Source organism: Maniola hyperantus, chromosome 20 (genome assembly GCF_902806685.2).
Source record: "Maniola hyperantus chromosome 20, iAphHyp1.2, whole genome shotgun sequence".
Lineage (NCBI taxonomy): Eukaryota > Metazoa > Arthropoda > Insecta > Lepidoptera > Nymphalidae > Maniola > Maniola hyperantus.
The window spans coordinates 9718524-10006881 of record NC_048555.1 but is presented as its reverse complement, the minus strand read 5'-3'; the positions used below and the strand labels follow the sequence as shown (position 1 = coordinate 10006881).

General features: G+C 37.9%; 7 protein-coding genes and 3 long non-coding RNA genes across 12 annotated transcripts in view; 6 read left to right on the top strand and 4 right to left on the bottom strand.

Moving 5' to 3' along the window:
• blw (ATP synthase subunit alpha blw, mitochondrial) overlaps positions 1-4384 on the top strand; it is a 7961-nt gene extending 3577 nt beyond the window's left edge. The window contains exons 5-10 of the mRNA XM_034979529.2: positions 1-127; positions 683-852; positions 1468-1562; positions 2099-2318; positions 3204-3371; positions 3911-4384. The exon at positions 1-127 is cut by the window's left edge and continues 98 nt beyond it. Coding sequence (XP_034835420.1) covers positions 1-127; positions 683-852; positions 1468-1562; positions 2099-2318; positions 3204-3371; positions 3911-4123 — 993 coding nt within the window. The 3' untranslated portion in view covers positions 4124-4384. The remainder of the gene's footprint in view (positions 128-682; positions 853-1467; positions 1563-2098; positions 2319-3203; positions 3372-3910) is intronic.
• Positions 4385-5946: 1562 nt separating this feature from the next.
• LOC138403775 (uncharacterized) lies at positions 5947-6968 on the top strand. Its single transcript, XR_011237937.1, has 3 exons — positions 5947-6354; positions 6570-6686; positions 6842-6968. It is a non-coding gene; the product is annotated as an uncharacterized lncRNA (long non-coding RNA).
• Positions 6969-7301: 333 nt separating this feature from the next.
• On the top strand, positions 7302-17238 carry LOC117991887 (polynucleotide 5'-hydroxyl-kinase NOL9). Its single transcript, XM_034979519.2, has 5 exons — positions 7302-9610; positions 10034-10250; positions 10764-11258; positions 15175-15344; positions 16844-17238. The coding sequence occupies exons 1-5, from the start codon at positions 7480-7482 to the stop codon at positions 17110-17112; spliced, it is 3282 nt and encodes a 1093-aa protein (XP_034835410.1). The 5' UTR covers positions 7302-7479; the 3' UTR covers positions 17113-17238.
• On the bottom strand, positions 16531-18834 carry Rho1 (ras-like GTP-binding protein Rho1). Of its 2 annotated transcripts, none has more exons than XM_034979545.2 (2): positions 18692-18834; positions 16531-18484 (listed from the first exon to the last, which is right to left on the bottom strand). In XM_034979545.2, the coding sequence occupies exon 2, from the start codon at positions 18477-18479 to the stop codon at positions 17901-17903; it is 579 nt and encodes a 192-aa protein (XP_034835436.1). In that variant the 5' UTR covers positions 18480-18484; positions 18692-18834; the 3' UTR covers positions 16531-17900. The 2 variants fall into 2 exon arrangements, with proteins under 2 accessions (XP_034835436.1, XP_034835435.1); XM_034979544.2 differs by having other exon boundaries at positions 18611-18798.
• A 4159-nt stretch (positions 18835-22993) lies between these two features.
• Positions 22994-65894, bottom strand: Aldh-III (Aldehyde dehydrogenase type III). The gene is made up of 11 exons (XM_034979531.2): positions 65750-65894; positions 45465-45508; positions 44373-44612; positions 39313-39534; positions 38698-38861; positions 36375-36605; positions 35526-35729; positions 30117-30232; positions 28240-28375; positions 27725-27875; positions 22994-25034 (listed from the first exon to the last, which is right to left on the bottom strand). The coding sequence occupies exons 1-11, from the start codon at positions 65877-65879 to the stop codon at positions 25014-25016; spliced, it is 1659 nt and encodes a 552-aa protein (XP_034835422.1). The 5' UTR covers positions 65880-65894; the 3' UTR covers positions 22994-25013.
• Positions 65895-77209: 11315 nt separating this feature from the next.
• On the bottom strand, positions 77210-88179 carry LOC117991892 (uncharacterized). Its single transcript, XM_034979527.2, has 9 exons — positions 87955-88179; positions 86186-87519; positions 85903-86006; positions 84509-84639; positions 82983-84337; positions 81575-81770; positions 80015-80257; positions 78440-79788; positions 77210-77453 (listed from the first exon to the last, which is right to left on the bottom strand). The coding sequence occupies exons 1-9, from the start codon at positions 88144-88146 to the stop codon at positions 77222-77224; spliced, it is 5136 nt and encodes a 1711-aa protein (XP_034835418.2). The 5' UTR covers positions 88147-88179; the 3' UTR covers positions 77210-77221.
• A 2361-nt stretch (positions 88180-90540) lies between these two features.
• On the top strand, positions 90541-93022 carry LOC117991904 (juvenile hormone esterase-like). The gene is made up of 3 exons (XM_034979542.2): positions 90541-90693; positions 90887-92154; positions 92800-93022. The coding sequence occupies exons 1-3, from the start codon at positions 90541-90543 to the stop codon at positions 92975-92977; spliced, it is 1599 nt and encodes a 532-aa protein (XP_034835433.2). The 3' UTR covers positions 92978-93022.
• A 16139-nt stretch (positions 93023-109161) lies between these two features.
• On the top strand, positions 109162-110873 carry LOC138403734 (uncharacterized). The gene is made up of 3 exons (XR_011237923.1): positions 109162-109382; positions 109834-110025; positions 110573-110873. It is a non-coding gene; the product is annotated as an uncharacterized lncRNA (long non-coding RNA).
• Positions 110874-112402: 1529 nt separating this feature from the next.
• Ptp36E (protein tyrosine phosphatase 36E) lies at positions 112403-282236 on the bottom strand. Of its 2 annotated transcripts, XM_034979523.2 has the most exons (17): positions 282076-282236; positions 184624-185065; positions 162383-162406; positions 155574-155692; positions 138710-138797; positions 137095-137171; positions 135053-135187; positions 129035-129172; positions 128315-128481; positions 127031-127166; positions 126170-126419; positions 125785-125861; positions 124738-124869; positions 124398-124526; positions 121453-121640; positions 120173-120308; positions 119389-119612 (listed from the first exon to the last, which is right to left on the bottom strand). In XM_034979523.2, exons 2-17 carry the CDS (start codon positions 184817-184819, stop codon positions 119532-119534), a joined length of 2073 nt encoding a protein of 690 aa, XP_034835414.1. In that variant the 5' UTR covers positions 184820-185065; positions 282076-282236; the 3' UTR covers positions 119389-119531. The 2 variants fall into 2 exon arrangements, with proteins under 2 accessions (XP_069361676.1, XP_034835414.1); XM_069505575.1 differs by lacking the exons at positions 184624-185065; positions 282076-282236 and having other exon boundaries at positions 112403-119516; positions 119574-119612; positions 162383-162428.
• LOC138403776 (uncharacterized) lies at positions 223108-223557 on the top strand. Its single transcript, XR_011237938.1, has 2 exons — positions 223108-223275; positions 223388-223557. It is a non-coding gene; the product is annotated as an uncharacterized lncRNA (long non-coding RNA).
• Positions 282237-288358: the final 6122 nt, after the last annotated feature.

Below are 288358 nucleotides of genomic sequence, written 5' to 3'. Positions count from 1 at the left end.
ACCATCATCAACCAGCAGCGCTTCAACAAGGGAGAGGACGAGAAGAAGAAGCTGTACTGTATCTATGTTGCCATCGGACAGAAGAGGTCCACCGTCGCACAGATTTTGAAGAGGCTAACTGATGCTGGTAAGAAACATACAAATAAACTTTCCGCGCTTGCCCGCACCGGGATAGCGCGGGGGCTGTGCGGATGTGCGGGACATTACCTCCCCGATCGCCATCTCGACCTGTCGCATACTGTATGTACTGTGTAAAAAGAAGCTGTTCTACATGTACGATGCGACCTCCGTGACGCGTGGTGAGCGCTGTGGTCTTATAAGTGGGGGGTCTTGGGTTCGATTCCCGGCAGGGGCAATTTGGAAATTAATTTTTATCCAAATTATCTCTGGTCTCGTCTGGTGGAAGGCTTTGGCCGTGTCAAAGTCATATAAAGTATTGTATAAAGTCTGCACGCGTAGGTAGTTGAAATTCCACAGCCTCCTCATTTCTGGTTTAAACCCCCCTCCAATATCAGTTTTCCCCTCCAATTTTAATATGGGTAACTTCAAGTCAAGACTAAGTAGGCATCTTCTAGGCAAGCGCGTCCTATAGGCTGCATCATCAGTTGCCAGCAGATTGATTGCAGCTAAGCAATGCCAAAAGGCATATTTTCGCTACAAATGTCTCGGTTGGTCCTCGTAGGTGCCATCAACTATACCATCATCGTGTCCGCCACGGCGTCAGACGCGGCGCCTCTGCAGTACCTGGCGCCCTACTCCGGCTGCGCTATGGGCGAGTTCTTCCGCGACAACGGCAAGCACGCACTCATCATCTACGACGATCTGTCCAAGCAGGCCGTCGCCTACCGACAGGTGAATGCTTTATACACTTCATTACAGTACGCGGCAGAAAGTAATGTACACGACCTTTAGAAGGAGATAGCAGATTTGTAGAGCATTGTCGTTGTCGTTGAGACCGACAAAACGTCATATAGGTATGAGCGACAGAGACAACGCTCTACACAGCCGAAATGTCATTCTAAATGCCGACGTACATTACTTTCTGCCGCGTACTGTAGTTCCATGTAGTTTTCATTTTATAGTCAGTTACAAAACAGATCACCCCTGATTAATAACCAGTTACAAAACTACATTAATCTTTTTTAGTATTGCCATTTTGAGACACCAACCAATCACAAACAAATCTGTTTTCCGTACTAGTCTATTAGAGAACTATCAAAAAACATTCAAAATACTTAATATAATTCAAAAACATAGTTTCGTTTGTTGTTGGTTGGTGCATCAAAATGGATAACATCCGCTGATTTTTTGTCTCTGTCATTTGTACAGAGAAAGCCCTGTACCTATTTCTCTCTGTGGTGGATATAGTGTGTGTATGTATAGTGTCTCATATTTTACTTTCAATTAGTATTTGTACTACTATGCTTAGTATATAGTTGTGCAATGAAGTGATGTTTGTGTGGTCAGATGTCTCTGCTGCTGCGTCGTCCCCCGGGTCGTGAGGCCTACCCCGGTGACGTGTTCTACCTCCACTCGCGTCTGCTCGAGCGTGCGGCCAAGATGTACGTATCACAGTGTAGCTAATTTATCATATCACTCGATAATGAACTCGGAAAGAAACTTCCATCGGATCTGACGATATATAATGGAATTATTGCATGGAATGAATCATCCATAAATTTTTTGTTTGTCTTAGCCTTAGCATAATCTTAGCCCGACACGACTATAAATTCCGAATCAAAGATTAAGCTTAGCACACACTCAGCCAAGTTTTCCGTAAGTAAAGTCTGAGCAAAGTCAAAGTACGCTCTATAGATCTCTCCTTTAGTGTTGCTGTGTATCCATGTCCGCCAAACATTCTTAGTTTAGGCCATAAGTCCCGCAAATTGCTAATGCGTGTGGCCGCCATTTTTGTGACGTCAGCACTAGACTGAAGTTTCGAGCTGATGGTATATTTTTATTTCGGTTGACGTCAAAATGACGTCATTTCGAAATGTGTTTCGTCATGTTAATGAGACATGGTTCCAGCGCAATAGCAATTTGCGGGACTTATTAGTTATATGCTGTTTTGTTCACCATCATATATTTTGCCCCCCAGGTCTGACAAGATGGGCGGTGGCTCTCTGACCGCTCTGCCCGTCATCGAGACCCAAGCCGGAGACGTGTCAGCTTACATTCCCACCAACGTGATCTCCATCACTGACGGGCAGATCTTCTTGGAGACGGAGTTGTTCTACAAGGGTATCCGGCCCGCCATCAACGTCGGTCTGTCCGTGTCGCGCGTAGGTTCCGCCGCGCAGACCAAGGCCATGAAGCAGGCAAGCACACTACCTCTCCAATCAGACCTCAGGCACGGCAGCCAGCCAGGCCGTAACATGTTGTACATTGTCACCAATATGATTTTCATCACTCATGGACAGATCTTGTAGAAAGAGTTGTTCTATAAGGCCAAGTTTTATAAAGCACGTAAAACATGAAAACATGAAAGTTGTAATATGGTGCTTCCACGTTTAACCTGGGTCAGAATGGCTTGCTTGGATTCTGAAGTCTGTCTCACATACAATGGATGGATGTCTAATTGCAGAAAGAAAGCCAGGGCAAAAAAGTGATGTATCCACACAGATCTTCAGTTTTGGCGATTTTCTGTCAAAATAGTGTACAGTTGTCATATAATTTTTTAGTAAAACATAATTAATAGATTCCTCAGAATAAGGACTGTTAGAAGTAGCCCTATTGTGACACTTACTGTTAGAGCGAGATAGCTAAATGCATTTAAACTCTTGTTAGAACGTGACAAAATGATTATGCTTTGTCCTTATCACCGTAGCCACTTTTTTTTGTTTGTCAAAATGTATTTGTACGTGAGTATTTGACAAACAACATGAAGTGTAGAAGGAATGACATTTCACAAGTAAGAAAATCTGCTTGAGCGGGAGGGACTGAGGGGGCCACGCTAGTTGCAAATCTGGACATATCTGTGATAGATTCACATATTAAAACTGACGATCCTACCGCCTTAAATGTGTTCACACCAAAATTCAAGCTTTTAAAATTAAACTTTTAAATGAGGGTACTTTATCACATACAACAAATATCTATGTCTGAGTGCGGAAAATAAACCCAAAAAGAAAGAAAAAGAAGAGGGTAGTTTGAAAAGTGGGCTTATCTAACTTCTGTAGATTTTAACTACCTTCCAATTCCAGGTGGCCGGTTCCATGAAGCTGGAGTTGGCTCAGTACCGTGAGGTGGCCGCCTTCGCCCAGTTCGGTTCCGACTTGGACGCTGCAACTCAACAGCTGTTGAACCGCGGCATGCGGCTCACTGAGCTGCTCAAGCAGGGACAGTACGTGCCAATGGCCATTGAGGAACAGGTGAGTGACTGTTACAGGTGTCCAACAGGGATCAGTGTTAGGGCCGATCCTTTACACCCTTGTCAATATATTAAAACCTGCATCATTTGCTTATCTTTTTATATCAAAAGATACAGTGCGACAAGGCTCTCTTAGCACTTGAATGACATTAACAGGGGGCGCTGTTGGAGAACAAAGGCTTAGAATTTTCAAACAAGAACAGAGGGGACAACGGACGGACGGCAATGTTAGTTCCGATTTTTGCCACGCGCCAAGACAGCCTTGTCGCACTGTAATGCAGGAAAACTATCAATGTTGAAATGGCATGTTAGCGCAATAGCAATTTGAGGGAATTAAACTTCGAAATGACGTCATCTTGACGTCAGCCGAAATAAAAATATACCATCAGCTCGAAACTTCGTCTAGTGCTGACGTCACTAAAATGGCGGCCACGCGCATTAGCAATTTGCGGGATTTTTGATCCCGCAAAGATAGTAAAAGAAGCTCCTTTGCAAAACCATCACAATATATTTCCTAAAAACTTATTCCTTTTTTCCAAGGTCGCCATCATCTACTGTGGTGTACGTGGACACCTCGACAAAGTGGACCCAATGAAGATCACTGCATTCGAGAAGGAGTTCACCCAGCACATCAAGACTTCCCACCAGGCTCTACTCGCCACCATCGCTAAGGACGGTCAGATCACACCAGAGTCTGATGCCTCGCTAAAGAAAATCGTCACTGATTTCGTTGCCACTTTCCAAGCGCAGTAAGCGCCTAGTTACAATTAACTCGCCTTAAGATGGTACATACAATTCATAATCTAGCAATTACTTGTACCATCTTAAGTATATCCGTTGATATTTAAGTGGCTGCTTAGTGGAGCGTTGTTATGACCTATGTTGTTATTCGCTTCGTGGACAATCTATTTAGAAGTGTATCATTTGTATGGACGGTAATGTGAATACAATCATGTAATGTATTTATGTATCTCGGAGTCTGCAGTGGTTATATTATATGAATAAAACAATCTATTTGAGAATTTTATTTTGTAACCCTTATAGTTACTACTCAAGTACCTACTCAATAACTCAATCTGAATTATACCAGAGAACCATGTCTCATTTTGACGACAGCCGAAATAAATATATACCACCAGTAATTTTGTATAAGTCCCGCAAATTGCTAATGCGCGTGAACGCCATTTTAGTGACGTCAGCACTAGACTGAAGTTTCGAGCTGATGCACGAAGCTGATGGTATATTTTTACTTAAATATACGTCAAAATGACGTCATTTCGATGTTAAAGCGAGGGTTTAGACTAGCAAGAACTTCTTGCAAGTTATTCCGCAAGTACTGTGTACAAGTACTTGCAGAATTGTTTACACTACATGTTACATGTACATACATTTGTAACTTGCGGAAGTGAGCTCGACGTGATTTGCAATGCATGCGAAATGCACCGCCCGCCCTCCCACTGCTAACCATGCAGGAAAAGCAGCCACTCGGCAAGCAATACGCAGCACCACACAAATCCCAAAACACACTCTACGCACGTCTACATCTCCGATGCTCCAGTGTCGGGGCGAAACATTTCGCATGCTGCATGTTGCATCATACAGATTCGACCTGTTTCAGCGGATTACAGCAAATTAAGTTTTTGGTTCATTGCATATCATGGACTTCCGCAAAGTAACACCTGCTTCTATACAACTTGACGTGATTGTTTACACGGTACAAATAGCTTGCGAAAGTAAACTTCTGCAAGTTTTGTTGCTAATCTAAACCTCGCTTAGTGAGATATGGTTCCAGCGCAATAGCAATTTGCAGGACTTATACAGAGATAACGACCTCCCTGGCGCAGTGGTGAGCGCTGTGGTCTTAATAGTGGGAGGTCCCGGGTTCGATTCCTGCAAGGGGTTTGGAATTTTATAATTGCTAAATTTCTGGTCTGGTCTGGCTTCGGCCGTGGCTAGTTACCACCCTACCGGCAAAGCCTTGCCGCCCAGCGATTTAGCGTTCCGGTACGATCACCACCACTTACCACCAGGTGAGATTGCAGTCAAGGGCTAACTTGTATCTGAATAAAAAAATAAAAAAAAGATAGCTTGCATCCCGGGGACGGACATAGGCTACTTTTTATCCTGGAAAATCACGGAGTTCTCACGTAATTTTTAAAAACGTAAATTACGCGGATACCTAGTTAGTTATATGGATTTATTTATCTTAGTCAACATATCGTTAGTAGGCATTGTATTTCAACCAATCAACACAGTTTTTGCTATTTCTTTTGATTGGTTGTTGGGAGAAAATAGAAAATATGTTCTTTTATTGTTTTGGTTAAAAGTAAAAGTTTTTAACTTAAACTTTGCTACAAGCACGGATCTAATTCTAGGTCCATGCCATAGATTATCTACTATACAGCTTACCCTTACAGCTAAGAGTACATCACGATCCGTGGTGTGATCCGTGGCAACATAAATGACAGTTTCATTGTCAAATGTTCTGTATTTGACACTGACAGTTTTGTCATTTGTGTTGATTTGTTTCACGGGCGGTTCACGGCCATACAAATTCCGTTCCCTTACAAATGCGAATAGCAAAATAGAAGTTGACAGATTCGGCCACAGAACGATACAATAACACACGTTCACTGCCTGCTACCTGCCTGACGCCATTTTGTTATCAGTTGTTGTTCTAGTGGTGCTGTGTGTGTTCCCGATTGTAATAGTACGCGAAAAGACGCTATATTACATAAGTTTCCAGTGTGCTGTGTGAGAAAAGACTCAAAAAGTGGCTTAAGTATATAAATTATGATGTTTTGCGAAGTAAAAGTACAATAGATCTTAAAAATAAGTCTCAAGTGTGTCGCACTTTGAAAACCGTTTTGTGACACAAAAATCTCGTCTTGCAGTAACAGCATTTCCTACTTTGTTCCTGCAATCTGAGATCCTCAGTGGTACTCCATCCATTCCACTGCATGATTCTGAAGAAATTTGTACTAGTAAGTTTTCATGGCTTTGTGTATTGTATATTGTTGATATCATTCCTCTAATCACAGTCCAGTTGCTTTGTCCAATGTATCACAACCTTCTTTAGCATATATTTTACAATCAAACCGAAGAAAATGTATTTCTTTATGCCTGAATCATCTTACCACTGCGTAGCACTAATTTTGGCCTTTAATTTTAAAATGATTAATATTTAATTTACTTTCAGGATCAGAGAAGATTGACCTTGATCATAATTATTATGCTTCCAAAAATATATATAATGACCACAACTATTGTACACAGCTGCAAACATCACAATCAGCAAGTGAAAATGAGCTTTTAGGTGAGAAAATATAATTTATTATTATTTGAAACAATATTCATTATAATATTACTAATAGGTCGTTAGGTCTAGTAATATATACATCAAAATTTCTTTTATGTTTTGATTTTAATAAAATGTTGATAATTTACCTTAACCAAACTGTTATTTTTCAGAACCCTTGCCATCTACTCCTAAAAGAAGATTAGTAGAATACTCAGAAGATATATACATATATATACATGCATATAACAAATTTAAAAAAAGATTTAAAAGAAAATAAATAAATGTCTTGAAATAAAATGTGTTTTTTATTTTTAGAATCGATTAATTTAGGTTATTTAAGTAAAAAAACCCTTTAGGTAATAAAACAAGTTCAAAATACAAGAAGCTAAAGCTGCAGGAAAAAATCCTCTAAAATCCAAAACTAGAATTCAGAGCCGCGTAAAGGAGGCAATTTAAAAAAATATCTTGCTAAGCTATTGGCTCAAATAATCTGATCTTATTGGTTAGTAGAGAAATAGCAAAATAGAGTTTGACAGATGATCGACCAATCATGGGCTGCATTTCAAGGGTGTCAAAATTTGTTTGCCCGTGAGCCATCTGATACGTAGTATCCCTATTAATCTGTGATTTGTTTTGACACGTGAGAGAAAGTATTGGCCGGAATTTTATATTCTAAGTGTATTTTATTCAATATTTTATGATATTTCAGTGAACTATATGAATATTATTAATCACTTTTCGTTGTAAGCTATATGTAATCCTATTCTATCATTCGCCTTTCCAATTTTCACTTAAACATTGAGTGAAAATGGAGTCTTTCGAAAGAGCGCACGTTGCGATAAACAAGTCTTCAAAAAGCAGTAAGTTATCAGAGAATAAGAAGAAACGGTTAAAGCAAATATTGTTCGGATATAAAGCAAATGATAATAAGCTTATTCAAAGGTCGGAGTTGCAAAATGATGACGAGGAGTCGACATCTGTAAGTGGTTATTCGGATCTGAACCTTACCAATTCTAGCTATGAAGATGAGAATGCGGCACTCATTATAAATAAAGACTCAACTAGTACATTTGACGGTAAATATATCATTCCAAACAGTAACTTTGAAGAGAAAATATATGAAGATTCTACTTCAGAATGTAGTGAAAGTTACAAAAGTAGTGAAGTTTCTTATGAAAGCGCTCGGTCCGATGATAGTTACGACAATGAAAGTAATGAAGATAAATCATGTTTTAGTGACGAGTTAATTTCTGAAGGTAATTCAAACATGGATAGTGATTTTGAGGCTAAAGATTGCATAGATGAAACAGTTTTAGAATCTGGTACTGATACAGAAACATCAATAGTGATGAGCAGCCTTAATCTGTCAGAATCAGATATTTCAGAGTTTGATTCTGATAGACAGCTAGCCGCTAAGATTCAAGAACACATGCAGTTAAGAAACAATAGGCAAAAGCATAAAGATAAATATACTATATTACTAGATGAAAATGATGTAGCAAAAGATTCAATGACCAAAGAGAGATCTAACAATATACGAGCAGCGAACATGCTTTCTTTAAATGAAACAGAATCATCCAAACAAATAAAAAAGAATAAGCAAAATCATAAAGATAAACATACTGAAAACAATGTTGTAAAAGGACCTATAACCAAAGAAAAATGTAGTACTGTACAAGTAAAAGTACTTCCAATGACTAAAGAGGAATCGACAAGATTAAGAAACAATAAGCAAAATCATACAGATAAATACACTATATTACTAGATTCAAATGAACCACCAAAAGGTCCAATAACTAAAGAAAGATGCAGTATTATACAAGCAGAAAAATTACTTCAAATGAATAAAGAGGAATCAACAAGAATAAAAAAGAATAAGCAAAACCATAAAGACAAGTACACTATATTATTAGATGCAGAACAGGAATATAAACAGGGACATAATAATATGATGACACTAGATGATATAAATCCTTTAGGCCCAGTAAGCATTGAAATAAATGAAGATGATACATCAATGAACAGTGATGAACTAAATGATGATGAACTTAATGAAGATTCAATAATGTCTCCACCGTACATTTCTATAACAGCTTCAGATATGTCAACTCAAAAACTAGATGACATTATTGGAGAATATAAACATTCAACAATAAAGAATTTACCATCGGAAACAAGTGCTGTATTTTCAACTAATAACTCTGGCTTTTTTGTTGAAGAAGATATGAATATTGATGTTCAGATAGAGGATGATGTTAGCAGTCTTATACCAGAGTTAGATGACATCCCTGACCTTGAAGAAATTGATGAAGAAATAGTAAACCTTGATACAACAGCAGAAAGTATATCTAGAACTATGAATAACAGCACTATAGAACCAAAAACTAAAATAACTGAACCAGAACAATGGACAGATTATGATCAAGTAGCAGAAAATTTCAAAGTTTACTATGGCACAAAGTGTTGCATAGTTACACTAAAACATCCAAGCAAATTATTTATTCAAGGAAAAGTTAAAATCAGAACTTTAGGTGGTACCATTGAGTTATTTGGTTATACATTGAATAAAAAAAATTGTAATATCTACGCTCCATATTATAATTTTGCTCAAGGGATTAAAACCGTCGAAAATCTTAATGATTACTATGGTTTATTCAGCAAATTGACTGCTGCAGGCCTTTCTGTTTCTGAGGCAGAAGATATAGTAACAACTATGGGGGAGAATGATGGAGTCATACTTTTACAAAAGTTAGAGTGTAGAGTGATGGATTTTATAGAGAATAACTTTAGAGTAACAAACATGTTTAAGTGGAATAAGACTATTGAACCATATTTTAGCAAGACCTCAGATATCTTGAACTGTTCACTCTTTTCATCGAGGCCATACAAAAGTTTTGATGAACATCCTAGTTGGAAGGAAGCGAATGAACTAGCTATGAGTAAGTATATTCCAGAAAAACTCCTTATCTCCTAGTATATGAGAATTAATGTTTAGTGTCTATTTGTTCATTACCTACAGCATTCATGCATCATTCAGCTGATTGAGTTGAAACTTTTTCAGTTGTTGTTAGTACTTAAAAAACATACAATAGTTAGCGTCAGAGTTATTCAAGCAAAAGAGGCATTGATAACTTGACAATCTCCTTGGCATAGTATTGATGTGTTCTTAAAAGTCCAATGTCTGATTTTCAGCCAGATCAATTTCATCATCATCATCATCATCATCAACCCATCGCTGGCTCACTACAGAGTATGGGTCTCCTTTCATCAAATCAAATATTGAATTGTAATTAGTTGTTTATAGTCCTTCTACACCACAGTTCATGAAAATAGGGCACCAATTAAACTATTATATTTTTCAGTCAAACAAAGCCGAGGCGTAGTCTGCGGCGGTAAAGGCGCAGGCAAGTCAACGTACGTGAGATACCAAGTCAACAAGCTGCTAGCCAACGGTCCAGTGCTGGTGGTGGACTTGGACCCAGGACAGAGCTTGTTCACAGTGGCTGGGAATGTGTCTGCTACTGTGGTTACGGCACCTTTATTTGGACCTAGCTTCACTCACTTGAGGAAACCTGAATTGTTTGTATTGTATTATTATTTTATATTACTAGACTAGCGACCCGCCATGGCTTCGCACGGGTAGCTATTACAAACTTTACTCTTTATAATATTAGTATAGATGCCTGCGAGCCGTGTAGATTTTTAAATACTGTGGAAACTTTCAATTTTCCAGGATAAAAAGTATTGTACGTCCATCCACAGGGTGAAAGCTATCCCTATACCAATATGACAGATGGGCTGTGAAAAGCTAGCAGAGGGACAAAAACACTTTGCATTTATAATATTAGTATGGACTATGGATGTAATTTGTATAAATCTATTTACCTGAACATCCTACTCTTGAATTTGAATAAGTATTTTCTGGAAAAGAGATTTATTTTAATATCTAATTCTGTGAAAGCTAGTTTTACATAAATTCATAGATATAGAAATTTGTGACTTCTAGCATTAGTTAGGGGAGGTGATTGCGATCATGACACTACCGCAATTGCGCAGCTGGACTCAGTTTTCACAACATCAATATTGTTTCAGAATGCTCAGCATAGGTATGATCAACACAATGGACAATACAAAACGCTACGCTTCAGCCGTCCAGACTCTAATAACTTACTGCCAGAACAATAAAGCCTTTACCGATATGCCATGGATTGTAAACACTATGGGGATGACCAATTCCTTGGGCCTTAAGTTTATAACTTTAATAATAACTCTATTACAACCGACATATGTACTTCAATATGAATCCGAACTTCAAAATCAACGTTTTCCAACATTATTAACACCGACTAGTACCAAAGATTTGTTTGAAGATTATAAAAATGATCGCTTGTTTGAAAATGTGACTTTTCCCGAAGATCTGGATTACTCGTTTGTGGTAGCACATGAATCAGATAGTCCCCACGTGAGCAAAAGTAAAACCTTCACTTTGAGGCCTAAGGATGAGAGATATTTAAGTTTTTTGGCGTATTTCGGCCTGTTATTATTGAGTGGTCGTCGGGAAAGCTTACTAGGCATCACGCCATATGAGTAAGTTTTTTTTTCTATTTTTAAGTTACTAAAGTTAGTAGGTAAGTAGAAAAAAAAATATTATTGCCGTATTTCTATTGCCGCTATAACAACAAATAATAAGGATTTAAAAATGACCGCCATAAAAAAAAAAGTGTTATTTCTGGTACGATGGTATGGAACCCTCCATGTGCGAGTCCGATTCGCACTTGAGCGATTTTTTCCTAACGTGTCTACTTTTCATTGAGTTTGATTGGTTAGTATCTAAATGAGAACCAAACTACGTTTGTTCGGAAGATTTGGGGAACTCGCTAGAGTCATTTCTCTTAACAAGTCATCCATACTATAATATAAATGCGAAAGTGTGTCTGTCTGTCTGCTAGCCTTTCACGGTCTATCCATTCAACCGATATTGACGAATCTGGTACATAGATAGCTTGCATCCCGACGAAAGCCACAGGCTGCATTTCATCCCGGAAAATCAAAGAGTTCCCACGGGATATTTAAAAATCTAAATCGACGCGGACGAAGTCGCGGGCATCATCTAGTGTTTGATAAACCAGTTCGGATGTAGCCTGACCGCGTCACGTCTATCGTCTTATGATTCATGACGCATCGTCATTCGTCAGCCAATGATGTCACGGCATCGAACCGATGATGATTGAATAACAAAAGACATATACGAATATAGTATGACTACTAAATTAGCGACGTCCTATGTCAATAACATGCAACCGAATTTATGCTCGATAGGTAGGTACTTAGGTTTGGACTTCAGATGTTGAGAAACTCGTATACCTGCTAGTCCTATAATATTATATTCATGTTGAAGGCACCTACCTAGTAGGTAGATATGATTTTTATTTTATTCCTTTTATTTTTTTGGTTTGGTGGGAGGCTTCGGCAGTGGCTAGTTAAAGCTGTACCGTCAAGCGTTTTAGCGTTCCGGTACGGAAACCAAAGGGGTATGGGTTTAATAAAAAAGCTGTCATATCCCTTCCAGGTTAGCCCGCTTCAATCTAAGACTGCATTATCACTTACCACCTGGAGAGATTGCAGTCAAGGGCTAACTTGTATCTGAATAAAAACACAGATGACAGGAAAACAATACAAGATAGTTCTTCTTCTTCTTCTTCTTCTTCATCGTGACACTCTTGGCAGAGTGGTCGTGGTCATCACGAAGTGGCGTTTTTGGGGGGGCAAATGTTATACGCCTCACGAGCATTCGCCACTTCTCCCTGCTGGCCGATAGTCTGTTACATTTGTGCACGGGACCGCCCACAGCCAGTGGCGTGCACAGGGTTCAAAGCCAGGGTAAGCAGTAGTTAGGAAGGTACCTACTTACATTGAGCATTTAAGCTATTTCAACTAGGGTAACTATTTCTTGGGTAAGCAGTGCTTTTATGCCTTTATGAGCTGCACGCCACTGCCCACAGCGGACTTAACTTGGTCACCAGATACAAGATACATAAGACAAATTACAAAGGGTGCAAGCCGTAAGGGCGGCCTTATTGCTAAAACAATCTCTTACAGAGAGTTATGACTATTATAAAACAGAGCATGTGATTTTTTTTAAAGAATATTAGCCTTGTTAATTATGACACATATTCCCCTTTCCCCTCCAATTAAGCGTAAAGCTTGTGCTAGGAGTGGGTACGACAATTATAGTGCAACGGGTGGGGTTTGAACCACCGACCTTTCGGAATTCAGTCCGCTCCTTAACCGTTGAGTTATTGAGGCTCTACAAATGAGTCAACAGGTATTTACTCGTATTGAACCGGATGTAACGGATTGTTGCTTTCAATTAAAATTTCAAAACGTCGATGTCTTTGCTATTTCAATTTCGCAATTCGCCAGTGTACATTTCAATTACATTAGAGTAGCTATACGCCTAGAGGCAAAGCATTAGGAAACTGAATACGGGACATACTCGTAGAGAGACGAAGGCGTGACGCAAACGCCAAATATAGTATTTTATAATATGATATTTCTCGCTCATTAGTATAATATTTATAACAAACAGAAAGCTGATGCCCGCTATTTCACGAATTCGCTTGGTTTTTATAATCGACTAGCTGATTCCCGCGCCTTCGTCCGCGTGGAATTAGGTTTTTTAAAAATCCCGTGGGAACTCTTTGATTTTCCTGGATAAAAAGTAGCCTATGTCACACCCCTCTCCAAACCAACAAACAAACACACTTTCGCATTTATAATAATCAGTAGGATTATATAGTTTGGTTTTATAGCCGATTTTTTAAAATCCCATGCCTCCCATGGGATATTTTGATAGAGAACCGTGATAGCCTAGTGGCTAAGACATCCGCCTCCTATTAGGGAGGTCTCGGAGGGTCGGAGGTTCGATCCCAAGTACGCGGCTCTAAGCGGAGTTTGCGTTTTAAGCAATTAAATATCACTTGGTCACTTGCTTAAGCGGTGAAGGAAGACATCGTGAAGAAAAAATGCCTGACAGTTCTCCATATTGTTCCCAAAAGTGAGTGAACTAGCCACGTCGTCGTCCCTATTATTTTTAACTAATCAGGACTGTCCTACAAAGTGCATAAAGTCAATCGTCCGTATGCAACGTTCAAACATCTTTCCATTAAAATCTAGTATTTACTCACCCCTATAAATAGGTTTCATTCAGTCGGATATTGGTCGGACGCAACAGGTTGTTTTTTGGTGCAAATCTCGACCTTATGGATATATACGTCTCGTCTTGGACTTTTTTATGTAATGACTGCGCAGTTAGTTAGCTATTAGTTATTGTCTGAAGATGAATTAAGTAGGCATATCTATTACCTATTTCCAAAGTATAGAAAACGAAGAATGATAATATTTTTGCAGTTGGAAGGTATAATAAGAACACACAATTCTATTAAATAATCTTAAATCTAAATTAAAACTAATATAAATTAAATTAAATCTAAAACCTCATAGAGACCACCCGCAGCGAGGCATTGTACCACAGAATAGAGAATTATTCACTCATCTGTGCATTGTACCTACCCAAGTTGCTTGCTGCATTACCACTTTTGATGGCCAAACAAATTCTTTGTCCCAGGTAGCTTCTGCTTTTGTAGTTATGTGGAGAATCTCCAGAGCAGTGGCATACGACACGACACTGGCAGTGGTGGATTACCTATATAGTCCCATGAGAGAGGTCCTAGATTAGTCTTTTTCCATTTGTTGGTCTCGTGTGGTCTGGACTTTGTTCTTCTTAGCAACCTTATACAGTCCTTTCTTCAAAGATTATGCAGGTTTTCTCACAATGTTTTTCTTCGTTTTTTGGGATTTGAACTTTGCGGGTTCACAGAAACAGCATTAAAATTGACCATTCCCGAAGCCTCAATAGCTCAAATGTTAAAGGAACGGACGAAAGCCGATAGTTCGGCGGTTCAAACCACATCCATTGCACTATTGTCATACTTATTACTTCTAGCATAAGCTTTGCGCTCAGTTGAAGGGGAATATTAGTCATGATAAAACATGGCTATTATTCTTTTCTATAGGGTTCCGTACCTCAAAAGGAAAAAAGGAACCCTTATAGGAACACTGTTATCTGTATGTTGTGTCTGTTAAAAAACCTATAGGGTACTTCCCGTTGACCTAGAATCATAAAATTTGGCAGATAGGTAGGTCTTATAGCACAAGTAAAGAGAAAAATCGGAAAACCATGAATTTGGGGCTAAATCACAAAAAATAAAAAAACGTACGATGGTACGGAACCCTTTGCGTGCAAGTCTTACTCGCACTAGTCCGGTTATTTTTAAATAGAGAAAATTCGGACGGAGTAATCGCGTAACCAACAAACAAAAAGAACATCGACATCATCATAGTCGAATTAAGAACCTCCCTTATTTTTTTGAAGTCGGTTAAAAATAGAAAATAGTTATAGAATCATTACCAATAAAACTTCTTCATAGATATTTGTTTCCAGGGTCAGCCTGAAAGACTTGCGCATCGCAACCAACGTGATCATAAAGAAGGAACACATTACGAAGGTGCTCAATGGAAAATTGGTGGCACTGTGTCAACAGTCGGGCGAGACACGGTGCGATAGCGGCGTGTTTACTTTGACCGATAAACCGCTACCGTGTCGCGGCCATGGTGAGTATCACGGACTTGGAATAGCTAGATGTCGCTTGTTCATTGCGTGCGTTTCACCTAACGCGGTGCGGAGAGAAGAAAGTGGCAAGTCACAAGTGTTTCCATTGAAACGAAGTGGAGCTAAGCACACTAGAGCTGCATTGAACCGTGTTCCGATCGTCGCGCTACCCTCCGCTTTGTGACTTCCACTCGACACCAAAGCCTCTTCGATTCCGTTCTGTGCGGCTCGGGGCCGCGTGTTCATATATTTTATTTGAAGTCTGCTCCGTTCCACTTATAGTTTCCACTGATGCGAAGTGGAGATTTTGAGCACTATGATTGGTCAATTCACATTCGCTCCGCTCCACTCCACTCCACCCAGCTCCACGTCAGTGCAAACACACCTTATGTCCGCCCTGGCGTGCGCGAAAGAGCCACACTCCTATTTTTATTTTTATTTCTTTGCCTTCAATCATTCTTCTTTCTAAATACTTATAAAAAACCGGCCGAATCGAGCTTCTCCTGTCGATGTTGTCCATTGATGTCGATGGCTCATTAACACGTGATACTTGTCATCACTAAATGACTCGCGTGACGTCATCAATCGGGGGTAGAAAAAAATATTATAAAAGCATAGAAAAAATGCGAGTTCGACGACTACTAGACGTCGTTAAGGTTGCACTGGTGCTAAATAAACATTTTGGGACCAATGAGTCGCTGCCATTTTGCTTGTATAAGGGCCCTGTCCTTACGAAGTAATATATAAGCATTTACTTATATATTACTTCTGAAGGACAGGGCTATTGAACAAGCAAAATGGCACAGACTCATTGGTCCTAAAATGTTTATTTAGCACCAATGCAACCTCAGTGGCGTCTGGATTTCAAACGGGTCGTTCATCTAAGAGGTGGCGCTGATTTATTTGGTTCCAAAACCGTGAAAAATTATGTTCGCTTGGGCATATCTTGTCATTTATATCGATGAATGAATAGAAGTCAATGATTATAACAGTTTCTTATTGAAGCTTGTTGCTAAAATGGTAGCTTTTGGCTGTTGAGATAAACAGCTAAACAAATAAATGAAACTTTTCAATTGATATCAATATAATGGGCTTTTTCTTATAATATGATCCCTGAATATTATCAATAATTTTATTCCTGATTATAAACTATTCTATTTAAAACTAATGAAAATAACCAATAGAAAATATTTTGTAGTAATTTGTAATTATATTATAATAATAAATATATTACAATAAAATCAACCACTTCTCACAATTTATCATAACAATATTTTATTGATAGTAAGTAGTATAAAAGTCTAGAAAAAATTAAATAAAACCTATGCGCATAAAGTATCATTATCTTGTTTCAAGTTAAACCACCTCGATGACTCAAGGGTGATGTAACTCCAACAAAGTACATCATTAATATCATATTTGTGTTATCAATAAAAGTGCTATAATATAGTGCTCCATTAACTGATAAGTGCAAATACAATGCAATATATGTTGTTTGCAGGATTGATTCGAGGGATCGACTGGGACAAGGAGGTGTTGTATGTGATAACTCCAGTTCCAGGGGGGGAGCTGGGAGCAGTGGACACCTTGTTGTATGCAGACTGGATGCCAGACCTGGTGTGGCACGAGAGAGGCCTGCCCGAGGGCACGGCTCTCCCGTACCGCACCAGTACGGGGGAGCAACACAAAGAACTCATGTCCACTCCTCGCAGACGGTACACCAACCCTCTGCAGCTCCTCAAGATGGCAAGAGGAGCAGCTCCTAATTGAAAGCTTAGTTGATTGTAATAGATCCAAAATATATTAAATTATATAAAAGGAAACCTAATTTATGTTAATTTCATGTATATTTCAAGATAATTTTGTACTTACGATACTAATAAAACATAACATAGACGATTGAATTTTAACTTAAATAATCCCCCATCTTAGATAGAAACCTCTCCATTTATAAATGCTGTATTAAATTTATAAAAGTCAAAAAGTCTAGAAAAGAAATGTTAAAACATGGGGTTCCTTTATTACTAATAAATTATATTAGCATGCGATATAACCATACAGAAGTTAAAATTTCACACAAACAATTAAACTGCCTTAAACGATGAGGTTACGATACGTTGCTGGAACGTCCAGTTGACAGGCGCTGAGGTGGGGCTCGCGCTCCTAGTCAAATAAACCGCCTACTTCGTTTATACATCACTATTTTATTGAAAAATTAAAATACAAAATACCAAACTAAACAAGAGTCTCGCGGAGACCACGCTGGTCGAGGGTTCTGTATGTGGAAGAAATGCTACTCAATATATAACATGATAGTTAGCACGAAACATCCGCGGGCCCGGCTGGGCCGGCCCGCATCCCCGACTAATTCTGTTAAGGCAATTACGCTTACTCTTTATAGATAGTCTATAAAATATACAAGTACCAATTGTGAAAGTAGAGCCACACGAATACTGAGTGGGTGTGCGTGCTACGCGGCGCGACTCGCGACAGCGTCAGTATGAAGGAAGCACTGTGTGGCGTCGCACTGCAGAGTCCGGTCAGGCAGCCCTCGCGCTCTACAGCAGGCAACACCGGGTCTTCTTCTTCTTCTTGACCTGCAGCGCGGCGCGCGTGGCCGTCTCGAACACCTCGCGCACACCCTCCTTGCTCTTGGCCGAACACTCCAGGTACGCGAAGGCGTTTATCTTCTCGGCCATGGCGCGGCCCTCCTGCGGCTTCACGGGCTCCTGCTTCATCTTGCGCAGCTCGTTGATGGTGGCCGGGTCGTTGCGCAGGTCCTTCTTGTTGCCCACGAGAATGATTGGCACGTTGGGGCAGAAATGCTTCACTTCGGGCGTCCACTTCTCGGGGATGTTCTCGAGAGAGTCGGGAGAGTCCACGGAGAAACACATGAGGATGACGTCCGTGTCGGGGTAGGACAGCGGCCGCAGCCGGTCGTAGTCTTCCTGCCCGGCCGTGTCCCACAGTGCGAGCTCCACTTGTTTGCCGTCCACCTCTATATCGGCGACGTAGTTTTCAAACACTGTCGGCACATACACTTCCGGGAACTGATCTTTACTAAACACGATCAATAGGCATGTTTTACCACATGCACCGTCACCGACGATCACTAATTTCTTTCGTATCGCAGCCATCGGTCCTGAAAAAGAATTCAACGCAAATAATTATGATGAGCGTCAACGCCTTTCATGACTTATAAATATGGCCGCCGTATAGGAATATGGGAAGGGAGTAGTTAGACATGCCCTCAAATGTGAATAAGCACCTGAACTAGCGGAAGAAGAACAGCACCACCACATAGTACCCTCACATGCGAGGGTGGTTATTTATTATATTTTGTAGATACCTGAAGATTCTGGCTAATTTCTGCGGAATATGGACCTATCGACACTTTTTTTTAATCGTCTTTACTCATCACAAGCACTTTCGTTTCGTTCATACAACAGTATTGCAATATAAGAAAATGCGAAATATTATTTCTTACTTCAAACAAAATGTAATTCATAAAAATGCAGAATAATATGTTGTTAATTTTTTGAATATATTTTTATTTGTTTTATTTATTGCTGAAATCCTTTCAATATAGTGTAGAACTGCAAATAAATTGAAATACATCATTGCCACAATTAAAAATAATTGACATTTGTCATTGTCATAGACTACATCGTTCTTTTACAACCTGTGGATTTCCCAGAGACGTGCTACCTAACCAAGATTGTGCACTGAGACGCCAAAAACGAGCCTATTGAGATAGCGCGAGTGTGTTCTTTTCTATTAGGGTGACAACACGATTTGATAATGTAAGACATTTGACGGATGTATCATGATAACCCATCGCCGGCTCACTACTGAGCACGGGTCTCTTCTCAGAATGAAAAAGGCTTAGGCCATAGTCTGCCACGCTGGCCCAGTTCACACACCTCACACCATTGAGAACATTATGGAGAACTTTCAGGCAGGCGACTCTAACTTGCACTTGGCCGGTTTTTCTAACTCGGCATACTTCACTCCGTATGGTTACATTAGCGTCAATTTGGAGCTTTTTTGAACTTTTACTTTTTCTACTAACTAATTCTTTAAAGTATTAATTATTGTTTCTAATGGACACTTTCAACTTTTTCCTCATAAGTGATAGTGCTTGCAGGGATAATCACATCACTGGGGAGCACTGAAAATTCCTTGTGAGAATAACACACTAGAACCCAGAGCCGTAAACAGAAACCACAGACTTGCTAGTCCTTCTTACGCCACAGACCAAAAAAGATTAAGTAAACGTAGATAGAGCATAGATAGAGCAATACATAGATTACCTGATATCTCTATTTCATTCGCACAAGAAAGAGACGTAATATTTACATAATGTACAAGAAAGAAAAGAATAAAGCTATTATATTTTTATTCCTCAGTGCGTTCCAGTTTTTTTGAAGGTCATTCCTAGATAGTAATATGAGTAATAATTAATTATTATATACTAGTTACCTACTAAAAAATTCTATGATGTGAAACGACAAAAAGACTATATTTTTCTTAACAGTGTTGCCCACTTCCTACAGTAGAGATGGGTAACATAGGTATAATAGCGGGGGTTTGTAAAAAACCAGCCAAGTGCGAGTCAGGCTCGCGCAACGAGGGTTCCGTAGTACAGTCGTATTTTTTCAACATTTGGCACGATAATTCAAAAACTATGATGCATAAAAATAAATAAAAATCTGTTTTAGAATGGACAGGTGAAGACCTTTCATATGATACCCCACTTGATATAGTTATCTTAGTTACTTCGAAAATTGAAAATGGTAATTCTTAGTTCATGACCACAATTTAATTTTTTTTTATGTAATGTAACCACAAATTCACGGTTTTCAGATTTTTCCCCGAACGTCTGCTATAAGACCTACCTACCTGCCAAAAATTCACGAGCCTAGGCCAACGGGAAGTACCCTGTAGGTTTCTTGACAGACCAACAGACAGACAACAAAGTGATCCTATAAGGGTTCCGTTTTTCTTTTTGAGGTACGGAACCCTAATAACCAATTCTTTCTGAATCGTTGATTCCCAATGTTCGATTAGCCGAAAGTCCAGGACAGAAAAAAAGAAATTACTGGCAGAGTAATATGCCGATATAGTGATCCCGAGTATGACCTGCGATCTCGGTCTCCGGCGTGATCGGCATTTACGTATCCCGCAATCAATTCTCTTTGTACTGCTTCTCTGGAGAAACTATTTGATGCCTTATAGATATCGCAGAACTCTTTACAGCGCCATCCAATGGCAATCATCATGATTCATAACACTCGTTAAATTAACCTTTTGTTGTTTGTTTCTGTTTTTCGAAAGGTAAGTTTTCGTAGAAACTAAGGCACTCGTAGACGGTAGCTCTCCACAAAAAAGTAGAGCGGATTACGATGCCCGCCCATACGTTAAAAGACAAATAAGACAAGCTACCCTTGACGTCTGGCAGAAGAGATACAGTGAAGGCGACACAGCCAATACAACAAAAGCTTATCTGCCAGATGTCAGGGAAGCCTACAAAATTATAAAAAAAAAAATATACTGGACTCGACCACAACGCAAGTTCTCTCGGGACACAGTGGATTCGCACACTACTGCTACTATCAGCGCCAAATTGGCGAAATCAAGTTGCTTCAAAAACGTCGGCAATCGCAGGTCCAGCAAACACTTGCATATTGCATACAGCATACCCTGTACCTCAAGGGCGGATCCAGGGGGGGGGGGTCATGGGGGTCATGACCCCCCCCCCCTGGGCTGCGTCCAGGACCTAGGTGAACCACTAATTAAAATTGTTAAACATAATGTTTTTTATATTTTTATATACCTAGATTTTATGTAAGTTCCTTCAATACTTAATCAATTTAATATAATATTTTGTATGATGGCAAAAACATTATGTTCTTGCGAACAAACGCATCCAAAATTTGAATTTTACCGCGCCACCGCCACCTTACATCGAGATGTCACATTTCGTGTGACGTTCTTTAATGATTGAAGAACATCACACGGCACTTGCCCAGGGCCCACGATCGATTGGGGCCCAGTAGTCCCTGCCAGATCACCAAACTATAACAGACCAACCGATATTTTAATACCCAAAAACATATTTATTTCGATAAAATCAACAGTCAAAAAAGCCATCTCAAACAAAGGACCGTAGAGATTGTTAAATAGTCAAGCCTGACTTATATCCGATCGTTATTGTCTTTACTGATAACGCAAATGATAGAATATTTCATTCTTTTTCACTTTAAAAAAAATTCCCGACAGTAAAAACCTCTAAAAGTAAAAAATAATATGTATTATATACCTATAATGTATTGGACGGATTGGTCCTTTACGTTTATTAACCGACTTCAAAAAAAGGAGGAGGTTCTCAATTCGTCGGAATCTTTTTTTATAGTAAAGTTTTTATTATCCAAGCGCTCGTTGCATCTGGGGACCCCTAAAGATAATAGAACTATTCTTTATACAACAGATGACTTTATAGTTTTTAGTACTAAATTTCTGGCATTTATCTATATCGTAATACAATATTTCTGACATTTATCTTTTCTTTTTTTGTAAATAATGTCATAAATTTTGCGTTCGCTTCGCTCGTACGTTCTGGCCACTACGATTAAAAATCCCTTCCGAGATGCAAGCTATCACTGAGTAGTACCTACCTACCTACATTTGGCCGTGAAAAAGTACCTAACAAGATGATAGACAGACAGAAAATTTCGCGCTCGCTTCGCTCGCGCTTTTGTTCTGTATTAGTTGTTGCCCGCCCGCAACCTTGTCCGCATTGATTTAAGTATTCAAAAAACCGTAGGAACTCTTTGATTTTCCGCATAAAAATTGTATGCAGGTTTCCGGGATGAAAGCTTTCTCTGTGTAGTACCTGGTCAAAAAGATAGACCGTCAAATGGTAACAGATAAGTAGATAGACACGCTTTCGCATTTATAATATTAGTAGCTACCTTATGATTTTTTCGTAAATATATGAAAAATTTTGCGCTCGCTTCGCTCGCGCTTTTACTTTATATTGGTTGATGCCCGCAACTTCGTCCACATAGATTTAGTTTTTTAAAATTTCCGTGAGAACCCTTTAATTTTCCGGGATAAAAAGCCGTTTCCGAGTGTAAACTATCTCTGAATAGTACCAAATTTTGATTTAGAATATGGACTTTGAAAAGATAACAGATAGATAGAAACATTCGCATTTATAATACGTCTAGACTTATTTGCTTTCTTTCCCTATTCCAAGAAAATAGTACCTACTCTGTCAAGATCATAGGGGCCCCGTTATTCTAATGTGCCCAGGGCCTCCAATAGGTTAAAGACGGCCCTGCGTGCGGGTGTGCGGGGCGTCCCCCCCCAACCCCCGCTCGTCATACCCCGATTACCAGCTCGACCTGTCGCAAGAGGTCGAGATGTTGTGACTTGACCACGACTATGTGACCCCCCCCTGGCACCAAAGCTGGATCCGCCCTTGCTGTACCTAGTAGGTCAGTGAATGGTTTGCGATCGTTTCAAATATTCGTTGTATATTTTATTCCATTTCCATGATTCAGGTATACTAAATTATATGGATAAACCAGCAAGGCATGCTTTTTGATTGCCTGTAATTTATTTAGGAAAATAATATACAAAAAAATATATTTATCCATTTTTATTTTCAAACAGGTAACTTGCAGTATTAAAAGTAAACATTTTTATTTATTGCATTAATATAATTATTAGTTTATAATCGCACAAAATAACAATTTTTGTATCATAGATACTTACTACATATTTCAACGATATTGTAAATTGTAATAAGAAAATAAAAAATGTTGCCACATTGAAAAATATTAAAAAGTGTAAATAGTACGTATATACCTGGTACGTGTAATTAGCGATATTACATCAACAGCTGCAAATGTTTATATGAACATTCATTGCTTATTTATAAGCTAGGCAATTGTAATAAAAAATATAACAGTCTTTATATGATATTTTGAAAACATTTATCTATTCACCAAAATAACACAATAATAGATAATATAACTACTTTAGCATTTAAACTACCGTGAGTGATTTCCATTCTAAATAATATCTGTCCCGGCTGTACTCACGTGTGTAGTCGACGTTAGCCCGACTAGTTTCGAACCCATACCTTCCTCTAAGTCCTTTTTCAAGGGAGTCCGTTCGCGCACGCGCCGCGGTTTTGACTGCGGGACGCACGTAGCGCCCGTTGTGAGGGTGGCTGGGGTGGGGGGGGGGGGGACAGCTGCCGATCGTCTCCCGACAGTTCCTGCTGTTCCAGTGAGTACAGCCGGGACAGATATTATTTAGAATATAACTACTATTTTATTATTGCAATAATATTGCCTGGCAAGCAACTTGGGCAATATCCTTAAATATTTTCATCCCGATAACCTTAGCACATCCACAGCTTAGTAATCATACAGTAGAGAAACTAGCCCACTTTCACGGAATCAGCTATACTGTCTACCATATATGCGAAGGTGTAGGTGCCTCACTAGTTTACCAGTTTTTTAGTTAAACTTAGCGTGCACAGCTTACATGCTTCATTTTACCTTCACAGAGAAGCTGTATGGCTGGCTTTAAGTCTCAGCATACAGAGGTTACTACATCCTTGAATGACTTTAGCATGTTTTTAAAAAACAACATGCCGCGGCCGGCGGCTGTCACATTTGACGCAAGGTCGATGCTAATCTGTATGATTATTAAACTGTGACAAAACCATAAGTAAAGAATATTAAGGCATAACAAAAATAAAACAATCATCTATAAATATTACGTATAAAATAAATGCAAGAAAATTCTTATTTAATAGTTAGTTGGTCCCATAGACACATACAGATTATAAAATAATTAAAGTTTTTTGCAAGCTGCAACACGTTATTGCTCACTTGATGTACAGTGGTACTGATCCCGAGCACAACTAAATTTTAGAGTATTCGCATCCTCTTCTTACTAATGTAATATGAAAAGGATAGACACAGGTTGACAATTTTAAATTTAATTAAGAGCTGTCAAACCTCGTGACCTTAGCTGCCAGTCGCGAGCCTCTTATTTAAGTAGCTTTAAATATTTAAATATAAAATTCATGTTCCGTCCTTTTTTAGCAATATTAAAAAGAAAAAGATGTCATCTTATCATAATAATTTTTAATTCTGAATTTACAGAACATGATTTTTGTTCGGAATAGACGTTTCATACATTTAATTCAGTGGCTTGGTGCGAGCCGTAAAGAGCTTGACGCGGGAGAGATCAGTTTCACTCTTTCTACTTGTTGCAGTGGCAAGGTGACAGCCCTACGTGCTACCAGTTATAGTGATGTTGGCTATTCCGAAAACGTCAAAGACGTTAGATCACTGTATGGGTCTTCTTACACTGTGGTACTTAATAGGTGTACTCTGTTTACCCTAACTAAAAAGATATGTCTGTTATTCATATTAATAATAACGCGTTTGGTTTGTAACCGAAAATATTTGTACGGAAATTGTGACACAGATATTGAACAATATTTTAAAAATCATTTTATAGATTAACCAAAGTTAGAGATATATAAAAATAAAACTTAACTTTATATATAAGTAGGTAATTATGATATAAGTTTAAATAATGATTCCTAATCACATAGTCATCACGGTAGCATCACAGCTCGCTTACAAATCTTCGGAGGCCATCTGTAATAAAAAACTTGTAATTACTTACTTATAAATTAAAACGTTTTTTTTATATGCCTAATTATAATCGTTTGTCTATCTGTATGTTACTATGCATTCGCGCATTATTTATCTGATTGGGTTGATACTTTGTACAGTTGTTGTTGAGAATTGCGGAAAGATTTCTGACATAGTACCATCAGGGTAGAAAAAATGGCGCTCGGTGCGCGAGACTGACTCGCACTTGGCCGGTTTTTATTTATAAAAGCAGTGTTTTAAACTTCTGAATTTTCAAGCTTGGCAGCGTTGCATGCTAACGCTATAGTACGCGACAGGTTCAAATGGCAATTGGGGAGGTAACGCCCCGAGCACCCGCACAGCTCCCGCGTTAACCCTATTGGAACGTGATATTTGTAACCTCATTACATCTAAAGTTAAGACAGAAAAAATAGCGTTCCATATTTGTAAGTCTGTCACACACGATTTGAATAAACCCGGTGTTGACGAGCGCGGGTGTGTGAGGCGTCCGTCCCCCCGCTCGTCCCTAGAATGTCATCTCAACCTGTCGCGGACTATACTTTAGGGTGTGCGGAGCGGGGAAACGCGAGACTCGAGAGTGATCGTGAAGTATTTTTCCTTCAGTGTTGTTCTCAGACTATTATTTTAATAGCAATTATTTATTAATGTACTTGTCATCGTTTTTAACTATCGTTAGGCTAGTTCTACAAACTGGTTGGGAATAAGAATAAAACAAAATATAATTTTAAGAAATTAAATTTTTATATTTTGCTTACAAAGTCACATACATTTCGAAGATTAAAATGTAACCTATGGATATATCTAGGGACGTTTTGCGTGCAATAATAAATACTAATTAAGACTATATTGTGGCTAATTCCGTTGTACACAAACTCTGAACTAAAATGACACGTCTAAATCCATTGCTATCCCTTTCATAATGTTGCTTGCGGAAAGGATAGCACTAGATTTAGACCTTTTAATTTAGTTTAGTGTAGAGATTGTGTACAAGAGAATCGGCCCCATTAAGTACCTATTTTGTGCTTAAATATAAATATGATTTGTAGCTTAGACTTCATGTAACTGAAGCGATGATTGAGGCTGAGATCTATAGAGCGTACTTCGACTTTTCTCAGACTTAAGATTCTGTTAAAACGAGACAGATTTATGTCAGTGATATAACGCTATCTCGTTTTAAGAGGGTCTTAAGTCTGAGCAATGTCAAAGTGCGCGCTATAGATCTCAGCCTTATAGAGCGTACTTCGACTTTGCTCAGATTTAAGATTCAGTAAAAACAAGACAGATTTATGTCAGCGATGTAACGCTCTCCCATTATAAGAGTTTCATAGTTCGCTGTATAGAGTTGGTACTTTGACTTTGTTAAGACTTAAGACACTGTTAAAACGAGCCAGACTTGTGTTATGATCTGTTTCGTCTTTAACTCTGTTTAAAGTTTAGGCAAAGCCAAAGTGCGCTTTATAGGTCTGTTACTCTAGTCTAGAGATATGAATAGATATCTCAAACATAAATCGGCATATAATGCGTACAAAAGAGATCTCACTCGCCATTTTACCTCTATGTCAACTGTCATGTCAAAGTACGGTTCACCTTTAAAATAAGGTGCGTACAAAACGATATCTCATTCGCAATTTTAACTTTGTGTCAACTGTCATTTCAAAAGTACGGTTCACCTTTAAAATAAGGACTGAAATCGTACTATTGACATGACATTTGACAACTTAGAGTTAAAATGGCGATTGAGTTCTCATTTTGTACGAACTATAATATGATGTATCTGTAGCCTTATACGAAAAAATATATTCAGTACTAATATTGAATAGTAATGGTGTCTATAGTTACTTATAAGTTCTATTAATACTTTTTATGATAACTTTGTAAGTTATACAAAATAGTCAATATATTGTAAAGTTAGTTTAATCAATACACATTTTATGTAGGTAACTATATTTTTCGAACAATAAAATCATCACAACCTAATTTGTCCTATTTTGTCCTTCGCCTTACGTATATCCAGGCCTAACGTTTGGGCCCTTGTCACACGGGGAGACAGCCAAACACTACGCAACTTCTGTTCTCACGCGGCGCGACTAAAATGGTTACGATTTCAGTCTAGCGGTACAGTTCACTGGACACGCCTCCTGGCTGCTTGAATTTCATTAAAATGTTAACGCAGGAGTCAAGAGATGAAAAAGGCAATCTTTTTAATCCAAATATACTTAATTTTACTACGTACATCATTACGTATGTGCATCACTGATCACATATTATAATAAAATGCTTGTTTTTTTATCATAAATGTGTTTGTTTGTTGGTTTATTGGTTTGTCCTTCAATCACTTCGCAACGGGGCGACACCGATCGACGTGATATTTTGCATGGGAAACAAACCCGAAGAGTGATTATAGGTTTTCTATTCTGGAAAGTCATAAAGTTCCCATACTTGGTCTAAGCGCACGAAGTCGTGGGCATCAGCTAGTAATCTATAAGCCTGTCATAAAAGCAAGGATGCTTAATATATCTTCATGGACCATGGGAGTCGCACTTTGAGAGCATTAGATGTTTCGTGGTTGAGAAAGCCCTTTGCCAGATAATTAATTTACGATAAAATAAGTTGCATTGCCGTCTCCACGTGTGAGGAGGGCATTAGGATCTGTGGCATATTTACTTCTTTACCTTTTGCCAAGCGAAGATGCCATATGACAGGCCGGCGCCCAGCGCGAAGGCTATGAAGTAGGGCAGGTACTTGAACGAAGGGCCGGAGCGCTTCCTCATCAGCGTCGTGATGAATTTCAGCTTGCCGTCAGTGTAAGGCGGGTAGCGGCCCCTGGGGACACAAATGTTACCAGTATAATGCTTGCTTTTGGAACTAGCCGTCTTACATCCCGGGGAAGGACATAGGCTACTTTTCCCGGAAAATTAAAGAGTTCCCACGGGATTTTCAAAAAAACCTAAATTCACGCGGACGAAGTCACAGGCATCATCTAGTCTAAATATATATTAGGAAAAGGTGACTGACTGACTGACTGATCTATCAACGCAAAGCTCAAACTACTGGACGGGTCGGGCTGAAATTTGGCATGCAGATAGCTATTATGACGCAGGCATCCGCTATAGCGGTTTGAAGTTTGTGCAGTCTACGCGGACGAAGTCGGGAGCATAAGCTAGTATAAAATAATTATGTAACTTACGAAGCAAGTTTCTCTCCGATGGCCGCGAAATTTCTCACCAAGCAGCTTTTCTTGTGCGTGAATGTATCGAACGAGGCTTTGCCGTGGTAAGCGCCGATGCCGCTGTTACCCACTCCACCGAACGGCAGGGTGTCAACTGGAAATTACAGTTTAGTATAAGACCGCGCTCACTTTGCATGCGCTGTCGTACGGAATTAGGTCGTGCGAACACGTACGAAAAGGCACGAAAGGTACCAATCCTTCAAGAACTATGGGAGTGCTCACATTTGATGCAATTTAATCGTACATACCTACTACAAATCACCGCAAAGTTTTTTGGGTCAGGCCTAAAAGCGCAATTGCATGCAGTCTGGTCGCGCGTACGCGCGTTGGCGAGGTACTTCGCGTCTACAAGCATCGCGCGAATTTGAAATACGTGCGTATATCGCGTGCAGTATACCAGACTCTCGACTCGTGCGTACAATGCGGGTCGTTCGCGCGAGTCAAGATATTAGAGACTCCTTGGATGTGACCAGTTTACGTGCGAACTTCAGACCAAATAAGGCACGTATCCATGTCCTATGCTCGTGCGTTGTGGACTGTGAATTCGCCTTTTCTGGACAAAAGTACTTGTCCGCTCGCCTGAGCCCAAAAAGTTTTGCACCGATTACTATGCTCAAAATTTTCTTTGTTCTTAGCTACATACCCGCATGACTCCCCCAAACATGAAACGCCTTGTACATTGTTTTCTAAATCGTTATCATTTACAATATTAAAATTATTTATTTTGCAGAAACATCTGCAAACAAGTTTTCGCCTCAACAGTGGCATGCAAAAATAAATTAATATAACAGCTAAACATTGTGCCTGACCAGCAATAAAAAAAAACTTGCTCTAGGTCTATGATTACTAAGTATATGGTCTTGTATCTTGTATAGATTAGTTCAACTCCACGGGTTTTACGCTGTATGGCGAGATATTTTATTTTTCTGGTCAGGCTTTACTAACCAAAGCTCCGGAAGTTTTCGTATCTGTTCGGGAGAGTCATATTTTTAAATATCTAATACACTTTCTATAGACGTAGCTAGCAAAAGTTTGTGCATGCTTAGAAGATGTGCTAGCACATAGATATTATCTACAAATTAGACGAAAAAATTCCCTTTATTAGATAGCTAGGTATAGTTTAGTAAATCAGCTTGACAGAAAATATACTGAAAGCCACACAATTAGTTTAATACTTACTTTAATAGCATTTAAAACTAATTTTTATATACAAATAGAGATTCATCATTAATCATTATCATCATGATCGAACCATCGCCAGCTCACTACAGAGCACGGGTCTCCTCTCAGGGTAAGAAGGGTTTTAGCCAAAGTCTACCACGCGGGCCATGTGCTGATTGATAGACAATTAGAGATTATAAACGTTTAAATTATTAACAGGGTTGTAAGACTCCCTAAAGGGAAGGGAAGGTAAAGGGAGTCCTATTAGGGTTCCGTACCTCAAAAGAAAAAAAGGAAGCCTCATAGGATCACTTTGTTGTGTCTGTCCTAGTGACCTAGAATCATTAAATTTGGCAGGTAGGTAGGTAGGTGTTATAGCACACGTCAGGGGACCAAAAACCGTGAATTTGTGGTTATATCACAAAAAAACTTAAAATGTGTTCATGAACAAAATTAATATGTCCAACTTTCACAGTAAGATTAATATACCAAGTGGGGTATCATATGAAAGGGCTTTACCTATACATTTTAAAACAGATTTTTATTTATTTTTATGCATAATAGTTTTCGATTTATCGTACAAAATATCGAAAAAACACGACTGTAGTACGGCACCCTCGGTGCGCGAGTCTGACTCGCACTTGGCCGGTTGTTCTTATATTTAGATTTCATACCTCCCATATGCATGAGCGTATCGTTAACACACATGCCACCACTGCTCGTGTTCTCCGTTAGACTCTTGCGCATCGCGTCGTCTGATGTGAACACGTAGAACACCAGCGGTTTTTCCCTACCAAAGATAATATAAACCGCCACCGTTACAACCATAGACTATAGAATTATAGATTATCAGTCCTATCATAGACACGTTTTTAGTAAGAGTGAAACAAAAGAATTTTTAGTGAAACAAAATTAAGGTTCATTCTCATAAGTTTAGTTTATACGTTTATACAAAAATTTACAGGAACATTTTTTTCTACGATAAACAGGGTTATGATACAACAATAGGTATATTTTTGTACATAATTTTTAAATAAAAAAATGTTATGAACAAACTCTACATATTGATAAATTACATTTACAGGAATAAGGATTTTATAACATATGTACTTAATAAGAATTTTACAATAAACCATCACCAGGAAAGTCCCAACACCACTCATGCTCCGCCGCCGTCACCATTTTCTTCACCACTAAAACTAGCATCCAATTTTCATCACTACTATACAGTATACACTATCATTCAACTACCATCACCAGAAACCGAATTACATTACCGCTACCATGAAAATTACTTGTATATAAAGACATTTTAAGTTTATTTGCAAGTCACATTTTTGTTTTCCGATACGGACCGATTTTCTAAATGACCGATTAAATCGCGTTAATTGGCATCGTTCAACGCGCTTTTGGACAATAATGCTCAATGGGATCCCTTCAATGACGGGTGTATAACTTTGATTCGGGAGTTACTGAAGTACGCGGAGAGCATTGCATGAACAGGTCATTCAGCGTTCTCAGCGTACATTCAAAATCCTTGTTTTTTTTTAACGTTTTGTGTGTTTTTGTGTTTGTATTTAATATTCATCAAGTCAGTGTAAGTGGCACTACCGTTCCAATTAGATGTAAAATAAATAAATAATAATAATAAACAACCGTCTGAATATCACCATTAGGAATTTGTTGAATACCGCCGATGGGAGTTGGTTCTACAATTTATATGTACCTACGTGAAAGGAATGATCTAGTTCTAGCACAACAGATGGTCGAAGTATTTTCAGAAAATCATCGTATTTTATTGTAATCAGTATGAATGGTCACCCAATATAAATTAATTGGAATCAGTTTGTATAAATTGCATTTAAATATAAACAATTACCATATAATGGATAAGACGGCTTGACCTCAAAAATGTGTCTTGCATACATAAACTTGAAATGTATTTGACGAATGTTATGACTAGACATTACATACTCGTAGCTGTACACGCATCTTTTTCTATTTATGATACAATTATATGCTTTACAAAATGACGCATAAAACATCTTTTTCATTGTAAGTTTACGCATTTATAAGCATACTTATTTCATATTTGCGATAAATAATTAAGATGAAATGTGAGACTTTAATAATAAGTAGGTAGGTACTCGTAGTAAGCAGTAAGTTAGTCGTAAATTTCTTTAATTGTTCATTTTGTAAAACAGTCACTGTGGCTGAATTTCCCGCTATTTATTTTTGTCTTCCGAGGACAATAATCCTTTTGTACTAAGGTTTTATTGTCAAATATTTTTTTACAAAAAAATAATTGCTGATTACTTATCTTAACGAATTAACTTAATTAATTTGCTAACATAAAGAGGTAATTCTGAGATATGATTATATCCAAGAACAATGTAATAAATACCATTTAAATAATGGGATTCCCAAACTAACAGCATCAGATTTATGTGTGATATTATGCTTATCTTGTAAATTAAAACTACGACAAGTGCTGATATTGGTATTTCACAATCAGTGTTCCGTAAGAAAAAACTTTTTGCCGTAAACCAATTTAAACACATGACTTGTTTGACTTTCACTATAGAAATCACAGAGAATAACATTATCTTGGTTTTTTATGTCGTGGTTTACTAGACACTCGGTATCGGCTTACCGGCTCTGGTCCTAGCCCTTTTGAGCCTGGAAGTGTGTATTTTAATATCAAACAACTTTTTTTTTAAAAGAATATTAGCCATGTTAAATGGCTAATATTCCCTTTTCCTCTCCAACTAAGAGTCAGGCTTGTGCTAAGAGTAGGTACGACAATAGTGCAACGGGCGGAGTTTGAACCGTCGACCTTTCGGTTTTAAGTCCACTCCTTTACCGGTTGAGCTATTGAGGCTCAAACTTTAGAGCATACCTACTTACATTTTCTAACTTTTTTTTAAATAGCAAAAAATTCGGTCACAGAGCTAGTACCCTACTCGACGTCTCCTTACCGCCATAGAACATGATCGTATCATTCACGCAGATGCTGCCCGAGCGAGTTTGCTCTCTGACCAGCGTTTGTATGTTGCTTTGCTGGCTGAAGAGATATAGGACTAACGGATGATCCCTGAAATGGTCCTTACTCAGTTGTAACAGCGTTTTGGATCACGGTGAATGATCTTTTATTGATATAAACTAGCTGGTGAAAATAATTATTGAAAAATAGAATAGAAAAATCAATGACCTATGTCTGTCAACTGTCACTTGAAAAGTTCGTAAGGAAACTTGCATACAATAGCTATACGTTTTATTACAGTAATTAACAAAATCTTAGTTATAGTGCAACATTTGAGAAACGTTTCGCCATATTTGCTCTATGTGTTTAATGTCATGTCAAAAGTATGATTTTAGCCCTTAATCTAAGGCTGAGATCTATAGAGCGCACTTTGACTTTGCTCAGAATTAAGACACTGTAAAAATGAGACAAATTTATGCCAGCTGTATAACGCTGTCTTAAGACTGAGCAAAGTCAAAGTGCTCTCTATAGATTTCAGTCTGAGGGTAAACCGTACTTTTGACATGACGGTTGAGACATCGGGCAAAATATGGCCAGTACTTTCTCAAAATTACCTATACAAAATATATCCATACTCAATATTATAAAGCATATATTGCATGATTGTCGTCAAGCGAAATAATCTTGAAATTAATGCTAATACACTATAATAGTAGAATATTTCAAAGTCATATAAAATCTTCGTTGATTTACTACCGGTAATTTCTGAACATTATATAAAATGCACAGTGAAATATTACCGGGAAAATTATTCAAAAACTCAAAAAAAATATTTTCACCACTTGGTTTCAAAAACACACACGGATATGGGTCATATGGGTGGTCTATATGGATCCTTAATAATGATTCCTAATTTATGCAAAACAATGATATCATACCATAGATATGTTACCATGGCGTATAAAATTCGTTTTTCGCTAATGAGTAAGACGGAAGATACAAAACGCACGAGAGCAAAAGAGATATGCCGTCGTTTTAAATCTTCACTTATGACAGGTATAGGTATAATTATCTATAGTCCGTACAAAATGACTCCTCACGCGCTATTTTAACTTTATGGTATATGCCATGTCAAAAGTAAGTTAACATAAGGACTAAAATAGTACTTTTGACATGAAATTTGACACAAAAAGTTATAATAGCGCGTGAGGAGATAAATTTTTGCGTTATAACTTCTTAAAATGTATGTATAATATCATTGGTGCAAAACCGTTAACATATTTTGACACCTCCCTCACACAAACACAGCCATACACACGCACACACAATAATTCCAAGGCTTCTGTAAAAAATATAACGTACACACTGATATCTAACGCATAAAGCACCACCCACTTTGATGGTAATGTAATGAAAAACACCAATCTAAAACTGTATCCTGTAAAATCAATGATTAATTATAAGACACCCAAAAACATTGCAAAATCGGCCTTATCAGTACAACATAAGGTAGTTTTTAATGCCACCAATGTGACCACAGAATTCTAAATAAGGAGAAATGGTATCAGTTGCTTCGTGTCTTTCATTGGATGTCGCCGCATTATAGCGACTCACTTATAGAAAAATAATTTGATAGAACAAATCTCTACCATCCAAAGCAATGTAAATCAAACTGTAATGCTATGCAAATTATTATATATAATTTTTCGCATTATATAATATTTCGACCTGGTTCCTACTTCACCTTTCTACTATCGTACCGCGAGGCATCGCTAAGTTTTGCAATCGTACGTAGTCGAAATTCCACGGATACGTACGAAGCGATTTGCCTACTCATTTCACATTCGAACCGCTAAGATTTGAAACACACTTCCAACTTCAGTTTTCCCATTCAATTATAATATGGGTACTTTCAAATCAAGAGTGAATAGGCATCTTCTAGGCAAGCGCGCTCCATCTTAGGCTGCATCATCACTTGCCACCAGGTCTGATTGCAGCCAAGCGCTAATCTATAAATTAGAAAATAGTCTGTTTTTACAATAGCGCGTACTGATGTTCCACTACACATCCGCGCAGCGACAACCTCATGCTTCTTTATCATTTCTATACTTATTTTGAGTTTTGTGGCTGTGACGTAACCCGTAAGCAAAATACGGCGAATATTAATCGTGAAATCGTTTGCTTCAGAATGTCAATTGATTTAAAATGGCTCCCGGAATTAATTATGCTTCTCCATTTTGATTTGTATGCATTTGAACTAATATTTTAACCGCCTGTCACATCGGATTGTGGGAGTTAAGGAGTATAGAGTGCACAATATTGTGCACTATAATTATTTCCTAGATAGCTGGCTAACGCCTATTCTGATTGGCCAGAACTTTTTTATTATTTACTAAATGATGCTCGCTTTAGACAGATAGACCCACTTTCGCATTTATAATAGTATGTACTAACTAATGCTCACGAATTCATCTGCGTGGAATTATGTTTATTAAAAATCCCGTGGGAACTCTTTGATTTTCCGGGATAAAAAGTAGGCTATGTCACTCGCCAGGTTTTTATCTACACCCATGCAAAAAATCACGTCAATCCGTTGCGACGTGATTGAAGGACAAACCAACAAACGACCACACTTTCGCATTTATAATAAGGGTACTTACTGACTAGCTAATGCTCATGAATTCATCGGCGTGGATTTAGGTTTTTGAAAATTCCTGATCTGCCGAAAAATCACGTCGATCCGTTGCGGCGTGATTGGAGGACAAACAAACAAACAAACACTTTCGTACTTATCAAATATGTAATAATGATGAATTAACAACAAATTGGACACTTTCATTTCGAAACTAGATCTATAGATCTCAGCTTAGGTCTCAAAGAAAAGTCTCCAAAAGTAGGAATTTGTAAAAAAATCTACATACTTTTCCGGACACGAAATCTTAGAGAATGTACGAGGAACAAGAAAAAAATCATTGCTAAGTCCTCGCTTGCACTGCAAGAAATCAAAATGGAGTCGAATCTAGAATGGGTTGAGCGATTTGCTGAGTATTTTTTTTAAATTAACGTATGACGTACATTTGTGTGACTGTAAAAAACATACCTGTCATTAATAAACTTGATGGCTTCATAGGCATTTTCCACGGGTACAATCGGTAATATGGGGCCGAATATTTCGTCTTCCATGATCTTGTCGGTACCCGTAACGTTGGTCAGTATGGTTGGTGAAATGAATCGTTCCTGGGCGTCGGTCCGACCTCCGACCACTACCTTGTCTTTGTTTGAATCTAACAATGTCTGAAGGCGGCTGAAACATTTCACTTGAATAAGAGAAGTAGGTAATCCTAAGAAACATTTTTCATACTTCATTGCACACAACACAAGTAAACATAATAAAAATATACAGGGATCTTAATGTGATAGCTGTAGCATGCAAAGGCGGCCTTATCGATAAAGCGATCTCTTCCTTTGACGAAAGGAATCACGAAAGCACGGGTTATTAACTTGGTTAACAGAATGCATTTTTTTTGAGAGAGATAGAGTCAAATTCAAATCATTTATTCAAAATAGGTACCATTGTACACTTTTAGATTGTCAATTGTTGGATTTGTAAAATAATGATGTAGCTCATAATTAATTACGTAAACGTAAAACGAAAACTATGAGAATTCCAAACTAGAAGAGGGGAGACGAGAGAGAGACGAGAAAGAGGGAGAAAAGAGATAGAGAAGAGAGAGAGAGAGAGAGATAGAAGAGAGAGGGAGAGACAAGAGTTTGTTTAATTTTAGGCAGCAGCACTGTGCGAACTGAACTTCACTTAATTTCATCATCATAACGAGAGTCTCTATTTATTTCAACGTCTTTGCAGAATAATATCTTTGACACGATGTTGGGTATCTTAAGAAGATTAATTTCTTTCGTTAAAAAAAAGGAACAAGAAAAAAAAACATACCCAAAGTGTCTGCTATTGATAATCCTGCATAGATCTGGTGACTTTTGAGGATCTTCTCCGTACCACTCTTTTAAGATCTTTTTCGCATAATCCACGAACTTGTCCTGGACTTCTTTGGAACATAGGACGTAGTCCGGGGCGATGCAAGTCTGTCCGGCGTTGATAAATTTTCCCCAAAGGACACGTTTTGTGGTGATCTCCATGTCGACTGTGCTGTCTATGTATACTGGACTGAAAAATTAAAAAAATCATCATCATCATCATCCTGATCAACCCATCGCCGGCCCACTATTGAGCACGGGTCGCCTCTCAGAATGAGAAGGGTTTAAGCCTATAGTCTGTCACGCTGGCCCAGTGCAGATTGGCAGACTTCACACACCTTTGAGAACATTATGAAAAATTTTCATGTATGGAGGTTTACTCACGATGTTTTCTTTCACCGTTAAAGCAAGTGATCTTTAATTGCTTATAGCGAACATAACTCCAAAAAGTTGAGGTGCATGCCCGGAATTGAACCCCTGACCTACCGAAAAGAAGGCAGACGTCCTAAACCACTAGGCTATCCCCTTTTAAAAATATGAGATACTAGCTTATGCTCGCGACTTCGTCCGCGTGGACTTCACAAATTTCAAACCCCTATTTCACCCCCTTAGGGGTTGAATTTTCAAAAATCCTTTCTTAGCGGATGCCTACGTCATAATAGCTATCTGCATGCCGAATTTGAGCTGTGCGTTGATAGATCAGTCAGTCAGTCAGTCAGTCAGTCAGTCAGTCACCTTTTCTTTTTATATATTTAGATGATATAACAAATAAGTTGCCAGTGCGCAAAATAGAAAATTTAAATCGAGGCGCAAGTTTTACTACCCGAGCCGAAAACGAGGCGATTCGATAGATATACTTTCATGTCACGTGAATGTTTTTATTCTCAATGCATTTTTAAAGTAGGTACAAATTCTACAGTCAGGTTTTTTATCTAAGCTTACGTACTAAGGTAACTTATTATTAACTAGCTGATGCCCACGACTTCGTCCGCGTGGAATTAGGTTTTTAAAAATCCCATGGGAACTCTTTGATTTTTCGGAATAAAAAGTAGCCTATGTCACTGTACAGGTCTTTATCTATACCCATTCAAAAAATTATGACCATCCGTTGCACCGTTGCGACGTGATTGAAGGACAAATCAATAAACCAACAAACAAACACACTTTCGCATTTATAATAAGGGTACTGATTTATACAAGGCATCAATGTCAAGTTCAAGGTGAATATTTAAATATCTAATTTTAGAGACTACGCGCAGTGCAGTACAAAAACTAACCGTTAACATCTAACAAGTTAAAATATGTATGTATATGTATTTTATAAATGTTTGTGTGAACACATTTTAATTTTTTTTCTTGTGATGCAACCACAAATTCACGGTTTTCAGATTTTTCTTTACTTGTGCTATAAGACCTACCTACCTGCCAAATTTTATGATTCTAGGTCAACGGAAAATACCCTATAGGTTTTCTTCCGTCTGTCTGTCGTGTGACATATATATATATAAAATGGTATACATAGAAAAGTTAATGCCTACAGCGACCAATGGATTAGTTGCATGTCGGGCCAAAATGTTACGCGATAGGCTTCTAGGCTTTACACCAACAAGGTTACCGAAAAATCCCATTAACGAATCTAATCCTATTACTAAAACTGTTCAAGTGCGAGTCAGAACACGCAATAGGTAGGGTTCCGTAGCTATGTTAGTTGCTAAAAAGTTGGCGGTCATTATTAACGTACGCGGCAGAAAGTAATGTACATCGACCTTTAGAAGGAGATAGCATTTTTGTACAGCATCGTGTCTGTCGTTGAGACCGACAAAACGTCATATAGGTATGAGTGACAGAGACAATGCTCTACAAAGCCGAAATGTCATTTTAATGGCCGATGTACATTACTTTCTACCGCGTGCTGTAATTACGAATTACCTTTTTCCTCCTAACTCCAAAGTGACAGGTGTCAGATTCTTGGTCGCAGCCGCGTACACAATCGTGCCGACGCGACGTTGGTGCCTCCCGTATAAAAGATGTAATCGAACTTTTGCTTGAGAGGCTCCGTCGTTTCCTCTAAACCGCCTTCCACTACGATAGATGCATCCTGCAATTACCTTTTTCCTCCTAACTCCAAAGTGACAGGTGTCAGATTCTTGGTCGCAGCCGCGTACACAATCCTGCCGACGTTGGTGCCTCCCGTATAGAAGATGTAATCGAACTTTTGCTTGAGAGGCTCCGTCGCTTCCTCTAAACCGCCTTCCACTACGATAGATGCATCCTGCAATTACCTTTTTCCTCCTAACTCCAAAGTGACAGGTGTCAGATTCTTGGTCGCAGCCGCGTACACAATCCTGCCGACGTTGGTGCCTCCCGTATAGAAGATGTAATCGAACTTTTGCTTGAGAAGCTCCGTCGTTTCCTCTGGGCCGCCTTCCACTACGATAAATGCATCCTGCAGAAAAAATGTCATGATTAAAGCAAACTTTATTCCCGATATAAATTCTGACTTTTTACTTGGCTTAATTTGATTGTAATATAGGTAGGTACTGAAAATTTTCGTCATTTTAATTCGTATACCAAGGTTGTATTATCAATGATCATCATCATCATAGTGTGACGTGGCGGTCAAGCGCAAATGATTGGCCGATAAAAAAAGCAGTTGACTTTTAGAGAGATAATTTCTCAGAGTGAACTAGAGTGAGGAAACTCTCGGATTGATCCTGAATCGACATCAGTCAAATATTAGGCTAGAGGTGACGTGAAATCAAAGACACCTTGTCGTTTCATAGCCTACTTAGCGTCAAATGTAGGTAGCACTTGACGCCTGCCAGTGGAGGTGAAGCGTCGACGTTTTGTTACAAGTTTCCCGTGGCACAGGCTTGACAAATAAAAATAATACTCACATTGTCCAAATATTTAGGCAAGGTATCAGCTATGAACTTAGCACTAGCTACCGCCAGCTCGCTGGGTTTCAAGATCACGACGTTGCCAGCCGCGATGGCACCAGCAAACGGCAACAGTAGCAGCTGAAGAGGGTAGTTCCATGCTCCGATGATCAGTACCACTCCATATGGGTCGTTGAAGATGACTACGTCGTCTAGCATGTTGACAAAACCTTTTGGTGGCTGTGGAGAGAAAATTCTTTATCATTACTAATATTATTGATGGGGTACCAATTAATATTAGGGTAACATAAAATATCACTCTCAGGGGTAAAATCCGGAACGAGGAAATTCACAGAAGAACAAAAGCGACCGACATAGCTCAAAGGGTTAGGAAGCTGAAGTGGCAATGGGCAGGTCATGTCTGTCGCAGATCCGACGGCCGATGGGGCAGACGTGTTCTGGAGTGGAGACCACGTACCGGTAAGCGCAGTCTGGGACGACCTCCAGCTTGCTGGACCGATGACCTGAAGAAGGTGGTGGAGAGCGGATGGAAGAGGAAGGCGGAGGACCGTGTTTAGTGGCGCGCTCTTGGAAAGGCCTAATAAAATTGGTACCCCAGTAATAAGAATCGCAGACTGGGCAGCGTTAGAGCGATATTGTGGAAGTAGTAGATACGACACATACCATTATTGCATTGCACGCTTAGTGTGCGGGCTTGTATGAAATACTGGCATGTGACGTCACAATGATTTGCTGGTTTCGAAAATTTAATCGATAATAATTTAAAATGATAAGTAAACTCAAAACTAACAGCGGACGTGGATTTTATAAATTTTGGTAGACCTTCTATTTAATAAATCCTAAGAAAAAATTTATTTTTGACATAGTCATCATCCCAATTACCTGAATTTGTAATACTTAAATACCTAAAATATAATTTTGGTTAACATCGGCATTTTCCTTTTGAATCATCGTAACAATCTACTCAAGGCCTTATTATATTATTATAAACTAGCTGACACGGCGAACTTCGTACCGCCTAACACGTCACTCAATTGTTTTGCCTTTCCGGAACGCCTCCACTAAACTTTATGGTATGCTATTAAAGTTAAAATTGACTTTTAAGAATTATTACGAATCTTTTGTATGGGAATGTAGAAGAGACTTTTTAGACTTTTTCAGGCAGTTTTTAAATTTTTCTCTCCGTAAGAACCATCCTCGTACTTCAAGGAATATTATAAAAAATGAGTTAGCGAAATCGGTTCAGCTGTTCTCAAGATTTGCGCTTAGCAAATGCAGATAGCTGTAATGACATAGAAATCCTAAGAAAGGATCCTAAGAAGGTTTGACGTTAGTGTAGTCCACGCGGACGAAGTCGCGGGCATAAGCTAGTCAACTTATATGAACTGATAAATAGCATTAACATTGTGTATTGACCTTATTCGTATTCGTGTGTAGATTTGTTATCAACGCTTGTGTATCGAATGGAATAGTACACAACAACAACTGGATTCGCGCCAAGTCATGTTTGCTTTTTACGTAAACGTTCGAAACTACAATACAGGAACTGGATAGATACTGGATTGCAAGCACAGAGTACACTATTGTTTTAAGTTATACAGTACTATTGTAACTCTTGACGGCGACTTCGTTCGCTGTGCATATGTAATTTATAGCATATGCATATAATGCATGTAGTAATTATTATCAGTGACGTAGGCAGGTCGTTATATTTTTTTACTAGCTGATGCCCGCGACTTCGTCCGCGTGGATATACATTTTTCAAAATCCCGCGGAAACTCTTTGATTATCCGGGATAAAAAGTAGCCTATGTGTTAATCCAAGGTATAATCTATCTCCATTCCTATATTCATCCAAATCCGTTCTCCCGTCTTTGCGTGATTGAGTAACAAACATCCAACCATCCACACTTTCGCATTTATAATATTATTAGGATATTAGGATTGAACAACTAGTTGTTTGTACAGATTTAAGCAAAATGCCACTGGACTTAACAAAAATTTCCACGCCGCGTGGATAGGGTTGCCAGGCGTCCGAATAAAGCCGGACATAGGTAGGCTTTTTAATTGCGTGTCCGGCCAAAATAAACGGTGTCCGGCTTGTCCGGCTTTTATTAGGTTTTGTTAGGTTTTACATACAATTTTTTTGTCGTACCTATTACCTAATACTAAGACACAAAATCTTCAACAATGTAGGGTGTCCGGCCTTTCTACCCAAATGTCCGGCCAAACTGGCTGGTCTGTCCGGCTATTAGGTTTGGCGACCTGGCAACCCTACGCGTGGACAAAGTAGATTAGAAGATTTTGCCACCAAGGACATGAATTCTTCCATAGAAACATTAGGCTAGTTCGATACTAACTTTTATATCACTGTTCCATATAAATACGCACCGAGCAGCAAAATGCGAGCAATTTTTTTTATTAATCTTAAATATATAAAAGGAAAAGGTGACTGACTGACTGATCTATCAACGCACAGCTCAAGCTACTGAACGGATCGGGCTGAAATTAAGCATGCAAATAGCTATTGTGACGTAAGCATCCGCTAATAAAGGATTTTTGAAAATTCAACCTCTAAGGGGGGGAAATAGGGGTTTGAAATTTGTGTGGTCCACGCAGACAAAGTCGCGAGCATAAGCTAGTTGTTAAATATAGAAACATAGGCTAGTTCCAAACTAACTTTTATATCACTGTTCCATATAAATACGTGTAGGGTCAGAGCACTGAGCAGCAAACAGCGAGCAATTTTTTTTGATTAATTGATAATTAACTAAATCACAAATAGAATAGAGTTCAAAATAGCGTGCAAGAGAAAATCCACAAGAAATTATCTTTTGCACGCTATTTTGAACTCTATTTTGGTACTGATTTAGTTCATTATCAATTTATCGATGAAAACTTTAGAGAATTTTACAGCTCATTATGCGCTGACCGTAACAAGAGAATAGAATTTTATTTGAGCACATCTAATTTTAATTTTGACTTTCTTCATCCCACATTTTTTTTTATTTTTTTTTTATTCCGATACAAGTTAGCCCTTGACTGCAATCTCACCTGGTGGTAAGTGATGATGCAGTCTAAGATGATAGCGGGCTAACCTGGAAGGGGTATGGCAGTTTTTAATAAACCCGTGCCCCTTTGTTTTCTACACAGCATCGTACCACGGCCAAAGCCTCCCACCAGACCAGACCAGAAATTTAGAAATTATAAAATTCCAAACCCCTGCCAGGAATCGAACCCGGGACCTCCCACTATTAAGACCACAACGCTCACCAGTGCGCCAGGGAGGTCGTCAACGTCATAAAGAGAGAGCCAGCGGGTGCCAGACCTTCGTTATTTTATAAAAGCTGCAAGTTTCTCTGCGTATTGTTCCCAAGAAAGGGAGGAACGATCAGCGACTATGAAGTTTGGATTATGGTGACTTTGGGAGATAACAGGTAAAAAAGTATAAAGTCTATTTTTTTATATTTTCTTAGGAATAGTAAACGTCACATAGGTATGAATTATGAGTGACAGAGACAACGCTCTACAAAGCCAAAATCTCATTCTAAAGGCCGATGTCTTGCCGGCTACTGTAAGAATATATTTTTTTATCGCAGCAGCAAATCTAGTTTTCGGTGTCACTGTGAGAAACATTAAACTTTCGATTTTATCACGTAGAAAGTGGACTTGAACGATTTTTTTAAAACAAAGTAAGCAATCGCTGTAGGCTTTTTTTTTAAAAAAGAATATAGTAGTAGAGTATTGAAATGAAATGAAATGAAAATGAAAATGAAATGAAAATCTTTTTTATTCGTATAAACTTTTACAAGTGCTTACGAATAGTCGGATGCATCTACCACTGGTTCGGAATGCCTTTCCTGCCGAGAAGAACCAGCAAGAAACTCGGCGGTTGCTCTTTTCAAATATTTGAAATATTTGTTATTGTTAAATGACTAATATCCCCTTTCCTCTACAAATAAGCGTCAGGCTTGTGCTAGGAGTAGGTACGACAATAGTGCAACGGGCGGGGTTTGAACCGTCGACCTTTCGGTTTTCAGTCTACTCCTTTACCGGTTGAGCTATTGAGACTATCACTTATTGCACTCGTATGCAAGAATGTTTCTGATTGCAACCACAAACCGGATTGTATAACCGGCGAGCTATCCAATTTGAGCAAATAAATCAAAGTTAAACCGTTGTATGACGTAATCTAAACCGGTTACTTGTTTTGAGGATAAAACGTTGATTTATCAAAATCATTAGTATGTTTTGAAGATAGCAGCTTCTATTCATGCTAATATTATAAATGCGAAAGCGTGTCTGTATGTCAGTCTGTCTGCTATCTTTTCACAGTTTATCCGTGTAACCGATTTTGATAAAACTAGTACAGAGAGAGATACCCTTCATCTCGGAGACAGATATAGGATAATTTTTCCAGAAAAATCAAAGAGTTCCCACGGGATTAAAAAAACCGAAATCCTCATGAACGAAATCGCGGGTATCAGCTAGTCCCAGAAAACATCTTCTAAAGAAGAAAATAAAGTATAATTATGCAACTTATTTTTCAGGTTTCGCCTATTCGTAGAATTTATTCAACAAGTTAGTTAAATTATCGACAAGCTTTTATTATTATCGAACCATAAACCTATTATTTTTACAGTTTTTACAGCCTCAGGTCGCTCACTACGATGGACTTTTATCATAGTCCCGCTGTCCTTCATAATTTAGGAATTATACGATTTATACGATACTTACCTTTTCAGTTTCGCCCATTCTTCGAACTTATTCAACACTAGCTGATGCCCGCGATTTGGGAACCCAACCCGTGGAACTCTTTGATTTTTCGAGATAAAAAGTAGGCTATGTCCTTCCCTGGGATGCAAGCTATCTTCGTACCAAATTTCATCGAAACCGGTTGAACGGATGGGCCGTGAAAAGCTAGCAGACAGACACACTTTCGCATTTATATATATATATATATTTTTTAATGAAAGTATGGATTGTTCAGTCTTTTGACGCGTCTATCATACCTTCTCTGCCCTTTCTACATCTATTAACAAATTTAACGAAACTTACCCTCTCAGGCTTCGCCCACTCTTCGAACTTATTCAACAGATTGGTCAAATCATTGATAAGGTAGTCGACTTCCAAAAGTACCGCCTCAGTCTTGCTACGCCTCAGGTCTTTCACGAGGGCGTCTATCATCGCTCCGCTGTTTTCTTCGTACATTCGCAAGAGGTTCTTTAGCTGTCTCTTTCTCCATTCTAGGGGCTTCGTTATACCGCTGTTGAATGTGTCCCGCGCTTTTTGTACAACCTGTGTAAAACACCAAAGACTATAGAGTTTTGGTTGAGTTTTGGATTCAGCCATTATGATTAGTTATGGTATAATATATCGATAAATAACCAACTGAGCTGGTTCAATGTTAGAGTTCTTTTTACAGTGCGACAAGCTTCTCTTGGCACTTGAATGACATGACATGTTGGAGAACAAAGGCTTAGAATATTCAAACAAGAACAATAGTTCCGATTTTCGCCACGCCCCAAGATAGCTTTGTCGCACTGAATTTGATGGCATGTAAAGATGGTTGGGGCAACTATGTTAGCCAATACCTAAACAAGTCTCTCAGCTAAAAGTTTCAACACTGGCGAAAGATACAATTGTGCAGGAGCACTCAATCGTAACAATAGGAAGACCTGCCTCCAGGTCTTGCTGGTGTCATGGAACTTGCATATACATATAGAAAGAAAGAAAAAACATTTGTTCTTTGAAAGTTGTGCCATACATCACCAATTGTTCCTACCTAAGGGTTTAGTTACCCTGACGCCTCCAAACCTTACGCAATAAAGCCAAAAGGCCTCGAGCAGAAGCGCCAAAATAAACTATGTCATGTGTGGGCACTATCCTTAAAAAAAAGATCAGAACTCAGCATGATGCTGTTTACCTTGCACACATACAAAAGCATAGAGCCCTGGTTTTTAGCCGGAACCCTGATTCAGGGTCTATAGCGCTCCATAGAAAATCATGTGGCGGCATCTAGTTTCTGTATGTGGAGACCACCACACTTATATTTTCCCTTAGCTTTGTAGAAACTTTTTAGTTCAGTATGCTTCTAATATTATGGTTTCTAATTAAACAACAATAGGTAGTTAATTATGATCTTTTTACCTCTGGAATGTTGATTGGCTTGGGTTTTGAGCTCGATAAAGTTCCTGAAACAAATATAAAACTTAATTTAGTCAAAAACTACTTGAACAGAAATACAAAACTGGAATAAAAACTGTGATAACTTCTAAACTTATGGCAACTTTGAAAATGCTTTTAGTTTGACAACCTATTTCTAGATTTTCTTTTCAATTTATAAACTAGCGCTTGACTACAATCAGACCTGATGGCAAGTGATGATGCGGCTTAAGAAGGAGCACGCTTGCTTAGAAGCCTCTGGACTGGTAGGTGCCCATATTAAAAGTGGAGGGGAAAACTGATGCTGGAAGGGTGTTCCATATCATACATGTCCATGGAATTTTGACTACTGGAATAATTATTATTATTATGTGGATTAATATGACTGAAATCTGATAAAATTTGATAAAACTGTTACCAACACAGTTTTTATCATATTTTTCAGTGATTGTATTAATGCTTTATCTAATTATAATGATATTTAATTATCAACTGTTATTTGTTACTGAGCACAATCTATATATATAAAAGGAAAAGGTTTAGAGCCTCGATAGCTCAACGGTTAAAGGAGTGGACTGAAAACCGAAAGGTCACCAGTTTAAATCCCACCCGTTGCACTATTGATGTACCTACTCCTAGTACAAGCTTTACGCTTGATTGGAGGGGAAAGAGGAATATTAGTAAGCACGATAAACTTGGCTAATATTCTAAAAGATTACTGACTGACTGAATGATCTATAAATGCACAACTCAAACTACTGGACGGATTGGGCTGAAATTTGGCATGCAGATAGCTATCAAACTCTAAAGGGGTAAAACAGGGGTTTGAAATTTGTGTGGTCCACACGGACGAAGTCGCGGGAATAAACTAGTTGAAAAATAAAATAAACCTGCTTGTACTGTATAGTTTAAAATGTGTGGAGTATAATTATTTAACAAGTAATTAAAATAATAACAAAGATTAAAACCGGTGTACCTTGGAACAAGGTCAAGGCAGTCCTTTACTACTGTTTATATAACATATCAATTTTATATGAAGATACTAATATTTTTAGGGTTCCGTACCACAAAAGAATAAACGGAACCCTTATAGGATCACTTTGTTGTCTATCTGTCAAGAAACCCACAGGACAAATAGGAAGACTTTTTACTGAAATAAACTTAAGTGCTTTTGAATCATCACTCAATACACTACTGGTTTGGAATGTCTTTAGCACTGAGAAGAACCAATACTTTTTCAAGTTATGTGTATTGCAATTTATACATGATAGGTACTTAATGTTATCTAAATATATAAAAGGAAAAGGTGGCTGACTGCCTGATCTGTCAATACACAGCTCTAACTACGGGGTGGATCAGGCTGAAATTTGGCATGCATATAGCTATTATTATGACATAGACATCCGTTCAGAAAGGATTTTTAAAAATTCAACTCCTAAGGAGGTAAAATAAAAGCTTGAAATTTGTGTGGTTCATGTGGATGAAGTCACAGGTACAAGCTAGTTGTTCTATTAGAACTTGCAGCAAATAAACTTCAACATATTTCTGACATTGACTTGCAAAAGAACAAATCGGTGGATACTTAGTCCATTACTGACTTCTGCAACAAATTCCAGAAGTTACTAGCTAGTGGACATTTCCCTCTTATTATAATGATTAGTTTCACATGTGAGTAATAGTTTTGCTTCTTGATTTTTCTAAATTCTTTCTATCAATCTACTTATCAAAAAATTGGACCTATAGCCCAATCAAGGTGTGTTAACGTACTGCCAATTTTAACTAATACAGAGTTTAAACAGAAAATGACAATAATAAAAATGAAATTTTGAAACAGAGTAACCTGGAATGACCTTTGGTACGATAATGAAAGTACATTTTAAAAGAGCTTGTAAACATCTAAGTAAGTAGGTACTTATTTGAAATAATAGTTAATTAAAGTTATTTGAACTTACCAATAGTCATTGTGCCGATTAAAATTAGACGAATGTGTAATTTTAAATCGTAAAACTACAGTTGCACAGTAAAAGCTTTAGGTAATAACAAGAATACTTTGTAATTCCACAAAATGAAGTAAAACGACACCTCTTTTCCGGCGCACAAACGCTTATGAAACAGATAACGTTGTAATGAACTGGTTCACGAGTTTACGCATCGACTTGATGCTAGTTTTGATTTCACAGTCGAAAGTTGACTTCGAGTACGAGACTAATTTCCAATGTCCGCAGGAAAATCCGACCGAACACTGTATGAAAACTTGAGAAGTGACTACGTATTGAGTATTGTAAAACAAAACAGCCTGTTTTTAGAATGACTCTAGGTACAGTAAATATTTATTAATAACTAAACAATGCCGAGGACAATCCAGACATGATGATTTAATGAAAATAAAATTTAAAAATACGGGTGCGACTTGCGAGTTTTAATTCAATTCGTGATTCGTGAATGTATTTTCGTTTCATCGATTGTTCTGTATGAAACAAAATATTTTTTTAAGACAAATGTCAGCAATGTATTCCGTACCAATGTCTAAGGACCCAAATGTCTTTTTGACTTTGACAGTTTTTAGTTATCTGTCAATGTCATCCAGAGATGTGTACAACACGTAATAGGTAGGTACTACACAACTCGTACTTTTTTAACAAATAGCTAATAGTCATATCGTGTTCAGTGTGTTATCTATGTCGTGTTCTAGCCAAGTTGTAAAACTTTTTTTAAATGGTAAACATTCCAAAAAAATAATATTTAAATAGGTACTCACTGTGGCATGATCAAAGAACTTCCATGTACTACTACGTAGTACACCGTGATCTCTAAACTAAACTAAAATGATATGTCTAAATTTATTGCTATCCCTTTCATAATTTTGCCTGCAGAAAAGGATAGCACTAGATTTAGATTAATTTAGTTTAGTTTAGATAGTGTACAAGATAATCCGGCCCCAATATAGAAATTAATAGAAGAAAAATCTTGAACCCATAAACATAACTAGGTACAATAGCCGGCAGAAAATATTGTACCTACATCAACCTATAGAAGTGTTTTTTTTTTTATCTGATATTTTGTAAGGGGCTTTAGAAAGTGATTTCGGCTTCGTAGATAGTTACGCCAAAGCAACCGGGGCATGCTCGGGTAGCATGCTTACAAACAGTATCAATAAATCAAGAATCTATTTAATGTTAGGAATTTGTAATTTATAAGTAGGTACCTACCTAACTATTTTCTGTAGTTGTTTTCCAAATTTTAAGCTCAGTAGTTTTTGAAAAAGATAATCCTATAAATACCTTATAAGGATTCTGTTTTTTCATTCGGATGTACAGAACCCTAAAAATCTGTCTATCTAAGCATAGATGTATGGAAACTAGGCTACGCAATTTATCTTAAATGTAGAATAGGTACCTAGCAATAATACCTATAAGGAAAGATCCTTATCTTTCCTAATTAACCTTCGGTAAGGGTTTTGATGACTTTTGCAACATAAGTGACTGTTCAAAATAGGCAGTTTGTATGGATCCACACACGGTGCCGTAGAGCGTAGAGAGTTTTCATATTACTAGAGTAGCTTTATCCTGCAACATGGACTCTACCTAACAGGACTCTACCTGATAGAACTCTAATAGAAATGGTATCTGTTGTCTATATCCGCGCGTCGCCGATTCTGTATTTATCTTCATTTTTTATTAAAAAAAAGTATTTGCATCCCTTAATCGATTAATACTGTAAACAGAAGAGGGATTTTTTTGGTCAAATGAAACACTGTGCAGCGGCCACTGGCTGAATGTAAATAATTAGATCTTTATTACTGGATATTATGATTTCAATACAAGTCCCAATCGCCAATCTGTATGTGGGCTATGGGCGAAACGCTTCTCATTCTGAGAGGGGACCCGTAGTTACTCAGTAGTGAACTGGCAATGCGTTGATCATGATGATGATGAAGTGCATATTTTGTCGGTAAATCTCAGTGCATAGGTGCCACTCATAAGATTTTATGAAGTGAGGTTAAGGCGTTGTTGGCTTCGTCTTAGCGTGCCGAAAGGGCGTTTTTGGTATGAGGTCTGCTGCTCCTCGGATTTTAACTCAACTGTAAAATGTGTGAGCTCGTATTGCGTCCACGTGTTATTCGGCGAACGTGTGCGGCGCTACGTTACGATACACATTACAGCGGCCGCGGACTGAATGTAAATAGGTCTTTATTACCTACAGGATATTTTAATTTCTTACGATGTTGGCAGTTGAGTAAGATTTGGGTAGATACTTACCTACTCGACTTACACGTCCGACTCGCACTTGACCGGTTTTTAGGGTTCCGTACCCGAAGTCCGTCCGTCAGGGCTGTATCTCATGAACCGTAATAGGTACCTAGTAATAGAGATAAAACCACTACGGGAAGTACCTTTGTACGTTTTCTTGACAGACAGACAGACAAATTTTGGGGTACGGAACCCTTAAAACTAAAAAAAACTCTCTAAAACCATCTTCGTATTATTGCCTTTCCAATGAAACCGGTTTTGGGTACATCGGTTTGATGGTTTCAAAGTCTATATACGGACAACGCAGTAGAGACATTTTTGTTTTTATTTATTTAAAAAAGATTAAACTATGTACTTGTATATTATGCTCGAGCAAACCTGCATTCGGTAACTTTTGCTATGATATTAATATTAGGTACCTATTGTTCCTTCCCGACCAAAATTCGTCCACGTCGGCTAATCTCAACGGAGATAATAATCCATACTAATATTATAAATGCGAATGTGTGTCTGTCTGCAGCTAGCCTTTCACAGCCTATCCGTTCAACCAATTTTGACGAAATTTGGTACAGAGATAGCTTGCATCCCGGGGAAGGACAAAGGCTACTATTTTTATCCCGGAAAAACAAAGAGTTCCTACGGGACTTTCAAAAACCCAAATCCATGCGGACGACGTCACTAGAATCATGAAATTTGGTAGGTAGCAATGTCTTATAGCACAAGTAAGTAGGTACCTAAAGGAACAATCACAAAAAATTAAAAAGTGTTATTTCTTGTAGTAGGTACGATGATAAAATTTAAAAAAAATAAAAAAAAAAATATTTACCAATAAAACTTTGAGAATTTTTTTTTTTAATACATATACATAGAATTTATTATTTAACATTTACAGCCGCACGCTTGACCACGAAAAAAGGAAGGGCGTTCTGATCCTGATCCAATATTATAACAATAATTGTGATAGGTATTCAACTGACGATTCAAAAGCAGAACTTTGTAAAAAATTATTTCAATAATTAAATTCTGGCGAAGTACTGGATAGTTAGTTACCCAGAACCTTGAACGAACTCAGCAATCTGAGAGCAATAAACTTCCAACATAATCAAACAACTTAGGCGCAAAAAAGAAAAACGTAATGATTGATAGAATAAAGATGACAGGCAAAAATAGCAAAGTATGTATAAGTCCCGCAAATTACTAATGTGCGGGGCCGCCATTTTAGTGAATGACGTCAGTACTAGACTGAAGTTTCGAGCTGATGGTATATTTTTGTTTCGGCTTTTATTAAACCCATACCCCTTTGGTTTCTACACGGCATCGCACCCGAACTCTAAATCGCTTGGCAGCACGGCTTTGCCTGTAGGGTGGTAACTAGCCACGGCGTAAGCCGCCCACCAGACAAAAGTTAGACTAAACAAGTTTGCTAAGATAAACAAATCGCAGAAAGGTTTCTGCGATTTGTTTATCTTTGTCTATCTCCGAGAAGGTTCTCGGAGAACCACGTAAGTATACCTACCTTTTTTTTATACACAGGAAATGCCTGACGCATACCCCTCCGTCAGGGGAAATAAAGGGGTTATGTGGGGCTTGCAGTTTGCACCCACTAAAACCTGTGTTCCTCCCTCGACAGCCTAGCGGTTGCGCGGGTATCACTTGGTAGTATTGTTACCGCGAAAGTATACCTACCTAAGCGACGCGATGCTTTAGACCTTCTGGAGTTAGGTTTCACCTGTATCAATTAACAAGGCGGTAAAAAGAAGCGAATTAGCATCTCCCAGTGAAAAGACACGTCATTTTGCTTAATTTATATCGTAATAGCGACAAGCTTTTTTACCTTAAAATGATGTTGCTGAATTCAAAATTTTCAATACGTTTTAGTACATACCTACCTATCTACAAGTCCGCGACAGGTCGAGATGGCAATCGGAGAATGAGGTGGGGGGACGGATGCCCCGATTGCTATCTCAATCTGTCGCGTACTATGCCTACTCCGCAAAAAGTTATTTATATTTTATTTTAAATTGTTAGGTACCTATTTAAAAACTAAAAACTGCCTGCAAGTGCATGCAAGTGCAGAGTGCCACTTGCACAATGACGCAAACAAATTCATTGTTAGGAACAAATTGCGAACAAATATTAAAATATGCATGCCTTACCTATTAGATACCTATTACACAATACACACCTTCTAAGTGAATATTTCTTTGTCTTCAATCTGGGATTCGCCAATTTAAACAGCCGTTGTGTAAACAAACAATTGTTGCATTTCGGTGATTATAATAATTCTATACATGATGCCCGCGACTTCGTCCGCGTCAGTTTCGGTTTTTAAAAATCCCATGGCAGCCCGTGGCAGCTCCTAATCCTTAATTCGGGGTAATAAGCTATCTCTGGTCTGTACAGTACGCGGCCGAAAGTAATGTACATCGACCTTTAGAAGCAGATTTGTAGAGCGTTGTCTCTGTGGTTGAGACCGACAAAACGTCATATAGGTATGAGTGTCAGAGACAACGCTCTACCAAGCCGAAATGTCATTCTAAAGGCCGATGTACCTACATTACTTTCTGCCGCGTACCTACTTTACCAGACTTGTTGAGGATGCCAATATTTTGACATGTGGATTATTAGAAGTCACATCCTTGGATGCAGAATGCGGATGTCTGATTTGTACACTTTTTGATTGGTCAGAAGATTTCAACTAACAAACACATGCGAGCCGCGAGGCACGCACCACTCTGGCCCCGCCACTTTATTTGCTGGTCGTTACTTGTGGCAAATATGAATCCGCATCCGTAAAAGCTCCGCATTAATTGATGCGGATACGGATGCGGATGTCTGAATTGATGCAGATGTTCCGCATTTGCGATGTGGATGCGAATATCCGTAACACCCCTGGTCTGTACCAAGCAGATGACGCACGCTACTTCTTCGGCGTGGATTTCGGTTTCTTAAAAATCCTGTAAGAATCTTTAATTTTCCGGGATAATAAGTAGCCCTCCTCCCTGGGATGTACGATCTATTTCTCACCTTTCTTTAAAAATCGGCCGTGAAAAGTTAGCTGACAGACATACACACTTTCCCTCCCAAAATTAGGTATGTACAAATTACAATCGATCGTGGGAATTATATTAGTTACGCACTTTACGCATGTAAATAATATTATAGTTGTGGTTACGCTACGCTATAAGCTACGCCACGCTACGTTACGTTAGATTGCATTTACTTACGTTATTACGTGTTCTACCCACTACTTATCAAATTCTATTAAATTTTAATGTGAAATACAAATTTATTTTAATCATATTTAATTCTTACATAACATTATGTGTATGTGTATGTATTTTATTAGTTGATGCCCGTGACTTCGTACGCGTAGATTTAGGTTTTTAAAAATCCCGTGGGAACTCTTTGCTTTCCCGGGATAAAAAGTAGCATATGTCCTTCCCCGGGATGCAAGCTATATCTGTACGAAATTTTGTCAAAATCGGTTGAACGGATGGGCCGTGAAAGGCTAGCAGACAGACAGACACACTTTCACATTTATAATATTAGTATGGAAGTATGGATGGATTTAGTTGATGCTTGCGGCTTTGCGTGGATTGAGGTTTTCAAAAATCTTCCATCCCTACCCATCTTCGTCTAATTCCTATTCTAATTTCTATCTAGTAGGTACCTATATAGATAATATACCTAATGCGGAGGCTTCGTATGGGCATATAATGCGGAGGGAAGAAAGCCATGTTACTAGAAACATATTAAATATGCATGTGGGAGGAAAAAAGAGGAGAGGACGACCAAAGAAAAGGTGGATGGATTGCGTGAAAGAGGATATGCGTGAAAAAGGGGTGAATAGTGCGTTGATGGATGACAGAAGTGAGTGGAAGAAGAAGACATATTGTACAGACCCCACGTAGCGTGGGATAAGGTACGGAAGAAGAAAAAGGTACGTACAATGCTTTAAAAAATGTATTATTTTTGCATATTATAATGGAAACTCCTGCGTGAATAGCCAAATATTTCTGCTAGCGCAAAAAATTAAATTGATATAATTAAAATGTTAAATTGCGACGTTATGGTCATAAACTTAATTCTAGAAGAATAATGAAACAAGTTTAGAGTTCCGTATCTGAAGGGTTCCAACGAAACTATTTCTATGTCACTGTCCGTCCGTTTGTCTATCAGCGGGCTGTACCTATCTCGTGAACCGTAATAAGTAGGTCGAGTTAAAATTTTCACAGAATGTGTAGGTCTATTGCTGCTTAGCAGCAAATAATAAAAATTTCAAAAATGAAAATTAAAAATATAATTCAAAAGTGTTATTTTTTGTGTGATGCTACAGAACCCCTTGTGTACGGGTCCGGCTCCCACTTGACTGATTTTTTTAAATCAGAGTTGATTAGTTCCTGTGTTATTATTGTAGGTTATTATTTTGTCTAAGTGCGTAATTTGTATGATGTAGGGGCAATTAAAATTGATGTTATATTCCTGCGTCATGTTCCTCATTGTTGAGGGTCGTGACCTCTTTATTAATCACATAATGGGGACCATTTGAAGGGGTTGATTAATGAAGGGATTTTCAGTTTTTATACGATTGCTCATAATAATGAGCGATAAGTTTTCAAGGTTCATGTATGTATGTATAGTACGCGACAGGTTGAGATGGCAATCGGGGTACGAGGCGGGAGGACGCTCCGCCCACCCGTAAGTCACCCGCGCTTGCCCGCACCGGGTTAGCGTAGGGGCTGTGCGGGTGCGCGGGCCGTTCCCTCCAAGATTGAGCCTCAATAGCTCAACTGGTAAAGGAGTGGACTGAAACCGAAAGGTCGACGGTTCAAACCCCGCCCGACTATTGTCGTACCTACTCCTAGCACAAGCTTCACGCTAAGTTGGAGAAGAAAGGGGAATATTAGTCACTTAACATGGCTAATATTCTTTATTAAAAAAAAAATTGCCATTTCGACTTGTCGCGTACTATAGTGGTAATATGTCTTGGATGTGGTATGTACAGTGCGACAAGGACAAGGCTCTCTTGGCACTTCAATGACATTGACAGGGGGGCGCTGTTGGAGAACGAAGGCTTAGAATAATCAAACAAGAACAAAGGGGACACTTGACGGTTGTAAAATATGGCGGCTGTATGGTGCCATTTCCAAATACGAAATTTTGATCATATCCGATCCGTTGTTCCTTTGTGACGTGATTGAAAAACAAACCAATAAACAAATACTTTCGCATTTATAAATTATGGGTAGTAATATTCTAAACTGGTTTTGGATATAAGTATTTTAAAAATACATGACAAAAACAACTTAACAAAAAACCGGCCAAGTGCTTGGCGGGCCACGCGCAGTGTAGGGTTCCGTAGTCACAACTTAGCCATGATAGTTTTCCTTTAAAGTTGATTATATATATACTTACTACTGCTGTGATTTTTTTCGCGTTCATAGGAACGAATAAGTTCCCCTTTATCAGCCAAAAGGTACGTTATAGAACCTACCTTTTGGCTGATAAAGGGGGGGCCGGACACTTGACGCTAATAAAAATTAGCACTTTAAAACATCATATTTTACAAACGGATCTAGAAACCGAAAAATGATGTTGCCACACCCACAGTATTTTTAAAAGACCTATTCAACGAGACCCTACAGTTACACTATGGGGTAGACGAAAATAAAAATTCATCCCCACTTTACATGTAGGGGATCTACCCAAAAAAAATTTACTTATCACAATTTTATTTCAGCACTTTGTCGGCGTGATTAATATTTATACCCATGCCAAATTACAGATTTCTAGCTCTAATAGTCTCTGAGATTAACCGAGGACGGATGTCGGACAGACGGACGGACATGGCGAAACTATAAGGGTTCCTTGTTTACTACGGAACCCTAAAAACGAATAAATTACCTATCTTTCTAGCAAGTCTAGCTAGAAATCTGAATTAATTTTACGATCAATTCAGTAATCTTTATTGGATAATAAAAAATCAACATAATCACTTATCGAGAGAGAGCCAGCGCGTGCCAGACCTTCGTTATTTTATAAAAGCTGAAAGTTTCCCTGCGTATTGCCCCCAACACAGGGAGGAACGATCAGCAACTCTGAAGTTTGGAACATGGTGGCTTTGGGAGATAACAGGTAATAAAGGTGTAAAAAATCTTACGTCAAAATATAAAGTCTAATTTTTTATATTTCCTTCGAAATAATATTTGAAATCACCATCTCTAGCCCTTGTGGCGCCCGTGTGCAACCAGTACCCTGGCGCCCTCTAGTCTAGTAGGAGCAGGGTCAAAATGGAATACTAACAGTTATATTTTCAAACGGATATTCGGATGCAAATGGTGCAATTTTAAATGATGGTTTTAAATGATGACGGCATAAGCCATAACACGAGCGCAGGGTCTTTGAGAGCGCCAGCATCGACGCATCTTTGGAGGTGTCGCATTAGAGGGCGCTCGGCGCCCCCTTAGACCCGGCGCCCGTGTGCGCCGCACGTCCTGCACCATAGGTAAAGACACCTCTGGAAATCACGTCATGCATTGCCAGACACTTAGTATGGTGGCAACCCCCTGCCAGACGCCTTTATTGTTTAACAATTTATTAAAGTTCAAAGGGACAATACGTAAACAAAATTTCATCTTTTATAAAATAACGAAGGTCTGGCACGCGTTGGCTCTTAGTCCATTAGCGGATACGTAGGTAACAAACCGTTCGAGATGATGCATACGAGAGTACTAAACTGTAGGTAGGTACCTATACTAAGAAAAACAAATACTTGAAGCTAACAGTCTCACATTTTATCTTTAAATTATCTTTAATGCTAAGTAGGTAGGTATACGTTTATTTTTTACCAGTCCATAACACAATACTACTTACTTAAGTAATATATCCATACTGATATTATAAATGCGAAAGTGTGTCTGTCTGTCTGTCTGCTAGCTTTTCACGGCCCAACCGTTCAACCGATTTTGATGAAATTTGATACAGAGTTAGCTTATATTCCGGGGAAGGACATAGGCTACTTTTCTTTTTACTTAGGAAAATTGATGAGTTCCCACGGGATTTAAAAAAAACCTAAATCCACGCGTACGAAGTCGCGGGCATCAGCTAGTTTATAATAAATGCGAAAGTTTGTCTGTCTGTCTGTTACCTTTTCACGGCTGGACCTATTAATGGATCTTGACGAATTCTGGTACAGAGCTAGTTTACATCCTGGAGGGTATTAGGTACCTATAAATTATCCTGGAAAATCAAACAGTTCCTACAAAGTTTGGATGTTTGTTACTCCTTCACGCTCCAATGACAGAACCGATTTAGCTGAAATTCGGAATTGAGATAGCTTATACCCTGAATTCACGCATGCCTAGGCCCGAAAAAATTTAAACCCGAAAATCAAAGACTTCCCGCGGGATTGAAAAAAAAACCTATAGTCACTCGAACAAAGTTCAATCTAGCAAATAATAATTAATCAAGTGAGTATCTAGGTTACAAATTATAATAAAAACCGGCCAAGTGCGAGTCAGACTCGCGCACTGAGGGTTCCGTACTAAAATCAAATAATCAAATATTTTGCACGATAAATCAAAAACTACTTATTATGGCTAAAAATAAATAAAAATCTGTTTTGGAATGTACAAGTACTGAAAGCCCTTTCATATGATAACTCCATTTGGTATAGTAATCTTACTATGAAAGTTGAAAATAGCAATATTTGTTCATGAACACATTTTAATTTTTTTCTTGTGATGTAACCACGAATTCACGGTATTTCATGATTCTAGGTCAACGGGAAGTACCCCGTAGGTTTCTTGACAGACAGACAGACAGACAGACAACAAAGTGATCCTATAACAGTTGGATAGAATATAGATATCTTAATCAACACTTGTAACTTAAAAAAAAAATTATTTACCAGCCATATTATTATCATCGATGGTTATCACAGAATCACTACCACTGTTCACATCGGCATCCATATTCTGTACTTGGACACGCACGTCACCCGCGCACTCGTCTTGCGACGCCGCCGGGCTCATTGTTACTGACTGACTGACCATTGGACCAAATTACCGCAAGACTTGAAGTGCAATATTGTATTTGAACCCGTTACTTGATAGTCAATCATCATCATCATGATCAACCCATGGCCAGCTCACTACAGGCCACGGGTTTCCTCTCAGAATGAGAAGGGTACACGCTGGCCAAGTCAGACAATATCTGGTACGTGGGAGGCTTCGGCCGTGGCTAGTTACCACCCTACCGGCAAAGCCGTGCTGCCAAGCAATTTAGCGTTCCGGTACGATGCCGCGTAGGCAGTAGAAACAAAAGAGGTGTAGTATGGGTTTAATAAAAAATGCCATATCCCTTCCAGGTTAGCCCGCTCCTAGACTGCATCATCACTTACCACGAGAGTGCGGGTTGGTAGACCTCACACACCTCTGAGAACATTATGGAGAACTCAAGCGTGCAGGTTTCCTCGCGATGTTTTCCTTCACCGTTAAAGCAAGTGATATTTAATTTCTTGAAACCTCTTAAAACGCACACAAGTCCGAAAAGGTGGAAGTGCGGGCCCGGGATCGTACTTCAAACCCCTTGAATATGAGGCTGACGACTTAACCACTAGGCTAGAACTGTATTCTCTACAAGCACGAGTAGCTACAAGGCTCCATCGTATCACGGAATCAACAGAAATCTCGGGCATCATGCATTACAATCACGTTTTTGAGCCTTATTTGGTTCACTAGACAGTGAACGAACGAACGCATTAAAAGTAAGTACGTACCTACTTATTTTTTCTTTTCTAGACAATAATAATAGACAATTTTCTAGACAATAACATTACGAAAGTACAGTATGCAACAGGTCGAGTTCGCAATCGGGGTGGGGAAAAGCGCGGGTGACATGCGGGTGGGCAGGGCGTCCTCCCGCCTCATACCCTGACTGTCATCAAGTCATGATAAAAAGTAGCCTATGTCACTCTCCCGGTCTTCATCTATACCCATGCAAAAAATCACGTTAATCCGTTGCACCGTTGCGACGTGATTAAAGGACAAACCAACAAACAAACACACTTTCGCATTTATAATAAGGGTACTGATTAGCTCCTTTCTCTTGGTTGTACTTAAATATAAAAGTGCATGCTAACCTACCAAGTTGCTTACAAGTTGTACTAAAAATGAATTACCGCGGAGTTACATAAGTAACTAAAGATTGCTATCATTACCATAATGGCACTGGTTTGAGGCTTGAAAATAATTCAGTTAGTGGCCGGTACTTAACTCTTTCCTTTGACATAATATATACCTACCTATTTCAAAGTGTACTTATAAAGTATTGCCACAGAGGGAATTGCGGTGCACATATTATGCTGTCAAATATATCCATACTATTTACTATTTTACTATTACTATTACTATAATATAATAAATGCGTGTGTGTCTGTCTGTCCGTCCGTCTGTCTGTCTGTCTGTCTGCTAGCCTTTCACGGCCCATCCGTCCAAGCAATTTTGACGAAATTTGGTACAGATATTACTTGCATCCCGGGGAAGGATATAGGCTACTTTTTATCCCGGAAAATCAAAGAGTTCCCATGGGATTTAAAAAACCTAAATCCACGCTGACGAATTCGCGGATATCATCTAGTAATTAATATAACTTTGAGATCTATGTATTTGGTGATATGATTGAAGTAAGGCACGACGGCAGGTCTGCCAAAGCTGCCGCGCATTGGTTCGTCAATCAATCGTTCGCTTCGCGCGCTGCTATAGGATTGAATTTAAGTAAGTATTGATTAGTATGAACATATTATGGATATACTATAGCTAATGCTCGCGATTTCGTTCGCATGGACTACAGAAATTCCAAGCCCCTACAACTGATTGTAAAGAATTAATTGATGCCTCATAAATCATAATCAATATTCATAGTAAGAGAATAAAGAAAGTATGAAATATTTCGTTTACTAAAACGTTTTTAGGGTTCCGTACCTCAAAAGGAAAAACGGAACCCTTATAGGATAACTTTGTTGTCTGTCTGTCTGTCTGTCAAGAAACCTACAGGGTACTTCCCGTTGACCTAGAATCATGAAATTTGGCAGGTAGGTAGATATTATAGCTAACATTTGGGGAAAAATCTGAAAACCGTGAATTTAGGTTTAGATCACACAAAAAAAATTCAATTGTGGTCATGAACTAATAATTAGTATTTTCAACTTTCGAAGTGTGTGACTATATCAAGTGGGGTATCATATGAAAGGTCTTTACCTGTACATTCTAAAACAGATTTTTATTTATTTTTATGCTTCACAGTTTTTGAATTATCGTGCAAAATGTCGAAAAAATACGACTGTAGTACGGAACCCTCATTGCGCGAGCCTGACTCGCACTTGGCCGGTTTTTGTATACCAATACAAAAAGGCAATTGCACTTTTAGTTTTTTGTACTTACTTAATCCGAAGAAAACGAGAAAGTTGCAAGGCACTGCTTTTTTCTTTTGTTTGCCCGTCACTTTGAATATTTCATGTCAATAAGACGTGCCATTTTAGTTGTTTTAGAGATTGTGTACAACGGAATTAGCCACAATAATTATTGCTCGTTTGAAAATCGGTTTCATTACATTTGATACCTTTTCATTATAAAAATGTTATCATTTCTAAAGAGCCGTTAAGTAGCGTGGGCGACTCGTTAAAACCGCATTAGAATTGATGCAACCATTAAAAACAGGCGACTGCAATCAATCTTGTGAAGCTAAGAAGATTTTCTCTCCCACAAAGTTTATTGAGATCGTTTTTTAAAGAGTCTTTTCACAATATACTTAGGTACTTAATAAGTAAAATTCTTCTTCGCATTTCGAGAGATAAACCATATTTTGTTCCTCTCACGAAATGGGACGCTTCGTTTTCATAATTCTTTAAAATACTTAACCTAGGTAGGTACCTACCTAAAATAATTACTAATTTGATTTGATGAATAATTAATTAATCTTATCTAATAGGTAAAAGAATGTTATCGTATCACCGCACTGCTTTCCTAATTAGGTAAACTAAAAATTTGGATATCCATACTTCCATAGTAACACTACTTATTATAAATGCGAAATAAAATAAAATAAATCTTATGAATGGTACACGTGTACTTTTTTATGTAACAAAAACTGTTAATAGGCTAGTTGACACTTTTTTTAAGTAGGTCTTAAATGGTTAATATTTGTCCTATTAGATCAAAAAAATTAACACTATATTTTTTTGCGCCCTAAAAACCGTAAAACTTTAATTTAAAAAAATATTTTTCTTAGACAGGTGTAAACACTGTCGGCCATGTTTGGCCGATAGATTATCTGTGCTCTGACGTCATGCATTTGTAAACAACAGCATAACCTCCCAAAGTTTAATAAACATGACTTCTATACTAGTTTACATGAAAAATATAGTAATTATCGTTATTGTATCATCCGAGAATGTAAAAACGCATCGATAAAGACCACAGGAAAGTTGTGGATTAGAGTGCCCAGTGAAATAAATATACGTAACACGCGAAGACTTGCTTAAAGGGATCCTATATGACTAACGACTGCAACCCAAATTTATTATTGCAAAGATCACTTTGTTGTAAGTCTTACTTAATAACTTATTCAATTTATAAAGAGAAAACGATAATTTTTTACGTTTACTATGAGTTTTTAGAAATATATAAAAACTAGCCTATGCTCGTGACTTCGCCCGCGTGGACTTCATAAATTCCAAACCCCCATTTTTAACCCATTCAGGGGTGGAATTTCAAAAAAATCCTTTCTAGTGTATACCTTCTCTTTACCTACAAAGAACACACCCACCAAATTTCATGTATCTAGGACCAGCTGTTTACATGTTTAGGCTGGGCATTGATATAATAAGTAGATAATTTAAAGTCCTGACAAACTTTTACGGACTTTAAATTGTATATATATGGATACTACGTTAGTCCACGCGTGACATAGGGATGACATTTCTTTGTTTACATATTTAATGACGTCACAAATCATGGCTGACAGCGTTTTCAGCGTTTCAAATAAAAATAAAAATTGTATTTTTTAAAATTGGATTTATATATCCATCCTGCGTTTTTAATAATTGTTATTGATATATTTCGTTGTCTTAAGCAAAATACTATAAGAAATAATCATTTATTGGACGAAATTAGATATGAGTCAAGTAGCCTATTATAGATGTTATTATAAGACGCTGTATCCTAGAGATCACGTTTTGCAAATTTTCCGCTTTTTTAAGGTTCCGTACCTCAAAAGGAAAAACGGCACCCTTATAGGATCACTTTGTTGTCTGTCTGTCTGTCTGTCCGTCTGTCTGTCAAGAAACCTACAGGGTACTTCCCGTTGACCCAGAATCATGAAATTTGGCAATTAGGTAGATCTTATAGCTGACATTTGGGGAAAAATCTGAAAACCGTGAATTTAGGGTTAGATCACACAAAAAAAATTAAATTGTGGTCATGAACTAATAATTAGTATTTTCAACTTTCTAAGTGAGTGACTATATCAAATGGGGTATCATATGAAAGGTCTTCACCTGTACATTCTAAAATAGATTTTTATTTATTTTTATGCATCATAGTTTTTGAATTATCGTGCAAAATGTCGAAAAAATAAGACTGTAATACGGAACCCTCATTGCGCGAGCCTGACTCGCACTTGGCCGGTTTTTTAAAGTTCCGTACCCCAGTAGGTAAAAAGGAACCCTTATAGGATCATTTTGTTGTCTGTCTGTCTGTCAAAAAACCTATAGGGTACTAATTCCCGTTAACCTAGAATCATGAAAGATGGGTAGGTAGGTCTTTATTAAAATTAAAATGTATTCATGAACAAATAATTTTACTTTTTTCAATTTTCTAAGTAAGATAACTATATAGTACCTACCAAGTGGTGTATCATCATATGAAAGGGCTATACCTGTACATTCTAAAACAAATTTTTATTTATTTTTATGCATTTTTTATTTATCGTGAAAAAAATTCGAAATATGTTTTCGACTGTAGTACGGAACCGTAGTTAGCGAGTCTGACTCGCACTTGGCCGGTTTTTATGTTTTTCTAAATAAGCATTTATTACACTAAGTGTAAAATAGACGGCCAAAATCATAACCCGTCCTTTTGGCTTTGCCATAGTCGGGTAAAAAAGGATTGTAATGTTCTCAGGGTTCATATATATACGTCATAGGTACGTCAGTTTCTTTATTTCGGCATAACTTCTAAATACCTAAACAGATTTGGGGTGTCGTTAGAATCCTTACTTACCTACATCATTCCGAGTGCACTGCCTATAAATTAGAAAAATAAATATGGCAGCTGTTTGGCGAAATTTTCAAATATATATTTTTTTACTTTTATTTAGTTTTTTGGCAAGGCAGTCCAGACAAGATTTCCGGTTCGGTTGATTTTAGGCTCATTTTCTTGGTCGATAATTAATTATGTCTTTACGCAGCATGCGGAGAATCTTCGCAGGACTTGGGTCGCCTGTCATGCAACTGACCGATGTTAACGACAAATTGGGTATTTGACTCCAATTTTTTATTACTTTATTATAAACTAGGATAAAAATAATGACGTAAACTGAAAAAACTAACTAAATCGATCAAATAAAAAAGAATTATAAGCATTTAAATATCTCTGATTAGACAGAGATAGCGATATAGCATTTTGACGTCACACCTTACTAATGCCGAAGTAGCTTCGTGCGGTTTCATACAAATTTTCGTTTTGCGAGAAAGGGATAGAAAACCCTCCCACTTCAAAATTAAAATGCCTGTAACTTTGTAAATCTTTGTTGGATTTCAATATTTTTTTCAGCGTACCTACGTCATTTTTTTATCCTAGTTTATAGTAAAGTAATTATATTTATCAAATTCAGAAGTAGGAAAATACCCAATTCACGGTTTTCGAATTTTTCTGGACCTGCCAAATTCCATGTTTCTAGGTCAACGGGAGGTCTACCTTAGAGGTTTTCTTGACATGCACGACAGACGGACAGACAAGTGATCCTGTAAGGGTTCCTTTTTTCCTTATGAGGTACGGAACCCTAAAAATACATGGCTTTGCACTTTGCATGGATCTGTGTGCGGATAGCGATGTTAAGATGATTTTTTTGTCTGCAGTATTAAGTCTCTGACCTTGCCAAAGACGAAGTATAACATAACAAACATGTAGTAGGTTAATGCAATACATGCTTTTATTATATTTGTTACGAGAAGGTTGTTAAGTACTTATACAATCATTAAGTATAATATTTTAGTTATAATAGGATGTTTTATGTTTCCTTATTTATTATGTTACTAGCTTATGCCCGCCCGCGACTTCATCCGCCCGCGTGGACTGCACAAATTTTTATTACACAAATAATAGTGTATTTGAATATTTTATCGTCTTACTGGTATGGAAGTTTTTGATGACAATTAAAAAAAAATTCAAACCCCTCTGGGTAACACAGGGGTTGACTTTTCAAAAATCTTTTCGTAGTGGTCTACGTCATAATAGCCTGCACAGCCCAATCCGTCCAGTAGTTCGAGCTGTGCGTTGAAAGATCAGTCAGTCAGTCAGTCAGTCTTCTTTTTCCTTTATGTATTTAGATAAATCTTACTTACCTAACTGTTTAACTATAGGCCATAATATTATATCCACTATAGGGTGTTTAACTATAACTTAAACATCCTGGCCCAACACAACAGGGTGGTTCTACACTGGGTACGGCACGCTGGAATAGTTGGCAACGAAAATGCTGACATTCTGGCCAAATCAGGCGCAAAGACACAACAGATTGGCCCAGAGCCTGTCTGCGGTATACCTAAGATCCTGGTTCAACTGACCCTTCTTACCTATTGCTATTATGATAAACTTAACCGCTGGAGAAACTTTCCAGGTTAAACCACTCGAAAGCGCTGGTCAAATCCTTCAACAAGAATGTAGCCTCCTAGATGCTGGCGCTTAATAGGAGTAATCTGTGCGTTCTAGTGCGAGCTTTAACGGGCCACTGTGGCCTAAAATGCACATGTAAAACCTTTAGCTCTAGGGCTCGGACACCAGCAGACCGTGCCCACGAGTCTACTGAGACTCCATTGCACATTATCTGCTATAACTGTCCTGCTCTAATGCACAAACGTAGCATCCACCTAGGGAAACACCGTACACCCTGAGGATGTTACTTCAATTCCAGTCAAAAAGTGCTGCTGTATTTGGCGGACACACAGGATTTGACAAGAAAGTGTGAAGTGGAGGCAAACACAATAGATCGGAGACGGTCGCAATGATTCAAGAACCTGCATAGCCCCAAATATAAGAAGAAGAAGAAGATAGGGTCTACGTGTCAATGAGAAGAGCTGTTATTGATCCGTATAACGCAGACATTACGACGTACACTTCCGAAATATTATGGTAAACTATTTAAAAATATTCTATGGAAAGTTTACTCATTCAAACTTTAAGTAATAACGAAGTATCATTATTTTTTACGAGATAATGCTCGTTACTTTATCCACATTTTTTTTTATTAGATATAAATAAAAATAAAATAAAATAGAAGTGAAAGATAATTGTAACTAGTGTAACGCTTTCGCATTTATTACCTACTTATTTTTTTTTTAAATCAAGCAGTAGGTATAGAGGTACCAGATATATGTTCGTTTTTTGTCTTTTACAAAACTGGTAAGCCAGTTTGTTGGCGAGCTGGCGCTCCTTCAAAATAATTAATATTTAAGTAATGAATGAACCCTAAACTTATATTCTTAAACTTAAATACCTAAGTCCTAAGTACTTACACTCAAAACACTAATCAATACTCAGATTAAGGATTGGTCGCGCGCCGCAGCGCTTTGAGCTAGTATGGACTAGATATACCTACGTCCTACGCGTATTTTTTTTGTATTAATGATAATTACGTAGTTAATAAAGTTATCATTATTACATTATCCTAGATTATAGATAGAGTTCTTGTAACCTAATTTTTACTGAATAAAAAAAGAAAGAGGAAAGTGACGCTCACCGTTCCCATTCATAGTGCTGTCCTGTTTATCGATCTGTATCACTGGTATATCGATTTCCGAGTCGGAATCGATATTGATAACATGCACCTCACTGAAATCACTCGCGTGTGTATCGTTCGGCGATGGCATTGCAACTAAAGTTTTGTTTTACCTCGATCATGGACTTGTTTGAGGTCAAATATCAATAAATATTTTAATAGTATATTAGAGGAACTATTATTTTGATGTCTCCATTTCCCTAGTGGGTTATTATCGATAAGTGGTTCCTAATTCATATGTCTACGTCAAAGGTCAAATCGAAAATCGTTATTGACCTTCGATGTCTAAATATAATATCTTTGTTATCAAAGGAATCTAAGTAGGTAGGTATATTATTTTATAAATTAATGTTAAAGGATATTTTCTAGTAATGGTGAATGATAGGTAATCTACAAATATTACAAAAACAAACAAACTTATAATTTCTAAACTACCAAAGATACAGTCTTTGGTAGTTTAGAAATTATAAGCCGATTAGGTTGGCATTTTTGTTTTGGCTCTCCTGAATAGTTGTAAAAATGCATATCCGACCTTATGATATCTACTAAAGTCGAGATAATAATATATCGACGTATAAGGCTTAGACAGATCTGAATTTTCTCTGATCTAGTCTAGTGGGAGGCTTCGGCCGTGGCTAGTACCTACTGACAAAGAGGTGCTGCCAAGAGATTTAGCGTTCCGGTATGATGCCGTGTAGAAACCAAAGGGGGTTTAATAAAAACTGCCATACCCTTCCAGGTTAGCCCGCTTCTGACAACATCATCAGTCATCACTTACCAGGTGAGATCAAGGTCTATCTTGTATGTGAATTAAAAAAAACTTTACTTAAATGTATTCTAGATATAGAACCTTCGCTATAAATACAAAGGTACCGAGCGAAGGTTACATACTCACAATAGGTAGGTATATTCACATTAAATAATTATTATTACTGATTCTCTCAGGTTGACGAGTTGAGTCGCAGTTACCGGTTGTGATTCTTCCTACTTCAATAGTACAGTAGAAACTCGATTATCCGGCCCTCGGTTATACGGATTCGCGATTATCCGGACTACCAACTGAAAATTGTTCGGCCAAGTGCGAGTCAAACTCGCGCACCGAGGGTTCCATACTCGTGTATTTTTTCCGCCATTTTGTACGATAAATCAAAAACTATTATGCATAAAAATCTGTTTTAGAATGTACAGGCAAAGCCCTTTCATATGATATCCTACTTGGTATAGTTATCTTACTTTGAAAATTGAAAATACTATCATAGTGAACTACATAGGTAATATGCACAAAACCCGCTTTTCTTCATACATTCGATTATCCGGATTTTCGATTATCCGAATCCCTAACAACAACAATTAGTCCGGTTAATCGAGTTTCCACTGTAGTAACAGTCTCTCGTCAAATCGAATTATGTCGAAAGGAGCAAATGGGATTAAAGTGCGCGTCCTGTTCACAATTCATTGAGTAGAGTTCATCCGTCAATTTATAATTTACGGCTATACCTATTACCTACCTAACTATAGTTGGGAGTTTGGGTCCTATGAGAATCGGGTAGAAACTTTTTATTCAAATAATAAGTTCTTTTAAAGTGATTGACGACCTCCCCTGGCGCAGTGTGGTTTTATTAGCGGAAGGTCCCGAGTTCGATTCTTGGCAGGGATTTGAAATTTTATAATTTACCACCCTACCGGCAAAGCCGTGCCGCCAAGCGATTTAGCGTTCAGATAGATAGTTCTATAGATTATATTAGATCTACATATTATTCTATTCTAGTACCTATTCATCATCATCATGATCAACTCATCACCGGCTCACTACAGAGCGCGGGTCTCCTCTCAGAGTGAGAAGGGTTTTTGGCCATAGTCTACCACGCTGGCCATGTGCGGATTGGTAGACTTCACACACCTTTGAGAACATTATGGAGAACTCTCAGGTATGCAAGTTTCCTCACGATGTTTTCCTTCACCGTTAAAGCAAATGATATTTAATTAATTAAAACGCACATAACTCCGAAAAGTTATAGGTGCGTGCCCGGGATCGAACCCCCGACCTCCGATTAGAAGGCGGACGTCCTAACCACTAGGCTATCACAGCTTACCTATTAGGTATTGCTTAACTGCTTGTGGTTAATAAATCGTTATTTCTTACTGTCTACTGATTGGAAAAATAATCTTGAACAGAAACCGGTAGTCTATTTCAAAATTTGTTTACAACAATTTTATCAACACACGAACGTATTTCTCTTCTCATAGAACTTTGTTTGGATTCATGTTACCTTCATAGCTGCGTAATACTACGTGGCAATACTACATCGTGTTTAATAAATCATAAAACATGGCAAATGAGGTATACCTATACTTATTTGTACCAAATAGTGCTAAAGATTCTTTCGTTATCTCTACTAAGACCGGGACATCCATCCATATGCATCGAAAGTGTCTGTTTGTTTGTTGTTTATCCCCCCCCAACGGTTTGAACGCCGTTGATGCCGTACTTACAAAAACTGCCTACCACGAACAACAGAAAGATCAAACTGAACCGCTGAGTTAGGTCGCGGTGGACACACGTCATTCCGAACTCCGTTCAAAATAATCTCGCTTTTCGTTGACGTCGCGTTGACGGCGCCTGTGGACAAACGCCCTAACTGCCAAACTCCTACAGACACTGGCGCGGCGTTTACGCACCGGGACTAACTTACTGACCGGGACACCGGGACACAACGCTTCAGACCAACGTATGGCAGCCCTATGTTAGCAGGGTTGTTACATTGGAATTTTAAACACATTCCTCCCACGGATATCACGTTATGAGGTTCATTATTTTTTCGGTACATCAACACATCCCATTGGTCCCAACCTCAGTGGCTCTACCGCGGTTGTTTGACAGCTACAATGTCACGATCGCAATCATCTCTGATTGGTTAATGCTCGCTCACTATTGGCCACAATGCATTGTTGCAACAAGAATTGCACAAATTCAGCCTATCAGAACAATTGAGATTGTAATAATGATTGATGCAGGTTTTAGACAATCGCCCTGCATCTTGACGGTATGTTACGGACATTATCTAAGACCTTGTATATTATGAGGAAATAGTCCGCGACAGGTCGAGATGGCAATCGGGGAGGGAATGTCCCGCACACCCGCACATCCCCCGCGCTAACCCGGTGCAGGTGAGCGCAGGTGACGTGCGGGTGTTCGAGGTGTCCGCCCGCCACATACCCCGATTGCCATCTCGAGCTGTCGCGTATTATAAGGTACGGTAGAGCCTTATGTAGAGCTACGTAGCAGGTAATTAGTTCGAGCATAATATTACACAGCGTTAGTTGCTAAATACCGAATGCGGTAACGGAAATACCGTGTTACATTTCTCTTACCGGGTGTTAAAGTAAAGGGAAAAGAAAAGTAGCTATCCATATTTCCATACTAATATTATAAATGCGAAAGTGTGTCTGTTTGTCTGTATTGTAAAGGTACAGTGATAGCTTGCATCCCGGGGCTGCTATGTACATAGGCTACTTTTTATCCTGGAAAATCAAAGAGTTCCCACGGGATTTTTAAAACCGAAATCCACGCGGATGAAGTCGCGGGCATCATCTAGTATAAAATAATACAGAAAATATCTAATTCTTTATTTACCTATATAGATGACAGAAAAATTATAAATCTCTTAATATTGTGCGTACAACAAACTCACATGTAAACGATTCGGAACCCTCTTCGTCTTCATGCGAGTTCAACTGGCACTTGTCCGTTTTTTTTGTATTTTCAAACGTTTTCAGACAAAGGCAAGGTCGGTTGGTACTTGAAGGTCAAGAGATTCAGTAATTTATGCGCAGGTACCAATTTGCTGCCTTTGGCTTCGTAGTCTTTATGATTTCGATTCCGCTGTACACCTGGCGAAGATGGGAGAGGCTTGTGCTGCGAGGTCCGTCGCTCACAGTGTGGTACTCGGGTTGGTTGGCATGCCTCTAACGGTGTTTGGGGACACTTAGTATCCCAGTGGTGAGTCTGCTGAGGTGGACATCCCCTGGCAGAGTAACGAGGCGTTATCGGTCCCTTATGCTCCGTCGTTAGCGGTGAGATGGAACTTCGTGAGGTTTTCAATGTTTTCATTTTTTTTCAAAAAAATTATCGCCAATGTTACTCGGAATGATATTGTAATTGTATGGATTCTAACAATACCCCATAGCCATACATACAAAATAATCTATTCAGGTATTTATAAGTTAAATGGTGGATTGAAGAAATACACGATAAAATCCTGAAAACAAATTTTTCGGTAATAATTGGACGCTACTGAAATTCTTATGAGTAGGTCATTAATGGTTTTCGAATAATGACTGTTTCCTCTCGACTACAGAATGAAATATTATGATTAGGTATTATTTATGATTATTAATTAACCAATTAATATACTAATTTGTTAGTTTAACCTTAAAATAAATTATTGTCCAAAATTAAGGCTCCTGACTACTGCAGCATCACGGACACGCCACGTGCGTTTATTGCTGATGCATGGTTTCAAGTAAAAAAGTGCATATTCTTTACTTACTTTGAAGTACTAACTTCTTCGACGTTTCTGGCAGATATTATGGTAGGTATAGTACGTGAAAGGTCGAAATGGCAATCGGGGAGGGAACGCCCCGCACACCCGCACAGCCCCCGCGCTAACCTGGTACGGGCGAACGCGGGTAACGTGCGGGTGTGCGGAGCGTCTCACCACCTCATACCCCGATTGCCATCTCGACCTGTCGCAGGCTTATGTATTTATCTAGAATTATAATAAAGATACATCCTCCATTGAGCAAGTTGAAGGAAGTCATTTTTGGAGTTCCATATCTCCAGAGAAAAACAGGAACTCTCAAAGGATCACTTCGTTGTCTGTGTGTCTGTCTGTCGTATCCAAAACCCGTGAAATTGTGGGTTCAATGCAAAAAATAATAATATTATAAAGTGTTATTTCTTGTATGATGGTATGGAACCCTTCGTGTGCGAATCCGACTCGCACTAGACCGGTTTTTAGAGTTCCGTACCTCAAAAGGATAGGATCACTTTGTTAACCGAAAGTTAACGTAATAAATAAAATAAAAATAAAATAAAATAAAATTGTCTGTCTCAATATATATTTTCAATTTTCGAAGTAAGATAACTAAGTATATCAAGTGGGGTATCATATGAAAGGTCTTCACCTGTGCATTCTAAAACAGATTTTCATTTATTTTTATGCATCATAGTTTTTGAATTATCGTGCAAAAAGTAGGAAAAATACGACGGTAGTACGGAACCATCGTTGCGCGAGCCTGACTCGCACTTGGCCGGTTTTTGATTTTACTAAACAGCATGTGTGTTATCTTGAGTCTTATCTGCCATTCTCAAACAGTTTTAACACACTGCACTCACCATAAGTTCAGCAGTTTATTTTATTAGTCATAGTTAATATTATTAGATACACTTCTTTCATGTCTTTTTTGTATTTCATCGACTTATTGTTGTAATGTATTTTTATTTTGTAACATAGCTTTGTAAATGTTGTGTTAACTTGTAAATGGCGACTACATTTATATGTTCAGAATAAGTATTTTTTAATGTATTAGTGTAAGTAGCCGAAAGTTACCCTAATAAAAAAAAAAAAAAAAATGTGTGGTAATGGAACGGTAGCCTTTGAGTCAAAATACGTACGATCGTACTTGTTTACTAGGCCTGTGCGTGATCGGAAGGCGTCAAGGTTCAGAACTGGTTCTACCAGTTACATAACTAATGACGTTATATTATCATGCTAAAGTTCATAAGCCTAGGACCTCACTTAGAGGCTATTTAACAGGTAGCAAAACTATTCAGCTCTAGAAGATTGGAATGAAATAGCGCTGTTTAATTATAACTAGCTGATGCCCGCGACTTCGTCCGCGTGGATTTAGGTTTTAAAATCCCGTGGGAACTCTTTGATTTCTCGGGATAGAAAGTATAGCCTACGTCACTCTCCAGGTCTTAAACTTAACAAAAAACCAAGTCGATCCGTTGCTCCGTTTCGACATGATTGAACGACAAATTAACAAACCAACAGACAAACACACTTTCACATTTTTATAATATGGGTAGCTAGAGATGGCTGAGAAACTTACATATTGTCTGAGAGTCTGCCATAATGTTCCCAATGGTGTGCGAACTAGTCTGCCTCCGCACTGGGCCAGCGTGGCCGACTACAGCCTAAATCCTTCTCATTCTGAGAGGATTCGTGCTCAGTAGTGGGCCGGCGATGGGTTGATCATGATGGAGGTAAGTACAGACGGACGGACAGCGGAGGCTTAGTCACCCTTCGGGTAGGTACCTACGGAACCCCAGCACTATCCGCGATCCAATAGATCGCTGTCAAATTACTACGAAGTATTGCAATAAAATGCCAAGGTTTTCGTTACCTACTCAAAACTACTTAGTTTACTCTCGAATACAATGATTTTAATAGATACCTAGATTTTATAAACAAAAACACCGAGCATAAAAATCAAATTAAAAGATCATTTACCTTTGTGGATTTTGCTGATTTACATAATGACTGCTAAAAGTAGGTAGGTACTAGGTAGTTACCTAGTTAAAATTTTAATTTGCAGCTATTACACATATTTGAAAAACTGAGTTTGGGAATTAAGAAATGATATCCTTGGGTTGGCTAGGTCTCTTTAAAAGCGGTGGTAGTGCTATCACTTACCACCGCTTTTAAAGAGATCTCGGGTTGGATTTTCGTCTGAGTTAATTTTGAGAGATACCTAACTATCTAAATTTTTGTCCTCGTGTTGACAAGAAGCTGTCGTAGCTTCTTTATTCCTTATTCAAAGTCGCAACTCGCAATTCAAAGGATTTATCGATTCGATAGGTTGCCACGTTAGTACAGAGTCGCATATTAAAATTCTTTGGACACGTCTCCCGGCGTGAGAGTGACTCCATCGAGCGTCTTGTCGTGCAGGGCAAGGTAGAGGGCACCAGTGGGCGAGGAAGGTCACCCATGCGATGGACCGACCAAATTAAGTCTGCTGTGGGCGGTCCTTTGCACGAGTGTACCAGGCTGTCGGCCAGCAGGGAGAAGTGGCGAATGCTTGTGAGGCGTAGGTATAGCATCTGCCCTCAAAGACGTTGCTTCGTGATGACCACCACCGCTCTGCCAAGAGTGCTACGACGAAGAAGAAGGTTGTCACGTAGAATCCTGTTAGCGTATTTTTAATTCAATGACATCATGGTCGTATCTAATTGATGATGGAGTATAAGATGGAAGAAGGCTAACTTGGAGAGAGTATCGCAGTTTTATTCATACCCGACGGTTTCTACCGCTTCTATTCGCTTAGCGCCTCGTGTTTACTGGCAGGTTGGTAACTAGATACAGCCTAATCCTCCCACAGACCAGACAGACAGTTCCTAAATTGATGCTACTTGGAATCGAAATTTATGAGACAACTTATGAGGCCGTTAAAAGGGTTGGTAAATGGTATGGGTTTAATGAAGCTTAAGACAACAGCTTATTTTAAGATTGGTAGACCAGAATGTCATGAAATTAAATTCCAAATTTAGCAACACTGTACTCCGCGAACACCCCATGTACATAGTACTCTGTGGTGAATATTAATAATTCACCACAATTCATCACAGTGCACTATGTACACAGGATACTCACAAAGTTCAGCGCTGCTCCGGAACTCCGGAATCCCACTTCAATATTTTTCATAAGATTCTGGTCCAGCAATAACTTCCAATATAGAACGCTTCCTTATGCTAAGGCCACGTTAGCAGAATTTTAAATTTTTATTTGAAACACAGCTCTATTTTGTGAAAGCATTTTAGTCAAGTTGTTTATTTAAAACAGATCGAGTAAAAGTAGGTTAGGTTAGTTATACGTTTATAAATTTCTTCAACAATCAAGGTCATTTAATTAATAACTGTGAGACCGGTCGGCTGAAACCGTGTCAATGTTAACCAGATATCTGCTTACTGCGGTTAATAAACGCTTTTTACAGCTTCGGATCAATTAATTTTTTAAAAAGTCAAGAGTCAAAGTCAAAGAATTTATTCAAAATAGCTAACAAATTACTCTTTTTGATAGTCAGATGTTGGATTTGTGTAAGATATAGTGGTGATAATTTTACGCAAACTTAAAACTAAAGCTACGAGGGTTCCAAACGCGCCCAGGTCTGAAGAATAATGTTTGCAGTCTATGTTCAAAGTTTGAATCTTGAATTGATGATCTATAGTTTTTTTTTTTTTTTTTATTCAGATACAGGTTAGCCCTTGACTGCAATCTCACCTGGTGGTAAGTGACGATGCAGTCTAAGATGGTAGCGGGCTAACCTGGAACGGGTATGGCAGTTTTTAATAAGCCCGTGCCCCTTTGGTTTCTACACGGCATCGTACCGGAACGCTAAATCGCTTGGCGGTACGGCTTTGCCGGTAGGGTGGTAACTAACCACGGCCGAAGCCTCCCACCAGACCAGACCAGAAATTTGGAAATTATAAAATTCCAAATCCCTGCCAGGAATCGAACCCGGGACCTCCCACTAATAAGACCATAGCGCTTACCACTGCGCCAGGGAGGTCGTCAAAAACCTCTTCTTGAGTGATCTTTAAAGTTAGTGTTAGTATCCGAATTCTTCATGCCATTACTACAAAGCCGGCTCCAAGAGGTGCCTCAATGATTTAGAAATAAACTTAAAATAATTTATAAAATTTGTCTGTTTATTTGCAAGTTAGTCATGCAAAAACCACTGTATCGATCGAATCGAAATTTTGTTATGTAAATTGTAAAGTACTAACTGCTCCTAGTTCCTAATTTGATTAAAGTAGGCAAAATCGAGGGCAAAAGCCAGGTTATTTACTTCTTAAAAAACAAACAAACATCAGTATTTTTAACATAACTTCACAATAATGTTAATAGAGGGCGCTTTTATGGGTTAATGGAAGTATGGGATACCGCGAGGTGCGAACCACTTGTACCAACCAAAATCCACCCACTTGTATGAACCAAATTATATACAATCTGTATAATCATACACTTAGAGCATTAAGCTGTGTAATAGCCTGGAAATTGAAATGTACATAATTTATATTATGATTGCAACAATCAAGCCTTGGAAAGTTGTTGCAGCATTATGTAATTTTGTAGATCGACATTCGGATTACAATATTATTGTAATTGAATTACATGGCCCTGTGACACCATAATTCGTAGATGGAGGAAAAAAAATGTTCCATATTTAATTAATTACATGAAGGTTTAAAATAGTATATTATGCCCCACTAAATTTATTCAACTTTAGAAATATTTTTCAATTGCATATTTTCATCATTGCCATATATATTTTTTTATTATCTACCTTTATCTACATTGTTTCTTAACAACTTACTTATTCTGTTTGAAAGCGCTCCAAAAAGAAACCTGAAAATTGCTGAATCAATTTTTATATAAAGAATTTTAGTAGGTAAATGAAAAGAAATTCAGGAAAAGAAAATTAGCGGGAAAACGCGAGCGGAAAGGCAGGATACACACGCGCGAAAACTCTTTCCAGCGTTTTGTCCGCGCAGATATAAAAGCGTCTTTCATCGTCATCATTATTAGCCGATAGATGCCCACTTCTGGACTGGTCTCTTGTATAGAATTCCACACGCCACGGTCTTGTGCCGTCTGAATCCAGCGGCTCCCTGCGACTCGTTTGATGTCGTCTGTCCATCATAGTGGGGGTCTTCCAACGCTGCGGTTTCCAGTGGAAGGTCGTCATTCTAGGACCTTGGGACCCCGACGTTTATAATTTTTTTGAAGTAAGTACCTATATGCCCTATCCATTGCCACTTCAGCTTCGTAACCTTTTACTTTAAGACGTACTACAGCTTATCGTAATAGTCTGCCAATCCGCACAGCGACTATGGCCTTTTTGAGAAGAGACCAGTTTCAGTAAGTGGGTCGGCGCGATGGGTTTATCATGACGATGATGATGACTACAGCTTATACCCTTACTAGCTGATCCGCCCCAGCTTCGCTCGGGTGGAATTTAGGAAATTGGCGTGGGGGTAGAACTTTCAAAAATCCTGAAGCAGGTACCTACCTACGAAATTTTCTTTCATAACCGAAAAGCCAAATATCAATTTTCATGGAAGCAACTTCAAAAATGACGGAATTTCATACAAACTTTCATCCTCTATTTAACGGGGGTTAGCAGTAGGAATTTCAAAAATCGTAAAATAAGCCTGAATACCAATTTTCATCGATGTAACTTTAAAAATGATAGACTTTCATACAAACTTCCATTCCCTATTTATCCCCCTTAGGGATGGAATTTCGAAAAATATTTTCTTACTGGATACCTACTGTTTACTAAGAACACACCCTCCAAATTTCATGTCCGTAGGACCAGCGGTTTATGCTGTGTTGAATTTTATCTAGTCATACAGCTGCATCTGTTCTGGATCAATACAATACGAGTAGGTCTACCAAGTTTCGATATTTATGTATGGGACTTATACTCGAAATTAGAACAAACTTCCCTCGAGCGACTTAATTACTGCGCCTGACTATGTTAATACCTGTTGACTTAAACTTTGGCGTTCCATATACTGTAAACAGGTTTTGGAGCCCAATAGCTCACTGAAAATAATTAAAGTTTGTGTATGCGTGAAGTTATGATAACAAAAAAGTTTGTACCTATAAGTCCCGCAAATTGCTATTGCGCTGGAACCATATCTCATTCTCATCTCACATCGAAATGACGTCAGCTGAAACAAAAATATACCATCAGCTCGAAACTTCAGTCTAGTGCTGACGTCACTAAATTGGCGGCCACGCGCATTAGCAATTTGCGGAACTTATACATACTTACATCCATAAATTAATATTATTATGCTCACAATATCACAGAAAAGTGTACTCAATACGAAGTCTGCTACCTAATCCGCAAATGGCCAGCGTGATGGACTATATTATTCTAAAATTCCTGAATCCGTCTCATTCTGAAAGGAGTGCCTCATCTTAAGGCTCTTTAGTAGGCTGGCCATGGGTTGAGACGCTGATGATTAATATCTAGACATCCCGCTTTTCCCGCGACTTCGTTCGCATAATTTATTGCATACTAGATGATGCCCGCGAATTCGTCCGCGTGGATTTAGATTTTTAAAAATCCCGTGGGAACTATTTGGTTTTCCGGGATTAAAAGTAGCTTATGTCCTTTCCCGGGATGCAAGCTATCTCTGTACCAAATTTCGTCAAAATCGGTTGAACGGATGGCCCGTGAAAAGCTAGCAGACAGACAGACAGACAGGCGGACGGACAGACAGACAGACACACTTTCGCATTTATAATATTAGTATGGATAGGGTTTAGTAGCCAAGCGCTAGTCCATAAATTAAAAAAAATATGAATCTTATTAATATGTATAATAATTTAATATCTATAAAATAATTTTATTTCACAGTTCGTCATGCTTTTCCTTTTCTGGAGACTGTACAACACCATCCACGGCTAATTGGGAGTATTTAGCCAAGAACGTGTCCCAGAATTGCTCTCGTTTCCCCAAAGGATCTACTTTCATACTAAGTTTCTTCGCAATGTGAAGATAATCAGCTTTATCACTTCCCTTTTCGATTGCCTTCCATTTAAAATCCTTTAATAATCTGTCGTCTTCGTCAGGCGTCGGGTTTCTGAAATGAGATTTTTTAATACGGGTTAAGGCGTGGTATTACTGTACCCTTGTAAACCTTTCTTAATATTGTCTTAACTGATCATTTTATATCTTTTACGAAGTTTTGTATAGTCGTACGAAGGTGTAGGTACTGTGTAGGTACTTATTTAATGACTAGATGATGCCCGCGACTTCGTCCGTGTGGAATTAGATTTTTTAAATCCCGTGGGAACACTTTAATTTTCCGGGATAAATAGTAGCCTATGTCCTTCCCAGACATGCAAGCTATCTCTGTACCAAATTTCGTCAAAATCGGTTGAATGGATGGGGTGTGAAAGGCTAGCAGACAGACAGACAGATAGACAGACAGACACACTTTCGTATTTATAATATTAGTATGGATAATAACCTATGTGTATGAATTAATTTGTTTTTATCCTTGAGTGGTTTACGCTGGACTACAATTTTAAGTAAATAAGCGCTTTAACGGTGAAGGAAAACATGGTAAGGAAACCTGCATGCCTGAGAGTTCTCCATAATGTTCTCAAAGGTGTGTGAAGTCTAGAAATCTGCACTTGGCCAGCATAGTAGACTATGGCTAAAAGTAGAACTCTTCTCACTATGAGAGGAGATCCGTGCTCTATAGTGAGCCAGCGATGGGTTGATTATGATGATTGATGATGATGATAAAATAGGCATGGTATTCAAGGATATTCAAGTCCTTGAACTGGAAGAAGCTTGGCAGTTATACTAAGTAGTCTGTAGATTTCAGATACTGATCTGTCCCTTTGATTGATTAGACATGGAATCGTACCGGAAAGAATTCATACATATCGGCCTGGTATACTGAGCAGTGAGATTCCAAGAGATTTTTTTTTTCACATTTCTATACCATCTCTCCAGTACCTACACCAGAGCTGCGCTAACCTTGCTATACCGATCTAGATAGGTTAGGTTAGTAGATTACTCCTAAGTCCTATATAAATGAGTAAAATGAATACATACCCCGTTTTCGCAAAGTTTGCCCATAGCCGCACCATTCTTTCCAAAACTCTAGTTTCATTTTGTTCACTTAACAGTTTCTGTAGTTCTTCGTATTCACTTTTAATTCGACTACAAAGATGTAAATAACACAATTCGTCAATGATCGTCGCTCCCCATGGCTCTAAACTAAAACGTGTGTATCTTCTTATGATATTCATATTTTCATTCAGTGATCCTCTAAAATCAAACATGTAATAATACACAGGTGACTTTGATTTCACAGCAAGCGTTTTAGCTGCCAAGTTTAAAGCATAATTTTGTAGCAAGTCACCCATATACACGACATATTCCAATAAATTACCATAGTAAAAATAGCCTTCTTTAAAATAAAATGTTAAAATCTCCTTAAGCGCTTCATCATATATAGCGCTTTTACCATCAAACATAAAGTTAGACCGGATTGGAAATAAGAAAAAAAAATCACCGGCACTTCGTTCAACTAATTGGGGTTGAAATAGATAATGTGAAGCCAAATCTAAGCCTTCTCTTGAATTCATACCGATCATGATTGGAACATCGTTAACAAGTTTACCATTCTCAGGAAGGGACGTCAACACAGCATCATCATTGCTATTTTCTATAACAGGCGCAAATGGGAATATGCTTAACTGTGCTTTGTTTATTTGGTCCGTATCAAGCACATGTCCATCTTTGTCGATTAATTCTTCGGGATCGAGTTTCTGTAGCTCTTCCAGTAACCTCTCACTATCATCGGTTGTAATATTGAACAAATTTCCAAACTGAAAAGCCCTTTCTCTTAGATTTCTTCCAAAAAAGGTTGCTTCTAAAGCCGTTCCACTCTGCATGATAACGCCACTAAATAGACCCTTAGCTTTTTCACTGTGAAGTAAAATATCTGCTAGAACTGCACCGCCTCGATTACCCATCAATGTTACTCGTTGAGGGTCGCCACCAAACACGTTTATATTCTCTTTGATCCATTTAAGGCCTAAAATAAAATCTTTTACTCCATTATTAGGTGGGATTACATCGTCCATTGTAGTTAAGTAGCCAAATAAACTAAGTCGATGGCTTATGGTCACCACAATAACATCTTCTTCCATGAAAAAATCTGGAGAATAGGTCTTGGTTCCATTAAAACCTGTTCTGAAGTTGTCATTGTAATCGAAAACTACAACTGGAGCTGAGCCTTCTAGGTTTGGTGTGAATATGCTGATGTAAAGACAGTCCTCAGAACCAGAAATTCCGAATGGTTCATCCGCTCGCGCTCTTGTGTTGTATTGTAAGCATGTCGGCTTCTCTTCGTAGGCTTCAAGTGGGTCTTCCCAACCTTGATGAGGAGTAGGAGGCTGAAATTTATTTGCAAGTTATGAAGTAATTTTTTTAAACACAACATTCAAATCGTCCTTTCTAACAATTTAACTATATTAAAATTCGTAAGCAACTTGGAGGTTCAATATTACTATATTACATATATACAATATAGTGCGAAAAAGATTGATTAAGGAATAAGGTTATATGAATTTTCTGAATACCTAAGAAGCTCTGAATTGTGCACGCAAGTCAATATTTTACCTTAAAGCGTAATTTCTCAACTGGTGGCTCAGCGTACGGAATACCTTTAAACGAATAATAATTGTGCTTTTTCAAAAACGTCCTCTCAACTTTCCCTGACAAAACTCCATATTTCGTTTTCACATCCACTTTTTCAAAATCATCGCTTTTGGCCTCAACTTGATTAGAACCCCCTTCATCACACACACTAAAACTAATTATAACAACTAAAACTAAGAGTTTACAGTATTTCATATTAACAGTAATTATTTCATTTCATCAACACATGTTTAGTGTACTAGGAATTAATCTTTTGTGATAGATAACGTACTATAGGGTTAGGCTCAATCTTTTTATCAGTCGATAACAATAAGCGGTCCAATTTCTTTAAGTCAATTTAACTCGCACTAATAAATTATGAGATATAATTACTTATAAAACCGATAACTGTATCCGGAAAAACCGATTGTTCAACTTATCTATTGACAATGTTATTCTGGCTCCTGGTTCATACTATCGATCGTAAGATATTTTAGGCATCCCTGGATTAGCTTTATTTGTTGGGTCTGAAACTTTTTGTATGTTGGTTTTCTCTACAAGGTGATTTTTAAGAATTTTCACCCCAGCAAATAGTCGGCATGGTGGACACATAATATTATGTCATGGAAAAAAATGAAATTTTCTGTGCACGAAGATTGAAAAAATATTTGAAATGAAGGATAAATGATTTCATCTGTTAAGCGTTCTATTTGGGTACACAATTAGGTTCGCTGTATGACTGACCTAGAATAAGAAGCATGCTAATAATTTTCGTCAATTTTAGTTACTTTGAAAAACAGTATTTAGGGGTTTGCGAAGTCGACTTTAAATAAAAGATCAGAAGAAACAAAAGATTTTATATTTCTTCTGGTCACTAAAGTATACTCTGGTGTCTCACTGGTATGTGGCCCAAGTTGGGATATATCTGAATAGATATTTTGTAAGTAAGAAGGACACATGATCGCAGAGACCTAAGTTTTGTTAGTGAAGATTCTGTTATGAAAGATTTTAGTATACGTAAGAGTACTAAGACTTTAGTATACTTGGCATTGGTGGGATATCAACGACCTCAAACGATCATGAGCTAGCAAACAAGCTGTTTGGTTATATAAACCCGTGTTACTCGAGTGTTGTCTTTTGGATTTAGGGAAAAGAGTGAACGCTTACTAACGACGACTTTCCTGGTGCATTGGTGTAGTGTGTATTATGGTTGAGAGGTCTTGGGTTCAAGTATCAATTTTCAGATATTTTGAAATTTAAAGATCTGTTCTGGTGACTATAGTTATCTACTAATGTCACCTAGAAATCGAACCAATCAGAAATATGCCTTCATCATATTAATATACCTTTTCAGGTTAGTTCACTTCAGGTCAAGGTTAGGTTCAGATTTCAGGTAGTCAGGGCACAGTTTACGGCAGTTAGGGAACTTGTAACAACACGCTACTGTTAGTAAATAAAATAAAAACGAAGAAACGAACTTTAACAAATTCATATATTTTCTTCCTTTTCTTACAAAAATTGAGGTACTAAACAGATTATTTACAGTTCATCTTTAATATCTTTGACGACACCATCGACGGCTAGCTTTTCATACCTTTCTATGAAATCATCCCAAAACTCTACTCTATCTTTGTACATATTTGATTGCATTTTTAATTCATCGCTTATAATCAAACACTGTCTGTTATCCTTTGTAGCTGGTTTCCAAATAAAATCGCTGCCAGGTGGCGTAGGGTTTCTGAAAAAAATTAAAATATATAATAATTTAACGAACTATGTATCTACAGCGATAGGGTTGCCTTTGCAATCTATATATTACTTTTCCTATAAGTATACTTTTGGTATTTTTGTGTTATTGCTGTGCAGTATAGCTTTTTTTTCATTAATTCGTAACAACAACGTATTCACAGCCACCACAGGAATAAAACAAAGCAATAGGTCTAATATTAAAATCGTCCATTGTATAAACTGACAATGAAGAATCTGCAGAGCGAAAGCACTTTTAATAATAATATTGTATCCGAAAAATATAAAACTAAAAGGGCCAATACATAGTTACTTATTTTTAGGGTTCCGTACCTCAAAAGGAAAAACGGAACCCTAATTAGGATCACTTTGTTGTCTGTCTGTCTGTCTGTCTGTCAAGAAACCTACAGGTACTTCCCGTTGACCTAGAATCATGAAATTTGGCAGGTAGATAGGTCTTATAGCAGACATTCGGGGAAAAATCTGACAACCGTGAATTTAGGGTTAGAACACAAAAAAAATTAAATTGTGGTCATGAACTAATAATTAGTATTTTCAATTTTCGAAGTAAGATAACTATATCAAGTGGGGTATCATATGAAAGGGCTTAACTTGTACATTCTAAAACAGATTTTTTTTCATTTTTATGCATCATAGTTTTTGAATTATCGTGAAATATGTTGAAAATATACGACTGTAGTACGGAACCCTCGGTGCGCGAGCCTGTCTCGCACTTGGCCGGGGCTTTTTTTTTACTTTTTAGAGGTTATTGTGACGGGAATTTTTATTTTTTTAAATTTAAGATTGTTTTACCCTTTTTGAACTTTTTATCTCGAAACGACAAATTATAATAACGTCATGCCCGTGCATCGCCTTATTATAATTTGTCCTTATTACAATTTGGCTGGATACTAATATGTATTGTTTGAATAGTAATAACCGGTCTAATAAGAAAACTAGAAGAGCTGATCTGTTTGAATCTACAAACGGCTGAACAGATTTTTTTGGCTTATAACTAAGAACACTCTCGATCAAGCCATCTTTCAAACAAAAAAAAAAACAAAAACAAAAGCGGTTCATTCGTTCAGGAGCTACGATGCTACAAATAGATACACAAACATACAGATACACAATACATAGATACACACGTCAAACTTATAACACCCCTCTTTTTGGGTCGGTGGTATAAAATAGAGACTCTCACCTAGTTTTAGCAAAATCAGTGATAAGTTTGACCATGGTTCTCAACACTTTAATTTCTTCAGAGTCGCCATTCTCCAATAATTTCTTGTAAACTTTTCTATGTGGATGGCATACAAATAAATAACATAACTCATCGCCAATAGATGCTCCCCAAGTGCCATCAAGAGACAAAGCTCCTTCTAAGATTGCCTTCTTGCGGAAGTTTAATTCGCCGCTGTAGTCGAACATATAGTAATAAACAGGTGTTTCAGAAGTATTTGTATATTTCCTAACAGTGTAATCAATTGGGTAAAAACTTGACATGTCTCCTACGCAGTTCATATACTCTCCTGGCTTACTTATTTTTACATAGCTCTCTTCGAGATAAAAGTCTTTGACATCCCCAATGGCTTTGTAATAAATATTGTCGTTAATTTTAAAATGATAGTTGACTCTTCTCGGGAACAAGAGAACGAAATCCCTGTCGGCGAATGTTAGGAAATTTGGCATGTGTAGGTAACGTTCATTCATTTCCAATGTTTCTCTTGAATTGAAGCCAATCATCACTGGTACCGATAGTTTAATAGGATTGTCATCTGGCAGCTGAGTTATTATTGCATCATCATGTTCAATTTCCACTACAGGTCCAAATTGGACTACACCTCTTTGAATAGCCCTAGCTTCATCAGCATCAACGGATAAAAGTTCTGATTCCGTTATTTTAAAAGCTGGGACGCCAGACATACGTTGAAGGAACGATTCACTGGTCGTAGCCTTTTCTTTGAGTTCTTCTGTCAGAGCGATCGCTCTTTTTTTCGGCGAGTGCGTAATGTACAACGGATTCCAAGAAGTCTCACTTTGCATTATTGCTGCACTGAATAAACCTTTGGCTTTAGGGGAGTGCAACAAAATATCTACGATTACCCCTCCACCAAAGTTACCCATTAGAGTTATTCTTGAAGGATCACCACCAAAGTTATTGATGTTATCGTTAACCCATTTTAAAGCCAATAAGACATCCCTTATGCCATTGTTACCAGGAAGTACTTCGTCTTCGAATGATACAAAACCCAGGGACCCTAATCTATGATTCAGGGTTACTATAATAACATCTTCTTTCATAAAGAAGTCATTTCCATATTCTTTTGTAGCGTTATACGATACTCTAAAGTGTTCGTTGTAGAGAAATACTATTACAGGAAGTTTGTTTTCATTGTTTGGTAGTTTTGGAGTGTGAATGCTTAAATGCAAACAGTCTTCATCACCAGTGAATCCGTAACTTTTAACTGTTCTTTGAGGCATATAATATTGCGCACAATTTTTCCGTACATTTTTGGCATTTAGTACTCCATCCCATCCTGGATGAGGCACTGGTGCCTGAAATAAGGTTTTAGGTTAGATAGTCTGATATTAATATCTGAAAACATTTAATTAATTTATATCACGATCTTTCCCTTGACAAAAGAAAGTTTAAAATTAAACGATAATTCTTCTTATATAGAAAAAACAACTGATTAATAACTGTTGCTATTATAGATACGTACTGACCTTAAACCGAAGTTTTCCGACCGGCGGTTCAGCGTACGGTATACCCAAAAACGAATAAAACGTTTCACCAGGAAATATTGATTTAACTTCCAATCCGGATAACTTGCCCGATTTTGTTTCAACTATCACATCTCCTATTACTTTATTCAGACAAGAAATTATAAAAATAGCGAAACTAACTCTAGATATAGCCATTATAATGAAATTATTAATTTGTTAAATTTGTTTACAGTCCTTACATATGTGTTTATAACTGACGTGTTCTATAGATAAGTAAATCGTAATCTAAGTAGCATTTAGTGATAGTATAGACGTAATTATTGACTTAGACGTGTGCTGATAATGTTTGCGGTAATTCTTTGTATCGGATTATCAATTAGTGACTAATCTAGGAGTTTATTAACCATAAGCTGTATAATTTTATGCTTCTGTATTTTGGTCAAGGAATTTATATTTACAAATTTATTTTTTTCTATACTAGATAAAGCCCGCTACTCCTTCCCGTAGATTTACTTAGTTGTTTTAAAAATGCCTCGGATATTCTTTGAATTTCCGGGATAAAAATTAGTCTATGCCCGTCTCGTGGATTCAAGTTATCTTTGTACTAAATAGATGATGCCCGTGACTTTGTCCATGTAGACTTAGGTTTCAAAAATGCCGTGGGAACTCTTTGATTTTCCAGGACTAAAATTAGACCATGCCCTTTACCGGGACGCAAGCTATCTTTGTATCAATTTCATCAAAATTGATGGGTCGTAAAAAGCTAGTAGACAGGCAGACTGAGACAGACAGACAGACACACTTGTAGTGCGGTATAATGCGGTAGTGCGGCAATACCTTAAAAACGTGTTATTTTCTTAAAGAATTATATTTACATTATGCTTCATTACACATTCATTACACATACACATTGTGCTTCGGTAAGGATTCAATTCTACAGGACAGAATTGGTAGGATGGTAAAAATATCATCCAGGTATCATCACACCTCTATAATAAGCTAACGTAATAAATTAAGATCACCTACCTACAATGCTATCGAATTCTACGCACGGTGCACCTACTAAAACGCAATGGCAAAATTATTTAGTGCTTTTTGCACATAAATAAAAATAAAAAGTGTTATTTTAATAAATGTAGACTCGCACTAAAAATGAATTTGATGCAATCTGGGGCACATGAACAATTTTAATTCAATAGCTAGAACAATAATTATTTGTATATTTCTACAAATGGACCAAAAGACAAAACAAATAAATAAACAAGATTTTTATAATTCATCTTTTTTATTTTTCTCTTCTCTCTTTGACGTAATAAGCCCAAGTTCAGCTTTCTTTTCCCACTTTTTGATGAATTCATCCCAAAACTTAAATCTTTTTTTCCACGGGTCCTTACCAACTTTGAAAGTTTTGCCAATATGCAAATATTGTTTGGTTTCCATATTATATGCAGGCCATTTGATATCGTTCAATGGGTTATTCTCATCAGGTGTAGGATTGCTGAAATTATATATAAACATTTCGATTTACTTTTTATAAAAGCTTTCACAATATTATTATACGTAAACTTTTAAAGCTTAGTGGAAAATTGGCAATCCTTATTTTGTTAAGGCCTTTTTTAAGAACATCTACTTGTTTTATAGCATAAAAGGAAAATTGTGGTAATTTTTGTCACTCACCCATATTTTATAAAGTTCGTCCACATTTTTATCAATTTCATTTGCATCTTCATCTCATTGGAGTCTGAGCGTTTGTGTTTAGAATATTTATCATTAAGACTTGGGCATCTGAATAAATAACATAGTTCGTCACCGGAGGCAGCTCCCCATGTGCCATGTTCAACCGATGCCATCTTTAAAAAGTTCACTTTGTTCTCATTCAAATCACTGAAGTAGTCAAAGAGATAGTAGTACACATTACTAAGAGATTTGTTGGAATACATTTGCACAGATTTATCTATAGCGTACGACTTTACATCTCCCATGTAAGTCACGTATTCTGGACCACTTTTTATTGTCACCTTGCCTTCTTTGAAATAAAAGTCTTTTACATCATCTATCGCGTCGTAGTAAGCGTCGTGATAAGGGTCAAATTTAAATTTCAATCGCAGAGGCATTAAAAAGGGAAAATCTTTCTCAACCATTCTAAGCCAATGCGGTTCCGAAAGGTACCTCAAAGAAGCCGCCAAACCCTCTCGGGAGTTAAACCCGATCATAATGGGAACGTTTATATTCTCAGACGAATTTTCCGGATATTCGGTTACGAGGCCGTCCGGATCTTTCTCGACAATGGGACCGAATGTTAGTACACCTCTCTGGTTTTCTTTATAATAATCGTCCGGGGAAGCTTGTAGTTCTAAGTCTAATAAGCTTGAAGTATTTACTTGATTCAGTTCACGTAAAAGTTTATCTCCGTTAGTAGTGGGTATTTCAAGCAATTGCCCTAGTCTGAAGGCTCTTTCCCGGACTTTTTCTTGTAAATAAGCGGGACTTAAGGCCGTGTCACCTTGAAGGATAGCTGAACGGAACAATTTATGCGCTTTCGAGCGTATCAGCAAATCTATCGCAGCAGCGCCTCCTTGCGAGCCTAACAATGTAATCTTTTCAGGATCTCCTCCGAATGATTCTATATTTTTTGTTATCCATTCTAATCCCGCAACTATGTCCTGCAGACCTGCGTTACCAGGTAAATTTTTATTTTCAAAAGAAAGAAAACCAAACATGGAAAGTCGGTGACTTATTGTAACAACAACAACGTCTTCTTCTATGAAGAAGTCTGGTGCGTAATCTTTTGTCTTGTTGTAAGAGTTATGAAACCGTTCATTGTGAATAAACACAACCACTGCCTTTTTGTTTTCAAGGTCTGGAGTGAAAATGTCGAGGTACAGACAGTCTTCTCGGCCGTATTGACCAAACGATTGGCCTTTATGAATAACGGTGTTAAACTGTACACAGGCTGGCTTTATTTTTGTAACCGATAGCACTCCGTCCCATGGCTCTATATTTTGTGGTGCCTGAAAAATTTAAAAGGCAATGTTTAAAATGTGCAAAATTATTCACAAATAATACTGAAAACTTCTGTATCGTATTACATACAGCTTTACTTTTTACATTTACAAGTAGCTAGGGACTTCTGTAAAGTAACGTGATAATCTATTTGTTAAGATTTTTTTAAATTGAAAATTTGACAGTAAAACATAAAGCCTTATCTAATTGTACTAAACAAAAACTGTACAAATCATGTCCGAGTTGAATGGTGTCAAGAATACTGGCTGCATTTCCGCGTTGGATAGCCAGGCCGATCCCTGTGTCACTTTTGTCACCAGACAAGGCTATTGATCGCGGTGAAATGTCTCGTATTTTTTTTGCACTACGGCTCAATGACCCTAGGGTCTCCACGCCAAACTCAAAAAAAAAATGTAACTAATAAAATATTTGCTCGTACCTACCTGAAATCTCAAATATTTCACAGGTGGAGCTGCAAATGGAATTCCCATAAAAGCATGGTATACTTTCTTTTCAAATATCGTCTTAAACGTTTTTCCAGATACACGTCCATGCGTAGTTTCAACCACACTTTTAGCTAAAGCAATATTTACAATAAATAATAGAATAAAAATAATAGAAATTGATTTACACATTATTATCTTTTCACCGCCAACGCGTGTTGATGAATTTTTAATGTAACAGTACTACATTAAACATATCTATTGATATTAACTAATAATGTGATAAATTTTATCTTTATAATTTTTGTTTTATTGAGAAGTGGCCAGTTATCGAAATACAACGAACTTTTCTGAATACCTATTATGTCTTTTGTGTATTTTTATTTCCTATCTATACTTACTAATATTATAAAGAGACAAAGTTTGTAAATTTGTTTGTAGAGAGTAATATCTGGAATTATTGAACCGATTTTAAAAACGATTTCATCAGTTTCAAGCTACATTATTCCTGAGTGGACATACCTAGGCTATATTTTATTTCAAAAAATTAGAATCCTTACAAAAATTGTAATAAGCTACCCGTGTGAAGCCGGGCGGGTCACTAGTGTGTTAGATTAATTGTGAGATAGGATAGATAGATGTAAGTCAGTAAGTAGGTACCTATTGATTGCATTACCCAATTTACTCTTCGCCATGGTTATGATATGGTATGGTTCGCTCCCTGAAATGGACATAATATACCATTACGTACGCTGGAAAAGGTGTGCCACACAAATAATGGTAGTTATTTTTGTGCCGATTCGAAGCGCCCGCGCCCCGCAGAGCGTACCAGGAATTTAAATTGACACCTTGTATCAAACGGTCTTCCTGTTGACATTATATTGTATTATGGTAAAAGAAGTCTTATCACTAATATTCACTTAGATCCTAGTACACTCCTATGACGTTCACTGCTGCTATAAATCAGCGTCATAATTGCAAAAGTCACGTTGCTTCAAAAACAGGTCGGTAATCGCAAGTCTAGCGTACTTGTAGTCTAGATCAGTGGATTCGCTATAATTAGATTGCCTTTGGGATATATGCTTCAATATTGACACTAGCTTATCATGCGAAATTGGCTTAGCTAGTACAACCATAACATAATAATATTAATTCACTAGCTGATCCCCGCGGCTTCGCCCGTTAATTTAGGTTTTTAAAAATCCCGTGGAAACTTTTGATTTTACAGGACAAACAATAGCCTGTCTATAGTAGCCCGGAGATGCAGATGCAGTACCATATTCCGTAAAAACATGTAAACGCATGATTCTTTAAAAATCCCGTGGGATCACCACGATTTAGGAATGCATTCCTTAACGCATCAGGGCTGAGGAGTTGGCTCCTCGAGTTCAAAAAGTCGTTACTTGGTAAGTACCTACCTCCAATATCAATTTATAACCGACAGTTTCTAAATCCCATCAGTCTTGGTGGTCAGGTCCCCGGCAGCATCAGGATTGAGGAATCTAATTTTTTTATGGGACAATGTCACAAAGTTTCTATATCGATTAAAAAAAATACGCAAATCGGTTCATACATCGGTTCGGTGTACATAGGTAGATAAACACATTAACTCCTCCCTTTTTTAATGTTGGTTAAAAAAGCCTTTGTTACTCATTGGTTAGTCCTCTACTTGTCTGTGAAAGTCCCGTCAAAATAGGTCTAGCCGTTCCGAAGATTAGCCCGTTCAAACATACAGACACTTCAATTTGATTTATTAGTATGGATTAGGAAAATATATCCTGTTGACCCGAAATCGGACTTGGACTAATATGTAAGTCCGGTAATGTTGAAGCTGTGATAGCCTAGTGGTTAGGACGTCCGCCTTCTAATCGGAGGTCGAGGGTTCGATCCCGGGCACGCACCTCTAACTTTTCGGAGTTATGTGCGTTTTTAAGTATTTAAAATATCACTTGCTTTAACGGTGAAGGAAAACGTCGTGAACATCTGCATGCCTGAGAGTTCTCCATAATGTTCTCAAAGGTGTGTGAAGTCTACCAATCCGCACATGGCCAGCGTGGTAGACTATGGCTAAAACCCTTCTCACTCTGAGAGGAGACCCGTGCTCTGTAGTGAGCCGGTGATGGCTGGATGGATGACTGTAATATTTTGTATGGTTACGTACCTGAAGGGTGCTAACTGGACCCTATTACTACCTAAGCCTCCACCTGTCCTCCGTCTGTTTGTTAGTGGGCTTTATCTTAAGAACCGCAATAGGTAAAGAATTGAAATTTTCACAGAGTGCGTATTTCTGTTGCTGCTATAACAACTAATATCTAATAAACATATCCAAACACCTGCCACGAAAAATATTATAAAAAATAATCTGCATCCTACATAGTTATATCTTTTACCATGATGGTTTGGAACCCTTGGTGTGCGAGCCCGACTCGCACTTTACCGGTCTTTAGCCTCTATCTGAAAACTATTTTGAAAATATCTTCACGGTATTTAATTTAGTTTAGAAAAATCTGTATGGCTTAAATCCGTGAATAATTAGTTTACTTCTGTAACTTGATAGTAGTAATGCTTCTTGGTTGTTATATCGTAATGCTCATATTGACATCTTCTACAGTTTCATTACAGTCAAATGAAGAAAAAATATTGGGCAGAAAGTTGAAAACCATTTTTGAGAACAAACCATATGTTGCTTTTTACAAAATACCGTATGCTGAGCCACCAATAAATGCGTTGAGATTTAAGGTAGGTACTTAATTTAAAAAAAATGTTGACTTTTGATATTATATTTTGGAATACCAAATTTTTCTAAATTGAAAATGTTAGAACAAAACTTAAAGCTAGCCCAAATCATGTCACGTAGAATTGTGCCAAGAATACAAGCTGCATTTTAGTGCTGGACAGCCAGGTAATGTATTTTGGGATTATTTGATTTCAGCCTCCGAAAGATATTTTTCAATTAAGGAAACCAATAAACGAATTTAACTCTACTTTGAACAACGAAGATTGCCTATATCTGTCCATTTACACACCTCTAACAAAAAATAAAACGGAAAAATTCCCAGTTCTAGTGTGGACCCATGAATATTCAAATTGCCATGGACCTGACTTTTTTATAGAGGAAGAAGTAATTGTAGTGACAGTTTCATTTCGGTCAGCTATATTCGGCTTCCTAAACACTGAAGATGATTATGCTAAAGGAAATATGGGAGCTAAAGACATATTGATGGCGGTTAAATGGGTGCGGGACAACATAAGTCTTTTTAATGGTGACTCAAATAGAGTTACAATAGTTAGTTCTGGAATAGCTTCTACGGTTGTTGCATCAATGTTGCTATCACCAAATGCTGAGGATTTGTTCACAAGAGCTATAATTCTAGATGGTAGTGCATTATCACCAGCTGACTACAGACCTAATCACAATAATGAAGTAGTTAAAAAAATATACTGGAAATTGAAAGGACGTATAAATAAATTTGACAAAAAAGAACTATATGAAATACTTGGTAGTGCTTCTTTCAATGAATTGTTATTGGCAAGCCGTAATCTTTACGATAGCTCCGAAGTAAGAGATAACCAAAGAATTATTAACTCTTTCAGCTGTTCAGTAGAAACTACAATGAAGGGCGCATTTATGAATCAACATCCATTAGATGCTTATGAAAGTAAATTAGTTAACACTAATATTGATGTAATATTTGGTTATACTACTCTACCAAATTTATATAGATTACAAGGAATATCAAGGAACAGAATACTTATGAAATATTTGAATTATAATTTTCAGTATTTATTACCCTTCGAAGGAATTTGTGATGAATATGGTTCTAAACGTTATAAGAGGATTAGGAAACAAATAATGGATTTTTATTTCGTAAATGGTACCATAACGAAGAGGAGTTTGAGACGATATGCAAAATATCTTTCAGATCAAGTAATATATCCTTTGCTCCGTCAAGCTTTGTTACATGTTAAGACACGAAGTAATGTGTACTTGTCCAGATTTGCTTATCAGGGATCATTAAATATTGGCTGGAAGTCATCGGTGCCTAATTTGAAATGGGCAGGAGCTACTTTGGGGGACGAAATCTGTTACCTATTCAAATGCAAATCAAAAACAGAGGACTATAAAAGACATGAAGCATCGAATGAAAGACAGTTTATTAAGAAAATTGTCAGGCTGTTCGCAAATTTTGCTAAATACGGGTAAGAACTCCGTTAATTGGAGACAATTTTTTACAAGAATTTTTATAAGTCCCCTTATGGAGATAAGTGTTTTCTTGTCCACCTTTTTTCTTTTTTGGCTTTTTTCTTTTAAAATGAAATATGAATTAGGTATTGAGAATTCTATACTTTTTACAATATTTCTTAGCTATGTTACCTACTCTGGGTTTAAATAGGTATGTTAAGTATTTTTCAAGAGAAAGTCTTCATAAAATCGCCTTGGAATCTCAATAAAATCAGCATATTTTAAAATCAACCAGAGAGACGGGAGGGCAGATATTATAAGTGCAATTAGTAGTGATGGAAACGCAGACGCGTTAATTTTATTCTCCCTAGATTATTCAAAGTCGCAGCAGATTCATTTTTGCTAGATTAAAAATATAAAATTAAAGAATTGTCTTTGTACCGTGGACCCAATATAATTAGCTACCTTTGAGAATATTATGGAGAACTCGCAAACATGGTTTCCTCGCGATGTTTTCCTTCACCGTCAAAGCAAGTGATATTTAATTGCTTAAAAGGTACATAACTCTGAAAAACTAGAATTGCGTGCCTGGGATTGAACCCCCGACCCTCCGAAGAGGCCATGCTATTACCACGGTGGTTGATTAATGTTTTTTGTTCCAGAAATCCCACTCCTTGCCCTAGTGATAATATTTTAGGCAATTTGCAATGGAATCCATTGAAAAGGGATAAAAAATTACAAGCGATGAATTTGGGGCGAAGCTTAAGAATGATCGAGGTCCCTGAGGTAGAAAGGATGAACTTTTGGGATCAATTAAGGGAAGAGTTATTTCAAAATTAGTTTTCCTTTTCGCCTGAAGAAACTCTGCAGCTGAAATAGTGAAAGTAATTTATTTAATTAGTCGGTAATTGTTAACATTAAAATTATGTACCTATTGATACAAGCTTATGCTCGCGACTTTTTCCGCGTGGACTACATAAATTTCAAACCCCTATTTCACCCCTTTAGGGGTTGAATTTTTAAAAATCGTTTTTTAGCGGATGCCCCCGTCATAATAGCTATCTGCATGCCAAATTTCAGCACGATCCGTCCAGTAGTTTGATCTGTGCGCTGATAGGTCAGTCAGTCATCTTTTCCTTTTATATATATTTAGATTTATGTTTATTTATGTCCGTGATAGCCAAGTGGTTAAGAAATCGGCCTTTTCTTCGGAAGGTCGGGAGTTCGATCCATGTAGCTTAGCCACCAGGCGATGTGTGGAACACCGTGTGGGGGGCTTACCCGACATAAACTCCTTGTCTCCTCGGGTGCGGTGGTATCCATGAGGATTTTCCCACGAAAAAACCAGACAAGAGCGAGTCGGACTCGCACACGTAGGGTTCCGTACCAACGTACAAGATATAGGTATTTACCTAGCACTTTTATATGTAGAATACTGAAAGTTAATGATGGACTGCGATATAGCTATAATTATGTAATTTAGTAAATTAATTTTTCGTAAACACATTTTAATTTTTTCAGATTTTTTTGCTTTACTTGTACTATAAGACCTACCTACCTACCTACCAAATTTCATGATTCTAGGTCAACGGGAACTCTCCTATAGGTTTTCTTGACAGACAAGACAGACGGATAGACGGACAGACGGATAGACGGACAGACAGACAACAAAGTGATCCTATAAGGGTTATTTTTTCCTTTTGAGGTATGGAACACTAAAAAGGGTCCAAAAACGGAGAAAAGACAAAAGGCTACTTCGAGCTGGTAAAAATAGAGATCTAATTTTAATCATCGAACGCAGAAAGGTCAGTTATCTAGGATCGGTATCGTTAATCACATCAAAACTACCTACTACAACTACCAAATAAATTACAGTAAAATGAAAAAGGCAAAAAAAAAGTTATTCATAGTCCCGACCTACAAAAGTCTCCGACCACCATGTCGGAGGAAAAAAGGAAGGAACACATTAAAAAAAAACTACCTAATCCAAGCAACGCCTGTAAAATACACCCTTCAGTCGTTACAGTATTGACTTTTGATTTGATCGTATCACCTAAACATTCAGTTAAACGGTTCACTTTCAGATTACCAACTAAAAGGGTTCACTAAAGACATCCGCAAGGCTGAGCTGTATGCGAAGTCACGTACAAGTCTGATTCCAATTTGGACGGTCAACAAAGGCCCGTCGGTTCTTGAGGGTTGGGAGGTAAAGACTTCCAAATTAGCCATTTGGCCACTTCAGTGTACTCGTTTGTTTGAACCATTGACTTATATACATATATTACTTCGAATTACCCGGCTGAGTTTGGTGTCGGCTCTTCTCGGGGGCGCGTTTGGAACCCTCGTAGCTTTAGTTTTAAGTTTGCGTAATAATTATCACCACTATATCTTACAAATCCAACATCTGACCATCAAAAAAAGTAATTTATTACCTATTTTGAAAAAATCATTTGACTTTGACTTTGAATGGACAGGGCTATTGAACAAACAAAATGGCACCGACTCAGTGGTGCTTTAGCACCAATGCAACCTCAGTGACGTCTGGATTTCAAACAGGTCGTTCATTACTATCTAAGAGGTGGCGCTGATTTATTTGGTTCCAAAACCGTGAAAAACTTTGTACGCTTGACCATATCTTGTCATTTATATCGATGGTTTGAACTTTGTAAATACAAATAGGAAAGCTGAGCGTACTTCTAGCTGCATGTCACGTGCGCACCGCGTTTCTTCGAGGAGGGTTGATTCCGGAAAAGCTGCATCAATCATTATTACAATCTCAAATGTTGTGATTGGCTGAATTTATGGTGCACTAGAGGAACGTACCCGAGGACTTCACCCGCGTGGATTTAGGTTTTTAAAAAATCCCGTGGGAACTTTTTGATTTTCCAGGATAAAAAGCGATTGTCGATTACCGGGACGCAAGCTACCTCCTGTAGCTTTCATTATAAATCGGTTAAACGGATGGGCCTTAAAAAAATCCGTGGAAACTCTTTGATTTTCCGGGATAAAAAGTTACCTATTTCCATTTTCAGGATGCAAGGTATCTCTGTATCCCTTTAAGTAGCGGATAGATCTAGGATAGGCCTTATAAATCTCGTGGGAACTTTTTGATCGTCCCCGACTTCCGAGATGCAAGCTGTATTATTTCATCAAAATCGGTTAAGTGAAAAGGTGACAGACAGACTGTCGATGTCGGTCTGACAGTTGGCATCATTGCTTTGTTTGAACGGACTATACAGAGTATAACCAGAACGCTGGCAGAAACGGAGAAAAAAAAACGCGAAAAAATAAAAAAACTCCTATATTTTGTAAAATTTCAATAAATAAAATTTCATGTAAACGAACGTTGCGTAAGTAGGTCACTCGGAGTCAATGCCGCGTCGCAGGCGGGGCATTGACCCGAGATTTGCACGCTGTACATTGCAATACTAAATCACTAAAACTACAAAATGAGGCAAATGGTTATTGGTATTGGATTGTGTTTAGGTAGTATAACAATAATGCTAAGTTTTTGCTAGCGTTCTGGTTACACCCTGATGTATTATTCTCTTTTTGTTCAGAGCGTGGTTCAGAGTAATCATAGAGTTATTATAAAAATATGACAACTCGTGCACCGAATGTTATCGATTTTTCATTTTGATTGATTGCCTTTGAAAACTACAGACAGGCAAAACAAATGGATTATAGATGAGTTGAAGCTCTGGGAATTTAAAATATGCTACGCACGTAGGTATCCGTAGACCTCTTTTCTGCATTGCACGTAGGGTAGGAACCATTAGGGGTGGGTTTTCGGGATAAACCCCTTCCAGGTTAACTCACATCTATCAAACTGCATCGTCACTATTAATCATTGATAAAAAATTACAATACCTACTCATTAGGTTTTCCAAATTTAAAATCCTTTTTTTGAGTTTCATAATATTTTTATTATCATATCATTTGTGTTCATCTGCCTGCCCGTCTGTCTGTATCTCACAATTATTAAAAAAATAATAATAATATGAGCACTGAGCAGCTTTAAATTTAAAAGAAATCAGTTACCATTACCCAGAGTTAGTTATACTATTATAAATAATATCTATCCCGGCTGTACTCACGTGTCTAGTCGACGTTAGCCCGATTAGTTATTCATAATGGAAATCACTCACGGTAGTTAAACGATAAATTAGTTATACTAATTTAATTATGAAAAAAAAATCCGGTTAGGTACTGTAGGTAGAATATCAGTATAAGTACTACGGCAATCAATACAGTATTCCGTTCGACACGAAGTCGCAGGCATCAGCTAGTCTGGGGTGCCAGCCAGGTAACCTCCCAGTGTGCCTGGGTGCTGCTGGTCCCTTTTGGATGCCTTCGGGCATCCGAGGGAAAGAGCAGTATTCGGGCCGGTGCACCCCGGTAACATGGCTAATAATCTCTCTTCGGGGATATTGTTAGCCATATGGCTAATGACCTGGCAGTGGGAGGTTTCTCCGCGTGTCCCTCTGACTAGCAGAGGGCACAGTGGACGACTGGGTCGCGGTGGTTTGCTTCGGCGTTCCCGTGACCCAGTCGCCAGGTGACTTGCAGGAATGCCGCTGGGTTTTAGTGGGTATTCCGGTCGCCTCTCGGCCGGCGAGTCCCACACACCTTCTCTCCAGTTGGTTGGCTGGCTTGTTAGCTTCCAGGAGGGGGATGCGTAAACGCATTTCCCAGCGTTAAAAAAAAAAAAAAAGGCATCAGCTAGTCTGTAATGTTGAGTTCGTAGATACACCCGTAACTTGCTGAAAATTAATTTTATTAATAACTTCTGATGTTTTAATAAAATTCCACCCACCTCGTAAATTATGATTAACGACTTGAAACATGCAAATTCATTCAGTTACCAGATTTTCATACGCTTGCAGTTTTTCTGCTTAATTTGTAAGATACTTGCTTATGCCTGCGACTTATTATAAACTAGCGTATGCTCGCGACTTTGTCCGCGTGGACCACACAAATTTCAAACCCCTATTTCACCCCCTTAGGGGTTATATTTTCAAAAATCCTTTCTTAGCGGATGCCTACGTTATAATAGCTATCTGCATACCAAATTTCAGCCCGATCCGTCCAGTAGTTTGAGCTGTGCGTTGATAGATCAGTCAGTCAGTCAGTCAGTCAGTCAGTCAGTCACCATTTTATATATTTAGATTAGGTACTAGCTGAGGCCCGCGACTTCGTCCGCGTGGAATTAGGTTTTTAAGAATCCCGTGGGAACTCTTTGATTTTTCGGAATAAAGGTATAGCCTTTGTCCCTCTCCAGGTCTTTATCTATACCCATGCAAAAAATCTCGTCAATCCGTTGCACCGTTGCGACGTGATTGAAGGACAAACCAACAAACAAACATACTTTCGCATTTATAATAAGGGTACTGATATAGATGTACTAGATAGCTTAAAAGCTGTGAGTGGTTAGGACGTCCGCCTTCTAATCGGAGGTCGGGGGTTCGATCCCGGGCACGCACCTCTAACTTTTCGGAGTTATGTGCGTTTTAATTAATTAAATATCACTTACTTTAACGGTGAAGGAAAACATGAGGAAACCTGCATGCCTGACAGTTCTCCATAATGTTCTCAAAGGTACGTAAAGTCTACCAATCCGCACATGGCTAGCGTGGTAGACTATGGCCAAAACCTGTCTCACTTTGAGAGGAGACCCGTGCTCTGTAGTGAGCCAGCGATGGGTTGATCATGATGATGATGATGATGTACTAGATAACATTTGTTATTTTTGTTTTACTTCATCCCAAGCAACAGTAAACTCAGTTAGTACTACAGTGCTCTTTCTGCTAATTACACTCCAACCATTACGTTTTGTTATCCATAAAACCGATGTTCCGCACCATATCTGAACTTTATATACATATAAATAGAGTTCAAAATGGAATAAACAAGACCCGTTTACATTACTGACCGCGATATAAAATTCCCATTAGCTGATTGATGCTGTTAACTGGATAATTAATCGTAGATTTGACGGCTTGTGGCCATTTATTGAACACTAACAGATGCCTGTGATTTTTTCAGCTAAACTAGTTTATCTTTATCAAGAAGACCACACAATATTACCAAGATCTCTATAATGAATATAGTCAGAGAAAAGCACACAATAATGTGTCAGAACAGCAAATGTACCTACTTGTAATCTCTAGTCTCTAGTCGATAATTTATCACCGTGACTTACGACCGGGAAGGGCCGTGGCGTTGAGAAACGACTAAATATTACTCTTCTGTACCCCTCGGGGCTGCTCGGGACATGTCAACAGGGGATTAACTGAAGATAAATAGTCGGAAATGTTTCATCGATTGATAGTTGTATCTAATTGTTGCGACCCAAGAAGCCTTTAAGAAGGGCATAGTTATGTTGGTTTACTCCTCGGTGGTTTTGTACAAGGAATTACAAGCTTAAGGGCACGCAGGACGCTAGACTGAAGTTGACGGCGTACGTGGGTTTACCTGTTTGCTTTTCACCAAGCATATTGTTACACATATGAGATAGGTGAGAGGCACGATGATGATGATGAAGTCAAGAGCGCGAAAAGGGTTGAACACATACCTAGATTAATAATTATTGGTCTCGCTCCGCTCTACAGTTGTTTGGGAAAAGTATTTTTAAGAAAAAACTACTAGAGGTATGCTTACAAAGTAAAGTTATTTCAACTATTAAATAAATAAACTAAGCATTTCTAATGTTAAATTGATTTGGAATGTTCATACTCCTAATCTTATTTATTTACGCTTAAAGTTGTCATAAATTTAGTGTTAAAATAGGAATATTTCGAGACTAGTAACTTTAAAAGCAATATTTTTCAATGAACCTACTTAGTTTTGAGCGTATTTTGCGTAGCGTTAGTTTGTATGAAGAAAGTACTAAGCTGAATCGCGGATCCACCGTTGTGGGCACGTTGTGGGCACGATGGGCTTGCCCACATCCCTAATAGACAGTGGCGTAACAATAGTGCTCGTTTTATCAAATAGCGAATACCTAGATTTTATTTCGGGGGTTGCCGAACAGGCAACAAATATGCGCCTCACATGGGTAATATTGTAAAAAACTATCGCGATGAATTCAGTGTTAAATAAAGCATTTTTATAAGCTGTGTGTAAAGCAATAATTTTTAGTAGCGTGAGTTATGACCGTGGACGAGTTACAGGCGTGGTGTCCTGAAGGAAGGAACGCCAATATAATTCTTTATTGCCCCTCGGAGACGTCGCAATAAAGGCGGAAGACAAAGGATGGACTAAATGTTGACAGATAGCACTTTTCTACGGACTTCGATATAGGATCGAGAAGGATCTCATTCTCAAGTAGGTAAAAACAAATCCTAAAGTCAGAGTAAAGTATGTTCTCAATTACCGTAAGCCTAAGGCTATCCTATTATCGTCGCTCGTGCAATGATACGATGCGATTTCATCGTGCGATGAAATACAATATGAACGCATCGCGTGATCGCGCGATCTTCAATAGGACATTCAGTAGAACATAGTTTATTTGAACGCACGGGACGTGCGATCATTTTCGTCGGACGCACGCATCATCGCACGAGCGATGACAACAAGACGGCGTCGTGAGTTATCAAGAAAAATAGGTCAAGTGCGAGTTGGACACGCACACGAAGGGTGCCGTACCATATAGTTTTTGATTGTCAAATTGTGGAATTTTTATGATAATAATGTAATTAATTGTACGAGGATTCCAAACGCGCCCAGGGGATACAGCTCACTGACCACTGACAGACAGATGGACGGACGGACGAACAGCGGAGGCTTAGTAATAGGGTTTCGTTGGCATCCTTCAGGAACGGAACCCTAAAAAGCAACAATATGCGAGGCGAAAGTAATCATCATAAAATTTGTCTGTAAACATAAGTTCTGAAAACCACTCCGGTCGTGTTTCATGTTTAGCGTCTTATTAACCTAACCGTACACGCTGAACTCATAAAAACGATACCAAGCTCATGATTATGTGCCATGGAAACGTATATTATGGCACCGTTGAAGCAGTTCTCATTAGTGTGCCTATTGAGTACTGAAAATGTCGTCTAGGCAGTATACGTACGGTAAATAACGCCAATTGGGTATTTGACTACCTACATCAAAAATAATTTATTTCTCAGAGATTATTAAATAGTAATTATACCTAGGGTCTTCCAAAATACGTAAAATCCACGTCCATTGTTAGTTTTAAGAGTAATAACCATTTTAAATTATCGATTAAATTAAAAAAGTACGTCAATATAATGAGACGTCACATTCCAGTATTTCATAGAATATAGCATTACTAAGTGCGTTTTGATGTTTGATAAAAAGTTACTAGGTATATGGGGTGGAGACCCGGACACACACGGCACCTATCTAAACGAAGGAAGCTTTTAATAGAATTTAAAATGAAATAGCGGCGTGACAGGCGACACCTTCAGTAATCTGGTGCGATGGAGCGCACGAACTGTTGACACAGCTGAGTGCAGTTCCCAGCTCCTCAGCGACAAGAACGTCCACACGTTTGAGTATCTATTGTAATTGCAATATTATTTCACAAAATATATTAAATATTGCAATATTTGAATACTGCCAAATTTCATGATTCTAAGTCTTCGGGAAGTATCATGTTATCCTATAAGGTTTCTTGACAGAGACGACAGACAGACAACGTAGTGATCCTATGAGGATTCCATTTTCCTTTTGTGGTACCGATCCCTAATAAGTTTTAAACAACATACTTATGTATTGAAATTTACGTGATCAATAAAAAAAAAAAAAAATCTGAAGTAACTATATCAGTACCCTTATTATAAATGCGAAAGTGTGTTTGTTGGTTTATTGAGCCTCAATAGCTCAACCGGTATAGGAGTGGACTGAAAACCGAAAGGTCGACGGTTCAAATCCCGCCCGTTGCACTATTGTCGTACCTACTCCTAGCACAAGCCTGACGCTTAATTGGAGAGGAAAGGGGAATTAGTCATTTAATATGGCTAATATTCTTAAAATAAAATAAAATTGGTTTGTTGATTTGTCCTTCAATCACGTCGCAACGGTGCAACGGATTGACGTCATTTTTTTGCATGGGTGTCGATAAAGACCTGGAGAGTGACATAGGCTACTTTTTATCCCGGAAAATCAAAGAGTTCCCACGGGATTTTAAAAAACCTAATTCCACGCGAACGAAGTCGTGGGCATCAGCTAGTACTTAATATTCGTTTCAGAGCGTCTCAACGCGCAATAAATGATCAGTTCCCGGGCGCGCAACAACATGAACATTCGCGAAGCGTGGTTATTAATGATCTAGACTTCTAGAATAGTAAAGCTCTCTGATCTCTGAGACTTCGTAGATTGAACGACGACGAGGAGGAACGATCAAAGTGTGTATTAATTAATAAGTATGATTCAAACACTCAAAAAATTTAATAACGTAGTATACGATATAGTAAAAACGTATAAGTTATTTAAACTTCAAATCCAGTCAAGTTTCAAATTGCGAGACCATACCTAGTCCGAAAAAACCCTTTAGATAAAATTCTTTCACAGAAATGTGTGTAAAAATTTAGGACATTGGCATGAGAGCACCCGTGATTCACTTTCGATATCAATTTCGGATCCAATTTCGAAGCACTCAACTAATTTAAGTAAAGATCTCATCCTTAATAAATACAGTTTGGGCCCATATTTTTTTTATAGAATCCCATATCAGTATCAGTAAGGGCATTGATAAAAGGATATTTTTTGTTCCTCTATTCGAAAAACAATGGTGAATAGCCTGCCTAGTAATCATAATCCGGGGTTTTGGGTTTCAATCCCGGGCAAATCCCTCAAAGTTTCTTAGTTATGTGCGATCTAAAATATCACTTGCTGCGCGTATATCGGTGAACGAAAACATTGCATCGTGAGATTATGTGAAGACTAGCTTATGCTTGCGACTTCGTCCGCGTGAACTTCACAAATTCCAAACCCTCATTTCACCCCCTTAGGGGTAAAATTTTCGAAAACCCTTTCTTAGCGGATGCCTACGTCATCTGCATGCCAAATTTCAGCCCGATCCATCCAGTAGTTTGTTTGAGCTGTGCGTTGATAGATCAGTCAGTTCGTCACCTTTTCCTTTTGTTGGAATGATGTGTGATTTGGTATAATCCACATGTGGCGAGTGTGGTGGAGTATGGACTTGGACTACCACTACAACCTACTCAATCTGAAAGGAGATCTGTGCTTGCAGTAGTGAGTAGTGAGCTGGCGATAAGATGAGACGATGATTCGATATATACTAACACGTAATATGGAAATGTAGGTACTTAGGTACTTATGGCATCAGTTATGGCAAATAAACTTATTTAACGAGTTCGAACCCGGAAGAAGTTTTATTGTTAAAACTTTAACAATAAAAACTTGTATCTCAAAGTAACATATTCTAAGCTTCACAATATTTTCCTTTATAATATTACTAGCTGATAGATTTAGGTTTTTAAAAATCCTGTGGGAACTCTTCAACTTTCCGGGATAAAAAGTATCCTTCCCCGGGATGCAAGCTATCCCTGTACAAAATTTCGTCAAACTCGGTTGAACGGTTGAGCCGTGAAAAGCTTGCAGATAGACAGACACACTTTCGCATTTATAATATTAGTATGGATTGTGAGGAAACCTGCTTGCCTGAGAGTTTGATGGTAGACTAGGGCAAAACCCCTTCTTGCTCTGAGAGGAGATTCCTACATGCCGTGAGCCAGCGATGGGTTAATAATGATGATGATGATGATTAGTTGGCCAGGGCGATTTAGCCAATTTAATTAATAGGAAAGTTACGGTCGCTATTAATTTTCTATATAGAGTTAAAAAGTTACCTAGAGCTTCAGCGACTTTTGAAATCCTTTTGCAATTCTTGTTTTTAATAAAATTAAACCGACTCAAGTCCGATTTAAAGCACTTTAGCTGTACAAAGGTACACGGTACAAAGACTATTCCTTTGATTTCATATTTTTAATCTCGGAAATATGAATCTACAAGGGAGAATGAGAATAAAATTATTATCTAGTTTATGTTTCTGTGACTTAGCTCGTAATATTAGGTATAGTACGCGACAGGTCAAGGTGGCAATAGAGGTCAGGACGCCCCGCACATCCGCATAGCCCCTGCGCTAACCCGATGCGGGATAACGCAGGTGACGTGCGGGTGTGCAGGGAGTCCCCCCGCTTCATACCCCGATTACCATCTCGACCTGTCGCGTACTACAGGTTTATGTAGTAGTACTTAGCTTAGGGCCAAAGCAGACCCGCGGGGCGATTACGTATCTCGCGACAGGCTTGCGACAGGCGTAAATCTCGCGATCATTGCTGTCAAACGTCCGGCTAGAGAGACACGCGCAGCAATAGCCACAAAGCAAAATAAGAAGAAGAAGAAGAGAGACAGCGAATGAACCGTCAGATTGCTATTGCTGTCGCGTTGCTATCGCTACTGCAACGTTTTACGTAATCACCCCGATTCTTTTAGTATCAGTGATCGGCAACTTAGTTACTTTTTGGAAGCTCGATACCGTGATTGAACGCTCCACTCTGCACATATGTAGTATGCGGCAGGTTGAAATGACAATCGGGGAGAGAACGCCCCGCACATCCGCACAGCCCCCGCGCTAACCCGGTGCGGGCGAGTGCGGGTGACGTACGAGTGCTTTTAGCATCATCGGCGATATTGCGACTGCAATGCTGCGTCGCATTTTGACGACTCTGCTTTTGATCATAACTGTATTAAAATCGCGCTTTCTAGCGAGTGTTTCGATACTGAATCGTCTTTCTGCTTTAGATCGCTGCAATATAAATGAAATTGACTTGATCGCTGCGACTGGAAATTGTAATCGAGCTTCCAAAAAGCAACTAAGTTGCCGATCACTGATACTAAAAGAATCGGGTCTGCTATGGCCCTAAGGTAAGTACTACTACATAAACCTATAATACGCGACTAGTCAAGATAGCAATCGGGGTATGCAGCGGAGGGACGCCCTGCACATCCGCACGACACCTGCGCTATCCCGCACCGGGTTAGCGTGGGGGCTGTGCGGGTGTGCGGGGCGTCCTCACCCCGATTGCCACCTTGACCTGTGTAATGGATTAGGATTATGATTTGCTCCTTTATTATTAACCTCTGCTTCTTGGGATTATATTTTAATCACAATGTCTGAAAGAACCACAATATCTAATTTATTTATTTAAGTACTCTGGGGTTAAGAGATTAATGTATTGTGCCTCGGACCACGATAATATTATTAAATTAATAGTCATAATACACGTATATTTAATAACTGGTTTTATGGAACTAATATACTAAGTGACCCTGGTATATTAAAATATTTATAGTAGGCTAATATTATGGTACCGACTGCGAGAAATCTCGTCTTAATCCACAGTGAAGAAGATTGATGAGTCTCGCTTAAGTAGATTCCCTAAAGGTTACAACTTATACAGAACTAGCTTATGCCCACGACTTCGTCCGAGTGGACTACACTTTCAAACCACTATTTTACCCCTTTAGGGATTGAATTTTCAGATGTCCTTTCTTAGTGATTGCCTACGTAATAATAGCTATCTGCATGCCACAGCCCGATCCGTCCAGTAGTTTGAGCTGTGCGTTGATAGATCGATCGAAATAGGGGTTTGAAATTTGATTAGGTACCTATAGTCCACGCGGACGAAGTCGCGTACTTGATAACTATAAATAAATAAGTTATTTATAGTTATCAAGTACCGTATAAAATTTGGGTTATTAGAAATCCCGCAGGAACTCTTTTAATTTTCGGGATAAAAGGTAGCCTATGTCACTCTCCAGTTTTTTAACTATACCCATGCAAAAATCAAGTTAATCTGTTCCTCCGTTGCGATGTGATTATCGCTATCGATCGCAACCTAATAAATAAAATTGGAGTGTCCGTCTGTTATTTCGAAATAAGGAAAGCCGACCCCGGGCCGCGTAAAAGAGCTTGATCCAAATGTGCACTAGGCTTTATTCATACTGTTAATGCTCGAGTCGCATCATACATGAGTGCCCAGCTTAGCGCAACATGTAATAAAACACATGCGCTAATTATTCTAAACACTAGCTTTATGACGTATATTTTAGCATTTAGACTTTAGAGCAACTTGATCCCTGTAGTTACAGCGTTGTTAGCCGTGTGAAATTTTAATGTGCTTAATAAGTCTTTGTTTAAAAGTGTTTTATTTTACGGAGAGGATTTAGAGCGCTAACATACTGGGACACCATGGCGTCTCGCCGGATACGTATCCAAACTATTTCATTTGCCGTGGAGACCCAGGGGCCATGGAGTCATAGTGCTAAAAAATTACGAGACATTTCAACGCGATTAAAAGCTTCATCTGGCGACAGAAGGGCTGGCTTGGCTGCCCAGCGCGGAAATGCAGCCAGTATTCTTGGCAACAATCCAAGCCGGCATGATTTGTATAGTAATTAGATAAGGCTAGCTTTAAGTTTTATTGTAATATGTATTTTCATTTAAAAAATCGAATTGAAATGTCGGTCTTGGTTACTTGGTCACTTGGTTACGGTCTGGCGACGTCGCCAATTTGGAGGCGTACCCACGACCGACTGTGCCCTACATGGAGACAGGGTAGCCTGGCAACCTGGTGACGTCGCCAGTATTTTGTTTACAAGTAAGTTAATCCCTCTCTCAGTGGCCAACTAATCGCCAGGACGGACGCTCGCGTGTTTGTGTTTGGTATTGTTGTGTTGTTGTGCTATTTATTTGCAACCTCAGTTGGCTACGGTATAGGTAGTCAGAGGTAGTCATGGGCCATGGCTAGTAGCCAGTGGCATCGTCATGGCGTCCAAGTGTGTTAAGGCTCTTACTGGGATGGGGGCAGAATATGCCAGTTAAATCAGTACCCATATTATAAATGCAAAAGTGTGTTTGTTTGTTGGTTTGTTGGTTTATTGCTTTGTTGGCTTATCCTTCAATCACGTCACAACGGAGCAACTGATTGACGTGATTTTTTGCATGGGTATAATTATAGATCTGGAGAGTGACGTAGGCTACTTTTTATCCCGGAAAATCAAAGAGTTTCCACGGGATTTTTAAAAACCTAAATCCACGCGGACGAAGTCGCGGGCATTAGCTAGTAAGTAACATAAGTCTGCAAATTTCACCGGATAAAATAATACTTTCGGAAAAAATATGTCATAATATGAAAACATAAAATTTATCGCAGAGATTAAGTGTGATATTATACACCCTTATTCTTTTTCCTCGTCTATCCCCGTTTATCCAGGTAAATCCGCATAATGCGACACTGTAATACTAAAAACAATGATGCTCTACGAAATGCTGAGAGAAACCTATTCTTTCACCAAAGATATCCATACTAATCACAGTATAGTAAAGAGACTAAAGGTCTTACTAGCTGGTGCCCGCGACTTCGTCCGCGTGGAATTATGTTTTTTAAAATCCCGTGGGAACTCTTTGATTTTCCGGGAAAAAAGGTAGCCTATGTCACTCTCCAGCACCCGTAGTACAAGATTTTACGTCTCACCAAACCAAACCAAATTCGAGAGTCGAAATACTTCCGCGTTACAGTAAACTGGATCTTAAGTGCCTTGTTTTAAAGCTCAAGTTTGTCTACACTTCTACAGCCAGCGCTCCAAGCGGAAACATTGCGAAATTAAAATCAGTGGCATTGAATATTTGACTTCAATTCAAGGCTCTTTAGGTCCATTTTACAGTAACGCGGAAGTATTTCGACTCTCGAATTTGGTTTGGTTTGGTAAGACGTAAAATCTTGTACTACGGGTAGGTACTGGTCTTTATCTATACTCATGCAAAAAATCACGTCAATCCGTTACACCGTTGCGATGTAATTGAACCAACAAACAAACACACTTTCGCGTTTATAATACTGATTATAAATGCGAAAGTGTGTTTGTTTGTTGGTTTTTCCTTTAACAACGTTGCAACGGTGCAATGGATTGACGTGATTTTTTGCATGGGTATAGATAAAGACCTGGAGAGTGACATAGGCTACATTTTATCCCGGAAAATCACCACGGGATTTTTTAAAAACCTGATTCCACGCGGACGAAGTCGCGGGCATCAGTAAGTTTTTCATATTTAAGTAGGTCAGTAAACATTTTTTAGATAAATGTATCACAAATTGCGGAACCGGCAGTAAACAAACAATTTTAACATAATTATTTCAAACTAGCTGATGCCCACGACTTCATCCGCGTGGAATTAGGTTTTTAAAAATGTCTTTGATTTTCCGGCATAAAAAGTAGCCTATGTCACTCTCCAAGTCTTTATATATACTCAAGCAAAAAATCACGTCAATCCGTTGCACCGTTGCGACGTGATTGATGGACAAAACAACAAACCAATAAACCAACAAACAAACACACTTTCGCATTTATAATAAGGGTATTTATGTGTGTGTTCTACTACGCATTCACTATTTAAGTACCAATTAGCTTTATTTATTTTCTCTTTAATTGTAAAAGGAGACTGCCCACCATTGGTATCGCTATAGATATAGGTGTACACCGAAATGGTTAAATTAGTAATTCCTGTTTTTAATTTTAAAAAACATTTAAAATGTTACGAAATAAAAAAACAGCCGTATAATTAGAAACTGACCGAAATAAAAGTTGTTGTTTTGTTCATTTTCCTGACATTAGCAAAACATGTACCTAGTGACGCGAATCAAGGAATCGATAAGCTTAGGTCGATTATGATGACGTCTTGCTTCGACTTCCGATTATTACTTTCATGCATCAATTCTTACAATCGCAATAATTGTTGTGATTGGCTGAATTTTTGGTATTCTTGTTGCAACAATGCAAATGCATTATAGGCAACAGTAAGCACGCCTCAACCAATCAGAAGTGATTGAGATCGTTACATTGTAGCGGACATTAATTAACAAAATCGAAACAAAATCGAGCCCCTGTCGTTATTACAATAGCAATAGAATTATTACAATAGCTCAGATTGGTTGAATTTATGGTATAGTCCGCGACAGGTTGAGATGGCAATCGGGGTATGAGGTGAGGGGACGCCCCGCACACCCACCCGCATTCGCACGCACCGATTAAGCACGGGGGGTGTTAGTGCGTTCCCTTCCCGATTGTCATTTCAACCTGTCGCGTAGGTACTATATTCATATTGCAATGCATTGTAGCAAATAGTGAGCGCCAACAAATAGGTGATTGCGATCGCGACATTGTAGCTGTAATTTCACCGTAATCGAGAGGTTGTCGAATGTCAAATCTAAATGGTGAATCTTCAAAAAAAGATCGATTTTTAGATCGATTCGAATCGAAATCTGAGGAACGGATTTAAAAAAATCGAGGTCTGGAATATTTATTTCGCAAAAATAAATCTTCGATTTTTTTAGATACCTATATTTTAATTAAAAATCAAGTTACCAGTTATGAAAAAGATTCAAAAAATATCTAATAGGGTATACATATTATATTGATATTCTTCCCAACACTTCTCGGTTTCTGGGTATCTGAATTTGATCAACTATAGTCGAATTTTAATTTTTGGACGTTTTTATGAAAAATAAATAGTGCAGGGGGCAAAAAGATATAAATGGTATAAATGACCAACTAACTTGGTACAGTAGCTACGGGTAACTTTAAAACGTGTCAAACATTGTGAGTCAATAGTTCAATGGAATTAAAGGTAGAACATGCTGTAAATTGTTTAATAACATCAAATAATTACTCAATAAAAAACATATTTATGTAAAATAATATTATACCAACCCTTTTTTAAAATAATATTATACCAATGTTACCCATATATATGTAGTTATTTTATTTTAGTAGTTATTTACAAGTTTTATATTGCTTCTTTTTTACTCTGTTTGCGTAAACTCAATCTAAAATAAAGAAGCAAAAATCGGAACGTAGATCGATTTTCTTGTCACAAGAATAGATTCTTTGAAAATCGATATCGGATCGATATGACATCCCTAATGTCAAATAAATTGTTTGTTTTTAATTCGTTCTCTGTGGTTTGTTCAGCTAAAGTACAGAACACTATTACTGCTGTTTAATTTTTTGTTTAATCACTATTTAATAATTAGACAAAGTGATCTAGGAATCTACAGACGCCTAGTTAGTTGTAGACATAGATAATACACATATTATGTTATGGAAAATCCATCATGTCGGTGTGGTAATTGTTCCTTCCGGGACTCTCCACTGCGACTTGGATCTTGGAATTCACCTGCACCAGTAGGTAAGTAATAAATAAATAACTATTTGGTTTATAAGAGTGTTAGGGCAGAGTGAACTAAAGTGAGGAAACTCTCGGCTTGATTCTGAATCGACGATATGTCATACCTAATCATGGAAAATAGGGCTACATTAGAGCTATATGCGTGATGTCGAAGCCTCGACGTTTTATTAGAAGTAACCTAACTGTCGTGAAATGTGGTTAGAACACCTTTTGAGAACATTACGGAGAACTCTCAAGCGTACAGGTTTCCTCACGATGTTTTCCTTCACATTTAATTGCTTAAAACGCACATAACTAACAGTTGAGTTGTGTCTTTGTTTGTGTTGATAGTGTGAGTCGTTGTATCGTATCATTATTCACTTAATTAACTGATTAAAAACAATTAACTGATCAAAGAAGAATTGCAAATGCTTTTGAAATTATCTAATATTGTAAATATATGATTTGACAGATTTCACATGAACATGTCATTTGCATGGAGTGTTTTGGTTCATCACAAAAAGCTCTCCGAGCCGGGCTAGCACCTGCTGCTTTATTTGGACACAGAGTGCGAGTTATGCATGTGGCATATCTCTACGTCCTCGCACAGCCTTCAGACTCTGAGGAAAGAAATATTATTCTGCGTTGGATTTCTGCACACTTGGTATGTATAATAATGAAAAGTACTACTTACCCATTAGACAGCCTAAACAGATGAAGTGGCATATGCAGATATGTTACCCGCTTAAATACCTGTATTTTACCAGTCATAGTACCTATACTATGTACATTCAATCTGTACTGTATGAACTATTATCTGTACATGTTGCAATTTTTAACATATAGTTATGTATTCTGTATGTGTTATTTCGATTTGTAACTAGTAATTACTTAATCATCATCATGATCAACCCATCACCGGCTCGCTACAGAGCATGGGTCTCCTTTCAGAGTGAGAAGGGCCATAGTCTCCCATGCTGGCCAAGTGGATTGATTGGCATACTTCACACATCTTTCAGGACAGTATAGTGAATGCATACAGGTTTCTTCACGATGTTTTCCTTCACCTTTAAAGAAAGTGATATTTAATTGCTTAAAACACACATAACTTACACAAGTTAGAGGTATGTATACCTATCTTATCATCATTCAATTCACTTAATTAACTGATTAAAAGCAATGTTTAACATATAGTTATGTATTCTGTATAGGTGACGCCTCGCTGTGGCATGACGCCGCGTGCATCGCTGCGGGCTTAGGTGTTCCACGTGAGCGCGAGGCCTTCTACACGTCACGGCTAGACGCGGTGCCTATATGTGTGCTACCAATGCCAGAGCGCAGCTAGCGGATACCCATAGTATGCGACAGGTCAAGATGGCAATCGGGGTATGAGGCTGGGGACGCTCCGCACAGCCGCACGTCACCCCGATTGTCATCTTGACCTGTCGCGTTCTATAGAATGCTGCCGCATCGTTGCCGACGTAGGACGAAAGCGTCAAGCTTGTGCTACCTGAGTAGGTACGAGCGTAGTGCGACAGGTGGGGTTTGAACCGGCGACCCTTCGGGTTTCAGTCCACACCTTTAACTGTTGAGCTATTGAGGCTTCTATAATATAGATTTCTTTAGAAATATATTTAATAAAGCGAAATATTTCAGTAAAACGTAAGTTAGCAGCGAATTAACAGTTTCGAAAATTCTAATTTCGGAGGTCGTTCTTCACCATATTTCTGCGGAATCCGGTGGTTTATAATTTTTTTTAATGTGTAATTAAATGTAATAAAACTATCCTAAAAATTAAGCTCTATTTTATTACTGGACAACTTATTTGGTAGCGATACTGAGTCCCATAGTCACTTGGGCAATGTCCTTTGGATTTTAAAATGAGTTTCATACAAAAAGGTATTCAGAGCTTGTTTATTTCCCTCAGGCGATATTCTCTAACGGTTGTGAAAGTAGAAAGAATTTTAAAGCTGTTTTAATGTTTGTTCTGGAGAGCTCTTTGGCTCTTGATATAAACAAACACACTTTTATACTTTGTGTAGATTTATCTGAACAATGCATCTCTGTACTATCTCGGCTATCCTAATCCTAATAATATTATAAATGTGAAAGTGTGGATGTTTGTATGTTTGTTACTCAATCACGCAAAAACGGCTGAACGGATTTGGATGAAATTTGGAATGGAGATAAATTATACCCTGGCTTAACATATAGGCTACTTTTTATCCCAGAAAATCAAAGAGTTCCCGCGGGATTTTGAAGTAAATCCACGCGGATGAAGTCGCGGACATCAGCTAGTTTATACCTCTAAAGTTTCGGAGTTAAGTGTGTATATGCAATTAATTAATGTCACTTGCTTTAACGGTAAAGGAAAACATCGTGAGGAACCTGCATGCCTGAGAGTTCTTCATAAGTGTGTGAAGTCTGCTAATCTGCACTTGGCCAGCGTGGTAGACTTCTACTAGTATTAGTACGATTACTAGTGTTAGTATTAGTACTTTATAAAATATCATTAATTTTTCATCGTTTGCTAAAATTAACTTTTTAACCGACTTAAAAAAAAGAAGTGGGTAAGTAGGTATATGCGTGTTCAATCCATAGATATGCACCTATACATTATTAGGTATGTCCGCGATTATCTCAAAGACCAATGAACCAATTTTGATATTTTATTTTTCTTCATCGGTTTAGAGTAAATGAGTTTGAATGTAATTTGTAAATTGTTTCTTTTTTTCAGTGCCCTTGAAGTCGGTACACTTTAAAAAAAGTTTTATTTAGATAAATACTAAGTAGGCTTGTCTCTATTTTTAAATTTGCGAATTCTGTTTTTAGTGATAAGTAGGTTCATTAAAAGCTAAAAAATAAAACATAATTTTATACAACAAATAAATATATTTTCCATTAAGTTCCATGTATAAATTTTAAAATTACCTTTTAAATAACATTCATGACAACAATATCTTAATAAGTTATTTTACAATACTTCGGAAGTTGAAAATTTGAAATCACAATGTTTCTATATAATTATAATAATATACTTATATAATAGTTTTAAGTTACAATAATATTCTCTTCTATAATCAATTTCATTAATATGTGTATATGGTATACAATACGTTCATAATTTGGTATAAGTAGGTACTCGGACTACATACTTCATTCATTTCTAATTTTATTTACATAAATAAATGGTCAGTGCGGCAAGTTCCATTTACGAAAAAAACATTCAATACTTTTTTTATACAGCAGCGGAGCGTTATAGTGTAGTGTTAGCTATAATAATGTGAAATATAAAAAAAAACAAAAAAAAAAAATAGAATAAAAACACCTGAAAGCTAATATGTGTATAAAATTTTTTTTTTATTAAATATCCTCCATATTTAATAAAAAAATATTTTTATAAATAATGTAAATAACATATAATTAATAATAATACTTTAACTACTATATACTATCGTACTAGGTAACATACAACTTTCGAAAGTTATTTTAAAATTGCGGTAACATTAGGGCGTACGAACTAGAAATTTTTCTCTGTACGGGCTCTTAAGCTGAGATAAGGATGTTTTATTACATAACATAAATAAAATGTATGGAAGTTAATGTACCAACTTAGTTTAACGCCCCGCTTTTTGTAAAATTGCCTTAAACTAAGAAAAAATATTCATGTGCTTATATTACTTACTAAAACATCGAATAATGGTCCACATGACATTGTAACATAATTATAATATAATTAAACATCGACAACACTATGCTCGAATAAAATATAATAAATTAGTTTAAGTTTACAATATAAACAATTTAACTGGTAGGTAACACAAAATAAGCAAGAGATCAGAGGAGAAAAATATCATAATCGCACTATTTAAAGGTATTATATACTTTTATGAGATAGAAAATTACTAAATGAATTAAATATCTATTACGTAAACCAAAGAGTAAGTAGGTATGTCAATTTGCCAATAAATGGAAAATATTTATTTACTAAATATGATTTTTCCCCTCAAACCTCAGAATATGAAAAAACTTACAGAAGTAGGTAAGTACCTACATCTAACTATGTCTTTTGAATAACGTTTATTTTGGTACTTAAATACTAGATTGGACAACAAAATATTTGTAGGTGCCGCTTGTTGGCATGTCATATAAATTATAAATTATTACTAAAAATGCTCTTATAAAATGTTACTTTGTGGAACATCAGTTATTAATAATATGGTCAATTAAAATTAACTTTATCAAGCCCAGTTATATGAATTAAACATAACATTTTCAAACGTTAAAGTGGTTAATATTATAAATCCGCGGATACACCTGTAAGTTTTACGCACGTAAGTAGCTGGCATGATTAACTTACGACTTTACGAATGTAACACTGCACTCTTATAAGTACATTTGCCGAAGTAAGTAGTAGTTAATTAATTACGTAAGCTACTTACGTAAGTAAAACTTACAGACAAAATCACGGTCTAATGTCTCTATTTGGAATTATCTGGCAATAAACTAATAAATATTCTCGATAGCAGAAAATAAACGGTATAAAAGAGCCATCACGTTTTTAAATAAGATATTGTGTTAAATTTAATTGACCACATTTGTATTTGTTACGAGTGATATTAGAGGTGCATGTAAGCTTTAGTTACAAGAACAAATAGTACAAGACAAGATATTCTAATAGGAAACATGTAATTTAAAAAGTTTTCAAAATCCCTGCGGTTTGCACTGCATCATGTCTGGTGATATTTTAGGACCTACTTATAAGTCAAAATAGTTGCAATTTTTTTTTCACATAAATAGGCCGCCATATTGAATTTTTTTCAAAAAATTATATCCACCGTCACTCGGGGTGATGTAAGGATTCTAACGATACCACATACATCCGAATCTGTTTAGGCATTTCAAAGTTACGGTAGGATAAAAAACTCACGTACAAACCTATATACATGAACCCAGACAATATTACTCAACTTTTTTTGAGTATACCTAGTCGTGTAAAAATCAGCACACTAGATAGGCAAAACTTCAAAATATGCGAAAATAAAAGCAGGCAAAAATAACAAATTAGGTACAGTCACTTGATAAAATTTATTCTTACCTTTTTACCAAGACTGTTTATTTATATGATCCTGGAAATAATCGTAACTATACTGCAGGCAGAGTTTTCAAGTACATATTATGTTGAAAAAGAAAAGAATGTTGTGTATTATAGGTATATGTTATAGTATGTACCTATTAGAGTGTACGTTTATGTATACCTACGTATGTACAGTAGCGTTGCGACTCCTCGTCTTACAGTTCTATAAGTTCTTAAGTATGGGTTACCTGGAAGAGATCACTGGTACTGATAAAGTCACCCTTTGTTTTTAAACATATCCTGTATTTTTGATTCTTTATCTAAGCAATAAAGATATTTTAAATTAAATTAAATTAAAAATAAGATATCACCGTCAAATCTCACCCGTAACAAAAATGTACATCAAATATTTTAGTTAACTTTAGGACTGAATAAGGTTGTGCGTTATTATTCGTAATGAGTATTATACTTTAAATGGTTTAGTGAAATGGATTTTACAAAACTTACAACGTTTAAGGGCCTGCACCCATTGCCCGCACGATACGGCAAGTAATTTTCATAGACGACGAATAGAAATATAACTTTATAATGTGAAAATAAAATTGAAATTGCGATGATGATCATCGTGGGTACAAACGCAAAGCTGCGATATGCTTAGGCATGCCATGTCACCAGCCTTAGGAATACTTCAGCGTCCCTTGGAATGCTTCTGCAGTCTCCGGGATGCCAAAGTAACGTGAAGCGCGCAAGGCTGCATCACCGCAATGTCCCTAGACGGCTTGCCTTTCTATTTTCTAGTCTCTAATATAAAAGTGTAATCTAAAGAGGTTACAATATGCCTAAGGATATCACGGCATAGTAAGCTGTCAGAATGCGCTTGCATGTAGTAATGCCGAGGCATCTCCTGCCATGCCGTGCCGCCAGTGAGTGTCGGCCCTAAGTATATCAATTACACCATTTGAATATGTTCCCTTATAACTGTTTCAGAGAGTTTTGGCTCTATTGTCTATGTAAATCCTATACTTATAGACAAATAGAGTTTAAACCCTCGAGATAGTAATTCACTTGGTAAACTTTATATAAGAGGACATCCACAAAATATGGTCACTAAAATCTCGATGGCTAAATTTTTATCTATTTTTACATCTAATTGGAACACCATTTATAAAAAGAAACCAAAATGTTTGCGCTCTCAGCATTTTCACTATAAAATTTTACACAATTATTCGCCTTAATAAGCTTCGTACTTTAAAAAATAAGCATTTAAATCATTGAAATAATGAATTGGCTACCTTCAATACACTAAATAATATTATTATGTCAGAGATTTTTAAGCAAAATTTCAGTCAAGAGAAATAAAATATAACAATAGCGGTAACTATTAAAAGTTGCATAGCGGGTGAATTTTTATACACCGATTTCTCTCTTTCTGTTACGATCTATGCACCCTTAGCGGAACTTCTTCAATAGTTTTACAAAACTATGAAGGCTATAATTTTAAGTTTTCTAAATGGACTCAGTCCTCTAAATTAAGTAATTAAATTGAGATGTTTAATAATATGAAAAATGATTAGGTATTATAAAACACTAGGTGTTTTCTGTACCAAAAATTATAATTGTTAATACATATAGCTAAAAATATGTATGATATACCTAAAAATACCAATTCCATAATTATTAAACCAAACATTAAGAATAATTTAAACAAACATTTAACGCCTTTAATTAATATTTGTACGGTCAACAAAATATATTGTACCTAAGTTGAGTTATTTGATATAATATTATAATTGTATATTACTAAGTACTAATATAAATTTGTGGCCTGTTTTTTTTATTGAGGTCTAGCGTTAAGCTGAAGAAACACGTTTTAAACTGTGCAGCAAGATTATAATAATTAAGTATTGAAAGTAATTTAAATATTTTAAATGGCTCATTTCAACTGACGCCGCAATAGGTACCTACTATAAGTTAATTTTTCGTTATATTACGGTTAAATTAACAGACTTTTAATTATATAAGTATTATATTATTTTATCAATATAACTACTACGAATCAATAAAAATAATAATTAAGAAATGATTTTGGCTGTTTTGTTAGACAATTTACTAAATTATAAAGGTATGCACAACAAAAGTTGACACATAAATATAAATAAATAAATACATAAAATTATATTTAAGCTTAATCTAATATGTAACAAGCTGTTTGGCACATTTAATTTGATAAATACTATATTTTCACAAAATTTTATGGAAATGGAAACTTTTTACATATAAGCGAAATTCAAGCTAATAATATTAAGTATAAATAATTTATAGAACTTCATACAATAATAAGTAAATAATTTGTTAACAGTTTTGAGAAATCCAAACAATATTAAATATATTTTATTTATTACGATAATATTTAAGGCTATCAAAATATTGGAATCAAATTACAAACATCCAATAACCTCTATACTAACACCAAAACATGAAATAAATACGCTTTCATTACAATTATTAGGATATTGGATTTTTCTCTCTAGTTTTCACCTTCCTTTAGGACTACTAAATAAAACAAAACTCTGGCATTCAGTTTGTTTCGTGCGATGTTGTATAATTTGAAAAATCTTCCTACAAGAACTTACTCAATTACAAGTACTTTTTATAATACAATTAAGGTACGTTACTAGGTAAAACGTCACCGCCATCTTAATACTTTACCAAAATCGACACAAATGTAAAAAGGTTTCTATAATTTAAAGCTCACAGTGATGTGCCAATGTGAGTAGGACAAAATTTACATTATTATGAATTTACGAGTAGCTAAATGACCCTGTGTCAGTCGTGGACTGCGGCCGAGGCGCGTCCGCGGCGAGCCTCGGGATCACTTCTAAGGAATTTAGAATCTACGCTCTACGCACGTAGTCGTTCCAGGCACAGCCTAATTAACGATACCGACAAGACGCCGCGTTAAATTAAATTATAAAATCGAAGTAAGTAATATTAATACATACAAACTCACTAATTCAATAGAATTTTGGCAGTTACGTTCGGTTCTAGGCGAGAACTAGGGTTCGAGACAGCGACGAACGGGAGGGTCGCGAACGTCGCCGGACCGGGGGCGGGCCCACTAAGCTATAACTACATCGGGCCCCCTGCGACGCAGCGTCCAGCGTGGTCAGGTGCAGGAGCGCTACAGCGCGCGCGCGGCGGGAAGGCACGGCGTGGGAGGCGCGGCGGCGGCTGCGGCGCGGCGCGAGTGCCGGCGCCGCCGCGCGCAGTCAGAGCGGGAAGCAGCGCGCCGCCCGCCGCGGCTCGCTGGCGCCGCGTCGTCGTCGCTGCGGCGCGTTCTCCGTCGGGGAGCGCGGCGCGTCGTCCGGGTCCGCCGAGTCGCCACCGCACAGCCGCTCAGGCTCGATTGGTTCCAGCTTGTGCATCGAAGGCCGGCTCGACAGCCTAGCGCCTTCCGCGAGTGGAGTCGACGCAGGCCGCTCTGTGGTCTCATCTAGTTCTATCCGACCCAATTTTAATGCAAGCGCATACTCGGATCTTTCGATAACGCTCGGAAGCTCATCCGCAACCGTCGATTCACCAAATGTAGAGTCCGCAGCGGCCGAATCGGCTCGTGTTGAATCACCGTGCGCAGTTAGGTAACGTCTGGTCCCGGTCGACGAGGGTGAAGTATCGACATGCCGACGTTCCGGCGTAGTGAACACGGAGTCCGATGCCCAACTTCGACATTCCGAATTCTGTCGAAAAGTATCGTCGACGCTCCTTTGTGATGTCCGTCTGCTGGCGCGGGGGCTCTCGTCGTCGATGGCACGAAAGTCAAGAGTGCTCAAATCGAAAGGTCCTCCGCGCCGTCGCGAACTATCGCGTCGAAATGAGGGCCGATGCGATGAAAAAGCTGCATCGTACAGCTCACAGATGCTAGTTCGATCCGAGTGTGGCTCCTCGTACAAGGTCAAATTTCGCGTCTCGGTCGCATCGGATGGCGTTTCGTCGCGATTGGAAGTGACCTCACTGCGTTCAGATATATCGAAAGTGAATCTGGCTTCGAATCTATCCGGACTGAGCAAGGGAGCTGATCGGGAACAGTCGTCTGTGGGCTGTGCTTCATCTAGTGGTAGGGGATGAAAGTTCCGCCGCGGTGAGGTGTCTTCAGAATCAGTGGACCGGTCCGAGCGCGGCGCGTGGCAGACGTGGCGGCGTGTCAGCGCAGGCTGGGAACCACATGGCATCCGTTTGCAGCAATTCCGCTCATGCCTGACATCCGAACCGCTGCTCCCGGTGGATTTTGAGTGGGGAGGTCTTCGACGCCGGTCGTCCTCCCGCCCGTACAAGGATGTGAAATCTTCTGAGCAAAATTTTTCAAACAGTTCCTGCGAGCTCAAACGTGTCGAGCCAGTGGCGTTATAGAATGCCTCGGTCGGCGAACGTTCTACACGTTCGTAGAGCGCACTAGAGCTGGCTCGTTTCGACTTATCCATTAAGCCTAACTTATAAATTCTAGGTAGACGTCTTTCAAAGACGCCTTGCGAGTGCGCACGAGCGGGCACGCGGAGTGTGAGCGGGGCGTCGCGTCGGTCGAGCACGCGATCCGCGGACGCGCCGCGTGAATTTTTATCGATCGATATCGGATCTGCTGGAGGAGAGGTGGCGAACTCTGGTTCGTATTCGTCTTCTTCGGGCGTGTCAGTGGACGGGCCGGAGCGCTCGAAGGAATGTCGACACTCACACTCCTCATGCTCGTCGCTGACGTCGCCTTCGTCGAAGGAGGGCGCGCGCGGGCCGTGTCCGAAGACTCGTCGACGTTCCTCGGCTGCGCCATCGTCGTCTTCCAGCCGGATGGAGCGCCGGAGAGGAGGACGGTCGCGGCGAGGGCGACGGGGAGCGTCGACTGTGACGGCATGCGGTAGAGGAGGTCGCGTGATGTTGGGCATGAGCCGGTCCAGTGACAGACCCCGTCGTGGCCTCGCCGGCCTGTTCAGTTGGCTCTTGGTGTCCTTGTGCACCGCTGTAGGGCTGGTCTCCTCCGGCGTGGTAGGTAGAGCAGCACCGCGCCCGAATTCAATGAACCAGAGCTCGTCCTTGAGTTCGCACTCTCACTTCTTCTCATTCATATCCTTACTCAAATAATGCAGCACGTAATGTAGAACCAAATCGTAGCAATATTTATATTCAGTCTGCAAAGAAACGGCCCAAATGTAACTTTTTATCGAAAGTATATGAGAAGGCATTCTACAATACAACAGTACCTATGTCTAGTATGAGTATGCACACCTCGATTACGGATTTCGATCGAAATATTATACTTACGCAAAATAAGTATTTAAGTATACATAATATGCTACATATAGACGTCAAAGTAAAATCAAACTGGACCCTGTTATAAGTTTCAAATTTACCTTACTAATTAATATTTATATCCACCACCAGCGCGATAGCCACGAGCGGAAACTTGATATAAATTGGTGGTTTTTAGTAGATACAACCGATAATAATGTATGATAGTCAAAATCAAACCACTTGTTCAAAAAAACTAGGTAACATTGTATACTTTTTTAGTTAAATTATTGGATTTGTAAGATGATAATAATAAATATTGATGATAATTGATCAATTACGCTCAAAACTTAAAGCTAAAGCTGAACCTAACAAAGTAATAACATTTCGATACTCATTATCTATCAACGTTGTCGAATGCAATCTCGTTCTAAAGCTACGCTTGACCATGCTATCTTACCATGTTTTCGACGAGCTGTGGCCGGTGTCGTCGCACAGTTTTCACAGCCTGGAACACGTCCACCTCTCCGTGTTTTATTACTTGCTCGATGCACGCGTTGGCGGCGCAATACACGCCCGCACGACTGCGTCCGTCACTGTAAACATACTCACGCTGCAACTTGTCGGTTCGCGTAGAGGAAATTATAAATAAATAAATTGACTTTAAGTTGCTGAGTGCTGACATAAATTATATATTAAAAATATTAATAATACAGATATAAAAAAACAAGTAATAACAATTAAGTAGACCTAGGTCTAGGTCTAGGACAAGGACTAGGACTAGGCCTACTGAAGATTTATAAATGGGCAACCCCTGCACTAGTAAACACATTATTACAGTGGGTTGCCTTCTCCATTTCTAAAAACTTGAATAAATATTATTACAATTTGGTGCGCTAAGGTCGGACATGTTATACCGGTGTCTATTACAAGACGTGATAGTGGTGTGCACTGTGCATGTATGCGAGTGCGTGTGCGCGTGTGTTAAGGTGTGTATGTGTGTGTGTGCGTGTGTGTGTAAGTGTGTATGTGTATTATTTGTTGTTTATATTAGCTAGTTTGTTTCAATCATATTATTTTAATTTTTCTAAACTAAAACAGATTAGGTACGAAAGAATCTCTCAATGTCATGTAGAAGCAATTATTGAAAAAAATGGATACTTGAATTTTACATGGGAAAGAAGTGAAACTTGGAGAGCATCAATGTGTTAAAATGCAATTCTACAATTTTCCCTAATTAATTTTGATACATGTAACATATATTTTGAAAATGTCTTTATAATCAGCACTCCAAGAAAACCTTAAAAATAACACTGACTATGCATTTAAAACTAATAAAAAATATGTTGACCATCTTGGATTTGAAAACGAACGTAATTTTTGTAATCAACACCTCAAGAAATAGACGTAGCAATTATAAGACTGCTTTCAACTTAATTGAAGATAGTCTCATAATAGCTCAGTATAGCTGGAAACATTGAACTAAATTAGTACCTACAGAAAAGCTTTTTAAAACATATCTATTTAAGGAAGGAAGATATCAAGTTGCGACCAAAAACTAACTGCAGCTCCGATTTTTTTCGGAATAATCCGTCCTGTGCGTAGTACCTACTATGAGTACTATAATATTAGTATCGTCATCTTAACTTAAGTCGTCACTAATTCGTCGTTAACTTGAAATATCTAGTAGAAGAAAATATCTGATCAGCTCATGTAGCCTAAAGGAGTCATTTTACGTACGGTGACACAACACAAACAGGCCCGTAGTCGGTACGCTGTCGCCACCGCTCGACCATATTCATCAGCTCGACGAGAGAGTTCGTGGACGAGGGAACCTTATGTCCCATCGGCCAACACGTCAGTTGGAACAGCTGGACTGTCTTCGGGGGCGCCTTTACTCCTGCCATCAGCTCCGTCAGCGATACTATCTATTGGGACAAAGAAAATAAGCATTTCAAAATAAGGCCATGGGAAGGGAGGAGCCGATCTAGGTAGGTTTAGTTAGAGTTGTCTAGTGTCATTGGAGACGTTAGTGTTATGACTCATAGTCAGTGAAGGCTGCTATAGTTATTGTTGAGGGTAGTTGTCTCTCGTAGTGAGAGAATATTGTTAGTGCGCCCACGAAGGCTCGAATAAATCTTATATGTTGTAATCCTGACTTATCCGGTTAAGATTGATGATTAACCGGATAAGTCAGACCAAGTCAAGTAACACCAGATAACATCTTCATAGAAGGCAGTATTTCCGACATATTCATTATTTATTAATTTACACAATGTACTCATGTGTGTGACGTATTTTTCACATAAAATACATACAAATAGGTGCGTCCAGTCGCTCATAGTACCATCTCAATGTTCAGAAACTCTTATACCCCTTATTTTTTATTCACGTACAGCATAAAACTAAAATACATACAAAAAGGATGTGCATAAAGGACAACTTATCTACTGGAGAGATTTCCTAAAATGTGAGAAACTTATAGTTAAGTTAATAAACGTGACTTCCAAGTTAGTTGAATCTTTGTTTGGCGTAGGACAGGCACTTATAGTCGTCGCATGAATGAATGAATATTCCTATTTAAATCAGTAGGTCCAAAAATACACATAAAAAGCTAAGCAAATCGTAGGTATATAGAGATCGTTACAATAAATACTTAGTTATACTGTTATACAGGGTGTAACCAGAACGCTAGCAAAAACTTAGCGTTACTGTTATACTACCTAAACCACAGAAGAATTAATAGTACTAACGTACCTAAACACAATCCAATACCAATAACCAATTGCCTCAATTGTAGTTTTAGTGATTTAGTATAGTAGTAACTCGCAATGTATAGTGTGCAAAACTCGGTTCAATTCATGGGACGCGGCATTGACTCCGAGTGGCCTAGTTTTGCAACATTCGTTGACCTCTAGCGTCAGTCAGATGTTTTATTTGCAATTATATCAAACTTTCGCAAAATGTAGGATTTTTTTATTTTTTTTTTATTTTTCGCGTTCTTTTTTGTGGTATCATATCAGTAATCATCAGTGCTATTACCGTTTTTTCATTTTTGCTAGCGTTCTGGTTACATCCTGTACTAATATGTCCTGTATTCTGTGATATAGGTGTAGGACTTGTGTAGGAGCAGAGATAATACATTAACAAGTAAATATATTATCTCTGGTAGGAGGTATCAATATTTTTTATAGATATTTCGTAACGTATTTTTAACATTAATTGTTCACGTTCTTATTAATAGTGTCCCGATGCTGATGGTATTGCAAGACTCCAATTTCCGGAATGGGCATTCGATCGGAGCTTTGGAAATGTTCATTACAAAAAGCAATATTTTTAGGGTGCCGTACCTCAAAAGGAAAAACGGAACCCTTATATTTTATAGGATCACTTAGTTGTCTGTCTGTCTGTCGGTTTATCAAGAAACCTACAGGGTACTTTCCGTTGTCCTAGAATCATGAAATTCGACAGGTAGGTAGGTTTTACAGCAGACATTAGGGGGAAAATCTGAAAACCGTGAATTTGTAGTTACATCACACACAAAAAAATTAAGTAAATGTTCGGTAAAAATGAGTATTTTCAATTTTAGAAGTAAGATTATTAAGTGGGTATCATATAAAAGGGCTTCACCTGTGCATTCTAAGACAGATTTTTATTTATTTTTGTGCATCATAGTTTTTGAATCATCGTGCAAAATATCGACGGAACCCTCATTGCGCGAGCCTGACTCGCACTTGCCAGTTTTTTTAATACATTTTATGGATGTTGTCTGCACAAACAGAATAACAAGTGGAAAATAAATGTTGTCGAAACTCTAAATTTTGGTTATTTACTGCCGCAATAAAACCGATAATGGACCATTTAGATTTTAGATTACAATAGAAAAATGTTAGTACGGACGAATAGGTTTTCAGTTTGTAAAATGATAGTTTATCGATAAGGGTCGACGCATACAGACAGAGTTGAGTAGAAGCGAGTCATATGATTACAAACTGTACTAAATATTATGTACCTGATTAGATGTTTACGAAACCTATTAGAGATGGACGATTTTAGGTAGCATTATAGACTTATATATTACTTCGTAAGGACAAGGCCATTGAACAAGCAAAATGACACCAAATCATTGGTCCTAAAATGTTTATTTAGCACCAATGCAACCTCAGTTACGTCTGGATTTCAAACGGGTCGTTCATTAGTATCTAAGAGGTGGCGCTGATTTATTTGGTTACAAAACCGTGAAAATTTTTGTTCGCTTGGCCAATGTATGGAGCTAATAGAATATGGTGTACACCTAATGCCGTAATTACATTTTATACGCATAATAATGGAATATGGGTAATTCGCACTCACTCCTTTTCATGAATCTCTAATCCATATTCCTTTCTTTATCATACCTCTTGGCCTAAATGCAATAATCAAGCAACCAGTGCTAAAAATTCGCCGTGAAGACAAGACGCCGCGCTATCACAGACCGTCGCAAGTGTCACAAATCTTGCTATCAAAAGGTCAGTACAGAGTCCTTAAGAAGAAACACTAAAAGAAGTTCGCTGATAGACTAAGTTTAGTGTTAAGTACCTATTATACCTATTAGCTATATTAGTTAAGTGCACTGTGACATTAATTAAATTGTTTTTGTTATAAAAAAATTGAAAATGTATAATCAAAAAGTTAGGTATACTTACTTTTTTGTTAATTCTAAATATCCAAGTCTTTATATTCGTATAGTGGTTATGGGAGACGTGATCTATTGTGAATACCGGCCCATATTTCTTAGGATGTCTCCCCTCGGGCCAGAAGGGGGGATATTGTTGCTGGAACGAAAACAATCACATATAGTCATTGATGCACAGAAATAAAGGATTTTTATAGGTATGGATAGTTTTATTTTACGATACGATATGTAAGGTTGGATTTTTTCGGGTTTCCACTCTAAACTATACGTTTTATCATATTAACTATCCAAAGATAATATAGCTTATTATAAAATTTAAATTAACACATCAGTTTAATATAGGGGCTTACAGAATTTTTCTGAGGCACACACAAAACGACGACCGCAGCACATTCGTAGTCATACACTAGAGACCAGAACTCTCCCTGCGTTAGTACTAACGGCCACTCCGTCACTATGTACTCCCGGGGTTTTGTGTAGCCCTGAAAAAAATTTAAATTTAAAGAGGGATTTGTGGAAACTACAAAATTAAAAGTACAGTTCTTGCAATTCACGAAGGCTAGTGAACTTTACTTGTGGTAACGTCGTGCATGGTCATTGCGTAAATGTGCGTGCATGTCGGACCAACCAGTCGCGAGCAACTGTCAAACGCACACATTTAGTGTACCTTACGTATACGATACGACTTAAACACAAGCATGAGTCAGTGGCCTTCGTGAAATGCATGAACTATAACAACCTTAATGAAGAGCGGCGAAAAAGGCTGTCATTTCATTTAGGATGTATGAGGATCATAATATTACCTACTGGTAGATTTCACAAACATTCCTCGTTACGCTTCCTCGTTTAAACGTGGCAGAAAGTCATCCGAAGATGGTTTTTAGGGTTCCGTACCTCAAAAGGAAAAACGGAACCCTTAGGTACAGGATCACTTTGTTGTCTGTCAGTCTAGAAACCTATAGGGTACTTCCCGTTGACCTAGATTCATGAAATTTGGCAGGAAGGTAGGTATTATAGCAGACATGAGGGGAAAAAATCTAAAAACCGTGAATTGGTGGTTACATCACAAGCAAAAAATTAAAATGTGTTCATGAACAAATATTGCTATTTTCAATTTTTTAAGTAAGATTACTATACCAAGTGGGGTATCATATGAAACGGCTTGTACATTCTAAAACAGATTTTTATTTATTTTTAGGCATAAAAATAGTTTTGAGATTTATCGTGCAAAATGTCAATAAAATACGATTGTAGTACGGAACCCTCAGTGAGCGAGTCTGACTCTCACTTGGCCGTTTTTTTTTTAAATAAAGCAGTTCTCAATGAAGGGAGTCTATCAAGAGAGTGCCGTGAGAGAGATCCCTCTTTAAACTCATGTAAAAAATAATGTTACTCACGTCTACGAACACAGCGTTGATGTAGTCTGTAAAACTGTTGCCTTGGAAGGACGTCAAATATGGACGAAAATTATCCGCTAAAAATAAATAAAATTTATTTGTATGAAATATTTACTTTATTGGACATAATATAAGTGAATTGTTATCATCATAGATGCACAGCTGATTATTTCGCAACTCCTTGTTAGGAGGATAACCATCGGCCTTTAGAATGACATTTCATCTTTGTAAAGCGTTGTCTCTGTCACTCATACATCGGCAATGGGATTAAAACGCATGTACCCATACGTATCCAAGAAGTCTGTGATCAAGATGTTAATTTTAATGACTTGTTGTTTAACAAATTGAACTCCTAGTGTGAAATAAAACAATAAAGACAACTTACGTGGAACTACAAGAACATCTCTATTCTTTTCCCTGTTGTCCCCTCTATGGCCCCCGGCACAGTCCCCTATAGTGAACCTGGGTGTCTGTTTACAAATCTGCTGGTACTCCTTCTGGTACTCGTTCAATTTGGTCACTGGATCCCTTTGGGATTTTTGTTTCAGTCTTTGTGACAGTTCTGATACTGGAAACCAGGATACTCCGCAGACCACGTGTTCCTCTAACGTGTCATAAACGAATTTATATTGCTCCTGCAAAAAAAAATATCTAGAGTCATTAATGACCTCTATAATAAAAGTACGCTGGAATTGCCAGCCTATTTCTAATCGCCACAAAAAATTACTATAACAATGCATGGGACATCTATTCCAGCGTACATGTGTATGCACATTTCAGCGTCTAGCATGCTCCTAAGTATTAAATATTTTTGAATTGTATTTTCTTTTAATAAACCTATATAAACAAACTTAAAAAATCGGCCGACGTCGAGACTAGAATAGATATTAAAGGATAAAGAATTCACACAAGTAAAAGTAAAAAATGGCAAAGACAAATATTTTTTCGTATATTTTAAACGCCTTCTTATAAAGATCGACGGAATGGTAGTACAGTACGCGGCTGAAAATAATGTACATCGGCATTCAGAATGACATTTCGGCTTTGTAGAGCGTTATCTCTCTCACTTGTACCTATGTGACGTTTTGTCAGTCTCAACGACAGAGACAATGCTCTACAAAACTGCTATCTCTTTCTAAAGGTTAATGTACATTATTTTCTGCCGCGTAATGTAGTATAACTGAAATTACAACAGAAAAAGCGATAATATCTAGTTTGTAAATATAATTTGTGTCATAACTCATACCTCGTTTTCTATAAGGCCTTTTCTGGATTGTCTCAATTTCTTTAAATACCCGAAAACATCAAAGCAGTCTTCTTCTTCAGCTAATTCTAAATTCGCGTCGACGGCCAAGTACACGCCTGAGCGCCCTCCACCGTCGCTAAAATGGAAATTAAATGATATCTCGTTAATTGAGATTGCTTTGATTAGTGATTTTGATGAAAGCCACTCGCCGCCCACTGTGGTGTAAATTAAGTTTGCTTGTTTTCGAAATCAAAATCAAAATTTATTTCATATCAGGGAGACAGCATCAAGAGCGTGAACCGCAGCAGGAATAGCTGAAAACGGCAAGCGGCGTGAGAGTGGAAGGTTGGACGAACGGTTGGACTATTGGTCGACTGTGTAGAGTCGGCTTTACAATATAACTACGTCTTTTGGGCAACTGAAAGGTCGGATGGTTGCTTCCACACAACTTTATCATTAAAGTTTCTGATATAATAACTTTAGCAATATAAACGAGATAAATGTGGCTAATTCCGTTGTACGCAATCTCTAAACTAAACTAAAATGGCACGTCTAAATCTATTGCCATCCATTTCATAATGTTGCTTTCAGAAAAGGATAGCACTAGATTTGAACCTGTTTAATTAGTTTAGTTTAGAGATTGTGTACAAGAGAATCGGCCCCAATTACAAGTTAAAAATAGGTTTACAAAAATATAGCTCAATTAATTCTGGCGTATTCTTAAAATACATTCCAGGCTGCAAATGAAAGCAAACTTAAGAGATGCTACCGGACTTCAATTCATCTTTTTCAAAATAACTTAATGAAATAGCTGTACTAACTGAGTCCTACTTCATTAGAATTAAAATAAATAAAATGGAGTTGACGTCAAACCAACTGGCACGAAGGGTTCATGCTCAACATTATTTTCTGAAATTCTGGCGTAGAAAGCCCTTCCAGCTTATATGTTTCCTGCCACGTATTACTTGAGGTACCTTCAAGGCAAAAAACTAGGCAAGTCCGCCTTAACCTAGACTCTAGAATCTAGGTCTTCGAGCATTGTTGTTTCATGAAGGCAAAATATAATCCTATCTTGCATAAAAACATCTTTTTTTAAATTAAAAGAATATTAGCCAAGTTTATCATGATGACTAATATTCCCCTTTCCCCTCCAATTAAGCGTTAAGCTTGTGCTAGGAGTAGGTACGACAATAGTGCAACGGGTGGGGTTTGAACCGGTGACCTTTCGGTTTTCAGTCCGCTCCTTTAACCGTTGAGCTATCGAGGGTCTCGTTGTTCACTTACTTGCAATGTACTAGCATAGGGCCAGTCACAGGATTGGTTGCGAGCCGTCTTCCAACCACTGCTCGCACTCGCCTCCTGAACTCCAGTAATGCGTTGCTGAACGGGCAGGTGTGGGAATGCCACTGGGTGTAGTGGAACTGGAGGATGTACCTTTCTTCAACGACCACCTGATTAAACAACAATCATTATCATCATCACCCATCGCCGACTCACTACAGAGCACCGGTTTCTTCTCAAAATGAGAAGGGTTACGGCCATATTCCACATCAAAAAATCACGTCCATCCGTTGCACCGTTGCAACGTGATTGAAGGACAAAACAATAAACCAACAAACAAACACACTTTCGCATATATAATAAGAGTGCGAGTCTGATACGCACTCGGCCAGTTTTCTGTTTAAACTGCTCAACACTTATACATTCCACAATCCACACCCATGTCGGCAATGCGCTCTAGATTTATTTTTTTCCAACCTGTATAATAAGGCTTTAAACTTGAATCTACTAAGATTTAAAAATAGAATCAGATACACTACGCGGCAGAAAGTAATCTACATCGGCCTTTAGAATGACATTTCGGCTTTGCAGAGCGTTATCTGTCACTCATATCTGTATGATGTTTTGTCGGTCTCAAGGACAGAGACAACGCTCTACAAATCTGCTATCTCCTTCTAAAGGTCGATGTACATTACTTTCGGCCGCGTACTATGTTATATTTACATCTTTTTCAGTCTTGTAGAGTCGGAAGGTGCGTATGTGGAAGTTGGCGAGCTCCTCCTCTTGCACGATGCCGACGCTGATGTCTCCGTACGTCTCGTCCTTCTCCTTGTTGGGCGGCCAGTACTGCACGCACATCACCTGCCAACAAATGCAACAATCAATACGCAGTTTGTAAGGAACTTTTACCTTACATAATCATAATAATAATCATTTATTTTGCTCAAACACCCTGTATAATGTACCTACCATACATTATACAGGATGTAACCAGAACGCTAGCAAAATCGAAGACAGGTGATAGTAACTAATGATTACTGATAATATGATACCACAAAAAAAGGGGAAAATTAAATAAAACAAATATCCTATATTTTGTAGCTTACGATATATCCATACTTCTATATGCGAAAGTGTGTCTGTTTGTCTGTCTGCTAGCTTTTCACGACCCATCCGTTCGACCAATTTTAATGAAATTTGGTACAGAGATAGCTTGCATCCCGGGGAAGGACATAGGCTTTGTATCCCGGAAAAGCAAAGAGTTCCCACGGGATTTTTAAAAACCTTAATCCACGTAATCCAATAAACCATTTTCCACAATGCACATCCCTCGAATAAAAGTAAAGTACCTAAGTACGTTGGTTTGTAGCTGTAGAATCCTCCACTTTTGTGGGGATCATACTAAGTCGCATCTAAATAAAATAAGCAAAGACATCCAAACGCTGCGTAACAACTGAAAAGAAATAAGAATTTTTCCTATGCGAGGCTTTCTCCACAAAAATGCCGCCTTGTTATAAACACAGTTTAGTAATCTTACAGTTTGGAAGTAACCTTTCTATAAAGCATTGAGCGTATGCTATGTATGAGTCGTTCGTTGTAGGGGAAACTGTCCGATAGTCAAGATTGAAGGTATTATCTTAGACACCATCTCCACTTATCTTAGGCACCATCTCCACAGGCGAGGGAATCACAACGAGTAACGTACTATTGTCGGCGATAATATCGACCTGTGGAGATTGACTTATAAGAGTAGTATCGAAACGGCGAGACTATAGCTGTGATTCTCTCATCCGTAGACATGGCGGCTTAGCCTATTATGTACTCGGTGCTATTACGTGTACGCAGTAAGCGCTGCCTTGGCTATACTGAACTTTATGTTTAGTGCAGACAGTATATATCATTACTGTATAGCAATGCATTGACGTGATTTTTTGCATGGGTATAATAATGGGACCTGGAGAGTGATGTAGGCTACTTTTTATCCCGGAACCAAAGAGTTTCCACGGGATTTTAAAAAACTTAAATCCACGCGAACTAAATAACGGGCGTCAGCTAGTCCATAATAACTCATAACTGCACAATTTTTTTAATTTTTTGATGCATATTATAAACTCACAGAAATCGTAACTAAGATGTATAATGAAATCCCGCAAACTATTTTGGACTTACCTTTTCATAAGTTTAAAAAATCTATTAAAAATATGCTCCTGAAAAAAGCATATTACACAATTGAAGATTATCTACATGATAAAAGAGCGTGGATTTGACCTGCAGCTCGTTCCAGCAATGCACAAGACTGCAAATACTATTTTATACATGGCATAATCTTGTACCTATATCAAATATTTGAAAAGAGCAACCGCCGAGTTTCTTGCTGGTTCTTCTCGGTAGGAAAGGCATTCCGAACCAGTGGTTGATGCATCAGACTATTCGTAAGTACTTGTAAAAGTGTATACGAATAAAAAAGATTTTTATTTTTATTTTGTATGTCTTGGACATAATGTCAAATGTCCAAGTTGACTATTTTTGTATGAAAAGGTGTCATTTTTTGAGTCAATTCGAAAAGCGTTTCTCTTCAAAAGGGAAACTTTTCCTTAACCGATTACCTACTGAATCAGTAGGTACCTATTGATCGAAATTCCTATAGAAATCGACCTGTGGGAGACGTTCAAAAGGGAGAACATTATCTGCCTTTTGAAAGGAAATTCTTTTGAAAGGACAAATTCGGAAAGAACGTCAGGAATTTCTCTCAGTGTTAATTACAGATTTATGACGACACACGTTACATTACGTAAGTTGAAAAGTTACACGAGGTAGACCTCTGTATGATTGCTACGCTATGCTACGAGTATGAAGGCACGGTCAAATGAAGAGAAAATATTCGCCTGAGTATTCCCCCGCTTTATTGAGGTTAGGGAGCGTCTATCTGGTTATTTATGAAACAAATTGTTTAACATTATTTTGTATGAAATGAGTTTTTTCGAGATCCTGGAAACTACAAGTTTTTGCTGTTGAAACCACAGTCCACGCACAATCAGTGTAGAGATAGCTTACATCCCGGAGACAGGTTACTTTTTTAAAACCGGAAAATTAGAATTCCCACGGGATGGATTTTTAAAAAACCTAAATACACGCAGACGAAGTTGCGGCATCAGTTTAAGCAAAGCGGTCTATCCCAATGTTTTTTGATTACAGTACAATATTAATTATAGGTACCTATCTAGTAATAAGCACATACTTACTAAAATATTCTTATTACGCATTCGTGCGTAACATTTTATCATCCCCACACACGCAAATAAAATATGTACACAATTTGGTCCCGTTTTCATAAGAATTTACATACATAGCCGAAAAGGGGCGTGCATTTAGAGACATAATTGAAATTAAGGTATTCCATACCCTTTGGCCCCTTATTTGTAGTAATTATGCCGAGAATTGGCGTACATTACGAAACGAATAATGAGAAAGCCGCATATCCTCCAAAGGTTAATGCAATTGAGACGTAGATACGCACCCGGAGGCAAATTGGCGTAACCAGGATTTTGGAAATGAAAGGGGAACTTTAGTGTTTTTATAGACAAACGGCAGGTAACGACGACGACGACGGCGCGGTCGACGTTTTTCGACGAACTACTGCCATCGTCGCGTATCGGTGGCTGCCGTCGACGACATCCGCCAGCGAGTCGATGGCAGTCGCCGACACGCGACGATATCCGCCAGCGAGTCGATGGCAGTCTCCCCAACACCCGTCGCGGACAGCCGCCAACAGGCGACAATTATTGTCGTCGACAAAATGCCGCTATAACATTTTGATGGCAAAAAACATAGGAAAAAAGTGACATGAACGATCGCGGACGTGGCACCTCATTAATTTGGTAGCATGTGCCTCCGCCTACCCCTCCCACATGCATGTCGCATGCTGCATGTTGCACCACACAGATTCGACCTGTTTCAGCGGATTATAGTAAATTAAGCTTTTGGTTGATTGTAGGTATCATGGATTTCTAATTTCATGGATTGGTAACGCCTGCTTCTATACAACTGTTAAAATATGTCTCACAATCAGAATTGACATTATTTAAAAAAAAATGTAGTAAACAAATGTTTTAAAATTGAGAAATGCGTTTAAAATTGAAAAAAAGTTTTAAACATATTTTTCAATCCTGTTTTAAACAGTTTTGTTGCTTGTTTGTTTTGTGCCCGAAAATCAAAGATTTCCCACGGGATTTTAAAAGATCGAGGACGAAGTCGCGGGCATCAGCTAGTTAAATATGAATAAATGATAAAAGCCATTATGTAATCGATTACTGTGGTGGACTACTTTAAATTGAAATGATAATTAATAACACCCGTAGGTGTCATTTTATCCCAATTCACAAGTAAAACGAGTATAAGTACTGATTATTGCGCATTAATTTTCACATTAATCTCATTTAATCGTCCCCGAAACACAATTAAAAACGAGAACGAAATGAAAATAATTTGCATTTACAAACAAAATTGAAATTAAGGTAAACATGGTTAAAACCTTAATTTTATTTTGCCCAATTGTTGCCTTTTACCATAATTACTAGCTTATGCTCGCGACTTCGTTCGCGTGGACTACACAAATTTCAAACCCCTATTTCACCCCTTCTGGGGTTGAATTTTCAAAAATCCTATCTTATTGGATGCCTGCGTCATAATAGCTATCTGCATACCAAATTCCAGCTTGATCCGTCCAGTAGTTTGAGCTGTGCGTTGATAGATCAGTCAGTCAGTCGCCTTTTCCTTTTATATATTTAGATAACAAACTGGTGTCCTGCGTCGTTCGGGTGGAATTTTTGAAAATCACTTTGTATATCTGGTAGGTATACCTACCTAGCGCATTTACGCTAGTACCTGTAGTACTCTAAGCGGTAAGGAACCATAAAAAATAAGGGTTGTTTATGTATCTACGCAGGTAGTTAGATACATAGACGATCCCTATTTTTTTAGGGTTCCGTACTTCAAAAGGATAAAAGGAAACCTTATAGGATAACTTTGTTGTCTGTCTGTAATATCTATCAAGAAAACTTTCCCTAGACCTATAGTCATGTTTAGCAAGTATAGGTGTTATAGCACAAGTGAAATAAAAAATCATTTACATTACAAAAAAAAATTAAAACGAATTTACGAAGAAAATAAATTACAGAATCACAGAATCATAATATAGAAATGCCGCAGTCCGTCATGTTGTTTATTTCTGAAAATTCAACCCCTAATAGGGTAAAAAAGGTGTTCGAAATTTGAGTAGTCAAAATTTGAGTAGTAGTAGTTGAAAACAAAATTCTTAAATATTAATAACCTCTTAAATAATAATACTAGCTTCTGAATTGCTTATTAAAAAGTAAAACACTTAGCGTTCCTGAAACTCCAGGCAACCTTTTACCTTGACAAAATGTAAAGCAATTTGTTTATTATGTAAACCCGGCGGACGCGCTCTCGCGAGAGGCGGAGGGGTGTTTCAGCAAATATTTTATTATTTTCGCTTCATTTAACCCTACTCTGGCTTTACAGGTACAGTTGGTTTTAGGTGAAAATAGCACTAGATGACAGCCGAGCGCATAGGTAATTACTGATCTTCCATAATGATGGAAACCTAAATATATAAAAGGAAAAGGTAACTTACTGAATGACTGACTGATTTATCAACGTGCTGCTTAAAATACTCGACGGATCGGGCTGAAATTTGACATGCAGCTCGCTATTGTGATGTAGACATCCATAGAAAAAGGATTTTTGAAGTTCAACCCCAAAGGAGAAAATATTATAATTATTGAATTAAATTTTAATAACCAACCTCTTAAATAATAATACCAGCTTCTCAATTGCTCATTAATACCTAAACACTAGCGTTCCCGAAACTTGAAGCAACCTACCTTGACAAAAATATGTAAAGCATTTGTTTATTATGTAAACCCGGCGGACGCGCTCTCAGCGAATTTGTTTCAGCGAATATTTTATTATTTTCGCTTCATGTAACCCTACTCTGGCTTTACAGGTACAGTTGGTTTTAAGTAAAAAGGGCTCTAGACGACAGCAGAAGATTCATACAATGCCGGAAATGAAAAGATAAAATTAAATGTTTTAGTAATAAAACATTTAATTATTAAAGTTAATAACTTTAAATAACAATGGTTACCAAAAAAATTACCTAATAATAAACAATTATGATACAGCCATAGTCAATTCATGATATAATAATACCTATGTACATACATTGACGTAAACTATGATCATAACGAAGTGTAACGAATGCTTCTTTTGTTTTTCAAATAATAAAAATAGCGAGCAAACGAGCAGGCGCGCTCGTTTGCTCGCTATTTTTATTACTTTATAAGTATAACCTATTACCTTATTTTTATTACCTAGGCGGGTTACCTGATGTTAACTGATTACCGCCGCCCATGAACATTTGCATTACTTACCAGAGGAACCACCAATGGGTTGCCGGCCTTTCAGGAATTTGATCTTGTTGAAATCGAATCTAAATATTATATAAAAGGAAAAGGTGACTGACTGACTAATCTATCAACGCACAGCTCAAACTACTGGATGAATCGAGCTGAAATTTGCATGCAGATAGGCATCCGCTAAGAAAGGATTTTTGAAAATTCAACCCCTAAGGGGAAAATATAGGGGTTTGAAATTTGTGTAGTCCACGCGGACGAAGTCGCGAGCATAAGCTAGTCTTTTATAAGAAAATCAATGGCTTACCTTGATGAAATCGAATGTTTTGGTGAGCATGACGATGGCAGCGGCCCGCTCCTGCCAGATCATGCGCCAGAAGGACACCACCGTCTCTTCCGTTGGCCCCTGCGTCACTATGTACGCGTTTGGCTTTAATATACTCTGTGGAAGAGACATCCAAGTTAGTATTTACAAGAGATCAAGTCTCATTCAAAACATTTAGCTCTGCGATTTTTTTTTTCACAGAATATTAACCTATGATGACTAATATGCCCCTTTTCTTTCCAATTAAGCTCTAAGCTTGTGCTAGGAGTATGTACGACAATAGTGCAATGGGTGGGGTTTGAACAAGGAACATTTCAGATTTTCAGTCCGGTCCTCTAACCGCTATTAAGCCTAGCTATTGAGGCTATAAATTATGTTTGGATTTAAAGTCGTTATAAGGGTTTTATACCATCGTACTAGGAATACTTTAATATTTTTGAATAGTGCTGCTGAAGCTGAAGTTGCCATGGGCAGGTCATATAGTTCGGAAAAAAAATGATAGACGTTGGGGTCCCAAGGTGCTGGAATGGCGATCTTAAGAAAGGCGCAGCGTTGGAAAACTCGGTGGACGGACGACATCAGACGAGTCGAGCCGCTGAATTCAGGCGGCGCAAGACCGTGACGTGTGGAAGTCCCTACAAGAGACCTATGTCCAGCAGTGGACGTCTAGCGGTTGATGATGATGATGATTTTTGAATTTTCATGGCACTCATTTTTAAATTGTTATTATCTAAGGAAAAGGTGACTGACTGACTGACTGATGCATCAACGCACAGTTCAAATCACTGGACGGATCCGGCTGAAATTTTGCATGCAGATAGCTATTATGACGTAGGCAATCGCTAAGAAAGAATTTTCAAAAACTCAACCCCTGAGGGGGTACAATAGGGCTTCAAAAAATGTCTAGTCCACATGAGAATACACATTCTTTTAAAAATTCAACTCTACCTCTTACGGTTCACTAGAATCAGAGACAGTCACGAGAAAGCTATAGATGGGTTGTGATGTTCACAACCCATCGCCGGCCCACTACTGAGAACGAGCCTCCTCTCAGAATGAGATGGGAGAAGGGATAGGTAATTCTGAAATAAATTACAGTGCAAAACAATAATAAATCAAGGACGATCCCTATGTATGCTGTATTTACCTAGGTTTGTCACAGAATTCCAATAACATTGCACAATTTAGTCAGGAATTTTACACTCCTGGCAATTTGTACGGCTTTTCAACAATGTGGGGTGTGGGGTATTATGGAGTGCCATTAAAATTTGTGTTTCGCAAAATATACGACAAATTTACACGAATTTGCGCTGAGTTAAACCTAACCACCTCCTTTAGTGTTATTTTTGTTTTATGCGTTTTAAGGGTTCCGTCCCTCGAAAGGAAAAACGGAACCCTTATAGGATTACTTTGTTGTCTGCCTGTCTGTCTGTCTGTCTGTCTGTCTGTCTGTCGGTCTGTCAAGAAACCTACAGGATACTTCCCGTTGACCTAGAATCATGAAATTTGGCAGGTAGGTAGGTATTATAGCAGACATTCGGGAAAAAATCTGAAAACCGTGAATTTGCGGTTACATCACACAAAAAAAAATTAAATTGTGGTCATGAACTAATAATTAGTATTTTCAATTTTGGAAGTAAGATAACTATATCAAGTGGGGTATCGTATGAAAAATCTTCACCTGTGCATTCTAAAACAGATTTTTATTTATTTTTATGCATCATCGTTTTTGAATTATTGTACAAAATGTCGAAAAAATACGACTAGTACGAAACCCTCGATGCGCAAGCTTGACTCGCACTTGGCCGGTTTTTCACAGGTACAATCCTTATTAGTAGAAAGCAAGTATCGAAGGGTTGTCATAGTTCTAGAGCAGCAATTTACAACCTGACTGGTGTACAACTTTACCACGCGAGTGTTTTTCATGATGCTGAGTGGCGTGTGGACCTATGTCCAGCAGTGGACGTCTATCGGTTGATGTTGATGATGATATATGGATTGTTAGTTTATATAGTAATACTCACATCTACATAGGAAGCATTAATATAATCGGAATCCGGTTCCCGGTCGACCGTCTGTAGCACCACTCTGTTGTAGTCATCTGCAAACAAGTCATATTTGTCACACAAAATAAAATTTCAACGTTTAAACTATCGTAAGTGATATACCTATAGTGATAGTGTTAGCTCCGCATGTCTAGATTACGGCGACGGTGCCACTACAGTGCGGCAAGGCTCTATTGGCACTTGAATGACATTGATAGGGGGGCGCTATTAGAGAACAAAGGCTTAGAATATTCAAACAAGAACAAAGGGGACACTTGACGGCAACGTTAGTTCCGATTTTCGCCACGCGCCAAGATAGCCTTGTCGCACTGTATGAAGATCTGCAGGAACTATCGGGAGATGATTCGGGGTGATTCGCTAACTCAGTGTCCTAACACTGAATGATAGCCATCGAAATCATTTGACATTGGTTAGTTCTACATTGCTGCTTCATTGAGTGATATTAAAATCATTTTTCGCAAAAAAACTTCCAAGGATTGGAAGTAAATGTCAAATGAGCTCGGTGGCTATCATTCAGTGTTAGACACCGATTTAGGGAATGAGTAGGCTGGAGTATAATATCATATCTGCCCAAATTACAGCTACAGTATTTTCGAATATTTCAGTAAAAATACTTTCAATAAAAATAATTATAAAGCAGCCATGGACATAACGAGTTTTAAAATAATTCAACAAATTGTGTTTCAATTTGGAAATGGATTTAGAAACCATTTTAATATTTAAACCGTATTCAAATATACATAGAGAACCGAAATAAACATAAAATTTACATAGAGGAAACTCTGTGGCAGGGATACTTTATTAAACATTCATATCTACCATTTATTTTAATGGAAGTAACAAATTAATGTCACACAAGTATTTTTAACTTTACGGTATATATTAACACGAAATATATTTGAAATTTTTGACGCATGCTCTGGGTTTTCTAAAGGTCATGTAACTATGAATACTCCAGTCTCTACTATAGTGAACGTAGTATTAGTTTTCCTTGTTGCTCTAAGGGGGGTGTTACACTATCAATACCGTACCGCACTTCTGTTATCTTAGGATTTTAAGAACATCCGGACATTGCGATATCGGTAATGTCATCACCATCAACATTTCCTCGACACAGGCCCACCATATCGCGGATCGCATGATAATATTGAAGGTGTTATAGGTCCCTAAGGCTTAAAAAAGGAAAAGATAGTTTCACACAGGATTTTTGAGAGGGGTAACTAACCGTATAATAAAAATGTTTCTTTAACTGTTAAAGGTATAAAGATTAGCAAATATTTGCTTATTTAAAACTAGATTTTGAACAGTAACTTTCAATTCAAGGCTTTTCAATTTTAAAGTACCTAGGTATTATTGACCGATAGACGTTGGGGTCCCAAGGCGACCTTGCACCGGAAGCCGCAACGTTGGAAGACCCCCACTAGATGGGCGGATGACATAAGACGAGTCGCAAGGAGCCGCTGGTTTCAGGCGGCGCGGCGCAAGACCTTGGCTTGTGTAAGTCCCTACAAAAGACCTATGTCCAGGAGTGGACGTCGTCTATTGGTTGATGATGATGATGATGAATACTTACATGGAGTAACTTTTTGATTTTGGTTTTTGTGGACGTTTGTTTTCTTCTGTGCGTGTCGACATGCGTGTGTTTCCACTTTGATTGCCGTCTGTAACAATATAAAATAGTTCAAAACTATAGAAAATAAAAAATAAGCATCTTATTAGTACCTATGTTACGGGCAACGTGTTTAACTGGGCATTGTTAATAAGGACCGGCCATTATTAATAATGCCCGACGGTCCGTGGTCCATATAATAAGTCATGTTTGAGATAGCTTGAATTTATCACTTGGACCGGGCAGTATAAATATTTCCCAAAAAGGTTTCAAAAACTAATCAAATCACAAACGTCGTATTCCGCAAACATATCATTTTACAAAAAAACATTTGACAAACATTCTATTAACAAATGTTTTACTTTACAAAAGTGATGAACACCACCACGACAGAGGCCGTCGACGGAGCCCCGCTTCGCGAGGCTGCTTTTTCTGGGTGGTTTAAAAAGAAATAACCACGAAGGGGATATCGGGGTCTTACAGACCCCGCCATCCCCTTCTAACCTAACCCATCCGAAACGGGGTGCCCCGAGTCCCGAGCTCGCTTCGCTCGCTCTTGCAGCCTAAGTTCTCTGTGACTGTTTTTCCTATATAGTTTATTTTTTGTTGACTTTCATGAAAGTTTAATTTCATTTAATAAACAAAAACACTACAGTTCACTTATTTTATTACTTTGCCCAAGTTAGGGTGGGCATTATTCATAATGGCCGGGAACAGTGATTAATCATGCTGTTTTAATCACATTGTCCAATTGAGTCGGACATTATGAATACAGACCGGCCATTATTAATAGTGCCCGGACTTATCAAATTGCCCATAACACCTATACCAAATTAATTAATGTTCCAAGTTCTGTATACTTTATTTCATACTATGTAGAGAAGAGATATTACTGTAATACTCTTATTTTCACATAAATAAATACCTACCTACTTGATGTTAACGGTATATGGTTTAACGTAAAGTCTGTAAAAAAATAATGTCGATAACCGACGTAAAATGATCTTGTACATTTAGCTTTATGTTCAAAGCGATCGGCGCCGATGGAGCGCGATACACTCTCAGAATCGTTCCCGCCCTAATAAACCCCTAAAATGACCCTTCAAAAGACAGCCTGATAACGTTAAGTGGGTAAACATACTAAAATATAGATAAATACGAGTCTAAGGATTCCTTCACAACTAATTTTACTAAGTAGGTACTGTTAGTCATTTTGGGATACCTACTGTCATATTATTGTATGAGGATGTCGATGATCACTGCAACACAGTTCATTCTTGTGCTGGATCATCGTTCTTATATGTTACTGTAAGTCATACGAAAAGATGACTGACTGACTGACTGAGTGATCTATCAACGCACAGCTGAAACTACTGGACGGATCGGGCATTGGCATGCAGATAGCTAGTAAGACGTAGGTATCCGCTAAGAAAGGATTTTTGAAATGTCAACCCCTAAGGGGGTGAAATAGGGGTTTGAAATTTGTGCAGTCCACGCGGATAAAGTCGCGAGCATCGTATCATTTATATCTTCTTACGACTATAATATTACTTATATAATTATTATCTTTATGTTCCCTAACAACTTACGTACACCTTAAACCCAGTTTCACTAGCCTTTAAAACCTCTTCAACCTAGTTGCCTGGTATCGCTTCACAGCGATAAGGCTGCTAATTGTATGTTCTTCTTTTATATAGGTTACTTTTTGCGTTTTTTCTTTTTGGTGTACAATAAAGAATATTAAACTAAACTAAACTATTGGTAAGAAAAAAATGAAAATACTCTAAAATTTAATTGCGATCAGAATCATTATTAATGTTTGTAAAATCAACTTGTTCATTAGCTTTTAGGTTTCAGAAAATTACGGCTGACGGGGTGTGAAATAATTTCAAACACTTTTCCACCCTAATGGACTAGAAACTTGAATCCCTTTTGACCTTCGCAAGTAATATCTTGCTAATGGCTCTGAGTAAAGACGGAACCCTAGTCAATGCAAGAATATGTACTATAGTTATATACTATACAAGTGAACCTAGTAGGAGTTGAAACTTTGACCTCCTGTTCGAGGGATCCGGGATTTCAAAAGGTCCTGGTTAAAAAAAAAGGCACGCATCTCTAACTTATTGGAGCTATATGCGTTTTCAAGCAATTAATATCACTCACTTTAATAGTAAAGGAAACATCGTGGGGAATACCTGCGTGCCTGAGAGTTCTCCAAAATTTTATCAAAGATATTTATATGAAATCTGCGAATCTGCACTCGGCCTGTGTGGACGACTAAGCCCTTCTCATTCTGAGAGAAGACCGTGCCCAGAAGTGTGCCGGCGATGGTTTGAGATGATTATACGTTCAAACGATAGACAGACTAGTCGCCAGTTATAGTCTTTTATAAAAGTTAGATAGATCTCGGCTTAATTGCTGCTGGTACCCAAGTTTTTAATGAAATGTGATCGATCTTAGATCAAAGATGCGGAGACATCAAAGATACCTCTGGAGCACTACTTTGATTGGTTACTTAGTTTTAATCAGAAGTTGGTCGTTTATTTATTACAATTTATAGACTAGTAGATAAGTTTGTGTCGTATCTGAAGAAAAACGATAGCTGCCTGACCCACAAGCTATGGGATAAATTATCGTAATGTATGGAAGTCACACACACCCACATACATACACACACACACACACACACATACACGCACACGCCTAAACTTCGCGCACTCATACACACATCACTATAGCAAAAATAAATATAAAATGATTATCATTGTCATTGCACATCTGGGAAGATACTTACCCCCATGACTCGGGTTAACCTAGTTTGGAGGTTGAGGGTAATTTTAAGCAAAATTGTATTATATACTTTTTTTGGAAAAAAATAAAGATTTATTAAAAACTAGATGATGCCCGCCCGCGCTTCGTCCGCGTGGATTAAGGTTTTTAAAAATCCCGTGGGAACTCTTATTTTCCGGGATCAAAAGTAGCCTGTCCTTCCCCGGGATGCAAGCTATCTCTATACCTACCAAATTTCATCAAAATCGATTAAACGGATGGGCCGTGAAAAGTTAGCAGACAGACAGACAGACAGACAGACAGACGGACAGACAGACAGACACACTTTCGGATTTATAATATTAGTATGGATAAATATAAAAAACCGGTCAAGTGCGTGTCGGGTTACGCGTAGTGTAGGGTTCCGGTTGCCCTGGACTAACAAATAGATGTGACTTTGTCCGCGTGGATTTAGGTTTTTGCAAATCCCCGCCAGAACTTTGTTTTTCCGTCCCTGAGATGCAAGCTACCTCTGTACCAAATATATTATGGTTACCGCAACTTCATCCAGGTGGGTTGAGATTTTTGATAGATCCCGTGGGAACTCTTTACAATTATTATACCGGGACAGTAAAAAAAGTAGCCTACGTCCGTCAGTTCGTGAAAATTATTTAAACAGATGGACCGTGTAAACGTAGCAGACAGACTGACAGGCAGGAAGGCATACTTTCGCATTTACCTATAATATTAGTATGGTAGTATATGCTCAGTAAATAAGATTACAACATTGATGGCGATTTGCATGAAAATGAAAAAAAAAATTGTTTACCAAAAGCAGGTTTGATCGGATCCAAAGGGCTGTTCGACTTGTGGACGATCCCAAACTAACCGGCTCGTTGGAAAGCCTGGAGCACCGCAGAGACGTTAGCTCTCTATGCGTGTTCTATCGCCTTTATAATGGGGAGTGCTCTGAAGAGCTTTTTGACCTCATTCCACCCTCATTTTTCTACAACCGCACCGCGCGCCACCGTAAGGAATTTCACCCTCACCACCTGGGTGTCTGGTGCACTTCGACCGTCCGTTGTGCCAGATCCTTCTTTCCACGCACAAGCAAACTGTGGAACCAACTCCCAACGGCGGTGTTCCCACTAGATTACAACATGGGGTTATTCAAGGGGCGGACCAACAAATTCCTAAAAGGCCGGCAACGCATCGGCGGTACCTCTGGTGCTGCAAATGTTCATGGGCGGCGGTAATCACTTAACATCAGGCGGGTCGCCTGCACGATTGCTCGCTATCTCTATTTAAAAAAAGGTAGCAGAAAAGAGTTCAGTTTGAAATGCTTCAAATCATTTCATTTAAAGAGCTTGGAAGTTTCTAACACAGATTTATTTCAGTGTTACTGAAGCGGTGAGATTGAATCGAAACTTCTATTCTATTAACAACTGTCTTTGTCCTATACTATATTACTGCTCGTGGCGTTTTCTGGGTCACCGACGTTTTTCTCAATAAAGGGAGGGTTAACATCAGCTGATCTTTCCGCCGATCACGACCAAATACAGTCATCATCATCATCAACCGATAGACGTCCACTGCTGGACATAGGTCTCTTGTAGGGACTTCCACACGCCACGGTCCTGCACCGCCTGAATCCAGCGGCTCCCTGCGACTCGTCTGATGTCGTCCGTCCACCTAGTGGGGGGCTTTTCCTACTTTCCTATAATAATAATAATAATAATGTTATTTATTTCAGGCAAATTGTACCCATATTATTACAGAGTTCAAATATAAAATAAAATTAAAATTTAGATTATTATTATAAATTAAAATTATTCAAACTCAAATTATTTATTCAGAATAGGTTCGGATCAGCACATATCGTTTCAGCACTTATGCCGCATATTTATGCGGCATAAGTAATTATATAATATATTAAATAATATTATTAGTATTATTTATATAATTATTGCACTTAACTTTTTTTTACAATGATTATGTCCTAATAATTCCGTTATACCTCTTCTCATGTTTTTTTATTTTTATTTTTATTTTATGTTACGGTCTAAGTTTTCTTATATGTTAGTTTTTTTTAAAATTATTTGTTTAATCCTTATTTGCCAGTTTATCTGCGTATTTTATTTTATAATATACTGTAGTACGTAAATACCTCGATGTCCGTGACTTCACTTGTTAAGGCTCCCACTGAAAACCAGCGCTGCAGCATGCTGCAGCATGATGCTGAGAGGGACACCTATATTTTATTTATTTATTTATATTATATTGCACACAACACAAGTTAACGTAATAAAAACATACAAGGATCTTAATCTAATAGCTGTAGCATGCAAAGGCGGCCTTATCGCTAAAGCGATCTCTTCCAGGCAACCTATGACGAAAGGAATCACGAAAGCACGGGTTGGTGCGGCAGCCGAAAATGGCCCTAGGTATATTATTTATTTATTTTTATTTATTTTATATCTTATTAGAACGGCAGTGCCAAGTGGCATTTATTATTAATCATCTAGTTAGTGTAAGTACACTAACTAGATGATTAATAATAAATTTAAATACAAATAAAGATACAAGAAAATGATACAAAATAAAAAACGATAAAAGATCAAAGGATTTTGAATATGTACGCTGAGAACATTGAATGACATATTCATGCAATGCTCTCAGCGTACTTCAGTAACTCCCGAACCAGAAAAAAACTAAAAACTAAAAATTTAAACCATAAACCATTATAATACTATAAATTATATTTAGTCACACGTGACACTATATTTCGTATATTATTATTATTATTTTTGACTTAGGTTTCAGTTTATTTATGTAGATTGATTTAATTAGTTTTTAAGGTTTATTGTAGTCTTCATTGTAGTGTAGTGATCAAATAAGTTTTCTTTCTTTCTTTGTTTCAATAGACAGGGCACATATCTATACTTATATTATACATGCGAAAGTGTGTCTGTCTGTCTGCTAGCTTTTCACGGCAGTTTAACCGATTTTGATGAAATTTGGTACCTACAGTGTTAGCTTACGTCCTGGGTAAGGACATAGGCTACAATATTTTGAAGTTTATCTTTGCAGTACTTACATACCTAATATTGGCATAACAATAAAAAGAATTAAAATGCGAAGCCAACTTCTACAGTAAAACGAATCAAAACTTGATAGAAAACCTTAGAAACGAACAATAATAAAATAATTATTCTGTGGATAAAGAAAATAGTACTTATTTCGAAAAATATAGAGTTGAAATTAAGTTTGTCTTTTCTTAACTGTTTGTACCCAGCGAGGTCAATAGATAAACACGCTGAGGGAAAAGCAATAATCGCATTGTTTGAACTTCAAAGCGGGTCTGAAGTTTGAACAATGGGGTGTTAGAAGTAAAATAATTGTACCTTCTCTAAGTTAGTTGTCTGATCGGCGACGATAAGTGAGGAACGATTTGAGTTAAAAACTAGAAAAGAGTTTAATTGTTGTAATTTGTATAGATTCGTCGCTGGGCTATGAGCGAGTGTGCGAGTTTGACGGGGCAATTACCTGCTCGAACTGCGCGAATATTTTGACGGCCAAGAGAGCGTCGCTGAGCGAGTTTTTCTTCCCAAAGGATTTATAATAATAATAATAATGCAACAGGGACCTTTAGGGTCCTATCACATCAACTGTAGGCGAGAATAGATCTCGGCTCCTTGAATTCGGAGTTCTCGCAAAAAGGCCTCATGCTTGAGACCTTTGAAGGTGTTGTTTTAAGTACTTTATCCATACTTTATGTACCTACTAGATGATGCCCACGACTTCGTCCACGTGGATTTGTCCACGGAAAAACCGGGGAAAAAGCAGCCTATGTCCTTGCTCGAAAGATAAGCTATCTCTGTACCAAATTTCATCGAAATCGGTTAAACTGATAGGCCGTGAAAAGCTAGCAGACAGACAGACACACTTTCGAATTTATAATATTAGTACGAAAGTACGGATCAGGTACGCTATATTCTCAATCAACCTTATTGATTTTTTCCAACTCACGCTTTTCATGTTCTGATCATGAAACTTTTTTTTTTCAAAACTTAAATAATATGGCTCTTTGCAGCAGCAATAGGTTTCTATAATAATTATACTCAATTTCCCAGTTATGTGTGCTGTGACACACAGACAATGGGATAGGCAAGGGGATAGGTATGTACTTACATGGATAGACGGACTGGGCGAAACTTAAAGGGTTCCTTGTCTTCTAAATATATAAAAGGAAAAGGTGACTGACTGACTGATCTATCAACGCACAGCTCAAAACTGGCGGATCGGGCTAAAATTTGGTATGCAGATAGCTATTATGACGTAGGCATCCGCTAAGAGAAGGTTTTTGAAAATTCAACCCCTTAGGGGGTGAAACATGGGGTTTGAAATTTATGTAGTCCACGCGGACGTAGTCGCAAGCATAAGCTAGTTTTAATATAAAAATCCCTAAACTAAATTATAAAAAGTATTAACGTACCTACAACAGCATCAGAAGTAGCATATAAACTATGGGGTGTAAAGGAAGGTACAGTACGCGGCCAAAAGTGATGAACATCGATCTTTAGAGGGAAACAGCAGATTTGTAGAGCACTGTCTCGGTCGTAGAGACCGACAAAGCGTCATATGGGTATGAGTGACAGAGACAACAAACATGAAATGTCATTCTAAAGGCCGATGTTCATCACTTTCGGTCGCGTACTGTACAACTTATTTTACTCCTAACAAGGAGTTAAATAATTGTAGGTACTTTCTCTTAGCCTTATCACTAAGGACTTTCAAGTGCAGGCTAAGAGCGAGCATGGCTCTTTAAGATCGGATTCCTCGCAAAATGACCTGCGGGTCTGATACTTGAGCCCTTTAAGGGTCTCCTTTGTATTAAGGGTACAACATAATTATTGATATCCGTAGGCCGTAGCTTAACATAACTGATTATTGGGATGTAGTTCATAGTGGGTATAGGTAGGTTAGGTAAAGTAGGTAGGTTTAGTTTATAGTATAGTAATTTTAGTTTAGGTATGTACCTACATAAATTACTAAACTAAAATTGACGTTGAGAAATAATATAGATATAGTGCATACATTTTGAGAATTTACTCGCCATTTTTGCTCCTTATGTAAACTGTCATGTCAAAAGTACGATTTTAGTTCTTAAGATAGAGAGAGAGATAGAGCCAGTGCGTGCCAGACCTTCGTTATTTTATAAAGCTGAAAATTTATCTGCGTATTGTCCCCAACACTAGGTGACACGTTTTCTCTCTCGGACGGACTCTCTGCCTATAAACAGTTCACGAGATACAGCCCGCTGACAGATACATGGACGGACGGACAGACAGTGGAGCCTTAGTAATAGGGTCCCATCCATTGGCACTTTTCGGGTACGGAACCCTAAAAATGTAGCGGGTTTATTTTCAACTTTATATGAGATTTTCTTCGTGATTCTTCGTAGGCTACGTTAAAAAGGGTAACAAGTGTTACATATGAAAAGGCTTTTCACCTGGAATGATCATTCCCTAGTAGACCTATAGGTCAGGTATAGGCCTTTCTATCTATACCTTTGTAACGTGACCTTTTTCAGCAGAAAGGTTAGAACGACTATAATTTATTCTCGAATAAATTTGAAGCATTTAATTTATTTAGAATGTTTCTGAAACGTTATTTTAGTTCTAATTATTTAATTAAAGTGTTAAAATAATTGTCTGCACTTTGAAAAGGCTGGCTGAAACTGGTCGTTCAAACTCAAACATTCTTTTACAAATAAGGGTTGGACAAACGATTAGAGTGTTTGAGAACGGTTTGTTAAATTATTAAAATTGTTTCTCTTCAGACGAAAATGTTTAGGATTAGGTACTTTTTGTTAACATAAATTTGGTCTGTGGTTGTGAAAACATTATTGCAGTCGTAAAGGATTGGATACATACAAGCGCGAGGGGTGCCAGAGCGTGAGCCAAGCTGAAAGCGTGCGTTTGCGTGTAGAATTAGTTGTAGAGAAGGAAGATCATGGAATTAGTAATCGGCTTAATTTGGTCTATATGGGTATTCTAAACCTACACGAGCTCAGTAGTGTAAAAATATTCAAATTCTATCTTCAAATAATACATGCAAAGCATTTAATTTATTTACAAGGTTTCTAAAACGTTATTTTAGTTGTAATTATTTAATTAAAGTGTTAAAATAATTGTCTGTACTTTGAAAAAGCTGGTGTGGCTCTGAAACTGGATGTTCAAACTCAAACATTCTTTTAAAATAAGGGTTGGACAAACAATTAGAGTGTTTGAGAATGGTTTGTTAAATTAAAATTGTTTCTCTTCAGACGTAATTAATGTTTAGGATTAGGTACTTTTTGTTAACATACATTTTGGTCTGTGGTTAAGGTTGTGTAGTACTTCAGCCACATTATGAGAAATAGCAAATACGACCTCCTTCAGCTCATTTATCATCATGATCAACCTCATCAGAGCACGGGTCTCCTCTCAGAGTGAGAAGGGGTTTTGGCCATAGTCTACCACGCTGGCCATGTGCGGATTGGTAGACTTCACACGCCTTTGAGAACATTATGGAGAACTCTCAGGCATGCAGGTTTCCTCACGATGTTTTCCTTCACCGTTAAAGCAAGTGATATTTAATTAATTAAAACGCACATAACTCTAAAAAGTTAGAGGTGCGTGCCCAGGATCGAACCCCCGATTATACCAATATAGATTCGACCTGTTTCAGCGGATTATAGCAAATTAAGCTTTTGGTTCACCGTATATCATGGACTTCCGCAAGGTAACGTCTGCTTCTATACAACAAGCCGTATGTGTACATAATATATACAAGGAACAACAATCTTGATTTGTGCGCATGCCTGCCTGCGTATTTGTATTTTGTATTGGTAGTGTGAATGCACCATTATATATATGAAGCTGATATATTAGGCACCAACTCCATTAAAAAGGCATAATGTAGTCGTATAATATGAGTAAATGTACCACTAGCGTAGCACGATATGTCAGTTAGAGAGCATTTCATGTTTTACGACACCGAATAACATTTTTTATGCCCGACAACCGCGTTGTTTTGTATTTTTGGTGGGAATATTTTTACGATTTTCGCGTTTTGTTTTTCCTTATTTCCTAGCTTATGTTCGTGACTGTTGTCGTGTATAAGGCTTCGAATTACTTTAACCTTCTAACTTCAGCAAAAGTTAGTAGTCGTGGAGGTTATCTGTGAAATTTGTAGGTACCTACCTATATACTAATGGTTCACCCCGAAATGAGACCTCGCGGTATTCCACAATTCCAGCGTCGTATAGACGACGCTGGAATTGTGGAATTTGATGGGCATCAGTATTTTTAACTTTACAATAATAGTATTGTAAAGTTAAAAATACTGATGCCCATCAAAAATGAAATAGTTTAGTTTCTTTATAATATTTGCCTAATTTTAGTATTTGTTGTTCAAGTACAGGATATAACTGAAATTATGCACAAGTTTCAGTTTCTAATATGCAGCCGTTTTTGACATTTAGCATCGAATTCAATCTCCACTTTGAAAGCCCCCCATTTCGTCAATTTTCAGGGGAAATTTAAAATAAATAAATTATACTCTGCTCAAAATCTTCTTTTGTAACGCTAGAAAAATATATTACTTCACATTCGCTTCTATGAAGTAAAGATTTTATATTTTTTTCCTCCCCTTGAAGTAAAGATTTTTTTTATACAATTTCGGCTGAAAGCTATCAGTTTAAATATTATATTTAAATTTGAGGTAGGTAATTACGTTCAGGAATTCAAAAGTTATAGGTAAGGCTCTGACAGACGGACGCACAAGTTCGCAATTCATTCAAGTTCGCAAGGGTTGGGTTATATTTTATTGAAAATGTCATTGATATCTAACAAGAAGTTTAGAACTTATAAGCGAATACACAGACAAACGTGGATCGCGATTCGCGACCGTTTTATATTATTTAGAGCAAAAATACGTTTTTATTGAACAGGTCGTAAAAAGCTAAGTTAGACGACAGAATATTAAACAGAATACCTAAAGCTGGAGATTGACTTGTACCTTTTGTTTGTAATGTAGCATTCGTGTGTGTGCTCTAAGTGCTCCATTTTCACTCAAAATGGCAGACCTGCACTGACTTGTAAATTGTAATGTAACAGTCAAAGGGAATTCGCGAAAACCCCAGTCGTGTCAGTGTGGAGCACGCGTCTTGAGTGACGCGACACTCGCCGCGAATGATACGTATCACAAACTGACGTTACATGTTAGTCTTCGGTTTGAGTTACAAAAACTTGATACATTACACCAAACTGTTACAAATCTCAAGGGATCTTAAGGTGCTGAAATGGCGACCTCGCATCGGAAGACGCAGCGTTGGAAGACCACTAGGTGGATGGACGACATCAGACAAGTCGCAGGGAGACGCTGGATTCAAGCGGCGCAAGACCGTGGCGTGTGGAAGTCCCTACAAGAGACCTATGTTCAGCAGTGGATGTCTATCGGTTGATGATGATGATGATGATGATGATGTTAGAAGTCAACCTCCAGCTTAAAGCTTAGCGGGCTAAGCCGGGGCAAGTCTACCGCTTCGCACTTACTGGGACAATATTAAAAAGCTTATAACTTCTTTTAGCCGACGTCGGTGTTATTAAATAAAGCCGATGTTCTTGAAGACGGATCTGCTTGGAATATTAATTAGACGTTTTTCTGAACAATGGAAGCTAAAATGTAGATATTAATACTTACAGTGCGACAAGGCTATCTTGGCGCGTGGCGAAAATCGGAACTAACGTTGCCGTCAAGTGCCCCCTTTGTTCTTGTTTGAATATTCTAAGCCTTTGTTCTCCAACAGCGCCCCCCTGTCACTGTCATTCAAGTGCCAAGAGAGCCTTGTCGCACTGTACTTATAAGAATAAGGTATTAGGTAACTAACCTAACCGAAGCATTCGAAGGTTCCGTAATTCAGTCGTATTTTTTCGACATTTTGCATGATAACTCAGAAACTATGATGCATAAAAATAAATCAAAATCTGTTTTAGAATGCACAGGTGAAGACCTTTCATAATATGATACCCCACTTGATATAGTTATCTTACTTAGAAATATGAAAATGCTAATTATTAGTTCATGACCACAATTTTTTTTTGTGTGATATAACCACAAATTCACGGTTTTCAGATTTCCCCCCTAATACCAGCTATAAGACCCACCTACCTACCACATTTCATGATTCTAGGGGATTTCTTTAACGGGAAGTACCCTGTAGGTTTCTTGACAGACAGACGGACAGACAACAAAGTGATCCTATAAGGGTTCCGTTTTTCCTTTTGAGGTACGGAACCCTAAAAAAGTTGCAACTAGTAACAGTGTAACTCCATGGGAGAAAAATTTCGATGAATTCCCAACGAGTCACAGTGTGACACGTTTGAGTGTGACTCGTTGGGAACCCATCGGCTTTTTGTCACCTTTCTAACAAATCTATAAAAATAGTGCCCCAATTCAGTTGACATTGGACAAGTTGGCATTCGTTGGCCCCAAACTATACAAAATATCGCCACCATAAACACACTGGGACACTTATTCGCCCATACTTTCTATCCGTCTAGAATTTGCCAAATACACAAACTCAATTCTAAATTCCAAGTAACGGATCCCATAAAAGTGAAAATACGAGTGAGAGCTCTACCAATACCATTTCCTTGCCAAGACTAATAAAGCTGAAAATCTCGTCCCAGTAACGAAATAAACAGGAATAAGGCTGCACTAATCGGTCAGAAGCTTTATTTAATGCAAATGAAAAATAAGAATTCATTATTTGAGCGGTCCTTTAAGCTATCAACTAGCTGTTTAGGTGCCGTATCTTACTAGTGTGAAGTTTTATTGTTTAAGGAAAACCTATAGCTTTACACACTTAAATAAGCTAAGAATTAGATAATTTTTATACTTATGATGGATTTTCATAATAGAATTAAAGTTATGATAATCGTGATGATGAAAAGTGTTGTAAGAACTGTTTGAATTTCCCGGCTAAAAAGTAACATAGAGATACCCGTCTTCATAATTTAGATGCAAGTTATCTTTATATCTTTCGTGAAGAAATATACTTATATATAAATGTCACAAGTTTTTTATTTTTTATTTTTTATTAAATTTAAATTAAATGACATGAATCGTGGCCAAGAGATACTCAGATATATAATGTGGGTACAAATCCCATCGGTTCCTAAATATTTGATATTTATATTTGAAAAATATATCACTTTGTGGCACGTCGGTAGGGTGTTAACAACTCTCGGTCGAAGTCACCCACCAGTAGGTCAAAGATAAAATAAGAATAGGGATGATGCCTAGATCAAAAATATATTATTTCTTAGTAATTACACTAGCGGCACGCTATGATGGCCGGTTTGACACATTACAATAGTGATGTGGAATGTCAATTTATTCTCGAACAAAAAACAATTAAGTTTTGTTTTTGTACCTGATTAAATAGGTTTAATAAAACAAAAATGTATATGTTTATTTAATTTATTTGAACGAACTGAATATTTGAACGAAAATGAATATACATACTTTATATGCACACAAGAAACATATGAATACAAAAGATACCGAAAAAGGTGCCACAAAAGGCCATAATTAATCAGATTCGTCCATACTACTATTTTCACTGTCGTCACTGCTATCATCACATACATTAATAATTATATGTTCGTTTTCTATAATATTATCTATTTTCACATCTCTTTCATAATCTTCCCTTATTAATTTAACAGTTCTATTCACAACCTTTTCCCAGTCTCCTTTAGTCACATGTTCACAAGCTTCTTCTAATAATTTTAGCATTTTTTTTGTGGTAAATGGGGGTTCTGTATTGTGTCTTGCAGCATATCCCTTAATTTGAGCCCACACCAACTCAATCGCATTATACTCACAATGGTAAGGCGGTAACCGTATAACTCTGTGCCCATGTTCTAATGCTATTTCGTCAATGACGTATCGGATCTTGGTTGGTTTGTTTTCTTTTAAAAGACGTACTAATTCCGCTTTTAACATATTCATGTTTGCATCTACGCCATTTTTACGAAGCCATGCGACGATATCAGCTTTCTTTTGGGATTGGGCAGGTGGCTTGTCAATTTGCATCGAGTGGTATGGGGCGTTGTCCATAATTATAATAGATGGTTCAGGGAGGCTACACAACATTGAGGTAAACCATTCAGTAAACTTTTCTCCATTCATGTCTTCATGATAGTCTCCAGTGGTTTTTGACGCAAAAGCCATGAGAGAACCTTCGACAAACCCGTTGATGGTTCCGGCGTGACAAATTATAAGTCGCGATCCTTTTCCTACAGGAACTTTGGAAGTAGATGCTGCTGTGTCATCGTTCCAAGAACGGCCTACAGTATGGTTAGCATTAAGCCATGTTTCATCCAAGAACACAACATTTTGCCAATTTTTGATTTCTTTCACTTGCCGTAAAAAAGTATACCTTGCCATCGCTATATCAAATCTTTCCATCAATATTTTGCGTTTGTTACATTTTTTGTATCGAAATCCAATGGTCTTCAAAATCTTCGTTAAAGAACTTTCCCCACCGAAGAATAATCCAGCTTCCTTCAGTGAATGCACCAACTTTTTTCTTGTTGGATACTCCTTCTGTAAATAGTAGCCGTAAACATGTCTTCGGATAGCATCGGCATCAAAGCTATCGATGCCTACGACTGGTTTTGCTCGTTTTCTCTTTTTTGGTGTGTGAAGTTTATTTTCTTCTGTGCCAGTCTCGCCATATTTTTTTTTAGTTATCCGTCTAACAGTTCGTTGTCCAATATTAAGCGCATCAGCTACGCGTTCAACCACTGACGTTATAGGTAAAATTGGCCCTCCATTTTGAGCTTCACGATCGAAATAGTTACGAAGGCGTATTAGGAACTCACGTGTCTGACTATTTAGAACAGTTCTCTGCGTACGTTCGGTCATATCGACGAAATCCACAACAAAGGGCTTGAACAGAGTCCAAATTAACGAGCAAGGGTCAACAGTAATGCAGTATCAATATTTGAAATCCAAAGCCAGGTCAAAACTATATCACAATCGCATTGCACTGACAGTTTATACTTTTCGAAGCAACGTCAATTCGAAACTGCTTTGTTTTGCATTGAGCATTGACGCGAGTTTGCCGGAGGTAGTAGTTGTGCTAGCCAGCGATCCTATGTGACGATCGTATTAGATTCCATTTTTAAAAATTTATTGATATTTTTTTGCGATTTCAGAGGTTTGTCCACATAGTGAAAATTGTTCATATTCACAAGTACATTCACCCCTTAAATGGTGCAAACTGATTTTTCTACACTTGTATACATTTAAGAAATCAATTTAATAAATAAATTTTGAGTCCTAAACCTAAAACTACATTCGATAAAATTTATGAATCTCTGCACATCACTATCGTCAATAAAGTAATACAATTATTTCCTTCAAAGTCGTTATCAATTAATACGGAACTTCATGAGCGGACAAACGTCAAACCGGCCATCATAGCGTGCCGCTAGTTTAGTAAATAAGTACAGGGTCTTCAAAATTCATAAAATCTACATTTGCAGCTAGTTTTAAGTTTGATAACCATTTTAAAGTAGGTATGTCAAATTACGTCATATGTGTATGACATCACACATCTGTGTATTTGTGTATTTCATTACAAGCTCCCATTCTAAGCGGGATAAAAAGTCACTAATTTGACTAATATAGTCATCTTCCCTATTACAAAGTGCTCTGTCGGAAAACGAAAACGGGACGAGATCTCGTACAATAAGATCACAGTGCTCACCATAGCCCAAGGAAGTCGCAATTTTCGTTTGCAGGAAATATTTTTCATTTAATCATGCTGTTTTCTCGGTAAACATAATATCTGAGCGAAACTCTTGTATGCTTCGATGCACGAGATTTTTTAATAAGTGAGGACGCTCGCAAAATAAGTGTGTTCTGGCACGGATACTATCCATCATTTTAAATTGAAACGGGAGGAGTATTAATCATGACCACAGATCATGACTAAAATGCTACTCTACTAAATTTAAACATGTTAAACATTAAGTAAAGCTTTACAAATGAAATCAATACAATGGTGGAAGATGGGGTGGAAGCGGGCTAACCTGGAAGGGGCACCTATGGCAGTTTTTAGAGTTCTGTACCTCAAAAGGAAAAAAGGAACCCTTATAGGATCTTCATTGTATGTCTGTCTGTCCGTCGTGTCTGTCAAGAAAACCTATATGGTACTTCCCGTTGACCTAGAATCATGAAATTTGGTAGGTAGGTCTTACAGCACAAGTAAAGGAATAAATCCGAAAACCGTGAATTTGTGATTATATAAAAAAAAAATAAAAAAAAATGTGTTCATAAACAAATAATTAGTATTTTCAACTTTCAATACTATTACTATACTAAGTGGTTGGTTGGTTATTTATTATAGTTTTGGATTTATCGTGCAAAATGTCACAAAAATAAGACTGTACGGAACCCTTGGTGCGTGAGTCTGACTCGCACTTGGCCGGTTTTTTGTGAAACCCGGTTTCTTTTCTACACGGCATCGAACCGGAACGCTAAATCGCGTGGCAGCACGGCTTCCATCTTAGACTGGATTGTCACTTACCATCAGGTGAGATTGCAGTCAAGGGATTACTTGTATCTAAATAAAAAAAAATAGGGTTCTTACAGCCGTAGACGATGAACAGAACTGCTATCCTATAGGTACCTATCTAAAAACCCGTTGACCGCAAAAAAATATTTTTGAGTTATCGCCAAAAACGTAGGAATTTTAGTGAAAAACTATTTAATGTTTCTAAAAAGTTGGATGCATAGGACACTATGAGTAGGGATAGATGACATCAAACGAGTCGCAGGGAGCCGTTGGAATCAGGCGGCGTAAGACCGTGGCGTGTGGAAGTCCCTACAATAGACCTATGTTCAGCTGTGGACGTCTATCGGTTGATAATGGTGATAATGATTTAAAATTAAACAACGGATATTCAAAAAGTGTTCGTATTACCTTGCTCCTTACCTGAAATTCTAGCTTGTACAGGACAGGGAATTTCCGCCTTTGTTCGCAGAGCTTGGGGAAGTTCTTCAGCTCGACGGGCCGGTCCGGTATCGTCTCCGATATCGATCCGTTTTCATCGGCTGTGGAAATAAAAAAAAAGTTGAAAACGCCAATAAATTAAATAAGGGCTTGGACGCGCTTTGTGTTTGCCCAAGCCCTTACTTGTAAGTTAAACTAATTACAAAATATAGCAGCGTTAGTAGACTGACTAATAATTACATTGGTACAAATTCTATGTTATATCTATTTAATTTTATTTTTATCAAAACCCGAATTATATTATAAAATAAAATTCAGTTTTTCATGGTTCTTACGGAGGGAAAAATTTAATTCAACCTCCCCCTCAATTTTCTAAACTCCACCCGAGCGAAGCCGGGGCAGATCAGCAAGTTATTATATACATATTAAATTGAGTTTTAATTTTGTCATAATCCATATTATGATAAAAATCCTAGGGTTTTTCATGAAAGTGCAAACAACAACTTTATCCAGCCTTCGATTGACAATTGTTATATTAATATTTCATAGAATAATGAATTTTCATCTATTGATTCAGTTAATTTCTACGATTTGTTAGTATCTAGGGGTTTTAAGATTTAATATTTGCTAAAACAGCTGTCTAAATTATATTTACGTGGTTATTTTGAATTCACTACATATATCTATACTATTTGAAGGAGTAAGTAATAAGTCATCTTTCATAAATAAAAATAAATGATTGTCGTCTGTCTCTATATTGCGTTGAAACTTTGTTCAGTTTTTAATAATACTTGCGTGAACTCTCTGATTTAAATTGACTTAAATCATCACCGTAAATCAGCGCACATTATTTGGTCTATTATAATAAATATAAGCAACCTAACTTATGACCGCGTCTTAGTTCGCGTGGACTATACTTTCAAACCCCTATTTTACTTTATTAACCCCTATTTTTTTATGGTTGAATTTTCAAAGATCTTTTCTTAGCGGATGTCTACGTCACGATAGCTGTCTGTTTGTAAAACAGCGCGATTCGTCCAGTAGTTTGAGCTGTAGGTACGTTGATAGATCAGTCAGTTAGTTAGTCAACTTTGCTTTTATATATTTAGATATTTATGTTATATTATATTTCAAACCTTAATTCACAGTACGGGAGATACATTATATTATAGTCCGGTCAATATTGGCGTTCCCAACATTCGTAGGTACTAATTTTTACTCTAAAAATATTGACCAGACTATAATATGATTTATATCCCGTAGTTTGAAATAAGCTTTAGATTTACGTTTCAAAGAACTCAAGTCATTATACAGTACCCGTAGTATAAGATTTTACGTCACAGCAAACGTTGCTAGAATTCGAGAGACTAAACACTTCTGCGTTTTAGTAAACTGGATCTTAAACGCCTTGTTTTAAAGCTCAAGTTTGTCTACACATCTACAGCCAGCGCTCCAAGCGGAAACGTTGCGAAATTACAATCAGTGGCATTGAATGTTTGACTTCAACTCAAGGCTCTTTAGGTCCATTTTACTTTGATGTTATTGTGGTTCGTTTCTCGAATTCTAGCAACGTTTGGTGAGACGTAAAATCTTATATACTACGGGTACAGGAAAGTAGGACGACGACGTCATGTTCCTTTGCAAACGAATCCAAAACATAAGTAGTTTCCCAGTGATCTAAAGTTCTGCGTTAGAATAATACGAAAAGTTTCGAATTTATATTTTAAACTTTAGAATAGAATAGAATAGAGTGGAATAGAATAGAAAAATGTTAATTCGAGATATCGTATAGGTACAGTCAAAGGCCAGAACTCGTTAAGCACGTTAATGATCGAATTCGCTTGCACTGCATGGCACGGTTGTGAGCACATCTGAGTGTTTGTGTGGCGTGTTTATATAAAAAGGTCATAAGTGCGGTTGGTTTTTGATGCATCCGTTTTTCGGAATTGCTACTCGAATTCTGAGGCCTACTGTTCATGGTGTAGGCAATATCGCCTTGTACAGCAGTGCAACACCTACACAACAGGTACAATTTATGCTTGCTTGTGTTGAGACGCGTCGGGCCCCTCAGACACAAACCCTCTATGGCGAATATCGAGGTACCAGACGCCCCAACGCTGATTTTCAGTGACCGCCTTTTATAGATCCCAAAGCCCAAACATCACTGAAATAGAATAGGACTTTATTTGAATGTATATTTTTTAAAATCCCCCTGGGATCTCTTTAATTCTTTGAGCATCAAAGCAATAAAGTATCAGAATTCAAGTTATACAAATTATAAAGTATCAGGATTCAAGTTATACAATAATAATTTCATTTGATGGATGAACATCATGTACGAAATAATTAACTTAGAATTTTGCTGTTTTTTTTGAGTTAATATTATAATCTACCATTGGTTCGTTAATTCAACAGGAATTGTTATAATATGTAGTCCAATATAAAAGGAAAAGCTGACTAACTGACTGATCTATCAAAGCATAGCTCAAACTACTGGACGGATCAGGCTGATATTTGCCGTGCAAAATAGCTAATAAAAGACATAAATATACATACACTAAGCAAGGATTTTTAGAAATTCAACCCCTAAAGGGGTAAAACAGGGGCTTGTAATTTGTGTAGTCCACGCGGACGAAGTCGCGGGCATAAGCTAGTCTAATACAAAAACTTATAATACAATATTGTTATATAAGTGGCCGCCATTTTAGTGACGTCAGCACTAGACTGAAGTTTCGAGCTGATGGTATATTTATATTTCGGCTGACGTCATTTCGATGTTAATGAGACATGGTTCCAGCGCAATAGCAATTTGCGGGACTTATATTAATTAGGTCGGAGTGCGCATGTGTGATAGTATAGAATATGCACTAGATAATAAGTACGCTATAGGTATCCGTATGATGTAGCATACACCGTGTTCTTTGTCAGCGGACAGTTCATTATGAGGAGACAATAGGCGGGTATTAATTGGGTTTTGTATAGGAGATGGCTACCTTGATAACAAGTATTTGTATACTACTCGGTTGAATGAAGCTTTTGAAACTAAGCTGATAGTATAGTAGTACGGGACAGGTTGAGATGGCAATCGGGGTGGGAACGATGGCATGGAAACCTTTGTGTGCGAGTCCAACTCGCACTTGGCTGATTTTTATTCTTGGGTAAGCACAATTTCACGATTTTCCGAACGTTTCAAGTAGGTACGTGTATCTACAAAGGATCTTTTTCTTCCCTTTATATTCTCAAATTACGTTTATTTCAAGTAGGTACAGGCTCCTTTGAGATACCAAGTTTCTCAATTTTTTACTCGCTTTATGATTAGTTTCATATTGTAACGAGAAGAAATTTGAGTGGTTTTTGAAAAACTTTTTCGAAGGTTCCCATATTATAAGTATCTTATAATTAGGCCCAATTTCACCAACGATGCTGTCGTTTGGAAATAACTATTTCAAGAATAAAATTAACCACTACATTTACATCTTTCATAAGCTATTCTTGGAAATAGCGTTTTTTAAATTTATTTGTACCGAAAACATCCATACTAATATTATAAAGTGTATCTGTCTGCCTGTATGTCTGTCTGTCTGCTAGCTTTCCACAGCCCATCCGTTTAACCGATTTTGGATTTTGACGAAATTTGGTACAGAGATAGCTTGCATCCTGGGGAAGGACATAGGCTACGTTTTATCCCGGAAAATCAAAGAGTTCCCACGGGATTTTAAAAACCTAATTCCACGCGAATGAAGTCGCGAGCACCAGCTAGTTAACAATAAAGAGAAAAAGAAAGTAAAAATGAAGAAAAAAAGTTTTTAGTTGTCTATGGCAGGTATGAGTCAAAAGAAGGTCAAAAGAATGAGTAAATGTCAAAAACTGAGATTATACGTCAGTTTGAAGTTTGAATAGTAATGTGTCAGTGTCAAATGTCATTGTTTGCCTTGTTACTTGTCTACCGTTACCACGGGTAACCGTGTTACTTGTAAAAGTTATCATGGCAAGCCATAAAACAAAATTGAATTGAATTGAAGCTACCATGGGGACGACTTTGATCAATTCGATTCGATTTCATCCAAGATTCAAGCTTGTAATACCCTCAAGATCGGCGGTATAGGACTATTGTCGTATATAGAATAGAATAGAATAGAATATGTTTTTATTCAAGTAGACTTTTTACAAGCGCTTTCGAATAGTCGGGTAGTTTTAATTTACCACTGGTTCGGAATGCCGTTCAAAATAATATCTTAGGTTAAGTATTGGGTGAAATGAAAATTTGGTTATATGAGAGTAATTTACGACTTTATCCTGGTATTGTATGTTGGTGAAATTGGCCCTTAGTCAGTTTTATCTTTCAACTGAAGTTTTTAAAAGAAAATAAGCCAAGTGTTCTTGATTATATTGTATTAAATCTTAGAACATCCAATATGATTTATGATCGAAGTTAGTGCTGACTCTATAACCAAACTTTATGCATCAAGAGAGACTTTTGTATTTATAGTTTATGTAGTACGCTGCATTAGAGTAGAACTTTATTATTTAAGAGAGTGCAGTACGGTGCTTTCTTCGTGGAGGGTGATTACTACATTATTTGGTATTATACGCTCAAACTAAGTATTATATCTGTTTATCTTGCCATTATCTAGGTTTTATTATAAGGTTGTAATACTGTTAGTAATGGCCATCGTTTTCCTGCAACTCCTTAAGTATCGATCCCACAGTCAACTGTCTAGAGTTCAAGGCTATCTATGGGGAGGTATCTAAAGAGACACAGAAAAATGCGTGCCGTTCTTGAGACTTGTTTCTATTGTGAAAGACATGGTGGAATAAAATACGAAAGGTCGTCTTCAAATTCCATCCCGTTGGATGGTTGGATATAATTATTGGTATTCACTTCGCCGCTGCGCTACGCAGTGCTACGCTACGTACCGCTACGCCACGTAGCGCAGCGTAGTAAAACGACGCTTTCTATTATAAAGGTTCATTAATCTATAGTTATACTAGTATTACAAAGATGTAAAGTTTGTAAGTTTGTTTATAGGGGATAATCTCTGAACTAATTTTGTAAATTATATCACCAGGCTATAATTTATTTTCAAAAAAATTTAATAAACTACCCGTACAACGCCGGGGCGGGTCGCTAGTTACGTATAAAACACAAAAAATGTTTCGTTCGTAAAACCGAAAGACATTGGTCCCAAGGTGCTGGAATGGCGACCTCGCACCGGAAGACGCAGCGTTGGACCCCTACTAGGTGGATGGCGACATCAGACGAGTCGCAGGGAGCCGCTGGATTCAGGCGGCGCAAGACCGTGGCGCGTGGAAGTCCCTACAAGAGACCTATGTCCAGCAGTAGACGTCTATCGGTTGATGATGATGATGATGATGATGACATAAAAAGGAGTTGCTCCAGCAAAGTTTTTAGAACAAACACCAATCAGTGCTGTAAACTACCCCTGTAACATATTCTATCAGCTTCCTTAAATGTATGATTCCGAACCACGCTGCACGCAGCAGCGCTGCCGCAACAGTGCTGTCACCACCTGTCACAGTCCTGTCGTGGCACTACTGGTCCCCATACAATCTTTATAAGCTTGTGTGCCGCGACAGGACTGTGACAGCTGGTGACAGCACTGTTGTGGCAGCGCTGCTGCGTGCAGCGTGGTTCGGAATCATACCTTAAGTGAACGGGGAGGGGGCGACGAACTTGCACTACTTGCTTTTCTCGTTACGACATTAAATTACTAGCGCAGACTACAAATAGCTTGATTTTTCCTATTCGTAGATGAACTTAATGGACTAAGAGCCAGCACGTGCCAGGCCTTCGTTATTTTATAAAACCAGAAAGTTTCTCTGCGTATTATGATGTAGGATGTTTGTTTGGAACATGTCAGAGGGTTGCCATGATACTCAGGCTGAGATCTACAGAGCGCACTTTGACTTTGCTCAGACTTAAGATTGAGTTAAAACGAGACAGATTTATGTGAGAGATATAGCTCTGTCTCGTTTTAACTCTGTCTAAAGTCGAAGCTAAGTCAGAGTGCGCTCTATAGATCTCACCCTAAGTGTCTGGCAATGCCTGCCGTACTTTCTAATACTATTCTGAAGAAAATAGAAAAAAATTAGACTTCATACTTTGACGTAAGATTTTTTACACCTTTGTTACCTGTTATCACCCAAAGTCAACATGATCCAAACTAACATCCAAACAAACGTACCTCCCAGTGTTGAGGACAATACGTAGATAAATTTTCAGCTTTTATAAAATAAAGAAGGTCTGGCACGCGCTGGCTCTCTCTCTATAACTAACGAATAAATAATAATATTAAGTTTTAACAGATTTCCTCTTGTCCTATACAAAAATTGTTTAAACTTCTTTATTCCTCAGATAAAAGTTATTTGAAGATTGAAAAATCGGCGTAAGCTGTTATTTTGTTTATATATTATTATTATAAATATAAAATGTATGACCGTTTACCTCACGTATTTGTCCGAGTGTGCCCGACTAGATTCGACCCCAGATGGGTTCGATACTAGTAGGGCTTACTCCGACAAACACCTGCGTTAAACCGTCATATTAATATTCATGATGAATATCACACACGATAGTTTAGACGATATTATATGAATATTTAGCTTCTATTTTGGTTTTAGATGAGTTTGTTTTGTTATTGTTTCCAACTAGGACATTCCTAAATTTAATACAGTGCAAGTTCAGTAAACCTTCTACGTGGCAAAAAGCATTAGTTCTAAACTAGCGTTGATATTAAAGCTTTCCTAAACACGAAACAGTATTAACTTACTCTCAGGTCTAAACGTCACTCGGTCTGAAATAATAAAATAGGACATTAATTCAATGTCTACAATCTATTGCCCGTAAAGCGGTACTTTATTGGTTCTACTTGTGCTTTACTATCTATAGGTAACGAGCATGCTATTTCGCAGTATTATATCCAAACATTTAAATAGTTACTGCTTTTGTATAAACTGAAGTGTGCACTAAAGTTTATGATTTGTTGAATCATAAAGTTTATTTGTTTCAATTATAATTTATATTTCATATAATTGATATTATCGTTTAATTAAGTATGAGAATATACATAAGTATTTTTATTAGCTAAAATTTGGCAAGTTTCTCATTACCTATCTCATTGCTTAATTATTTAACATTATAGGATTTTTAATAGATTTTGAAATACAAACATATCACTATAGATACGTAACTGCCTTTTGATAATTACAAATTATCAAAAGGCAGTTACATTTTTATCAAAAATTTTAAAACAAATTTTGAAAAGCGTTACCTACTAAATTCTAAAATCTATTTACAATTTACTTACTTTGGAACATTTTCTGTCTAAGACCGTTTAAACAGTGGTTTAAGTATTAAATAATTTCGACAAACCGGTTTTATTTTTGAATGTTTCCTTGAAATTTACCTTCTATTGTGCCTAAACATATTATATTTATTTAAAGCTTTATATAAAGGGTTTTTTTTACATATCTTCCTATTAAACATTAGTATTAAACCTGTGAAATTTAATTTATTTTAACATATATGAGAGTTATTCACAAATACGTAATCTGCATTTGTTGCGGGTCGCGAGCTCTTAGGGTTTAAAGACCTGGTCATATGAAACGCGTGACTGCAGCTGACTGAACGTGCGTTCGGTTTGTAAGACTGAGGCCACATGATACGTTTACAAATACGGATTTGAGTATTGGGCACTGCGTTGCCGCTCCATCAAAAAATATAACATTGCACCGAACCACCCATACCCGCCTAATCTCTTTGGTCTCAAGTCCGTTGAGCGTGCGGTGCGACGTCGTAACTCATCATGTGGCATGGTACAGTGATTTCTACGTAGGATGACGCAGCGGCGCGGTACCGCACAGGCACTGCACCGCCAACGCAACGCATCATGTGGCTTCACTCTTAGACATAAGTACATACAAGGTACCGCATAAAGCTTAATCTCAAACTACAGAAGGTTATATTATAGTGCTATTCTACGCGTTTGTGAAACGTATGAGTTCATACTGTTTTTATATGAAGTACAACTGTGAAGCAATTTTAGTTGAAGGCTTGAGTGCCCGCCATCTATATAGAATGTTGTCCGCTTGATAATCGTTCAGTAGTTGCTTAATAATGTTTAGACGTTTGCTCCGCAAAACAAGCCTCACTCTCTACTTGTGAGGTCTCGGGTAAGCCCGAGTTAACGTCACGTGTTTTGTGTGACCAGGCCTTTAGTCCCATATATTTTATCATATTTTAGTTTTCGCTTCACGTCTGCAAAGCTTTTGCAAAGTTATTTCATATTTATGAAGGTTTCACTTACCTTTAATGTAAAAGCAGGCGTAAATGTACATGGAACAAAAAATACGACATATTAGTTTTTCAATGAAAATGCTTATATTTTTCTTCATCCATCCCTTGTAGATAGTCTAAAACGGTAAATAATAATATGATTTACTCTTGACTCAACGTCCAGCCCAAACCCTTAGATTAGAAAGCTGCTTCTTTTGAACATTTACCTTTAACATTTAGACAAGGAAATAATGAGGTTGGATTTTTAGGAATTCCCACGGAACAGGGATAGATCTATATTTTTTAGGAACGAAGTCGCGAGCGTCGCTAGTAAATATTAGTCTGAATATACTTAATTACAGTATACTAATACTGTAAGAAATGTAAGGCTAATCTAAAAGCTAAAATAAAGTTTAGAAAATTATGACCATAGGTAATTATTATTATGGTCATGATTTTCTAAGTTTTCTTTCATTTCTTGTATTACACAAAAATACGAGTTTGATGAATCATGATACTTAAAAAGAGTAAAATACCGAAAGAGTTCGGTAGATACCATCGTCCAAAATACACTTAACACCATCATAACACTTTTTTTGAATGTTGCATTTTTTTTTGTATAGGCATTAGACACACGCTTGACCACAATCACACACACACTGATGGAAAGTGATGATGTGGCCTAACATGGGACTTACCTAAAAGATGCCTATTTACTCTTGTTTTAAAAATACCCGAATTTATCGCTAGGAAACACAGATCACGTATTTCTTGTTATCCTCACCAACCACGAACTGTGATAGCCTAGTGGTTAAGACGTCTGCCTCCTAATCGGAGGTTGGGGGTTCGATACCGGGCACGCGACCAACGCGGTTCGAACCTCTAACTTTACGGAGTTTTGTTCAGACAGACAGACAGACAGACAACAAAGTGATCCTATAAGGGTTCCGTTTTTCCTTTTGAGGTACGGAACCCTAAAAATTGCGGGCTGTATTTCGTTCAGGATTTCAAGTAGTAAGTAATTATTCAGTTCAGTTTTATAAGTACAATTTTTTTAAATTCATTATAGGCGCACGCTTGACCACGACCACACCTGATGGAAAGTGATGATGTGGCCTAAGATAGGACGCGTTTGCCTAGAAGGTGCCTATTCACTCTTGTTTTAAAGATACCCGGATTATAATTGGCAGGAAACACTGATCTAGGAAGAGTATTCCAGACCCTAGCTATGCGTATAAGGAATGATGGCGCAAAGCGTTTCGTACGCGAAGAAAGAATGTTGATGACATAGGGGTGGAAACTCGCCCGGTGTCTTGCGGTACGGTGGTAGAAAGGTGAGGGAGGGACAAGATCGAACAGCTCCTGAGCACACTCTCCGAAATATATCCTATAAAACACCGATAGGCCGTCTACTTTTATTATTCTAAATATATAAAAGAGAAATACCACTCACTCACTGACTGACTGACTAATCACGAAATCTCACAAACTATAAAGTCTACAAACTTGAAATTTGGAAGGTAGGTTCTTACTAGGACGTAGGTGTCAGCTAAGAAACGGTTTTGAAAATTTCCTCCCCTAAGGGTGTGAAAGGGGGGTCGAAGGTTGTATGAAAGTCCTACGTTTTTGGAGTAAGAGACGTGAAAATCGACATTAAGGTTATTAGCTTTACATAATAAAAATCAGTATAAGTCAATTTGGAAAATTCCCCCCTAAGGGAGTAAAATTGGGGTGGAAGGTTTATACAAAAATCCTATGTTTTTGACGTTAGAGATATTAAAATCGGCATTTAGGTATTCTGGGTTCCGTGTCTTAAGGTGAGACTGAGTGAGTACGTAAGTGAGGCCTTTTGCAGCGGGAAGATCTCATGAGAAACCAGAAATTTTACGCGGACGAAGTCGCGGGCATCTGCTAGTAATAATTATAAAACCTATATGTGCTCTACTCGTGAACTGTGACTCTGGTCTTTAAAATGATATCCGCAAGTTTCCGCGTCATATCGGCGCCGCCGCCTGACCTGCCTAAGCACAATCAGTACGATAAATCTTTATCGCGGTTTTTGAAGCGCTTTGTTAATTGAAAAGCTGTAAGAAAGCGTATCACGTTGATCGCGCTTGACTGCTGAGCCATGAAATCATGACAATTTCTAACAGTAATATTTTATAAAGAGATAAAGTCTGTAAGTTTGGATGTAGAGGGTAATCTCAGGACCTAATAAGTAATCCGATTCTAAAAATTCTGTACCTAATAGATAGCATAGATTGGCCCCGAGTGCAGCTATAGGCTACTTAAATGACGCTAACAAAGTCGCGGAAAAAAGCTAGTGTAATATGAAACTAAGCGCGAACGGTAAAGGCACCTTCTTCCACACGTAGAAAACATTACGCTAGTTAAAATATACAAAATAGCTATTGTCTGGTGGGAGGCCTCAGCCGTGGCTTGTTACCACCCTACCGGCAAAGCCGTGCCGCCAAGCAATTGAGCGTTCCGGTACGATGCCGTGTAGAAACCAAAGGTAAAAGGGTTTAATAAAAACTACCATACTCCTTCCAGGTTAGCCCGCTCCCACCTTAGACTGCATCATCACTTACCATCAGGTGAGATTGCAATCAAGGGCTAACTTGTATCTGAATAATAATAAAAAAGCTGTTCTGTTTGGCGGTCATTTTGGGCAAATGTTAACGTTTAATGTTACCTACCTACATTCTTTCAAAAAAATATTCGAGATAGATCGTAGAGTCGTACCTACAGAAGTTTTATCTCAAAATACCATAGTCAAAACATCTCACTGATTGACGTAAGTGAACCTCCAGAACCTTTTACTGCTACCCTTCCATTTTCATCTAAAGTTTCAATACCTTGTAAGTGTGTTTGCATTTCGCTGAGAGCATGTTCATGTTTGGCCACGAGCGATATTTGAATCCTTGAAATTGGATCAAGTTAGCCGCCCTCAGTCGCGACGCTCTGACGCCTCTTTGACCTGACCTGCTTTTTTGTATGTGGTCTAAACGCATAAGCGAATTTCTTTCAAGCTTATCTAGGTACTAGTGACCGCCCACGGGTTTGTTTGGTTTAAATCTGGTTAACGATTCAAAAGCACTTGTAATAAGTCTACTTGAATAAAATAAATTCTATTCTATTCTATTCTAATTTAAAGCGTTATTTATAATTCCGTGAGGACTCTTCAATTTTCCGGGATAAGATAATATAAGGAATATAATATAAGGAACGGACACAAACGGCAGCAGCCGTTTGTGTCCGTTCCTTACTATCGGATATTTATCACTCTTACATATAAAGATACTAGCTGATGCCCGCGACTTCATCCGCGTGGAATTAGGTCTTTTAAAATCCCGTGGGAACTCTTTGATTTTCCGGGATAAAAGTAGCCTATGTCAGTCTCCAGGTCTTTATCTATACCCATGCAAGAAATCACGTCAATCCGTTGCACCGTTGCGACCTGATTGAAGGACAAACCAACAAACAAACACACTTTCGCATTTATAATAAGTGTAAGTACTGATAGGTACTGATATAATAAGGGTACTGATAAAACACAAAAAATGTTTCTAACCTATGTATGTCCGTACCGTTGGGATCCCAAGGTGCTGAAATGGGTACCTCGCACCGGAAGACGCAGTGTTGGAAGACCCCCCCACTAGGTGGACGGACAACATCAGACGAATCGCAGGGAACCGCTGGATTTAGGCGGCGCAAGGCCGTGACGTGTGGAAGTCCCTACAAGAGACCTATGTCCAGCGTCCCTCGTCTATCGGTTGATGATGATGATGATGTCCGTTATGGACTTTGAAACCATCCAACCGATATGGCCCAAATCAGATTCATTAAAAAAGCAATAATGCGAAGATGGTTTTAGACCCCTAGGCATATTTTTTTTTAGCGTAGTAGCGCAAACTGGTATCCGCTAGTATAAAATAGTAGTATGTTTTTTTCTTATAAAATTTCTCTTGTAACTTAAACTTACTCTTTCCGCAGCCTCCTTATGGAGGAGGGTCGGAATGGCCTTCCCACAATAAATACATACTGTTTCCGACAATTGTTATAATACGTGCGTAGTACTCAGAGACGCTTAGCGACGTATTAGAGAATATAATATTATGTTAACGTACAATAAGGATATTACGTGTTCATAACAGATAATTCCCTCAGAAGTTAGAATACCTATTCTTATGGGAATTTAAAATGAATATTAATATTAAGGACTCATCATAATTATCATCGTCAACCGATAGACGTCCACTGCTGAACATAGGTTTCTTGTAGAGATTTCCCCACGCCACGGTCTTGCGCCGCCGGAATCCAGCGGCTTTCAGCGACTAGTTTGATGTCGTCTGTCTACCAAGATAGAGGTGGGTCTTTGAACACTGCGCCTTCCGATGTGAGGTCGCTATTCCAGCACGTTCGGACCGTAACGTCTATCGGTTTTTAAGGTTCCGTACCTCAAAAGGAAAAATGACCCCTTGTAGGATCACTTCGTTGTCTGTCTGTCTGTCTATCTGTCCGTCTGTCCGTCTGTCGTGTCCAGTGGGAACTCTTTGATTTTCCGGGATAAAAAGTTACCTATGTCACTCTCCAGGTCTTTATCTATGCCCATGTAAAAATCACATCAATCCGTTGCACCGTTGCGACGTGATTGAAGGACAAACCAACAAACAAACACACTTTCGCATTTATAATAAGGGTACTGATTTATTTATGCATGAAAGTGTAGTCCACGCAGTCGACTTCGAAGTCGCGGGAATAAGCTAGAAAAATATAATAAGCAGTCTAATATTAGGTAATTTTCGTAGAAAACTTACCTGAGTTAACTGTAAGTACATAATACTTTTTGCATAATGAAGGCAGGAAAACGAAAAGATTGGATTCGATTAAGAAGATGGAAGTTAGAAACCTTTTATTCTGATCCATCTATAATCTGATCTCTCGGGAGTAATAAGTTATCGTAAAATAAAACCTACAGAGCGTTTCCCTTCGTAAGCGAGACTCTAGTAACTCGATTATAATATTTTATACAATGGTAATATACCTGAAATGCGCACAAAACAAGGCTTGATAGCAGGGATTGGACCCATCTCGTCATGGTGGGCACACGCCTCATTGTCTGCTATTAGAAATGGACTCCCACCTTAAGAAATATGTACTAACTTAACGGTGAAAACTTTAATGGCCCATGTAATAATCTCGTGAATTAACTTTAGTTTTATGGTTATGCTGTATGTTTTCTTTTTGTAATAAAAAAAATACCTATAAGTAGATACCTAGCTGATTATCGTATTAATACTAAAAACCTAAGTATATCTCAGAATACGTAATAGTATCTAGGTACCTAATAATAATAATAATAATAATATAGCCTTTATTTACAGAAAACATTTCATGCGATTACATTTTATCACAATATTCAGTATATACATATTTAATATAATCAAAAAAGACAAAACTTATACATAATACTTATTTACATTTATATTTATATATCATTACTATTATTTATGTCATCGCTATTTTTTTTATTATAAATTATTATTTTTAATGTAGGTACACAATACTATTCTGTATATCACTACTAATTTTTATATTTTATTAGGTATATACATTCTTCTTCCACTTTTATTTTTCAGTACGCCCCATTTGGACGAAGGCCTCCTCCAGTCGTTTCCACATTTCTCTATCTTGGGTCAATCGTTGCCATGTTGCTCCCATAATTTTCACATCTAGGTACCTACAGGTATAATATTTTCGAAAAAAGAGAAATCAAGTTATAGGTATGTAAAAAAACTGGCTTATCCTGCATTTGAAATTTGTGTAGTCCGCGTGGACTACATACATTTCAAATGCCTATTTTACCTACTTAGGGATTGCATTTTAAAAAACCCTTTCTTAGCGGATGCCTACGTCAAAATAGCTATCTGCATGCTAAATTTCAGCCCAACCCACCCAGTAGTTGTAGCTGTACGTTGATAGATCAGTCAGTCACCTTTTCCTTTAATATAGTTAAGATTATTATGCTATAGCTATAAAACTGATAAAAAGAGTGTTGCATTCGGTTTAAAAAAATCCGCGGGAATAAACAGATAAAAATAGCCTTTGTCACTTTCCACAAGTCTTTAACTGTGTGTGGAATAGAATAGAATAGAATATGTATGAATTTTATTCAAGTAAACTTTTTACAAGTGTTATGAATAGTCAGGTAGTTTTAATTTACCACTGGTTCGGAATGCCGTTCCTACCGAGAAGACTGTGGCACTAAGGGGACTAACTTTGATATGTGTAGTATAGTGCGCGACAGGTAGAGATGGCAATCGAGGTATGAGGCGGGGGGACACCCCGCATAGCCGCACGTCACCCGCGCTCGCACGCACCGGTTTGACGCGGGGGCTGTGGGCGTGCTGCGTTCTCTCTCCGATTGCCGTCTCGACCTGTCGCGTACTTATACTTTCACCATACTTTCACTAACAAACTCGGTCCGTGTTTTCTGAGTACGTGTCAAGTGAGAAATTCTTGACGTAGCAGAGATGCTTCTCTCTCGATACTGATAGTACTTGACTCGAACTGGGGCAAGTCAGATATCAATTTCTACATGCCACAGCTAGTTGATATCACATTATTAGACAAAAAATTTTACAAAAAAAATAAAAACCGACTTCGTTACACAAACACTAAAAATTATTGCTAATTGGCACCGGCACCAAAAAGTATTATTATGCAACTATATTAACTCTTGTATACATAATATAATCGGTAATAAATTAAATTATTTTTCAATTTTTAGTGTTTGTGTAACGAAGTCATTTTTATTTTTTTTGTAAAAATTTTTTATTTCACAATTTTTAGTGGCCCCATGGAATTATGCTATGACTGGTTAAAAATCTACTGTTTACTAAGCTATTACACTGATCACGAGCAATTTACTCTTATCCGTTGAGGAGTTCCAGTATCTATCTTCGAAGATGTTCATCAGATCTTCACCAAATTGAAATGGGACCAACTTTGAAGTATACCCTTTCAAACAAAAAAAGAATTTTCAAAATCGGTCCAGGTCCGGTTTTCGAGTAATCGGGGAACATACATAAAAAATAAAAAAAATAAAATAAAGAAAATAATAAAAAAAAGATTCCGACGAATTGAGAACCTCCTCCTTTTTTTGAAGTCGGTTAAAAACTATGTTAGTTACTAGCTGATGCCCGAAATCTCGTTCGCGTGGATTTATGTTTTTGAAAATCCCGCGGGAACTCTTTAATTTTCCGGGATAAAAAGTAGCCTATGTCACTTTCCAGGTTTTGTCTATACCCATGCAAAAAATAAGGCCGATCCGTTACTCCGTTGCGACGTGATTGAAGGACAAACAAACACTTCCGCATTTATAATTGGGGTAGTGATAGGGGTAGTGATTCTATCTATACGTTAATTACTTAAAACGTACATCACTCCGAAAAGTTAGTAAGCCCGGGATCGAACCCCCGACGTCCGATTAAGAGGCAGGCGTTTTAACCACTATTAGGCTATCACAGCTTCTTGGAAGTTACTATGAAGACGTATCCTATGATAATAATATAACTACGTAAATCTATCTTCTGTTCCTTCTCTATTACATGGTCCGGGAGCTCTATTATTTTGAAATATCAATTCAATAATAATCATGCCATTATTACGTACTTACCATATTCTCGAAAGCTTTTATGACGTGGTCTAATAAGCCCCTGTTTTACGTCATAACTAAAGGGTGTTTATTGCGAGAGGGTATCTTACTATCAAACCCTTCTCAACTTAAGTGCAAAAATTATAGTAGCTGTACAAGTTAGAAGAGAAAAACTGTTGGTATGAATTATTTAAACTACATGATGCTCTAACGGTAAAGGAAAACATCGTGAGGAAACCTGCATGCCTGAGAGTTTTCCATAATATTCCCAAAGGTGTATGTAATCTGCCGATCCGCATTTGGCCAGCGTGGCAGACTATGGCCTAAACCCTTCTCATTTCGAGAAGAGACCCGTTGTTAGTTGTGGGTCAGCGATAAGTTGATCAGGGCATACAAGTTTCTTCAAGATACTTTCCTTCACCGTTAAAGCAAGCGATATTAAATTGCTTAAAACGCACATAGCTCCGAAAAGTTAGAGGTAGCTCGGCATCGAACCCCCGACCTCCCGAGTAGGAGGCGAACGTCTTAACCACTAGGCTATTACGGCTGAATTATATAGTAGTTATCTATACTTTAATGTCTTTTATGTGCTGCTGTTCTCACAATGTTTTCCTTCACACCTAAAAGTAAACTGTGCCCATAATCCGCGAACGGTTGAGATGGCAATCGGGTTATGAGGCGGGAGGACGTCCCGCACACCCACACGTCATTCGCGCTCGCCCGCGCCTGGTTAGCGCGGGGGCTGTACGGGCGTGCGGGGCGTTCCCTCCCCGATTGCTATCTTGACCTGTCGCGTACTAGGTAGGTATAATAGTAGGCCAAAGGTAAGGCTCTTTGATGGTAAGTAAGTTCGAATAGGGTAAGAAGCATCGCTTGTAAGTTGTAACTTGCACCTTCTTCAGTTTACTCTACTTGAGAAGGGTCAGAGAGTCTTCGTAAACAAACAGTCCCCTGTCCCCGTGAATTATGTCTTCACTCTGGCAATTAGCTGTGGCTTTAAATAAGTTTGTGACGTCACACATTAAAAACTACGCATCTCAAGTACCTATCAGTCAAGAACTCAATCAATACCTACTAATATTATAAATATAAATAAATAAATAAATAAAATAAATAAAATAAATAAAATAAATAAAATAAATAAAATAAATAAAATAAATAAAATAAATAAATAAAATAAATAAAATCTTTTTATTAAAAGCATCTATGGCTGAATTTGTTAGTATACAGATTTACTTAAAAACTAATGTTAGTAACTAATAATACAATTGTGGGAATAAGACAGTTTTTTATTTTAATTTTATTATTTACACATTTACAAATGTGGCCTCACCAACACTTAAACAAAGTGTTCAAGCATTGGTGAGTCCATTTTGCTCGCAAACATGCTCAGGATGCAGTTGGTACTTGAGCGCAGCCTTGTCAGCAGTGATGATGACTTCTTCCGCATTACTGCAAAGAAGTCATCAGTCCGTTCATCTGCGAACATATATATGTCGGAGAACAAGGGGGATGGCCGACATCAGAAGGTAGTAATTTCAATTACAATCATTTTAATACTCACTTATCACACGTGAAAACCACTAGCGTAACGTAACGTAGCTAAACCTAACCCTACCTAGCGACCGGCTCCACCATGTCCCCATACCGGCCCCAGACCAACCAGCTAACCTAGCACACCACAATTAGTTCAATTAACATCAACTACAACAATCACGTTTGTCGAATACAAATTGGAACGATACAAAAGGACTCACCCGATAAACAACCTGTCTAGATCGCCAAAACACACTCACAGCAACCTTTCACAACCTAGTAGTATAACCTCAAACAACTGAAACCACATTAGGTCACAACGACAATGATAATAATAAAACCTACAGTACGACACACATAGTATCCACTGAGAAGCGACTCTGGCCAAAGCCAAACGAATAATGTCTCGTGACACACTGCGCATCTCATTTTATAATCTCACAGTGACGGTGGGGACGATGACGCGATGTTCAATGAGCAAAGTGTTTACAATTAAATGGCGGCGAGCCTACATATAAAATATATAAAAGTGTGTCTGTCTATCTGTCTGTCTGTTAGCTTTTCACGGGCCATCAGTTATAAACCGATTTTTACAAAATTTAGAACAGAGATTCCCACGGTAGTTTTAAGGTTCCGTACCTCAAAAGGAAAAACGGAACACTTATAGGATCACTTTGCTGTCTGTCTGTCCGTCGTGTTTGTCAAGAAAACCTATATATATACTTCCCGTTTACCTAGAATCATGAATTTGGTAGGTAGGTAGGTCTTATAGCACACGTAAGGGGACAAATCCGAAAATTTGCGGTTACATAAAAAAAAAATTAAAATGTGTTCAGGAACAAATAATTAGTATTTTCAACTTTTAAAGTAAGATAACTATACAGAGTGAGGTATCATATGAAAGAGCTTTACCTGTACATTCTAATACAGATTTTTATTTATTTTTATACATTAAAATTTTTGATTTATAGTGCAAAATGTCGAAAAATGCGATTGCAGTACGGAACACTCGGTGCGCGAGTCTGACTCCCACTGAGTCGGTTTGTTTATTAATTAAAAAAACTCATTTTATTTTTAAACTGCCCTTTACCTTTTTTTAGTGACAAGCCAAGTACAAAAACTGAATTTCCATAAATTTCAAAGGCGACGTTAAAATAGCTCGGCTTACGATTTTGCCTAATTAGAAGCTATTTAATTAGAGATCATTCGAGAGCTTCCCTGCCGCTCACTAATTGTTACTTACGGTGCCTATTGTTTAACGTCAAAGGGGGAAAAATGGGTCTGGTAATTATAATTCATAGCTTATTCAAAGAAAAAGCAAGCTTATTTGGCAATTCACTTAAACCAGATACCTACCTACTTACAACTTACCTCTTATCTACAGCATGGAATCCATACTAATAATATAATATTATAAATGCGAAAGTGTCTCTGTCTGTCGGTCTGCTAGCTTTTCACGGCCCAACAGTTTAATCGATTTTGATGAAATTTGGTACAGAGTTAGCTTACATTCCGGGAAAGGACATAGGCTACTTTTAATCCCGGAAAATCAAAGAGCTCTCACGGTGTTTTTAAAACCAAAATCCACGCGGACAAAGTCGCGGGCATCATCTACTAAAGAAATTAAGGAAAAAATACCTAGCCTTATGTCCGTTTTTACAAATTACAGAAAATTTCTACAGCAGAAAAGTGTAAGTGTCTTTTCTTTGGAAGATTATCATTGTTTTAGGAAATGGCCATAATTGCTGTAAAAGATGGAAAACATTCGTTAAATTCGGGGTCATGTTAATTAGGGATAGTAATAATTATAAATGTCTTAATTGTTACCTATTTGTGCCTTGGTTTGTACTTTAATTCATCATCGCTTGGCGGCACGTAACTAGACACGTAGGGTGGTAACTAGCCACGGCCGAAGCCTCCCACCAGACCAGACCAGAAATTTAGTAATCATAAAATTCCAAATCCCTGCCGGGAATCGAACCCGGGACCTCCCACTAACAAGACCACAGCGCTTACCACTACGCCAGGGAAATCGTTTTTTGTGGTTTGTCCTGCCCGTTATCTACATTATAATATTATGTCCCTGTATGGTATAGTATGGTATAGTATGGTATAATAACATTTTAAATTGAAAAATTAAAAAGAGCAACCGCTGAGTTTCTTGCTGGTTCTTCCCGGTAGGAACGGCATTCCGAACCAGTGGTAAAATAAAAATACCCGACGATTCAAAAGCACTTGTAAAAAGTTTACTTGAATAAAACATATTCTATTCTATTCTGTAACTAGCTTATTCTCGCGACTTCGTCCGCATGGACTACACAAATTTCAAACCCCTATTTCACCCCCTTAGGGGTTGAATTTTCAAAAATCCTTTCTTAACGGATGCCTACGTCATAATAGCTATCTGCATACCAAATTTCAGCCCGATCCGTCCAGTAGTTTGAGCTGTGCGTTGATAGATCAGTCAGTCCTTTTATATCTACATCTACACTAATAATATTATAAAGAGGAAAACTTTGTTTGTATGTTTGTTTGTTTGTACTGAATAGGCTCAAAAACTACTGGACCGATTTTAAAAATTCTTTCACCATTCGAAAGCTACATTATCCACGAGTAACATAGGCTATATTTTATTTTGGAAAAAAATAGGGTTCCGTAAGATATTTGGGTTTTTCGGACACAAGGTGTAAAAAATCAACCAGAAAAGTTACTTATTTTGCGTACGCTGCCTAAACTATAAAAGATAGAACCATAAAATGTTCTAATTAATTGTAGATCTTATAATTATCTACAAAAAAGTCCGCGACACACTATACCCATCTATGTCGAGTGAGGCACAGCAACCATTTTTTTATTTAAAAATCTTGAATTTTTTTTGGACTACATTTAAACGCGTTTATTTTACTCATGCTATTAATCCTTATCAAAATAAATGATTTCATCACTAAGAACAGTTTATGGAGATAATATTTGGTCTTTGAATGATTAAAATTGGACGTTTGGTTTTGAAGTTATGGCGAAATTAAAATATTACGATTTCTGCTGCACGGCCCGTTGTATTATATAAGAGGTAATGTCGTTAAGTTTGTTTGTAGGGGGTAATCTTTAGAACTACTGAACCGATTTTAAAAATTCTTTCACCAGTAGAAAGCTACATTATTCCTGAGTGACATAGGCTATACGGGATCTTTAAAAACCTAAATCTACGCGGGCGAAGCCGCGGGGATCAGCTAGTATATAGATATAAGATTATTCATCAAAAGAGAGATATAGAGAGGTACGTAAATGCTTGTAAGTAGCAGGGGTCTGGGAAAAATTGAACGATGTTCCTAACGCATGCGCTTTAAGGGCAGCATGTTGCGTAGCAACAGGTGGGTGCGTTCAGTACAAGTCACAATAAAACCACTATTCAACTTAAGTCTTAATTCCAAGACATACGGTCCAAATTATGAGTAGGTAAATAACACATAAACACCATAATATTGTTAATTATTACTAAGGATGATGCTGTACTAATTTTGATATCAATAAATGTTTAATTTTATATAAAATAGCCTTCCTGTCAATTCCTGTGTACGATGGCTCCCCACTATGTACGAATGTACCCTACTCGATATGCGAAGCTACCCCGCGTGTGGGGTGCTTTCGTAAGATTTCCATTTTTTGAGAAATTCATCATAGCTTTGTCATCTTACTTTGCATCAAAACTGAACTACACTATAATTAAAGCCAGATAACTAGGTAATCCAGTAGCATTGAAATTATTAATTATTATTAATATTAATACAGTTAGTTACCTATTCTCAATTAGAATTAGAGTTAAGCCATCGATAAATATAGAATTATAATAAGCCATTGGTTAAGCTGATCTTTTCACGGACTTCAGACTAAGGCCAACTTGCACAATCAAGGTTAAATGGTGGTAGTAAGTATACAAAAATCAATCCTTATTATTAAATTTTATATTGTTTTCACTTTTATGGGCAGAGCATAATGCGGTTGCCAAAAACTGATAGTATTAAAAATTTCAGACAAGAAAAGCCGGGTGGGTTAACTCGTTAAACAAACAAGTCCTTACTTTGAAACTAAACGACTATTAAAAAGTAGGTATCTCCTCAATCAAAAAGTTGCGATCGGACTTGTAAGCTCTTTCCTTTGAAGTGATTTAACAAAATAACGTTGTTGGCGAGCAAGTTTCCCGAAGCCATTATACCCCTTCACCAATGTAAGTTGACCTGTGTTCCTTTTGCCCACTTTGTGAAGATGAAACAATTAAACTGGTTAAGTGAAGTCAGGGGTATAACGTGATTCGGTAGCAGTTTTATGAAAAATATTTACAGGAAGCGGTTCTGTTGTGCGGTCAAATTCAAATTCGAGAACGAATGGGATATCAAAGATAATATTATTCACGGGTTGTAATTCAAATTGAACGATTACGAGAAGATATTGTCCTATAAATTGACGAAAAAATATTTAAGTATTTATAGTTTCCTACTTTAAGATTCTTTTTGTACCAATAAAACATGCATGGAACATAAAGTTCAGACGTGCTGTTTGTTTGGAAGATTCCACTGGATTTATTAGGGAGCGATGCAGCCGGTGATTTATCGACATCCCGGAATGCGGTATATGTAGAATGGAAAATTAAACTTACACAGTACAACACCTTTTAAATTTATTTAAAGTTTAAACGTGTGACGTATAACTCTAGACGTGTGCGGTCAGCATTACGTGTAATTAAATCATTGGTTGCCCGTGAGCTACCTAACTCAACTGATCACACAAATAAACTGGGTAGTCATTGCGGTGTGTAGTATGATATGCGATCATTAAATTAGCTCCCAGCAACCGCGACCGCTGATTTCAATCCACATAATTAGCACGAATTCCGTTTCCAATATCGCCAGAAAATGACCTAATTCCGGGATTTATTCACACGTTAATTGGTGCAGGGAGAAAATGGAATGGAAACGTTTGATAATTAAATTAGGATTGTTACGGACTGGGACAAATTTTCGTGACTCGGTCGACTTTAATAATCCACTAGCAGCTACTTTCAGTTCACCGATTCTAGATCTTTTTTGACCGTAAACTCCAATAGAAGCAACAACCTATGCTCAGTGTTTGTCCAACGAATATAGATTGTACAACTAGTAGATTGACATTGCTTTATATTTCATAGCGACAGCACACGAGTAGATATTATATCTACTCGTGTGGCGACAGTATGATGTTTGAATTGCTTAACAAAGGTTGAAACTTCCATAGAAGCAGCCCTAGTTAGCTTATGCTCAGTGTGATTGTCAAACGGAACCACGTGGCCGGTGTCATCCGGTAGATCCACCGGTACCGGAGCGCCGCCGCCCGGTGCAATTACCATAAGCTCTTTATTCACGGCTTTCAAGCAAAAAGTCCGACTGAACAATAAACCGACATTGTGAAATTAGCATTTATTTAGCACATTTTCCAAGAGATTGCGGTTAAACAGATTTTGAAAAAAATCAGATAAAGTAAATAGTAGATGTTAGCACTTGACTGCGATTTCGCCTGCGGGGTGATGCGCTAACTCAGTGTCTAACACTGAATGTTAACCACTGAGCTCATTTGACATTGGTTGGTTCTACATTGCTGCTTCACTGAGTGATATAAAAATAATTTTTCGTAGAAACCTTCAATGGATTAAAAATAAATGTCAAAATATGAGCTTGGTGGTTGTCATACACTTAGACACTAAGTTAGCAAATAAGTAGGCTGGTGGTAATATGATGCTGTCTAAAATGGAAGCCGGCTAACCTGAATGGAGTATATGGTAGTTTAAGCCCATATTAGGTACCCCTATTCGGTACGTGGCATCTTACTGAAATGATAAATCGCTTGTAAGGTTTTGCCGGTGGCGTAACTAGCCACGGCCTCCTAGACCAGACCAGAGAAAATTTATAAATTTAAAATTCCCAAATTGTTCCTGTTGGGAATTGTACCCAGTAGGCCCTGCCCAGCAATGACAAGAAAATATGGAACGATGAAAGACAAAAATAATTATTTTGGGAAAACCCGCAGCTTCAGGAATTGTAACAAATATTTCCAGTTTCCACGTGTACTTGGGAAGTGGTGTCAGTTAGTGGAAACTATAAATGTCGAGAATAATAACGGAATGACGAAAGACAAAAATAAAAATGCGTAAGATTCACGAAACTCGGAATTCATTCACAAAATCGAGATCCCCGCTTCGTCACGAGAGAAATTTGTAAATTCTTTAAATATGAATAGACTTGGTGAAAATAAACTGAACACTATGATTTTTAAGTCTACGTATTAGGTCTAAGCCTTTTGAACTAGTGTGGTTATAGTGAAAGTGTAGTGCTAGTGCAAATCAAAGATCACACGAACAAAGTGAAAGCATAGTGCTAGTGCAATTTTTAAAGAACACAAGAACAAAGTGTCTTCCAATAAGGTATCTTAACTATAAACTAAGCTAAGTCAATGGACCGATTCTTAGGTATAAGTACGTTTATAAGTTTAGGTTAATATAATATTGCTTATTAGCCTCTCTCATAGGCTAGATTGTAATGGTAGTAAAGTACTGGTGTCAGTCTGTCAGTACTTTACGACACAAAAAAAACTATGATTTTAAGTTTACAAGGTACCTATATAAATACTTACCACGATTAAAATCTTCGAATTAATCGTGGTATATACCCATTATCTGCATCCATACTAATATTATAAATGCGAAAGTGTGTCTTTCTGTCTGTCTGTCTGCTAGCTTTTCACGGCCCATCCGTTTAACCGATTTTCATCTGTAATTCATCTGTAACGTATGACAGTCAGTCAGTTAGACATTCTTTTTCACTGTCTTGCATTCGCACCGCTGCAATGTGTGCACGTCTACTTTGATTTCATCTTTTACATCAAAAATAAATTATTCCTCAGTGATTATTAAATAGCGGTTCTTCCAAAATACGTAAAATCCACGTCCTTTGTTGGTTCCATTTTAAATTATCGATTAAACTAAAAAAAGCACCTCAAATGATTGTGACGTCACACACCGGTATTTCATAGAATATCGCATACTAAGCGCGCGTTTTGACGTTTGATAAAACAGTGATTTGACTAGTTGTCAAATACCAAATACAAATACAAATACAAATCCAAATTTCTTTATTTCGAATATGGGTAAACAGTTGAGATGTTACAAAAACAAAAAGGTACAGCCAAATTCTGCCTATTAGCATGCAATATGTTATGTTATACCTAGCATCGAGTTCTGATAATATTACTCGTACATATTTTAAAAATAAGGTAAAAATGTGTCTGGTAGTGAAATATGTCAAATAAGAATAAAATGTCAAATAGTCGGATAAGAACAATACCGTATTACAGTGTGTGCTACCTCGTTTATTAATTTCGTGGTTTTATTCTTAACATCGTCGAAGCACCTAATTGAACCTGTGCCTAACACCCCAACAGAACTGTCGATAGTGGCTGTGGGATCGACATATAAACCAATTTTCTTTGTCTGACCTATATTCGTTGGATGGCCCCGCATGCGAATACAACTTCCATCATTTGATATCCTAAATGGAAGTTTTATTTCGCCCATTCTCGTACAATTCCATCAAAAGGATGACCTTGAATTGGACATTGCTCCATCAATCTTCCGAACTCATATTTCTGTATCTAGGATACACTCTGTAAATGTATTTGTATAGTACGGACATACTGAATACTAGATAGATCGTTGAAAGTCTGTTACAAAAATAATCACTACGTATGAGTGACAGAGACAACGCTCTACAAAGCCGAAACCTCATTCGAAAAGTCGATGTACATTATTTTCTTCATCGTACTGTCATGTCATCTGTCTTATTAGGGTGCCCGGGAATTGAAACCCAGAGTCTCCGAATAGGGGATAATTAATTAATGCAGAGTTTTTTATACAGAAAAAAATGACTGTGACGAACGCAATAATAAAATGTTCCTTGTTTTACGAAGAACCCTAATAACGATTTCTTTGTGCTAGTTAGTTAGTTGACTACACATAGAGCAAGCAATTTCATGGTTGAATCATCACAGAGAAACTACTGGACTGATTTAATTAGGGTTTCCACAGTTGAAAGGGTAATCATAGACGTAAAACATACATGAAAACGCAATTTGCCCTAATACCGCTGGTGCTTTGGGACTTGATAACATTAGTGCTTGTTGTTTGCTTGGATCTCTCTTTGTGTCATATTCCTCATTTCTGAGAGCCCCTTTCAATAATGGAGAGATTTATCTGTAAAAAAACCGGTCAAGTGCGAGTCAGACTCGTGCAACGAGGGTTCCGTCCTACAGTCGTATTTTTTCGACATTTTGCATGATCTTAATTAAAAAACTATGATGCATAAAAATAAATAAAAATCTGTTTTAGAATGCCCAGGTGAAGACCCTATCATACTTTGAAAATTGAAAATACTAATTTTTAGTTCATGGTCACAATTTAATTTGTTTTTATGTGACAAATTTATTTTCAGATTTTTCCCCTAATGTCTGCTATAAGACCTACCTACCTGCCAAGTTTCATGATTCTAGGTCAACGGAAGTAGGTTTCTTGACAGACCGACAGACAGACAAACAGACAGACATACAGACAGACAGACAGACAGACAGACAGACAGACTGAAGACCGACAACAAAGTGATCCTATAAGGGTTTCGTTTTTCCTTTTCAGGTACGGAACCCTAAAAAGCGATGATAGCCTAGTAATTAAGACGATGGTATTTTTTTGGATTCGATAGGTTGGGGTTCGATCCCAGGCACGCACTTTTAACTTTTCGGAGTTATGCACGTTTTAAGCATTAAATATCACTTGCTTTTACGGTCAAGGAAAACATCGTGAGGAATTTTCAATTAATTGTTTAAAACGCACATAACTCCGAAAAGTTAAAGATGCGTGCCCGGGCTTGAACCCCCGACCTCTCAAATAGAACGCCGACGTCTTAACCACTAGGCTCTTTAATTCGCTGTACATTTCTGAGTAATTCAGGGTCCAATTTGCACAACATTTTGTAGGAAACATTCCGCAATTTGTTTTCGAATCAAATACCGCTACAAAGCATTTTTCACAGTCATTCGACTGAGGGTTCTGTTTACAGCTCAAAAAGGGTTCAGAATTGGAAGCTTTTATTCGTCCATTCGTCATTTAGCAGTCGAGAGAGAGACATTAACATACGTGTTGGAAAAACAAAAGAATGTCCAAATCAGCAACTCTATGAAACCACGCTGCAAATATTTTGACGGAAACTAAGAACTTGTTTGGACTGGTTGAATTTTTTCTGTTCTAAGTAGGTACATCAAGAAAACCACTACTTACCATTATATTTAATGGAACGTGTAACTAGAGTTGAACACTGTTGAACACGCGTTGAACATACGTTGGACAGGCACTTAACACTCGTTGAGCCAGAATTGAGCTGTACTTCCCCAGTATGGTGTGGCCTAAATTCTCCTCATTCTGAGAGAAGACCCGTCCGTAGTGACCCGGCGATAGGTTGATGAATGCAGTACCAAAATGCAATTTTGACGACCTCCCTGGCGCAGTGGTAAGCGCTGTGGTCTTATTAGTGGGTGGTCCCGGGTTCGATTCCGGGCAGGGATTTGGAATTTCATAATTTCTAAATGTCTGGTCTGGTCTGGTGGGAGGCTTCGCCCGTGGCCCACCACCCTACCGGCAAAGTCATGCCGCCAAGCGATTTAGCGTTTCGGTACGACGGCGTGTAGAAATCAAAGGGGCATGGATTTAATAAAAACTGCCATACCCTTTCCAGGTTAGCCGGCTTCCATCTTAGACTGCATCATAACTTACCATCAGGTGAGATTGCAGTCAAGGGCTATCTTGTATCTAAATAAAATAAAAAATCTATTTTTCAATAGTTCGATACCACAAACCATAAAAGATGTCTATTGATTATATTGCGTCAATGGTTGATTATAATGTTGATAACGAACGGTTCGACGTGTTTGTTTTACATCGGAATGCGTCAGCCGTCGGCAGAAGCTTGTAAAATTGATAATGGAAAACATATCTCGCACTAACATGACTCATGTATATCTACGTCAATCCCGTAGGAACGCAAACACTGACATACGAGTATTAGACGAAATTGGAATAACATAAAATTGTATCGATAATCTGAAGTTGTTTGGAAAATTGTGTTACTAGATTTTGGGTCACGCTTGTTTAGAATACGGTATTTGACAACTAGTCAAATCAGTGACTTTTTATCAAACGTCAAAACGCGCGCTTATTGCGAAATTCTATGAAATAATGGAATGTGTCGTCACATCATAATGACGTACTTTTTAGTTTAATATGAGTTTAATCGATAACTTAAAACGCTTGTTTAGAATACGGTATTTGACATATCCTTATTATTAAGTAGGTACCGTACGTAGGTTAATAATAGGTAGATTTAAGTACTGTGTAACCGCGTATGAGATAGCGATAGCACGCCGTAACGATGAATAACACGACATTTATTACCATTGTTTAGTAGTCAATATTTGTATTAACCGATCGACAATATTTGTATTAAACGTTTTTTATGTGAAAACAAGTAAATAACTCATGAGAAATACAATTACGCCACGAATTCTCAAAGTTTGTTTCGCAACTAAAGTTGCATGCCTTGTATGTAAGCTGTATGTATTCTTGAAAAAAACCAGTTACACGATAAGGGAAAAAAATAGGTTAGGTGCGTCTCTGTTTATCACATTAGTAGGTAACTTTATCTGTGCTCTCTTTTTAGTGTGAATGAGAAAGCAATAACGTTCTTATATCTACCTTTATTACTCTATCTACGGTAGGTACCTTTGCCATAACACTCTTTTTTCTTTTTCAATTTCGGGCTTGGCCATAGCTAATACAAGAATAAGGCGCGTCTGTAGCAGTAAGCCTTTAGAAATCCATAAGAGCCTGAAAGCCTATTTGAATAAAACATATTCATAATTTGAGTTTGAATATAGACTGTAAACTCACTTTAGAGTCTAGATACATTTCTTTTAAGTAAGCTGCAGCATTCCGCCTCCAAAGTCCGCCTTCTAATCGAAGGTCGGGGGTTCAACCCCGGGCACGCACCTCTAACTTTTCGGAGCTATGTGCGTTTTAAGTAATTAAATATTACTTGCTTTAACGGTGAAGGAAAACATCGTGAGGAAACCTGCACGCCTGAGAGTTTTCCATGATTTTCTCAACGGTGCGCGAATTCTGCCAATCTGCACTCGGCCAGACCTACGCCCTCCTTATTCGGAGAGTAAACCCGTGCTTAATAGTGGGCCGTTAATGGGTCGATCAGGATGATGATGGTAAATGATGAGTAGAATTAATGTGCTGATTGATCTACATAGGAGGTACTTACCTGTAGAACTAGTAGGTACCTATAGTTGATTGGCCTTCACAAAATTTACGTATTATTGAGTACTTCCAGGTGTGCAGTTTTCGGAAAACGGAAAATTCAAAATTGGCAACACAAAAAGCATAAAAATAAAATTTACAAACTCACCAAAAGATATGAGGCCGCTGTTGAGCATAGTAAGCTTTATGCTGTTAGGTATCGACACCAAACTGGTCGTTCCGGCTGCCTTCAGGTCTTTTTTCTTCGGCTTCTTCTCCAGGTCATACCTTGGAGTAGACCTGGACCTGTGTTTCCTCTGACTCGTCGCGACCGACGTCCCGCGATGTCCCGTCCTCGAAGACATTTCGACGACAATACCGGACGCACGAAAACAAATATGTTTACTACGGAAACGTTTTACTAGCAGCACATTTTTTCAATTTACGACCACGCCCGCACAATATTTTGTTGTGGTGAATTTCCTGAATTTGTTATGCTTACGTGTATTAAATAAAAAAATAACTATTTTACACTTGACACTGAAACTTAGCACTGTATATTTTTTATATCATAACACGGACATGTTTTGATTTGTTGTAGAGGTCGTCACCTGAAACAAAAGAGGCAGACTTTTAACATACATAATATTATACAGGGTGTAACTAGAACGCTAGCAAAAACGAAGACATCTGATAATATACTAACGATTACTGATAATATGATACCATAAAAAATACGCGAAAAATTATTAAACAAAACCCTATATTTAGTAAAAGTTCACGATATATTGCAAATAAAACATAAATGCGAAAAACAATATTATAAATGCGAAAGTGTGTCTGTCTGTCCTGCTAGCTTTTCACGGACCATCCGTTTAACCGATTTCAATGAAATTTGGTACAGAAATAGCTTGCATCCCGGGGAAGGACCTAGGCTACTTTAATCCCGGAAAATTAAAGAGTTCCCACGGGATTTTAAAAACCAAAATCCATGCGGATGAAATCGCGGGCATCATACATCGAATATCCAAGTAGATAGTTAGGTACTAAGGTTTTACTAAACACCACTATTATTAATACAGGAGGTATTAATTATAACCTTTTATTTAATAGGAAGCAAATGGTATACAAGTATTTTTTTTTAAATATCTAAATAATTTTTTTTAAAAAACAACATTAAATTAAAACTAAAATAATTTTAATTAAAAATCAAAATACAGGTTGAAATTAAGCGTAATGTATTAAATCTGTATTGTTCGTTAAAATCGTCAATTTGTCGGAGAATATTCATGTCATTAATGAAAAGCACCTTAATTCCGTCACCCAACAATCAAACAAAAGCAACCCGTTGTAATTAATTACTTGTGCAAACGTAACCTGTGTACACTAAACCGTGATCCGTTCTAACTCACAAGTAAGGGTGGAAAGATACCTTTAAAACGTGTGTCAAATTAAATAGTAAATCTGTATCAGTAGGTACCCTTATTATAAGCGCCTTATTAGTGGAAGAAGCGCCGGAATAACCAGCTCTTAGCTTTAAGTTGTGATGTGTGGCACAATTGTATAAATAAACGTCTTTTCTTTCTTTCTTCTTTCTTATAAATGCGAAAGTGTGTTTGTTTGTAATTGGTTTGTTGGTTTGTCCTTCAATCACGTTGCAACGGAGCAACGGATGACGTGATTTTTACGGCGGCTACTGTTTATCCCGGAAAATCAAAGAGTTCGCATGGGATTTTTAAAAACCCTAATTCCACGCTGAGAAGTCGCGGGTATCGGCTAGTCTATATATATAAAAGGAAAAGGTGACTGACTGACTGACTGACTGAATGACTGACTGACTGACTGATCTATCAACGCACAGCTCAAACTACTGGACGGATCGGGCTGAAATTTGGCATGCAGATAGCTATTATGACGTAGGCATCCGCTAAGAAAGGATTTTTGAAAATTCAACTCCTAAGGGGGTTAAATAGGGGTTTGAAATTTTGTAGTCCACGCGGACGAAGTCGCGAGCATAAGCTAGTATAATATAAAAGGAAAAAAAGCTGACTGACTGACTGATCTATCAACTACTGCACTAGACGGATCGGGCTGCAATTTGTTATGTTAGCTTATTATGACGTAGACATCCGCTAAGATAGAATTTTTGAAAATTCAACCCCTTGAGGAGATTAAATAGAGATTGAAATTTTTATAGTCCACGCGGACGAAGTCGCGGTGATAAGCTACTTACGCATAAAATGCTTCACATTGAAAACCTCTTCCTTTTTTTAGACGGTTGAAAAATAGAACGGTGACATCATATTTTATTCCCAAACGTTCAATTCATATGGCTGGGTAGGTCAGTAAATATTATGGCATCTAGAGCGGGCTATTTCCACCGGTCCACTTACTCGAGTAAGTAGTACCTACTTACGTAACCTTTTAAACCCAGAACATAAAACACGGACGTGTTTTAGGCTATTTGGACTAACGTGCGAGCTTGCATTGAGATAATAATAATAATATTATGTACATAGTGGATGACTCGCTACTATTTCGAATGTGTAGAAATTGTGTCCATATTCTTCTTAGTTCTATCACGCTTTTTAACCAGTAAGTCGATTTCGTAAACCCTGTATCAATCATTATTACAATCTCAATTGTTGTGATTCTTGTTGCAACAATGCATTATTGTAGCCAATAGTGAGCGGGCGTCAACCAATCAGAGGTGATTGCGATCGTGCAATCGAGCAGCAGAATGGCACCTCGATGCGGGAAACCTGCATCAATCATTATTTCAATCTCAATTGTTCTGATTGGCTGAATTTGTGCGATTCTCGTTGCAACAATGCATTGTAGCCAATAGTGAGCGAGCATCAACCAATCTGAGGTGATTGCGATCGTGACTTTGTAGCTGTCATTCTCTCGAAATCGTGCAGCAGGCTTATTGACAAGTTCACAATTCACATGACTGTATCGTATCGCTAATATTATGGGGTTGACACAATTCACAGTAAATCAAGAAAGCCATGCTCGGAAATCGGAATAATATCGCTCTGTAATGATATGAGAAATGAGGGAATCCGTAGACGAAACAGATTAGCTGACATTGCTCATTAAGTTCAAAATCTGAGGCAATTAGAAAATAAGAGAAGAAACCGGTCGACTAGTCTTGATATCAAAATATCTAATACATAAATCTACTATAGTCCGCGATAGATTGAGATGGTTAGCGCGGGGGCTGCGCGGCTGTGCGGGGCGTTCCCTTCCCGATTGCCATGTCGAACTGTCGCTACTATACATACTTACATAAGAGCCAAACGTGATTTACGTGATTTTTTTGTTGAATTTTGATATGTTGAACATTGAAACGTGTTTTTAGGTTTTAGGTATAATGTGTATAGGTAGATGCCCTAATTTTAACCTTTACGAAGGCAGATACGTAAACTGAACTAAAACAGAATAGGTATGTTTACACTACAATTTAGTTCCCCGCTGTTGTCACAGTGAGATGAGACTATTTTGAATAAACTAACCTTGTTCCGAATTGCCTATTCGGTGGCTTACGAATCTAATAAATAGGTATCTGTTTATGATACTACTCGATATTAGATTCGACAAACTTTTGGGACGAGGAGATGGAAAATTACGAGGGTAGGTATCATGATACTTGCCTCTATACTCCAAGTACTATATACAATACTAAAGTTCTTTGGACATGTCTCCCAGCGTGAGCGTGACTCCATTGAGCATCGTGCAGGGCAAGGTGGAGGTACGAGAAAGCGGGGAAGGTCACCTACGGGATGGACCGACCAAAGTCCGGTGTGGGCGGCCCCGTGAATATACTTACAGGTAAAGCCAGCTTCTATATAATACCCCACTTCTTCTTTTCTTGTCTATGGCTCTATTAAAATACCCCACTTGGTATAGTAATCTTACTTTGAAATTTAAAAATACATACAAATTATTTGTTCATGAACACATTTTTTTATTATAATGTAACCACAAATTCACGATTTTCGGATTTATTCATTTCCTTTTGCTATAATACCTACCTACCTACTAAATTTCATGATTCTAGGTCAATGGGAAGTACCCTATAGGTTTTCTTGACCGACACGTCGGACAGACTTCCTTTGTTCCCTTTGGAGGTACGGAACTCTAAAAAGTAATTAAAATTGTTGCTAGAAATAAAAAGCAAAGAAAAACACTTTAAACATAATGAGCTCTACACTATAGGTATGCTTTACACGTCTTGCTCTACAGTGTAGACTGCAGACATATTGTAGGTTCAATTGACAGCTCCCACAAAACAGTCTGGAAGAAATGAATACAATACTTTGTGGCGACCTGTGTCGACAGCTCAGATCTAGGTCAGTGCATATTAGTCGAACGACACACTGTGCGACTTTTTGTCGTGTCACAGCACGACAAAAACTTGCTTACTTGCCACGATGCTGCGAATATTATGTTAGTTTTAAGTTATGTAGGACCTGCGTAAAAGTTTTATATTTTTATCTTTAAATTCAAAATATCGATGGAAGAAAAGAAAAAAGAAAGGGAGATGACAGCTGTAAGAAAAGAAAAAAGAAACCCGGTTCGGGCAAGCGCACGTGACGTGTGGGTGTGCGGGGCGTCCCCCGCCTCATACCCCGATTGCCATCTCAACCTGTCGCGGACTATACATACATGAGTAGACCATCGACTGAAATTAATTTGGGCTTGCAGTGGACTATTTCTAGTCTCTGGGTCACTGGTAGTAAATAATAAGTCCATGACAAAAACTTTAACTGGAGTCTCAAAATAATTTTAAATGAAACCCGTAAAAGTTACTCTACATAATAATATGTACTTATGGTCTGTTGTATTTAATTTTATTTATAAACCTATATAGCACACAAATAAAATAATTTACAGAAGAAAATAAAACCAAGTATAAACTACACAGCATGCAAAGGCGCTCTTATCGCTTATGGCCCATCGATGTTATAGCCATCGCAGAGACAACTTTTGGCTCTCCAAAAATTGTCTGAGAATGATGAGAAGACTGTATGCAAAAAGGTGAATATGACGACAAGGGTTTATACCAATTTAAAGTTGAACGACATGTCTTATGTGTGTCCTTGCTCTTGCTGCATTCACAGACAAGCCAGTTGTAACTAGGTATTCCTTTTATTACACAGTTGGGAAGCGAATGGCTGAAATTTTAACCGAATGGCCAAAGTTCATGCACGAGGTACCTATTCTTGGTCCATTAGTGAACGAGGCCGGTAATATTATCTTGCACTAGCTTATGCTCGCGACTTCATCCGCGTATACTACACAAAATTCATATCCCTATTCTACCCCTTCAGGGGTTGAATTCTCAAAAATCCTTTCCTAGCGGATGTCTACGTCATAATACCTGCAGCAATAATCTGCAGCCCGATCCGTCCAGTAGTTTGAGCTGTGCGTTGATAAATCAGTCAGGCTATCAGTCAGCTTTTCCTTTTATATATTTAGATCTACTAGCTAATGCCAACGACTTGGATTTGACGTCCGCGTGGATTTAGGTTTAGGAACTGTCTGATTTTTCGAAATAAAATTATTCTATGTTGCAAGGTTGTAACATATCTCATCTTTTTTCTGCAACTTCCTTGGCAAGGAGAAACCCGGGTTTCTGGTAGAAATCTTTTAGCAGAAGTGATTCTGGAGCACTCCCCAGCGCTTTCCATACGAACGTAACTTGGTTCTCATTTGAATATTCGCCAATCAAACTCAACGGAGTAGCTTTGAATACGTTTGTATGGAAAGCGTTAGGAAGCGCGCTAGAATTAAATCAAGAGATAATTTGTTCTTGTGCATTTCACTTCAGTGTTTATTAGGTAATATTCAAGTTTTTGGTACTAAATAAACAGTCAAACGCAAAGAGACCTGGCAAAACCAATAAAATTTTGCGGTGGCAATAATGTCCGCTGAATGTTACTACAAGGTAACCTTGTTTGAACTTGTGGTTAGTGCCTTTTTTCTCTTCATTCGTACATGTGTTGCGTGGGCGCAACGGAAGCGGACGGACATTATCTCTTCGCGCATCTAATATTTACGAGATGGTGACATACGATCAGTAAGTCTAATGTACCTAATTCATCATCGTCGTTCGTTGACTAACAATTTACTGGTGTAAATAAAATTTATCAGTGTTGAATCTTTTAAGGGTACCGTACCTTAAAAGGAATCCTTATAGGATCACGTCTTCGTTGTCTGTCTGTCTGTCATGTTTGTCAAAAAATCTATAGGATAGGGTACCTACTTCCCGACTCCCGTTGACCTAGAATCATGAAATTTGGCAGGCAGGTAGGTCTTATAGCACACGTAAGGGGAGAAATCCGAAAACCGTGAATTTGTGGTTACATCACAAAAAAAATTAAAATGTGTTTATGAACAAATAATTAGTATTTTCTACTTTCTAAGTAAGATTGCTGTACCAAATGGAGTATCATAATATAAAAGGGCTTTACTTTTATGCACGTTTTTGATTTATCGCGCAAAATGTCGAAAAAATACGCTGGAAACCCCCGGTGCGCGAGTCTGACTCGCACTTAGCCGTTTTAGTATGCTAATTGCTAATGCGTCTCCTAAGCATTCGACATATCGAAAAGACGTCAAAATGAAGTCATTTCGATGTTAATGAGACATAGTTCCAGCGCAATAGCAATTTGCGGGACTAATATCGAAAAATCGGAATACAATCGTTTGGCAACATTTCAAAATACGCTTTGTCTCATCATGATGTTACAAAACAGTTGGTGTATCGAATAATAGTGCTACAATTTACGCTTAGCAGAACTGTCAGTTCTTTTGTTTGTCTGTAATAAATGATAGCGGGTTTAAATAACAAGTCATACCTACACAAAGCCGAAATCTCATTCTAAAGGTCGATGTACATTATTTTCTATCGCATACTGTGCTAAGGTCGATATCTCTTAAATATAATAATCATTAACTCAAACGGGCTAGAATCCAGAGTCCTAAAGTCAATTAGTTCGAGTCGCGCTAGCCTAGTGGTGAAGACGTCTGACACCTATTCGGGAGGTCGGATGTTCGATTCCGGGCACGCACCTCTAATTTTTCGGAGTTAATGTGCATTTTGAGCAATTAAAACATATCACTTGCTTTAAGGGTGAAGGAAAACATCGCAAGGAAATCTGCAGGCTGCACACCTGAGAGTTCTCCATAATGTTCTCAAAGCTGTGTGAAGTCTGCCAATCCACACTTTGCCAGCGTGGCGAAGTTTGGCCTAAACTCTTCTAATTCCGAGAGGAAGTAGTGGGCTGCCGATGAGTTGATCATGGATCCAAAAATCATATTAATTTGTTGCTCCGTTTCAGCATCATTGAAGGACAAATCAACAACCAAAATATTATACAATTTCTCATTTACATCTTATTACGATATAAAAATAATAACTTAAATAAACCCCGCCCGTTGCACTATTGTCGTACCTACTCCTAGTACAAGCCTGACGCTTAGTTGGAGAGGAAAGGGGAATATTAGTCATTTACCATGGCTAATATTCTTAATTAAAAAAAAAAAAAAACTTTATCATAAAAGGAAATAATCAAAAGAGAATGATTGGTACACCCTGTACACAGGTCGGATATTAAGTACAAGACAGATATTATGTAGGTACCTGCCGGGAGAAACAAGGTCACAAAGGTGAATGGGAACGAATAATAAAAGACATCTGTATTAAGGGTGTATTTCATAAAGAAGTCCAGGGAAGCTCATCTCTGCCTTTGATGTCTCTTAATTAATTATTGTGAAGAGGACGAAAGAAAATATTATACTCGTACTTACCGGTAGATACCTAATTATTTACGGTGGAGTGGATTTATTTTCTATGAACTTTGATTTTCCGGGATAAAAAGTAGCCTATGTCACTCTCTAGGTGTTTAAATATACCCATGCAAAAAATCGCGTTGATACGTTGCTCCAATGCGACATGATTGAAGAATGAACCAACCAACCAATACCTAAACCAACGAACCAATAAACCAAAAACCAAGAAACTCACTTTCGCATTTACAATATAAGTAGGTAGTGAGGGTAGTGATCGTAAGTAAATATCTCTATCCTGAAAACGCGTTTACAAACTGCAAATATTCGTTCATCTTTGATGATAAGATGACAATCTCTAAATACTTACCTAAGAGCGGTTACGCAATCATCCGATCCGAATCCGTGAAAATACGGATATAAAAAACTCGGGCCCGACATCGGATATCGCATACGCACTAATCCGATCTCTGATCCAAATTCAAGCTATATTCAGTGGACATCTTTGACCTTACTAAGTACATAAGTACATAAGTACAAGATAGCAGATTTGTAGAGCGTTGTCCCTGTCGTTGAGACCGACAAAATGTCATATAGGTATGAGTGACAGAGACAACGCTCTACAAAGCCGAAATGTAGTTCTAAAAGCCGACGTACATTACTTTCGGCCGCGTATTGTACGTCATATTATGGTCAGATTCAAAAGCGTGATGAATAATATCTTCGATAGCTCCAGGACTGTAAGTGGAAGCTTCTAAGCAGTGGACTAGGATAAAGAAAGGAAAAGTAAAGGATAACTCACGTATGCGCGACAGTTCTTCGTAAATTCCTTTTCTGTTCACTTCACTTTCTTTTCGCGAGAGAATCGACCACAGCTGAGGCGTTCAGGCGATTAGCGACACGTTTACACACGTTTTTAACACAACACGGCGTCCGCCATTACGGGTTCTTGGAGCGGAGAAGCGAGCGCCCAGCACGATGTCTTTGTTGCGATTGATTTGCGCCTAGCCGCGCTGGCGCATCGTGTTTTCGAGTTAAGTGAAAGGCGAATTGGTGCGAAGGAGAGATATAAATATATGGGTACAGGAGTGTGAAGGAGAGAGCTGGCTTTAAGAATTTTAATTCTTACCATTTCCCCCGCCTGTGAGCTGTCAAGCTCGCAATTATGTAATAATAGAGAAAGGAGAAAAGAGATATAATTTATAAAAATAAAATACTTAAATATAGCTTTACTTACATATAAGTTTTTAAATTAAGCGGAAAATAATATTTAAGAGCGTAAAATATACTTAAAAACTAATCAACTATATTTAAGTTATTCTAGTGGATAGGCAAAGGACAAAGCTTTACCACTGGTCTAATAAAAGAACCATTTTTCGCTTCTATTTCAGCAACTCCGGTAGAGCCATGTCTACCAGAAAATGTGCGAGTTATAAGACCTAACGGCCGTTGCAAAGCGGAGCTAACTCTTTCATATATGTTTAGAAAGGAAGCAAAATTCAAATCAAGAGCAAGTTCGAAGTGAACTGCCTTAAATACTAAACGTATAAATACACATAAACGTGCGTTTCGTTTGCGAACCCCTCGTCCTCTTATGAAAGTTAGGTGCAGAGGGCCGGCATAGTCTACTACGGTATGCCTAAAAGCGTTAGCTTGCTTTAAGAGGCGAGGTGGCAAATCAGCCATAATAGGAATTGTAGGTTTTGGATTTAATCTATAACCGTTAATGCATTTATGAATACGTTGTTTTATAGAGCGTTTGGCGGATAAAATCCAAAATTTCAGTCTAGTTACAGACAATAGGACCTGAGGTCCAGCGTGGAGATTTTCGCGGTGGTTATAATCAATTATTAAAATTATGTGTCCTTTTTTAGGCATGAAAATCGAATGTTTGTGAATAAAATCAAAAGAGTAATAGCTCAAGCGACCAGTGACATGAATTATGCTATCACGAATAAAAGTAATTAATTTTTGAACAGCGCGTGAACATGCAGTTCCATTTTTTAATTTTTTAATTTCTATAATAATATGCGTGAGGAGAGGTTCGTCCAAAGTCAATTGTAAAGTCCATAATTCTTTCATAATCAATTTAGTGTAAAGAATTACGGGGCCTACGAGTTCTAAAACATCGTAGAGTTGCGCAGTTGCGAAAAGAATAGAGCGTTTTGTCCAACTTAGCGAGGGTTGAGATACGAAAAACGTTAAATATTCTTGAGCGTGAAACCAAAGCAAGCCTAAAAACTTGAAGGTGTTTTTATTATCAAGCGGTATGTCTTCAGATTGTCTGTGCGTTTTAGGTATGTGACGTAGTAATTCGGGGGAATTACTAGTCCATTTAATTAAGTCAAATCCACCGGAGTTAAGTATGTGGATCAGCTGCTCAGCTATCTCTACTGCCTCTGAAGTAGAAGAAGCAGAGGATGCGAGATCATCCATATGCACATCCCTTTCGATGATTGCAGCAGCGGGCCACTTCTCTCTCTCTTGCTTAGCTACTTCGCGGAGAGCTCGAAGAGCTAAGAAGAGAGAGGAGCGCAATGAAAATATGACACGATTGAGTTCGAACGTGTCTAGCGGGTCATCAATAGAGAATCTATATAAAATGCGTTGGTATTTACGATGCGGAGGGTGAGGGTGAACTTCGATACACAAATACATTTGCCTTCCATCGGCAAGAAATGCGATTTTGTAGAGACGAACATTTATTAAAATATTAAAGATTTCTGCTTGTAAATTGCAGCCTGTATGAAGAATATCATTTAAAGATATATCACAATCAGATTTCGTCGAGTCATCTAGGAAAATTCTGATACAAGTACTGGTTTTATCATCCCGAATAACAGGTCTGTGAGGTAAGTAGAACACTGGCGAAGTGGATTCTTCAGGAGAAACTCTAGAATTAACTGCAGCAAAGCGTCCATCGCTGTTGCCTGTAGTTGTGCTGACGTAAATATTCTCACAGTCTTGTTCTTCGGGACTCAAGAATTTCTGTTGCGGTACTTCTTCTACCTTCCAAAAATTTTCTAAAAGATTATCAAGCGGTACGGGACAAATAGAGCAAAAGGCAGAAGTGTGCGAAAATTGCGAAAGAATAGGCGCATGCCCTAGGATAACATACCCTAGAGATGTCTCTATGGCTGACGGAGAGCTATCGTTACCTGAGATTTTATTAAAAAGCAGAATATCACAATAAAGCTTTACTCCGATTAATATATCTATACAGCCTGGTTCAGAAAAACTATCATCAGCTAACGGAATATCTTTAATTAAATGGTCTAAAGCGGATACATCAACTCGTGTGTTCGGTAGCTGAGAAGTTATTTCTTCTACCACCAGAGGGCGTATATGATATTCTTTAGTGTCATCGAATCGAGAATTGAATTTAAAATCGGAAATCCCAAGTATCTTTTGAGAAGTTCCACCGATTCCCTGAACTTCAAAGAAACGGCTTTGCGTGTTAACAGGTAACGATAGTCTCTTGCAGCAAGACATAGAAATATAATCACTTTGTGAGCCGGGGTCAATGAGACAGCGCACCAAGTGAGAGCGATTGTACTTATCTAGTACTTTAATTTTAGCGGTGCCTAATAAAGCGGTAGTAGCGGGGTGATTGCGATAATCGCGCGATATAGAACATAAAGAAGCGTGTCCATTAGCGGACGAGCTAATAGTAAGCTCAGACTTAGCGGTTTGCTCAGTCGATTTAGTGAGTGGCAAATTAGCGTGCGGGTTGTAATCATTAGCGATTTTATTAGCGATAGGTTCCGCTTGAATAGCGGTTAGCGTTGAAGAATTATAGTGCGGTGCGTTTCGTGCCGTGGAATTATTAACCACAACACTACAATTAGATTTACTAGCGTTAGAAAAGCATAATAAAGAAGAATGCCTTAAATTACAATGGGCACAGTTGCGTGAAGAAGAACAAGAAGAACTTCTATGGAGAATACTTAAGCAATTTGTACAGTAAGAATTCTTCTTCACTACTTCGAATCTTTCGTGCGGAGACAATTTCATAAAGTGCGGACATTTATATAAATGGATATGTTGTGAATTTTTGCATAGAATGCATCTAATATCATTTGACTTTTCGTTATTTTCAGTGGTAACGAAAGTTTTAGTTAATTTAGAAATAGGTGAGCCCTTAGGTTGTGATTTATTAACAGCGTGAGAATCAGAAGATTTAAAATTATTAGTCCTAGATAGGACTTTACTTTGTTCTTTAACAAATTCAATTAAGTTTGCGTAAGAGGGCATCTTTTCTTTGCGATAAGTTATTTCAAAAAGCTTTACGGTATCTGCATCTAATTTTTGCAGTGCGAGATGTAACAAAATAAAATCAGTTAAATCTTTTAATTTTAATTGCTTAATTGCGTCTACAGCGGAATTAAAATTGTTTAAAAATGATTCAAGACCAGCGGCGCTATTATTATTTAACGATTTAAAATTTAGTAACTGATTTAAATATGAGCTTGCTAACGAGCGATTATCATCATATTTTTCAATTAAAGCTTTCCAAATAATATGGTAATTTTCAGCACAAGTTGGCAACCCAGCACAAACAGAAGAAGCTTTATCTTTCAATTTACTTACCAAATAAAATACTTTTTCATTGTCGGTAAGATTAGGGTTGTCATGTATTAAGTTTTTAAACTGTTGGTAAAATAAGGGCCACTGTTTTATATCTCCGAAGAATTCCATTAATTCAATAGGAGGTAGGCGAGATTTTATTTTAGGATAATTCGAGATTGACTGCATAGCAATATTCTCAGAGTTAGTATTTTTATTATTAGAATAAGTCTCTAACACTTGTTTCACGAAACAGTACATTTCTTCAAACGAAGTCCATGATTGGTAACTAATTGTAGATTTAGGATCGAATTTCATTAGTGCCAAATTAAATTGATCTAAATTTAATTCAAACTCTTTGCGCAAAGTATCAATATTAGACGCCTGTATCGATAATGATGATAATTTGGTGCGGTCAGAATCGACTTGCGACGCAGTATCATAAATTCTTTGTAAGCGCGCAAACATTGCGTCTCTTTTCGATTCCAATAATAGTAGTTGAGTTTCATCTTTATCATACGACGTAGCAGCGGTATTTTTACTCATTTTGAATGTTAAAAATTAAAGTTACCTAATCAAAACAAGTTCCTATTTTTAAAACGTTAGTATCACTTTAATTAATTAAGTGTAGTGTTTAGAATCACAATAAATAATTGTATATTGTTTTTACAACACAACAATACACAACTATCAATTTTATTAAGTCGGTAAAACGTTAAAATGTTCGTAAACTGATAAGAAAGCGCGTGACCTTTAATGAGACACGCGTTTCGCGAGCGAATACAGTAGGTAAGCTAAGTACCAGCGAGCGGCCGGCACACCTACTTATTATAATAATTACCTACAGCCTACCAGAGCGACCTCTTCGGAGTGTTTCGAGTACGTAGCTATACAAGCGGTGCAGGCGCAGGGCGTTATATTTAGCGTATACTGGATAAGCAATTCGAAAGGCGTTGAAGAGAATACCTACTTATTTACAAATGGGTATTACTTATTACCACGAAATAAGGTTCAATATAATAGTTAGCGGGTGCGGTTAGCAGGAAAATAACTTATTCCTTTTTGCCTATTATTAAACGTCTTACTAACGTGACTTTAAACTTCAATAACATTCAATTATTATGCGAAGTATAACGAAAAATGATTCTAGATTCGACTGTAAGCAGTTCTACTCAACCCAATAATTACCTATAGTTGATGTAGGTAGGTAGCAATTTTATTTAATAAATGAATATTATGTACAAATATCAAGTATTTATTTATTCTAGAGATATATTTATGCAAAAATATACACAAAATAACTTATTGTGTATACTTTACACAAAATAAGCGTTTATTTTAGCGAAAAATAGGTATATAATATATTATGGCGGAAGTATTACGCAAAAATATACACAAAATAACTTATTATGTATATTTTACATAAAATAAGCGTTTATTTTAGCGAAAAATAGGTATCTAATATATTATGGCGGAAGTATTACGCAAAAATATACACAAAATAACTTATTATGTATATTTTACATAAAATAAGCGTTTATTTAACGATAAATAGTTATATAATATATATTGTGGCGGGAATATTACGTAATAATATACACAAAATAACTTATTATGTATATCTTACATAAAATAAGCGTTTATTTAGCGATACATAGGTATATGATATATATTATGGCGAAAGTTACGTAAAAATATACACAAAATAACTTATTATGTATATTTTACATACAATAAGCGTTTATTTAGCGATAAATAAGTAAAACATAATGATAGAATCGCAAACGTGACACGTCACAGGCGGGGCGTTATGAATATGATGCGAGAAAATTATATTTTTATTTTATACGGAATCAAACATCCGGTTCGAAGGACCAAAAACTATGGTCAGATTCAAAAAGCGTGATGAATAATATCTTCGATAGCTCCAGGACTGTAAGTGGAAGCTTCTAAGCAGTGGACTAGGATAAAGAAAGGAAAAGTAAAGGATAACTCACGTATGCGCGACAGTTCTTCGTAAATTCCTTTTCTGTTCACTTCACTTTCTTTTCGCGAGAGAATCGACCACAGCTGAGGCGTTCAGGCGATTAGCGACACGTTTACACACGTTTTTAACACAACACGGCGTCCGCCATTACGGGTTCTTGGAGCGGAGAAGCGAGCGCCCAGCACGATGTCTTTGTTGCGATTGATTTGCGCCTAGCCGCGCTGGCGCATCGTGTTTTCGAGTTAAGTGAAAGGCGAATTGGTGCGAAGGAGAGATATAAATATATGGGTACAGGAGTGTGAAGGAGAGAGCTGGCTTTAAGAATTTTAATTCTTACCATATTATGTCCGATTTGGATCCGAGGCACATCCAAGATATTCTCACGGATGACAGAAGTTGGATATAGTTCATAAGCTATTATACAAATAGTTCTATGACTACTTCGGAATGTATTTTCCGGATTCGGATCGGATGAGTGCGTAACCGCCCTAAAGATCTACGGAATGTTGCTAACAATATCATAATATATGTCTATAAAAAAGTATAGGTGCCTATAAGTATCCTGTAAAGGGTACAATGTAATCAAAAAGGGTTTCCCAAAGCTTTTAAGGTTACGGATACCGATCATTTAGTTGCTTGAGTGTACTTAAATACATTTCCGTTTTGCCCGGCTAAAGGCCTTCGCATATTACAACACTAGCTGACGCTCGCGACTTCGTCCGCGTGGATTTAGTTTTTTAAAAATCCCGTGGGAACTCTTTGATTTTCCGGGATAAAAAGTAGCCTATGTCACTCTCCAGGTCTTTATCTATACCCATGCAAAAAATCATGTCAATCCGTTGCACCGTTGCGACGTGATTGAAGGACAAACCAACAAACCAACAAACAAACACACTTTCGCATTTATATAAGGGTACGGATAGACTCGATGCCGACTCTACTTCGCCGCGACTCACAGTAATGCATGGAAATAACGTTACGAAATAAAAATACCTTATTATAACGTTTTCCTTAAATACAATGCAATTTTGAACATTGAATTGTGTTATATTTCTTGCATTTCACGAAGGCGACTGGCTCATGCTTGTGTTTAAGTCGTATCGGTATACGTAAGGGAAAGTAAATGTGTGCGTTTGCGAGCGCTTGCTCGCGACTGATTGGTCCGACATGCACGCACACTTACGTAATGTCCGCGTATACGACGTTAAATTCACTGGCAAGAACTGTAATAATACGATCCCTGTATATTATATAGTCTTTGGCGTAGACCACACATCGCACACGTCTTTTTCAATTAAACATTGAAAATTCTACTGTAAGGAACACGAAACAAAGCTCACTTTTGCTTTGCTGTGAGCGAATTGGCGTCAAGTCTGTGTAATGTGCGAGGAACTTAAAAGTGCTTTTTATCCAAAATTTAAGACCTATACAGAATGGAGTCATTGTTGCCCCAATAATTCGCAAATCGGCTTTTTAAATCTTTCGGTTGCTAAGCATATATTTCTTGGATATAAAAGCTTTTGTCAGGCTTTGAGGCTAGGTTGGATTAAGGGTTTTTTGACTAATAGACATGCGCTTGACTGATATCACCGCAAAGAAGGTGATCATGCAGCCAAAGGTGGAGCGCGCTTGCCTAGAAGATGCCTATTTACGCTAGTATGGTTTTTTAAAAATCCCGTAGTAAGTAACCATTGTTTTTCCGAAAAAAAAATTATTACCTATGCCAAGTTTGGCGGTTGAGCAGTTAACAGATACGAAGACAGACAGATACATTTTTGAAGGTAAAGTTAATCTATACAGGTGTAACTTGAACGCTAGCAAAAACTTAGCGCTATTATTATACTACCTAAACACAATCCAATACCAAAAATATGTGCCTTATACTTGTAGTGCAGCGTTGGAAGACTCCCAACTAGGTGGACGGACGAGATCAGACGAGTCGCAGGGAGCCGCTGGATTCAGGCGGCGCAAGACCGTGGCGTGTGGAAGTCCCTACAAGCTTAAAAAAACTTAGGGTAATGCCCCGCCTACGTAGTGGAGTTGATCCCGCGGCATCTATCTACTCAACGTTTGTTGACCTCTAGCGTCAGTCAGATGTTTCATTTGCAATACTTTGCAAACTTTTAAAAAATAAAGTTTTTTGATTTCTTTGTTGGAGCTCATTGATTTTCCGGGACAAAAGTAGCCTATTTCACTTTCCAAGTCTTTAAACTATACCCATGCCAAAAATCACGTTAATCCGTTAGGTACTCCGTTGCGACGTGATTTAAGGACAAACAAACAAACACACCTTTCGCATTTATAATAATACTAGATGATGCCTGCGACTTCGTCTGCGTGGATTTAGGTTTTTAAAAATTCCGTGGGAATTCTTTAATTTTCTGGGATCAAAAGTAACCTATGTCCTTCTCCGGGATGCAAGCTATCTCTATACCAAATTTCATCAAAATCGGTTAAACGCATGGGCCGTGAAAATCTAGCAGACAGACAGACAGACACACTTTTGCATTTATAATATTAGTATGGATGTAGTGATAGTGATATTAGTGTAGATAATATTCCCAACATTTGTGTAATGAGTTTATGATTAAGAGCCTTAGATGGATAACTAGTGGGGTAAAGTTATATTGGAGTGACTAGTGCAGACGAGAACATCCAATGCATATTCAATTATGTATACCATTCACGATAGTTTTAGACAAATTCTAACTAAATTCTAACAGTTGATAGCACTGCTTCAATTTGCTAACAACATTTTCACATTTACACACATCAGTAAAAACTTTTCATTTAATATCGGTTTATGTGAAGTTATAAAATACGGTATTTAACAACTAGTCAAATCAGTAATTTTTATCAAACGTCAAAACGCGCACTTAGTATGCTATATTCTATGGAATACAAGAATGTGACGTCACATCATAATGACGTACTTTTTTAGTTTAATCTTTAATTTAAAATGGTTATTACTCTTGAAACTAACAAAGGACGTGGAATTTACGTATTTTGGAATACCCTCTATTAATAATCACTCAGAAATAATTTATTTTTGATGTAGTCGAATACCCAATTAATAAAGCTAAACAAATAGCGGTGATAGCCAAGTGGTTTAAGGTTTTGGCCTCACATTCGGTGGTTCAGGGGTTCGCTCTCGGGAGCCCTCCTCTAACTTTTCAGGACTATGTGCGTTTCAAAAATATCACTTGCTTTAACTAGGGTAACGTTGTAAGGAACACTGTATGCTTGAGAGTTCTCTATAATGTTCTCAAAGGTATGTGAAGTCTGTCATTTCGCACTTAGCCAGTGGTGGATTATGCCCTAAACCTTTCTCATCCTAAGAGGAGATCCGTGCTCAATAGTGATCTATAGCAATGGGGTGTGATGGTGACGATAATAAAACAGAATTGTTTAGTAGGTATCGGAACTAGGATCCAGCAAGAATATTATCTCAGCATACCCCAATTCAATAACAGTTAAACTTAAGAAAAATTTTGCATGCCCATTGTATGGCGGATTGTAGTTGTTAATAAATCACTGTCATCATTGTACCTGCAATCGTGCAAATAAATGATTTGATTTGATTACTAAGGAGTGGCTTCTAGGATAATCTACATATATAAAATTCAAACTCCTAACTGACTGACTCACTGACTTATATATCAACGCACAGCCTAAACCGCTGGTCCTAGAGACATGGGACCGTTCTTTGTATAGAGTAGGTATCAACTAAGAAAGGATATTTTGAAATTTCACCCCTAAGTGGGTAAAGTGGGGGTTTTAAAATATAGTCCACGCGGACGAAGTCGCGAGCATAAGCTAGTCAGAAATAATACACTCTCCGCCTGACGAGAATCAGAATCTAATCGACTTCTGCGTTTGTACGTTTTTAGACGCGCACCGAAAAACCTACTTTTTGAGTGGAACAATTTTATTCTGTCCCTTTTGATATGGGACGAAATTATTCAGTTTCGCTTCAGAAGCCTAAAATCCTCTTTCTTGCTGGACTTCCTTAGAGATTCATAGCTGGCACTGATAAATTACAGAATATATTTTTTATATTGTTACATGTATTTATCACTTTTGTATTTGTTTTTTCAAAGATTTACTGAGTTCATTCAATATTCTTAATTCGAAAGTGTGTTAAATTTTCACGGCCCATCTGTTGAGTCGTTTTTGATGAAATTTGGCACAGAGATAGCTTGCATGACAGGAAAGGATATAGGCCACGTAATTTTATAAATTTCATACACGGTTTTTTCAGCTCCTTAATTTAGCTTTACACTTTGAAAAGAGATTGCAAAAGTTTTTGTACAGTTTTAATTTAATATTTAATTAAGTACACGAACAAAGTATAAAAATTGTAGACTAGGTAACTAACTATCCCTCGAGTTTCTTGCCACGTTAATAAATAGGTACTGCGTTGTAAGTTCTTTTCAGTAAATGAATCATACGTTTTCTGTAAGAATAATAAAAGTGTATTTTGATTTAATCTCATTTTAAGCCGTTTCATCCCTCGCTTTACAAAGAATCATTTATTTTTCATCATGAAACAAAATAAGACAGCTCAATTTTCTAGTTTACAGCAAATCTCGGAATATGGCAAAGATTAAACTTTCTCATTTCAGCGAGACCTCTAATACGGGGTCTGCGAGACACTTCATTGGATCGTGGCAGTGACAAATGCTCGCCACTTTTATTGTTACTTACATTTATTTTATTACTCAACTTGTACGAGTTACAAAAAAACAGGTCTTGCTGGATTAATCTTCATAATAATAAATAATAATACGTAAAGATTCGCCACCTACTTAGTCTTTAGGTAGGTACCGAAATATTACTTTTTAGCCGACAATTAGGTACGCCACAAATAAATCTATAAATTAAAAAAGGTAACGTTTCACTCACAAGAGGTTTATACTGATATAGGTTAAAAATAACAAGCTGTTTCGGTTAGTGAAAACAACTTAACGAGTCGATTATAATTAAAACGCTACAAAGATTTAAACTAAGAGAGGATTTAATTATTAACCCCGGGGCTCTATCAAGCGATTACTATGGAAATTGAATTTGAAATACATTATCCCGGGAAGGTAGATGCGAGACGCGGCGACGTTGAAATATCTTCCTCGTTTTAGAACTTTCTTCGAACTAGATTAGTTCCGTTTCTAACGTGATCTAACTAAAACGCCGGAACTACGAGACTTTTTTTAAAAATTTTGATACAAGTTAGCCCTTGACTGCGATCTCACCCTGGTGGTAAGTGATGCAGTCTAAGATGGAAGTGGACTAACTTGGAAGGGGTATGGCTGCTTTATTAAACCTGTACCCCTTATCGGTTTCTACACGACATCGTACCGGAACGCTGACTCGCTTAGCGACACGGCTTTGTCGGTAGGGTAACTAGGGTATTACAGTCGGAGCCTCCCACTACAAAACGTTCTGTTATATTATCAGTACGACATAATGTGGCTACTTCTGTAGTTCAGTCTCTAAAATTAAACTAACTAAATTGCTAGGTCTTGTTCGACCGAACATCGATTTCTGGCCGAAGCGATTTTATTAAAATTATTCTTTTCTAAATACAAAAGCTAAACCTTACAACTTATTTTAGGCATCGGTGGCTTAACCTAATTTTGGTTGTTATTTTGGTGAAACAATAAATTATTTATTATTTATTTATTATTTCTAAATATATAAAAGGAAAAGGTCACTGACTGACTGACTGACTGATCTATCAACGTACAGCTCAAACTGGACGGATCGGGCTGAAATTTGGCATGCAGATAGCTATTATGACGTAGGCATCCGCTAAGAAAGGATTTTTGGAAATTCAACCCCTAAAAGGGTGAAACAGGGGTTTGAAATTTGTGTAGTCCACGCGAACGAAGTCGCGAGAATAAGCTAGTTAGTAATAAATTCTAACCCATAAACTACCGCTATACTAAAAATCACATCATTTTATTATTATAGTCTAAGACCCTATTCTAGAATAACTGACATAAGAAAAACAATGAAGTAATTACATTTTCGAAAACAAATTTCCTAAAGGGACGAGAAATATCGGTCCGGAAATTTTATTCATCCCCTACCCGGAATTAGGTAACCCAACGGGATTTACTCTGATCCCCTTTTATAAAAGAAAGGCTTTCTCTGTAATGTAATATTATTATTTAAGGACTCATAGTGCGTCCATCAAACGGGGTAAAGTAACTTAGTAGGCGTATTATTAAAAGTTCATTTTTGGACGTCAGCGCTAAAATAGCTTACCGAAAAAGGAACAATGGGAAAATGAACTTTGTATGAAAATGAGAATCAGGATGTTTGATATTTTTTTGATGATGTACGAATATGTTATGGTATTCCATGCCATGCTTCAAATATGTAAATGACATTTTTATAATATTAATTTTATTTAGTCTTAAAAGCTTATCGTTATTGTTATCAAACCTAAAACACAATCCAATACCCAATAACCATTTGCCTCATTTTGTAGTTTTTGTGATTTAGTATTTTTCAAACCCGCAATGAATAGCGTGCAAAACTCGGGTCGATGCCCCGACTACGACGCGGCATCGACTCCGAGTGGCATACTTACGCAACGTTCGTTGACTTGTAGCGTCTTTCAGATGTTTCATTTGCAACACATCGTAAACTTTTACAAAATTATAGGGTTTTTTATTCGCGTTTTTTGTGATGTCATATCAGTAATCATCAGTGCCTACTTCGTTTTTGCCAGCGTTCTGGTTACACCCTGTATTAGAAACGACGATATTACGCAGAAGAAAGCACCAAAAAATAATTTAGATGGTAACTAACCTTGTATATTTAATACTATTTATTATTCCTGGCAACTTTGTTATAATATTTCCACAAACAAAGTAGGTAATATAATGAAGACTGATTTTTATGAATATAAAATGAGTAACTTTTATTGCCAAGTCGTTTCGTAAAGTAAAATAATGCTAATAGGCAGTATTTGTGGGCTTGTTCATTCAATTTCTGTGCTTGAGCGAAGTCGATCTTCGTTCTTTTCAATGTAGTTTTACGTAGATTTACGATGGAAATGTGAAACGCTAAGAGCTGGTGGTGCCGTATTATTGTTATTGAGGCAAATTATATTTTTAAAACCTCCGGTGAAATCTAAATATATAAAAGGAAAAGGTGACTGACTGACTGATCTATCAACGCATAGCTCAAACTACTGGACAGATCGGGCTGAATTTTGGAATGTAGATAGCCATTCTGACGTAGGCATTCGCTAAAAAAGGATTTTTGAACACTCAACCCCTAAGGGGGTGAAATAGGGTGTTTGAAATTTGTGTAGTCCACGCGGACGAAATTGCGAGCATAAGCTAGTCGTATTATAATATCATCCGCCCTTTTGGAATCGGTTTTCCCCCCATATTTAATACGGGTATCTACATGTCAAGAGTAAATGGGCATCTTCTGGGCAAGCACGCTCAATCTTAGGTTGCATCATCACTTGCCAGCAGATCTGATTGCAGCTAAGCGCTATAAATAAAAAACCACAAAGAACTACACCCACACCCGACACCACAACCACCGTACCCTGAACTTTCCATTGCCACACCGGCACCGCTGCCAGGAATGTGGCTGGCGAAGACGAATACAGGTGTCCACCACTTTCTCTTAAGCCAAATGCGCGTGACAACGCTTTGTGTCATATTTTGGCTACGCCACGCTTCGCACTGTGTAACGCTTCCCATCTCTCTGAACGAAGTCTGAGACAAATTTTAAGCGGGATACCTATAGGAGGTGCGGCGAGAAGTAACATAAGAACAACGGTGATAGCTTGTGGTTAAGACGTCGGCTTCCTATACTGGAGGTCGGGGGTTTAATCCCGGGCAAGCGCCCCTAACTTTTAGGTTATGTGTTATGTTCTCCAAGGTGTGGGAAATCTCCCAATCTGCACTTGGCCAGCGTGGTAAGCCAGAGACTAAGTCTAAACCCTTTTTATTTTGAGAGGAGACCCATGGTAAGCAGTGAGCCGGCGCGGCGATGGGTTGATGATGATGATGCTACGCTCAATGCGTCACGCAACGCTTTCTATCTCCCTGATAAAGGCCTGACACCTGAGGCGAATTTCAAGCGGGATTCAGGAGGTGAATTACTGTGAATCGCGAATGGGCATGCGACCTTTCCTTTTGACACGTTCAATTTTATAAGTTTCTTGCCGCAATCGGCTTAAACGGCTCCATCTGACACGGGATAAGCCTCAGTTTGACCGCAGCTTAAAGAATTTTTTGCGAATTACGCAAATATATTCATGAATAGTTTTATATAGAACCCATAGGTAACCCTTCAGAAGACAGCAAAAAAAAGGGTAAAAGGTTTAGTTATTCAGACAATACTTTCTGTGGTCTCGTCACTCGTGTGATGTACGGTATGTACATCACATAATTTGAATTTTAAAAATATGATCACCTAGACTATAAAGGGTATAAAGGGTAATACGTTGAATTAGACTTAAATTGTTGTCAATATTTGATTTTTTAATACAGTTCAGGAGATAGGGGCGTGTTTAGGCGACGTTGGCGCGCGGAGTCTCAACCGCGACGCGTAAGCAAACTGAGTCCCTGTGAAAAATGACCCCGGATGGGTTCGACACTAGTCGGGATAACGTCAACAAAACACGTGAGTAAAGCCGGTGTGTGATATATGTATAGGTATAAGATTTCACTTACGATAGTTTAACGATGATATTTGTTTTAAAGAAAGGTTTCAAAGATACCTAGCTCCTAGCCTACGTCGGAGCGAGTTGTGAAGCACACTCAGAATGGAGGCATAGCGACTGAATTTTTAATAAAGCCGACGATTTCTGAGGAGTGAACCTGTATGTACGTACCTACCTACTACAGTCTACAAATAAAAATGTTAAATGAAACTCGGTACTTACAGTTATAAGTTGTCCTACGGGGAAGGAAAGTTTTACAATTTATCGACTCTATTATTTCAGGACAAAATTAATTTTGTAGGTTTAGTAGGTAGTAATAGGACTTATAGGCGCGACTTGCACTTGACCAAACAAATTCGTGTCTATACTCCATCCCACACAAAAATATAGAGAGAGAAGAAGTTAGTATAGCGCTCTATCTCATCCATCCATACTTATATTATAAATGCGAAAGTGTGTCGGTCTGTCTGCTAGCTTTTCACGGCCCATCCGTTCAACCGATTTTGATGAAATTTAGTACAGAGATAGCTTACATCCCGGGAAGGACATAGGCTACTTTTTATCGCGGAAAATTAAAGAGTTCCCACCGGATTTTAAAGACCTAAATCCACGCGGACGAACTCGCGGGCATCATCTAGTACTTAATACTATAAAATCGAAAGTGTCTGTCTGTCTGTCTGCTAGCCTTTCACGGCCCATCTGTTCAACCGATTTTGATGAAATTTGGTACAGCGATAGCCTGCATCCCGAGGACATAGCTTACTTTTTATCCCGGAAAATCAAAGAGTTTCCACGGGATTTTTAAAAACCTAAATCCACCCGGACGAACTCGCGGACATCGTCTAGTACCAAATATAAAAGAGCCAAACAGAGAGATGGAGTAAGTATAGTGCGCAACCCCTTCTACAATCAGTACCCTTATCAGTAAGTACCCTTATAGGTACCCTTATTATAAATGCGAAAGTTTGTTTGATTGTTGGTTTGTTGGTTTGTTGGTTTGTCCTTCAATCACGTCGCAACGGTGCAACGGATTGACGTGATATTCATGTCATTAATGAAAAGCACCTTAATTCCGTCACCCAACAATCAAACAAAAGCAACCCGTTGTAATTAATTACTTGTGCAAACGTAACCTGTGCACACTAAACCGTGATCCGTTCTAACTCACAAGTAAGGGTGGAAAGATACCTTTAAAACGTGTGTCAAATTAAATAGTAAATCTGTATCAGTACCCTTATTATAAGCGCCTTATTAGTGGAAGAAGCGCCGGAATAACCAGCTCTTAGCTTTAAGTTGTGATGTGTGGCACAATTGTATAAATAAACGTCTTTTCTTTCTTTCTTCTTTCTTATAAATGCGAAAGTGTGTTTGTTTGTAATTGGTTTGTTGGTTTGTCCTTCAATAACGATGCAACGGAGCAACGGATGACGTGATTTTTTGCATGGGTATATATAAAGTGTAGTGGGTGTATATAAAGACCTGGAGAGTGCCATAGGCTACTTTTTATCCCGGAAAATCAACGAGTTCCCACTGGATTTTGAAAAACCTAATTCCACGCGGATGAAGTCGCATCAGCTATGGCTACTTCGGGTCGAGGATTTCCTCCATTTTTTCCTAAAAGAAAGAATCTTCTTTCTAGAACGACTTGCAATTCAGGATGCTGACAAAACAAAACAATAATATCCGTCTCTGAGTGTACTTAATACATATTTTATCGGAAAATACAGTCGCTAAGACAATAAACTAGAAACTTTTAAACTCCTGTGGATCAAACTGGATAAAGTTGGCTTGGCACTGGATCTTTTAATTCCAGAAAAGTAAAACTTCTGACCTATTTACTTCTCGCTAAGTGTAAAAACTTGCTTCATAAAAGTTTAATAAGTACTGCAAGAGCTAAACTCAAAAGCTGTTTTAACAATCTTCTTTTATATACACCACACTAATAATTTAAACAATAAAATTATCAATTCTCATCAATCAAGCTTTTAGAAGTTGTTTTTCTGTTCTATCATGTAGGTAGTGTACTATAAAATTGCATTCATCTAAATATATAAAAGGAAAAAGTGACTGACTGACTGATCTATCAACGCACAGCTCATACTACTGGACGGAACGGCCTGAAATTTGGCATGCAGCTAATAGCTATTATGACATAGGCATCCGCTAAGAAAGGAATTTTGAAAATTCAACCCCTAAGGGGGTTGAAATAGGTTTGAAATTTGTGTAGTCCACGCAGACGAAGTCACGAGCATAAGCTAGTGTGCTATAAAATTGCATTCATTTATTCAAAAATCTATTCGGCAGGTTGGCCGTTCATTCCCGGGCACGCACCTCGGATTTTTCGGAGGTATGTGCGTTTCAACTTCAAAAACTATTTAATTAAGTATCATTTGCTTTAACGGGAAAGGAAAACATCGTGACTCATGAGGGAACCTGCATGTCTGAGAGTTCTCAATAATGTTCTAAAAGGTATGAGAAGTCTGCCAATCCAAACTGGGCCAGCGTGGCAGATTATAGACTAAACCGTGCTCATTTTGAGAGGAGATTCATGCTTAGTAGTGATGGGATTATCATGAAGATGATGAATTCAAAATAATTGGAGTACTTGAATGATTTATTAGGGTACTGTGAACTCTCTCAGTTACAAGGAAGAAACATTAGACAAGCCGTTAGTAACCCACCCTCGGCAATCATCGCGCACATCTTGACCTAATCGTTAGGACCCGAGCTTGATAGATTTAGGTTAGAACCCCAATATATCGGTGTTTTGCCTATATAACTTTTACTAGTATAATGGTACTGATTTTGAGCACAACCTAATTTTAGAGTATTCGCATCCTCTTCTCACTAATGTAATATGAAAAGGATAGACGCAGTTTGACAGTTTTAAATGTAATTTTTAGATGGTAAAACCCGTGATTTTAGCGCACAGTCGCGAGCCTACTGTTTAAATTTGTAGCGTGCACTAAAATTTAGAGTCTTTAAATGTAAAGTTCATGTTCTGTCCCTTTTTAGCATTGTTAAAAAGAAAAGGATGCAGATACTCTAAATTTAGTTTAGAGAAAGACAACTCTCCCAAGAAACCCCTATCATTATGTGATTAATATAGTTTTTATTGTCAGGCATGAAAACCCATAGAACATAAAAAAATTACAATAAAATAAAGTAAACATCACATTGGAAGGCATACACATATACATAATACATTAACTTAAGACTAACTGAAATGGTTAACAGATGTCACAGGTCACGGGTATTTTAATGAAGAATGAGGAATCCTAGTTTCTCAGAGAGTAGAGTATTACGTTATTTTGTATTTGATTACATTTGATAGCTCAGCGCTGCTAAGATGAATGGTAATCGGTAGAGCACATAGTCCGAAAAACCGATAGACGTTGGGGTACCAAGGTGCTAGGAGTGGCGACCTAAATGACCGGTGAGGACGACGGCGGACCAACTAACAAGCTACAAGACTTTCGCATTTATAATATAGATAGTGACAAATCGTATGAAAAGATCCATAGAGATTAATTAAGTTAATGAAATAGAAAATTAAAGAGTAAATAAAATGAGTAAACGGCTGCGGACCAAACAACAAACTAACACACTTTTGATTTACTTATAACATTATGGACAGTGACAATTCGTATCAAAAGATCAAAGAAAAAAGACAAATAAAGAGTAAATGAAATAAGTCAAAACCATTACCAGAAACTTACTAAATTGTTAGTAATTAACTGTCGAATCTCATTCAATGACCGAATAGATTAATCCAGATATTTGCCTTCTAGGCGGTAAAAAGGCGTATTAAGCAGTTAGGGCCAAGCCATCGCCGCGCAGATTCCTGACGTAATCGCCTGGGTTGGGGCTTGATTAATTTCCCCCAATATGTTACTACTGCCACAGCCTGAAGAGATAAATTCATTCAGTCAGTCAACGGGAGACTTCTAGACAGAGCAATCCTGCGGGGTCAGAAGGGCGAAACGGGGAAGATATTATAGCGACTGCCAGACGTCTTAACCTCGAACTGAAATTCCCTCTAATGTGGTGGACGTTCAGATCAAAAATTCGGACTTTTGGGTCGGTGTCTGTTAGTACAGTTATTGCAAAATAGTAAGTAAACGCGTCCCATCTTAGGCCACATCATCACTTTCCATCAGCTGTAATTGTGGTCAAGCGTTTGCCTATAATGAAATTTTAAAAAAAGTCCAGTCTAATAAGTTACGACATGGCAGATGCGCAGGTCATAGACTGATGAAGCAAGCAAGTCTGGCTGAGATCTGTTCTTGTACAATGTGCAGTCAGAATACTATTAATGTATTATCTAAGTTTATTGGATATCACAACTTAAATACAAAAGACAACTATATGTATATAGTAGGTATATACATATAGAAAAAAAAACTTATCACTAAAAATTTTATATTTACAAAAAATATAGGTACGCCGTCCAAATGGTCATTTATGGGCATTGTGCCCAAAACACTGGCGCTATTACCTCGCTGAATGGCAAGGCTCAACCGTTGAGCTGGAGGAATCTAATGTTAATTATCAAAATTTAACTTAACCTTGCTTTAGCCGCCCGATGTGCAAGTGACCCTAAGAATGGTAAAGTTTCTCCGCAAAACTACTTAAATCAAATAATAAACGTTTGCTATGCTTATTGGCGAGCTTTAAGAAACTGTTTATTAACTAGTCGTCCCCGTAGGATCTCGAAACAAACTTGCCCGAAGCGGGTACAATTAGCTTACTTCTCTTGTTTCAGTGTACGACTTTATTTATCTTCTTTTGTTAGTGAAAAGTTAATACTTTGTCTAAATAATCGGATTTATCTTAGGTTTAAATACTTAAATCTATTTTGACAAAAGTTAGCACAAATTACGCGTGAAACTCTAATTATATCCAATTAAACTGCAAATTTAAAATAATATATATAGAAACTAACTTATGTCCGCAACTTCGTCCGCGTGGACTACGCCAAACCACTATTTTACCCCCTTAGGAGTTGAATTCTAAAAAATCCTTCCTCAGCGGATGGAAACGTCATGATAGCTATCTGTATGTCAATTTTCAGCCCGATCTGTCCAGTAGTTTGAGCTGCACGTAGATAGATCAGTCAGTCAGTCAGTCAGTCAGCTTTTTCTTTTATATATTTAGATTAGACACGAGCAAATCGCGGGAGGTCCCGGGTTCGATTCCTGGCAGGGGTTTGGAATTTTATAATTTCTAAATTTCTGGTCTGGTCTGGTGGGAGGCTTCGGCCGCGGCTAGTTACCACCCTTCCGGCAAAGCCGTGCCGCCAAGCGATTTAGCGTTCCGGTACGATGCCGTGTAGAAACCAAAGGGGTATGGGTTTAATAAAAACTGCCATACCCCTTCCAGGTTAGCCCGCTATCATCTTAGACTGCATCATCACTTACCACCAGGTGAGATTGCAGTCAAGGGCGAACTTGTATCTGAATTTAAAAAAAAAACCGCCCCGGTAATTTTTGAAGAATTAGTACTTGCTACTTCCATTTTTCTTAGGCTTGCTATCGACGAAATAACTCTGATTTGGAACCAATTTGAAATATCATTCATGTTCTTTGTTAACCAGACCGAATAATATTATGTTTTCCCCAAGTTTCCGCAGTCATTCAGGTTCATGCTACTGTGTCTACTTATACAACATAAGAACTCAACTCAAGTTTATGAAAGAAACTTGTCCATTCAGAGCTTTCATAAAAGCTCCACATCTCAGTAATGGCAGAAAATATTTCAGCCAAACATGGTTAGGACCATTTCGCAGATATAACACGTACCTACTTTCTCATTTATTCTAGAGTTGAGTAATTTGAGCTAGAAATTGCTGCTTTGAGTCTGTTTTCTGTCTAAACTATGAATGGTTATGACTTTGATGATGTAGTCTATATGGAACACGCTAACTACCCTGCCTATCCTAACTCTGTGACCCAGTTGTAGCTGGCCGTGTTCACTTGGTCATGTGACCCGAGAAATATACCTATAGTGACGCACCTAGTGGTTAGGACGTCCGGCTCCTAATCAGAGGTCGGGGGTTCGATCCCGAGCATCTCTAACTTTACGGAGTTATGTGCGTTTTAAGTAATAAAATATCACTTGATTTAACGGTGAAGGAAAACATAGTGAGGAAACCTGCATGCTTGAGAGTTCTCCAAGGTGTGTGAAGTCTGTCGATCCGCACTTGGCCAGCATGGTAGACTATGGTCAAAACCCTTCTCACTCTAAAAGGAGACCCGTTCTCTGTAGATCATGGTGACGCACCTGTCTCTTAACTGTAATAATGTTAAATATACGTGTGTGTGTCTGTGCGAGAGAGAGAGCGAAGAGATAAATATTTAAGCGATAGAAAGACAGGCGTTTATATTTTTTAAGTCATAGCTTTGTGGGAACTGAATTGCACTTTATTGCGTCGTAATAAGAGTTTTATTTGAACGTCTTTTGGCGTGATTTCAGCTGGAACTATTTAAGTATTATGTGGTTGTAGTGGGACATTGTGCATGGCATAACATTTGGATCAGTAGATATGGCATGGGAAGTATTATGCATAATGTTATCAAAATCTTTATTATGAGAAAAATGTAACTACGGTACTACGCGCCGTATGGTCGCTCGCGTCGTCATATCTACAGTGATATGATTATTAATAGGTATATGGGTATCTATTAGTGTGATGTAAGAGTGTGTGTTTGAGTGTTTGTATGTTTGTGTCTATGTGCACGCGTGTGTGTATGTGTGTGGAGAAATCCTCATAAAGTAAAATACTAGTTTACCTATTTTAAAAAACTCATTATTAGGTCAACTCCTTTAATCATAAACTCAACTTTACTGCATATTATGTTTCTCGAAATAAAAAATACAAGAAAATACAGAAAATATTAGTTTAACTGTAGGTACATATTAAGTATATTTTATTAATAAGAAACCAACAAAATTAAAATTACATTGAGCTAACTGCATCAAACCAAGACAATTTTCCTCAAAATCTGAGAGGAAAATTGCTACATTTTCATTCCTGATCTCTCTTTCAACAGTAAAGTTTCAGCGCCCGTAAAACAAAGATAGAACGTGTGTTTATGGCTGAAACATGTCCAACGGTGCAAACGTTACTAATGGACTAAGAGCCAACGCGTGCCAGACGTTCATTATTTTATAAAATCAGAAATTTGTCTGCGTATTTTTCCCAACACAGGGAGGTCAGCTAAGCCCAACGATCAGCGACTATGAAGTTTGGATCATGGTGCCTTTGGGAGACAACAGGTAATAAAGGTGTAAAAAATCCTAAGTCAAAGTATAAAGTCTAATTTTTTAAATATTTTCTTCGGAATAGGAATTTATATAAAAAATTATAACATAATTACCTAATTTTTAAAAATTAGGAATCACGTCATGCATTGTCAGACACTTATAGGCTGAAATCTATAGAGCGCACTTTGATTTTGCTCAGACTTAAGACACTAGTACAACGAGACAGCGTTACACATAATATAAATGGTACAATAATTAATCAGTCTCGTTTTAACAGTGTCTTAAGTCTGAGCAAAGTCAAAGTGCGCTCTATAGATTTCAGCTTTAGTGCCAAAGCCACCATAATCCAAACTTCATAGTCACTGATCGTACTTCCCTGTGTTGGGGACAATACGCAGAGAAACTTTCAGCTTTTATAAAATAACGAAGGTCTGGCACGCGCGGCTATCTCTCTACAAGTATGTACAATAGTGAGACTGCAATACACGAGACGTGTCTGCATAAGTCTAGCGTACTATCTCTGACTGCGTTGTACTTAACTAGGAAATATTGTGTTATTGTACTTTCAGTTTTATTTGCATTGCTATAGAAACTTAATTTGTATGTACTATTACCCACTCTAGAAGTTTTTGCACGTTACAAAAATGAACTCCTTATTTAAATGTAGGTACTCCTTTGCTTCCATGTGGGTAGTTTAAGAGCTATTGGCGTAAATAAAATGTGTACATTGTAATGACATTGAAAAAAAGATATATTAATATTATGTTCCTATTTTCTACGCATTTTTAGGGGTTTCCTTAGTTGTAGGTATGTACCTAGGGGGCGTCCATAAATTACGTGAGATGTTTAAGGGGGGAGGGGGTAATTTTTTTCTTTTTACAATAACAATCCAACGCGTTTACGTAAGAAACCCACATTTTGAAAAATCTCACGTAAGGTTGGGGGATGGGGGAGGGGGTTGAATAAAATCTCACGACATCTTACCAGGGGGTGAGGGAGGGACAGAAAATTCAAAAAAACATCTCACGTAATTTACGGACGCCCCCCTACCAATGCAGATTCTAGTTTGAAACTCTAAACCTTTCTACGGTCATGGCAACTAAGCAGAATTTTGCAAGTAGAGACTCCAAATTTCAGGACAAGTAAGAGCTATTTCGGATTACTGGTTAGCGCGGGGGTTGTGCGGGTGTGCGGGGCATCCTCTCCCCGATTGCCATCTCGACCTGTCGCGTACTAGTACAGCTTAGGCAACTTTGTATCAAGTTGCCGTGACTCGTTAATGAGTTCCATAGGACAGATCCAGAGTGGACAACAGAGCTCTTACAAAACAATAATCATTGTTTGATTTCTTTTCTAACAAAGTTTTGTTTTAGCAGTCAGGTTACTCCTATTACTTATTGATTAGCATCATTCGATGAGCTTCTATTGTTATTGTTTGGTAAGTCAATAATAATATCGAAATATCTATATTCTTGTTTACAGCTTTTTCTTACTTAGTTATGCCGAACTTTTCACTTATCCACTGATAAAACTTTACGGACAGTGTACCTATACAGGATGCAAACTATCTCTGTACCAAATAGATGATTCTCGCGACTTTAACCACGTATGTTGAGGGTTTCTAAGAATACCATAGAAACTTTTTGATTTTCCGGGACAAAAAGTAGACGGTATGCTTCTTTGGGATGGAAGCTATCTGTGTTTGAAACTTCGTCAAAAACGATTAACAGGTAGGCTGTGAAAAGCTAGCAGACAGACAGACAGACAGACAGACACACTTTCGCATTTGTAATTATTATTTATTTGCTTATTTATTATGCTATTATTTATTTGTCCATACCCACACTAATTTTATTATTTGGTACGGGCCATAATATAACAAAACACAACTAAGTACATTTTATATGCTCTTTCATCTAGAACAGTCAACAGTAAACGTGTCAGTATATTGGCACAAAAAATATATAAGAAGCGATGAAAGTTATCCAATTAGCCGGATACGACCGAGACATACAAATAAAAGATTCAAACTCGAGCTGAGCGGGCAGATGCGACGAATTTTATTGTTGGCGAAACTCTAAGCGGAATGTATAGCCCTTACATTTTCGAACCAGTAGAGCTAGAGAGGAGCAAAGGTAGAAAAATCGCGCCCTAGGATAAACTCATTGACTAACATACATCAATGTGACATGACATAAAAGTTCAGCTCAAACTGCTGGGTCTGGAATGTTGAGATTTTTTATTCAGGGTTTTTGTATATAAAGTATACGTACGGTTTCTATATAGGGTTTCTATATAACGTACGCGTATGGGTTTTACGGGTATAAATTCCACCTATAGAAGCCAGGGAGGTTCAGCTATTGATTACTAAGACGTGCGAGTCTCTTGCCCTTGTCCCATTTCTCATCTCTACACTAGACCACCGTGTGGCTGGAGGCCTTCTTCTCCCTCGTGGTTTAGTAGGGATATTCACTATGTACTTTCTTTTTTTGAGTAGTCTTAGCTTCTTGTCTCGAAAATACGTTATTTTAGTACTTAATATTTTTTGAAGTAAAATTTCTATTATTCACTTTTGTTACATTGTGATTCTCAAACAATAATATTTTGTTTGAGAATCATGATTAAGTTAGCGACTTTCTTGACAGGCGGTTTAACAGCTTCCGCGCTAATTTACTAAATGGGAAAAAGCGAACTCATTTAAACATGTTGGCTTCTCTAGTAATAGGTATGAGAACTCTATTTCCATACATATTTTAATGCCGAAAATAATATTATGCGCTTGTAGCATCAAGCAGACTTTTGGATGCACATTCGCTGAATTTAAAGCGACTGAATGTAAAATTAAACGGTTTTTTATTTATTAAGCGAGTTTGTTCAGCGAAATGTTTTAAAAATTGAGATGTATACGAAAATAATTATGTGCTCAAAACGTTCTCCTTTTTATACATGAAAAAATAATTCTGCAAATTTTTTGTAACTAAGCGTTATAATCCCATAAAATATAATCACCAGATGGTATTTTACATAAGCGTGGAACCTACAATGTAAGCTAAATCCACATAATAAATTATCATGAGAACGAACTTTGCTGAGTAGGTATCTAATGGCAGTGTACTTTTTCGCTCTGCAATCCACGAAAATTCAGATCTAGAAAACCCGGATCGAATCTGGATTAAAATTTTACACTGCGTCCGTTTCAACGGTTGCTAACACCACTACCACCAGCGTTCGTATTCGGGTCGGACGCAGTGCACAATAATGTGGTTGTTTCGTAAACAACGTTCGCAATTGGAGATATTCTGGGCTTCGGACAACGAAATTTGGTTATAGTGCGCAACCCTTCATACAAATCGTACCTACTACGGCTCCTTCGGATCGAAAATCCTCGAATTTGGATCTAATTCTGATTGACAGTGACATTTTTACGTGCAGTTGAACTGCGTCAGACGCAACCAAAACGCAAACGCGAGTGCGATTCAGGGACAGCGTGTTGAGCTTTGCACACCGACATCAGTCGACATGTGTTATAAAAATGCTTGTTTATTGCGCGTGAAAAAATATCGCCATGTGTAAAGGCCTTAAAAACGCTTGCAGACTACGAAAAGTTCCCAATGTCGCATGTTGTTCGCGAGTCGTTTGATAGGCTCAGTGAGGGAGTCCTTAAGAAGAGGTTAAAGAAACACTTACTTAAGGACTCTCTAACTGACTATCATGCTTCTTAATTATTAATTTGTGTTTTGTGTTTTCTTTGGTTATTTATTAGTAAGTTGTTAGTATACTCAATTGTGTTAGTTTATCTTTTAGTGAAGTAGGTAGGTTTAAATTAGTATGTAGTACAGTTTTATTATAGGTAAGAATAGATATAGGTGTATGAATAGCGTTAAGGAAATATAGTAGTAAGTTATGTACATAGTATTAAGAGCGCCACCTCGCCAACAAACTGGCCCACCAGTTTGGCGAGATAGATATGTAGGAAACTATGTAAAATTATTATGAATAAATAAATTAAAAAAAAAAGCATCAGTTCACCTTGTACACCTGGTTATCTGAAAAGAGACCATCAAGGTAGAGTTACCTAACTGTTCATATAAATATCCACATCCAAAAAATACCTATATAAGGTAGGTACGTCTTAAAAATACAATAGGTAGATCTATTCACGAATGATAGATAGAATACGTAACTATTGCTAGTGTACTAACTGTTCTTCTAGATAATAATCCACATCCAAAAAACATACGTCGTGTCTGAAAATACAATAATATATTATGTTACAGAAGGTATAGTATTTTCAAGACATAATAATATTATTGAAAACAGTAAAAAATATACATATTGTTGTAAAAAATTGTATTTCTTCCTTCATAAACTTTGTGAGAGGTTATCACACATGTTTTTACAAGACGCAAATCAATGCTCAGTATGTATGATTTATCGAACACACCGATATAAAACCTGCTAGAGAGAGAGCCGAGAAGGGTCAGACATTCGTTATTTTATAAAAGCTGAAATTTTGTCTGCGTTTGTTCCCCAACATAAGGAGGAACGATCAGCGACTATGAAGTTTGGATCATGGTGGCTTTGGGAGATAACACAGGTAACAAAGGTGTAAAATTTCTTACGTCAAAGTATAAAGTCAAATTTTTATATATTTTCTTCGGACTTTTAATACTTAGAAATCACGTCAGGCAAACAAACTTTAAGGGGGTCTGGCATGGGGTTGCCATGATACTAAGTGTCTAATAATGCATGTCGTAATTTTTAAAACACTACATATTCCGAAGAAAACATACAAAACTACTTACACTTTATACTTTGACGTAAGAAATTTTACACCCGTGCACCTGTTATCTCCCAAAGCCACCATGATCCAAACTTCAATCGCTGATCGCTCCTCCCAGTGTTGGGGACAATAGGCAGAGAAACTTTCAGCTTTTATAAAATAAGAAAGGTCTGGCCCTCCTCGGCTCTTAGTCCATGCGGATCTCGACCTTCTCCATTCACGTCACGATAAAAAATGTGTTTACGTCGTCAATACGTGGAGTTTGCGATTTATGGACGCGGATAAGATATATGAGGAAGATTTGATAGATGACACTCGACATTGGGATTGGGTAAAGTGACGGATGCTCTTCAAAAGGTTACGATATTTTTGTTTAGGTATCTCCATATCCATTTGCCGTGATAGCCTAGTTACGACGTCCGCCTTCTACTCGGGAGGTTGGAGGTTCGATCCCGGGCCTCTAACTTTTCGGAAATATGTGCGTTTTAAGAAATTAAATATCACTTCCTTTAGCGGTGAAGGAAAACATCGTGAGGAAACCTGCATGCCTGAGAGTTCTCCATAATGTTTTCAAAGGTGTGTGAAGTCTGCCAATCCGCACTTGGCCAGTTTGGTGGACTATGGCCTAAATTCTTAATCATTCTGAATACATAACGCATACAGCTCCGAAAAGAAGGTGCGCTCCGAATACCCCCAGTTAGAGGTCGAAGTCTTAACCACTAGGCTATCAACGCTTTAAAATACGTCATTATAAGACCCAAATTAATCAAATGAATTTCGGCCATTGCTAGTTACTAACATGCAACCTACTACTGTTACTAACATAGTTCGTCCAACCGATAGACGTTGGGGTCTAAGGCGCTGGAATGGCGACCTCGCACTGGAAGACGCAGCGTTGGAAGACCCTCCCACTAGGTGGATGGACGACATCAGACCAGTCGCAGGAAGCCGCTGGATCCAGGCGGCGCAAGACCGTGGCGTGTGGAAGTCCCTACAAGAGACCTATGTCCAGCAGTGGACGTCTATTTGTTGATGATGATTATGATGATGAACATGCAACCAAGACTTCCTTTACTTAACAAGAAAAAGTTTATCTACTTTACATTACTTACTTTCCCGTAACTTTCACCAGCGATATTTATTGCTTAGTAAAAAGTGTGGTACCAGTATAAGTGAAAAAAGCGTTCGCGCTAATGCAAATGGAAGTTCGGCAATTTGGGTCGGTATTCGGGACTCAGGACTAGATATACGAGTGTGTAACAACGACACTTGTTTTGTCGTTCTCTACCATTCCTACCCGTTGTTGAGAATATACGAGGTTTAAACTAGCTCGGATATACGGAAAACATGGAGGGAACCCAATTTAACAAACTTAGAAGTTCAGGCAAATTAAACGGTCAAATTCGAATCGGACTCGCACCCGAAGGGTTCCGTACCACTGTACAAGATAAAGATAAAGATAAAGATAAAATAATAGCGTAGTGGTTAAGACGTATTTGAGAGGTCAGGGGTTCGATCTCGGGCACGCATCTTGTGTTGTCGTTCTCTACCATTCCTACACGTTATTGATAATATACGAGGTTTAAACTAGCTCAGATATACGGGAAACATGGATGGAAGGGACCTAATTTAATGATCTTAGAAGTCTAATCGCACACGGAGGGTTCCCTAGCACAAGATATATACCATTTGCTATAAGCCAGCGTGGTGGACTATGGCCTAAACCCTTCTCATTCTGGGAGAAGACCCGTTCTCAGCAGCGGGCTAGTAATAGTTTGATCAGGATGATGCTGACTGTCTAAAAACTTTACATAAATAAGCTAGTTTTGTGTGGCGTGTGGAAGTCCCTACAAGAGATGTCCAGCAGTGGGCGTCTATCGGTTGATGATGATGATGATGGGGCTAGTTTTTTTTATAACGTAGATCTAAGTAAAATTCAGAAACGGAATTGAGGAGGTTATAAGCTAGTCCTGAAGTATACCACTTATAGAAACTTTCATATTTTATTCAAATTCTACTTCACTTTTAACTGGCCACGTACCTAGATGGGCAATCGTCCCGTGTCAGAGTGGTCCACTGTCAAACCAAGCTTGGAATACTAAGCAGGCGAGCAAACACCGAGAAAATGTTTCTCGGATCTTATCAAAACATTTCAGTCACGCGTATTTTTGGCAAATAACGTAACGTAAACGAGGTAGTAGTCGGCTTACATTATTTTAGTTACTAGATTTAGTGAGTCATACCAGTGAGTACGAAATTAAGAAGGTAGCGGGAAGTAGGTGGAAGATCGCACGGCAATCCAACCGTATCAGAGTGGTCCACTGTTAAACCAGACTTGGAATACTAAGCAGGCTTGAGCAAACACCGAGAAATTGTTTCTCGGATCTTATCAAAACATTTCAGTCACGCGTATTTTTGGCAAATAACGTAACGTAAACGACGTAGTGGTCGGCTTACATTATTTTAGTTACTGGATTAAGTGAGTTCATGCCAGTGAGTACGAAATTAAGAAGGTAGCGGGAAGTAGGTGGAAGATCGCACGGCAATCCAACCGTATCAGAGTGGTCCACTGTTAAACCAGGCTTGGAATACTAAGCAGGCTTGAGCAAACACCGAGAAAATGTTTCTTGGAACTTATGAAAACATTTCAGCTACGCGTATTTTTGGAAAATAACGTAACGTAACCTAGGTTAGTGGTCGGTTTACATTATTTTAGTTACTGGGTAAAGTGTGTTCATGCCTGAGTACAAAATTAAGAAGGTAGTGGGAAGTAGGTGGAAGATCGCACAGCAATCCAACCGTATCAGAGTGGTCCACTGTTAAACCAGGCTTGGAATACTAAGCAGGCTTGAGCAAACACCGAGAAAATGTTTCTTGGAACTTATGAAAACATTTCAGCTACGCGTATTTTTGGAAAATAACGTAACGTAACCTAGGTTAGTGGTCGGTTTACATTATTTTAGTTACTGGGTAAAGTGTGTTCATGCCTGAGTACAAAATTAAGAAGGTAGTGGGAAGTAGGTGGAAGATCGCACAGCAATCCAACCGTATCAGAGTGGTCCACTGTTAAACCAGGCTTGGAATACTAAGCAGGCTTGAGCAAACACCGAGAAAATGTTTCTTGGAACTTATGAAAACATTTCAGCCACGCGTATTTTTGGCGAATAACGTAACAAAACCGAGTGTAGTAGTGGTCGGCTTACATTATTTTAGTTACTGGATATAGTGAGTTCATGCCAGTGAACAGTATTAGATGGTGTCATCTATATTATTGCTGATTAGATGCCTCGTGGCTTTAGGTAATAACGTAATTAATTATCACCACTATAAATCATCTTACAAATTAACAATTTTGACCACTGATATGAGATTGCAGTAAGCCTTAAAGATTTTATTAGTCTTATAGTAACTGGTCGCAGCGCAGCGGGAGTATAGCCGCTTTCTTGCCGCAGTGTAGGTTGGAGCTCACAGGTTCGAATCCCACCCGGGCATATTAGTGTGATAATACATTTTTATTTATTTTTTTAAGTTAGCGAATTAGTGTGACTTATTATCGGAAATAAGAACACTTTCGAATCGACCTTGTGTGTGAACGGTTGTAGTGGTGTAATGCAGGTACCAGCTACCTGCATAGGTGATTTTCAGAATGCATGAATGATGTAAATATCTACTTACTAGATTTTTAGTACAGTGATTTTGGAAATTGTATCGTGTGCAAGCAGAAGGGGTGAGTGCTAGGCTTATAGTAAATATTATGTCTTCACGGCACCGCGGGTTGTGTAGGTACTGTGATTTGTACGTGGCATACTACAATTATAGTTTTTCTTATTTGTTAATAGCCTAACGCCACGCCCTTCTACTACGGGACCTAATAAAATTGTAAGAACAACCCTGAGATCGTCTGAGGCTAGCTTCTTTGGTGTGGAAGGGCACCTGATTCACCACCTCCAACGAAAACCCTCCTGGCGCTCAACTTGCATGTAGCATGATTAAAGATTTGCAATGAACTTTTGTGTGTTTGATCTCAGCTCATTCATCAATCACGGACTCAAGACATAACACCACCAATAAGCGTAACAATATGTTACCTATTCTGAATAAATAATTTGACTTGACTTTTATGATACTCACAACTTTGTCGCGTGAATTTAGGTAATCAAAAATCCTGTGAAATCTCTAATTTTTTGGAAAAAATAGCCTACGTCACTATATCCATGCAAAATTCACATCGGTCAACAGACTTTCACATTAATAGATATTATTTATAGGTAGTGGTTTGTGATTTAAAGTGATCGTTTATACCACAAGAAGATAAGCGACAGTTGCAAGACGCATACGCAATTCATTTTCAATTATTCATTTCATTTTTTCAATCAAAGAAATGCATCTAAGTACAGAATTACTTATGGTTAGTCGAAATTTGTGTTAGTGTGACTTTTTCTTACATATTTTAAATCTTTATTATAGAATAGTGAGTTGAAAACTTTATGATGACATTGAAACATAGCACTAAAATGTTATTAGCTGTTCGTCTCAAGTCAAGCTGGATTTATAAATAGTCTTCAAATTCAGTAAGACTGGTATGGATTGCTAATTAGATTTGGTTAACCTGGTACTGGAATAATGTGAACCAGCCCTTACAGGAAACAGAATCAATGTGTGTGTGGGCTTAATCAAGGGGAAAATGACGCATTCGTGTGCGTAGCTTACATCTACGTAACGTAGACTTGCCTTTCCGCTCTACGATGCGTAGCGCGTAGGCAGTGCCTAATGCTTTGTGATTGTTACTGTCATTAGACGCATGTCGTCATTGAACTAAAATTAGTGCCTATATATAGAGAGAGCCAGCGCGTGCCAGATCTTCTTTATTTTATAAAAGCTGAAAGTTTCTCTGCGTATTGTCCCCAACCCTGGGAGGAACATTTGTTTGGATGTTTGTTTGGATTATGGTGGCTTTGGGAGATAACAGGTAATAAAGGTGTAAAAAATCTTACGTCAAAGTCGAATTTTTAATATCTTCTTCAGAGTATTATTAGAAATTACGTTATTATTATTTTACCTTCCAAATAAAATAAATTATGATAAATTTTAATAAGGACTCTCTCTCCATTATATTTCTATACTTCGGCTTTTTCTTTTTAAATTACTTTTTGAAATAGAAAACCGCTAAATTTGACACCGACGGTTTATTTCAAGGAAAGTTCATTGAAATTTTCGCTAAAGAAATTTAATATTTGCATTAGGTCCTTTCAAAGCACAAATTCAGGAAATATTTTGTAGGAAATTTAACGCGGAAACAGAATAATAATTAAACTTCGCCAAGCAAATATCCTTTACATTCTGAGAGGAGAATCGTGCTCAGTAGTGGCCAGTATCTATTCCGGTTTCTGAAATCGAAATGTTTATTGGACCCTCTATTTGACTATTAGTGCCAAATTGTCAACCGCAGAGGGAATAAGCCACAACATCTCACCTCACGGATAACCGCCTGGCGAGATAGGGCGGGAATTCCCAATGAGTTTACGAGTTACGAGCCACTTCTGGCCTGGCACCGACGAACATGCAAATTTTGCAGCGATGCCAACGTCGATAATGTTCAGAAACTGCTTTAAAAGTCTCCTACGTGCAGAATTCCTTTGATAACGGCTCTTTCAAGTACTTATACCTGTAACCTGTGCAAGTCCGTGTTATCCTAATCCCAATCCTAATCCTAATCCTAATATCCTAATTCTAAAGGCATTCCGAACCAGTGGTGGATGCATTCGACTATTCGAAAGTACTTGTAAAAGTTTATTAGAATAAAAAAGATTTTTATTTATTTATTTAATATCCTAATGTCTTAATATGCTAATAATATTATAAATGTGAAAGTGTGGATGTTTGGATGTTTGTTACTCAATCACGCAAAAAGTACTAAACTGATTTGGCTGAAATTTGGAATGGAGATAGATTATATCCTGGATTAACACATAAGCTACTTTTTATCCCGGAAAATCAAAGAGTTCCCGCGGGATTTTGAAAAATGTAAATCCACGCGGACGAAGTCGCCGGCATCAGCTAGACTATACTTCTATGCTAATTTGTTAAGTGTTAAGTTTTTGTAATTGTTACGTTTGTAAAATTGTTTGTAGGAAGTAATCTCTGGAACTACTGAACCGATTTTGAAATTTTTTCACCAGTAGGAAGCTGCATTATTAGTGACATAGGGTATATTTTATTTTCAAAATAGATCCATGCAAAAACTGTTATAAGCTACCCGTGCGAAGCCGGGGTGGGTCGCTTGTGTATTTATAAAATAGGATACGTATTAAATTTCTGAAGAAGTTTTAGGTCTTATAAAACTCTTGTATAAAGTTAAGAGTTAATTAGGTACCTACGTAGAGTGGAAGAATTACCTACGGAAGTCAAGTTCTAAAATAAATTCGTACACCCGCAAGTCATGGTAAGTCCCCACCCCGATTGCGATCTCGACCTGTCACGTAATACATACATCTCAAGGAAAATGGAACTCCATTTGGTAAAAACTATGAGTTAGGTCAGGTCGCCTTAGAATTTACACGATCTGTACAGTTAGTATAAGATTTCATAGTTTTAAAAATACCAAAGTCGAAATCGACTGTTTCCATACATCTACAGGCAGCGACACAGCGGAAATATTGCGAACTAAAGATGATCGAGTGTTTGCGAGTATAGCTTTCAACTTTACGATACCAATTACCACATAACTACGTCACCATCGAGAATGGTTTGCGTTTACCTACACCAATACCAATATCGAGTAATTTGGCAGTACGAGTCCTAAGTTTGACGTCCTAAAACTAGTAAATGACGTCATTTTCGCTTATGGATACGAGTCGATAGTCGAATTGTAACTCACCAAAAAATACTCGGTGAGAGAAGCGTGAAAGCTTATTGATAATTAAACAAAATGATGAAATTTAATAAGTGAAGTGCCTTAATTTGCCCACGGAGGCAAGGAGAATGTTTGGGAAGGTAGTCAAAGCTAACCGTCGTGATTGTGTAACTTAAATTTGGTTCAGCGGCGTAATTTGTGATGTGCGCAGTGTATCGGTCAAAGAAACAGGTTCTCACATAGCCCAAACCCTCCAGCAAGTTGAAGTGACAGTGAACAATCCATGCATGTCGTACTGGGTTGAGCATCCGTCAAAGAAACAGGTTCTCACATAGCCCAAACCCCCCCGTAAGTTGAAGTGGCAGTGAACAATCCTTGCCTGTCGTACTGGGTTGAGCATCCGTCAAAGAAACAGGTTCTCACATAGCCCAAACCCCCCCGTAAGTTGAAGTGGCAGTGAACAATCCTTGCCTGTCGTACTGGGTTGAGCATCCGTCAAAGAAACAGGTTCTCACATAGTCGAAACCCCCCAGCAAGTTGAAGTGGCAGTGAACAATCCATGCCTGTCGTACTGGGTTGAGCATCCGTCAAAGAAACAGGTTCTCACATAGCCCAAACCCCCCCGTAAGTTGAAGTGGCAGTGAACAATCCTTGCCTGTCGTACTGGGTTGAGCATCCGTCAAAGAAACAGGTTCTCACATAGTCGAAACCCCCCAGCAAGTTGAAGTGGCAGTGAACAATCCATGCCTGTCGTACTTGGTTGAGCATCCGTCAAAGAAACAGGTTCTCACATAGCCCAAACCCCCCCGTAAGTTGAAGTGGCAGTGAACAATCCTTGCCTGTCGTACTGGGTTGAGCATCCGTCAAAGAAACAGGTTCTCACATAGTCGAAACCCCCCAGCAAGTTGAAGTGGCAGTGAACAATCCATGCCTGTCGTACTGGGTTGAGCATCCGTCAAAGAAACAGGTTCTCACATAGTCGAAACCCCCCAACAAGTTGAAGTGGCAGTGAACAATCCATGCCTGTCGTACTGGGTTGAGCATCCGTCAAAGAAACAGGTTCTCAAATAGTCGAAACCCCCCAACAAGTTGAAGTGGCAGTGAACAATCCATGCCTGTCGTACTGGGTTGAGCATCCGTCAAAGAAACAGGTTCTCACATAGTCGAAACCCCCCAGCAAGTTGAAGTGGCAGTGAACAATCCATGCCTGTCGTACTTGGTTGAGCATCCGTCAAAGAAACAGGTTCTCACATAGTCGAAACCACCCAGCAAGTTGAAGTGGCAGTGAACAATCCATGCCTGCGTTCCTACTGAGTTGAGATTTGGTACCACAGCATACCTACAAGTACCTAGTGGGGTACCGACCGATGGACCGTTCATATTATAGAGTAGGTACCTAACGTGAAGTGGCTGAATGAGGATGCCTCAAGACTGGATGTAGAAGACAGACATCCACAGGCTAAAATGATAGATAATGATAATAGTGCATCTCGGATGAATCATTTTGTGCAGCGATGATTGGATGTAGAAGACAGACATCCACAGGCTAAAATGATAGATAATGATAATAGTGCATCTCGGATGAATCATTTTGTGCAGCGATAGCCATCCATACATATAGCTCGCAGAATGCATTTACTTGTAGCGTTGTAAGATCGATCACAAAGAGTATGTCACACCTTGATCATTGAGGCAAAGGTAAGATATGCACAATTTATTACCTACCTATACCTAGGTACCTAATACCTACATAATATTATTCTAAGCCTTATGGGTAGGTACATCAAACGTGTGGCTCAAATTTCCTACTAAGTAGGTGCCTACTTACATTAATTTATGATTCAATTATACATATAAGTTGGTACCTACATCTGATAAAATCAACCCATTTTTTCACCAGAATAGAAACCTAGGTAGGTACCTACCTACCAGGTATATTAAGAAACATACATACAATAACAGAAATTACCTACCTACTACCTACCATTACTTGCATCCATTCAAAAACAAGAAAGTAGGTACTTAATTTATCTATATATAAAAAAGGAAAAGCTGACTGACTGATCTATCTAATTGAAATTTGTGTAGTCCTCGCGGACAAAATCGCGGGCACAATCTAGTATAGAAGGGTATAAGTTAGTAAAATTTTGTATGAAATGGACCTACCTACCAAATTTAGCTAGCTTATTATATTAAGTATTTTTCTAAAATAAATTATTATTTTCAGGTTGCAGATCATCTATGGTACCTAACCTATACTTACCAGATTATGTTGCCTATCTTCCAGCTACCTAAGCTAGGGCCACTAGAACCTAACTTAATTCAAGAGTCAAGACTGCAACTAACCTGGGGGTCATCAGACTTGTAGAATACCTATATAATTTGAACTGTTTATGATGTACCTACTTAAATACACCTTATGAATTTTACAGCTGATGTAAAATACTTATACGCATACCTACCTTCTTATAGTATCTAATTTAAATTTAAACAAAAGAATTTAATTTGTTTTATTTCATCCTAAAAAAAGTAAGTTTTCAGATGATACTAATAATAGTTAAAAAGTATCCTGGAATTTGCCTGCCTGGATATTTCCGGGAATCTATGATCAAAACTAAATTAAAATGACAGGTTTATGTGTATTGCTGTTCCTTTCATAAGCTCCCTGCACTGCAGAAAAGGATAGCAATACATTTAGACCTCGTCTAACAGAATTAGCCACACTGTCCCCAACTGTTTGTGCACCAAGTCTCATCAAAATCGGTTCAACACTTCAAAGATTAGCTCACAATTTTTTTAATTATGAGCTTATTGAGAACGTAACAGGCAATTTTCAATTTTGTTTATTTGTATGAACATTTTGAAACGTGCAGCCTTGATGGGGGTAGCTGAGGTAAAAGGGAGGGGAGGGAAATCATTCCCTTGGAAGGAGTGATTTTCCGCCGGGGATGTATACTTTTTTAAATGATTTTTAATTTTGATAAAATTGTCATTGACTTAAAACAGCCTCGGTAGGGGGCGGCGGGGTAAGTCAACCCCTTCACTCCTTCAGCCAGAGACTCACTCACGTTTTGTATGGATGAATCCAGAGACTCCGGAACGTCCCTATCTCCTCTTCTTTTCTCCATCAAGGCGGCAAGTCTCAAAAGCTAGCCCGTTGTATGTAGGTATGAATTAAAATGCCTATAAAAGAATCTTATGGCATGACTAGCTATAAAAACACTATGTTCATAATAGAAAAGCAGAGACAAAAAACATTTTATTTACTATTAAATTTTTATATTGTTATAAAACTGTAGTTTGTTGCGCAGTGTTACTGCACTTAGATGACTTATGAGGATTCTGTAGAGTGTAGTCTTGATGCAGCAAAATCAACTTGCATTCTTCTAACAAAGTGGATTAGGCAGGTGGTGTGGTCATTCACAGGCTGTTAACATAACGTAACTAACTGGTCCACAGTTATCACTGAAAAAATAGAAATTATTGATCTTTAATTTTTTAAATTGCTAATTAGACAAGAACTATTCTTCTTATTTTACTATCTATCTTAATGAGGTCTAAGTTTTATTTATAATATTAATTAATAAGTAGATGATGCCCGTGACTTTATCCGCGCTGATTTAAAGGGTAAAAGTAGCCTATCTCCTTCTCCAGCATGTAACAAAGCTCCACACTAAATAATTTATACTCGCAACTTCATTTATCTTGTGGGAACTGTTCGATTTTCAGAGCCTAGTTTATTTAAAAATAGGCTATATCCATCCCCAGGATGAAAGATCTTTGTACCTTTTGTCAAAATTGGTTGAACGGATGAGCTGTAAAAAGCCAGCAGATAGATAGACAGATAACCTTTATACATACACTAAAATACAGCTCAAACTCAAGGTCCCGAACTTAATTACATGTCTTAAACAAAGAAAACTGAATTGATTATTAAAGAGTTGCCTTTCTGTAATAGATTACCTAGATGTTTTATTGCAACTTTAACTTCAGTGTACCACAAGATTATGTCTAAAATGTGTTGTCATTTATCAAGCGGTCAGTAGTCAAAACTGTTCTAACAAATATAATTATTAATGATGGCTCAGCCCTTTTTGAACTCATTTAATGCTAGGTACCTAGTAGACAGTAATTATTTAAGTAGGTAGGTACATATGAAGTTATGTTATGATTTAACTATACTCTTCAAACCTGGCCACTTGTCTATGTGTCAGAATTCAGATCAAGAGATTTGTATTACCTAGTAATTAGTACATTATGTGAGCGTGATCCGAAGAGAGAGAGTAAACTTACTTAAGGTCGTCAGTCCAGCGGGTTGGAGGTCGTCCCACACTGCGCTTGCTGATACGCGGTCTCCACTTCAGAACACGTCTGCCCCATCGGTTCTGCGGCAGACGTGGCCTGCCCACTGCCAGTACAGATTTCTAATTCGTTGGGCTATGTCAGTCACTCTGGTCATCCAACGGATTTCGTTGTTACGGATTTTGTCCCTCAGAGTTACCCAACATAGCCCGCTAAGCGACTTTGAACTTGTGGACAAGGCCAACTGTCAGTGTCCACGTTTCAGCACCATACGTCTTCACAGGTAGGACACATTCATTAAAGACTTTCGTCTTTAGGCTTTGGGGTATCGACGAATTGAAGACTTGACGCAATTTTCCAAATGCTGCCCAGCCCAGCTTATTTTTCTGTCAGCTTCCTTGTCGAAGTTGTTTCTACAAAGTTGTATTACGTACAATTATATATACCTAATAATCAGTAAAACTTCAGTTTTCTAGTTAAAACTAAAGCGATTGTTCCGTTTGTTTCAGTCTCAACTCTCAGTTTCAGTTATGATAAAAGGTTATGTTGGTTTCGTTGGTTTGTTTTGATTTATTTTTTTACTGACAATGACAGAGTAACAGACTAGAAAGCGGTAACTTTTTTTTTAATCTGATGAAAATTTGGCTCTGGACACAAGTTTCTTGAGGTTTTTAGTGATCTTAGACAAATTACCATAGACACACACACCATAGACTAAGTGGTGGACTGTCACTTGTTTGTCATTGTCACGCTGTCAATCTGTCATTGTCAATCTGTCAAAAACGTCAATAAACGAAATAATAAATGCCAAACTCAACAAAATGGCAGCGTATATCTGTCCCCCTTTTTTTGCGAACGTGTAAGAGAGACAAATTGTGGCGAGAGTTGGACCATCACGTTTACTATTTCTTTTACTCGATGAGTCCAATACTGACTGTTATGGCCAACTCATACTGCCGGACAATACGTAAACATTGACCGTGAGGAGTAAACGAAACGATAAACGATAAATGCATTGTTCAATCTTGTACTAACTGTACCGATATTATGTTAAGGTTTTCTATTAGATACGACCGTCGCGCGTCGACGTCACGTTGTATAGAAATGCTGACACACCGCCCTTATCTCTATTCAGGGTAGCTTGAAAGTTACTAAGAGCCTCTGAATATATTAGGTACAGTGACTAGTCTTAACGACGTACTATCATATTATATTTTATATACTTAAACCGACCAGTTATATTATTTTGGCACCTTTAGTGACTTTTCTAAATAGTTTGCTACCTAGGACCAAACTAATAACTAACTAAAAATCTTGGTTTTTACATCGAATTTTTTTCGAAATTCGAATTAGAATTTTTGGCACCTTTGGTGACCTTTCTAAAAAGTTTGCTTCGTAGGACCAAACTAACTAAAAATCTTGGTCTTACATATCATTATTTTTAGAAACAAAAATTAATTTTTTGAAAATTCCTACGTTTTTTGGCGATAACTAAAAATCTATTTATTGCAATCAACGGCTTCATTGATTTAAGAGGTCAGATAAATACCTACATAGTAAAGTTTACGTCTCAAAAGTGTCACAGCTAATGGGTATTCAAGTCCTATCTGGCAGTTATTCCTGAGGTGCCCTGTCGAATTAATCCCACTGTGCTTGGCACTTGGCGCTCTAATAGTCAACCATTCTACAAAAGTTAGCAAAACCACGCACACAAATTTTATCCTTAACTATTCGCAGTAAAGTCTAATTTGGTTTAACTCTATTTTCGTGTTATCTTTATTTTATGTAGCTAGCTGCTAGTGGTAGGTTTGGCTTCGTGATGGATTATGGGAGAAAAGTTGCCGCTTAAATACTCTTTGAAATGAGTTTTAGCCAATCTATACGCATATGGGCAGTTTTATATTACAACTAACGACCGCCCGCGGTTTCAATCGGGTAGGTTTTTTCATTCAGTTTGCACTCTATACATTGCGGGTTTGAAAAATACTAAATACTAAAACTACCCTGTATATTATAGGTATTAAAAATACATCGGAAACGTTTGCAATTTATATCACTTTAGAGAGTTTATTCTTGAAGAAACACAAAGCCTTATTTTCATTGTTGCAACGATTTATCGCCGATGCTTGGATAGCTATCGCGCCAATATTATTCACCAATACTGTCGAGGTTCGTAAGTAAGCGGGGAACATGCATCTCAAGAGAATTTTACTGTTCACCATTTGTTTGAAATAAATTTGCCTCAACATAATCTCTCGTTTCTGATGAACAAAAGTTATATACGATATCCAATATCAACAAAATCAATATCCATAAAAAAAAAAGCTGACTGACTGACTGATCTAACACGCACATTTCAACCTGCTTACTAGACGGATCGGGCTAAAGGCATACAGATAGCTATTGTGACGTAGATATCCGATATGACCTACCTACCTGCCAAATTTCATGATTCTAGGTCAACGGGAAGTACCCGGACGGATATACAGACAGACAGCCAGACAGACAACAACGTGATCCCATAAGAGTTCCTTTTCCCTTTTGAAGTACGGAACCCTCAAAATCCACGTGGGAAAAGTTGCGGGAAAAACTCAGTTAAAATGATTAAAACAGAAAAATAATTATAATAATTACGCATTCCACATGGGTAGCGGCAGAGCTGAATTTAAAAAGACCTTGTGGTTTTGTGATTCAGATCTACATAATTTATGCATGACAAAGAAAACCTTTTGAATTTGAATTTTGGTTATCAGTGAGTGATTTTTTTTAAAACCTACACTTTATACATCCATACTAATGTTACAATTGCGAAAGTGTGTCTGTCTGTCTGCCTGTTACCTTAATTGCATGATATACATACCTAATAGAATTATATCCATAACATTACATACATACCTAATAATAGAATTATATTTTGTACGTTTCCGTTTTGAAATACCTAATGTTCTTAACAAATACGCATAAAAACCGGCCAAGCGCGAGTCAGGCTCGTGCAGCGACGGTTCCGTACTACAGTCGTATTTCTTCGACATTTTGCACGAAAAACCAAAAACTATAATGCATAGAAATAAATAAAAATCTGTTTTAGAATGCACAAGTGAAGCCCTTTCATATGATACCCCACTTGTAGTTATCTTACTTTGAAAATTGAAAACACTAATTAATAGTGCATTACCACAATTTAATTTTTTTTGTGTGATGTAACCACAAATTCACAGTTTTCAGATTTTTCCACTTATCCCTGCTACAAGACCTACCTACCTGCCAAATTTCATGATTCTAGGTCAACGGAAAGTACCCTGTAGGTTTCTGGACAGACAGACAGATAACAAACTGATCCTATAAGGGTTCCTTTTTCCTTTTGAGGTGCGGAACCCTAAAACGGATATTCCTATCCGGCGCCCTCACCGCCAACGCACATCAACATGCAGGGTATCTGGGTTGTTGACTTCATTTCGGAGTGAAAGGTAATATAAGTGTACCAGGTAAAGATGTAGTGTGTGTAGTTGGTCTCGCCTTTGGAGATTGCACACGGCCACAAAAGCTGTAAAACGTTCCGTTTTTCCTTTTGAGGTACGGAACCCTAAAAATAGACGGTTTACGTAAATTCTCGTAAATTTCATACAAAAGCGGGATATTATCACGGTGATATATTATTCGCAGACGTATGAGATCACATTTCAGATTGTACGCTGAAACTGCCAAGTTCTGAGTATGCATCTCGGGAGATTTGCTAACGCTATCTGAGTATTTCCTTGAAAGCTTATTTAGACCAAACACTGAGCATGTGATATTAAAGCAAAGTAAAATTTTTATCATCGCTGGTTCACTAATCACTACTGAGAACGGGTCTCCTCTCAAATGTTTTTTTTTAAATAGAGATAGCGAGCAAACGAGCAGGCGGGTCACCTTATGTTAAGTGATTACCGCCGCCCATGAACATGTGCAGCACCAGAGGAACTGCTGCTGCGTTGCCGGCCTTTTAGGAATTTGTAGGTCCGCCCCTTGAATAACCCCATGTTGTAATCTAGTGGGAACACCGCCGATGGGAGTTGGTTCAGCGTTAAAGCAAGTTATATTTAATTGCTTAAAAAGCACATAACTCTGTAAAGTTAGAGATGCATGCCTGGGATCGAACCCTGACCTCCCGAATAGGAAGCCGACGACTTAAACACTAGGCTCTTGAAATAAATAATAAATAAATAAATAAAATGTTTTTATTTCGACCAATAAGGATCATATTGGTGTTAGTAATTACACGAAACTTAAACCTAATTGTTAGTAATTATTAATATTAGTGTTAGTAATTACACGAAACTTAAACCTATTTGTTAGTAAAAAATCTATAACTATTTAAATTAGGACAGGATCGATTTGCCAGCACGTGAATCATACAACAGTGATTCAAGTACTGGCAGTCGATCCTGTCAGAAAATACCTTCAGGAGGCCATTGGGGCTGGACCGGACTCTACGCAACAGGGATGTGCACCGCTTTCGCATAGTAGTATAAAAACAGTCTACATGCGCCTCGGCGAACATCCCTGACGCGCTGCAGAATCTGGGCAGCCCCATCAGCATCCTGAATGCATTATTATATTGTACACGCAGGGCATTGTACTGCTTTTGCGTGTAATCGATCCACAGGCTGCTCGTGTAGAAGGAGGCAATAAATATCGGTGCATAAGGATAAAAATCGGTGCAACTGATTTTTTATTAAATCAATGACTTTTTATCATAATATTATAATTTTTCTGTAAATCAATGACTTTTACCCCAGTTTCTACTTGTTGTTTGTTGCTTGATGTTCCAGTGGCAGTACATTGTAACTCAAAATCGGTTTCCGACAAGTGTGATTAGCTTCCTATAAAATGTTCTGCCACTGGAACATCCGATTCAAATTCGAGCCCGACAACGACAAGTGGGAACGGGGGCTTCGATCTATTTTGACACTTTAACGTTACCGTATTTCGAAGCTCGAAATCTATCAGCGTTGAAGATATATAAATCTCATACTAAGCATACTTGGTCTAAGACTACAGTCTAGGAGTAAGTTAGTTATTTACATATAGACAAGGATAATTGTGCCAATTTACTGATAGCAGTGCGGTATCTCTATTTCAAAGGAATCTAGTTTGATTTACAGTTTGGTCACGAAAGCAAGTTATTCTGGTTAGGTCAATATATTATAAAATATGACCTTTTCCATTGTAGGAACATCTTCCTTAAGAATTTATAAAAAAAACTAGATGATGCCCGCGACTTCATCTGAGTATGGATTTACGAATGGGAATTTTGATTTTCCGGCACAAAAGTAGCCTATGTCTTTCCCTGGGATGCACGCTATCTCAGCACTAAGATGGGCCATGAAGGTCTAGCATACCGACACACAGCCAGATAGACATACTTACTTTTGCATTTATAATATTAAGTATGGAAGTGTGGAAGTGTGTAAGTATGGCAGTGTGTGGAATTTCTTTTTTAGGGTTCCGTACCTCAAGAGGAATAAAAACTGGCCAAGTGCGAGTCAGACTCGCGCAACGAGGGTTCCGTACTACAGTCGTATTTTGTCGACATTTTGCACGATAATTCAAAACTATGATGCATAAAAATAAATAAAAATCTGTTTTAGAATGCACACCTTTCATATGATACCCCACTTGATAGTTATCTTACTTCTAATCTCTAATCTTATCTTACTACAAATTGAAAATGCTAATTATTAGTTCATGACCACAATTTTTTTTTTTTGTAATTTTTTTAGTGTTTTCCTACACTTCAAGGAAATTACTAAATAATTTTAAATACATAGCAAAGAGTGTTCAAGGCATCGGGTGCGAACCCAGAAGATGCAGGTTCGATTCCTGCCGGTTACGCAATTTTTGATATGTATTTAAATTGTTTTTTTGTGTGATGTAACCACAAATTCACGGTTTTTAGATTTTCCCCCGAATGTCTGCTATAAGATCTACCTACCTGCCAAATTTCATGATTCTAGGTCAACGGGAAGTACCCTGTAAGTTTCTTGACAGACAGACAACAAAGTGATCCTATAAGGGTTCCGTTTTTCCTTTTGAGGTATGGCTTTGTTGTCTTCATTAATAAATAATTAAAAATAATTAATTTAATATCATCCACGATGCAAGTCAGATACACACGTAATTATGACTTGTGTTAATCAGGTTAATGTTTAATTTGTAATTAACGGAACACCTCGCGCGCCACTTTACTTAATTACGTACGAAATAAACCGGAAACTCCGTAATTCCGCCCTATGCTACATGACATTTGTTTACCTAATTGTATTTAGCAGAATAGACACAATAGGTATAAAAAACCGGCCAAGTGCGAGTCAGGCTCGCGCAATGAGGGTTCCGTACTACAGTCGTGTTTTTTCGACATTTTGCACGATAATTAAAAAACTATGATGCATAAAAATAAATAAAAATATCTGTTTTAGAATGTGCAGGTGAAGACCTTTCATATGATACCCCACTTGATATAGTCACTCACTTCGAAAGTTGAAAATACTAATTATTGGTTCATGACCACAATTTTTTTTGTGTGATCTAACCCTAAATTCACGGTTTTCAGATTTTTCCCCAAATGTCAGCTATAAGATCTACCTACCTGCCAAATTTCATACGGGAAGTACCCTGTAGGTTTCTTGACAGACAGACAGATGGACAGACAGACAGACAGACAGACAGACAACATAGTGATCCTATAAGGGTTCCGTTTTTCCTTTTGACGTACGGAACCCTAAAAACCGGCCAAGTGCGAGTTAATTTATTATTTTAATTATTATTATGAAGAAGAACATCCTTGTAATCGGAGGTCAGGGGTTTCATCCCGGGCACGGACCTCTAACTTGTCGGAGTTATGTGCATTTAAGTAATTAAATATTACTTGCTTTGTTAACGGTTAAGGAAAACATCGTGAGGAAACTTGCATGCATGAGAGTTCTCCATAATGTTTTAAAAACTGTGTGAAGTCTACCAATCCGCACATGGCCAGCGTGATAGACTATAGCCAAAACCCTTCTCACTCTGAGAGGTGACCCGTGCTCTGTAGTGAGCCGACGATGGGTTGATCATGATGATAATAAAAATGTATTTTTGACGAAGTATAAAATATATTATTACCTACTAGCTGATGTCCGCGACTTCGTACGCGTGGATTTAGGTTTTTAAAATTCCTGTGGGAACTCTTAAATTTTCCGGGATAGAAAGTAGCCTATGTCCTTCCCCGGCTTGCAAGCTACCTCTGTACCAAATTTCGTCAAAATCGGTTGAACGGTTGAGCCGTGAAAAGCTAGCAGACAGACAGACAGACAGACACACTTTCGCATTTATAATATTAGTATGGATCTCGTTAAACTTTTACGACTATCGTAAAATAGAAAGAGTTCAGAAATTGCCTGCTTATTTAACACCTCTCTTGGCAATTTCAGCAATTATGTAAATGGACTGTGAAAGTTACGCAACGTATTTTACAAGTTTTTACGGTGATGCGAAGCGAAAACAACAGGGTATCCACGCCTCCACATTATCCGGTATATCTTACAACTAGCTTATGTCCACAGCTTAGTTCGCATGGAGTTCACAAAATACCACAAAAAAAACGCGAAAAAAACTATTAGAAATCCTATACAAAGGTTACGATAAATTGCAAATAAAACACCTGAGTGAGGCTAGAGGTCAACGAACGTTGGGAAAGTAGGTGACTCGGAGTCAATGCCACGTTGTAAGCGGGGCATAGACCCGAGTTTTGCACGCTATACATTGCGGGTTTGAAAAATTCTTAAACACTAAAAGTAGAAAATGAGGCAAATGGTTATTGGTATTGGATTGTGTTTGTTACATATTATAATATGCCGGTTACTCTGGTTGTCTTACGTATCATTTCTGATTAATTAATCACGTAGAGTAACTCCAAAGAAACTCCGCTCGCTGAGAGACTCTTAGCTTTCTTATGTGTCTTATAGTTAACGACCATGTGTCAGATCCATATAATATAACTAGCTGAAGCCCGCGACTTCATTCGCGTGGATTTAGATATTTAAAAATCCCGTGGGAACTCGTTGATTTTACGGGATAAAAAGTAGCCTATGTCACTCTCCAGGTCTTTGACTATACCCATCCAAAAAATCAGATCAATCCGTTGCTCCGTTGCGGCGTGATTGAAGGACAAACCAACAAACAAACACTTTCGCATTTATAATAAGGGTACTGATGTGATCACTGAGGAATTTTGGTCAAATAAGTAATAACAGATTACTATAGGTATACGTCTGCAGTACTTAGGTACGGTGTGAGTGAAAGGAGTTCTAGCCATTTCTACTTACTCCTTACCCTCGGGCGAATAAGACATCAATCTCATGTACCCTCATCTCATTGGCCCCTCAAAACAATACCCTGTTTGGGGAAAGGTCTGATTTGACATTCGTCCATCCGCTAATCCCCGAAATTACTAAAGATCTGCCTATCTCTACATTTGGTAACAAAGCCTATCTTGTTCTCATATTACACGATTGTGCTGACATATTTATTTTTCAGAAGATATAGCATATTAAAAGAAGTGCTTGCAGTTTGCAATTTTGGGACATTTTTTATTGTAATACAGATGACAATTAGGCTGGATTTTTAAAAATAATGAGGATGCCTAATGTACCTGTAGGTACTGTAGCATGAAATCATATGTATTAGATATAGAATATTACACAATCAATACAAGGTGTAGTAATATAATATCTACAGTAGTAGTTTAGACGCTACGATGGAACATACATAGGCTGCTGAACACAACCCTTCCTTTTTAGAATTCCGTACCTCAAAAGGAAAAAAGGAACCCTTATAGGATAACTTTGTTGTCTGTCTGTCCGTCTGTCTGTCACGAAAAACATATAGAACCTAGAATCATGAAATTTAGCAGGTAGGTAGGATTTATAGCACACATAAGGGGAAAAATCTGAAAACCGTGAATTTGTAATTACATCATTTAAAAAAATGAAAATGTGTTAATGAACAAATAATTAGTAGTTTCAATTTTCAACATAAGATAACTCTATCAAATGGGGTATCATATGAAAGTATACCTGTACATTCTAAAACAGATTTTTTTTATGCATAACAGTTTTTGATTTATCGTGCAAAATGTCGAAAAAAAGTACCAAACCCTCTGTGCGCGAGTCTCTCGCACTTGGTTGGGTTTATATCTTTGTAAAAATGACTTACATTGAGTGATTGAGCTAGGGTTGTCCTATTGAGCTATAGGTAGGTTTGTTTACGAGTAGGTGTGGGGGAAATAATGTTTAAGGTGACGCTGGATGCACGTCCGAACTGCTCGGCCCACGTGGGTAACCTGTATGCTATTTCACCTAACATTGTGATAGAAAGAGATAGACTCAGTGATGAGCAGTGTAGCGAGTGCATGCGCTCACACTAGCGTCCGGATATATTGATGATGGCACACAGATAGTTGGACAGATGTCACCGATGAATTTTTGTAAATATATGATTTATGAAGGAACTACTTATTTCAATTATTATTGTATAAGATTTTATGGAAGAGCGGGGTCGCCTGCCACGAGTACTCGTAGCAATACTAAAACAGTTACTGGGATGGTCCCAATTACTACGCACTATGTGAAATTGTTTTACCTACTGAAAAAAATATTTTTTAATTTTTTTTTGAATGATAATGATTACCTACTTATCTTTTGATGAATACTATAAAATCTCACTTACATACATACCTATTAGGTAACTACTGCCTCAGCGTGTATAAACAACTCGTATATATTATAGAAATCCATACTTCTATGAAGTGTCTGTCTGTAATTTCGAAATAACTACCGCAAGCTCATAATATTGTTATTTGAACTGTACCATAACAGCTGAATCAAACGTTTTTAAAAACTGTCTGTCTGTCTGTCTGTTTGAACGGGCTAATCTTCGGAACGGCAGAACCTATTTTGACGGGACTTTTACAGACAAGTAGAGGATTAACAAAGGATACTTTTTTAACCGAGTTTTAAAAAAGGAGTTGTGTTTTTCTACCTATGTACACAGAAATCTCCGAGATTTCTGAACCGATTTGGGTATTTTTTTTAATTGATAAAGAAACTTTGCAACATTGTCCTATATAAAATGTCATTTTATATAGGACACACAGGATTTCAACTCCTCAATCCTGATGCTGCAGGGGACATGACCACCAAAACTTATGGGATTTTGAAACTGTCGGTTATAAATTGATATTGGAGGTAGGTACCTATATCTACCAAGTAAAGACTTTATCATTGAACTCGAAGACCCACTTCTCGACCCTGATGCTGTACCTAAGGAATTGCATTGCTAAATCGTGGTGATCCCACGGAATTTTAAATGAATCATCGCCCACGCCCGTTCGGTACCCTCATTCCGCACATTGTTTTGATTAGTCAGTCCACCAATCACAACAAAGCATTCTCCCCTGTCCCCCGCCAACATTTTACGATTTTGTTTTCATGTAAAACCTTGTATATGCGTACTCTAGGAGTTGAATTCTCTGTGCTGGCGGATTACCTATTAGGAACACATGATTACACATTCGTTTGTCTGTGAAAATAACTTTTGTTGCCTACACTTATCTACACTCGGCGTCAAAAAAATCGCACCTTTCAAAAAATCTACTTCAAACAATTTTAAACCTTATTTGACATCAATAATGAGGGTCATGTTGGGTATCATTTGAAAGGGGATGAAATGGAGAGCACAAAAACAATTCAATTGATTATTTTTCTTTTACTGGAAGAGCACAAAAAAAGAAGAAGAAAACACTTACAATTTTGCTTCTTAAGACAGCCGCTAGTTGCGCTACCTTTTGTAGGTATAAAATGGTCAATACAGGTACAATCGGGGTCATTCGCTATCTAACCGTTGAAGTGGACACACGAGAAGCTCATTCCCAAGAAAAATACCTTTGAAGATGGATACCACTATTGATGAGGCCGCCCAAGTGATTGCACTACTGCAATCAGGCATGCGGCAGTGTGATGTCGCTCGGCAACTCAACTTGAGCCGTTTTTCGGTTCGAAGAGTGTACCAGCGTTTCCTGGAGACCGGTGGCTTCGTCCGAAGACATGGGTCTGGTAGACGTCGCTGCACCTCGGAGAGAGACGACCGATTCATCGTAGTGACGTCTTTGAGAAATCGGTTCTTAAATGCTGTTGAGTTGCGACAGCAGCTCCAGACAACTAACAGAAGAACTGTGAGTGTGTCTACGGTTAGACGAAGACTGAGGGAGAAGAAAATAGCGGCGCGAAAAGCTGCTACGGGTCCCAAATTGACCGCAGAGCATCGGCGAGCCCGCTTGCAATTCGCTCGCGAACACGTCAATTGGACCCTCGAACAATGGAAAGCTGTTCTCTTCTCAGACGAGACGAGAGTGTGCCTTTTCTGCAACGACAGACGCAAAAGAGTGTACAGAAGACAGGGTGAACGATTCGCCCAAGCCTGCATCCAGGAAACGGTGGAATATGGAGGCGGTTCTTGTATGTTCTGGGGCGGCATGTCTGCCGACGGCAAAACCGACCTTGTTTGCGTCTCCCGGGCTCGAGGTGCTCGCGGGCAAGGGTCACTGACTGCTCACCGGTACATCACAGAGATCCTGGAAGAACATGTGGTCCCCTATGCCAGTTTTGTTGGCGAGGGGTTCATGTTGATGCACGACAACGCTCGCGCTCACACTGCAATTATTGTGCGCGAGTACCTTCAAGAGGTTGGGATCTCTGTCATGCACTGGCCAGCAAGAAGTCCAGACCTGAACCCGATTGAGCACCTATGGGACCATTTAAAACGCAAGGTTCGGTCTCGTGATCCCGCTCCTACGACTCTCCAGGAACTCAAAGATACTGTTATTGAGGAATGGAACACTATCCCTCAAGAAGACATTTTAAAATTGATAAGATCCATGAGGGATCGTATGGAAGCCGTCATCAGGGCAAGGGGGGGTAACACTAGATTTTAGATTATTTTTAAGATCATTTTTTGTATTCTTTTTTGTATAATTAATCTGTTTTAAATTAAGGCTTAATTAAGGATTTTTACTGTTTCATAAACTTCTTTTTTTGTGCTGTTCCAATAAAAGAAAAATAATTAATTGAATTGTTTTTGTGCTCTCCATTTCATCCCCTTTCAAATGATACCCAACATGACCCTCATTATTGATGTCAAATAAGGTTTAAAATTGTTTGAAGTAGATTTTTTGAAAGGTGCGATTTTTTTGACGCCGAGTGTATTAGTAGCGACTAAAAACTATATATACTATCTACTTGTGTATACAAAAGTCAAAATAAATTCCACTTTGATCTCAAAAATGAAAATTTTATTTTTATAAGTAGGAAGTAGGTACAATTCAATTTCCCTCTAAAAGCCCACTACACACATAAACACAATATGTATCATTTTCTGTTTCAACAGTCACATTAGATGTATCATTCGACGCAGAACTATTGAAGCTCTCCATTTCATTTCTGGAATTAATAAACATACAATCAACATAATTATATTGTGAGTATTATCTATATAGAATGTATGCAAAAAACATAGCATAACAACTTACAAGTATGGTATGGTAGACCTTTCAATATTTAGTACAGAATTGAATGTTGCAGCATCATGTTGGATTTCAGTGGTACGTATATTGGGCACATTCATTTTATTTTCCTTGTTTTCTTCTAAAAGGAATGTCTTGAGTCACTAAAATACAACATAATTCAGCATTGACAAATCTGACAACAAATAGTAAATCTCTATATTATATAAGAAATTTTTTAAAAAATTCCTGAAAAAGAATCGACTGTTAGGCGGTACGAAGCTCGCCGGGGCAGCTAGTGAAAAATAAAAATAAATAAATAGGTAAATAGTATTTTTTGACATTTTGCATGATAAATCAAAAACTATTTAGTATGCACTAGATGATGCCCGCAACTTCGTCCGCGTGGATTTAGGTTTTTTAAAAATCCCGTGGGAACTTTGATTTTCCGGGATCAAAAGTCAAAGTCAAATGATTTGTTCAAAATAGGTAATAAATTACTCTTTTCGATTGTCAGTTGTTGGATTTGTAAAATATAGTGTTGATAGACCTTTTTTTTTGGGTTGTGCCACACATGACATACTTTATTCCGTCGCTTCTTCTACTTGAGGTTTTTTGACTTTATTACTCAAGTATAAGAGGCGCTGGGATAACCTAACCAGTTGGTAACTGGTAATGTGTGGTACAGCTTTAAAAAATAAACGTTTTTTCTTTTCTTTCTTTTTCTTTTCTAATAATATGCCATATGACATAATGCTGTGAAAGTAACTAAAATATACTAGTCTCGCCGTTTCTATGTCTGTCAACAGGTGAGATTGCAGTCAAGGGCTAACTTGTATCTGAATAAATAAATAAAAAAGTACTATTTGTACGAAGCGTTGCGTACTTTGTTTGTAAGACGGACAGACAGACAGACAACAAACTGATCCTATAAGGGTTCCTTTTTCCTTTTGAGGTACGGAATCCTAATGATCTCTCTTTTTGCACTGCATTTAACCTGAATCCAAGAATTTCCGATCCGAAATAGTCGTAAGCAAGACTGTATCGTCACCTACCACCAGGTGAGATTGCAGTCAAGGGCTAACTTGTATCTGAATCAATATTATTATTATTATTTTATTACTTATAATAAAACTGTAACAGGTGAAATTCTGTACATTGAAGATATTTTCAAATTTTTTTTTCGAGGGCACTCTATAATCGATACTGAACCCAAAACTGGAATTTTTTTCATTTTTGTCTGTCTGTCTGTCTGTCTGTATCACGGCCGCGCATCACGCTGAAACTACTGAATGGATTCCAATGAAACTTGGTACGATTTGACGTCATACTATGAGGAAGAATATAGGATACTTTTTATCCCGAAATTCAGCATGGTTCCCTTAGGAGAGGGGTTGAAAGTTAAAATGTATACTGAGCTGTAATTCATTAACGCGTAGTCCGATTTCATTCATTCTTTTTTGTTAGAAACCATACATGTTAAAACTTCAAGTTCCAACTTCTCAACCATCATCATAATAATGACGGGTAGCTTTTGTACTTTTGGATTTCAATCAGCTGTTTTAGGAATAGTTGATGTTGAATTGATATTAAAGGTACGCTTAGAATAAACTATCTCTGGTTTAGGTACCAAGCAACGACTTCATAATTCAACTCGATATCCCAACTCTTCAACCCTGATGATGCAGGGTATTGCACTCCTAAGCCACTGTTGATTGTGAGATAATATTGTAGATGCCAAACATATATACCATTATTGAACTTTAAGTTCCAACTCTTCAATACTGATGCTGCAGGGTACTGCACTCCTATTCTATGGGTTTTAGGAACTGTTGTTGGTGAATTAATATTGTACCATTTACTATTGTACCAAACCACGACTACATGGTTGAACTCCGTTCACAAAAATCCACGCACTCCATCGAAATCCTATTCTATTCCAAACTTATTCGCCAGCGTGACAGGAGTGGAGAAGGCGGATAGGGACGTGTGAGGGGTGCAACGGATCAACGTGATTTTTTCCATCATCATCAGCCTGCGGTCGTCCACTGTTGGACATAGGCTTTCCCTAAAGAGCGCCACCACACCCGGTCCTCAGCCTTCCTCACCTAGCCACTTCCCGCCAGCCTCTGTATATCGTCGGTCCATCGTGCTGGAAGGCGTCCCACACTACGCTTACTTATACCTACGCGGTCTCCACTCAAGAACTTTCCGGCTCCAACGGCCATCACCTCTACGACAGGCATGACCTGCCTTCTTTTATCCCAGAAAATAAAAGAGTTCCCACGGGCTTTTGAAAACCTACATCCACGCGGACGAAGTCGCGGGCGTCAGCTAGTAAATAAATAAAAAAGTACTATTTGTACGAAGCGTTGCGTACTTTATTTGTAAGACGGACAGACAGACAGACAGACAGATAGACGGACAGACAGACAGACGGACAGACGAACAGACGGACAGACGGACGGGCAGACGGACCGATGGACGGACCGACAGACGCATGGACGGACGGACGGACGGACTGACGGACGGACGGACGGACGGACGAACGGACGGACGGACAGACGGACGGACGGACAGACGGACCGACAGACAGACAGACAGAGGGTTCCGTTTTTTCCTTCTGAGGTACGGAACCCTAAAAATATAAAGAAATACCACCAGGTAGGTACCTACCTACCTATATTATTATACATATACAGGTACCTTTTTAGGGTTCCGTACTTTATAAGGAAAAAGGGACCCTTAGGATCACTTCGTTGTCTGTCTGTCTTTCCGTCTCTCCGTCTGTATCGTATCTGTCACACAAACCTATAGGATACTTCCCGTTGACCCAGAATCATGAAATTTAGTAGGTACGTAGGTCTTAGAGCACAAGTAAAGGAATAAATCCGAAAACCATAGATTTGTGATTACAACTTACAAAAAAAAATTAAAGTGTGTTAATGAAAAAATAATTAGTATTTTCAATTTTCAATGTATAATAAGTATACCAAGTGGGGTATTATATGAAAGGGCTTTACTTGTGTATTCTAAAACACATTTTTATTTATTTTTATGCATAGTAGTTTTTGATTTATGGAGCAAAATGCCAAAAAAATACCTGAGTACGGAACCCTTGGTGCGCGAGCAACTCGCACTTGCCGGTTTTTTAAAATTAGATAAAATAAATAACTAAACAAAGTTACTTACCTATTGTACTAGGACCACACGAGTAGATATCCCTACTAGGACCTCAACAACAAAGTCAGGTCAATAAACCAATGAATAAAATTGGTGTCCAAATTTCAAATTCCAGAGGTCAATGTACAAAATGCAATAAGTATTTGAAGGACTTATTGACTCTGCTCTGCTCAATCTTCTACACATTTGCATAGCCACTGTAATACTCTGTACTACCACTGTAGCCACGAATAAAAATTAATTTTATAAAATCATTACGACTTTTGTTTTTGAAAACATAACAACAGTTGTCGTCATAGAAACCACAATATTACACGCGCAGCCGCGCGCCGCTGGGCTGGCCCTTCCCTCCGCCACCCGCGCGGTGTCTAATGTTTTGGGGTGAGAAGCATGATGATTTTAGCCGAAATCTAGCGCTTGAAAAGGGTTGAACAGTAGTTTGGGAAAAGTATTTTTGAGAAAAAACTACTGAATTTAGGTTTGCAAAGTAAAGTTATTTCAACTAATGAATAAATAAACTACGTGTAATGATAAATTGTTTTAGAATTTTCATATCCCTAATCTTATTTATTTACGCCCAAAGTTGTCATAGATTTAGTGTTAAAATAGGAATCTTTTGAGGCTCGTAACTTTTAAATCAATATTTTTTTCAATGTTTTAGATATCATTGAACCTAGATAATGACGAGATAAATCGATATAATTCTTAGTTTTGTGCGTACAATATCGAATATTGTTGTATTTTCCCTCCTACGTTTGTATGAAGAAAGCACCGAACTGAGCTGCCTTAAACGCAAATGTCCGGTACACTGACGCCTGCCACTTCAGTCGACGCTGGCTTCGGATATGCGGTTCACAGCGCTTTGGTAAACATTGGGACATTTTCCAGACGAATTTCGCTTATAATTTACTAGCTGATGCCCGCGACTTCGCACGCGTGGATTTAGTTTTTTAATATCCCGTGGAAACTCTTCAATTTCCCGGGATAAAAGGTAGCCAATATGTCACTATCCAGTATCCAGGTCTTAAAATATGCCCATGCAAAAAATTATGTCTATCCGTTGCTCTGTTACGTGACTGAAGGATAAATCAACAAACTAAGAAACCAACAAACCAACAAACAAACACACTTTCACATTTATAATATGGGTAGTGATTACTCCCTTTAAATGTTTTTTGAAGACTCAATAATTGGGATACCGTCCTACTTGTGAGAATTTTTATCGTATATGAATGAAACTAATGCGTCAATCAGTCAGTTTTTCCTTTTATAATGAACTAGGGTATGTCCACGTGGATTTAGGGTTTTTTAATTGCAATGGAACAGTTCGATTTTCCGGGATAAAGTCTATATTATATCTGTATACAGGATGCTCTATGCCCCAAATAGGTAGATGCTCCCAATCTATCCCAATGCTACCTGTCCGTATCTCAGGCTTTTCACGGTCCATCCGTTAAACTGATTTTAACTTAATTTTGAACAGCATTGCATTAGCATCTCGGAGAAAAATATATTGGAGGGTCGATATTGAAAGAGTTCTTACTGTCTATAGACTCCGTGAAAAGAAACGTATGAGTTTTACTCTACGGAAGGTAGCCATCTTTATTTTAGTTGTCAGAGTTGGACTTTGACACGCACGAATTTTGTTGTCGTTCACAATTTTCTCTCGCGTTAAATTAATTAAGTATCAGATTATAGCTTAGCTAATTATTATTCTTTGAGATAGGTAGGTAGTTTCTTAATCGTGATATTTAATTCGGTGATTGTGATATAGTTAGAACAGTAATTGTTCGATGCTAATGTACATTGTGTTAAATCGTAACATCTAGTGCCATCCGGTGACTTTGTGTGCAAAGCACTATTAATAATGTTCGCGTAGTTGTTTGACGAATATGGAATACTAATTATTGGTGAATATTAGAGTAATTCGTGAGTTAACGTTTGGCTCAGTGGATAGATTATTATAAGGACATCCGTTAAGGTTATTTCTGCAGACGCTAGTGATTTAGAGTGTAATTGGAGATATACCGGCAGTTGAGATAATGATTAGTTTGAAGTGATAGCTTAGTGTGATAGTAACTTGAAGTTAACTTTGATAGTAGGTACCCGCTTTAGAATCGTATAACCCGGTTGGTAAAGAATCATTGATGACTCTCGTGTAATGTTGAAATGGATTAGACAATGAGTTGCCCATGAGATCGAATAGCTTACATTCTACCTGGTTTCTGTTGTGATCGCTTATTTGGGTGGATATAGTAGTCGTGGCGCGTGTGGCGCACGATGCTATGGTGTTCTGTATGCAGATGTGCACAGAGTGGAGAAGGTAGAGCTATTGCGATATTCTGAATTAGTAATGAGAAGTCAATTATAAGATCTGGTTTAGATCGTAAGAGAGTCGATGCAATGATCCTTTTAAGAGCGTTCATGAAGTTGTGATTGATTACCTTGAGATGATTAGATAACGGAGTAGGTCGTGACTTGATTGAGAGGTTGCAATAGCAATTGCGCCCTAATCACACGATGTAGTGTTTAGCTTAGGTTAGCTAGTTTAGAGTGAGGTGAGGGGTCGCTGTGAGGGGTGGTTGGAGGCGACCATAGGTAGGGTTAGGTTAGGGTGATCTGGTTGTGTTACGTTGATGGTTTCCATGTGTGATACGTTACTGAGAACTATTTGTAAAGAACATGGATTAAAGTACCTACCTATTAATTACTACCTTCTGATGTCGGCTAAAGATGAATAATAATTATCAGCCATCCTCCTGTTTCTCCGACATCAGAAGTGGGATACACGATTTATGCCCACATTTTCGAAAATCATTGCAACACTAGCTTTGTTTAAAAAAAAAAAAAAAAAAGTTACAAGATTTTTTTTTTTTATTTATTTGTGCAAGACATGTTTTCAATTTTAATACCCACACGTGGTCTTTCTTGAAAAGCTTGATTTACTTTTGTGTGTTTTGAATAAAAAGAGAAAGAAAGAAGGATTATTTTGTGTAGAGATGCGCTAAGGAGTGGTGAAAGTGGCCGTGATTTAATGGAGTTAAACTCAAAACTCGAATCATTTATTCAAAATAGTTAAGTTTAGTTAATTTACAATTTTGACTGTCAGTTGTTGGAGTTATGTGGTATGGTGGTGATGGTGAATTGCGTAAGCTTGGAGCTAAGGCTACGAGGGTTCCAAACTACTTGGTTTCCTTACTAAATGGTTATAGCATTGGGAGTATGATGTCCCAGCACGGTTGTCATCTAATTTAATAGCTAGTGGTCTGATGTTTTCAGCTGCTGAGATTGACTATCTAGCACTCTCAGATCATGATGCTACTTGGGCATTGGCAGTAAGGGTTGAAAAAAAAAGTGCGATATAGGTCTGCATGGTCTTAATATGGGAGGGACTACAACGGGGATAATACGAAATAATTTTATTCATGAAATTTATCTTGTCCCTTACATTTTCGAATATTCGGAAAGCGTCGGCGAGGCATTTGATTCCTTTCATGATGTTGTATAACTTTTCTATGTGCTGTGTTTACCCTTTAAGAAGGTGAAAATGGATAATTGTAATAATAAAACGGTATGGTTGACTGAAGGGATTTTTGGTATAATAGAGTCACCGAGTGACACTGAAGCTGGGCTAAGATGAGATGAGGACTGGCTCTGTAGAGGAGTGCGCTATTCGCCTATGCAGTGTATTTGCAGACATAGTGAATCAGTCGTTTGAATAAGGGGTTTTAGGGGTTGCTAGGCAACTTAAAAATTTCTATAGTTACCATTCCTGTAGCCCGTGTTCAAAAAAAAGGCGATTGATGTGGCACCGTACTATAACATTGGTGCCAATATTAGCGGGAATGATTGGAAAGGTAATGGTGAAACGTCTCAAAAAAAAATTCGATGCCAATGGTGTGCTCGTGGATGAACGATTTGGTTTTTGCAATGACAGCTCCACTGTTGAGGATTGTTTCTGTTTAAGTGGAATAGATAATGATAGCCTGAATAACAGGGTACCTATTGCTATTATTTTTCAGGATGTGACTAAGGCTTTTGACTTTGTGAATGATAAAATATTATTGGATAAATTAGATGGATATGGTGTTGAAAGAAGAGCTTATGAATGGATAGAGTCGTATTTGAATGGACCGAAAATGTGCGCTGGGATTGCTAGAATGAAAAATAATACCAAAGGGTGTACGGATCTCCACTGGAATGTGATAAGCGGGGGGTACCTCAGACTGTATGGTATGTGTGGTGTATTAGAATCCTTCCGTTTGAACTGACTTCAAAAACGGAGGAGGTTTTTAAATTCGCCGGAATATTTGTTTTTTTTTGTAACTTGTATTGGTGACATTACGATAGCGACCACTGTTCGTTGTGTATTGTTTGCAGATGATAGAATAATGTTGAAGGAATGTAAGAATGGGAATTGAACGGCGCTTTGGAGGATAATTAATTGAATTAGTAATAATGACTTGGAAGTGCGCTTAAATAAAACTAAAATGATGCAGTTCATGATCATGCGACGATGGAGAGGGTTGATGAGTTAAAGTTTTTGGGAATAATTTGCGACAGGAACTCTAATTTGAGGGTGCACATTAGGTGTGTGTGCTGAATTGGACGAATTTGTGTATGCGTGGGGACGTCTGGTGCAGATGATATAATTGAATGCGGCTTTGGGTGCATCCCACGGATGTGTATCATCCGTGTTGTCGTATGGATTGACATTGTAGGGTAATTACGTTGATGCTAAAAGGGCATTTCGACTTCAAAGGAAGTGCATAAGGACTGTCTGTGTTATGGGTCTGTTCGATTGCTGTATGCCGTTATAAAAAAAATGGGGGTCCTTCCACTGTGATGCATAGAGGATATGGGCGTATTTATTAGGAGATGTCAAAAATATTTCCAACGAGATTATGAGGTAAGGATGAGTGGGTCGGTTGGATGCACGAACGAGCTATGCATTTCAGAATGTCACAGTGGTACATGCATGAAAAGCGTTTGCGCTATGGCTGTAAAAAAAATGAACAATAAGCTGCCGATTGACCTCAAAAGGATGAGTTTGGATGTGTATAAGGAAGAGCTTAGTGAATTGCTTTTGGAAAAGTGCTATTGCGACGTTAAAGAATATTTGATTTATAAAAATGGGTTGTCTAAACGGCGAGGTGGCCATTTAGATGATAAACGGCGAGGTGGCTGTTTTGAAAAAAAAGGGGGTTATCTAAAAGGCGAGGTGGCCATTTAGATAATAAACGGCGAGGTGGCTGTTTTGAAAAAAAAGGGAGTTGTCTAAAAGGCGAGGTGGCCATTTAGATGATAAACGGCGAGGTGGCTGTTCCGATGATGGATGGACGGCGGCGTGGCCGTTTCAGCTGAGGGGAGTTAGCTTGGTGTATAGTGTGGTGGGTGTTTGGAACAGGTGATAGGATCAGTAGCGGGGTACTGCTGGAGTTCGGGTTTTATGAGACATAATTATGAGCGGTGAGTCTATTATGGCAAATGGTGCAGTGTGTTTTAGAAGTTGCTACTATGGATAAAGTTGGGCTATGCTTTGGTTGTGTCATGCTTGTTTTATTTGTAATGGTTGTGATATGCATGCTTTAGAATATGTGGTTTGTGTGCTTGTGCTGATTGTCAGGATGAACGAGCGGATGTTCTGACGTTTATAAAATGTTTGTGCTTGATACATACTAGCGCCCGAGGACGGTCGCATGTCAGAATGGCCGTATTGGAGGGTCGATATTGAAAGAGTTCTTACTGTCTATAGACTCCGTGAAAAGAAACGTATGAGTTTTACTCTACGGAAGGTAGCCATCTTTATTTTAGTTGTCAGAGTTGGACTTTGACACGCACGAATTTTGTTGTCGTTCACAATTTTCTCTCGCGTTAAATTAATTAAGTATCAGATTATAGCTTAGCTAATTATTATTCTTTGAGATAGGTAGGTAGTTTCTTAATCGTGATATTTAATTCGGTGATTGTGATATAGTTAGAACAGTAATTGTTCGATGCTAATGTACATTGTGTTAAATCGTAACATCTAGTGCCATCCGGTGACTTTGTGTGCAAAGCACTATTAATAATGTTCGCGTAGTTGTTTGACGAATATGGAATACTAATTATTGGTGAATATTAGAGTAATTCGTGAGTTAACGTTTGGCTCAGTGGATAGATTATTATAAGGACATCCGTTAAGGTTATTTCTGCAGACGCTAGTGATTTAGAGTGTAATTGGAGATATACCGGCAGTTGAGATAATGATTAGTTTGAAGTGATAGCTTAGTGTGATAGTAACTTGAAGTTAACTTTGATAGTAGGTACCCGCTTTAGAATCGTATAACCCGGTTGGTAAAGAATCATTGATGACTCTCGTGTAATGTTGAAATGGATTAGACAATGAGTTGCCCATGAGATCGAATAGCTTACATTCTACCTGGTTTCTGTTGTGATCGCTTATTTGGGTGGATATAGTAGTCGTGGCGCGTGTGGCGCACGATGCTATGGTGTTCTGTATGCAGATGTGCACAGAGTGGAGAAGGTAGAGCTATTGCGATATTCTGAATTAGTAATGAGAAGTCAATTATAAGATCTGGTTTAGATCGTAAGAGAGTCGATGCAATGATCCTTTTAAGAGCGTTCATGAAGTTGTGATTGATTACCTTGAGATGATTAGATAACGGAGTAGGTCGTGACTTGATTGAGAGGTTGCAATAGCAATTGCGCCCTAATCACACGATGTAGTGTTTAGCTTAGGTTAGCTAGTTTAGAGTGAGGTGAGGGGTCGCTGTGAGGGGTGGTTGGAGGCGACCATAGGTAGGGTTAGGTTAGGGTGATCTGGTTGTGTTACGTTGATGGTTTCCATGTGCGATACGTTACTGAGAACTATTTGTAAAGAACATGGATTAAAGTACCTACCTATTAATTACTACCTTCTGATGTCGGCTAAAGATGAATAATAATTATCAGCCATCCTCCTGTTTCTCCGACAAATATATGTTTCTTTTAACCGGAAAATCAAAGAGTTGCCACGAGTTTTAGAAAGTTTTTTAAAAAGGCCAAGTCGCGGGCATCATCTAGTTCAAAAATAAAACAGGTTTTAGTTTTAGCTCTGTGGGTATACCTACCATTGATATCTTGTCCATGCTTGCTTAATAGACAAAATAAACGACACGAATTGCTTATGCACCCACACTCCACAGTCCGCAACGTGTAACCCAATTACCCAACCATTTGTTCCGATCGGCCCCGAGGACATTAGCCTGACCTAGAGTCACTAGCGCGGAAAACGGACAATAATCCCGTAGGGTTAAACTTTCCCCTAAATGCGCTCCACACATTATACGGGTATTTTCTTTCAGGTTTTATTTGCAATTTCATTGGCGCCACAAACGCTGTTCACAGTTACATCAAATAAGTGACATTTGAACGAGTCGCAGGGAGCTGCTGGATCCAGGCGGCGCAAAATTGCGACGTGTGGAAGTTTACTACGTACTTACGACGTAAAACAACATCCGTGGTTGCATAATATACAACATAAACCACAAATTGATTATGCATCCACAGTCCGCAACGTGTAACACAATTACCTAATCATTTGTTCCGATCGGCTGGCCCCGAAGACATTTGCCTGACCTAGTCACTAGCGCGGAAAACGGACAATAATTCCGTCGTGTTAAACTTTCCCCTAAATGCGATCTACACATTATACAGGTATTTTCTTTCAGGATTTATTTTTTGCAATTTTGTAGGCACCAAATGACTTGAAAGGTTTGGCGGGCGCGGCCGGGAAGATCACTGGCGCCACCGACGCCGGACGGCCGGCCGGTCGTGTTGACACACTATCCGGGTTTGCAGAATGCGATAAAAAGTAGATCCTATAAAATTTGACGACGTGTGAACGGGGGGTTAGCAGGATCCATTTTTTGGCCCAATCCTGCGATCGTATGCTTGTGTGAATGCGTGCATTGGAATATAGTTGCCACTAAATCGGATTCTACAAAAAAGAGTTCCCGCAAAGATTGGGTGTGTCAGTGTGATCCAGTCGTACTATAAAATGCCGGATCTGATTGAGTGGTAACAGTATTTGAATACATTATTTTCACACAAGCTCGGATCGCGAATCCTGCAAAAAAAAACCAGAACCGATGAGTCAGACGGGTGGCGTGGCGGGAGACCACCGGCGCCCACGACACCGGATGGCCATGTGAACATACTATTCAGTTTTACAGGATCCGATAAAAAATAGATCCGACAAAACTTGATGCCGTGTGAACGGGGGGTTGGGCTGTAGGCATTGTTTGGCGTGATTGCAGTCAACACAAGCGCAAAAGAAGGAAAAACATAAGCCAGCTAGTCAGGACAAAACCTTTTCTCTTTATAAATCATAATATACAGATAAAAGGAATGCCTTTTATCTTTCATTACGAATAAAGGGAAAATCATAACGGATACACAACAAAGCTACCGGAGGTCAAAGAGACGAGCGTCGAGATAATGGGACAAAGCAAGACATAATAATATGGCTCCGGAGTCCGTAGCATATTTTGAGGATATGTTTGTTATAAGATGGTACCTACTTGTAGTAGTAGTAGAAGCTGTAATAGCCTAGTGGTTATTATGCCCGCCTTCTAATCGAAGGCTGGGGATTTGATCGCAGGCACGCACTTCTAACTTTTCGGAGTTATGTGCGTTTTAAATAATTAAATTGAGGAAACTTGCATGCCTGAGAGTTCTAAAGGTATGTGAAGTCTGCCAATGCATACTTGGACAGCGTGGTATACTATGGCCAAAACCCTTCTCACTCTGAGACGAGATCCATGCTCTGTAGTAAGTCGGCGGTTGGTCGATCATGATGATGATGACTTGTAGCAACGATGCGACGTGGTTGATGGACAAACCAACAAACAAACACACTTTCGCATTTATAATTAGGGTACCTAGGTGCCTACTGATAGACGTTCATTATACATGGCATATAAACTTCATATTAAAAAAAAATCATTAATTTATTCATTCATTAAAACTGAAACTTAGGAGGATAAAGACGTTGCGGGCATCATCTAGTAATAATATTTCAACTTTACGTTGAAATATTTCAAAAGATAGAGATGGAAACTTTCTTTACTTGAATCCTTCACAGTTCGCAACGAAACTCCTCAAGTCACTAATAGAAAATGGTTCGGGCTTTCGAGGGCCTCTCAGCCGTCATCCCAATCACAAAAGCTCTATATTGGCACTCGATGGTTTTATTAACCAAGGCTTAATAAAAGCGGAAAGTAGGTTCGGGAGTTTCTTTTTTTATATTAATTAATTTGAAGAACTCATTAAAATTGTTTGCGCACTAGTACTTGTTGAAAATTTTACAAAAAATAATAATTAACGAGTCATACTTTTTAGGTGAAGTGGTCATTCGTCGAAGTAAAGGTATATTACTTTAATGATTTTAAATAATAACATAGATTTAAGAGGATTTTTAACAACTGTCACTATTGAATCTAGCATACAATATACTAAGTACGTACCTAGATTTAAGAGAATTATGAACAGTGGATTGCAAGACTTACAGTAGTATAAAAATAACATTATATTTCGATCCGTACTATAAAAAAGACTTGTGGTGCGGTGGTAGAAAGGTGAGAAGGAGACAGGATCGATCAGCTCCTGAGCACACTCTCCGAAATATATTCTGTAAGGTTTGGAATACCCTGAATCGACATGTATTTCGTACCAGTTACAATGTAGGTACCTATCTTTAAAACAAAAGTGGAGAGGCATCTTCTAGATTGACAGGTCCCATCTTCGACCACATTATTACTTTCCATCAGGTGTGATGGTGGTCAAAGCTATCAGTACCCTTATTATAAATGTGAAAGTATGTTTGTTTGTTGGTATGTCCTTCAATCACGTCGCAACGGTGCAACGGATTGACGTGATTTTTTGCATGGGTAGAGATAAAGACCTGGAGAGTGACATAGGCTACTTTTTATCCCGGAAAATCAAAGAGTTCTTACGGGATTTTTTACAAACCTAATTCCACGCGAACGAAGTTGCGGGCATTCGCTAATAATTAATTAAAAAAGCAAATTCGCAGGCATCATTAATTAGTCCCATACCTTAATTTTTGAAGAAAATACAATCTTTACAGAAAGAGAACAAGAAAAATAAACTTAATCAACAGTCAGGCAAGATCTGGACGGTACACTATTCAATTTACCCGTCGCTTTGTAGTCCAATTTAGGTACCTAGCTCTGTGGAAGCAATCTTCGATTCAACGGTACTGTTGTTGTATGCAAATTTAGTTTACTTAATCTGTATATGTTTCGTTGTAAATAACATTAGGTACATACCGGGTAAGTTGATAAGGGTAAATATTTATTTGTTCTTTAGAAGCTTAAGAAAACATGAGCAATTTAATCTTTTGGTGCAGGTACATCTCAGGTGCAGACCTTGGCGATGCCTTGCGGTACGATAGTAGAAAGATGAAGGAGGAACCAGGTCGAAAAGTTCTTCGGCACACTTCGAAATATATCCAGTAAAATTCAAATAGCCAACCATGAATTTGCAAAACAGCAAATAACGAGTATTATTTAGGTAAGTAGGTATATTGCGAAAGTGTGTTTGTTTGTTGGTTTATTGACTTGTTGGTCTGTCCTTCAATTACGTCGCAACGGAGCAACGCAACGGATCGACGTGACTATTTGCATAAGTATAGTTTAGGAATTGGAGAGTGACTAAGGGATGATTTATGCCAACACGTGGCGGGCACGAGCCGTGCCACGAACGAGGCGCGGACGATGTGTGGAGGAGGATTCACCGTGTGGAGTCCGTGCACGGACACGACACGGTGAAGCATAAACTGCTTCATATAAAATGTTCGTGATGTTTTGAATTCGTGCCTCGTCCGCGGCTCGTAGTACGTGGCGCGGCTCGTGTTGGCATAAATGGAAAATAAAATTTTCCACAGCGTTTTTAAAAACCTAAATCCACGCGGACGAAGCTAGCTTCGTCAGCTAGTTACTTTATTCCAGCTTCTTATCGTCCGATTTCGCTGACAAAGCTAAAACTTGGAACCAATACCGGTATTGTTTTATATGCAAATCCAGTCTCATCGGAATTCCGTCCCGAATGACGCTGCATTTTTGAATAGACACTAGCAAGCAGAATCTGTAACTAGGGGGTTACTAAGTATGCATCGTTTTTAGGGCTCCGTACCTCAAAACTAACTACGTGTCATTGCGGCAATAAGAACACACTTAGTTGGTGAAAATTTCAACGCTAAATTGTTTCGGCGCATTAATTTCATCAACATTCATTGGTCAGATTTTTAATGTACCTACTAGTAGTAGTAATACTAACCTTCCGTGGCTATGGAAAGGCCAGAATGCTTTAGGTACTAACGACGACATTCATACGAAAAATTAAACTTAGTAAAAAAAAACCAGCCAAGTGCGAGTCAGGCTCGCGCAATGAGGGTTCCGTACTGCAGTCTTATTTTTTCGACATTTTGCACGATAATTCAAAAACTATGATGCATAAAAATAAATAAAAATCTGTTTTAGAATGCACAGGTGAAGCCCTTTCATATGTTACCCCAATTGATATAGTTATCTTACTACGAAAATTGAAAAACTAATTATAAGTTTATGACCACATTTTAATTTTTTTTGTGATGTAACCACAAATTCACCGTTTTCAGATTTTTCCCTTAATACCAGCTACAAGACCCACCTACCTACCAAATTTCATGATTCTAGGTCAACGGGAAGTACCCTGTAGGTTTCTTGACTGACCGACAGACAACAAAGTGATCCTATAAGGGTTTCGTTTTTCCTTTTGAGTGTACGGAACCCTAAAAATGGCTTTTGTTCAAACCTATTTGCTAAAGAAATTAACTTTTTATAAAACATTCCCCAGAATATTAATTTCATGATAATAGTAATTTTCTTTATACATTTCAGAAATCACCTTTCAACACGATTACAAAATCAGTTTTCAGGCAAACTCCTTGCGAAAGTAGGTAAATATTATCTCAGAATAGAAGGTAAATATATTTTCGATTCGCTCTGTTAGATAATTCTATGTGTAAATATAGAAAGTAACTTTGACCAAGTTTCTACTTGTTTGTTTGCGAGATACAGATTTCAAAATTTCATATTCGACTACAAAATTGTATCACAACTTTGCCTAATTCAAATAAAGTCTAGCTAAGTGAGATAGACTATACCCCTTTCTTTAGTTGAATAGGTCGAGACCACTTGGGCAATAGTCCGATTTAAACCTGAGAAAATATGGTAAAAGTATATGATTTTTCGGGATGGATTGTTTGCCCTGAATTCAGTGAAAGTGTAGTTAGTAGGAACTAGGTATATTTGGTACCTTCACACAAGCATTCGCTCGCCAACACGCGGGTGACTGGCCTACACGCCACGAGAATGACCGTATGACCACTTATTTCGCTTCGACGTCACTGGCAGCGTCAAATGTTAGTATATTTGGCACAGGTAGTCCTAAAGTAGTCCTATTTTTCTTTGATTTTAAGTCATCATACCCTTAATATCTGTATAATTATAAAATTCAAAGTAATGACTGACTTATATATCACCGCACGGCCTAAAACGCTGGTCCTAGAGACAAAATTTGGAGGGTGTGTTTTTTGTATAAAATTAGGCACCCACTAAGAAACGATTTTTGAAATTTTTACCCCTAAAGGGGCTAAATAGGGGATGGAAGTTTGTATGAAAGTCCGTCATTTTTCAAGTTATTTCCATGAAAATTGGTATTTGGGTTTTCCGTCATAAATAAAGAAATACGTGTTTCAGGATTTTTGGAAATTCAACCCCCATGCCGATTTTCTAAATTTCACCCGAGCGAAGCCGGGGCGGATCAGCTAGTTTGACATGATATCGTCAATTCAGGATCAAACCGAGAGTTCCCTCACTCTAGTTCACTCTGGTATAACTTCCCCTACAGGGCCTACACCCACACTTGTGTGCCCCCGGTATAGTGTATACATTGTTACATCACTACTGCAAAGATGAACACTACAGTAAGCATAAAATCTGATGCGATTACGAAACTATACCGTAAGGAAAGAAGGCTATTTTAGAGCGTATTTTCTCGGATTCAAATCGGACAGTGGATTATGGAAAAAACATCCCAAAGAAAAAAGCTGATTGTGCAATGCAATCCTCGAATAGGCAGAAAGAAATTCACTTGTATGCGATTTGCTCACACACTCCTTTTGCAGATTTTTCCGTACGTCAAAAGGGAAAACGGAGCCCTTACAAGATCATTTTATTGTCTGTCTGTCGGTCTGTCAAGAAACCTACGGGGTACTTCCCGTTGACCTAGAATCATGAAATTTGGCAGGTAGGTAGGTCTTATAGCAGACATAAGTATATCGAAGAAAGATAACTATACCAAGCGGGGTATCATATGAAAGGGCTTTATCTGTGCATTTTAAAACAGATTTTTTTATTTTTATACATCACAGTTTTTGTGCAAAATGTCGAAACAATACGACTGTGGTACGGAACCCTCGGTGCGCGAGCCTGACTCGCACTTGGCCGGTTTTTTGTACAAAAGAACTAGAATTGTGCATATTAATAAGTATCTCTACGTGATCAAAATGAGGAGATCCGTAGGAGAACTAGAGTAACCGACATACCTCAACAGGTTGCGAAGTTGAAGTGCCAGTGGGCAGGGTAAAAAAATCTTTGTCGTTATTTCTTGTTATTGCCAATTATGGATTGCCATGCAATTGGGTCGCAACATCTCCAAAAATGTTTTACCGTTAAGTCACAAAATAACTCTAAAATCATTTTGTACCACTTTTGTACCTACTACAGATTCCATGCATAGTTCGATTTTACATAGCTCAGATTTGCTGAAATCAGACGTATGGACGTAGCATGTTTCACATTGTTTCCAATATTGTCAGTATTTTTGTAGAAAAATACCGAAAACCAATACTGAACAAATTGAATTCTGGCGACACGGGTGACACGTATTTTATTCACGAACTAAAGTAGATATATCTGATCTACGGTCAAGTGCAGACTTTTAATTAATTTTGATAATATTATGAAATAAACAACGTTAAATTAATTAAAATAGTTGTAATATTTATTTTAATTGGAACAGGTGCTATAAATACTGCAAATTGCTAAGCGTATGCGCGTAGCCGCCATTTTAGTGACGTTAGCACTAGACTGGAGTTTCGAGCTGATGGTACCTATATTTTTACTTAAATACACATCAAATGACGTCATTTCGATGTAAATGAGACATGGTTCCACCGCAATAGCAATTTGCGGGACTTATATCATATTTTTTATTATTTTCAACAGATTTGTGTCACCTGATTCTGAATTTAAAAAACAACATAACTAAAGAATGCGACAGGTCGACATGGCGATCGGGGTATGAGGCCCGTGCGTATACCTGCACGTGACCCGCGCTATCCTGCATTGGCTAGGCGCGGGGGCTGTGTGGGTGTGCGGGGCGTCCCCACCCCGCTTGCCATGTCAACCTGTCGCGAACTATAAGGTCCTAATTAAATAATTGCAAGTCGTTATTAAGTTGCAGCATTTCATATTGTTCCTTTAATTAAGCTTCCTCTTTGTTTAATGTCGATACATTTTCTAATTAACCATACGTTGTTTTAATAAGGCCAGAGTGCCGTAAGCACCGATGCTCGGTAAAATTAATTCGTAATATTTCACTTGTTTACTGCCTCTCAACTGAAATATTGCGATGAAGATCCTATAAAGTCTATATATTAATTACTAGCCGATGCCCGCGACTTCGTTCGATCTGTAAGCCCTGTCTACTCGACCTGTCGCGAACTATACATTGTTTTGTAATCAAGTTATTAGGGGAAGAAATTACTTTGAAGTGTCTACCCAAAGAAGTGTATATCTCTATCATCATCATCATGATCAACCCATAGCCGGCTAACTACAGAGCACGGGTCTCCTCTCAGAGTGAGAAGAGTTTTGGTCATAGGTTTCCACGCTGGCCAAGTACGGATTGGCAGACTTCACATACCGTTGAGATCATTACGGAAAACTCTCAGGCATGCAGGTTTCTTCGCGACGTTTTGCTTCACCGAAACAAGTGATGATTAAATTTCTTAAAACGCACATAAATCTGAACAATAATAAGTGCAGTGCGTGCCTGGGATCGAACTCCTAACCCCATCGACCAGGAGGCCGACATTTTAACTACTAGGTTTTCAACACTACAAAATATAAATCTACATTTGATATACATAACTGATATTTTAACTTGACTACGTGACATTTATTTCTCAAAATATGTCACGTAGGTAAGTATAGTGACGACGCGACGTCGAGACGACAACGAGACGACTACAAGACGACGATGACAATGACAAGTTTCACAACTCTTAAACATAAGTTTAAGTTTCAAACAGCCTTCGTAATCCCGCAATCCATTTCCCCGTGGCGACAGATAAAATCTATTACACCTGTCAAAAGTTGGAGCGAAATTGGATCCGACACTGAGCACTAGAGCCGATGTAACTGTCAAGAACACGTCACCAAATCTTTTGCGGGCTTTTTAAGTTCTGGAGCTCTTTTCAACTCGAGAATTTAATAAAATAATTATCAGTGTGTTGCAAGCAAGGTGCCGAAATCCATAGTCATATCATATCTCACTAATATTAATAAGGCGACAGTTTGTATGTGTGTGTGTGTGTGTTTGTGTGTGTGTAGGTAACTCTTTCACGTGAAAACTACTGGACGGGTTTGGCTGAAATTTGGAATGGAGCTTGACACTTTTTATCTAAGAAAATCAAAGAGTTTCCGCGATTAAAAACCCTATAACGTCCACGTAAAGTCGTGCGTATCATCTAGTCTAAATATATAAAACTGACTGACTGAGTCGTGACTCGTGAGCTTCATCTAGTTTAGAATATTTTGGATAAGGAATGTCCACATTCCTTCAATTCGTCGTTATACCAATGTTCCTTAGGTCAAATAAATAGTTTCATCATCATCATCATCAATAACAACAACAACAACCCGTCACCAGCTCATTACTGAGTACGGGTCTCCTCTCAGAATGCGGAGGGTTTATCTATAGTCCAAAACGTTGGCTAAGTGCGAATCACACGACTTTGAGAACATTATGGAGAACAATCAGGCATCTAGGTTTCCTAACGATGATTTGATATTTGCTTAAAATACAAATAACCCCTAACATTCTAAATACTATCCGTCCCGGCGTTACTCACGTGTGTAGTCGACGTTAGCCCGACTAGTTTCGAACCCATACGGGGTCCTTTTTCAAGGGAGTCCGTTCGCGCACGCGCCGCGGTTTTGACTGCGGGACGCACGTGCCGCTGCCCGTAGAGCCCGTTGTGAGGGTGGCTGGGGTGGGGGGGGGAGACATCTGCCGATCGTCTCCCGACAGTTCCTGCTGTTCTTCATCACTGGAACCGTCACCGAAATCCAGGCACGCGGAGGAAGGACGCCGTATGGGTTCGAAACTAGTCGAAATAACCCCTAACAGTTAGAGGTGCGTGCCCGGGATCGAGTTTAGGACCCTCCGAATTGAAAGCCAACGACTTAACCACTAGGCTATCACCTCACAAGTAGTTTTAACAAAAAGTATATTTTTAAACAACTGTTTATTACCACTTTTATTAGTAACAAAAACTTTTCTCTCGGTCGCAGGGTAAGATCATAAATTTTCATTATCAACCGAGGTGAAACCGACGTTATTAAAATTTGGGACGTAAAATTTGTTCTAGGCTTTTAATTATGCATGTGGGCGATTGTGCGAAATTTTTAGGTTTAATTATGATGTCTTACATTTTTAATGAATCTGCAATGTATTTTAACCACATTGTAGAGTTTCGGGAATGGGGGTAGCCTATAGTGGTTAAGGTATGGGTCTCCTATCCTCCTATGGGAGGTCGGGGGTTCGATCCCGGGAACGCATCTTTTTTCGGAGTTGTGCGTGCGTGTGTTCTGCGAGCAATTCATCATCATCATCAACCAATAGACGTCCACGGCTGGACATAGATCTCTTGTAGGGACTTCCACACGCCACGGTCTTGCGCCGCCTGAATCCAGTGGCTCCATGCGACTCGTCTGTTGTCGTCCGTCCATGTGGTCCACCTAGTTGGGGGTCTTCCAACGCTGCGTCTTCGACCGGTACGAGGTTGCCACTCCGCACCTTGAGGCCCCAACGTCTATCGGTTTTACAAACTATCTGGCCTGAACATTGCCACTTCAGCGTCGCAATCCGTTGAGCTATGTCGGGCTCCTACAGATCTCCTCATTTCTGATTTGATCACGTAGAGAAACTTCAAGCATAGCTCTCTACATCGCCCGCTGAGTGACTCTGAGCTGTCCTATGAGGCCCATAGTTAGCGACCATGTCTCGGATCCATGTGTCATCAGTGGCAACACGCACTGTTGGAAGACTTTGGTCTTCAAGCACTGAGGAATTTTGGACAAGAAGACATCTCGAAGCTTCTTGAACGTTGCCCAACCGAGTTGGACAAGCAATTACTTAAATACAACTTGCTTGAAGGAAAGCATCGTGAGGAAACCTGCGTGCCTGAGAGTTCTTTATAATTTTGTCTAAGGTGTGTGAGGTCTGCCAATCTGCACTTGGCCACGTGGTAGACTATGGCCACAACCCTTCTCATTCTGAGAGGAGACCCGTGCTCTGTAGTAGGTTGATCATAATGATGGTTTTCTTACAGTTCTCCTCATTCCTGATTTGTTCACGTAGAGAATTTTAGCTGTAAAGACGTTATGGAATTATGTCAGCCAGTCAGTCAATCCTTTAATAATATTTGTGTAGGAATATGTGAAGACAACAATATTATAACGACATAACTTTCTTCGGAGTTCGCTCACGTTCGTAATAGTTAGCAGAATTGGAATTGGTTAGAATAATGGGTCGTAGCCATACTGTGGAACGATCCTCTAGCGACTTTATTTGTATTACTGAATCATAATTTCCTCATTTCCGCGAATAGCACAAATTATTAGGTACCGAATAATATGTTTACAACCAGAGACATTCTTACTATATCGTAAAAAACTTCTGTTAAGGAGAGCGTAGCGAAACCAATAATAATTAATTTATGTGTTAAGGCTCGTTTTCATTGGTCGACATTTCATAGATTTCCGAAACGTATGTCACAAAATCGACATAATCTATTTATGTTTAAGTATAAAAGGAAAAGCTGACTGACTAACTGACTGACTGGTCTATCAACGCACAGCTCAAACTACTGGACGGATCGGGCTCAAATTTATCATACTGATAGACATCCGCTATAAGAAAGGGTTTTTGAAAATTCAACCCCTAAGGGGGTAAAATAGGGGTTTGAAATTAATGTAGTCCACGCGGACGAAGTCGCGGTCATAACCTAGTAGGTACTTAATATGAGCAACCATTTTTACTAGAAACTCAATAGCTCAACCGGTATAGGAGTGGACTGAAAACCGAAAGGTCGACGGTTCAAACCCCGCCTGTTGCACTATTTTCGTACCTACTCCTAGCACAAGCCTGACGCTTAATTGGAGAGGAAAGGGGAATATTAGTCATTTAACATGGCTAATATTCTTAAAAAAAAAAAAAACTTGCTAACAACTTGTGTAGTATGGCGAGATGTAAATTGTTTTACTTGTTAGTGCATTATGATAAATAAAATGAAATAAATAATGAAATAGACGATAGAGAATGCATTTGGAGTTCGCCATTTTTATCTCATATTTATTGGTGGATGCCTTCAAGATGTTGGTGATTTGTAAGACACATTTCATAATGCACGAATAGAATGGTAGATATAAATTTATTCCGTTTTACAGAGGTTTCTAAAACCCTGGTAAATTTTAACCCTTTTTCATTGGTCGATGGGTAAGGCATTAAAGGTGCGAGTGATTTCTAAAATGCGTACCTTAAGGCTCGCATGTTTCCATAAGCAGGCCACAACCAACAAGGTGCTGGAATGGCGACATCGCACCGGAAGATGCCGCGTTGGAAGACCCCAACTAGGTGGACGGACGACATCAGACGAGTCGCAGGGAGCCGCTGGATTCAGACGGCGCAAGACCGTGGCGTGTGGAAGTCCCTACAAGAGACCTATGTCCAGCAGTGGACGTCTATCGGTTGATGACTTCCAAAAAGAAGGTGGTTCTCAATTCGACCCGTTGTTTTTTTTATTGGTCGATAGAGAATGCATTCGGAGTGCGATTCCTAAAACGCTGATTATTTTCAATCAGAAGAACACCATTGGATTTAGCTTTAAATAATAAGTATTGGAGTTAAAGAAAGAATGGTTTAAAGTTAGATAGATTTTCAAAATGAATGCGAATGTTCCATTCCAAGTTACTACCGTCATTTGAGAGATAAGCACGTCCGTATTACGAGCCGAGTCCTCGAGGCTACGAATGGAAACTTAGGTTTGTAAATACTGAAAATTGAGTTCTTTTAGTAACATTTTTCCAATCTCTTGTGAGAATATGATAATGAGAGGACAAATCTCGGTACTCGGAAAAAGCATTGAATTTAGTTTCTGACAAAATGATTTCGACTTTATTTATTTTGTCACGGAGATGAAGACGTTTGTTTATCTTTTCGCTTTACTACATAGCTTTACTGAATATAAAATATTTTTCAAGAAGTTTAAATAAATATTCGGTCTTACCAAGAAATGAATTAACAAGTTTAACTGATTACTTCACATCATAGACTTTTCACAGCTTTAGTAATAGGAGATCGCCAGATTTAAAATAAACACGCGTTTAATACTTTAATTTGTTTTTTATTATCTTTTATGACCATTTGCTATAGTTAGGTAGGCGTGTATAGGTAGGTGGTAATCACTTAATCATCAGGTGACTCGTTTGCTCGCTAAGTAGTTTTATTTAAAACTAGTAGGGTGCTTGGGTGCGCGGACCACTAAAGTGGTCCGCGAGCATGCAGCGTTGGTTTTTCAAAATGTGCACTTTATTTGCCATACATTTTCTATGGAAAAATAAATTCCGCCATCTTGAATTTTTTTTCTATTCATCGAGTAGACCTTTGGATCCTGATTATCTTTTGCGAAAAAAGTGCTATTCTATCTTTTATACTCTCCGAGATAGACACCGACGAAGTTTGTATGGCAGCCATCTTTTTTTCGCCATTTTGAATTTTTTTCAGCTCACTGGCAATTGGATGACGTTTCGAATGACATTTGCTCGAGCACCTCTCACCTATCTTCAATACCTTAAGCGTGCTCTTCACCCGTCTCCGAAATCCTCAATCATCAGCTCTCTCCTTATTTTTCCTCCGAATGAATTTTTGTCTTCTATACGAAACCATCAGTCTAAAAAAAATTTTTCATACAAAAATGTTCAGGAGAGGTGATCAATGAGTGAGTCAGTCAGTCAATATATCAGTATAGTCAGTCAGTCAGTCAGTATATATATTAAAAAGGTAATTGTGTTATCTACTACTACAAATCCAACTCCCTTCAGTGGTGTTCCCATTAGATTATACAACATGGGGTTATTTAAAGGGCGGACCAACAAATTCCTGAAACGCATTGGTGGTTCCTCTGGTACTGCAAATGTTCATGGGCGGCGGTAATCTCTTAACATCAGGAGACCCACCTGCTCGTTTGCTCGTCATTTTTATTTAAAAAAGTACGCTACACACATGCTATAACTATTTTAGTTCCCAGTACGCTCAAAGGGGCAGTTTGAAATGGCACAAAAAATAACTGTCATTTTATATCGCACATCTTATCTAGTACGTAGCGTACTTGTAGGTAATATTATGTCCGTCCATGTCTGTACAGTTCACGGCAGAAAATATTGTACATCGAACATTAGAAAGAGATAACTGTTTAGTAAAGCGTTGTCTCTGTCACTGAGACCGACAAAACGACACATACATGGGTATGACTGACGCTCTACGAAGCCGAAATCTTTTTCGAAAGACCTGTATGTTCACGCCTTTACAAAGAGAGCATCGATGTTAATGGTATGAAATGAGACTAAAATTCTATTATAAGTATACAGGTGTGCTAGGAAAATGTGAAATTCAATGCGCGTCTATTAGCAAGGAGACTAACGAGTCGGGATTTAAATCCGATAAATGCCGTTCCATGTTATCGGTTGTAACCGGTATCGATTTCTGACTGATAAGCGATGCTGTGGCTTTGGTGGACGACAGCTATTAGATAGATTCTGGAATTTAAAATGAAATACCCATTTCTACTTTTCCCATATGCCAAAATGACAGTACTTCCAAAAAGGACTCTCTCAGAGTCTTTTTTGGGACAAAAGACCGATAAATGTTGGGGACGATAGTTTTAAGGTTTACGATTATGAAAACTATTGCTAATAGTGTCTTCTACTGATCCTGTCCAAATTGTTCCAACCCATTCTTAAATAAAACATTTGTTGATTTCATAAAACCAACCCATTTTAAAACGTCTCAGGCCAGCGAACGTTTTAAAAGAATCGACCACTTGCATTTTATGCTGCTGTAAAACGGAAATAGCCGTCGCGAGCTATCGAACAGCGGCGGTGGTTTCCTTTTCAGATTTGAAATCATTACACATTACCTATAACAGTACGTGACGGGTCAGGATTTTACCCCAAATTACATCAAATCCCTATCAATATAAAAAGCCCTAAGACATAACTTCGCACTAAAATAGGGTGCAATCTTTAACAGTAAAAAGTGGAAAATGGCAGCAATGGGATCGGTTGATTTGAGGATGTAATCTTGACTTATATGTTGAACATTTCTAAGTTTATTTTAGTTCCTTTTAATTTTAATCATCTTGATGTGCCTAAAACTTAGATTATGATTCAGGATTTTTTAAGAAATTATTTCACAAAAACCTTGTTCTTTACAAAAACAACAAAAAATCGGCCAAATCGGTTGATTTGTTCTCAAGTGATGATCTTACATACATGCGGCAATTGATTTATGTACTTAAATTTACCTATGTACAATATTTAAAGTTTTCTTCTTTGTGTTAACTGTTTTATCTCTGGTAACATTAAGAAACGTCAGAATTCCACGGAATTAAAAATCAGACTATAGTGGCTTGATGAGCATTGAGTTAGCGAATCGTTCCACTGGAGGTAAACACACAAATTCGTTTTACGACTTTCGTGAACTTTCGAATTTTTTTTCAATTTACAAAAAAGTTTAATTTAAGCTTTTTGTGATAATTCGAAAAAGTTAAAGGACTCTACAATGTCACTAATTGGGAAACTTTCCTAAAAACTTTTTATTCATTAGGTATTTATACCAATTTTCTTCCTTTTGATGTCGTGCCTATTTCTCATTGCTGAAAGTTGCGGACCCAATCTAAATATATAAAAGGAAAAGGTGACTGACTGACTGACTGATCTATCAACGCACAGGTCAAACTACTGGACGGATTAGGCTGTTTCATGCAAATAGCTATTACGACGTAAGCATCCGCTAAGAAAGGTTTTTGAAAATTCAACCCCTACGGGGGTGAAATAGGGGTTTAAAATTTGTGCAGTTCACGCAGACGACGTCACGAGCATAAGCTAGTTAATTACATAATTGCAAGTGTTTTGAGGATGTTTATGCAGTGGAAAAGCAGTGATGGACTAGTGGTTAAGACCGCGGCCTCCTTATCGGGGGATCCAGAGTTCGATTCCGAATTTCTAACTTTTCGGAGTTATTGTGCGTTTCAAGCGATTAAAATATATCACTTGCTTTATCAGTGAAGGAATGTTTTCCTTCACTGATAAAGCAAGTGAGAAAACTTGCATGCCTGAAGGGTCTCCGTAATGTTCTCAAAGGCGTGGTCTGCCAATACTGAACTAGAACAAATATGGGTTCCATTTTTACCATTTTAGTACGGAACCCTAAATAGAAACGTAGGTAAAGAGTGAAACGTAAAAAGCAATGATTACTACGCCAAGAGAGGCTGAATGTAATTAGAATAAAAACTAAATATTTAGTTCGTAAAAGCACTTACAGCGTTTTATCGTTCACCATAAAGGATTTCAGGAATTTTACAGTGGATTTTACATTTTTTTATTTTAACGCGGAGTAATTTTTCATAAATACAATTTGCTTTACTCGTATTCTACCGGGAAACAAATTAAAAATGAATTTTTCCTAAACATAATCCGTCTTCATTTATCTGGTGTTTAAGGTTTAAGTAGAGCCTGTTTATTATTCTGACCCATATTAATTAAACTAGCTTATGCTCGCAACTTCGTCCGCGTAGACTACACAAATTTCAATCCCCTATTTCACCCCTTTAGGGGTTGAATTTTCAAAAATCCTCTCTTAGCGGATGCCTACGTAATAATAGCTATCTGCATGCCAAATTTCAGCCCAATGCTAGTAAGTCTAATGTAGTTTGAGCTGTGCGTTGATAGTCAGTCAGTCAGTCAGTCACCTTTTCCTTTTATATATTTAGATGTAGTCTTGCGTCATGTTTCTAACAACCTTTATTCCCGTGACTATCCGCGTGGACTAAACAAATTTCAAACATCTATAAAATTGGACTTTATACTTTGACGTAAGATTTTTACACCTTTATTACCTGATATCTTCCAAAGCCACCATGATCCAAATTTCGTAGTCGCTGATCGTACCTACCTGTGTTGGGGACAATACGCAGAGAAACTTTCAGCTTGTATAAAATAACGAAGGTCTGGCACGCGCTGGCTCTCTCTTTCTCTATTAGGTACTAATTTAGTTCAATGCTAACATGTAAAGCGATTGTCCACGTCATATTTTAAATCAGGAATTCCACGTAACTATACAAAAACGTATGACTAAAACATACAGCGTGCACAGATTATAAATGTAACATAAACATTGGATTCCTAAACTAATCGTGTACAATCGAAATGCATCAGTCATTGAAGCGGCCGGCGGCGGTATGATGTTATTTATAGAAATTGGATGGGATGGGATGTCCGAACGTGCGATCTCCACTCGAATACACTCGATGGCTTTATTATTTCATCGAATATTTGCTCGAATACAAATACGGTTTTATATTTTGCATACATATTACTCTGTATAAAATGAACGCACATTACACGAGGGGAAACGTAAACAACGTATTTTTAGTACTCACAATGAAATAAATACGAAAAATGCACGTTTAAGTTGAGAGATGTAAACTTAACACGTTCCCTAGAGCTTTCTATAGTTTGGTTTTCATTTGAATATCAACCTCAAAGAAATTTTGTAGACATGTTCTAGAAACAAATATCTGTGTCTGCGGCTTATCTGATTGTTCAAAGATTTACATACAAATATTTGAGTCGGTGCCGGTGTAACCTTGAATAAACATAATATTTTTACGGGAATCTTATATACCTACTTGTATATTATGTTCATATCTGTCTTTATTTCTTTACTGGAAATACGTGCTGAATGCGTCATCCGCATTTCGATGGCGTAATTCTTAATTCGAATTTAGAATGAAACATACGTTGCGTGCGGCGGCTGTATTATAATATGCGATCAGCATTACTTAACGGAATATTGTGTGCGTAGCTTTCAGTTCGTCAGGCCTAACTATATTTATTTTAAAGTGGTAATTTCGTATTGCCGGTAGTTATAACACCTGAAACCGATTAACATAAAAGTCAAATAGCACTATAACAATTTTAATCTTCAGTTTTTTTTTCAAATATTTAAATACGCACTGTTTATTATAAAGAGACGTAAAATACCTGAATCTAATGCCGTGTTTACACTGAAAACTCATACCTAAATTATCTCAGGTTACTTACACAGGCTATATTCTCTGTGTCATTATCATTAACCTTTTGCTGGCTCACTAATGAGCACGGGGTTCCTCTCAGAATGAGAAAGATTTGGTTACACCACACTAGCCAAGAGCGGATTGGCAGAATTTACACACTTGAGAACTCTCATGTTTTAAACTCTGCAGGTTTTCTCACGATCGATGTTTCCCTACCGTTAAAGCAAGTGATATTTAAATGCTTAAAACGCACATAGCTTCGAAAAATTATAGGTGCGTGTCCAAGATCGAACCCCTGGACCTCCCGAATAGGAGGTCGACGTCTTAACTACTAGGCTCTCAGCTGATTCCTAGTTCCATGAGGCTATCACCGTTCCTAAAGAAGAGTTTTAAAACAACATTGCTTATATAGTTGCACCAGCTGCAAATCTTCGTACGTAGTAGGTAACTACTTAATTGTATTGCAAATGTAATTATGCAAATCTCAATTTTATATAATAACATTGTTCAACACTGTTCAACCATGTTATTATACCTGCATATTATGCACTTGCTTATGCTAGCGACTTCATCCGCGTGGACTGCAAAAATTTAACCCCTTTCACCCCCTATTTCACGTACTTAGGGGTTGAATTTTCAAAAATCCTTTCTTAGCGGATGCCTACGTCATGATAGAAAAGACGAAAAAAGACGTTTATTTATACAACTGCCACACATCACAACTCAAAGCTAAGAGCTGGTTATTCCGGCGCTTCTTCCACCTGAGAACCATCTGATAGCTATCTGTATGCCAAATTTCAGCCCGATCCGTCCAGTAGTTTGAGCTGGGCGCTGATAGATCAGTCAGTCAGTCAGTCAGCCACCTTTTCCTTTTATATATTTAGATATAGGATATGCTCATCCAGGCCAGGCTGCGTGATTGTTAAATCTAATGGTAATGACACTATGGTTTACATGGCGCTAAATACATACGTGCACCATCTCGTAAAATCCTATGGTAATGTATTGGATGTGAACTAATTTCTACTTACATAATTTGTTCACGCACTAATAATGCCCGTGACTTCGTCCGCGTGGGACTACACTTGAAATTTGAAACCTCTGTTTTACTCCTTTAGGCTGCCTGTCCACTGGTGAGGAAAAGAGAGGAGCGGAACGGAGCTATGCAAATATTAACCAATAGAATTGCATAAAACTCGCGCTCCACTTCAGTGGACAAGGATTTGCGGATTAGTTTAAAAAATCATACATTTTAATGTAGAGTGGAGAAGCGGAGTGGGAAAGCGGAGTGGGGAAGCGGAGCGGGGCTAGCTCTGCGTATCGAAATAAGTCAGCTCCGCATTTCTTTCTCGCTCCGCTCCGCTACCTAGCTCCGCGTCTATGGGCAGAGACAGTTCAGTAGTTTGAGCTGTGCGTTGATAGATCAGTCAGTCAGTCAGTTAGTGAGCCAGTCAGATTTCTCTTTTACATATAATATACATAAATCGCATCCTGCACGTTGTATCATACAGATTTGTCTGTTTAGGCAAATTATAGAAAAGTTAATTCTCTGACGTCACTTTGTCAATTGGGTAACTGTACCTATGTACCTATCTTTGCGACTGAAGACTTAATAACTTCAGATGTATAACTAGATACACAAAAATATTCTAAAAGATGGTATCTTTGTAGCATTTTCCTGTAGATATAATAACTTAGACACCCGCTCCTCCTAGGACTGTCAACATTTTTCGGCTAATTATATAATTTTTCAGATTAAGCTTTAAAATTATAGTACTTTTATAGTACCTTTTTTGGTTGCTGTCCCACAGTCTGAACTCATGTTTTAAATTTATTTTTTGGATTTTGTATTACCAACAAAAGCAAACTTTTTATTGTAGCTATTTATGAAATTCAGACATTTTGTCATCAGTTTATGTGAGGCATTTGGCTTCGATTCCATCATTTCGTTTCTGCTTCTTTGAGGTCAATTTTGATAGAATAATGACACCTCATTTGTACAAAGTGAACGATATTATGTTTGTTAAAAAATATATTGATCCATCTAACTGAAATATAGTACTTTTGAGTACTATAAAGTATATATCTACACTATAATAATTATAGTAAGTAGAACCAAAATATGATACAATTGAATACTAATATTATAAAGTCGAAAGTGTGTGGAAAGAACCATCTGTCAAACCACTAACAATTTTGACGAAATTTTGTACAAAGACAACGTTTGATACGGAATTATTAATAGCCTAAATCCACGTGGACGAAGACGCGGGTATCTAGTACTATAAGTTATAGGACCTTGGCAACCCTAGCCCCTCCTGACCCATCTCAAATTACCACCCTGCGTATGACGTCAATAAATATTAACGTCACTATATTTTGGTAAACAAAATTTAATACGGGAATGATGTCGTAAAATGCTACGGTATAGATAATATTGACTTTATTATTGGCAGTCTTAGTAAACGGTCCGTTGAAAAATGTTTGGAAAATAACCAGGCCATGTTTGTGTGCGCGGCAATTCGGATGTGACTTCCAAAACTTTTCGGAGATTTATATTTTATTATATTTTTTACTTTGATCTTTTTATCTGTGAATTGACATTATTATTATTATGAAATAGCCACTGAAACGGACTTATGCAAACACGCTGGAAGAGGTATTCCATCGTGCCTGACTGACTGACTGATTTATCAATGGACAGCTCAAACTACTGGACGTACTGAAAATAGCTATTATGACGAAGACATCCGCTAAGAAAGGATTTATGAAAATTCTAGCATAATAAAGCCTCTAACACTTGAGCATTAAATCCAAAAGGCCTCAAGCTAAGAAAAGAGAGGAATTTAAGTTTTAATCTGTCGAGTTCACGGTAAAAGCAAAATTCAATTGAATATTGTTACAAGTTATGTGAAAGCAATAAGAAAGTTGGGACGTGAAAATAAATAAACCACGTGAAAAAACCAATCTTGTGAAGTTATCTGCGAGTTTCCATTCAATATGAGTACCTATCCAGACAATTACCACTCAACAATGGTTTGATCTGGTAGGCATTTTCATGTTAACTATACAATAAAAATGCTAGTATGTAGAATGTTAATTTGAAATGTTATACCTATATTATAGTACTTATAATGGACTAAGAGCCCGCGAGGGCCAGACCTACGTCCGTGCACGTAACGTCACACGGTGAAGCATAAACTGCTTCATATAAAATGTTCGTGATGTTTTGAATCCGTGCCTCGTCCGCACGTCGTACTTACGTGTGTCTCGTGCTGGCATAAATCATCCCTAAAATCGTACTGTTGACATGAAATTTGACACAAATAGTTAAAATAGCGCGTGAAGGGTTAAATTTTACGCGTTATACGTGAACGCTTTCCTTTTTTAACCGTCGTGTAAAAAAAGGGATAAAACCAGACGTTGCAGTCTCAGATACATTAGCCTCTGTCGTAAATACAAATTAACCTCCACTCAATACAGATATGAAAACAAATTACAGTACAATTACATTGAAATATTGCGGTCAATTTGTAAAACGTTGAGCGTAATTTATTACAAGACGCGAACCTCGGGTAATCTTCGAAGCCAATCAGTAATCTAAACCTGAGCATCCCTGGCGGTGTAGCACTCACTGATTGGGCAAATCAAAATTAATGTTTTACTAGATGACTAGCTTATGCTCGCGACTTCGTCCGCGTGGACTACACAAATTTCAAACCTCTATTTCACCCCCTTAGGGGTTGAATTTTCAAAAATCCTTTCTTAGCGGATGCCTACGTCATAATAGCTATCTGCATGCCAAATTTCAGCGCGATCCGTCCAGTAGTTTGAGCTGTGCGTTGATAGATCAGTCAGTCAGTCAGTCACCTTTTCCTTTTATATATTTAAGAATATCCGCAGTTTCATCCACGTGGATTTCGATTTTTAAAAATTCAGTGGAATCTTCTTTGATTTTCCGGGATTAAAAGTAGCCTACGTTCGTCTCCAGGATGCACGATATCTCTGTACCTTTCTTCTATCTCTGTTCATGTATATTTAGGTTTTAAAAAATCCCGCGAGAATCTTTGATTTTTCGGGACAAAAGTAGCCTTTGTTCTTCCACGAGATGCAAACCAAGACAGTATCTTGCGACATCGAAAGTTAATAGTGACTTTGAGAGTGTATTTTGCCGATAGCTTGAACATCATCTCGTAGCACTGCATAATCGTGGTATGTACCCGTTATTTACATTAAAATATCTCAGGAAAGAAAATTTTACAAACAGCCCCCCGCTACCCGCTGTATCTACATTAAAAAAGGTGCAAGCTAACTGTAGAGTTTTCACACTTTTATTACCTGTTCTCTAAAAGCCACCATAATCCAACCTTCATAGTCGCTGATTGTTCCTCCCTGTGTTGGGGACAATACGCAAAGAAACTTTCAGCTTTTATAAAATAATGAAGGTCTGGAAGGCGCTGGTTCTCTCTTTAAAAGTAATAACGGTAAAATAATGACGTTCTACGAAAACCCGAAAAATAATTCTATTTTAAAATGAAATCGCTTTAGTGCTACGAAGTTATTTTACACAAAGGGACAATAAAAGAACCGTTTCGATTCTACTCCTCGGAAGTTATGTTGATAAGACACGCAATGGACGCCCGTTCAGAATTCAGATTATGAAAATTGGTGTGAAAGCAAAAGTATCTAAAAAGCTCGCATTTACATTTTTGCTCTACCGATTGACTGCTAGATAAAATTATAATGATAAAATTATAATAAAATAAATATATATGAAATAAGTTATTTTATAAATTTTGGAATCCAAAATAAAGTTCTTGAGGTTAACGAGGCTTGTAACTGAGCAGAAATACCTTACTGAGTACCTTAGAAAAACAGAAGCTTACATTGAGCATGTGGATTGTGGGTTATTAAAAGGTAATGATTTTCTAAACACTAATTCAACCGCGTGGATTCAGGAAAAATCCTGTTTGATCTCTTCGATTTTCGGGTAGGTATAAAAAGTATGTTATCCTAAGCGATCCGGAATGCAAGCAATCTCTAACTAAACTAAACGTTAAATCAGTTTAACGGATAAGCTGTGGTCACGGTGAACAAGGTATGGAAGTAACTACGGATGTTCAACAAAAACAAGTGACATACAAGACTACCGCAGTAATTTCGTTTTGAATATAATTTATAAGAACGAACGCCACAACTCAGTTAATCCTAGCCAATCAGTGAGCCAACCCCCATCCTTGACGTTGCGTCAAATTCACTGATTGGATAATGTGGGAGCCGTGAAATGGGTTTGAACTTTGAATACGAAGCTTTTTGTTCCAATTTTCTACATAAATTGAATTTAATTACATTTGGTGGATCGATCGTTACGAATATTAAATAATAGAGGATGACTGCGACTTCTTCCGCGTGGATTTATCTACAGTCCTGTAGCAACTATTTTCGGGGATAAAAAGAAGCCTATGCCCGTCTTTGGGATATCTTTTGTATATATCCTTTTTATATAATATGTAACAAACACAATCCAATACCAATAACCATTTGCCTCATTTTGTAGTTTTAGTGATTTAGTATTTTTCAAACCCGCAATGTACGGCGTGCAAAACTCGGGTCAATGCCCCGCCTACAACGTGGCATGGACTTCGAGTGACCTACTTACGCAACGTTCGTTGATCTCTAACGCCAGTCAGATGTTTTATTTGCAATATATCGTAAACTTTTACAAAATTAAAGGATTTTTAATATTTTTTTGTGGTACCTATCATATTAGTAATCATTATTTAGTACTATCACCTGTCTTCGTGTTTGCCAGCGTTCTGGTTACACCCTGTATAATACTCGCATAGGATTAAGATCAAGTATAGGATAGAGGTAATACTAAGAAATCTGAATAGAGATCTGCGGGATAGACATTCATAGCAATAATTCATGTTGAGTAGGGGCAATCCATCTCCTTTCTGGCAATAAATATAAAACGAACATAAATGGAACAGTAACGTTTCGAGTTAATGTACAGTGCGCTTAGTATAAGACTAGCTAATGCTCGCGACATCGTCCGCGTGGACTACACAAATTTCAAACCCCTGTTTCACCCCTTTAGGGGTTGAATTTTCAAAAATCCTTTCTTAGCGGATGCCTACGTCATAATAGCTATCTGCATGCCAAATTTCAGCCCGATCCGTCCAGTAGTTTGAGCTGTGCGTTGATAGATCAGTCAGTCAGTCAGTCAGTCAGTCAGTCAGTCAGTCAGTCAGTCAGTCACGTTTTTCCTTTTATATATTTAGATTTTACATGTCACGAAACGTTGTTAGAATTCGAGAGTCGAAACATAACGTCAAAGTAAAATGGACCTAAAAAGACTTGAATTGAAGTCAAAAATTCAATGCCACAGATTTTTATTTCGCAACGTTTCCGCTTGAAGCGCTGGCTGTAGATGTGTAAACAAACTTGAGCTTTAAAACAAGGCAATTAAGATCCAGTTTACTATAACGTGGAAGTGTTTCGACACTCGAATACTATCAACGTTGGTGAGTCATAAAATCTCTAAATACTAAGCGTACTGAACTGGCTCGAGGGCCTGTAAATTTTTTTGAACAGGTACCTACTTGATAATGGAAAATAAACTATGATAGTCTAGTGGTTAGGACGTCCGCCACCTGATCGGAGGGCGGGGGTTTGATCCTGGGCACGCACTTCTAGCTTTTCGGAGTTATGTGTGTTTTAAATAATTAAATATCACTTGCTTTAACGGTGAAAGAAATGGTGAGGAAACCTGCATGCCCGAAAGTTCTCCATAAAGTTCTCAAAGGTGTGTGAAGTCTGGCAATCCGCACTTGGTCAGCGTAGACTAGTTAAATATTAGTTAATATCACTCTGCTATCTGTCTGTCCGTCTGTAGCTTGTAGATGAAATGAGTTACAAATCGGTTTTGGTATTTGGTGTAGAACGTTACCAAAACTGAATATTAAATAAGAAATTCAATTAACCTTTTTTTCAGGGGGGGCTCCCATATATAAAAAAGGAGCCGGAAAAAATTAAGGAACCCAGAAAAACCATTATAGGTACTAACTTTCAGCTTTGTCAAAAAAATTCTTCTACTTCTGAATTAACTATGAGCTCTCAGACTCTACTGATAATGTCCATTCACTGAATAATAGAACAAAAGAACTGTCTTAACAAACAACAACATAGAATTAAAAACACTAAGAAAACTGACGGACTCTTTTCTTGGATATAAAAGCATTCTAAGCTTAATCTCTATCTCTCTGAGTTGTATTACTCACTGCTGAGGGTATTAATTCTTACCAATGTTAAAACTCCAAGTCCTTTCGCATACCTACTACTCTAGGGTTTTTATTAGGTGACACTGTGATCTGACGTCGTCACTACAGGTATGATCGCAGTCTGAGCCTGAGATCTATAGAGCGCACTTTGACTTTGCTCAGACTTAAGATTGAGTTAAAACGAGACAGATTTATGTAAGAGACATAGACTCTGATGATGGATGATGAAGTGGATGTCGTTTGTCCACCTTAGAAGAGCCCTCCCTAGGTGGACACTGGACAGTCAGGTCAAACGAGTTGTAGGTAGCCGCTGAATTCCGGCGGCGCAAGACTGTGGCGTGTGGAAGTTCCTATAAGAGATCTAGGTCCAGCAGTGGATGTCTATCGGTTGATAATGATGCTGATGATGAGATGAGAGTGTATATAGCTGTTTCAATTCCGTGGTATTTAGGATTTGAAAGGGATAGCACAGTAAAATGACGTGATGATGCAACATAGACGTCAAGACACACACACACACACACACACAGACAAAGAGAGAGCGACTACAGAGCAGGCCTCCGATATAATTTATTTACATTATATTGAGTTAGTGAGATTTACATATTTTGAAGCGGATAGCAGTAGTAGCTACAGTAGGTACAGTAAAATGACGTGATGATGCAGCACAGACGTCGAGAAAGCCGTGTGACGGCAGGAAGCGTGGCCGGTGCCGAGGGGAAGCAATTTCCGTACCGCATCAATAACCCAACGGATTTATGTGGCTATGTTTGCCCAGACCTTTCGTGTTTGATTACTGATAAGATTTGTATTGGTCTCGACTTTTTAGGGGTTCGTAGTCTAAAGCAAAAAACAGAAGGTGGCTACGATACCGAAAATCTATTAAAATTACTATTTTTTTCAAGCAGCGCGACATTTATTTTGATAATTTCACTATTTGCACACACACACACACTCACACACACACACACATAATAATTGTACTTATTTGTAGAAATATAATTTTATAAGTTTGTAACGAAAGAGTAAGAACATGGACCCTGAGATACATGGTTTTTCAGACTGACTTCAAGGTTCCCGACACGATTGTGAGACGAATTATTTTTTAACAATTAAGAAAGAAGTCATAAAAATATTATTACAAAATCACGTCCGTGTCCGTTTGCCTGTCTGTCTGTGTATCAACAGTCTTTTAAAAAAGGAGGAGGTTCATAACCTAGTGCATTCAACAGACGGAAACGTTTGCGGAAACCAGCCCATGAGTGAAGAAAGAAGACAAGAAAAGAACCCAGTGCATTCTATGTAAGTATTTAGAAACTATTAAAACAAAGCTATAAAAACTTTAAATTAATCGTGGTAGGTATGTACCTACCCGTTATCTACATTAAAATATTATATCGTTTGACCACGAAATAAGCTTAAAATCATTAGACTATGAGGTTTCTTGGATAGAGTTTAGAAATAATTTAGCGTTTACGATGAAATCTGCTCTATGTCTGTCTGTCTGTCCCGAGTTATAACTCCTAAATTAAACATTAAAAATCCAAAGTATAAATTATAGAACTGCAGTACATATTATGTACATTGTCTGTGCTTAGTTAAAGTTAAAACGAAAACTATTGACTTTAATTAGAAACCATCACGTTATTTCTAACTTATAAAGTTACAAGCACACATAGAGTTAAACTAATCAACTTGGTACAAACTCTACGGAAACGAAACCCAACTCTGTTACAATTTATGATTTTGGTTAGGTACTTTTCTTTATTACGGAACACTGATTGTGCAAGAAAAACTTATACTTGTTCGGTTCTTATTTTATTTGCGGACGTTGCAATTTTGTGTTGACTCCGAGCTTTTATAAAGAGACGGTGTTCTTTTGTTTTCAAGTGCCAACGGCGATGGCGAGAATTGATTGGGTTTGAAATTAGTTTGTTCAATAGATTGACTTTACGAAGAAATACTATATAATTATTTATATTACTACAAAGATATTCGTAGTATCTAATATGAATAGGTACTTATAGGTAACTTGCTTATGCTCGCGACTTCGTCCGCGTGGACTACACAAATTTAAAACCCCTATTTCACCCCCTTAGCGGTTGTTTTAGCGTTTAAACTCCCTTAGGGGTTGAATTTTCAAAAATCCTTTCTTAGCGGATGCCTACGTCGTAATAGCTCTGCATGTCAAATTTTTTTTTTTTTTTTTTTTTTTTAATAGATATAGCGAGCAAGCGGGCAGGCGGGTCACCTGATGTTAAGTGATTACCGCCGCCCATGAACATTTGCAGCACCAGAGGAGCCGCCGATGCGTTGCCGGCCTTTTAGGAATTTGTTGGTCCGCCCCTTGAATAACCCCATGTTATAATCTAGTGGGAACACCGCCGATGGGAGTTGGTTCCACAGTTTGCACGTGCGTGGAAAGAAGGATCTGGCGCAGCGGACGGTCGAAGTGCACCAGACACCCAGATGGTGAGGGTGAAATTCCTTACGGTGGCGCGCGGTGCGGTTGTAGAAAAAAGAGGGTGGAATGAGGTCAAAAAGCTCTTCAGAGCACTCCCCATTATACAGGCGATAGAACACGCATAGAGAGCTAACGTCTCTGCGGTGCTCCAGGCTTTCCAACGAGCCGGTTAGTTTGGGATCGTCCACAAGTCGAACAGCCCGCCTTTGGATCCGATCAAATGGAAGGAGTTGGTACTGGGGGTTGGTACTTGAGCAAATTTCAGCCCGATCCGTCCAGTAGTTTGAGCTTTGCGTTGATAGATCAGTCAGTCAGTCAGTCACCTTTTCCTTTTATATATTTAGATAATTTGATGTCTTAATATGTGAGAAAATTCCTAGACACACCTACTTTGGTAGCTAGAGTTTGATTTATATACGACGTTGTAATCTTGATAGATACATAATTAATGGGTGTCACCTTATCTTAATTAAGCGATATACCAAGTACTGAAAGATACTTTCACACAATCGCGATGTTATTCTTAGCACATCTTTATCTCACTAAGGTTAGCTCAGGGTTAACCCCTTAATTCTTAATTAAGGAATCTCAGCACGTCTAAGAATAAATTTCCTTCGCAATTAGTTGGTGATGTTGAAACAGACCATAATAAAAACTGTTCGAGCTGATTTTAGTAGTAGTTGGGAATAAAAAATGTTGGAGCGATCTGGCAAGAGATCGCTAGATTTATGTATCGCATATACTCGCAGCTATTGTAAGATATTTTATAGCACCACATTCCGATACAGGAGAGTTGATAAAATAAAACTCACGAGGTATCAAATCCTTGACACGAATCCGTGGCATGTTTTCCAACTGTCCCGGAATATCGGCGGTCAGAAACCGAGAGCGAACGGTATACTGAAGTCTGAAATGTACATCCATACGGAGCTATTTATAAATTAAGACCTTTACGTCCATAGCTATCGACACTGAAACGATCCGTCTTAAGAATGATACAATAGCCAAAATACTGAACGTTTCAAGGTTGGTCGACAACTCGACATTCTATAAAATGGCCGTAACGTAGTCGGCTGATTAAGACGCGTGAAAGTTGGGAAAAATGGGTACTTACATGTGACACTGTTGGGCGGCTGGCGTTTGGAGAAACTCACACTCGTAAGAACACAATTCACTGTCAGTGGGTCAATGGTTAGGAGTGCAGTGTGGGAATCAGTGGCGTGTAATTTTAGAGCAGCCTCGCGATATGAGCGATACGTCGTCGCTCTGGGCACGGTCGGCGGCGACTAGGGCGGCCGCCCCGCCGGCGCCGTGCCGCCCGCCCCTCGCCTTATCACGAATAAAATTTATTTAATGGATAATCAGCTCGGTGATGGGGGATTCATTGAAATTATCGCGGGATTATTAATTGTAACGTTTGACGCTTTGCCCGTAAGCTCCGTGAGGTCAGATTTCAGGCAGCTTTTAGCATTTTACCTCTACATACATTTGTCATTCTGGTGCGGTGGTAGTTTAGTGGTTAAGACGTCAGTTTCCTATTCGAGAGGTCGGGGTTTCAATCCTGGGCACGCACTTCTAACTTTTCGGAGCTATGTGTGTTTTAAGCGATTAATTATAACTGCTTTAACGGTGAAGGAAAACATCGTGATGATTAGTTGTAACATTTGACGCTTCTCTCGTAAGCTCCATACGGTTAGACTTAAAGCAGCTTTCAGTGTTTTTACCTCTACCTACCTCTGTAATTCTTATGACGATAATATTGTCCCTTTGATACATCAATCCATAACTATTATATCACTATATAAAAGGATATTATGCTTTCTTTATGACGCAGTCCCTCTAAGAATTCGCGGATTTTTAGAAATTTCGTCCAAGCGAAGCGTGGATTAGCTATTCCAGAGCGAATTATAATAGCTATTCTTAATAATATAATTGTGCAGAGTTATAGGAAATCATATAGAAAATAGGGCAACATCGACAACTGCTTCCTTAGAAAAGTGTAGATATGAATATTATTGAATACAGTAGAATATTCATTTCAAATTGACACCTGCAGCCCTTGCTAAGGAAAAGATGAATGTAACACTAGAATAAGTCAAAATAAGACCGTTTTGCTTTTCATACTAATGTATGAAAATACAGAAACCTTATCACTACAAATAATTATTAACTAGATAATGCTCGCGGCTTCGTCCGGTATAAAAAGTAGCGTATTCCCAGGATGTAAGCTATCTCTGTATTAAATTTCTTCACAATCTGTTAAACAGATGGGCCATGAAAACATAGCAAACATGCACACTTTCGCATTTATAATATTAGTATAGTAGGTACGCGACAGGTTGAAATGGCAATCGGGGAGGGAACACCTCGCACACCCGCCTGTCACCCGCGCTTTAGCGCTCTAGGGTTAGCGCGGGGGCTGCCCGCCTCATACCCCGATTGCCATCTCAAAATGTCGCGGACTATAGGTACCTACCTATGGATTCAAAATTCAAATCTACCGCCCGCACGTCGAGTCCGATGTTAGTTCGAGCTAATTTCTGAAACTACTGTGCAGATTTTCATACGATTTTCACCAATAGAAAAAGGCAAAAGCTTATCTAAGAAGATTATAATTTATGACCATTTTGTGAAAAAAGCTATCGGTAAAATGATAATTCGAAATTAAGTCAGAAAAAGCTGTCCCATCTGAAAGCTTCCGTGGCGTTCGCTGCGTAAACACATTGTATAGTGGAAAATAGTTCCTCTCCCGTGCGAAGTCAGGGCGGATCCTTATTGTTATATAAAGTACCTATCCAAACTATTTGGGAAGGAAGACGTAGTAATAAGGTCGAATAGTTACTTAGAAAAACACATGCCTAACTATAATAACTATTGGGAAAACCGTTATAAGTAATATTAAAGCAAATTATTCAAAATATATAGTGTGGGCAACACAGAAAAACCTGCCATCTGTCACCCGTGAGTGGAGGTGTGACAGCGCGCGGGAGTAAAAGAGGAACGAGATAAAAGTAATTAAGCGAGATATAAGTACTAGGTGATTAATTAAGCTAGTTATAAACTAAGTGGATGTGACAAGTGTACCTGAATATAAGACTGTGGACATTGGAACTGCGTTTGATTCATACTAGGGTCATCCCAAGACTAATAAACCCGGATTGGAGGTTAAGTTGTTTATATCAGAAGATTGGATGTGATTCATGCCCAAAAATGCGGGTCTATCCTGGAAGATGTTAAAAGTACCTGTACAAGACGCATAGCAACATATTTATTAGGTACTTATATCGGAAATTATATGAAGAAACCTACCTGAACGAATAACAAAGTGAATATGAAATACATACAAACTGCAATGGTGCTACACTATTACTTTGGGAGTACTTGAGTAGACCTGTGTCGAGTTGGAGGACTTGTCTCCAACGCAACTACTCAAGAGAATGGTTGGAGGAAAGCACCTTATACTGTCTGGAACAAGCAGAAGTACGTAGGTCGATGGGTCCAATGCATCCATAGGTTGTATTGAAAGCGGTGAATCTGTGTACTTACCTTCTTACAGTGGATGTTCATTAAAGCATGGGTGAATATTAAGAGTGCCTAATGTAAGATTACTGCATCAAAATACCTAAGTAGGTATTTGATAAGTCACAATATTACCAATTGATACTTTTAGAACAGAGTAAGTGAAGGCTATAATTATTAATAGTAAGTAGATATCAGCATTATGACTTATTTGAGAGTTCAAAGTAAGGGATTATAGTTTTATTCTGACCGCTTTCATGGATTATTATGTAGGGACATACCTAGCCCAAGATTTGATCTATGAAGTTATAAGTAGTATTAGTATTAATTTGAAGACTGGATGCAACGCACGGTAGTACTAACACCTTGTATTTTAAAATCGAAATAAGGTAATAAGTGATATGAAATACTTTAAACCAAATAGGCACCTACCTATATTAAAGTAGAATCAAGAAAACAATTAGATTATTATGTAGGTAAGTACTTGATACATGAGCTAGTGTAGAAATAAAAAAAAGTAGAGTTTATTTGCTAGAATGTGGTACAATTTGGTCTTAAATCTGTTTTGATCTAACACATTCAACCAATAACTGAGTGTGCAAATTATTACCTATAGTACATTATCATAGCATAATAAAATGTGAAAATTTAGAATGAATAATATCTACTTAACTCATTTATATATAACTTTATCTATCTAGGAAGTAATGTTGACAATATAATTTTATTCAAGTCTTAATTTAAATCATTCAACAATCATTTAAAAAAAAGAAATATGTACATGTGCTTTAGTTAAAAATAGAAATAATAATCTTACAATAACAACGGTCATATCTACATCAATGGGTCAATCAATGATTTTAGTGCAAAATTTGGGTTATATACAGGGGTCTGATATAATCAAGTAGGTATGTACTTGATACTGGTGTCGCTTAAATGCAATATTTCCGAGATTATTCAACTGTTACCATTTTTTTCATGTTCGACAACTTTTCTGATGATGTACACGACCCTGTGACCCCGACTTGACGATGAGGTCGACGAATGTGAGATAAACAAGTGGTTTTGGCCGGCATCTGTGGTGGAGAAGTGCACATAACCTTCAAGTTGTGATTAGAAGCAGTCATGTACCTGCATGGATCGGATAAGAACACAGTAACTCTTGGTGTGAGGCCTGTTATAATGATACAAAAGAAAAAAAAGCCATCCCGGGCTGCCTCATTATGATGGAGGGTGTAACCTCAAGGTATTGTTATGTAATACAGTAATAAGAAGGTAAGAAACATCTGAATACTACTATGGTTAATTGAAGCAAATCTAGTTTACCTAGTAACTCAAATAAAGTCTTAAAACTTTGAATTGAATAGTCTCAATATGAGTAGTTATTCTTGTTTAATTAAATAATTACATACTTAACTATACACATAGTAATATTTTAGTACAATTTAAGGATAGAATGCCTGAAATATGTGTCAGGTGCATGTGTTTTCATTACCTACCATTTAATGTAAGATTTTTGGATTTGGGTCTATGGTAGGCATGGTATGGTTGTGAGAATGATAGACAGTGATAGGGAGACTAATAGAGTCGATTGCTAGATGCACCCATTTAATACCTATCTACCGACTGAATAGTCTGTATTATGTACTGACAGACATAGATCAACCCGCAGGCCCTGCATAATCAAATATGATTTGAGTTCTCTACTAAGCTACTACTGGACACAAAGAAAAGATTTTGGAAAATTCTACCTGGGGTGGATCAGCTAATAAATAATTAATTGGTCCACTAGATAAAGTAGGTAACATTGAACCTATTTTGAATCTGTAGGTTTACTTATTCGACCAAATTAGAGTTATTAGATTACTTTGAATACCTAGTAGGTATAGGGTATGAAATATCAGGTTTGAATTAATCTAACTATGTACATACCAGAAACAGAAAGACATACAACACTTATGCTCACGAAAGTAGCCATGTGGATGTTGGAATTTTATTTGATTCTTATACCAATAAAATTTATATTAAGTGCTAGTATGTACTTTTGTTCCGTTTGCTCACCCTTGTGAAAATTATAAATTACATTGGCTGCAACTACCATTTAAGGAGAGGTGAGGTTATGAAAGGAAAATGAATTGAATCATTATAATATTAACCTAAAGTGAATTTAACTGATCAGATCAGATGAAAATAAATAAATGGAATTGAATTAAAATATTTATTTATCAGCATAACAGTGGTTCTTTCAAATGTTCTTAGAGTTTTATAATTAAAAAGGTAAAATTATATGAGCTATCACATTCATATAAAGTCACTAGTAGCTGACATCCTCTTATACTAATAGATGACATGCATTCGTGATTTTTAGAATTCGGAAAATAAAAATAATAATAAATAAAAATACGTTTCCACTTCTCATGCTCGTAAGGTTCTATTTTACGCTGGCTATAAGAGGACTAAAGTGCGTTTCATGCTGTTATGCACAAGGTATTTATAGGTAAACAACAGTCTCTCTGAATGACATATGGATGAGAAAGAATGTATGTAATTTCTATGGTGCCAGTGAACTTTTGCACTTGTATTGAGGTTGCGACCTATACCTACAAACTCATTACAGCACCCTCATTTAATCCCTACTCTTTTCGGACAATCTATAGATATGTACTTATAGTAATATTATTGTTACATTTCCTCGCAATCGAAGTGAAAAGCAGTGTTTATAACTCGGCTCAAGTGGCTTGTTTGGTGCCCTTGTTGTACAATCTGCTACCATAAATCAAAGCCTTTAGGTACTTACTACCTCGGAAAAACACGCACTGAACAACAGGTTAACTACCAAGTACATCATAAATTATTTACTGTTGTTATTATTGGATTGGCTTACCAACTTAATAGATGATACTATCTGCTGTAATAATAGAAATTAGAAAGAAATACTAAGTTACGAAGTTCAATTTTTATGTACGAGTAAAGGAAACTTTGAAACATGTGTCTCTAATAACAAAAGAGAGTTACGAAGGTGTTATTAAATGAAGTGGCAATGACTGTGGCAATGTTATGTATTACAGGGTCTGGATTGTTGTATTTCTTTATATAGCCTACTAACACATAATTTTATCATATCGTTGTTTCTCGGGTATAAATAATGCACGAATAATTCGATCTCTGACTTAGGTTTAGATTTGAAATAAGAAATGAAATTGTCAGTATACAGAGAAGTGTAAATCTTAACCTTGCAAGCCCCATCGGATAAATAGTGGAGAAACGGATTCCCTACTTTTACTGCCCAAATTTTGACTAGCTATTTGACTTTGGAAAAAGGAGCTTATGAGATGCATATTTTTACTAAATTAAATAAATTATTAATATAATTATTATAAACAAAAGACGGATTGCTCTCTTGTGTGTGTGCCCTTAAATTATATTAAAATTTCAAACGAGTTGCACAATTATTATCACTTGCAGACATTACACGTAGGGCGATTGTCTAAAACCTGCATCAATCATTATTGTTCTGATTGGCTGAATTTGTGCGATTCTTGTTGCAACAATGCATTGTGGCCAATAGTGAGCGAGCATTAACCAATCAGAGATGATTGCGATCGTGACATTGTAGCTGTCAAACAACCGCGGTAGAGCCCACGGTGAACTAAAGATGTTTACTACTGTAGATACCCCACAAATAGTTGAGAATATCGATTTGAGTATTGAGTTCAGTAGTCTCGATAACTAGTCTTTCAAATCATTAATCAAATTACTAAAAGCCATAAAGCAAATTAAGAAGAAGATTAATCAAATGAGGTATTAAGGGAGCAAACACTTAGCGGGTTTGCCATAACCGTTGACACTATAATATTCATTCTATTGACTGTACACAA

What these genes read in the sequence shown, in the direction of transcription:
- LOC117991887 (XM_034979519.2), top strand. Translation starts at nt 7,480, where the DNA reads ATGGAGTCTTTCGAAAGAGCGCACGTTGCGATAAACAAGTCTTCAAAA. An exon ending in AGCGAATGAACTAGCTATGA is followed by an intron (nt 9,611 to 10,033) that starts GTAAGTATATTC and finishes TATATTTTTCAG; the next exon opens with TCAAACAAAGCCGAGGCGTA. An exon ending in GCTACCGTGTCGCGGCCATG is followed by an intron (nt 15,345 to 16,843) that starts GTGAGTATCACG and finishes TGTTGTTTGCAG; the next exon opens with GATTGATTCGAGGGATCGAC.
- Rho1 (XM_034979544.2), bottom strand. Translation starts at nt 18,644, where the DNA reads ATGTGGTGGTGCTGTTCTTCTTCCGCTAGTTCAG. An exon ending in TTCTTCTTCCGCTAGTTCAG is followed by an intron (nt 18,485 to 18,610) that starts GTGCTTATTCAC and finishes ATTCTTTTTCAG; the next exon opens with GACCGATGGCTGCGATACGA.
- Aldh-III (XM_034979531.2), bottom strand. Translation starts at nt 65,879, where the DNA reads ATGCCATCGCCGAACGATACACACGCGAGTGATTTCAGTGAGGTGCAT. An exon ending in AGCCAATCAACATTCCAGAG is followed by an intron (nt 44,613 to 45,464) that starts GTAAAAAGATCA and finishes TGTTTTACACAG; the next exon opens with GTTGTACAAAAAGCGCGGGA. An exon ending in ATCAAGTTTATTAATGACAG is followed by an intron (nt 30,233 to 35,525) that starts GTATGTTTTTTA and finishes TATCTTTGGTAG; the next exon opens with GGAAAAACCGCTGGTGTTCT.
- LOC117991892 (XM_034979527.2), bottom strand. Translation starts at nt 88,146, where the DNA reads ATGTGTAAATCAATTTCTATTATTTTTATTCTATTATTTATTGTAAAT. An exon ending in TCGGAAAACTTCGGTTTAAG is followed by an intron (nt 84,338 to 84,508) that starts GTCAGTACGTAT and finishes ACCTTATTTCAG; the next exon opens with GCACCAGTGCCTCATCCAGG. An exon ending in TTGAGAAATTACGCTTTAAG is followed by an intron (nt 79,789 to 80,014) that starts GTAAAATATTGA and finishes AATAAATTTCAG; the next exon opens with CCTCCTACTCCTCATCAAGG.
- LOC117991904 (XM_034979542.2), top strand. Translation starts at nt 90,541, where the DNA reads ATGCTCATATTGACATCTTCTACAGTTTCATTACAGTCAAATGAAGAA. An exon ending in TAAATGCGTTGAGATTTAAG is followed by an intron (nt 90,694 to 90,886) that starts GTAGGTACTTAA and finishes ATTTGATTTCAG; the next exon opens with CCTCCGAAAGATATTTTTCA. An exon ending in GCAAATTTTGCTAAATACGG is followed by an intron (nt 92,155 to 92,799) that starts GTAAGAACTCCG and finishes TTTTTGTTCCAG; the next exon opens with AAATCCCACTCCTTGCCCTA.
- Ptp36E (XM_069505575.1), bottom strand. Translation starts at nt 162,428, where the DNA reads ATGTCCTATTTTATTATTTCAGACCGAGTGACGTTTAGACCTGAGA. An exon ending in AGTGACGTTTAGACCTGAGA is followed by an intron (nt 155,693 to 162,382) that starts GTAAGTTAATAC and finishes TTATTTCCACAG; the next exon opens with CCGATGAAAACGGATCGATA. An exon ending in ACGATTTGGTTCTACATTAC is followed by an intron (nt 119,517 to 119,573) that starts GTGCTGCATTAT and finishes TGCGAACTCAAG; the next exon opens with GACGAGCTCTGGTTCATTGA.